At 35.5% G+C, this 249,578-nt stretch overlaps 3 protein-coding genes across 7 annotated transcripts; 2 read left to right on the top strand and 1 right to left on the bottom strand.

Moving 5' to 3' along the window:
- The first annotated feature begins 27,756 nt into the window (after positions 1-27,756).
- On the top strand, positions 27,757-29,717 carry LOC136031746 (FAS-associated factor 2-like). Its single transcript, XM_065711473.1, has one exon. The coding sequence runs from the start codon at positions 28,228-28,230 to the stop codon at positions 29,536-29,538; it is 1,311 nt and encodes a 436-aa protein (XP_065567545.1). The 5' UTR covers positions 27,757-28,227; the 3' UTR covers positions 29,539-29,717.
- Positions 29,718-44,729: 15,012 nt separating this feature from the next.
- Positions 44,730-119,850, top strand: LOC136031745 (beta-parvin-like). Of its 5 annotated transcripts, XM_065711467.1 has the most exons (10): positions 44,730-44,797; positions 52,691-52,930; positions 57,754-57,855; positions 82,843-82,932; positions 88,556-88,729; positions 99,356-99,453; positions 105,819-105,980; positions 110,428-110,568; positions 116,592-116,835; positions 119,580-119,850. In XM_065711467.1, exons 1-10 carry the CDS (start codon positions 44,734-44,736, stop codon positions 119,654-119,656), a joined length of 1,392 nt encoding a protein of 463 aa, XP_065567539.1. In that variant the 5' UTR covers positions 44,730-44,733; the 3' UTR covers positions 119,657-119,850. The 5 variants fall into 5 exon arrangements, with proteins under 5 accessions (XP_065567539.1, XP_065567540.1, XP_065567542.1 ...); XM_065711468.1 differs by lacking the exons at positions 44,730-44,797; positions 52,691-52,930; positions 57,754-57,855 and adding exons at positions 59,533-59,620; positions 79,363-79,492; XM_065711470.1 differs by lacking the exons at positions 44,730-44,797; positions 52,691-52,930; positions 57,754-57,855 and adding exons at positions 59,534-59,595; positions 79,363-79,492.
- Positions 119,851-129,306: 9,456 nt separating this feature from the next.
- Positions 129,307-248,370, bottom strand: LOC136031744 (glutamate decarboxylase-like). Its single transcript, XM_065711466.1, has 11 exons — positions 248,229-248,370; positions 212,348-212,584; positions 170,022-170,219; positions 163,627-163,745; positions 159,348-159,427; positions 154,493-154,664; positions 149,747-149,814; positions 145,792-145,870; positions 141,146-141,295; positions 138,099-138,296; positions 129,307-132,923 (listed from the first exon to the last, which is right to left on the bottom strand). Exons 1-11 carry the CDS (start codon positions 248,344-248,346, stop codon positions 132,750-132,752), a joined length of 1,593 nt encoding a protein of 530 aa, XP_065567538.1. The 5' UTR covers positions 248,347-248,370; the 3' UTR covers positions 129,307-132,749.
- Positions 248,371-249,578: the final 1,208 nt, after the last annotated feature.

The following is a 249,578-nucleotide window of genomic DNA, read 5'->3' as shown; positions in this document are numbered from 1 at the left end:
ATGCATTGCACTGCATTTCTTATTCATTTCTTTGTTAGTGGCTGGATTCATCAATTTAATATTAAAGTGATAGCCGTCGGCTCCATCCCAAAAAATGATAGGATATTGTAGGGCATTGTAGCATCGATGAGTTTAAGCAATTCTTAACAACTGAGCGTTTCGCTTATGAAGAATAATATCTCAAGGTAAAAACTGATCACCGACCATAACGATTGCCACTTCGTCGATAGTGGGAGCATTGTATATACACACATGTTGGCCAGGAGGCGTTTTGTCAGCGGAAATAACAATTTTATGCGTATCAGTAGGCATCAAATCGATGGCTGATTTGAACAGACGCACTAAATTATTATTTTCGTGGAAAAGAGGTTGCAATTGGGAAACGATTGTCCTTTCAGCGTTGAGAGAAATTTCGCAACTTGCATTCAATTCAGAATTTCTATCACTGATGAAGTAAAATTGTAAAAATTTATGATTCTCGCCTGAGAATGGTAGAAGGGACCCTGCTCTATGATAAATTTGCCCTTTTACTTTGAAAGCAGACATAAATTGATCTGGATTTTCGATTTGGGCTCCAAACGACGTCATTTGGAAACATGAGTTATATTTTCTGATTTGTGATAAAAAACGCTTAGATTCTGACGTAGTTCCAGTAAGGAAAGTCTACAATGGCTCTGGTGGTGCAGCCAATAGAGGAAGTTTAACTTTTCCTGAGGCGCAACACATTCCAATTGTTTCACCATTGAATTTCAAGGCCTTGCAATAGGGACAAATTTTAGACATAGTCCCGATTTGAACACATCTACTCAAGCTATAATCATCGACTGGGCTGTACCTGAATGCCAGGCGATAACTTTCAGGTTGCTCTGATTCCTCAGCACGCTTTCTTTTCTTACTTTCTCTATCAGCAGCAACCTGATTTCTTGCTGTTCTTGTGATTCCTCGGCACGCCTTCTTTTTTCACTTTCTCTTTTAGCAGCAAGTCTGGTTTCATGTTGCTCTGGTAGTTCCTCAGCATGCCTTCTTTTTTCACTTTCTCTTTTAGCAGCAAGTCTGGTTTCATGTTGCTCTGGTAGTTCCTCGGCACGCCTTGTTTTTTCACTTTCTCTTTTAGCAGCAAGTGTGATTTCGCGTTGCTCTGGTAGTTCCTCGGCACGCTTTCTCTTTCTTTATCAGCCTGTTTTTCTTGCTGTTCTTTTGATTTCTCAGCACGCTTTCTTTTCTTACTTTCTCTATTAGCAGCAAGTTTTTTGGCATAGGCTCTTTGAGCATCTTCCTTGGCTGTTGCCATTGTACATTCATCAGTCATTTTACAGTTAAACATTAATAGATTTCTCCTTAAACGCATGTCTTAAATACCTTTAATGACGTCACCGTCATAACAAATATGACGACAACTAACTTCATGACGTTAGTCAACACACAAACATGACGTCACCCGACAGACCCACAGACACACAGACAACTTGTTTTTATATATATACTAGCTGTTGGGGTGGCGCTTCGCCCCACCCCAACACCTAGTTGGTGGGGCGCTTCGCGCCCCCCAAGCCCCCCCGCGCGCGTAAGTCGTTAAGCGCCATATTAGTTACGCGTCATTGTAGTTGTGTCCCTGTGTCCCACCTGTGAATATAGATAGATTTATATATGTGTTTCAAACTACGTAAAAATTGCGAATATACAACATTTTTGGCTTTCCCACTACTGGGAGCTTTCCGTTTCCAATTGCCAGCAATTGATCTGAAAATGTTTGACCAGAGTCATCGTTTTGCAATCGGACACGCATATTTGTAGTTAATTTTAATATTTTTACGTGTGCCCATAAATTAGAATTTTTCAGGCAAGCATTCATTTCGTCTGCAGGAGTTAAACTACGTAAAAATTGCGAATATACAACATTCTTGGCTTTCCCATTGTCTGTGCATATACAAAGCCGTATGTACTAATAATGACGTCATATGCAAACGCTCTTTTTACAAACAAACAAACATGCATACACACAACTCGTTTTTATATAGATAGATAGATAGGTAGAAACAATACAAATTAACTGCGTAAAACTTGCGAATATACAACATTTTTCGCTTTCCAATTGTCGCTGCATATAAATAGATTGTCAGGTTTACCGACCCTCGAACATGCAACGCACAATTGTCCATGGGAAAAACAATCAGTATTAAGATCTATACCACATTTTTCTAATGATTGACCTTGAGCTTTGTTAATGGTGATTGCAAATGCTAATCGAATTGGGAATTGCAATCTTTTAAATTGAAAAGGCAGATTCGATGGTGGTACCGTTGCCATTGTAGGTTCTTCAGTCATTTTACAATTAGAAATTTCTCTTTCAACGGTCTTCTTACAATTAAAAATTTGTCTTTGAACGATATTCTTAAATACCTGTGTCCTGGTCGTCATTTATATTCCCTGTGTCCCGGTCGTCATTTGTGTCCCGGTATCCCAGTCTGTAATTTCTCTTTGAGTGTCCCGGTCGTTATTTATATTCCCTCTGTCCCGGTCGTCATTTGTGTCCCGGTCTGTAATTTCTCTTTGAGTGTTTTTTCTTTTTAGTATTTTTTTAGTTTTTTACATTTTTTCTTTTTTCAGTTTTCTTCTTTATTTTTCAGCTTCACTATGAAATACATATCGCCGAACCTTTGTTTTTTTAACTAAAATCTGGTAGGCATTGATGACCTTATCCGAGTCAAAATCCCAAACCCAATCATCATCGCTATCATTTTCAGTTTTGATATGTTTTGACTCTCGCTGTCCAGGTGGATCTTCATCTAACTGCGCGGTTTTGCGTTCTTTAGCCTCAAGCCTGTTTCCTTGCTGTTCTTTTGATTCCTCGGCACGCTTTCTTTTCTGACTTTCTCTATCAGCAGCAAGTTTTTTGGCATAGACTCTTTGAGCATCTTCATCGGCTTTTGCCATTGTAAGTTCATCAGTAATTTTAAACTTAAACATTAATAGATTTCTACGTGAACATATATGTCTTAAATATCTTTAATGACGTCACCGTCATAGCAAAAATGACGACAACTAACTTCATGACGTCAGCCGACACAGAAACATGACGTCACCTGATCCACAGACAGACACACAGACAGACAACTTGTTTATATATATATATAGATAGATATACAGAAGATATCTATCTTCTATATATAAAAAAACTAGCTGTTGGGGTGGCGCTTCGCGCCACCCCAACACCTAGTTGGTGGGGCGCTTCGCGCCCCCCCAAGCCCCCCCGCGCGCGTAAGTCGTTACGCGCCATATTAGTTACGCGCCATTGTAGTTGTGTCCCTGTGTCCCACCTGTGAATATAGATAGATTTATATATGTGTTTCAAACTACGTAAAAATTGCGAATATACAACATTTTTGGCTTTCCCATTGTCTGTCCATATACAAAGCCGTATGTACTAATAATGACGTCATATGCAAACGCTCTTTTTACAAACAAACAAACATGCATACACACAACTCGTTTTTATATAGATAGATAGATAGATAGATACAATACAAATTAACTACGTAAAACTTGTGAATATACAACAGTCTTCGCTGTCCCATTGTCTGTGCGTATAAATAGATTGTCAGGTTTACCGACCCTCAAAGATGCAACATACAATTGTACATTGGTAAAGCAATCTGTATTAAGATCTATACCGCATTTTTCTAGTGATTGCCCTTGAGCTTTGTTGATGGTGGTTGCAAATGCTAATCGAACTGGGAATTGCAATCTTTTAAATTGAAAAAGCAGATCCGTTGGAATCATGGGAATGCGAGGAATAAGAACAGCCTCACCCTCATAAGGCCCTGTCAAGATTGTGGCATCTATTAGGTTTTCCATTGTTTTTTTTTACGGCAAGTCGTCATTTATAACTGCATCTCGCAAATGAATGTATTGTTCAGAGCGGAGCTTGGTCTGATTCAAGCGGATATATAGCAAACGTTCTGATTCAATTTTAGCATACATATCCACGACAAATTGGTGAAACAATTCACGGCATTTTAAAATATAATTTTCTTCATCCTGCCGAATCATTAGTCTATAGGAATAATAATGCATTGCACTGCATTTCTTATTCATTTCTTTGTTAGTGGCTGGATTCATCAATTTAATATTAAAGTGATAGCCGTCGGCTCCATCCCAAAAAATGATAGGATATTGTAGGGCATCGTAGCATCGATGAGTTTCAGCAATTCTTAACAACTGAGCGTTTCGCTTATGTAGAATAATATCTCGAGGTAAAAACTGATCACCGACCATAACGATTGCCACTTCGGCGATAGTCGGAGCATTGTATCTACGCACATGTTGGCCAGGAGGCGTTTTGTCAGCGGAAATAACAATTTTATGAGTATCAGTAGGCATCAAATCGATGGCTGTTTTGAACAGACGCACTAAATTATTATTTTCGTGGAAAAGATGTTGCAATTGGGAAACGATTGTCCTTTCAACGTTGGGAGAAATTTCGCAACGTGCATTCAATTCAGAATTTCTATCACTGATGAAGTACAATTGTAAAAATTTATGATTCTCGCCTGAGAATGGTAGAAGGGACCCTGCTTTATGATAAATTTGCCCTTTTACTTTGAAAGTAGACATAAACTGATCTGGATTTTCGATTTGGGCTCCAAACGACGTCATTTGGAAACATGAGTTGTATTGTTTGATTTTTGACAAAAAACGCTTAGATTCTGACGTAGTTCCAGTAAGGAAAGTCTTCAATGGCTCTGGTGGTGCAGCCAATAGAGGAAGTTTAACTTTTCCTGAGGCGCAACACATTCCCATTGTTTCACCATTGAATTTCAAGGCCTTGCAATAGGGACAAATTTTAGACATTGTCCCGATTTGAACACATCTACTCAAGCTATAATCATCGACTGGGTTGTACCTGAATGCCAGGCGATAACTTTCAGATTGCTCTGATTCCTCGGCACGCTTTCTTTTCTTACTTTCTCTATCAGCAGCAAGCCTGATTTCTTGCTGTTCTTGTAATTCCTCGGCACGCTTTCTTTTCTTACTTTCTCTATCAGCAGCAAGCCTGATTTCTTGCTGTTCTTGTGATTCCTCGGCACGCTTTCTTTTCTTACTTTCTCTATCAGCAGCAAGCCTGATTTCTTGCTGTTCTTGTAATTCCTCGGCACGCCTTCTTTTTTCACATTCTCTTTTAGCAGCAAGTCTGCTTCTGCGTTGCTCTGGTAGTTCCTCGGCATGCTTTCTGTTCTTTCTTTCTCTATCAGCCTCAAGCCTGTTTCCCTGCTGGTCTTTTGATTCCTCGGCACGCCTTCTTTTTTCACTTTCTCTTTTAGCAGCAAGTCTGCTTCTGCGTTGCTCTGGTAGTTCCTCGGCATGCTTTCTGTTCTTTCTTTCTCTATCAGCCTCAAGCCTGTTTCCCTGCTGGTCTTTTGATTCCTCGGCACGCCTTCTTTTTTCACTTTCTCTTTTAGCAGCAAGTCTGCTTTCGCGTTGCTCTGGTAGTTCCTCGGCACGCTTTCTTTTCTGACTTTCTCTATCAGCAGCAAGTTTTTTGGCATAGACTCTTTGAGCATCTTCATCAGTCATTGTAAACTTAAACATTAATAGATTTCTACGCGAACATATGTCTTATATAACTTGAATGACGTCACCTTCAAAGCAAAAATGACGGCAACTAATTTCATGACGTCAGCCGAAACATGACGTCACCTGATCCACAGATCCACAGATCCACAGACAGACAGACAACTTATTTTTATATATATAGGTAGATAGATAGATAAGTTGTCTGTGTGTGTGTGCCGAGTGACGTCATGTTTGTGTGTTGACTGACGTCATGTTTGTCGACTGACGAAATTACAGACCGGGACATCGGGACACAAATGACGACCGGGACACCGGGACATAGGGAATATAAATGACAACCGGGACACTCAAAGAGAAAGCAACCGGGACACAAGGAATATTCGATTAGCAATCCCCATCAACAAAGCACCGGGACACAAAATGTCAAAATTGTTCCTATGTTATTCATTTACTTATATGAAAATAAAGGATCACCAGGAAAATGGCTTAATTAGCAATAATTAGTAAAAAAAATTGATTAGAATCAACCAATTAAATTTAATGAATTAAATGAAATTAATCAAATATTTTTAAGAAAACTAATTAAATTATTTTTTTCAATTAATGTATCTATCTATATATATAAAAATAAGTTGTTTCTGGATTATGTCTGTCTGTCAAGTGACGTCATGTCATCATGTCGTCATGTTGTCATAAAGTTAGTTGTTGTCATGTTTGTTATGACGATGACGTCATTAAAAGTATTTAAGAAAATCGTTCAAAGACAAATTTTTAATTGTAAGAAGATCGTGGACGGAAAAATATTTAATCGTAAAATGACTGAAGAACCTACAAGGGCAACAGACACACAACTTTCGAGTTACGTCATGTCATCATGTCGTCATGTCGTAATGAAGTTAGTTGTCGTTATGTTCGTTATGACGATGAGGTCATTAAAAGTATTTAAGAAAATCGTTCTTAGACAAATTCTTAATTGTAAGAAGATCGTGGACGGAAAAATGTTTATTTGTAAAATGACTGAAGAGCCTACAATGGCAACAGACACACAACTTATTTATATATATATATATATATATATATATATATATATATATATATATATATATATATATATATATATATATATATATATATATATATATATATATATATATATATCTATCTATCTATATATATGATATATAGATAGATAGATATATATATATATATATTATATATATATATATATCTATATATATAAAAATAAGTCGTCTGTCTGTGGATCAGGTGACGTCATGTTTCTGTGTCGACTGACGTCATGAAGTTAGTTGTCGTCATTTTTGCTATGACGGTGACGTCATTAAAGATATTTAAGACATATATGTTCACGTAGAAATCTATTAATGTTTAAGTTTAAAATGACTGATGAATTTACAATGGCAAAAGCCGATGAAGATGCTCAAAGAGTCTATGCCAAAAAACTTGCTGCTGATAGAGAATGTCAGAAAAGAAAGCGTGCCGAGGAATCAAAAGAACAGCAAGGTAACAGGCTTGAGGCTAAAGAACGCAAAACCGCGCAGTTAGATGAAGATCCACCTGGACAGCGAGAGTCAAAACATATCAAAACTGAAAATGATAGCGATGATGATTGGGTTTGGGATTTTGACTTGGATAAGGTCATCAATGCCTTCCAGATTTTAGTTAAAAAAATAAAGGTTCGGCGATATGTATTTCATAGTGAAGCTGAAAAATAAAGAAGAAAAAGAAAACTGAAAAAAGAAAAAATGTAAAAAACTAAAAAAAATACTAAAAAGAAAAAACACTCAAAGAGAAATTACAGACCGGGACACAAATGACGACCGGGACAGAGGGAATATAAATAACGACCGGGACACTCAAAGAGAAATTACAGACTGGGATACCGGGACACAAATGACGACCGGGACACAGGGAATATAAATGACGACCAGGACACAGGTATTTAAGAATATCGTCCAAAGGCAAATTTTTAATTCTAAGAAGACCGTTGAAAGAGAAATTTCTAATTGTAAAATGACTGAAGAACCTACAATGGCAACGGTACCACCATCGAAGTAGATAACCAGTGGGTTTACGGCCAACCTACCATCTTCAAAGATACCACGATAGGAAGACTCTACACCGTTCACCTCAATCAACATGAATGCTTCTTTCTACGCCTGCTTTTGGTGAATGTACCCGGTCCGACATCCTTTGAGTATTTGAGAACTGTAAACGGTACTATACATGACACTTACCGTAGTGCATGCCAAGCTCTGAATTTATTGGAGAATGACCAACACTGGGATAACTGCATCAATGACGCGTGCGAAACGTCAACCCCAAGTCAAATTCGTGCACTTGCTCTCCATCAGCTCCTACAGAGTTATGGGAAAAATATAAGTCAAAAATGTCCGAAGATATACTCCATCGAAAACAGTTAGAGACGTCAGATATGACTTTTGATTTTATATCAGAAATTTATAACTACACTTTCGTTATTATAGAAGATTTGTGCGTACGTATGGCAAACAAACCTCTTCAAGATTTGGGAATGCCTTCACCTAACCGTATCGCTGCTGTTTCGACATGTGTAGAATTGGATCGTGAACAAAGTTACAGTACGAGTGATCTATTGTCGTATGTACAAAATAACGTTTCCAAGTTAACTTCGGAACAAAAAGACATTTATGATACGATAGACTCAATTTCAGGACGTATACAACTACCTACTGATTTCTGTAATTTAGTGACGTCCAAAAATGAATTGATTGAAAAAGTATTTCCGAATATTCTAAAAAATTATAAAAATAATAAATGGCTAAGTGAAAGAGCGATTCTCGCACCCAAAAATATAGACGTCCACGAAATCAACAATATTGTTTTGACCAAGATTCGAGACCAGGCAGTCCTTTGCAAGTCAGTCGACACAGTTTTGGAACCAAATGAAGCGGTTAATTATCCATCTGAATTTTTAAATTCCATAGATCTTTCAGGGTTTCCACCACACGTGCTACAACTAAAAATAGGCGTACCAATAATACTTTTAAGAAATATCAACCCACCAAAGCTTTGCAATGGCACGCGACTTGCCGTAAAAAAAAACAATGGAAAACCTAATAGAGGCCACAATCTTGACAGGGCCTTTTGAGGATGAGGCTGTTCTTATTCCTCGCATTCCCATGATTCCAACGGATCTGCCTTTTCAATTTAAAATATTGCAATTCCCAATTCGATTAGCATTTGCAATCACCATTAACAAAGCTCAAGGTCAATCATTAGAAAAATGTGGTATAGATCTTAATACTGATTGTTTTTCCCATGGACAATTGTACGTTGCATGTTCGAGGGTCGGTAAACCTGACAATCTATTTATATGCAGCGACAATTAGACAGCGAAGAATGTTGTATATTTGCAAGTTTTACGCAGTTAATTTGTATTGTATCTATCTATCTATCTATCTATATAAAAACGAGTTGTGTGTATGCATGTTTGTTTGTTTGTAAAAAGAGCGTTTGCATATGACGTCATTATTTGTGCATACGGCTTTGTATATGCACAGACAATGGGAAAGCCAAGAATGTTGTATATTCGCAATTTTTACGTAGTTTAACTCCTGCAGACGAAATGAATGCTTGCCTGAAAAATTCTAATTTATGGGCACACGTAAAAATATTAAAATTAACTACAAATATGCGTGTCCGATTGCAAAACGATGACTCTGGTCAAACATTTTCAGATCAATTGCTGGCAATTGGAAACGGAAAGCTCCCAGTAGTGGGAAAGCCAAAAATGTTGTATATTCGCAATTTTTACGTAATTTGAAACACATATATAAATCTATCTATATTCACAGGTGGGACACAGGGACACAACTACAATGGCGCGTAACTAATATGGCGCGTAACGACTTACGCGCACGGGGGGGCTTGGGGGGCGCGAAGCCCCACCCCAACAGCTAGTATATATATAAAAATAAGTTGTTTGTGTGTTATGTCTGTCTGTCCGCATATGACGTATGAATTATTTCATCATATACCAATTCAAAAACGAATGTATTCAAGCCAAAAAAAACTAAAAAACTAAAAAAAAGGTAAAAACTACAAAAAAAAACTAAAAAGAAAAAAAACTAAAAACTAATAAAAAACTAAAAAAGCTAAAAAACTAAAAAACTAAAAAAGAAAAAAAATAAAAAAGGAAAAAAACTGAAAAATAAAGGAAAAAAACAAAACTAAAATAATCTATATATATAAAAATAAGTTTTTTGTGTGTTATGTCTGTCTGTCTGTCTGTCCGCATATGACGTCTGAATTATTTCATCATATACCAATTCAAAAACGAATGTATTCAAGCCAAAAAAAACTAAAAAAACTAAAAAAATGGTAAAAACTACAAAAAAAAACTAAAAAGAAAAAAACTAATAAAAAAACTAAAAAAGTTAAAAAGCTAAAAAACTAAAAAAGAAAAAAAAAAATAAAAAAGGAAAAAAACTGAAAAATAAAGGAGAAAAACAAAACTAAAAAAAAAACTAAAAAGGAAAAAACTACAAAAAAAACTAAAAAGAAAAAAACTAAAAAACTAAAAAAAGGTAAAAACCAAAAAAAAACTAAAAAGAAAAAAGGGGAAAAACACAAAAATTTATTTCATCATATACCATCATATATATTCAAAAACAAATGTATATACAGACCGGGACACCGGGAAACAAATGACGACCGGGACACAGGGAATATAAATGACGACCGGGACACAGGGACAAAACTACAACGGGGACGCCGGGGGGCACAGAGGGATATGTAAATGACGACGGGGACACATGGAATGTTTGATTAGCAATCACCATCAACAAAGCTCATGGGCAATCATTAGAATCATGAGGTATAACTAAAAAAAAACTAAAAAAAGGTAAAAACCTAGAAGCTAAAAAAAGACCAATTCAAAAACGAATGTATATACAGACTGGGACACCAGGACACAAATGACGACACAGGGAATATAAATGACGACAGGGACACAACTACAACGGGGACGCCGGGGGGCACAGGGGGATATATAAATGACGACGGCCACACAGGGAGTGTTCGATTAGCAATCACCATCAACAAAGCTCAAGGGCAATCAATAGAATCATGAGGTATAGATCTGAATCCGGATTGTTTTTCCCATGGACAATTATATGTTGCATGTTCAAGAGTCGGTAAACCTGACACTCTATTTATATGCACAGACAATGGGACATCGAAGAATGTTGTATATTCGCAAGTTTTACGTAGTTAAAAACATATATATATATATATATATATATATATATATATATATATATATATATATATATATATATATATATATATATATATATATATATATCTATATTCACAGGTGGGACACAGGGACACAACCACAATGGCGCGTAACTAATATGGCGCGTAACGACTTACGCGCGCGGGGGGGCTTGGGGGAGCGCGAAGCGCTCCCACCAAATAAGTGGGGACAACAGCTAGTAGATATATAAAAGTAAGTTGTTTGTCTGTTGACAGACGTCATGTTTGTGTGTCGACTGACGTCATGTTTGTCAACTGACGAAATTACAGACCAGGACACCAGGACGCAAATGAAGACCGTGAAACTCAAAGAGAAATTACAGACTGGGACGCCGGGACACAAATAATGACCGGGACACAGGGAATATAAATGACGACCGGGACACAGGGAATGTTCGATTAGCAATCACCATCAACAAAGCTCAAGGGCAATCAATATAATAATGAGGTATAGATCTGAATACGGATTGTTTTTCCCATGGACAATTTATGTTGCATGTTCAAGAGTCGGTAAACCTGACAATCTATTTATATGCACAGACAATGGGACAGCGAAGAATGTTTTATATTCGCAAGTTTTACAAACATATATATATATCTATTTATATTCACAGGTGGGACACAGGGACACAACTACAATGGCGCGTAACTAATATGGCGCGAAAAAAGCTAAAAAAAAGAAAAAACCTAAAAAGAAAAAAACTTAAAAAAAGGAAAAAATAAAACAAGTAAAAAACTAGAAAGAAAAAAACACCGGGACACAAATGACGACCGGGACACAGGGAATATAACTGACGACCAGGACACAGGGACACAGCTACAACGGAGACGCCGGGGGGCACAGGGGGATATATAAATGACGACGGGGACACAGGGAATGTTCGATTAGCATTCACCATCAACAAAGCTCAAGGACAATCATTAGAATAATGAGGTATAGATCTGAATACGGATTGTTTTTCCTATTGACAATTATATATTGCATGTTCAAGAGTCGGTAAACCCGACAATCTATTTATATGCACAGACAATGGGACAGCGAAGAATGTTGTATATTCGCAAGTTTTACGTAGCTAAAAACATATATATATCTATCTATATTCACAGGTGAGACACAGGGACATAACTACAATGACGCGTAACTAATATGGCACGTAACGACTTACGCGTGTGGGGGGGGGCTTGGGGGGCGCGAAGCGCCCCCACCAACTAGGTGTTGGGGTGGTCCGAAGCGCCACCCCAACATGTTTATATAGAATTTAATAAGTAAACCTGTAAAATAATTTAAACTAATAATAAACATGACGTCAGAATCAGGATGTTACAACCATTTTCATCTGAGGTAACATCATAATATAGTTTTTTTCTTTTTATCTCATAGTTCTAGTAAAATTATGACGACATTCATTATCTAGTATATGAAAATGCAATTCTCCGTAAATCATTAATTTGGTATTAAATGTGTTTTTAACTGCAAAAAATCATCGCAAAGATTTGTTTAACGTTTAATAATAATAAAGAACGAACTTTTGCCTATACTAACTTCTATAGGCAACTTGACTATGTTATAGGATTGTATAATTATATTTAAAGTCAATTTATTAAAAATTCCCTCCAACAGGGAATCGAGCGCCAGTCACCCGCTCCACAAGCGGGTATGCCTACCATTGTACCGTCGAAGACCTCTGAAAAATAAGTTACATATACAACGCGATAACTATATTAAAAGACAATCATTACAAGGACAAACCATTGTATAAATTGGAATTAGTTAGCTGCCAGATTTTTTGAATTTCATCTCTTACTGCTCCAAAAAAGAAAAAGCAGTAGGTTTTTTTTCATGTTTGTAATCATGGTTTATACAATCCGGGTTGCAGTGGTAGCTATTATAGTAATGAACAAACTCTTCCCTATAGCTCGGCACTGGAAAATACATGCTTTTGTAGTTAAAAACACATTTAAAACAAAATCAATGGTTTACAGACAATTGTATTTTCATATACTAGACAATGAACGTCGTCAGAGTTTCATTAGAATTATGACCTCCATAGAAAAAAACGCTATATTATGACGTTACCTCAGATGAAAATGATTATGACGTCCTGATTCTGACGTCATGTTTGTTAAAGAAAGATTTATTCCTTAAATTCTATGTATCTATGTATATAAAAATAAGTTGTCTGTCTGTTGACTGACGTGATGTTTGTGTGCCAACTGACGTCATGTTTGCCGACTGACGTCATGATAAGAATTGAGCTGTATGTCGTCATGAAGTTGTTTGTCGACTGACGTCATGTTTGTCGACTGACGAAATTGCAGACCGGGACACAAATGACGACCGGGACACTTAAAGAGAAATTACAGACTGGGACACCGGGACACAAATAACGACCGGGACACAAATAACGACCGGGACACAGGGAATATAAATGACGACCGGGACCCAGGGACGCAACTACAACGGGGGATATATAAATGACGACGGGGACACATGGAATGTTCGATTAGCAATCACCATCAACAAAGCTCAAGGGCAATCATTATAATAATGAGGTATAGATCTGAATACGGATTGTTTTTCCCATGGACAATTATATGTTGCATGTTTAAGAGTCGGTAAACCTGACAATCTATTTTTATGCACAGACAATGGGACAGCGAAAAATGTTGTATATTTGCAAGTTTGACAAACATATATATGTATATATCTATTTTCATAGATGGGACACAGGGACTCAACTACAATGGCGCGTAGCTAATATGGCACGAAAAAAGCTAAAAAAGAAAAACCTAAAAAAGGCAAAAGTAAAAACATAAAAAATTAAAAAGAAAAAAACACCGGGACACAAATGACGACCGGGACACAGGGAATATAAATGACGACCGGGACACAGGGACACAACTACAACGGGAACGCTGGGGGGTACAGGGGGATATATAAATGACGACGGGGACACGGGGAATGTTCGATTAGCAATCACCATCAACAAAGCTCAAGGGGAATCATTAGAATCATGAGGTATAGATCTGAATACGGATTGTTTTTCCCATGGACAATTATATATTGCATGTTCAAGAGTCGGTAAACCTGACAATCTATTTATATGCACAGACAATGGGACAGCGAAGAATGTTGTATATTCGCAAGTTTTACGTAGTTAAAAACATATATATATCTATCTATATTCACAGGTGGGACACAGGGACACAACTACAATGGTGCGTAACTAATATGGCACTTAACGACTTACACATGCGGGGGGGATTGGGGGCACGATGCGCCCCCACCAACTAGGTGGTTGGGGTGGCGCGTAGCGCCACCCCAACACCTAGTATACACACATAAATGAGTTACTGAATGCAATTAGGAATAGTGGAAATGGGTTCAATATTGAGTCCCAATAGTGAAAAGGGGCTCAAAGTACCAGATAAATTGGCTTTAGACTGGGATATCGTCAAAGACTAGATTTAAAATGCAGTAGACAGCAAGTTGCACAGTATTAAGTGACGCACATGCGATTTTTCCTCATGGATAAAATGCACCTCGTATAACCAGTATATCTTTTGTATTTATATAATTTATAGCCAATGCGTATAGGATAAAGCCCTCTTAGCAAAATTTGCATATTCAGCCAGCGTGAAATTTAAATCATCTCAGTCTTCTTGTTGTAATTGTTCCGATATTCACAGTATATTAATGGACTCTTTGAGCCAGTTCGCTTTGCATTCAGAATCATATAATCCGAGGGAACACCTCTTTGGCAGGTAAGTGATGTTTTATCTTTACCAGAATTTAGGAGATTTATGATTTCCAAATTATTGGTTAATACAACATGCAGATTACCAAACATTATGATTATAAACAGGTTATGAAAAACATAAATCTCCTATATTCTCGTAAAGATAAAACTCCATTTACTTGCTAAAAACGTGTCTATCAAATACCCTGCGATTGCGGCAAATTTTCTGTAGGGAGAACTCACCAGAATTTAGAGAAACGCCAACAACAGCATGAGGATGATATCACCAAAGCTCTGAATTCTAATATTGCTTCTCTTTCTTTTGATTCTGCTTTAAGCAGCCATGTGTATGAAAATCCTAGCCACACAATACTTTTTGAAGTATCCGCCCTTATTACCAATGATCTAGGCATAAAGCAAGCAGTTCGAGAAGCAATGGAAATCAGACTTAAGATGAATAATAATATTTTCTTAAATAGGGACTTGGGATAATATTCACTAAATGCTCTCTACACAAATTTAACTAAAAACGATCTTAAAAAATATTATAAGAAACCAATGGGTAGTAACACAGAACCTATCATAAATATACCTACGAGATCAGCAGCCAAAAAAGCAAGATAGACATTAAAAACATTTTTTAAAATTGTTCTCTTTCATTTCAATGAATTGCCTCGTTTCATCAAATTTCATTCATCAGTCCTGGTTGAACTGTATATATATATATATATCTATTCACAGGTGGGACACAGGGACACAACTACAATGGCGCGTAACTAATATGGCGCGTAACGACTTACGCGCGGGGGGGGGCTTGGGGGGGCGCGAAGTACCCCACCAACTAGATGTTGGGGTGGCGCAAAGTGCCACCCCAACAGTTAGTTTTTATATAGATAGATAAGTTGTCTGTGTGTCTGTCGAGTGACCTCACTGTCCGCATATGACGTCTTAATTATTTCATCATATACCAATTCAAAAATGAATGTATTCAAGCCGAAATAGCTCAGTTATATAACTACCTGTGTTGGCGCAGTGGATTTGACTTTAGCGTGGTAATACGGGACACAGAGATCGAACCGTGCTGCAGGAATGCACTACAGGGCCGACGCAGGGACCTTAGTAGTCAAAAACTAAAAAGAAAAAAAAAACTTAAAACTGAAAAAGAAAAAAAAACTAAAAAAAGGAAAAAAACTTACATCGAACCAAGCTGCAGGAATGCACTACAGGGCCGACGCAGGGACCTTAGTAGGTCGAACCTTGGCTTTAGTATTAATACAAAAGAAGAAAAAAAACTAAAAAAGAAAAAAAAACTAAAAAAACTAAAAAACAGGTAAGAACTACTAAAAAAAACTAAAAAAGCTAAAAAAACTAAAAAAAACTACAAAAAGGTAAAAAACTAAAAAATAAAAAAATAAAAAAACTAAAAAAACTAAAAAAAGGGTAAAAACAGCAAAAAAACTTAAAAGAAAAAAAACGAAAAACTAATAAAAAAACTAAAAACTGAAAAAGAAAAAGAAACTAAAAAAAGGAAAAAAACTGAAAAATAAGGGAGAAAAAGAAAACTAAAAAAAATAAAAATAAAAAAAAATAAAAAAGGTAAAAACTACCAAAAAAAAACTAAAAGGAAAAAAGAAAAAAAAACTAAAAAGCTAAAAAAAAGGTAAAAACCAAAAAAAAACTAAAAAGAAAAAAAGGAAAAAAACTAAAAATTTATTTCATCATATACCAATTCAAAAACGAATGTATATACAGACCGGGACACAGGGAATATAAATGATGACCGGGACACTCAAAGAGAAATTACAGACTGGGACACCGAGACACAAATGACGACTGGGACGTGTGTGTCGACTGACGTCATGTTTGTGTGTCGACTGACGTCATGTTTGTCGACTAGAAATGACGACTGGGACACAGGGACACAACTACAACGGGGACGCCGGCTATGTAAATTTCATCAGATATAGCTTAGACATAGTAAAGAACAGAACACGGAACATAATAATATTTTTTTGACAAGTTACTTGACAAGTCTCGGATAAGTAAGCTTTTATCTTTAAGAGAACGGGAAATCAAGCAAATCCATTTCATAAAGTCATATAAGGCTGATTTGTCAAATGAAGCTTTCTGTCTTGAGGCGCTGTATCACCTAATATTTATATATACAGGCTGCATTGTATAAAAAACGATAGTAAAGGACGAACTCTGGGACATAGTAACCAAAATGTTAAAATAAATCATAATATGCAAGATGATGCAACACACTTATCTCTTGACAAATTCATTAAAGTGAAGAATGAAATCTAGCCCGTAGTAACAGAAACATAGAATAAAATGTAAACTACTATAGAATTTAATCGTCATATTGTGGTTGCAGCTGTAGCTGCAACCTAGTAAGTGAACAACACGTCGCAGAGTTAGACAATGGCTAAAATCTCTTAAAATAGTGTCAGCTATAATCAAAACGGGCACCATTAGAAACAACTTGTCCAAAACCCAATAAAGTAAACTAATAGTTTCTTGGCTTGAACAGCGAGTGAAATCCATTCACTGGAAAAACAAGGATCTGGGTTGCAGAGGTAGCTTATCAGTCTAGTAAGAGATGATCACGTCGAATACTAAAAAAACGTAATAGTCCATAAATCCTGAATATACTGTCACATCAAAACAAGAAGCATCCTTATACTGCCTTGTCCGACACCACATAGCAAATTTACCATCCCTTAGCTTGAACGAATAGGAAAATTTATTGGCTTGAAAAGCAAAATAAGCTGCTTGAACTACGATATTCTGTATATTCGTCATATTTTTTTTCAATTTTTTCTTTTTTTTTCTGAGATAGCAGGGTACTCGAACATCATGGAGAGCTTTTTAATGGCTCATTTTAAAAAATTTGTACAAAAACCAAATTTTTCTATAACACTGTATTAGCTTATGCTCTTATCACACGAGAAATTTGTCAAATCTACATGCTTTTTTAATTGAGAAAAAAATAAAGGCCAAACCACGGCCCATAATAACCAAAAATTCGAAACGTGTTAAAAGAAAATTGATAGATAGAAATATTTTTATTTCTAGCTGATCCGGGAATAGTAAATATTTTCTAAGTTTGTCGTAATAGTATAATCTTTTTTCGAATATATATTTACTGGAATTTCACAAAACAGCCTAAAACTCCTTAAAATGGCGTCGGGTCGAAACATAAAAACACTCCATTGAACTGATCAGGGACAAAAACACTATTTAAAAGCCTTGCAGTTTCCTGGCTTGAACAAGAAAGAAAATCACACTTTCTCATCGGTAGCACCGATGTAATTTTTTTTCTAGTGCTAGTGGGGCACTGGAACATCATAGAAAGGTGTTTAAAGACACATGTGAAGGGAAATTTCTCTATCTACTTGCTTTTGTAATTAAAAAAACAGTGTTGAAAATTAGATGAAACACATTCTCAAAATAAATAAACTCTATTTTCATTTACAAGCTTATGAATAACGGCATAAAGGTAGGCTATTAATCAAACAGCTGATTGAAACAAACTGTAAGTAAGGAGCGACATAGCTCAACAGTAACCGAAACTCTAAAAAACGAAAATTTGACACCAATAGATCTATCAAAGAATAAGCTTTTTACGGTGATTCCAAATATATAAGATTCATTAAGCTTATTACCTATAAAAGGCTACGAGGCTGAGAAAATATGAACTATCCCCTAAGAATCAAAGAATCAAAGTTTTGTTTCCTAGGGGGGGTCCAATGGTGGATCCAGGGGAGTGTGTGGCTTGCCTCCCCCTTGACGTAGTTGTGGATTTGTGGTTGGCACCGCTTGCTCTGGTTTGGGTTGGGCCGAAGGTTATTTTTTTAAATTGGTTTTTAATAGTTGAGTTTTTAATAATTTTTTAATTATTAGGACTGTTTCTTTTTCAAAAAAGCTTGAAACAAGGTTAAGTTACTTTATGTGGTCGCTGTTGGATTTTAGTTTTGAATTTTGGTGAACAGGACGTCATGGTCAACATCAGGACGTCATAACCATTTTCATCTGAGGTAACGTCATAATATAGCGTTTTTTCTATTTACGTCATAATTCTAACGAAACTCTGACGACGTTCATTATCTAGTATATGAAAATACAATTCTCCGTAAATCATTGATTTTGTTTTAAATGTGTTTTAACTACAAAAGCGTGTATTTTCCAGTGCCGAGCTATAGGGAAGGGTTTGTTCATTACTATAATAGCTACCACTGCAACCCGGATTGTGTAAACCATGATTACAAACAAGAAAAAAAAACTTGCTACTTTTTCTTCTTTGGAGCAGTAATAGATGAAATTCAAAAAATCTGGCAGCTAACTATGTCCAATTTTTACAATGGTTTGTTCTTCGAATGATTGTCTTTTAATATAGTTATCACAGTTACTCCGACGCAGGGACCTTAGTAGTCAAGAAGCGTCGTTAATTCTTAAATAATATTGTTATCACGTTTTATATGTAACTTGTTTTTTATATGTCTTCGATGTTACAATGGTAGGCATACCCGCTGATTGAAAACTCTAAGATTGACTATTGATATAATGTATTGAAATCCTAAATAGCAGTTGCAAAATATTTTCTTAAATCCCCATTTTACATTTAAAAAAAAACTTTCTTTATTATAAAGGTTTCATTATCAAACAATTCGTGGTAAAGGAATTTATAAGTAAGGAGTGACTCGGCTCAATAACAACCGAAAATTTAAAAAAACGGAATTTTTAACATCAATAGATACATCAAAAGCATCAGCTTATTATGCTGATTCTAAATATACAAGATTCAATAAGTTACGTGTTATCCACCAAAGGTAACGAGCGTGAGTGAATCTGGGAAACACCCCCTACAATTGAAGGAATCTTAATCAAAATCGCACCATCAGATTTGGCGTACCTGAGAATCCTACTGTAGAAGTTTCTAGCTCCTATCTTCAAAAATGTGGAATTTCGCTGTTTTTGCCAGCCAGACCATGGATGTGTGTATTTGATGTTTTTCCATGGGTGGTTTTACCAAAGTAATAGACCTATAAGATCAGGAGAGGGTGCATTCGGACGGAAATTAAACATTCTAGTGCCATTTTTAAGTGACCGAGAAGAAGGGAAGGGGGACCCCCCACAGTCCGTGGGGAGAGGCCTGTAAGCTATGAAATCCGCCCTTTGTTTACCCATAGAGTTTGTTATTGGGTAGTATACAGATATTTTTTGCGGGTGGGGGGAGGGTAGGGGAATGGGAGATGGGTAGGTTTGCTTGGGCTGGACTTCTATAGGGAGGTTATTCTTTGGCGAGGGAATTTTCTGGGGGGTTGATATTTCAGGGGAAATGTTACACTGGGGGATTTAATAGAATTACTACACGAAATTTTATTGTCTTGCATTCTCCTTGCCAAATTTTTAGGAGATTCTTCAGGAACATTATCCAGGGGGTCTTTTCCGCGAGTTTTCATTTCTGGGAAATTTCCATGAAAGGGGGCATTTCTGGGGTAGACTAGAAACCAATTAGAGATTAAAGTCTTACTCAAATGAAAGAACACTTCGGCATATTTTTTTTTGGCTGAAATATCCGCAAGCAATTTCACAGGGAGGAAGGATTCTGAGCGAGAGGATAACTATCTTGAGGAAATTTGACGGGGGGGGGGAAGGCGGTGTATTTTGCTTTGGACGATTTATTTTGGAGTTTTTGTGCTAATGGCTTTAGCGCATAGAAAATAGAATAAAAGTGCTAATGACTTTAGTACATAGAGCAAGGCATTGAGGGAGGAATCCTTCAGATACGGAATAAATCTGCCAAAATTAATAAACAAATTTTGTTTTAATTTTTCATGCGTGGTGAGCCTAATTCGAATCTTTATTAGTGGAAAAACGTTCAGAAATCAAATTAAAAAAACAAGTTTTTTTAACTGAAAATAAGGAGCGACATTAAAACTTAAAACGGAGAGAAATTATTCTGTATATGAAAGGGGTTGTCTTCTCAACACCACGCTCTTTACGCTAAAGTTTTGTTGTTGTATAATTGTATGAGGTGTGAAAAAGAGCCAAGCTTTAGCGTGAAGATCGAAGCGTTAAGGAGGTAACAGTCCCTTTCATATACGGCATAATTTCTGTTCGTTTTAAGTTTTAATGTCACTCCTTACTTTCAGTTATAAAAAACTTGTTTTTTTTTAGTCAATCATGAGAAAGACAGAACCATATCTAGATCAACAAGGAAGCAGACATCCTCTGGATTAGTATTACAAAGTCGAGGGTAGAAACTTAGAGAGAAAGAAAGACATGAAATTTGAGCTTACAAAAAAATGGCACAAATGGCTTACAAAAAAAAGTATTGTGACTAAAACATGGACGCTGTGAAATTAAGCATAAAAAACAGACACAAACCGTGTGAGGATGTGGCAGCTCACAATAAACGTAAATTTCAAATATTAGCAGTTTTGCTGTCACTCATTGCTTGCAGTAAAGAAAAACCCGAAGGTTTGTGTCTGATACACTATTTGACAACGCATAGAAGCCACATGTTTCTTTCAATAAGTGCTTGATATGAGGTGCTCATTAACAGAAGACATCAGGCCATTTATGCAAATTATTGTCCAAGGAAGAGGGCCAAAATGACATAAAATAGCATATGAGAACAAAGAAAGGGAACAAAAAATGAAAAGAGAAAAAACAAATAGGTGAAAAAACGAGGATTTTATCAGCCAGTAGCTAAATATTGAAAAACAAGCAAATATTTCGACAAGGACCTCCGCCAAGTCGTCCTCAGTGCTCAAAGAAAACAAAGAAAAAAAACAAAAAAACAAAAAAAACAAAAAAAAACAGCAAAATCTAACCTTTATAAGTGACCTGCACGAGAGGAAGACAGATACTGACTCAACCAACAAAAAACCAAGTTTAAATCAATGAAAGAGAAGTTACCAATTAGATTGAATAAGTATCCTTTGCCTTGCAACAGATTTCGCCTGTCTACAATTTCTGTTTTCATTAGATATGCGGACATGTTGTCTTAAATTAGATTGAGCGGAAATGTTCATAGATTCTTTTAATATTAAATTATTATAAATTGGGCTTAAGGAAATATCTCCCGTGTCTCTATTTATAGCCAAATTTCTATTTATATGTTTTTTTATCTCAATAGCCTCTTTAAAAGATTGCGGTAGACCATTTACAGTAGATATTAAAGTTGCCTCTTCAAAAAGAACTAAATGGGCAGGATTTTCGTATATATGCTGGGCCAGAGCTGAATCAAAGTTGTCATTTTTATTTTCCAGTCTCAGGGACTTGTCTATTGAAATTTTGTGTTCTTGCAATCGTTACCCTAGTTGTTGATTGGTCCTTCCAATGTAAAATCTTCCACATGAACAAGGGACTCTGTAGACACCACTACCTAGTATAGGGTCCGTTTTATCCTTTCCCGAGTTGAAAAAATGTTCAACTTTTTGTTCAGTTTTAAAAGAAACAGAGAGATTATGTCTTTTTAAAATTTTTCCAAGTTTGTCGCTGAGTTTTGATACGTATGGTAATGTAGTGAAAGTTTTTTTCTCAATTGCCAGTGTACCTGAATCAAGGGGGACGGGCTTCCTGTTTTCCTGTTTAATCTTTTTTAATCGTCTATCTATTATATTTTCAATGAGGTTGATTGGGTAGCCATTGCAGAAATGACTGTCCATGATCTATAACTATAAACATGAGGTTTTTACCCCCTCTTTCCCCCTTGACAAACCATAGCAAAGTTGTGTACTCTGCCATTTTTTGCCAGAAAATGTCGATTTTCGCCCAAAGACCTTCAAAATATCGAGGACTGTCTTAATTGATTCTGAAACACTTCACAGTATTTAACACTGAACGAAAATGGTGGCTCGATTATGTTTATAGGTAACCTCCTTACCTGTAAATGCCCTTAGACACTGAAACACTGAACGAAAACGGTGGCTAGATTATGTTTATAGGTAACCTCCTTACCTGTAAATGCCCTTAGACGACGTTTACAAATAATTACGCATCGTGGTATCAGAGAAAGAAAATCACACTTTCTCATCGGTAGCACCGATGTAATTTTTTTTCTAGTGCTAGTGGGGCACTGGAACATCATAGAAAGGTGTTTAAAGACACATGTGAAGGGAAATTTCTCTATCTACTTGCTTTTGTAATTAAAAAAACAGTGTTGAAAATTAGATGAAACACATTCTCAAAATAAATAAACTCTATTTTCATTTACAAGCTTATGAATAACGGCATAAAGGTAGGCTATTAATCAAACAGCTGATTGAAACAAACTGTAAGTAAGGAGCGACATAGCTCAACAGTAACCGAAACTCTAAAAAACGAAAATTTGACACCAATAGATCTATCAAAGAATAAGCTTTTTACGGTGATTCCAAATATATAAGATTCATTAAGCTTATTACCTATAAAAGGCTACGAGGCTGAGAAAATATGAACTATCCCCTAAGAATCAAAGAATCAAAGTTTTGTTTCCTAGGGGGGGTCCAATGGTGGATCCAGGGGAGTGTGTGGCTTGCCTCCCCCTTGACGTAGTTGTGGATTTGTGGTTGGCACCGCTTGCTCTGGTTTGGGTTGGGCCGAAGGTTATTTTTTTAAATTGGTTTTTAATAGTTGAGTTTTTAATAATTTTTTAATTATTAGGACTGTTTCTTTTTCAAAAAAGCTTGAAACAAGGTTAAGTTACTTTATGTGGTCGCTGTTGGATTTTAGTTTTGAATTTTGGTGAACAGGACGTCATGGTCAACATCAGGACGTCATAACCATTTTCATCTGAGGTAACGTCATAATATAGCGTTTTTTCTATTTACGTCATAATTCTAACGAAACTCTGACGACGTTCATTATCTAGTATATGAAAATACAATTCTCCGTAAATCATTGATTTTGTTTTAAATGTGTTTTAACTACAAAAGCGTGTATTTTCCAGTGCCGAGCTATAGGGAAGGGTTTGTTCATTACTATAATAGCTACCACTGCAACCCGGATTGTGTAAACCATGATTACAAACAAGAAAAAAAAAACTTGCTACTTTTTCTTCTTTGGAGCAGTAATAGATGAAATTCAAAAAATCTGGCAGCTAACTATGTCCAATTTTTACAATGGTTTGTTCTTCGAATGATTGTCTTTTAATATAGTTATCACAGTTACTCCGACGCAGGGACCTTAGTAGTCAAGAAGCGTCGTTAATTCTCAAATAATATTGTTATCACGTTTTATATGTAACTTGTTTTTTATATGTCTTCGATGTTACAATGGTAGGCATACCCGCTGATTGAAAACTCTAAGATTGACTATGTATATAATGTATTGAAATCCTAAATAGCAGTTGCAAAATATTTTCTTAAATCCCCATTTTACATTTAAAAAAAAACTTTCTTTATTATAAAGGTTTCATTATCAAACAATTCGTGGTAAAGGAATTTATAAGTAAGGAGTGACTCGGCTCAATAACAACCGAAAATTTAAAAAAAACGGAATTTTTAACATCAATAGATACATCAAAAGCATCAGCTTATTATGCTGATTCTAAATATACAAGATTCAATAAGTTACGTGTTATCCACCAAAGGTAACGAGCGTGAGTGAATCTGGGAAACACCCCCTACAATTGAAGGAATCTTAATCAAAATCGCACCATCAGATTTGGCGTACCTGAGAATCCTACTGTAGAAGTTTCTAGCTCCTATCTTCAAAAATGTGGAATTTCGCTGTTTTTGCCAGCCAGACCATGGATGTGTGTATTTGATGTTTTTCCATGGGTGGTTTTACCAAAGTAATAGACCTATAAGATCGGGAGAGGGTGCATTCGGACGGAAATTAAACATTCTAGTGCCATTTTTAAGTGACCGAGAAGAAGGGAAGGGGGACCCCCCACAGTCCGTGGGGAGAGGCCTGTAAGCTATGAAATCCGCCCTTTGTTTACCCATAGAGTTTGTTATTGGGTAGTATACAGATATTTTTTGCGGGTGGGGGGAGGGTAGGGGAATGGGAGATGGGTAGGTTTGCTTGGGCTGGACTTCTATAGGGAGGTTATTCTTTGGCGAGGGAATTTTCTGGGGGGTTGATATTTCAGGGGAAATGTTACACTGGGGGATTTAATAGAATTACTACACGAAATTTTATTGTCTTGCATTCTCCTTGCCAAATTTTTAGGAGATTCTTCAGGAACATTATCCAGGGGGTCTTTTCCGCGAGTTTTCATTTCTGGGAAATTTCCATGAAAGGGGGCATTTCTGGGGTAGACTAGAAACCAATTAGAGATTAAAGTCTTACTCAAATGAAAGAACACTTCGGCATATTTTTTTTTGGCTGAAATATCCGCAAGCAATTTCACAGGGAGGAAGGATTCTGAGCGAGAGGATAACTATCTTGAGGAAATTTGACGGGGGGGGGGGGAAGGCGGTGTATTTTGCTTTGGACGATTTATTTTGGAGTTTTTGTGCTAATGGCTTTAGCGCATAGAAAATAGAATAAAAGTGCTAATGACTTTAGTACATAGAGCAAGGCATTGAGGGAGGAATCCTTCAGATACGGAATAAATCTGCCAAAATTAATAAACAAATTTTGTTTTAATTTTTCATGCGTGGTGAGCCTAATTCGAATCTTTATTAGTGGAAAAACGTTCAGAAATCAAATTAAAAAAACATGTTTTTTTAACTGAAAATAAGGAGCGACATTAAAACTTAAAACGGAGAGAAATTATTCTGTATATGAAAGGGGTTGTCTTCTCAACACCACGCTCTTTACGCTAAAGTTTTGTTGTTGTATAATTGTATGAGGTGTGAAAAAGAGCCAAGCTTTAGCGTGAAGATCGAAGCGTTAAGGAGGTAACAGTCCCTTTCATATACGGCATAATTTCTGTTCGTTTTAAGTTTTAATGTCACTCCTTACTTTCAGTTAAAAAAAAGCTTGTTTTTTTTTAGTCAATCATGAGAAAGACAGAACCATATCTAGATCAACAAGGAAGCAGACATCCTCTGGATTAGTATTACAAAGTCGAGGGTAGAAACTTAGAGAGAAAGAAAGACATGAAATTTGAGCTTACAAAAAAATGGCACAAATGGCTTACAAAAAAAAGTATTGTGACTAAAACATGGACGCTGTGAAATTAAGCATAAAAAACAGACACAAACCGTGTGAGGATGTGGCAGCTCACAATAAACGTAAATTTCAAATATTAGCAGTTTTGCTGTCACTCATTGCTTGCAGCAAAGAAAAACCCGAAGGTTTGTGTCTGATACACTATTTGACAACGCATAGAAGCCACATGTTTCTTTCAATAAGTGCTTGATATGAGGTGCTCATTAACAGAAGACATCAGGCCATTTATGCAAATTATTGTCAAAGGAAGAGGGCCAAAATGACATAAAATAGCATATGAGAACAAAGAAAGGGAACAAAAAATGAAAAGAGAAAAAACAAATAGGTGAAAAAACGAGGATTTTATCAGCCAGTAGCTAAATATTGAAAAACAAGCAAATATTTCGACAAGGACCTCCGCCAAGTCGTCCTCAGTGCTCAAAGAAAACAAAGAAAAAAAACAAAAAAACAAAAAAAAACAAAAAAAAACAGCAAAATCTAACCTTTATAAGTGACCTGCACGAGAGGAAGACAGATACTGACTCAACCAACAAAAAACCAAGTTTAAATCAATGAAAGAGAAGTTACCAATTAGATTGAATAAGTATCCTTTGCCTTGCAACAGATTTCGCCTGTCTACAATTTCTGTTTTCATTAGATATGCGGACATGTTGTCTTAAATTAGATTGAGCGGAAATGTTCATAGATTCTTTTAATATTAAATTATTATAAATTGGGCTTAAGGAAATATCTCCCGTGTCTCTATTTATAGCCAAATTTCTATTTATATGTTTTTTTATCTCAATAGCCTCTTTAAAAGATTGCGGTAGACCATTTACAGTAGATATTAAAGTTGCCTCTTCAAAAAGAACTAAATGGGCAGGATTTTCGTATATATGCTGGGCCAGAGCTGAATCAAAGTTGTCATTTTTATTTTCCAGTCTCAGGGACTTGTCTATTGAAATTTTGTGTTCTTGCAATCGTTACCCTAGTTGTTGATTGGTCCTTCCAATGTAAAATCTTCCACATGAACAAGGGACTCTGTAGACACCACTACCTAGTATAGGGTCCGTTTTATCCTTTCCCGAGTTGAAAAAATGTTCAACTTTTTGTTCAGTTTTAAAAGAAACAGAGAGATTATGTCTTTTTAAAATTTTTCCAAGTTTGTCGCTGAGTTTTGATACGTATGGTAATGTAGTGAAAGTTTTTTTCTCAATTGCCAGTGTACCTGAATCAAGGGGGACGGGCTTCCTGTTTTCCTGTTTAATCTTTTTTAATCGTCTATCTATTATATTTTCAATGAGGTTGATTGGGTAGCCATTGCAGAAATGACTGTCCATGATCTATAACTATAAACATGAGGTTTTTACCCCCTCTTTCCCCCTTGACAAACCAAAGCAAAGTTGTGTACTCTGCCATTTTTTGCCAAAAAATGTCGATTTTCGCCCAAAGACCTTCAAAATATCGAGGACTGTCTTAATTGATTCTGAAACACTTCACAGTATTTAACACTGAACGAAAATGGTGGCTCGATTATGTTTATAGGTAACCTCCTTACCTGTAAATGCCCTTAGACACTGAAACACTGAACGAAAACGGTGGCTAGATTATGTTTATAGGTAACCTCCTTACCTGTAAATGCCCTTAGACGACGTTTACAAATAATTACGCATCGTGGTATCAGAGAAGCGTGCTATTAAGAACAAAGAGAAAAAAAGGTAGCAAAGCAGAGTAACAGAAGTATCTAAAGCAAAAAATGAAAAAAAAAACAAGCACAATGGCATCGTCATATGCAGGTATCTTTTGAAAAATTAAATAAAAAAAAAAACAAGTATTTTTTAACTGAAAATAAGGAGCGACATTAAAACTTAAAACGAACAGAAATTGCTCCGTGCATGAAACGGGGCAGACTCCTCCTCGATGTCCCTCTCTTTACGCTAGAGTTTTATTGTTTTAAAAAAGGTAGATTTGTGAGAAAAAGTCAAACTTTAGCGTAAAGAGCTCAAAACTTTATATAGGTAGGATTAAACTTGATGAAACTTACATATTCAAATCAGCATAAGAATCCAATTCTTTTGATGTATCCATTGGTATCAAAATTCCGTTTTTTAGAGTTTCGGTTACTATTGATCCGAGTCGCTTCTTACTAAGGTTCGTTACCACAAACTGTTTGATTGTTTCTTTGGGGTATGATATCATATTAGAGTGCTTCCGTCATCTCATTCTCTGAAACGTCATCATACCCCTTGAGTTCTAGTCACAAACACTTTTCCAGAATATTCTTTGTATTTTAAATTACAAAACAAATAATTCAGTTTTATCATAAATTAACAGGTGCAAAATAATGTCCGACCTTCACTATAATGACTTTAAAGATCAGTTCTCTTAAAATGTCGCAGTCCAAGATGTAAACATAACGAAAGTTTTTACTTAAAATTACCGTTTAATGGAATTGGAATAGCTTCCAGATTGAACAGGCTTAGAAACGAAGAAACGTAAAATGGAATATGAAAGAGACCAAATCCTTGCTCAGTTCCAGGAATTAAGTGGGATTGATACACTTGAAGAATGTAGTCATATATTAAATCAAAATGATTGGAATTTAGAAGTTGCCCTCAATTCTTTATTCAATGATGTCAGAGAACATCCTAGGCAAGAAAGAGAAAATTCTCAAAAGCGAGAGGTGCATTCTAATAGAAGTCTAGTTGCAAGAGCACTCAGTATGGTTCAATGGTGTAGATCATACCAGCCTAAATTAACTACCGAATGGATATATTATGCTATAATTTTGCCTATCAAAATAGTTGTTAAGATTTTTTTAAGCATTGTATCATTATTTGGTTGGTCACGCAAGCCAGCAATTATTAGTGTAGCTGAAGATGTATCTTCCTATAGAAGAGACTTCGAAGAGGAATTTGGAACCTTTCATCCTACCCTTTTTGAAGGTAGTTATAACCAAGCACTTGCTGCAGCCAAACAAGAGCTGGTCTTCTTAATGACACACATTTATTCCCCTGATAATCAGGATTCTAAAATGTTTTGTCAGCAAACGTTAACAAGTCCTGATGTGGTAAATTATATAAACAAAAATTTCATTTTCTGGGCTTGTTCAGTCAAGAAAAATGAAGGATATACAACATTCAAGTCATTGGAAGGAAATATATATCCTTTGACTGCAATTACTGTATTGAAGAATAATAAAATGTACCTTCAATCCTATATTGAAGGATATTTGGAGCCTCAGCCGTTTGTTAATAGGTTGAGAAGAGTTGTAGAAAATTACAAAGCGATCCTCATTAAAGCAAGGCAGGAAAGGGATGAAAGAGCTTTAAACCAGACCATCCGGGAAGAACAAGACAAGGCTTATGAAGAATCTTTACGTGCTGATCAAGAGAAAGAGATAAAACAACAAAGAGAGAGAGAGGAAAAGGAAAGACTGGATCAAGAAATAGCAGAAAGGGAGATTAAAAAAAAGGCGATGCTAGAACTATTGAAGGAGAGAAGAAGAGAAGCCAGCGGGCTTGTCCCTGATGAGCCCGACCCTTATCATTCAGAGTGTGTGAAAGTTGCTATACGTTTGCCAGATGGTAAATCTCTTGTGAGGCGGTTTCTACGATCTCACTCTTTGAAATATTTATATTATTTTGTATTAAGTGATGAGAACTCACCAAGTGAATTTGAATTAGTTACTAACTATCCAAAACGAGTTCTTATTTGTAAGCCAGGGGAATTCAGGGAGGAGATCCCTTCATTTGGTGATGTTGGGCTTGGAAAATCTGAAGTTCTATTTGTTCATGATCTTGAAGCATAAAATTTTTCCCTTTTTTTTGTAATCCTTTCATTCATCGTTTCCAGTGCATCATCTGAGTCTTTAGTCTGGGTCTAGTGCGTTAGGAAATTTATTTTAAAGTTCAGCTCTTTTAACGACAAATGTTTCAATCGTGATCATATTATATCTTCGTCTACGTGTGTTACAATGACACCTATCAATTTTATTTCTGTGGTTTTTAGTTTAGGAATCGTTAACTTTCACGTAAGGAAGGGAATGACGTAGATTCCCTCACGTAGGAGGGAATCTGATGAAGATCCTTCTGCTTTCGTGGTTGCAGCAGTAGCTGCAACGGTAGATACTTGTATAGTTTTAAAAGCAAGATCTTAATTTAAAAACCAATTATTAAAATTTGAAGTAGCTCAAATCCTCTCAAAAATAGCGTCTGATCGAAATAAAAATTCACCCTTAGAATTACCATGGCCAAAATCTTATACAAGACACTTTCAAGCCTCTGACTTGATGCAACAAGAAAGGTACCTTTTTTGCATGGGTAGCACTGATAAGTCCTCTTTTTTTCCCTTCACTGCTTGCGGGGAACTCAAATTTCATAGAGCTGCTTAACAGCTCATTTCATTCGAAATTGCTATATCTAGTGCCTTTTCTAATTAATTAAACATAATATTTAAAATAAAACACAATATTTGGAATAAAACCGACCCTTCACATATACGATGATGAATGAAGTCATAATTGTGGGCCACAATCATAAATGACAGTATGGTGAAACTAATTTAAAAACTTTTTTCACAAAAAAAGTGAAAAGTAAAGAGCTCCATTAAGCCAAATATGAGCAGAAATAAAGTCAAAGAATCTTCAAAGCGTAAAACTACCACAATTCACCATCAATACATAATTGAAACCAAAACGAAAAAGAAATTACAATGAGTAACCGAGTCAAACTCAAAACGACCAAAATTAACATAAGTAGGGCTGATTGTAAATAATTTCTTAGACCACACTGCTTTTCCATTTACGAAACATTGATTAAAGAAAAAACGGGTTCAGTGAACAAAAATAAAATATATAAACTACACTTTAACTAAAATTAATAAAAACACTCCGAATATTTCGGCCCCACGTCCGGGCACCTTTCTCAACGGAAAAAAAAGAAAGAAAATTACAAACCGACAATTTGAGACTTTTTTTTAAGACATCATAAATAAAATACCACGACAAATAAAACACCACAAAAAATATAAACAATAAAATAAATAAGAACAACTCACATTATAAAACAAAACTCCTGCACTGACGGTAATAACTTTAGAATAAAAGTAAAGCAACTGTATATAATGAAACTTTCCTCTGCCACATTTCGGTGCATAAATGTGAATCTATTAAAAATGAAATTATAATTCTTGCAACAAAACAAAAGCAGGTCACCGAACCCCAAATCCAATCCAAATCTTACAGGTTAATGAACCAAAGTTATGAATTATAAATTGAATGTATTTTTTCATTTGCTATTTTAACTGCAGTCCGTTGACTTCTTACAGCATTGACCTTGCTTTGACTTTCGTTCGCAAGGTTATTACTTGTTTCGGGACAATTATGCAAATCAGTACTCGTTGAAGTTTTTGACTGGTCTTTAATTAAACTATTATTGAATTTACCTTAACATCCCCTTCATCTCTATTAATATTAATTCCCCCATAGATAATCTTTTTTATTTCTATAATTTCTCTGAAACTTTGTAAAAGTCCTACAGACTTATCAACAATTTTTGTCTGATCAAATAAAATATTTTGATGAGGAAAATTATATACGTGTTCCGCTATAGCGGATTCAAATGTTTCAGGTTTCTTATTCTGTCTAAGCGAGCAGTCTATCGCATTTTTGTGTTACACCCTTATTCAGTAAATTCTGCTGTGTTCTACCTACATAAAATTTACCACAAGAGCATGAAATTTTGTATACCCCCTGATGTATATTTCTTGGAACTTTATCTTTTCCATTATTTAGCCATGAGCTTATATTTTGTCCTGATTTAAAATTTGTTTTTATGTTATGTTTTTTTAATTCTATCCTTAATTTCTGTGACAACATTGGGATATAAGGCAAAGTTATGTAATTTTTTTTTGATTTGATCCATTTTCTTCTAATATTATAGGTTCCAGTAACTTTTTTTCCTTTTTTCAATTATTTGAGAAATCATATTTTCGGGATATCCGTTTCCTACTAGAATATCCTTAATAGAAATTAATTTACTACTCATGTATTCTGGTGAAGCTAATTTTAATACTCTATCAACTAAAGAAATAACTACCCTTCTTTTTACTCTGATCGGGGGATTTGATGCGAAAGACAAATAGCGGTTGTATATTAGTTCTAGCGATTGTTCATGTATTGAAGGATAAACGTTTTAAAAGATCACAAGTTGTAAATGAAATAGATTTTTTTTAAATATACTTTGCGGGTTTCTTAATGATTTTCAACAAATTATATAAATTTTCAAAAATTCTTTTGAACATGTTTTAAGGTTATCGAGGGAAAGATTAAAAAATTTTTTGCAATTAAAAAGGGAACATGAAAGACAAAATATTTCAACGCATAAATCTAAACATTTCCCAGGACTAGGTGTAATTAATTTAAGCAAAAAGGAGTTAACCAAAGAACAAAAGCAAATCCTTGAAATAGGTATAAAATTTGGACTATCTCCTAAAAAAGTACCGGTAGAAGAAATAATTTCAAAGATTGAGTCAGGGATTCATGTGTTTTCAAAAGATGTTAATGATGTAGATGATTTAAGACTCGGAGTCGTAAATATTAAAAAAATATTTTTCAATTTTCAAGAAAACCTTAAGAACAAAGGTACAAAAATTTGGAAAGCTTTAAAAAAAGATAATTCTCTAATAATAACGAAAACTGATACGAGCAATACGGTAGTAATCCTAGAAAAAGATGATTATGATAGTAAAATAGAAGCAATTCTAAAGGATATTTCAACATACAAAAGTCTTAACTCAGACCCAACTGAATCTTATGTTGCAAAATCAAGAAAGGATTTAGAAGACCTTAAAAATAATCAAAATACAACACCACAGATGTACTATAAGTTCTTTCCGAGGGGATCAGTTTGCCCAAAAATATATGGTTCTCTAAAAATACATAAAACAGGCATTCCTCCAAGATCTATAGTATCAACAAGGAACTCACCAACAGAAAAAATTGAAAAATGGGTAGTATTGTAGTATTGGTAGTACAGAAAAATGGGTAAATATCAAATGATTCTAGACTTTTCAGTTTTGATATAAAATCAATGTATACGTATATACCTTTCGATAAATCTGTATTTGTTTTATCCAAAAAACTTGATGTGTATAAAAGTGAGATAGAAGAATTATCTGCAGGCGTCGAGATTGAAACTATATTAAATTTAATCAGAATAACTAGCAGGTATACTAATTTTTTCAAATTTGGAGAAAATTTTTACCATCAAGCTAGAGGATTAGCAATGGAAGGAGCCTTAAGTCCACTGTTAGCAAAATATTTATGTAGAGTATGTAGAAAATTTAGCTGTTGATACATATTTTTTTAAAACCTAAATTTTGGGGCAGATATATGGATGATGTTTTAGTTATTTGGAATTATGGGGAATCACAAATTGAAAGTTTTCTGGAACATTTAAATAATTTGGGAGGGGAATTAGTTTTTACAATTGAAAATGAAACAAACAATAAGTTACCGTTTCTGGATATTTGGATCCATAGAAAGAATAATGAACTAATTTTTTAAATTTACCGTAAACCAACTAATAACAACCGCTATTTGTCTTTCGCATCAAATCACCCAATCCAAGTAGGGGGGTAGTTATTTTTTTAGTTGATAGAGTGTTAAAATTAGCTTCACCAGAATACATGAGTAGTGAATTAATTTTTATTAAGGATATTCTAGTAAGAAATGGATATCCCGAAAATATGATTTTTCAAATAATTGAAAAAAGGAAAAAAGGTTACTGGAACCTATAATATTAGCAGAAAATGGATCAAATCAAAAAAAAAATTACATAACTTTGCCTTATATCCCAATGTTGTTACAAAAAATTAAGGAGAGAATTAAAAAAACATAATATAAAAACACCTTTTAAATCAGGACAAAATATAAGCTCATGGCTAAATAATGGATTTATCAAAAGGTATATACGTATACATTGATTTTATATCAAAACTGAAAAGTCTAGAATCATTTGATAACATGTTCAAAAGAATTTTTGAAAATTTATATAATTTGTTGAAAATCATACGCATTAAGAAACCCGCAAAGTATATTTAAAAAAAATCTATTTCTTTTACAATTTGTGATCTTTTAAAACGTTTATCCTTCAATAAATGAACCATCGCTAGAACTAATATACAACCGCTATTTGTCTTTCGCATCAAATCACCCGATCAGAGTAAAAAGAAGGGTAGTTATTTCTTTAGTTGATAGAGTGTTAAAATTAGCTTCACCAGAATACAAAAGTAGTAAATTAATTTTTATTAAGGATATTCTAGTAAGAAATGGATATCCCGAAAATATGATTTTTCAAATAATTGAAAAAAGGAAAAAAAGTTACTGGAACCTATAATATTAGCAGAAAATGGATCAAATCAAAAAACAAATTACATAACTTTGCCTTATATCCCAATGTTGTCACAGAAATTAAGGAGAGAATTAAAAAAACATAATATAAAAACAGCTTTTAAATCAGGACAAAATATAAGCTCATGGCTAAATAATGGAAAGGATAAAGTTCCAAGAAATATACAACAGGGGGTATACAAAATTCCATACTCTTGTAGTAAATTTTAAGTATAGAACAAAGCAGAATTTACAAAATAAGGGTGTAACACAAAAATGCGATAGACTGCTCGCTAAGACAGAATAAGAAACCTGAAACATTTGAATCCGCTACAACGGAACACGTATATAATTTTCCTCATCACAATAATTTATTTGATCAGACGAAAATTGTTGATAAGTCTGTAGGACTTTTACAAAGTTTCAGAGAAATTATAGAAATAAAAAAGATTATCTATGAGGTTATTAGTATTAATAGAGATGAAGGGGATTTTAAGTTAAATTCAATTTATAATAGTTTAATTTAAGACCAGTCAAAAACTTCAACGAGTACTGATTTGCATAATTGTCCCGAAACAAGTAATAACCTTGCGAACGAAAGTCAAAGCAAGGTCAATGCTGTAAGAAGTCAACGGACTGCAGCTAAAATTGCAAATGAAAAAATCCATTCAATTTATAATTTATAACTTTGTTTCATTACCCTGTAAGATTTTGATTTGATTTGGGGTTCGTTGACCTGCTTTTGTTTTGTTACAAGGATTTATAATTTTCATTTTTAATAGATTCCCATTTGTGTACCGAATGTGGCAGAGGAAAGTTTCATTATATACAGTTGTGTTAGTTTTATTCTGAAGTTATTACCGTCAGTGCAGGAGTTTTGTTTTATAATGTGAGTTGTTCTTATTTATTTCATTGTTTATATTTTTTTGTGGTGTTTTATTTGTCGTGGTATTTTATTTATGATGTCTTAAAAAAAGTCTCAAATTGTTGGTTTGCAATTTTCTTATTTTTTTCTCCGTTGAGAAAGGCTCCCGGACATGGGGCCGAAATATTCGGAGTATTTTTTTTTTTTTTAGTTAAAGTGTAGTTTACATATTTTACTTTTGTTCACTGTTTTACAGAAATTAAACCCGTTTTTTCTTTAATCAATTTTTCGTAGTAGGGCTGATAACCCCCGTGCCTTCTTAAGACCAGAACATAAGTTTCTCTTTATCGAAAAAGAAACAAACGAATGACCATGGATTGTCATCACATATACTATTATTTGTTCCTTAAAGTTTTACCATTTTTCATTTAAAAAAGTAGAAAATGTGAATAGCTTTAAACTTCATTTTGTCATCAGTAAAGTTCAAATTATATTCTGGTCTTGGAAGGCTATGAGAGCCAAATATTCCCCTTGGGGCATGACTTATAACCCTTGCCTTGAAGGCTGTGGGACTGGTTGTCATACTCATAGGCACAATTATTGGACCTTTCAACGAAGTTGTACAAAATTGCTATCTCCGAATTTTGATTGGATGTGTTTGGAGAAATGACTACTGTGGGAGGGAATGGTTTGCCCTCCAATCACTTTCGACTACTGAAAAGGGGACTAGGCTTTCAATTTCCAGCTGAATGAGTCACTTTTGAAGTTTCTACGACAACTTTATCTATGCAAAGCGCCCTGGTCTAAAAAAAAAAAATAATATTAAGAAAACTAAGTAACTTGGACTAGAAGGTGAATAGGTGATGCAAGGTAGCGAGAACATTGATCAAGCGGATGATTTTACTTACCTGGGTATTATCATCAAGGATAGTGGATGCGACGAAGATATTAAAGGTAGGCTAGCCATGGCCCAGGGTCTTTGTTCACGCTTGAAAAACGTTGGGAGGACTAGGAAGATAAGTGTGCAAATCAAGATTAAAATATTGGAAGCAACACTAATGATCTTGGTTACATATGACTCTGAAACATGGGTGCTTGGGAAGACGGAGGAATATTTTTAAAAAAAAATTCCAAAGGAATCGTCTAAGGATTTTTTTGTCTGAGGATTTGAGGATTTTTTTTATCTTTTTTTGTCTAAGGATTTTTCTGTCTGAATGGTCGTATTTCAAAGAGCAAGGTGTATGAAAAATGTGGGGTTATCCCAGTTTCTTCGGCTGTAATGAGAGAAAAATTGGGGTGAATAGGACACGTTTTGCAGATCCATCTAGAACCATCAGCACCATCACCATGCAGAACCATCCATCTAGGGTTAAAAAAACAGGTTGTTGCCAAATGGGATTGGAAGATGTCATATGAAAAGATGTAAAGGAAAATGAAACTGCTTGGGAAATTGTAAAAAGGGAATTATGGAATAGAATGGAATGGAGGAGGAGCATGTGCAGCTGCGATGGCTTCAAAGGGCTTGATACTCCTGTGAGTTTTTATTATGATTAGCAGTAATACTTCAGAGGAAGAATAAGTGGAGGAAGGAGCTTTAAAATACATTCTTGGGTAATAATTAAGGCTCTAGATCTGTTCCTGTAAATTTCAAACTCACCTTAATCAACTACATTTCTAGATGAACAGAAGCCCCTAATCCAAAACTGCAGTCGAAGAATATCAGATACATTCCAGTTTTACTAGTAGGTCTATATTTACAGGTGGGTCATTTTCTTTAATTATTCATAGTTTTCAATGGTTATCCTGTTTCAGATAGAATGAAGACTTGGACTTTGTTGAAGTCTAAAAATGAATATTTTGCTGAATGAAAACATGTTTGTAAGAAATAAATAAATATTTGTTTACCTTTCCTTCAATTTTCTCATATTTTGCACAGATGTCAGATAAAATAAAAAGCGTGGTATTTCATAAATTAATAAAAAAAACTTTCCGAATTAGATGTTTTTTCAAAGAAAACTAAGGGCCATATTAAATTTAAGTTCAGATAAAATAAAGATCAACAATAATTCAAACTCAAATGAACCAGAAATTACTATTGAAGAAAAAATGAAACCCAAAACGGACAGGAATATCATTGCAAAAAAAAACATACAATATGTACTAGCGTAAATGAAGAAATAAATTTTAGAAACGAGTAAGGCTTAAAATGAATATGCAAAGCAAGCTGAAAACGAAAAAAAATCTTTCGCTAATGAAATGTTGGATATTGAAAATCAGAAGAAATAGAAATCAACAGTAACTCAAACTCAAAATCACCAGAAATTATTATTAAAGAATAAATTATTATTAACAATTATTATTAACATTATTGACAAACATTATTTACAAATTATTGTCAAAAGGTACTAATATCTGCTACTACTACTACTACTACTACTACTACTACTACTACTACTACTACTACTACTACTACTACTACTACTACTACTACTACTACTACTACTACTACTACTACTACTACTACTACTACTACTACTACTACTACTACTACTACTACTATTACTACTACTACTACTATTACTACTACTACTACTACTACTACTACTACTACTACTACTACTACTACTACTACAAATAACTTACCGCAGCACCAAGCCGCCAGAGGCCAACACAGCTACGAACGCTCATCCTGAGTCCAATCTTTTCAAGGCCTCCCTCTTAACACCTTCCCAGGAAGTTCCCATTTCCGTTAAATCTTTATTTATGACATCCTCCCATCCCAGAAGAGGACGGCCTGCTTTCCGTTTAGCCCCAGACGGTTGACCAAAAAGGACAATCCTCGGCAATCTTTCATTCTTAATCCGTAGAACTTGGCCTAGCCATCTTAACCTTTCTTTCATTATGGCCCTTGAAAGCGGGATTGAACCAGATTTTTCCTAAAACCTACTGTTTGAAATACGGTCAATCAGACGGGTACCCAGAACAATCCGTTGGCAATTTCTCTAGAAAATATCTAGTAAATTTTCATCCACCTTTTGGAGCGCCCATGCTCCAGAGCCACACTTGACCACTCTCATCACTGTAGCTTTCAATATTCTAATCTTGGTTTGCAGACTTATCTTCCTATTCTTCCGAACTTTTCACTGCTCCCACTGTCTTTACTAATGATTCCACCAAGTGAAGTGAAGCTGCCTACCTGATCAATCTTTTCGTTGCCCACCTTTTCGTTGCCACCTTTTCATCTTCACTTATTCCTAGCCTCAGTGACTTGGTCTTCTTAACATTAATTTTCAAACCTATTCTAGCACCCTCAACTCGCAAAACCTTTAAAAATTCATTCATTTTGCTCAAACTTTCATCTAATATGCTTAAATCATCAGCATAATCCAAGTCCAGGAGAGTTTTCCCTCCCCATTTGATTTCGTGGTCTCCAAAAGCCTTTCCTGTGCTCCTTAAGACAAAGGCCATCAAAATGAGCCATATAAAAGGAAATAGAACACAACCGTGTTAACTCCTGATTTAATACAAAACCAGCTGCTAACCTCATTTTCCACCTTAACCGTAGCAGTATTATTCCCGTACATAGCACATATCACTTAAATGTATTTGTTTGGTATCAAACAGTTCGTGGTAACGAACTGTAGTAAGGAGCGACCCGGCTCAATAGTAACCAAAACTCTAAAAAACGGAATTTTGATACCAATAGTTACATCAAAAGAACCGCATTTAATGCTGGTTTTAAATATATAAGTTTCATCAAGTTTAGTCTTACGCATCAAAAGTTACAAGCCTGAGAAAACTTGCCCTATTTTATAAAATAGGGGGAAACACCCCTAAAAGTCATAGAATCTTAACCAAAATCACACCATCAGATTCAGCGTATCAGAGAACCCTGCTGTACAAGGTTCAACCTCCTATCTACAAAAAGGTGGAATTTTGTATTTTTTGCCAGAAGACAAATCACGGATGCATTTTTATTTGTTTTTTTTTTCGCAGGGGTGATCGTGGTTCTCGACCCAGTGGTCCTAGAATTTTGTGAGGGGGCTAATTGGACCGAAAATGAAAAGTTCTAGTGCCCTTTTTAAGTGACCAAAAAAATTGGAGTCCACCTCGGCCCCCTCTCACGCTCATTTTTTCCCAAAGTCGTCGGATGAAAATTCTGAGATAGCCATTTTATTCAACATAGTCGAAAAACCTTATAACTATGTCTTTGAGGACGACTTACTCCCCCACAGTCCGCGTGGGAACGGCTGCAAGTTGCAAATTTTGACCAGTGTTTGTGTATAGTAATGGTTATTGGGAAGCCTAGAGACGTTTTCATGGGGATTTGTTGGTTGGGAGGGGTGAGGATTGAGAAGAGGCGGTTATGTGGGGGAAATTTTCCATGGAGGAATTTGTCATGCGGGAAGAAGGTTTCCATAAAGGGGGCGCAGCATTTTCTAGCATCATTTAAAAAAAAACAATGAGAAAATAAACATGAAAAAGTTTTTTTTTCAACTGGAAGTAAGGAGTAGTATTAAAACTTAAAACGAACAGGAAATATTACGCATATAAGGGGTTCATCTCCTCCTAATACCTCACTCTTTACGCTAGAGGATTTTTAGTAATTTCAACTATTTATTCTACGGCCTTTGTGATTCAGGGGACAAAATTTAAGCTTTAATGTAAAGAGTTATTGACGAGGTATTGATGAGTGGGCGAACCCTCTCATATACGTAATAAAGAACATACGAATATAGAAGTTTGTTACGTAAGCTAATTCGTGAGTTACGTATATCTTTTACTAATGAAAACGTTCGTAAAAACTAAAAGTTCCAGTTGCCTTTTTAAGTACCCAAAAATTCGAGGGCAACTGGGCCTCCTCCCCCTTCTTTTTTCTCAAAATCATTCGATCAAATCTATGAGAAAGCCATTGAGCCAAATAAATAAATATGCAAATTTCTCTTTAATTATTCATTTGCGGAGAGCCGAAATTAATACATGGATTAACTAAAAAACGTTCAGAAATTAGATTAAAAAAACAAGTTTTTTTAACTGAAAGTAAGGAGCGACATTAAAACTTAAAACGAACAGAAATTACTCCGTATATGAAAGGGGCTGCTCCCTCTTCAACGCCCTGCTCTTTATGCTAAAGTTTTTACTGTTTTAAAAGTAGAGTTGAGAGAAAGAGTCAAACTTTAGTGCAAAGAGCAAGGCGTTGAAGAGGGAGCAGCCCCTTTCGTATACGGGGTAATTTCTGTTCGTTTTAAGTTTTAATGTCACTCCTTACTTTCAGTTAAACAAAACTTGTCTTTTTTTATTTATACCATATAGGGATAAGACCTTTGCTATAGCTCTTCTATCAACATAATCGAATGCTTGCTTATAATCAATAAAATTGAGGACCAAAGTTGTTTGACAACGAGGGCACTTCTCAATTATTAACCTAAGAGTGAAGGCTTGGTTTACACATCCTTTACCTTTTCTAAAACCGCACTGTTCTTCTCTTAAAACCTTGTCTACAGCATCTCTCAGTCTAAAAAGTATCCTATTACCAAGTAATTTGCTACCGACAGAGACAAGACTAATGCCTGAATAATTACGACACTCACTCTTGTCACCTTTCTTATACATTGGTTTAATTAATGGTTTTCTAAAATCATCAGGTGCTTCCCCTTTTCAAAAATCATATTCATAATCTTCAGTAGCTTATTTCTAACCTTAGAGCCACCATATTTAAGAAACTCATTTATCACACTATCAACACCTGGAACCTTATTATTTTTTAGTCCTTTTAGCACTGTCACTAATTCTTCCTCACAAAATAAATCTTCCTTCACATCCAACGTATCACAATATTCTTCATTTTCATCTATTTCTTTTCCTGCAACTGTATCTCGGTTTAGCACATTCTCAAAATATTTTACCCATCTCTCTCTTCACTAATTGTGGCCCCATCTTCAACTGGTACTAGTCCGGATTTTCTACTCCCTCTCAATTTTTTAACATGCCAGTATAATGTTTTGCTATTATGCCGTCTAGTTGCATCTTCAAGATCCTCAGCAATTTTATCCATGACTCCCACTTCACATCTCCTTAGTTCATATTTTAATACTTTCTCCACTTTCTTTACATTCCTTTTGTTTTCATGTGATCTATCACTCAGGTTAAATAAAAAAACAAGTTTTTTTTTAACTGAAAGTAAGGAGCGACATTAAAACTTAAAACGAACAGATATTACTCCGTATATGAAAGGGGCTGTTCCCTCTTCAACACCCCGCTCTTTACGCTAAAGTTTACTCTCTCTCTCCACTCTACTTTTTAAAACATTAAAAACTTTAGCGTAAAGAGTGGGGTGTTGAAGAGGGAAAAGCCCCTTTCATATACGGAGTAATTTCTGTTTGTTTTGAGTTTTAATGTTGCTCCTTACTTTCAGTTAAAAAAACTTGTTTTTTATTTAATTTCTGAACGTTTTTGAATTAATGCATGTTTTTATTTTGGCTCTCCGGACAGGAATATTTAAAACGAAATTTGCAAATTATTTTTTTTCGGCTAATTGGCTTTCTCCTTGTTTTGATCGGGCAATTTAAAAAAAGGAGTGGGGGAGGAGGCCTAGTTACCCTCCAATTTTCGGCTACTTAAAAAAGCAGCTAGAACTTTTTTTTACGAACGTCTTTATTAGTAAAAATATACGTAACTTACGAATTAACTTGCGTAACGAACTTCTGTAATCGTACGTTTTTACCACTTATATGAGGGGGTTCGCACCCTCGTGAATACCTCACTCTTCACACTAAAGCTTAAATTTTGTCCAAATTCCTTAAGAATGGCCCCTGAGTCACAAAGCTACACTAAAGCTTAAATTTTGTCCCACTTCCTTAAGAATGACCCCTGAATCACAAAGGCCGTAGAATAAATAGTTAAAATTATTAAAAATACTTTAGAGTAAAGAGCGAGGTATTACGAGGAGGTGAACACCTCATATGCGTACTAATTTATGTTCGTTTTAAGTTTTAATTCTGCTCCTTACTTTCAGTTGAAAAAGCATTTCATATTTATTTTTTCATTGTTTTTTAATAGTGCTAGAAAATCCTGCGCCCCCTTTATTGAAATTGTCTTCCCCCAAGACAAATTCTTCCATAGAAAGATCCTACCACGCAAACTCCACCCCCCTCCGCTCCCCCCTAAACCAAAAAATACCCCTGAAAACGTCTCTACACTTACCAATAACCATTACTATATATAAACACTGGTCAAAGTTTGTAACTTGTAGGCCCTTCCACGGGGTCTGTGGGGGAGTAAGTCTTCCCCAAAGACATAGTAATTAGGTTTTTCGACTATGGTGAATAAAATGGCTATCTCAAAATTTTGATCTAATGAATTTGGGGGGAAATGAGCGTGGGAGGGGGCCTAGGTGTCCTCCAATTTTTTTTTATCACTTAAAAAGGATACTAGAACTTTTAATTCCCGTTAGAATAAGCCCTCTTGCAACATTCTAGTATCACTGGTTTGATACGATCACCCTTGGGAAAAAGAACAAAAAGAAAAAGGCGAAAAAAAACAAACAAATAAACACGCACCCTTGATCGGTCTTCTGGCAAAAAATACGAAATATCAACATTTTTGTAGATAGGAGCTTGAAACTTCTACAGTGGGGTTCTCCGGTACACTGAATGCGATAGTGTGATTTTCGTTAAGATTCTATGACTTCCAGGGAGTGTTTCCCTCTATTTTCTAAAATAAGGCAACTTTTCTCAGGCTCGTAACTTTTGATGGGTAAAGCTGAACTTGATGAAACTTATATATTTAAAATCAGCATTAAAATGCAATTCTTTTGATGTAACTATTGGTATCAAAATTCCATTTTTTAGAGTTTTGGTTTCTATTGAGCCGGGTCGCTCCTTGCTACAGTTCGTTACCACGAACTGTTTGATTTTTAACTTTTGTCTTGCTGTATCTGTTGTTTTGATTTATTTCACCTGACATATGAAACGAGTTTGGCTCTAGTAGAGCTTGTGATAGATTTTTTTAAATAAATATTATCTTATCTTGGTAGTCAAAAGGGTGTATGTGAAGTATCTCAAGAGCCGCTAATTTATCAAGTTTATAACTCTCAGGGAATATTAAGAGGTATGACGGATGTTGAGCTTATACCCCGTTGGGGTATTGAGCTTATTAGTTCAATACAGGCACTATTTGCATACCTCTATTACTGCCACTATCAGTGCTACTACTGCTGTTGCTACTAGTACTAATATCACAAAGGCTAAAAGTATCAAGGTGAAACTTCCAGAGAGCGGTGAGGACGGTGTTGAACTACATCAAGACAAACTATGTGCATGTAGGCTATCAAAGGGCTGCGTAATCAAAATCTCAGAAATGGCTTTAAGAATTGAGTTGAAGCTTTCTGGGTATTTCGAATGGGCTATTAAACTGAATTAAAACTCACTATATACCTTCGGGCTATTATAGGGGCGTAGCAGCAATAGTCCAGCAGCACCTTAGGGTATATAAGCAAAACCTCAGGACTACTAATTTCACTGACACTTTTGCTACTCATTTCGCCATTGCTACCACTGCTACTATTAAACTAAATCAAAATCGTTTAAGTGTATCCAGGTCGTCAAGATGACGGAGGCAGGTTATCTTAGGATTGTAATAAGGTACAAAGTGGAAACTTTCATGGAAAGTTTAGGAAAAGCTTAGAAAAGTTTACGGAAAGACTATAAAACTAAATCAAGAGGCAATATATGCCTGCTGGTTGTCAGAAGGACGCATCACTAATATCTCAGGAACGGCTAGGGAATAAGAAGATCGTGTACAAGATATCCTGGAATTACTTGGCTTGTTACAGTGGAATTTCCAGAGACTGTTCATGGGGGCAGTGAACTAAAGGCGCTATGTCCATCCAAGTATTTACCTGAAAGCTCATTAAAACCACTTAGCATCTCTCGTTCTATGCAACAGATAGAGAAACTTAGTTTTAATGAAACTTATGTCAATAGAAAATGGAAATTTTCTATTTTTGATTAAACAGAGCAGAATTTTTATTTTAAAGCTCATTAGGAGACGGCAATCTTCAAAAATGTTTTAGTATAGCTGCAAGCAAAATGGCAAAAATCAGCTCTAAGGGAATGTCATGGAATCAATTTTGTGGCTGTGGGAGTTCCCTGTGGTGTTATCTACTTTGATTTAAAGCCTTGCTGACACATGAGAGATACCAAATCACTGTCTTATTAATCAAATTTAATAGTCAAGTCACGAATTATGAATAGCTTTCAATGATAACTAGTCTTCTGGGAGAAAAAGCTAATGGACCCTCTGTCTTTGAGACGGTCTGCCGACGTTGAGGTTCACGAGATGATTTTTAAGGTCGAAACCTCTTAAGAGTACGAGTTTAATTTTTTACAAGTAGGCCCCTGTTTTTTTTTATGAATTTACGGTATATCTAATACATATCCTGTATTTGTACCGGTAAGAACGTACTATTAGCATTTTCCTTGGATGGATATTTACAGGAACTTTTCTATTAAATATTTTTGAGGATAGATAGGAAAATGGTTGTTTTTCATCAGATTTATTAGCCAGCTTACACAGCTTTTTGGCTTTATCCTTTTTGCCAGACAAACTTTCCCGTCCCCCGAAAAACATAGCCTTAGAATGAGAGTTTTTTTCTAAAAGAGCACAAAACCACTGAGCTAAGGAAGTTGCGGTTTATCATTTGTTTTCGATTTGTGGATGTTTATCCCCGACGAAAGATAGTAAGACAAATGGATCAAAAGCCACAAGTTGTTTCATTTCGCTCTAAAAACAAAGAGGCGAAGAGCCTGGGAGGTGAGAAGAAAATTTTGCTTTTATCGTGTTTTTACCTTGATAGTATCACTTTTTAGATTAGGTCTGACACTTAAAAAGATGTGAACTCTGAAAATGCTAAAAAAGGGTGATTTAAAGAAAATTGAGGGTTGTTGTGTGAATAGCCAAAAAAATCTTGTGGCGGGTCAGCACCAACACCATTCTTCTTCACGTACGTGCCTGGAAGATACAATTTTCTTTTCTGATAGGTGGTATTTCTCCGCTCGGTTAGTTTGAGTAGGGATCATAATTTGCTATGACAAATATGATACAGTAGCTGTTTTAACAAAGCACTCTAATGCTTGCTCAACGTCTTCGCCGCTAAAACTTGGTGGGACGACAAAAATACTTTGGTATCTGACTAAGGAATTTGGTTTCTGTAATTGGCTCACATTCCCTCGGATCCAAAAATTATATAGTTTTACTCACTTCGAAAATGGAGAAAAATAGAGTAGGAAAGGAAAAAAAGTGAACTACTACAAATACACAGAACACAAGAAGAGACACAGAAAGATATTAGGCAAATATGCAAAAACAAAAGAAGGGAAGGCAGCTCTTCAGTTAAATTTGAACTATCTTTTTCCATAACGAGAACAGTGTCTATTGCTAGATACTGACTAATTTTACTCCAGTGTCTAGATGATCTGGAAAATAAAGTAAAAATTACAATAACAATAGTAGTCCGTCTTGACCTTCTTTGCACCACCTTTAGTCAGTTTCTTTTTCCAACCCCTTGTCAGGTTGGAGCTTCTTAAATCTGGGCTCAGAAGTCACAGCTTCTTTGTTGCTCCCCCCCCCCCTTCAGCTTTATAGACATAGAAATCTTGCTCCTCTTTCAACTTCTGATTGTTAAAGGACCATTTATGGACAATTCTAAAGTGGCCAAACCAGATTCATAAATAACAGTCGAGTACTATGAAGCATTTCACACTTGGTGCAACAGGTGAAGCTCAACTGGTGCAACTAAGGCTTCACACTAGTGATGTCACTTTTTGATGTCACTAATTAAAAATATAGGAACTAAACTACAGTATTTAGTTACTATCGCAGTTCCTTTCTTCATATTTCAGTGTTCTCTGAGCTCCTGGTCAATATTTGTTGTGCTGAGATTTCGCCCACCTTGCATTGCGCTGAGCATGCAGCAGTATCAACTCGAAAAGCCCGAGTTAGTCGTTGTTATCTACCAAACAACTCGTTTCAAGGCATGAAGCTATAGTAATTGATGAAAATAATAAAGTCCTGCGAGAGAATATTTATGAGGTTTGAAAGCTTTTACGAAAGCAGAAACCTCTTTCGAATTCTTCATACTGTGTCATTTCCAGCTAAGAAAAGTGGATCAACATGAGTTAACATGTAATCTGTGTATCAGACATTAGGCGAGCCATTGTTCGAGAAGCATCGAAGAGGTAATAATGCACCTTCACCTACTATACAAAATTATTTTCAATACCGGTGGTGCACCTAAATTTTTACATTAGTTCGATTTCTCTAGTTGTCAAAAGGGAAAAGACAAAAAACAATTTAGTTTGTGAAGGCCCATAGCCGTATCCTCAATATTCGGTAAGCTACTATAGCCTAGCTGCTAGAGTTGATAACACAAATGCTGCATGCTTTAACCAGGACAATCGATACTTTTGAGGTATAGCCATGAACATTTCCCCTTTATAATTTCCAATATTGTTGTTAAAATGGAGAGAAATAATGTACTGATTCTGGCACATGATGTTCCTCGTACCTTCGATTCTAGTGTCCATCCTCAGCTGCTACATTCTGCAAAAAGCCGAGGTATCTGTTGCAAAAGTATTCAAAAATATGTATGCATGGCTCATGGTCATTATAAAATTACCTACTATTCATTATGTCAGTGAAAAGTTCGATTAGAGTGTGGAAAGGTATCCATCGAGGAAGTATAACACCACACCTCTTATATAGCAACAGTGTTTTAAAAGCTGAGGAGAAAGTTATGAGAAGTTACATATTTATAGGTCTTGACCTTTTTCTTTCTAAGTCTCCTGATGATATTCTAACCTTAGTTTGACACTGGTGTCAACTGAAGAAAATTTACGTGTGCTTAGTTTGAATGTGGAAAAAGATGCATCTAAGAGTGGGATTCTTATTTTCGGCAAACCTCGGGCCACGACAGGAGGGGTGCAGCTAGGAGGTCAAAATGTTTGTCCGTCTAGAAGTATCAAATATTTTGGCCTTTCAATCGGTACCAGTATCAAATCAACACACCCCTTCCTGCTTGTGCATTTTGGTGAAAAGTCGAAAACAGTATTTGGACTTCTTGTTTGTAGCAAACATACGCCAGGCGTATGCTAGGCGGAGTCTAGAACTCATTCGTGCTGTTGAATGTCATTGCTTTTTTCCCTTTCTGGAACTTCTTTACGTGTACTGCCAAAAAAGTACAAGTTCTATGTATTTTATATTCGTTAACTTGTTCTTCGGAACTCTCCTCTGGTCTGAAAACAGGCAACTGATTGCCACTTACAGTTTCTCTGAACCCCTCGCTGCAGCTTAGAGAATGATTTACTGTTAGTTTATCTTTTATTTTCACTCTTGTATTGTGTTTAGTTTGTTTGTTGTGTTTTTTATATTTGTTCTTATCTTTTTATTGGTGTTTTCGTATGTATGCTATATATTTTCTATTTTTCTTAATTTCCTTATAATTTAGCCCTCGTTAGTTTTACGGAGAGCAAAAACTTTAATTCAAACATTCACTATTAGTGTGCCGTAACAAAACATGGTATATCAACCACACATCACGCAATTAATTATAATTTCTGCAATAATTTGTATCCAGTCATCTCTAAGGTTTCTTATTAAAAGGTGAAATATGTAAGCAAAAAATGAACATATGGTAAATATGTATTTTGCAAATGGCATTTTTCACCGTATTACACTATTTCCCGCCTTATCCTGAAGTTACGTAAATTTTTTACCAAGATATATCTTCTTAAAGGTATTAAAGATATATTCAGATCTTTCAACTTAATAATTTTTACATAATTGGAACCATTACAAAAATAAGACTGTTCATGTGTCGATCCATATCAAATCCCTTACATATAGCTTCACTCATTTTGGTCCAAGTCACTCTTTATGATTAGTTTACCCTAGTCCCCCTAAGATTTTTTATGGTTCCCTATTCCTTGTTTTTGCACCCTTTTTTTCAAATAAACTTATCAATTTGGTCAATCGTTGACGCCCTTGTCAAACTGGGCCCCCAAACCCCAAGATGTTTCTTATTGGTGCCCTGGTGAAATTGAACCCCACCCAAGATTTTGCTCTAGATCCCCCCTGAGCCTCGAAACTTTTCCGATGAAAAAAAAAAACACAATGACAATTTTAGTAGCCTGAAAATAATGAACTTGCTTGTCATGACAGAAAATACTGGTAAATCATTTTGCAATAGCTGAACAAACTATTAACACTGTGCGAAGACAGAATAAATAGTGCCAATTTTCTATGACATTTTGTTGATTACCAAGAAGTCGCTGACACAAAAATAGGTGAAAAACTTTCTTTCGGCAAAATATTGCAGTATTTTAATTGAAGATTTAATTTGGGAATGAAAACACAAGAAATTCTTATCATAGGCAGCATAATAGCGCTTTCTAAGTAAAGAGTGATATGGTTTCCACGTCTTTTTCCTTCTTTTGACCTGGCCATTTCATATGGACGGTTTTGTCAAAGAAACCTGTGAGAAGCCTTGCTCGATTGGAAATTAAAGATTTTAGTGCCGTTTCAAACAGCACAAAGGGATTATAGGGTAGCCAGCCCTCCTCTCACGTCCTTTTACTACCCCCTCCCATTGACCCCCAATGAAATTCAGCAATCTCAGATTTATTGATGCTTAAAAGAGGAAATTTTAAAATATTTTTGTCTTCAATTTAGTGCAAAGGACGCTTATGGGGTTTTATCTTTACTACCGTTTGTGGTAATTTTAATTTTTTTTAAGTTTGACTTGATTATACAATGTAATCTCTGTGCGTTTTGGGTCTCATTTATTCTTTTATGGTGATTATTTTGGTGAAGTCTGAATAATCATTTGACTTAATTTATGCAGGTTTTTTGATTTAATACAGCTCTTCATTTTTCTTAGAAAAACTTCCATTTTAGAAAAGTTTTTTTGTAAATTAGTACAATATAAAGTAAGAATTACAAAAACAGGAATATATTCTATCAAATTTATTTGTCGGAATAGAGGGAAGGAAATATTTCGAACTGACTAACACAAAACGGAAATTTGATTATCGTTCCAATATGCAACCACGTCAGGATAAAATACCCTATCTCAAAATCGTGGTTTCGAGAAAAATTACTTCAAAGATAAGTAAAATGACACGAACTAATATAGCATGTTTCGCCTTGAACAATGTAAAATCCTTGAGTCTCCGAATGAAAAGCAAAATGCCTTACCTTAATTTGGGTCACAAAACAGAGAATGATTGTTCGCTGAGCGAAGTGTCTCAGTTGAGGATGTGGCATATTTCATTGAACACTGTAATATACAAAAGTTCATGGTAACGAACTGTAACTAAGAAGCGATTCGACTCAGTACTAAGAAAAACTCTTAAAAACAAAATTTTTATGACTATAGATACATCGAAAGAATTAAATTTTATGCTGACTTCAAATATCATTAAGTTATCATTAAGTTCAAGTTCATTAAGTTTAATGTCACCCATCAAGAGGTGCGAGCCTGAAATTTTTTTCCTTATTTAAGAAAAAGGGGGAATACGCCCCCAAGAAGTCAATCCATATTCCTGAAAATCACATCATATGATTCAGCATATTGAAAAACTCTAGTGTTGGGGTTTAGAGTTCTTATTTGTAAAAAAGGGAAATTTTGCATTTTTTGGCAGAAGATAGATCACTGATACGTGTTCATTTGCATTTTTTTCCTGTTGTTATTTTTTATTTTTAGGGCTAATCGTATCAAAGCATTGATGTTTGAGATCGGGAGAGGACTTAATTTATCGGAAGTGAAAAATTTTGTGCTCTTTTTAAGTGACTAAAAAGATTGGAGGACAAGTAGCACTCCTACCACACCCCTTTTTTCCCTAGACATATGATCAAAATTTTTAGCTAACCATGTGGTTCAGCATAGTTGAAAAATCCAATAGCTATGCCTTTGGAAATGACATGACTCTATTAATCCTTTGGGAAAGGGCTGTAAGTTACACAATTTGCCCATTTTTCATGTCAAAAAAAAGGTAAAGAATACGGCACTGGACTTTACAGTCCCTATCGGAAGTGCTGATCTCTGTTTCTTGGCCCTTGAGCCAGGAAGTGCAATGGAGAGATTTTCCACGAGGAGAATTGCCATGGGGATGAAAATTTCCTTGAATAATTTTCCAGGGGAAACCTTACACAGGAGGGGGAGGGGATTTCCAGGCATAATTTGAAAAAGTGGTAAAAGATTAAATACAAAAAGCAAGTCTTTTTATCTGATATTAAGGCGTAATGTTAAAACTTAAAACCAATAGAAATTCCGTACATGATTCTGTATATGAGGGGGGCTGCTCCCTGCTCAACCCTTGTGTTCTTTATGCAAAAGTTTGACTTTTGTCACAGTTGACAAAACACAAGGACCGTTTAATTTGATTGATATATATTCTAAAGAACATTTAGACTTTAGCACAAAGAGCTAGGGTTGAGAGCTAGAGGCAAAATAATACCAAGGATAATTTTTTAAACCACATTGGCCTGTCATAACATAAAGAAAGAAAATAATCAAAAATGGGATTTTTAAATACCAAAAGAAAAATACTGAAGAAACGCAGAAAGCGAATATTTCGAGAGAACAGTCGCCTCTCTTCTTCAGCGCGAAAATAATAATATAATCAAGGAAAATGCTCAAGGAAAAATCTAAGAACACACGCGGAAAGTCAACAAAACCAATTAAAAAACCTCCAAAAAATTAAAGATAAGTGAAATTCAATAAAAGACCAAAAATTATAAGAATCAAAATCAAAACCTAACATACAATAAAGTGAGTCATTTGCCAATATCCGCGATTTGCACTAAATCCAAACAATTCTGAACTGCTCTAGGTGGATACTAACGAACAACTAAGAAATAAAAGAAAAAAAAGTCATTCACTCAAACAAACAAACCATCAATTAGATAATTTGGAGAACAAGGTCACCTGATTTCTCATTTTAACCATAGCATTTCTTGGGGATACCCTTTGAGACATAAGGGGTTGAAAACGTGTTTTATTATGTGATAGGGGAAGCGGATCAAGGTTTATTTCGGGGAATACTAAAGTATCGGCTTCTCTTTTGAGAAAAACGAAAATCGTGACACAGTAAACACAAATCAAAGGGAAAATTCAGTTTATCTTTGTCTCCCGTTCGCTAAAGGGGTTTCAGACCACATTTCTAAAAAAGGAAAAATAATCCTGAGGATAAATTTTATTTATCTTAGTTTTCTGTAGGTTTTTTTTATTTGTTTTTAATTGGTTTTGTTGACTTTTCGGCCTTTTTCTTCGGCATTTTCCTTGATTATATTTCCTTGATTAATGGTATGAAACCAAGAAAGAAGAGGATATAATAAATGAAAAATAAAATCAAAGTTCAATTATTCAAACCAATTATTTTGGCAATTGTCGAATGCAATAATAGCTTTAATAACAATTCTTTTAATATGTTATATTTGAAGGGGTATCTATAGCTTATTGCCTTATCGTTAAATATTAAATAAAAAAAAGTTTGTTTTTTCTAACTGCAAGTAAGGAACGACATTAAAACTTAAAACGAACAGAAATTATTTCGTATATGAAATGGATTGTCCCCTCCTCAACGCCTCGCTCTGTACGATAAAGTTTTTTATTGTTTTAAAAAATAGAGTTGTGACAAAGAGTCAAACTATAGCGTAAAGAGTGGGGTGTTGACGAGGGGACAACCCATTTCATGGAGACGAAAGTCAAGCAAATATTTTGACAAGGACCCCCGCCAAGTCGTCCTTAGTGCTCAAAAAAAGGAAAAAAAAACAACAACAAAATCTAACCTTTCGAAGTGAATTGTACAAGAGGAGAAAATATACTCTTCTCCTCTTGTACAGTTCAATTCGGAAAGTTATGTTTTGTTATTGTTTTTTTTTTCTTCTTTTTTTTAACACTGAGGACGACTTGGTGGAGGTCTTTGTCAAAATATTTTCTTGGATTTTTTCTTTTTATTTTGCTACTGGCTGACAAAATCCTTATTTTCTCACCTATTTCATTTTATTGTTCATTTATTATATCGTGTTTTTTTTCTTGGTTTCATACGTCATGTATAGCCAGTATGGCCTTTAAAAACTCCATTTTTGATTGTTTTCTTCCTTTATGCAAACTGATACCTTTAAAAAAAAACGATGTAAAATTCTGTTTGATTCTTCTCTCTGCTAAATTCTTTTTGAATCTCCAATTTCCCTTGAAAATCTCCTCATTTTTTACTTATATTATAGTATCATTGAATTCACACTTCATAGGGAAATTGGAAGCCATATTTACACTGCCCTTATGTTTCAAGTTCTCTATTTACTTTTCGTGGACAAGCTATTTTTAAATTGAACCTTTAACTTTAATGCAATAAACTGTGGATACCCCTTCAAATATAAAACATTAAAAGAATTGTTATTAAAGCTATTATTGCATTTGACACTTGTCAAAATAATTCCAAAATGCATTTACAACAGCAAAATAATAACCAATTTGAATTTGGTTGTGTCTTTAGATAATTAACCCCATTTAGTTTTGTCTGTTTCTTAATATTTAATCTCTTTCTTCATTTTTTGTCTTGTGTCATACATAGCCAGTTAGTCTCAGAACATTGCCAAATTCTTTTCAACTTCGCTATCAATATCAATTTCAAATTTCTGTTGTAGATGCCCTTAAACACCTGAGTAATGAATTTACTCGCCCTTGCATCCAGCCAGTCATTCAAGTGGTAGTAGAGGATTTTGATTCTCCAAGATACTCCAGCCTGGAGCAACAGAAACTATCGTCTGATAATAGTGAAGAAGAGACTAGTGGATTATGCACACTTAGCTTCCCTGGTAGATTTGCAGCAATTCGAAGGAGTCACCAAAATCTCACAGAAAATCTTCAAGAAACTCCCTCAGATGGTAACCAAATTTTTATATCATATCATGGGCCAGTCAATTTTCCTTAAACTTAATTCCAACCTCAAGCAATTTATAAAAGATAATTCTCTAGTTTTTACTGACTTAAAAGTTGTTTAATAGAGTAAATTAGTAAATCTACGTCCAAATAGGTGTGGTGGCTTTTCTTCATAAGCAAATAACAGTAAAAATGACCCTTTTATCGACAATCCAAGGTAGCGTAAAAGTGCTGCTAAAGTTAAAAGGAAAGTGATTTGTATATATTTTTTTCACCAAGGCCTTTCGTATGGAAAGAGTTGTCAAAAAAAAAAACTTAAGAGGGGCTCTTTTGATTAGAAATAAAAGATCTTAGAGCCCCTTTTAACAGTCAAAAATGATTGGAAGACCCCCCCCCCCTTCGTTCTTTATTTCCCCAAAGACATACAATACAAATTTAAGATGCATTTTTTGTTCAGCATGTTTGAAAAGTCCAATAACCACGGCTCCGGGTATGACGGACCCCTCACAACCCTTAGAGCAAGGGCTTTCCGTTATGGAATTTGCACTTTGTATGCTTATGGTAGTTGTTATTGGAAAAGGCGGGACATATTTTATCTTTGGCTTCCAAAAAGGCTACGGGCATTAAGGGGAAGTCTTCAGGGAATGTTGAGAGGAATATTAAACTAAATCAAAGCATACTAAGTGCATGGCGGTTGTAAATAGGGCATATCAGCACTATCTCAGGAACGGATTGGAGTATTAATTTGAAAATTGATGATATTTTGAGGGGAATTCTGAACTAATAAAAAGCAATTATGTGAACCCTACTACTACTACCACTACTACTACGTCTAGTAGCACTGCTACTATACTACTACTCCTACTAATGCTACTATTACCAAAATAAGGCTAATGGTATTAAGGTGAAACCCCTAGGGATGGCTGAGGTGGATGTCGATCTAAATCAAAACATGCTATGCACATTCAGATCATCCAAATTGTGTATATACTATATTACAGAAGGAGCTTTGGATATTAAGTTGAAACTATTAGAATATGTCGAGTGGATGTTGAACCAACCAAAAAGGCACTATGTGGGTACTACTATGGCTACTATTGGTAATACTACTGCTGCAATCATCTGTACTGCTCCTATGCTCCTTCTACTGCTACTACTACGACTGCTGCTAATGCTAATACTGAGGGCATTAATGTAAAACTTCCAGGAAATGGTGCGGTTGGTGTTGAACTAAGTCAAAACTCACTATAATTATGCATGAAGGTTGTAAAAAGGGCACACTAGCAATATCTCAGGAATGGCTTAAAGCATTAAGTTTAAGCTTTCAGGGTCATTTTGAAGACGTGTCTGAACATTCTCTGAACATTCACTGAAATCAAATATATTTAATCATTTACTCTTTCAGAATTTTGATAAATTTAAAATTATTAGCACTCTCAGGACTGAATTTTGGCATATATGTCAATCCGCACTCATTTATTTTCTTTGGTAATTTTGGTTGTGATGAAGATTTCTTTTCTTTTTTTTTGGTTCAATGAAAAAAAAACATACCTCGAAATAAAGATTATTTTTAGTAAGGGCAAATTATTCTCTGGTGTTTAGAAGACAGAGGAGGTATTACCCTTTCCCTCTTTGTGCTAGTTTTTGCTCGTTTTCAGTTCAACTTAATTATTTATTTCCAATATTTTTTTAGTTTCAGTTATTTAATGATAGTGATCATTATGCTTGAAAGATTATTTGACTTTATTTTGTGTTCATCTTTTGTTTAATATAGCTCTTTATTTTTCTTTGAAAAACTTCTTTTGTTGAAAAAGTTTTTTAATTATTAGCGAGAAAAAAGTCAACAGTACCAATAGCCAGAAGGGAAAATGGCTTGTAAGAACAAGAAGGTTTTATTATTTATAGTTCTATAATGATTCACGAACATGAAAAGATTAAAAAAAAGAAAGAAAAAACACGACACATGGTCTGTAATGAAAAAAGACAACCTACAAGAGAACAGCTGCCAATTATACCAACACAGATTGTTCCTTAATAATTATCTGGCTATTTCCTTCGATTTAAAAATATGCACTAGACTTCTAATATATTTTAAGGTTTTTCAGGTCTTTATTAGTTGATACTATATCCCCTTAAATTTCCCAAATTAAGTTGGATCTTACGTTTCAGTTTTTCAATTTCTACTCAGAATGGCAACGCTTAATCGATTAAGAACCGCCGAAAATCCTCATTCTAAAACAATCCCCTTCTCCCAGTGCTTTGTTCTTTGCATATAAAATTAAAGGGAATTAAAATTGATAAAGGATATATATTTTGTACACCTGACTGATTTTCTTAAGCGGAGCTTATCAAAGAGCATGAAACTTTGACTGATTTTCCTATTAAAGATTTTTCTAAGAATAAATATGTTTTACAATTGTTCCTTTCAGAGAAGTTAACGGTATATTTTCACAAAAGAAACAAATAGCGTTAACTGCAAGATTAGGTAACTAGTAAAGATGAATAAAGCATTTTTAGAAAGACAAATTTCTCTATATGAAGTATCTGGAATGTAAATAATCCACTCAGCTCAATTCATTCTCTTACGAAAATTAGAACTTATCCTTACCCGCTTCATCGAAATCAAAACAAAAATTCACATTCTTGACCAATGATCCATGTAGCACAGATAATGATATCATGATTTTCAGCATTCAGTCGGAGGTGCTATGAGTGGCTGGGAGCAAATTTTCCAGCGCTTTCTGTGCTTTCCCTTAAGTTTCACCAAGTAACTATTTGAAGCTGGGTCAACCCTAGCTGACTTACAGAGTCACACTGCTGACCCCTGTCTCAAAACCAAATAATCAGTGACGCCAGAACTCGATCACCTTCGCCTTAAGACACAAATCAACTTCAATCATAATGATTAGCTTTACCAATACATAGAATAGAGAAAATGTTGATGGAAGCCTTTCCCGATTTTGATAAATAGCGCATAATGGTGCCCATCATTATTTATATAGGAGTTTCAGTTTAAAGGAAACCGACACGAGATAATTTTATTTTAAGATTCACCGTTCAACTTGAAGGAACCACTTACTAGTTTGATTTTACCTCCGGGCCATAACATTTAAATTCCATTCTCTTATCGATGAGTTATCATTTATATACTAGCAATAATAATAGGAAGTTATTTTTTTGAGATTTTCCTATCTTAACGGCACGGAAGACATATGTTAACACAGCCAAAACGTAGCGTACTATCCACTAGAATGTTTTCTAACCACAGAAGACTTACAGTATGAGAGGTAGACTTACAAAACCAGTAAGTTCTTTCTAGTCTCTATTCCATAAACGATTAGACTACTCCTTATACCATAGACTTAAATGTCATGAAGTTTTTATGGCACTTGGTATTAACCAAGTGCCATATAGCGATTGCAAATTCTGTCGGTCTATCGGTCGGTCTGTCTGTCTGTCTGTTCCGGTTTTGCTAGTTTAGGCACTTCCAGATAAGCTAGGACGATGAAATTTGGCAGGCGTATCAGGTACCAGACCAGAATAAATTAAAATAGTTGTTTGTCTGATTAAATCATCTGGGGGTAGAGGGGACGATTAATTCGGAAATATTAGAAAAATGAGGTATTTTTAACTTACGAACGGGTGATCGGATCTTGATGAAATTTAATATTTAGAAGGATTTTGTGTCTCAGAGCAGTTATTTTAAATCCCGACCGGATCTGGTGACATTTGGGGGAGTTGGAGGGGGAAAAAAGTCCTCATTATTCTCTCTTTTGTTGTTGTATTATGGAAAGGCAGTGTGGTCTTCGTCATTATTTACGAACCTAAAATCTTGGAAAACACTTAGAGTGGAGGGATCGGGGTGAAACTTGAGTAAAAATAGGCACAAGTCCTAGATACGCTATTGACATAACCGGAGTGGATCCGCTCTCTTTGGGGGAGTTGGGAGAGAGGGTTAATTCTGAAACATTAGAAAAAATGAGGTATTTTTAACTTACGAAGGAGTGATCGGGCCTTAATAAAATCTCATATTTAGAAGGACCTTGTAACTCAGATCTCTTATTTTAGGTCCCGACCGGATCCAGTGTCATTGGTTGAGTTGGGGCGGGGGAAACCGGAATCTTGGAAAAGGCTTTGAGTGGAGAGATCAGAATGAAACTTGGTGGGAAGAATAAGAACAGGTTCAAGATACGTGGCTGACATAACCGTTACGGATCCTCTCTCTTTGGGGGAGCCGGAGGGGGGGAGGTAATTTGGAAAAAACAGAAAAAATGAGGGTGATCAGATCTTAATTAAATTTTATATTTAGAAGGACTTGTGCTTCAGAGCTCTTGTTCTAAATCCCGACCAGATCCGGTGACATTGGGGTGAGTTGGAGGTGATATATTACTATTGATATATACTATATATTGATATATGATATATTGATATACTACTTGATATATATATATATATATATATTACTCTACACTACGTCTTTTTTTAATTCCAGGCAACATATCAAAGTACAAATTTATCAGGAAAAGATCTAAATAGGTAAATATAGCTCTATGGCTTCACTAATAGAACTAGAGAGGAAAATATCTGACAAACTGTGAATAGGTTACAGCCATTCAGTATCACCTAAAATAATAAAATATTGAAAGCGAATCTGAATAATCCCATGTGGTGATTTATATAAAGAAGATCAACAAATTAATATTTCACATATATTTATTCTTTTTCTTTCATGAAGTGGATAAGTTTTGTCGCACGATTTTCTATTCAATTTGCTTACGTTCTCGACCCGTTATTATTGGTACCCAAGTTCGTATCTTATCTGTTTCAGGGAGTGGTGAAGAGGACGCAGAGGAATGCATTACAAGCATATCGGAGTGGTTGAGACAGAATAAAAAAGATGGAAATAAAGAATTTAATAAAGTCAGTGACGGTAATGTAATTTTGAGACTTCTTTCAAATTTCCTTGCAATTACAGCTGTTAAGTAAAGTAACATAACATTTAATTGACAAAATAGGGATGTAACGTCTTGACGTAATAAAGTCAATCCTTATTATACACCTTTTACGCAAAAGCTAGCCTAAAACAGCCAGTGTTGTTTATTGACTAAGACACTTCATTTCTTATTAAAAATTTAAGCCAAAGACTAAGATTTTGTAAATGCTAGATTTAACACCGCAGAGAAGATTCTTTTATTGCAAATTTAATTTCGTATTACAAAATCTGGTTGTGCTACATGTGAAATAAGACATCTAATAAAAAGGTTGGAAACTATGAAACAAAGCATCATCATCACTAGATTCATTTCAGGCTTTATTACTATGCTGACATATCAATACTAAATTTTTCTATTGGCATAATTATTAAGTCAAGATTTATTTACGTCTATGTTAAACAAAGGAGTGGGAAGCCCAGAAAATACTGTTAATGGTGGAGTTGTAGCATTTGCTTTAATTTCAAACTCTGAATATTATTTTTCTTACAGGACAAAAAACAATATTAATTTGCTATTCTTGAAAGCTACGGACAATGTAATTTCAGTATTTTGATTAATTGACATAAGCTTCCCCGCAGAATCGACCTCAATATTTAATGCTGCTTATATTTTTTCAATAATTTTTTTTTACAGCAACAAAAATTATTTTATTGCTTTCAAATACGAAACAAGAAATATTTCCCGATTATAAATAACATACTACAGTTTATATTTACATTTATAGATTAAAATAATCTTATGATCATTGATCTTATTCAATCGTCTTGAGACAAATACAATCCTAGAACACAAAATAAAATAACTTTAGTAAAAATCTAATAAGAGAATTAGTGCATATTCAAATAGATTTAGGGACACAACAAATTTTTATAATAAACAGCCTAAGGTGGGGCAAACTAAGGGTAAACTTTAATACAAGATAAAATTACAGTAATTTTTTAATAGCCAAGTAAGCATCATATATTGGTAAGTTCTTTCTACGTCCGTAAGACTGTACGTTTGATTTTAGTTGGCGGATTATTTTTAGGCGATCAATCACGGACCATTTCACATTTTTAAAATGAATAGCTTGCTTTCCAGAACAGTAATATGAAACAGCTATTAAACCAAGATGAAGTCTAGGCAATATTTTTTAAACGGATTTATAGAAACCGGACATAATTCATGGCGTCCTGTGGTGGCGCAGTGAATTTGACCTTAGCTTGGTAATACGGGACCCAGAGATCGAATCACGCTGCAGGAATACACTGCAGGGCCAACGTAGGGACCTTAGTAGTCAAGAAGCGTCATTAATTCTTAAATAATAATAATAATAATTCATGGCTCTGTGAAATATCCATCAGAAAGGAAATAATAAACATTCTGTGTGGTTGAAACGGCTGGGAAGTATAAACGAAAATCTTGTGAAAAGTAAGTCTGGAGAAGACCGTATGCTTTCCTCTTTCCATAGGACCTTATGCCCCGAATGTCTTTATTCCTAAAAAGTTTACTTTTCAAATTAACCTGTTAAAGGTTACTGTTAGTTTCAGGTGTAAGTAGAAATTGGTAAGAAATTTCGGAAGGGAATACTGAATGGTTTTCGGCTATAAAAATGCCAGCGAAATGGTAGATTATGGCACTGCTGTATATAGATTATAGAAGAATTTGAATAAAAAAGAGGCTGGGTCTGGATTCTTGTATCTACCCTAAATTCTTTTTACGGTAATTCCAATAATAACCACCTGATTGGAATACAAAGTAGTTTTCCTAAGCTGCAGATTAGTGCTTTTAATATTATTTTAATCTGTGGGCCCTTTTTAAGGAATCAATATAGTAGGCCTAACAGTAGTTGAGCATCTTTCAATTTCCCTACCGACACTTTCTAAACATAACCTAATAGCATAGACCTATGTGTGTATGTGTAGCCTATAAATATATTATTTAGAATGATTTTAAAACAGACAAGAAAGAAGGACAGCATGAAAATTTTATTAGCTAATACAAAATTGCAAATTCATTAGGCTAATACATAGCCTAAAGTATTTATTATAAATTAAGAACTCTGATAAATATGCTGTTAAAAGTACATAATACCCTAGACTTCTATATATATTTTCTTATTAGCTTATAGAAGCAATCTAGCCTACATAGGTCTAGTCTAAATTATTTTTTATAACCAAGGAATTTTATAAATATGCTGTTTTCCATGTAGCTAATTTAACTAAGGTAAAAGTGAATATATTATTTTATGTGTCTTCTTATGCTCTTTCATTATCCAGTAATAGTTTTTGGAGGTAATTCCATTTTGAGCCCAAATTAGGACCCCAAAAGGTAGCCTAAAACAATTGGTCAGTGCTGGTATTGCCTGAACAGTTGTTTTGGATCATGAAATTATTGTTAGTAGATACATTTTGACTTTTTGAACATCTTTTCTCTCTTGCAAAACTACTGCAAACTCACCATTATGGAGTTATTATATATTTGCACATTAGGAGAGGGGGTAAAGCATAGCATATATTAAATACAGCAATGGTTAGTTTATGTATTTAAAATATGCTATGCTTTACCCCTCCACCCCCCTAAAGTACAAATATATAGCCCAAATTTGTTTCTAAATTATTATAGATTCACAATTTCAAATATCTGATCAATGGAAATGATTACAATTCTATGTGTGTAAATACAAGAATATTTAGGCTAGAATGTGAGAACAGTGAGTTTATGGTAGTTTTGCAAGAGAGAAAAGATGTTCAAAAAGTCAAAATGCATCTATTAACAATAGTTTCATGACCCCAAACAATTGTTCAGGTAATACCAACATTGACCAAATAATCCATAGCTGGTAAATGTTTAGTTTCATTACAAGCTGTCTAAAGCATATTAAAAATGCATTTCATTACAAACTAAAAATGCATAAAGTGGGCAGGGTTTTGAAGCCAAGGGAAAAGTTGGGTTTATATAAACTATATCAAACAGTTCATGGTAACAAACTGTAGTAAGGAGCGACCCGGCTCAATAGTAACCAAAACTCTAAAAAATGGAATTTTGATACCAATAGCTACATCAAAAGAATCGCATTTTAATGCTGGTTTTAAATATATAAGTTTCATCAAGTTTAGTCTTACCCATCAAAAGTTACGAGCCTGAGAAAATTTGCATTATTTTAGAAAATAGGGGGAAACGCCCCCTAAAAGTCATAGAATCTTAACGAAAATCACACCATCAGATTCAGCGTATCAGAGAACCCTACTGTAGAAGTTTCGAGCTCCTATCTACAAAAATGTGGAATTTTGCATTTTTTGCCAGAAGGCAGATCACAGATGCGTGTTTATTTGTTTTTTTGTTTTTGTTTTTTTTCCCCAGGGGTGATCGTATCAACCCAGTTGTCCTAGAATGTTGCAAGAGGGCTCATTCTAATGGAAATGAAAAGTTCTAGTGCCCTTTTTAAGTGACCAAAAAAATTGGAGGGCACCTAGGCCCCCTCCCATGCTAATTATTTTCCCAAAGTCAATGGATCAAAATTCTGAGATAGCCATTTTATTCAACGTAGTCAAGAAACCTTATAACTATGTCTTTGGGGACAACTTACTCCCCCACAGTCCCCATGGGAGGGGCAACAAGTTACAAACTTTGACCTGTGCTTACATATAGTAATGGTTATTGGGAAGTATACAGGCGTTTTCAGGAGGATTTTTTTGGTTTGGGGGAGGGGTTGAGAAGAGGGGGATATGCTGGGGGAACTTTCCTTCAAGAATTTGTAATGGGAGAAGAAAATTTCCATGAAGGGAGAGCAGGATTTACTAGCATTATTTAAAAAAAACAATTAAAAAAGAAAAGTGAAAAAGCTTTTTCAGCTGGAAGTAAGGAACAGCAATAAAACTTAAAACAAACAGAAATTATTACCCATATGAGGGGCTCACCTCCTTCTAATACCTTGCTCTTTACGCTAAAGTATTTTCAGTAATTTCAACTACTTATTCTACAGCTTTTGTGATTCAGGGGGTCATTCTTAATGAATTGGGATAAAATTTAAGCTTTAGTGTAAAGAGCAAGGTACTGACGATGGGGCGAATCCCCTCATATATGTAATAAAAACATGAGAATACAAAAGTTTTTTATGTAAGCTAATTTATAAGTTATGTAAATCTTTTACCAATAAAAAGATTTGTAAAAAAATTAAAAGTTCTAGTTGCCTTTTTAATTAACCAAAAAATCGGGGGGCAACTAGGCTTCATCCCCTGCTCTTTTTTCTCAAAATCATTTGATCAAAATTATGAGAAAGCCATTGAGCCAAAAAAAAAAAAAATATGCAAATTTCATTTTGATTATTCCTCTGCGGAGAGCCAAAATCAAAACATGCATTGATTCAAAAACGTTCAGAAATTAAATAAAAAAACAAGTTTTTTTTAACTGAAAGTAAGGAGCGACATTAAAACTTAAAACGCACAGAAATTACTTCGTATATGAAAGAGGCTGCTTCCTCATCAACGCCCTGCTCTTTACACTAAAGTTTTTTACTGTTTTAAAAAGAAGAATTGAGAGAAAGAGTCAAACTTTAGCGTAAAGAGCGGGGTGTTGATGAGGAAGCAGCCTCTTTCATATACGAAGTAGTTTCTGTGCATTTTAAGTTTTAATGTCGCTCCTTACTTTCAGTTAAAAAAACTTGTTTTTTTTATTTAATTTTAAATACTAATTCCAGTCATCAGTGGTAATTTCTGTATAACAGGAAGATAAAAGATAAGTAAAAAAACTCATGCATCCATTAATGATTATATCCAAGATTGTTCACTTTCCCTTTTGAATTTAAACTAGCCAGCTGTATCTGAACAAAAAAAACATCCAATTTAACTTATAGATATCATTACCAATAGAGCAAAGCATATTAGTCCATGAGTCCTGCAGGCTGTAGAACAAGGTTTGTATTTGGTAAATTTATAGCAAACAGTATAATTGGCTTTTGTATAAAGTGAATATACCATTTGATGCCTTTTTTATGCTCTTTACAAATATAATAATCACTTCTACCAGAAGTTCAGATTTAAGCACTTTTTGAGCTCTTAAAAACAACCTGAATACAGGTATAAAAAAGGCTTAAACATAGGTCTCAAACTTTCAAACATTGGACTCAAACTTACCATTTCATTATAAATCCATTTTTTTAATGCTATATTATCCACAAGCCAAGACAGATAGTCCAATTAGGTGGGCATCAAGTCAAGGTTAATTTTACCCCTTTCATTGCTGTTGTTACCATCTCCCAAATATGCTACACCTTTCATGCATTTCACTCTACAATGCCATACCAGAGTCAACCTTGTTGGAGGGTCTCCCCAGGGAACACATGCTGGTTGACAGTAGTACACTTGAAAATTTTCCTCTCACTCATGCATGTCACTCCACAATGCCAAAGTAGAGTCAAGCTGTTGAGGTTCTACCCTGCCTGATATTCTTCACTTATAAGAGAAAATTTTCACTTATATCTGAAAATTTTCAGATATAAGTGAAAACTTTTACAATGGAAAATGGATTTTCACTTATATGTGAAAATTTCATTTCAACCAATTCTAATCAACTAACAATTTAACCAATTAGAATACAGATCTTGCCCTGCTGCCCACAGGGCTTGTGGACTAATACACTTTGCTCTATAGGTCATGTTATTTGTAAGCAAAATTGGATGTTTGTTTAGTTCAGATACAGCTGGCTAGTTTAAACTCAAAAGTGAAAGTGGATGATCTTGGATATTAACATTAATGGATGCATGAGTTTTTTACTTATCTTTCAACTTCCTACTATACAGAAATTACCAGTGATAACTGGAATTAGTATTTGAAATGTAATTTCATCCATATTGTACAACCCCAACTTTTCCCTTAGCTTCAAAACCCTGCCCACTTTATGCATTTTTAGTTTGCCCTATGGAGGATGAGGGTCAACGAGAAATGGATATGCTTCTAGAATTAGCATTTCTAAGTGCTATAATATGGAAACTATGTTGCTTTGTAGCATAGTTTCCATTTTAGACAGCTTGTGACACAACTAAACAATTACCCCATAGCCTTGTTACCAAAAGTCTATAAGCATGTTTTATAGAAAACTGTCTTGTGAGAAAAAATTGCAATTTGCCATCAATTCAGGAGTGATAATTATTATTTCATTTAGTTCTAATAGTAAAATGTTATGTACTTTTCTGTTAGCCAGTACACACTTAAGAATCCAGAACTATAAAATCAGACAATAATTGGTTTATTGCTGTTTTTATATGGAGACCATTACCTTCAGATCAGTGGAAACCTTCATTGTAGGCTAGCTGCATTATAATAAATATTTAGTTGGTATACTGATTTGGTTAGCCTGCATTTTGCATGCAGTCCTGCTATACTTAACCCCTAACTGTCCCCTCCCTAATATGCAAATACACAGCCTAAGTTTTGTATATCCTATCTCCCAAGCATCTCAGTTGTTTCAACCCTGTACATGTAGATGCAAATTCTCAAGTGTGTAGTGGTTAATGGATAAGGGCCAAATATTATATTCAAAACAAATTTGTATACTTTTCTGTCATAGCACTTATGTATTTAGAATCTAAGTAAAACTGGTTTTCAGTGAGTTTTATGATATGTATAGAATTAATTCTAATGAAATTTTACCAATTATGATGAAAATATAATACTTTAGAAACAAATTTAGGCTATATATTTGTACATTAGTGGGGGGGGGGGCTAAAGTATAGTAGATCTGCACATTAGGGGGGGGGGGGGTAAAGTATAGCAGGTCTGCATGCCAAATGTATTAGGTGCAATTATTCTGCACAATTGGTACAATTTTTGTTACTTCACACTGTCTAAGTACTTCACCCCCTCCTCTTCTGGCTGGCATAAGCTCTTTTTAAGTTTCTATAAAAATGACATCAGTGCGTTTATTGATAGATACGTCTATCTATCATCCATCTATGCATCATTCTTCTGGTAGAACTAAGGTGGATAGTCATAGATCTAAGGGATGAAGGATTGGATTGATTTTCGTTTGACATGTGATAAACAATGTCCATTGTACTTGTTTGCAAAATCTGGGACTGAATTTGCTTGGACTCACTGGCAAACAAGTGAAACCTAGGCCTAATAGGCTTGGCTGCTTGCAGTCTAAAGGTGGAATACTCTGTAATAGGATTGAAACATGACCAACAAGTCCTCTGGACCTGCAGGCAAGCAGTGAAACCTATAGTTTTTTTAGTGTTTGGTTAAATGGCACAGGTAAATGGTGGGAGTAATCTTGACTTTTATTGGACAAATACTTGTTTGTTAGCTTTTAGAAAGGCATGCCTGCCTAGAGTCTCAGGCACGTTGACCAAGAATTTAAAATTGACATAGGATCATTAGATTGCCTGGAATGGGAGGTAATCAAGGCATGCCTGTCTATGGTCTTAGGCAGGTTGACCAATAATTTAGAATTGACAATTGTTAGTTATAACCTGGAATTTGTATAGAATGACAGGGAAACAAATGTCCAAAGTCAAATTGGGCCCACCCACAATTAGTGTTAGGCAAGACAATTGATTCAATTTGTGAACTTTGACATTTGCACTAATAAAAACTTAATTTAATATTAGTTGACCAACAAGGTTCCTGGAATCGCAAGGGGAATAAGCATCCAAAGCCTAAAAGGGCCTGTCTACCTAGAGTGATATGCAAATGAACCCATTTATAAGCTAAGACAGTTAGGCTAACACAAAATTAATTAAATATTGGTTGACCAGTATTTAGTTGACTGTCTTGAGTTTGACTGTGTAGGCTTGTCACTAGCTCAGAGAGTTTTACTAACAAAAAGCTGTTAGATTGCTAGGAATGAGAGGCAAATAAGTCATGCCTGCCTATGGCCTTAGGTAGGCTGACCAAGAATTTACAATTACAATTTTCTAGGTATAACAATCTAGTTATAACCAATATGGTGTTTGGTCATATAATGGCTCATAAGTTTACATGGTATTCATATGATGGTAAGACAGCAAACATTATTGATTGCCTTGTTGTAAACCAAAGACTGGCAGGATCAGTACATGATAGTGGATCAGTACCACTAATGACCTGTTCAGTGATAGTCAGCATGGTTTCAGACATGGATTCTTGGTTGAAACTAATTTGATTGACACATTACTGAGCATCTAGATCAAGCAATCCCTGTTGACTTGGATCTATTGGATTTTGCAAAAGCCTTCAATAAAGTATGTCACCATCAACTAAGGACCAAGTTATTTGCAATTGGAATACATAATGAAATTGTAGAGTGGGTGCTTCAGTTTCTTTCCCTTAGAAAGCAAAGGGTTAAAATATTTTAAAAAAATGGACTAGTATTTATATTAATGGCACACCAACCACTGTCACAAATAAAATAAGTCTTTATGCTGATGACTCCAAACTCATTGGATCTGTTGATACACCTGATAAGAGAGCCTCTATGCAGAATGACCTATGGGTGCTTTCCCAGTGGGTCACTTTGTAGAGGCTCAAATTCAATGTAAATAAATGTTGAAAAATCTACTTTGGAAAGAAAAATGAGAAATGCCCTTACCATCTGTTAGGGATGGACAGATCAGGACAGAATATCATCTTGTCTGAAGTGGAGAGAGACTGGGGGGTCATAGTTGATAAAGAATTAAAATTCATTATGCACACAGAGACAAGTGTAGCCAAAGCCCTCCAAACCCTTGGCATTATAAAAAGAACAATCACTAGTAGGTCACCTATGGTGATGACTAAATTATATAAGGCATTTGCTAGGCCTAATTTGGAGTTTGGCATGTGTGTTGCTAGCCCCCTCAACAAAGGTGACTAGCAGAAGTTAGAAGCAGTTCAGAGATGGGCTACAAAATCAATTGATGTTTGCAAATATTTGAAATACTCATCCTGTCCAAAGAAACTGAAACTCCCCACTCTTGTCTATAGATATAAAAGGGGTGATATTATTATGACACATAAGCTCCTGAATTCTAACTCTCCATTAAATAAGCCATTTCAACTTGACCAGTCTGCCAGAACTATGGGGCATAGTCAAAAACTATATCAGAAGAGAGCTGCCACAAGACTACACTATAAATTCTTCACTAGTAGAATAGTAAGTTTGTGGAATTTACTCACCAAAGAAGTGATCACTACCCCCAATACTGCTGCCTTTAAAAGAGTCCTTGATGGAGAATGGTCATCAAAGCTGTGGCAAACTGAGTGGGATGCCATTGAGATGTCCAACCATCATCATCACTAACCAGCGATTCTAAAGGATTTAATCCTTATTTTGCTGGACAATATGATTTAAGGTTACTTAAGGTAAAGATACTAGGGTATATAGGAAGGCTGCTATTGATGTTAAAAGTTAAGTTCACCTAGTAGTGTCTAGGGTTAATTTAAAGCTGTAATTTTGGAAGGGCAACCACCTCCCAGGAAGTTATGATGTTGGTAGACTCCAGAATGAGAATTTGAGAGAAACTCTCTGGGAACAGTTGTATACTAAATTAGAGAGTTTAAGATTTGACAATTTGGGAAATGGATTGTTTAATTTTAGGATAACAATTTGTGAAGTTGCTGATTGTGTCATTGAGAAAAAAGGACTGCAGTTAGGAATATTAGTGAAAAAGCTTTATGTTTAATAAAGAGAAGGAGCTTGTACAAGAATTTTCTGAGTGATTGATCAACCAAAAATAAAAGGAATGTAAAGAAAGTGGAGAAAGCATTAAAATATTAACTAAGGAGGTGTTAAATGGAGGCCATGGATAAAATTGCCAGGGGTCTGAAAGATGCAACTAGACAGCATAATAGTAAAATAATGTACTGGCATGTTAATAAATTGAGAGGGAGTAGTCAATCTGGACCTGTCCCAGTTAAAGATAGGAATGGGGCCAAAATTAGTGATAAGGAAAGAGTTAAAGAGAGATATGCAGAACGTTTTGAGAATGTGCTAAACCAAGGTAGAGTTGCAGGAAAAGATATAGAGGAAAATGAAATAAGTCAATGATACCTTGGATGTGAAGGAAAATTTGTTTTGTGAGGAAGAATTAGAAACCATACTAAAAGGACTAACAAATAATAAGGCTCCAGGTTCTGACAGTTTGGTAAATGAGTTTCTTAAATATGGTTGCTCCAAGGTTGGAAATAAGTTACTGAAGATTACAAATGTGATTTTTGAAAAGGGGAAGTACCTAGCGATTTTAGAAAAACCTTAATTAAACCACCATATAAGAGAGGTGCTAAAAGTGAGCATGGTAATTATTGAGCCATTATTGTGGTCTCTGTAGGTTGCAAATTACTTAGTAATATGACACTTTTTAGACTGAGGGATGCTGTAGGCAAAGTTTTTAGAGAAGAATAGTGGAGTTTTAGAAAAGGTAGAGGATGTGTCAGCCAAATCTTCACTCTTAGATTGATAATTGAAAAGTGCGTGAGTTATCAAACACCTTGGGTCCTCAGTTTTATAGATTGTGAGGATGCATTCAGTTCTGCTATGTTTTTCTTCAGTTTTTCTAAATGATTGGTGCTATGTACAAGAATAAAACTGCTATGGTTAAGGTAGGAAATGAGTTTAGCAGCTGGTTTTGTTTTAAATCAGGAGTTCAGCAAGGATGCATTCTATCCCCCTTTATATGGGCACATTCTGCAGATGAAGGGTGACAGATTGCTAAAGATTGTCCTTTTGGCCAAGCATCTAAAGCTAAAAGGAAAGCAGTTCCTCTGTGGTTGGGGTGACAGGAAGTCATAAAGAAAGATTTAAAGGAAATGAAAACTTCCTAGGAGGGTGTAAAGAGTTGTCAGTAATAGTAGTTTTACAAGAGCCCATAGACCATAATGCTACTAGGCTTTTCACTAGACTATCTTAGAAAACAATTGAGCTAAGAGAAAAAAAATTTGAAAATGAATTCAGAGTATAAGTTACTCCATGAGAAGGTAATTCCATGTTTCTATCCCTTCTCCTTTCCTATATCTAAGGGTTAGAATATTGCATATAAGACAGGCCCTTACATTAATTTTTTTTTATATTGAGTATCTTTCTTTGACTTTAAAGTTTCCTAGTGTTCAATATAGTTAATTAGAATTAATTGCAGTAGCTTATTGAGTAAGTACCATATTAAATTTTTTCTGTCGAATGTAGTTTGAGTATTTAAATAAATATCTTAAAAAAAAACAAAAAAAAACCAGAAAATCTCTTAGTCCCTTAGAATTTTTGAAACTAACATAAATATTGTTTCCTTGTGGTGATATATAAATATATCATGAATTATTTGTTTGTAAAAGGAAGAATGGCGACCTATTGAGCTGTAAACCACAATAAGCAAATAATTAATTTAATAGGTTTCAAAAAGTGATTTTGAATGTATTTCAGTAATTACAATTCCCTGTTAAATGCTAAAAATCAATTGCTATAAGGTTAGTAAACTTGGGGTGTGCAAGTCTAATAAAGTATGAAACTGAAGCTTCCATCTTTCCGGAAAGTTTTTCTCCGGGAAGCCTGTGAATGAGTATATTAAGCTTTCTTTCTTTTACGTCAAAGGCTAGCAGCCGCTTTTTCAATGAATCTGATTGGGTCTTTTGGTCATCTAAGGCTAACTCGAGCTCATAAATTTTATGGTCTTGCAACACAGCCTCATCCTTTAGAATTTTAATTTCTGCCAAAATTGAGTCTAGCTTTTTAGAAACTTGAGCTTCTGCTGTTAGGATTTTGTCCAACTTCTCATGGATCAGCTTCTTGAATTGCTCAAAGGACGACTGGGTGACTGCTGACATTGTAAAATTTTAGCTATAATCCGCAAAGAATGAACAGTATTAGTCTTCCATTTTTCTCTTCCGTACACAAAATAAGAAGCATTTTTCTTGAATATGGGCAGGCCCATGATAGAAGTGGCAATCACCATTGGAAAGGTGGCCAGTGGAACGGGAATTGCGGGACACGTTATACCTTTATAATTATATTCCAATGCCACTGAATTAAAGCCAAAGTTTGTTCAAATAACTCGTAAAAAATTGACGATTTTCACAAATGGAAATAAATATTGTGTGGTCGGAAGTGTTGACGCTTGCGACGGGGGAACTGCCCCTCTCCTGCTTGTAAATTAGGGTTACATTAATTTCTTATTATACTGCTTTACGTCTACACTCTTTGAATGCTCAAAGATAATAATATTTCTTAATCGCTTACTGTACTCAATGTCACTAGTTGCGCAATCCAATTAGATTCAGAGTTAAATCCAGTTTATGTCCTCACAGTTCAAAGACCAAATCAATACTGAATGACTAATGGCATTTCATTCACTGAGTTTTTGATGACTTAGAATCATGAAATCTGGCATAATAAATTGGAAGACCATGGGAGTGTGAAGGGGTAAAAAAGGCTATCAGAAGACTACTGGTTGCCAGTGTTGTAAAGTTATTGTAAAGTAAAAACTATGTAAGTAAAATTGGTAAAATAGGATAAAATTCGTAAAATTAGGTAAAACTGGTAAAATATGGTACTCCCTAGAAAATATAGGGTAAAATCGGTGTTTCAGAGTTGCCATGTAGCTATAAGACTAGTTGAGCATTTCTTTTTAAGCATTAGGCCTACTTTCAGCTTTTAATGAAATATTTTGGTGATTCTCATTTCCATGGCTTAAAAAGGTTATGCCCCTTCATCTAGAGTTTCTAGGCTGTGGTCAACAAACTTATTAGCCAAAGAGCTGGATAAGAACATAAAAAGAATTGTAGAGAATTTGGAGCCAAATCTGCATGTTTAGCTAACTTTTTTTTTGAACTGAATAAGTAGTTCAGTAAACAAAACTGAATTTCGTACTTGATAAATACCTATTAATGCGAACAATATGCTTGCATCTCCTTGTAAAGTTCGAGTCAGTCAGGTTTTTGAGTTGTTCGTTTAAGTTTTTGGCATGTTTCCAAGTTTTCATCAGACGTCTCTCAGTTTACTCTTGATAATGGTCAGGCTTGAAAAATATTTTTCCCATGTATATGCTAAACCAAAAAGGGAAGGAACAGCAAACGCAAGCTATTCCAGCTAATTGTAAGAGTCAGGAATACTATTCCAAGCATTGAAACTGCTCATATCTTCCTTCTCGAGGTCATTCAAAGCAGACCACTTGTGCTGTGAACTACGATCGCATTTGTGTCTTCTCCACTTTTTCCAATTCCATACAAAGACGTTTGACTTTAGAGTGCCATATCTTCTCGTTTTTTAAATCCGCCAACTGTGTTTCAAAGTTACCCATGTCAATTTTAAAACTTTGTCAATTTAACTTGATTATTGGAACATTAAAAGGATTTTTGACAAATGCTAAAATTGTTCTTCTTCTTTTAAATTCTTGAAACCTGCAGACAAATACTTCGTTCATATTTGAAATTAGTGTTTGAAAATGGTCTTTATCAATAGAGGAATTATTTTTATGGTAATGCTTCAGCAGGTTCGGAAAGTGAAATAATTTTCCCCTTTCAATATCCTGAGAAAAAATGGATATTTTTATGGCACTTGGTATTAACCAAGTGACATATAGCAATCGCAAATTCTGTAGGTCTGTCAGTCCTGGTTTTGCTACTTTAGGCACTTCCAAGTAAGCTAGGACAATGAAATTTGGCAGGCGTATCAGGGACTGGACCAGATTAAATTATAAATAGTCTTTTTCCCAATTTTACCATTTGCGGGGGGGGGGGGAGTGGGGGGCCCGTTAATTTGGAAAAAATAGAAAAAATTAATGATTTCTAACTTACGAACGGTTGATCAGATCTTAATGAAATTTGATGTTTGGAGGGGTATCGTGTCTCAGAGGTGCTATTTTAAATCCCGACTGGATCTGGTGACATTTGGGGGGGGGGGAGTTGGGAGGGGGAAACCTAAAATCTTGGAAAACACTTCGAGTGGAGGGATCGGGATGAAATTTGGTGGAAAAAATAAGCACAAGTCCTAGATACATGATTGGCATAACCAGAACGGATCCGCTTTCTTTGGGGTAGTTGGGGGGGGGGTTAATTCTGAAAAATTAGAAAAAATTAGGCATTTTTAACTTACGAACGGGTGATCGGACCTCAATGAAATTCGATATTTAGAAGGATATAGTGTTTCAAAGCTCTTATTTTAAATCCCGACTGGATCTGATGACATTGGGGGGAGTTTGGGGTGGGACCTAAAATCATGGAAAACGCTTAGATTGGGATGGAACTTGGTGGTAAAAATAAGCAGAAGTCTTAGATACGTGATTTACATAATTGGAACGGATCCTCTCTATTGGGAGGGGGGGGGGGTTAATTCTGAAAAATTAGAAAAAATGACGTATTTTTAACTTACGAAGAAGTGATCGGATCTTCATGAAACTTCATATTTAGAAGGCGCTCGTAACTCAGATCTCTTATTTTAAATCTCAACCGGATCCAGCGTCATTGGGGGGGAGTGGGGGGCCGGAAATCTTAGAAAATACTTAAAGCGGAGAGATCGGGATGAAACTGGATGGGAAGAATATAAACCTGTTTAAGATACGTGACTGACATAACCGGACCAGATCTGCTCTCTTTAGTGGAGTTGGGGGGAGGATAATTTGAAAAAGTAAGGTATTTGTAACTTACGAAAGGGTGACCAGATCTTAATGAAATTTGATATTTAGTAGGATATTGTGCTTTAAAGCTCTAATTTTAAATTCCAACCAGATCCTGTGGCATTGGGGGGAGTTGGAGGGGGAAACTGGAATTCTTGGAAAACGTGAAAATTGGGGTATTTTTTATCTAACGAATAGGTGATCGGATCTTAATGAAATTTGATATTTATAAGGAATTCATGTCTCAGAGCTCTTATTTCAAATCCCGACCAGATCTTTTGATATTGGGGGGAATTGGAGGAGGAAATCTCGGAAAATACTTGGAGTGGAGGAATCGGGATGAAGCTTGGTGGATTGAATAAGCAAATGTCCTTGATACGTGATTGACGTAACCGTACTGGATTCGCTCTCTTTGGGGGAGTTGGGGGGAGGGGTTCAGTGATTTGGGGAGTTTGGTGCTTCTGGACGTGCTAGGACGATGAAAATTGGTAGGCATGTCAAGGAGCTGTACACATTGACTTGATAAAGTCGTTTTTCCAGATTCGACCATCTGGGGGGGGGCTAAAGGGAGAGGAAAAATTAGAAAAAACGAGGTGTTTATAACTTACGAGTGGGTGATCGGATCTTAATGAACTTTGATATTTAGAAGGACATCCTGACTCAGAGCTCTTATTTTAAATCCTGACCGGCATTAAGCCTCTGATTTTCCTTTTAAATCAATCTATTGATTCTTGGAATTTTGTTAGAGCTCATACCATATGAGCTCTTGGCTCTTAGCTCTTCTTGCCTCGTCACAAGGGCCATATGAGCTTTTAGCTCTTGTTTTCGAATGTTATTGCTTCTTCTAACATGGAAAAAAATTATGTTTCCTTTCCCTTTAAGGAAAATTCATTTTACAGTACAATTAAACTGATTTAGGTTAGGCGTAATGTCTACCAGGACATAAAAATTTTGATCCACTGATTGTTGGTTAGTTCTGGATATTGAACGACCTTTTCAAGGAGAAATACATTAACTTCTGGAAAAAGAATGCAAAACCTTCCCTTTTGATAACTAACCTAGCATGTTATGAAGCAGAAGATCAGCGTACTTCAAATAAAAGTTCTTTGAATTAGCAATGAGTAAGAGCTTTAGCTATAATGTTGCTGGTGATTGTAATCACTAATTCCATAAATTTACAAATTTCTTCCAGGAATGTTTTCCTGGAATTTTCTCCCGGGAATGTTCTTCCAGCACATGATGCACTTCTTGATGAATGATTCAATGATAAACAAGTTTCTCGTGATTAGTTTTTTTTTTTTTAGAATAACAACAAACCATTTTTATTTCGTTGATCATTCTTTTGGCTCCATTTGTTGTGATCAACATAATTTTGTCGAGGGGGTTTTCTTTCCGTATGTGTTTTCTTTCCATATCGAAAACATGGGTTTTCATTCGTCGATTCGTGGGAGCCTGCACAAAGAAAACACTTGACCTCGTTCGTGCAGATGCGAGCAATGGATATTTATCCATGCACTCAATTACAGAACTTTTGATACTTTCCCACGTGTCTGACCTCTGAGTGGTAATAATCCTAAAAGTTCTTCTTTGGGCACTGAATGAGACATGAATCTTAATAAAAGTAAAAATTTTTGCTGTATCATTTAAATCACTAGACTTGTCAGCTTCTATTGGTAAAGCCAAAGCCAATTTCAGATCTTCCACATGATTTGTCTTTAAATTTGAACAAATTTTAATTGTTCTATCTGCAATGGTTTTGGAAGACAATGGTAACTTAAATTCTTATTTTTAATAGCTGCTTTGTCCTTAAAATTCTTTGCCGACCACTGGTCCTAGGGTAATACCTCAGCACTTGGATGTTTGCTGGATCTTTGTATGTTTTGTTGTAAAAAACAAACAAACATTATTTGGATGTAAAATCTCATTAAAAATTTAAACCTAAGAAACAGCCTTGCATATTTAAATAGCCACATTCAGCCATGTTTCCCATATCGTTTATTTGTTATTTTTCATTTATTTATAAAAGGACTGGATACAAGTAAAAAAAAGGGGTTTGAAACACTTTGTGACCACAGAACATTCAGTTATTTTCATTCATTAAGACCGTCTTCAGCAGAATCTGCTGGCAAATCTATCTCCTCTCCTTCAAACTCAGATTCTGGTTCAGATGACTACCTGTTCTGAATCCCCATCTCCCAACAAAGTCATGGATGTGGCCCTGATGATTATATATCAGTTTCTAACTCCAATTTCCCCTGGTCTCTCCCATAGAACTAATCATGTATTTATCTGAAGATCCTTTCAAAACAACTGCTAAATACAATGGCTGTTAAACTAGAATAGGAATTTCTAAAAGATATTGTAGTCAGTAACAACATATTTGGCTACAGTTTGTCGAAAAGCAAGCAAAATCTTAGAATAGGGCACTGGAACTTTCAATTTCGAATTGACTGAGTTCCTTCTAAAATTTATTCAACCACTCCTTCCACATGAAGTGACTCTGGGATAAAATATATGAATAAATACTAATACTTTCAACTCTTATGGGTCCTCGCTATAGGCAATGCTATACGATTGCCTCTGACTTAAAAATGGAAGTAGAAAACCAACATACTGTATTCTTTCTTGGTTCTTCAGAAAAGATTGAACAGGGTCCCACTTCTAGGCCTATTTGAGTCGAGCCATATGCGATACCATAACTTGGCTCGCCGTTTAGCAATTTTGAGTTTGGGGCAGGTATCCCATCCCGGTTTGTGACCGCCTTTCCTATTTTTGCACTTTGGTACAGCAGTGGTCTCTGCAACTTTCATTGCATGAATTATCTCCCACCAATAAATATCCAAGGCTATTGGGTCTTTAGTTCCATGTAGCAAAAATTATGCGGTACTCTAATTTTGTTTAGAATACTATAAGATGTGGCAGCGTACTGCTCTCTGTTTATTTTTGACCACTCCGGCTTATTATAGAATTTTCCACTTTTGGGGGTAGGGGCAACTGGCTTGAAACTTAGGCCAAGATGGTCACTCACTGTGTTGTTCTGATTCAACTAGAATTGATCCCGATAGTCTTACGTTGGTTAAAACATTGTCGGTATTACAAGTCGAGCCTGAATTATGAATGAAAGTAAATAGCTGACTTTTCGTATATGTGGAACCACCGTCAGGTAAGCTGGCCAGAAGTATATCAGTTAGTTTACCAGGACTGTTTGGGTCGCACTGAAAATCGACACAAATCAAGTAGCGCCTGTTGCCAAGTTTATGGGTGAGCCTCCTTAAGCGGTTACACGCTTCTGAGAACTTTTTCACCAATTGGTCACTGTTAAGGTTTGTCAGTAAGTAGACATTAATTAAGAAAAATCCAGATGGTCCTGGGAATTCTACTACTAGATAATAATCACAAGATTCATGAAAGTTGCAATCGAGTCGATCATCAACTAGTATCGCTGTACCACCAGAAGGCCTGCCACGACTATATCGACGCTTAGCTTCGTGAAGGAAAATAGTTTTATGAGGAATTTGTTGCAGTAAGCCGAGATTGTCACTTGTGAGAAGGTGCTCTTGGAGACACACGACATTAAAGTTCAAACACATTTCATGAATATATGCTAGTTTTCCCGCATTATGCCCATACACATTTCTTGAAAAAATTGAAAGTTCAGTCATTTGTTTGACGTCGTTCGTGCAGTTCCATGAAGATGGTAAAAAAAACTGGCAATGAAAGCAGCGTTTGGGGACTCTAAATTCGGTTACTCTCAGATGGCTATACTCCACATCCCTAGGTTCAGAGCTTTGTCTCGAGTAGGGGCATTACCAAAAAGGAGTTTTACGGTACCTGATTTGCCGTATTGCTTACCTTCTAGTATGCTAGAATTACATTTGCAGATATCGTCTGGTGTATTACTTTGGGGGACAAATTTGGCAATTGCCGCGAATTTCGGTTTCTGATATTTCACTTTTAGTTCGGGCTTGCTAGTCATTGAACTGGAGAGGACTTCGGCAGCCACTCTGATTTGAGATAAGCGACGATACCTCTTCTCACTAAGTCTATTTTTTGGACTTGTTCTTTATGAACAAATTCGCTCAAAAACTCCTTTTGTTTGGAGCATGATTCAGCTACTTCCGGAGAAATGATACCAATAAATACACGACATAGATCCTTTTGAGGGGAGGGAAGTGGTGGCCATTCGCTGGGGGTAGGCACACAAGCTCTGCATTCGTCAACGAGGGACTCAAGTTTTTTTAGTGCATTCATTGACACGTATAGTTAATGCGGTTAAAACATCTTGGGGGACTCAAGGTACCTCTGAGATCTTCCAGATTGTGAACCTGAACTTCCAACTGATAATATTTTCTACTGCTTTAAGGCTTTCGTAGATATCACCCATCAATATTTCTCTCCCAGTCTGAGCTCTTCTCTCTTTAATCCAATCACCTTCATAAATTTCAAGTATTTTCACCAAAGTCTCATGGGCCTCCTTTATGACTTCTTTCGCAAAAAACTTATTCGCGGTATTGAGAACCGCCTCCTTCGCAATATCCGGTTTTGACTCTTTCTCTTAACTCTACTTTTTAAAACAGTAAGAAACTTTAGCGTAAAGAGCGGGGCGTTGAGGAGGAAAAGCCTCTTTCATATACGGAGTAGTTTCTGTTCGTTTTAAGTTTTAATGTTGCTCCTTACTTTCATTTTAAAAACTTTTTTTTTATTTAATTTCTGGACGTTTTTGAATTAATGCATGTTTTGATCTTGGTTCTCCGCACATAAATAATTAAAACGAAATTTGCATATTAATTAATTGCAATTAATAGGAAGATTTTGAGAAAAAAAGGAGCGAGGGAGGAGGCCTAGTTGCCCTCCAATTTTTCGACTACTTAAGAAGGCAACTAGAACTTTTAATTTTTTACAAAAATTTTCATTGGTAAAAAATATACGTAACCTACGAATTAACTTATGTAACGAATTTCTATATTCGTATGTTTTTATTGCGTATATGAGGGGGTTCTACCCTTGTCAATACCTCGCTCTTTACAATACGGCTTAAATTTTGTCCCAATTCCTTAAGAATGACCTCTGAATCCCAAAGGCCGTAGAATAAATAATTGAAATTACTAAATATACTTTAGCGTAAAGATTGAGGTATAACGAGGAGGTAAACCCCTCATGCGTAATAATTTTTGTTTGTTTTAAGTTTTAATGCTGCTCCTTACTTTCAGTAGAAAAAACTTAATATTTATTTTTTTCATTGCTTTTTCAAATAATACTAGAAAATCCTTCGCCTCCTTCATTGAAATGTTCTTCCCCCATGAGAATTTCCTCCATGGAAATATCTTCCGATGTACCCCCCTCAACTCTCCCCCCTAAACCAAAAAAAAATCCCCCTGAAAACGTCTGTACACTTCCCAGTAACCATTATGGTATGTAAACACAGGTCAAAGTTTGTTACTTGCAGCTCCTCCCACGGGGACTGCGGGGGAGTAAGTCGTCCCTAAATAACTATTTATTAGGTTTTCGACTATGTTGGATAAAATGGCTATCTCAGAATTTTGATCTGGTGACTTTTGTGAAAAAAGAGCGTGGGACGGGGCCTAGGTGCCCTCCAATTTTTTGGTCACTTAAAAAGGGCACTAGAACTTTTAATTTCCGTTAGAATGAGGCCTCTTGCGACATTCTAGGACCACTGAGTCGACACGATCACCCCTGGGAAAAAACAAACAAACAAGTAAACAAATAAACACGCATCCGTGATCTGTCTTCTGACAAAAATGCGAAATTCCACATTTTTGTAGATAGGAGCTTGAAACTTCTACAATAAGGTTCTCTGGTACGCTGAATCTGATGGTGTGATTTTCGTTAAGATTGTATGACTTTTAGAGGGTGTTTTCCCCTATTCTCTAAAGTGAGGCAAATTTTCTCAGGCTCGTAACTTTTGGGGTATAACTGATCTTGATGAAACTTATATATTTAAAATCAGCATTAAAATGCGATTCTATTGATGTAAATATTGGTATCAAAATTCCATTTCTTAGAGTTTCGGTTACTATTGAGCCGGGTCGCTCCTTACTACAGTTCGTTACCACGAACTGTTTGATAACTTCTTTCTTATGTTGGTTTGCTTAAAATTTCTGGCAATGAAGACGCTAATATAACTATCAAATAATCAAGTTTGAAACTCCTTTGCTGATTTTGTTAGTCTCCTGTCTATATTCTATTATATATTATATTTAATATATTAAATATAATATATTATATTTAAAAATATAAATATATTTTGATATATTTTTAATATAAATATAATATAATATATTATATTATATAATAGAATATATTATATTCTATTATATTTCTCATCTCTATATTCTATTAATAAAGGCCTTATTCAGAAACAGAATCTATCAACGTCATAGAGTAACCAGCTGGTGTTCCACCAATGATGAGGAAAGATTCCCAGATATTTTTGTGTATTTACAAATGGAGAAGATTTCTAAGTACTTTTAGTTAAGATCAGATAAATTGGCTTCTAAAAGCTTAGCTTAAGAGCTCAGTCAAGTTTTTTAACCTTAAAACTAAAATAGAGTAAGACTTACAAGTACTAAATATAGAAAAATAGCTGTAATATAAAAATCTCAAAATTAAATCAATTTAGCCTTTTTGACAGTTCAAAATATGCTATTAATTTCATCATGTGTTTACAGATTAAAAATATTTCATGGCACATTTCAGTTTGGAATTAGATGCATGTTCTCCTAAAAGTTATAGCTTGAGAACTATTCAGGTGCGTTGACCCTAAAACTAAAAATTTGAGACATGCCAAAATTCAAGCTAAAAACAGCTTCAATGCTAAAATTTAAAAACACTAAAAGGTGGAGTTAATTAATACAGGTTTTGACAGTTCAAAATGTGTTATTAATTTCAGTTGTAGAATAATTATTCAAGAATGTCACTTGCTCGTCCAAAATCACCAAAACCCCCAACACCAAGGCGTGAAGAAGAATCTATTTGGGACAAATTCAGCACACTAGGAAGAAAGAAGAAAATCAAAGAAGGTACTTGTCACAAATTAAAATCTTGAGCATCAAATTTTAACTTAAGTAAAGTCCAATACTAATTCCTCTTTCTTCATAGTGACTCTAATTTTAAGCATTAATTTTTAACTTTAAAAATCCAATACTAATTTCGCTTTTTTTCATAGTGTCTGTTTCTTATTGCATACTAAAACTAACTTGCATGCGTTCCTTCTGATATATATATTTCACGACTTAGATCCATGGACAAAATTAACGTCAGATGTGTTGGGTAACTAGTCAAGCCCAGATAGTAGCAGGGTAAAGAAACTTCTTGAACTGTTGCATTCAAATTGCCCTCAGTTATTTAACTTTCAGGAATGGATCTACCTTGTACAACCCAACTTAGGTCCTGGAGAATATTTTCAACATCCTGTCTTAACGTCCTCCCTCTTTGGACGAGTGGCTTGTTAGTATCTCGGAAAGTTGTTTTGCTATGGGACTGAAACCCTCAAGAATTCATTTAACTGTACTTCTATTCCTTCTACTTCTATTCCTTCTTTACTTATATCTCTTCTTTACTTTTTATCCCTTCCTTACTCTTCAAGATGGCTCTAAGCTACTTCTGCCACTGCTAATAATTCACTGCAACACCAAGTCGCCTGAGTCCAACACAGCTATGCATGCTCTTCCTCCATCCTTATTCATTCAATATATACCTCTTTATACCCTCTCAAGAAGTTCTAATTTCCTTTAAATCTTTTCTTACGACCTCCTCCCAAACTATTTGGGGAGGACCTCATTTTAATTTCAGTCCTAGATGATCGGCTAACATGGACAATCTCTAGTAATATCTCATCCTTCATATACAGATTATATTCTATCCATTTCATCCTTTCTGTCGCCATCGCCCTAGAAAGCGGGATTGAACCACTTTTTTGGTACAGCTTACTGTTTGGAATACAGTCTGTCAGACGGGTGCCCAAAATAATGTAGACAATTTCTCTGGAAAACTTCTAAAAATTCCTCCTCTGTGTTTTGGAGCGCCCACGATTCAGTACCATACTTGACTTCTGTCATCACTGTAGATTTCGATATAATAAAATTGGTTCGAAAACTCCTACATTTCTCTTTTTTCCAAACTTTTTAAGCTGTATTAATTTTCAAAGACAGCTTCAAGTTTGACTTTAAATCTCGATCAAGTCCTGGACAGTAAGACTTACAGCATGGGGGAAGAAAAATCTAACCATAACTTGGTATGTCTCTTCTTCTAGACCTCTTTTCGTTTAAGTAACCTGTCTTCATAGAATCCCGGGAGCCTTTTAAATAGGGAAAGGATGAAAGTAGCAGCATGAAAACACCTTCCCAGTTTCTGATTTTCCCCAGAAGTCTCTTCCTGTAGGTTTAATTCATCTAGGATAATTGGAACACAACTTATCAAGAAACAGCTCAAAAGCAAAAGCCAATATTTTTACAGGCACCAAAAAAATTCAGTTTGTTATCAGGCAAGAAATCATGAGTCAGAGGAATCGAAAAATGAAAAAAAAAACACTGAAATTGCAGCTTGAATTTTTATGGTAACATATATTTATACTTTAGTATTAAGCAACATCACTAACATGTTTTAATTAGGTCCTGTCTAGGGCCAAAATGCTAGGTCCTGCTCCAGCATTTTTTTGGGGGGAGGGGCAAGAGGAGTATTTATCCGAAGATTCTAGGGGCATAGGCTATATAATAATTTTTCTCCGTTATTTGGGGGGGCAACTGTCCTCTTGCCTCCCTGAAACGACGCAACTGGTCCTGTGCCAACAATTTATTATGCTAAATAATCATATGAGGAATGGGCTGGCTGGAGTAATAGAGCTATAACCAGTGTTGCAAGGGGTTACAAAGAAGTCAGTATTGACATAACCTTCCTAAACATGTAAATAAATCTGTTTTCACTCCTTTTTCACTAAGCTGAAAGAACATTTTGAATGCAATGCCATATCTGAAAGGAATGTCTTATTTAAAAGTTTCAAAAAATTGTGGAAACTATTGTGATTTTCGTAACCCATCTTTGGTCAGCAATGGGCTGAGATGCGCTAAGAAATCGGATATATAGTGAAGAATGCATTGAAATTATTAATCCTTGATATACTGATATGTCGTTATGGTAAATGAGAACTCATCAGATTTCAGTATCTTGTCAAAAAGTTATACCGTTAGGCAATCATCTGCGGCTAGCCTTAGAAGTTTTGTTTAGTAGCCATATTTGCTTTAGGCCTGTAATTTAACTAAATAAAGGGAATCAGAGGCAGTGATTAAAGGAAGGGGGCCAATTCTTCCTGTCTGGTCAAAATTTGTGTGGCAATATCTCTTTTTGACATCTGGGATATTAAGTGAAATCTGCTAAGATTCTCAATTAGAAAATGACATTTTTGCACAAATACACTAATTATACGATTACGACTAATTATAGATACACTAATTATACACTAATACACTAATTATACGATTACGGTTACGACCAAAATATTTTATACTAACCAAAAATTTAGTTAGTAGCTACTAACCAAAAATTATACGGTTGGAAGCTGCATTGCTCTTCTATTATCATGTTTGGGATTGTTTGTGCAGGTTCTGGATTTTAGTAAACCTTAATTTTTAAATTTTCAAATAGTTGATTTGTGCAGTTAGCTCTGTGGGAATAAGCCCTACCTAAAATAGAAAAAAAAATTGGTAGGGTTACCCACTCAGCCGTCAATACTATATTCTCTCTCCTTTCCAGTAGGACTTTGAAAATACCTTCTTCGTTATTTTCATTGAATTTTTTTTTTCTTCTTGTTGCTTTCCGAAGAAATTATTTCCCTGTTATAGTCTAATCATATATGTGAGAAAACAGTTTAAAGAAGTGATATATTTAAATAAACTATGCAGATAATACAGAATGCCTTACCAACCGTTTGTTGATTTTCAGTTCAATCAATCAATCAATCAATATTTATTAATTCAAATTAGAAATATACAAAAACTGAAAACAAAAACAGTTATAATTTGTTTTTTTCCTTTATATCTAAGGGGATAGCCTATAGTAAAAAAGACAAATTTCCAAAACGGTTGATAAGGCTTATTGAATTGCCTAGTGGGAGGAGTCAAGCTAGGGGAGTTTGCATATACCAAATGGTGGTTTTCTTGGAGCTAATAAAAGACACAAAATTGTTTTCTAAGCTTGGAAGTTGGAATTGACTCCAAAGTATTGAGGATTTTTCCCTTAAGTTTCAATTAAATATTAGAATATTTCCTTTTTTTTGCTGGAAATACTACAAACAAATGAAAGCTAAATTACTTCGGGATTATTCTTTACAACTGGGTGACTTCAGGTTGTTTATTTTTTATTAATTCATTTTTAGTTCAAGAAGTAGAAGAAGAAGGAAAACATGCAATTGATACCCCTGGTGCCCCTGTTGTTCCAATTTGCCCACCTGAGGAATACAACCTTGGTAAGTTTAACTACCCAAAACTATCGATACCCTGCTGTATGTAAAAAGATAACACAAGAAGCCTAGATTGGGGGCCATGTACTGTACCTGCTCAGATTGACTTTCTAATTAATTGTGAAATTATTAAAAAATGAAAAAAAAAAATAAATTTCTCAACAAACAAGCTGGAAATATTGCGTGAAACTAGGGACAACATTTGCAGACTGGATTTTCGAATTTGGCTAAACTTGTAGTAGAATTAGAGAAACCTGCTGAGCTTTAAACGGTGTTTTGCTGCATTTTTTTTAAACCAGAAACTGAGCTCCTCTGTGTGTTTTGAATCGCCTGCTCACCCCTGCTTTTGAAAATCTTTTTACTTTTAATAGAGACTGTCATGATTATAATACAAGAAAAGCTGATAACTTTACTCATGAGTTTAGGAGTACCACTCGGGCATCTTTTGTGATTTGCCATTATGGTCCCGATGTTTGAAATGTATTGCCCGGGTGTGTAGAAAATGCGCCTTGTGTTCTGGCCTTCAAGTCACGGGCAAAGAAGTTTCTTTTATTTCCTGAGTGATTTGGATGTGAAGCCTACTCCAGGTTCTCATTCTATTCAAGGCATCTCCCTGATTTAGTTTGCTGTTATTTTTTCGTTTTCTGTTTTCTTCTTGTCTTTTCCTCTTTCTCTTTTTTCCTTTCTTCCTTCATCAGTTGAGTTCCTATTGTGTTGAGTAGCGTGATATGAATGTGGTTTTGATTAGCTGACGGTGATAACCTCGCTTGCCCTTCCAAGGTTATTACCTTTCTTGGCAGGCGAATGGCGAATAGTGTTTTTTTTCTTTTTTAACAATTGTATATCTCATATTCTATACAAAACTTTAAGTGATGAACACTGTAAAGTCGTTGATTTTGCCTACCTGAATTAGTCTTTCCTAAGCGCTTAAAAGCGCGTTTCGCATAAGATCCAAGTCATCTAAATTTTGCAAAAAAAGTAAACTTAAAACTATTTGTCCAACTACTACTAATAGATAAATATCAGACTATGTATTTGAATTCAGTTTAAAAAGTTGCATTAGTTTCCAACAATTGAGTTTCCTTGTGTGTTGCTTTAGTCTCAAGTTAGTTATTTTTTTTTATCAAAAAAGCTGATTTTTTCCTATTACGTGCTTTTATTTTTGAAGGTTTGTAACTACCCCACGTAGGATATGCTGGTGATATCTTTAACCTTAGCCGTCACGTTTGCGACTTAGAAGAGAATTTTAATCTGTTTCAAAAGGACTGTTCGTACCCTGGTCTCTAATTCAATGACTTTAGTTTTGAGATTCTTTGATTCATTTATAAAATAGCATATTTGTTAGTTCGGATAAAGCTCCTACATAGCGTAAGAACTATATTTACCTTGGTTACCTTAGTTACCTTGGCCTGCCAATTAGCAAGTCAGTACAAGGGACCCGACAATGACTGACTCTTAAATGGCGAAAACAGATTGCTTTCACGTATTATGGGACTGTTGTGAATAAAAGAAAGTTTGATTGTCAGTATTTAGTTTGATTATATATGCATGGAATCTCTTCCAGATTTTCTTATCTCTTGTTCTGATTTTGAAGAAAATTAACTGCTGCTGCTTAACAAAAATGTATTCCCCACAGGGTGCATCTAGGGGGGGGGCTTGACCCCCCCCCCCGACATTTTAACCGGCTCATAAAAATGTAATAAAAATGAATATTGTAACATTTGATACGTTTTTATGGCACTTGTTATTTACCAAGTGACATAGGCTATAGCGATCGCAAATTTTGTCAGTATATCGGTCTGTCTATCCTGGTTTTGCTAGTTTAGGCACTTCCAGATAAGCTAGGACAATGAAATTTGGCAGGCGTATCAGGAACCAGACCAAATTAAATTATAAACAGTCGTTTTCCTAGTTTGACCATCTGGGGGGGGGAGTGTTGGGACGGTCAATTTGGAAAACTTAGAAAAAATTAAGTATTTTTAACTTACGAAAGGGTGATCACATATTAATGAAATCTGATATTTAGAAGGATATCGTGTCTCAAAGCTCTTATTTTAAATCCCGACCGGATCCGGTGACATCGGGGGGAGCTGGGGGGGAGACTAAAATCTTTGAAAACGATTAGAGTGTAGGGATCGGGATGAGACTTGGTGTGAAAAATAAGCAAGAGTCCTAGATACGTGATTGACCTAACTGGAACGGATGCGCTCTCTTTGGGGGAGTTTGGCGGGGGGGGGGGGGTTAATTATGAAAAATTCGAAAATATGAGGTATTTTTAACATACGAAGGAGTGATCAGATCTTAATGCAATTTCATAGTTAGGAGGACCTCGTAACTCTTATTTTAAATCCCGACCGGTTCCTGTGTCATTTGGGGGAGTTGGGGGGGGACGGAAAATCTTAGAAAACACTTAAAGCGGAGAGATCAGGATGAAACTTGGTGGGAAGAATAAGCACAAGTCCAAGATACGTGACTGACGTAACCGGGCCGGATCCGCTCTCTTTGGCGGAGTCAGGGGGGAGTAATGCGGGAAAAATAGAAAAGAATGAGGTATTTGTAACTTACGAATAGGTGATCAGATCTTAGTGAAAATTTATATATAGAAGGATCTTATGTCTCAGATGCTCCATTTTCAATTTCAATCGGATCCAGGGACATAGGGGGTTGGAGGGGGGAAACAGAAATCTTGGAAAACGCTTAGAGTGGAGAGATCAGGATGAAACTTGATTCTAGATAGGCGATTGACATAATTGGAACTCCGCTCTCTTTGGGGGTGTTGGGGAGGATTTCCTGTGCTTTGGCGATTTTGGTGCTTCTGGACGTGCTAGGACGATGAAAACTGGTAGGCGTGTCAGGGACCTGCATAAATTGACTTGATAACAGTCGTTTCCAGATTCAACCATCTGGGGGGCTGGAGGGAGAGGAAACATTGAAAAAAATTAGAGGTATTTTTAACTTAAGAATGGATGATCAGATCTTAATGAAATTTGATATTTAGAAGGACTTCGTGTTTCAGAGCTCTTATTTTGAATCCCGACCGTATCCGGTGATATTGGGGGAGTTGGAGGGGGAAACGGGAAATCGTGGTAAACGCTTAGAGTGGACAGATCGAGATGAAACTTGGTGCGAAGAATAAGCACAAGTACTAAATAGGTGATTGACATAACTGGACTGAATCCGCTCTCTTTGGGGTAGTCTGGGGGGGGTTGTTAATTCGGAAAAATTAGAAAAATTGAGGTATTTTTAACTCAATAAGTTCCGGGTGACCGGATCTTAAAGAAAGTTGATATTTAGAAGGAACTCATGTCTCAGAGCACTCTTTTAAATCCCGACCAGATCGGATGACATTGGGGTGAGTTAGAGGGGGAAACCGGAAGTCGTGGAAAACGCTTAGAGTGGAGAGTTCGGGATGAAACTTGGTGGGTAGAATATGTAAATGTATTAAATACGTGATTGAGGTAACCGGACTGCATCCGCTCTCTTTGGGGGAGTTAGGGGGGGGTCCAATGCTTTGGCGAGTTTGGTGCTTCTAGACGTGCTAGGACAGTGAAAATTGGTAGGCGTGTCAGGGACCTGCACGAATTGACTTGATAAAGTTGTTTTCCCCGATTCAGCGATCTGGGGGGCTGAAGGGAGAGGAAAAATTAGAAAAAATGAGGTATTTTTACTTACGAGTGGGTGATCGGATCTTAATGAATTTTGATATTTAGAAGGACCTCGTGTCTCAGAGCTCTTATTTTAAATCCCGACCGGCATTAAGCCTTTGATTTTCCTCCCAAAAGTAACACCCCTAGAAAAAAATCCTGGCTGCGGTCCTAATTCGGCATATAACAAAGTTACTCCTTCGACCACCTCCGTAGAAGAGCAACAGGTATATAGATTGTCGATACTCGGCTATTAATCCAGAGGAAGGGATCTTTAGTAAATTTTCCTGGTAAGAACTTATCCCTGGGCTGTTGTCCTGTAACAATATGCAGTTTCTTTTACGTTAGCCTTCATAGTTGTTTGAAGTAATTTGTTTTGTCTTCATATTTGTTAGAATATTAGAAGTATGTTGAGTTTTCTTGTTTTTGCGTTTTATTGTTTTTTCGTGTACTGTATCTGTTGGTCTGATGGGTAATAAAATCTCTCATTGGCGGTAGCAGCAATTATTCCTGATCTCCCACGTATTATAAAAAAAAACTGACTTTTAGTTTCATTCTCTGTCCTTTTTTAAGAGTGGGGAAAAATTGTTCTTTTTCTATTGGTCATGGATATGACTTGGTGAGTGATGTAAATATGTTGGCTTAGCTTCCCAGTCCAGCCTCCACTCAGCCCTCTCCCAGTCCCTGTCGACTCCAGCCTTGAAGGAGTGGAGAGTCTCAGCTTGGATGGTATTGATTTTCTGAAGCTTTTTTTTTATTGATTTCTGATATTCCCGGCAAATCAAAGCACTTTAAAAAACTATAACCTCTACCCCTGTGTTAGAGCATTCATTCTTTAAGTATTGGGAAGAAGATTCATACTCTAGCTTGAAGAGCAGGAGGGGGGGGGGTAAAAAACAAAAAGACAAGTGTGATGGTTTAACACTAAATTTCATTTATTTGAATGGGGCGCTTACATGTGAAATATAAGGTTCTCTGACATGATGGATTCATTGCTATATATTATTTATTTCTTCTTCCCCTCTGCCTCTAAAAGGGACTTACCTCATTTTTTTTGTAAAAATCAAGCAGACTACTGGTGATGACTGTATGGATAAACATGAAATATGAGCTGCTTTTTACTTTGTGATCACTAACGTGTGTGACCCGGCTAAAAGATTTCTGTATGCAAAAAGCTGATGCTAACTAAAAATTTTACCCTCTAACATGAAAAAATAAAAGTGCGTTTCATCTGCTACTACTACTAAAAACTCACCGTAGCACCAAGTCACATAAGGCCCACATAGCTACGCACGCTCCGTCTCCACCCTAATATATTAAAGCCTCCTTCTTTACACCCTCTCAGGAAGTTCTCATTTCTCTTAAATTTTTCCTTGTGACATCCTGGATAAAAACAAATTGAAAAAGAAAAAAAAATTAAAAAAAGTTAAAAACCTAACAACGCGGAAGCCTAACAACAACAGATAAGATCAGAATTAAAAGAATTAAAACTCGAGTCCAAAGTGAGCCACTCACCGTGAAAACTCTTTCGAACGAGTGTTATCATCTACCTAGCGAGAAAACTCCCAAGTCACATTGTTATCAGTGCTACTTTGGAACTATAGAAGGGTTTATAAAAGATCATTTATTGATCTTCATTTTCTTAGTTTTTATTCTTTGTTATGGCAAGCCAATTTGGTTTTCGTAATTATTTTTACTAAAGCCAAGGGCATATCCAGGATTTTGTTCGGGGAGGGAGTTACAAAAAACTATAAAACGAATCAAAAATTTGTTTATATACATTTTTGTTACGTTCTTATGAATCGGACAAAAGTTTCCGGGGAGGGGGCTCAAACCCAGTAAACGCCCCCCCCCCCTCCCGTCTGCACCGACATACGGCCTTGATTATAGCGACAAAAGCAACTTTGCCTCAGAAAAATATTTTTAGTTATGTTACTTAAAAAAAATTATTTTAGCCTATTATTAATAAAATATTAATATTTCAGAGGAAAATGAAGAGAGGTCCATGGTTGAAACAAAGTCGCTAGAGAGCCCCAAATTTAAACAGCTTGTAACTGTTCTGATTGAGTGGATAAATGATGAACTTGCGTCTCATAGAATAATTGTCAAAGATATTGTGGAAGACCTTTATGATGGGCAAGTTTTGCACAAACTTTTTGGTAGGAATCTTTTTAAATATTTTGATTTTATAACATAAACAATTGGTTGAAAATTGAAATCTGAACCTTTCTTTTCATTGAAACCAAGTCCTTTCTATCCTTTTTTTTTGTTATCTACGACAAAGAAAACCATAGAAAGGACACCTTATTCGCTAAAATAGGATATGTAGTAAGTATTATATGTAGTAGATAACACCTCCCACTTCAAACACTAAAGATGAATTTCTAAAGACATCCTTCTTTTACTGGAGATGGATCGTTTTTACCTTGATTTTCTTTTTTATCAACGACCCCAGTAATAATTTTTTTTTTATCAGACCCTGTCAGTTTTTTATAATCAAACAACGACTTATTGTATGGGTTGTTCTTTAGTATGGGTCAAAGCCACCCGTATCAGGGACTGAGATATATTTCGGGAGGGGGGTAATTCTCAAAGGGTATTAAGGGTGTAAATGACCCCAGCAACCGCATAGATGACATGTTCTTCTACGTGTTAATTTTAGCTTTTCCCCTCCTCTTCCCCACTTTAAGGGTGAATTTGACCCATTTCACACAGGGTTGATGATGCGTATTTTAAACATTTTAGTAAGTTGATTTTTCTCTGTCTAGTGATCTAAATGAATTTTGTTGCAATTTGTTCAATGTCTACCCCTTTTTTGTCGCTTCTGTATTGTGCTTATAAGGAAAATATAAAAAATAATAAGATAAGATAACTAGAAAAATCACAAAATTTAGAGCATGTACCCACAAGAATCAGTTTCGAGGGAAAACATCCCTGCGAGAGCTGGATAATTTCCAAAATAGTCTACGCTTAGGCTTTTAGCCCTCGTGGATGGAACACGCCATCTATCCCGAATACCCATTTTTTTTCTAGACTCTTTAACTGGCAATTTTGGTTCAGTTATTGTGTAAAGCCGTGAAAGGGTGAATGTAGTGTTGCCATGTCTAAAAAAAACTGGCGCAATGGCCCTTAAGGAAGCTATTGCTAATTCTAATCAAATTACAGATGCAAAATTTAAATCAGTTACATATTTTGGCATTATTCCGCGTTCTCCCTCAGGAACATCGACTGCTGACATTCGGAGTTGTCTACGAAACTGTACAGAAGTGTTGAAAATACTATCATTAAGATCTTTCCGCTTAAAGTTCGAAACTAGAGAACACCTACAAAAAGCGATAGACATACCTACGAATATTGGCTATGAGTGGCTTTCTGTTGCCGAATACAAGTTCCTGCCCCTTCAGTGCTATAGATGCCAAGCATTTGGCCCCACCTCTGCTAACTGTGTTAATCCAGAGAAATGCTCTCAGTTCCCAGCTCCAAATAAGAACTCTAGAGACAGTCCTTGTCAGCTAGCCCTGAAGTGTATATTATGTGTTAAAATTGACCACCTGTGCTACGCGTATAAATGCCCTGTAGCTCAGAAACAATTAAAATGAATCGCTTTCTAAGCATTGCTTCTTGGAACATAAATTTTGCAGTGATCAGTAAAAATCCTCTTTATGTCAGCTCATGGCGGATTGGGATGTACTTCGTCTACAGTAGCATTTTTCGTCGAAAGAGAGACTGTCCTTGCTGCAACTTGATGGTTGGGTTGAAGTATTTGGTATGTCTAGGTTATCGAGTGGGAGAGAAACACTCTGACAGTGTGACTCCACTTACTCGTACTTGTTTTGTGCTCAAACCAATTTCGTCTTCTGATTTCTTTATGTCGGTTCAACTCTTAAACGTTTTTGTGTTTTCAACATATAGAGGATACACAGAGCGGAAGTTCAGCATAGCTTTTAATAAGCTTGCAAATGCTCTGTCAGAGGTACAGAAAGAAAAAGTCCTTACTGTTATCGCTGTAGGTGACATAATCTGTAATCTTAGTGATATCAATAGACCCAGGGCAGAGATGCTTCTTAGTTCCCGTCTTCAACTCACGGTCATTGACAACGGACTGGTATTTATATATGTACATAATAGTGGGTCTACATCCACTCAGAAACACCAAGGTGGAACTAAAACCCCAAGCTTACTAAAGTCTGCCGTTGGTCGCAGTTTTTTTTTCAGTTGGGTTGTGACAATGGTAGGCCGAAAGTGAGCACAGTGAATAAAGTCTGACCGTACACGAAACGCAAATTCGCAAAATCTTTAACTCAGCAACGGGCTCGTAAGAAGATAGGACTCGAATCAAGATCGACTTTTCCCTGGTTTTGATGTGTTAAGAATTCTGATCCTCGACGTTTCCTAAGTTTTGTGCATCTGATCTCCAGCCTGAACAGGCTTTTACTAAGAAACTAGACAATAGACTCTCAGTGCCTACTGAAGATCTGAACTTTATAGTCACTCACTCCAGTGCCTGTGATGCCATTAACAAAGTTAGAAAAACTACTCAAAGTTTGGTCATAATATTTGTGGCTTGTATCTGGTGAATGCAGTCCAGTGCTGTTTGATCACTTAACTTTAATTTACCAAATGACTTTCTAATGGGCTTAATGCGCGATTCTTTTGGCATCAGTATAATCACTCCAGCTATGAAAAAGGAGTTAGACACATCTGAGTGCATTTCGTATATGCCAATTACTCTTGCTTCTATTCTCTGCAAAATTTTTGAAATACTACTTATTGATGAGATAAATTGAATGTGTTACACCTCCAGTAACCAGTTTAGGTTCAAAAAGGGCAGCAGTAGGAAACATGTGCATCGTCTTAAGTGGAATATCCTTACGGAATGAAAGCAAATTGATGAATTTATTGTTATTGTAGGTTTAAATGTAAGTAAAGCATTCGATTCCGGTATTCGTTGTCAACTCCTATTAAGCAGATATAACCATGGTCTTGACAAGTCGGTAGTCCTTACCTTTTGTGATTTGTATCGAAAAGTTGCAGTGACGATTAAAATTAGTCTACCGAATGGGATAAAAACTCCTTCTAGAAGGAGTTTGCCGAAGAAAAAAAAAGGTGCCGAAGGAATAACTCCTTGACGAATCCCTTTTCAAACAGCGATAACAGTAGATACTGTTATCGTTGTTTGAAAAGGGATTCGTCAAGGAGCTATTTCTTCGGCACCTTTCTTCAATAATAGTGTAGTGGAGGTTTAGCACGTGGTTAAGCCGAGCCTTTTGTATCTTGGTCAAGATCTCTCTTTGTTGAATTATGCTGACGAACTATAGACGAATATTTGGGGAACTCTAGGCCTACATCTCTTCTCTCTGTTTTTTCTAAAATATTTGAAAAGTCTATGCTGAAGCGTCTGCTATGTTTCCTGGACGCGAAGAAGTTTTTTCATCGGCACCAATTTGGCTTTCGAGAGAAGTACTCAACAGAACATGTATGTAATATGCTTCTTCATTTTATATGACAATGTCTAGACTCCGTCCTTATCCCTGAGGCAATATTCCTTGATGTGAAGAAAGCTCTTGACGGCCTTACACACGAGATCCTTTTTGGCAAGTTGTCGCATCATGGTGTTCGTGGAGAAGCTCTGTCCTGGTTTTCTTCATTCCTAACTGGCCGATCCATTGCAGTTAAAGCTTTTGATGAGTATGTTCCAGTTGAACATAGAGTGCCACAAAGCTCAGTTCCCGGGCTATTCCTTTTCCTCACACACACACACACACACACACATATATATATATATATATATATATATATATATATATATATATATATATATATATATATATATAAATTTATTAGCTTTGAATGTAAAAAAAAATCGTTTCTTCTTATATTCTCTCTCATATGCAAAAACTGCTCTATAGTGACAGAGCTTCAAACGTCTAGGGGATCCGTATCCCGCCTAGCTGACCGGTTTGTTTGATTCCTAGGGGCACTTCTAGATGAAAAACTGTCTTTCAAGTGGCAGATTGAGTCGATGAGGCTAAAGGTTTCTCGAGGCCTTGGAACTATTCGGAAGTTGAAGCGAGTCTTTACTTTCTCTATCCTTCGTCTATTATACTTCTCTCTTATTTACCGTTATTTATGTTACTGCTCGTCAGTGCGGATGTCTACATTTCCATCTGTACTTACACCTATACATAATCTCCAATTTAAATCAGCTAAAGTCCAGCAGTCTACCACCCATATTTCTGTTGAACTTCTGAAGGTAAAATATATTCATACGCTACACCTGTCTTTGATTGCATTTCAGTATTTCCATGGAGACCTTCCATCAAGTTTTTCCTGGCGACTTGAGCTTGTTAGGAATGTCAGTCCTTATGAAATCAGGAACCAGGATTATGATATGCTGGTGCCATCCACCCCTGGAGTGCGCTTGGACTTCAGTCTGATAATTGCTGTCGGGCGTGCCTGGAACATAATTCCTGTTGGGATTTCACGGTCCTTTACCATAGCCTCCATCAAGAAACAGTTAAAGAAATTCTTTATTAAAAAAATAAAAAATAATAAGATTAAATTAAAATAAGTTATAATATTGATCAGTTATTTATATTGATTAATTATTTAGAATTGGTTATTAGGAAAGAAATTAATTATTTAGAATTGGATGTTGTGAGCGTTGGTTCCTTGATGTTTATTTGTTTATTGATTTTTTTTAGTATTTTTTTAAAGTAGGTGGCGCGGTGACCAGTTGTACTAGGGTAGGGTTGGTGAGTAGTATCTAAATATATTTTAAGTGTAAATGTACTTAATATTCATCATTTATATTTTTTTTTCCAAATAACGGGCCATTGAGCCCTTTGGGACATTTTTGCTTATAAATGGAGGTATCTTGATAATAAAAGGAGCTTGAACTTGATATTCTGTATTTAAGTCGTTCTTTTTCCCGCTTTGAAAAGTGATATATCGTGTTGAAATGCTTTTATGAGAAAATAGGTATGTCTTTTAACGAGACTAAAACAGAGTTTATTGTCTTCAACCGTAAAGGAAGTGTTCCTGCCCCAGAAGTAAATCTTTGTATCAAGATGATAAAATCTTCAATTATAGTGCATCTTGGTCTACCTGTGGGTTGTAATGTTAAATTGACTCATCTTATGTTAATAGATGATTTTACTAATAAAGCCCTAAAAGCTTACGGTACGATTGTATCTGTGAAAGCTTCATACAGTCGACGGATTCGGGCTCAGCTATTTTCGATGATGGCTGCACCACATGTACTGGCGCTCTCACCTTTTTGGATTTTCCTATATGATAAGTCCTTTTGCTGTTCTACTTGTATATATTTTTGCATTTTTTGTTTGATGCTTTTTTGTTATTGTCTTTCCTTTTATTGCTAGGCTAGTGACATTATGTCTTTTTTAGTGTGAAATAAAGTTCATTCATTCATACTCAGTTGAGTGTAGTAATTATACTAGTGATTCAACTAGTGAGTGTTATAATTATAGAGGCATATATACGCATATATATATTTACATATATGTACAGGACTAAAAGGATTAAAAAATAATAAAACCCCAGGTACTGATATAGTGTGGTAAATGAGTTTCGAAATAAGGTGGCTATAAGGTTAGAAATGAGTTCTTGACGATTATGAATATGATCTTTGAAAAAGGGGAAGTACCTGGCGATTTTAGGAAAACCCTAAATAAACCCCTATATAAGAAATGTGATAAGAGTGAGTGTGGTATTATTGAGACATTAGCCTGGATTCTATAGGTAGCAAATTACTTAGTAATATGATACTTTTTAGACTAGAAAATGCTATAGACGAAGTTTTAAGACAAGGAAAATGCTGTTTTAGGAAGGGTAGAGGATGTGTCGTCCAAATTTTCACTTTTAGATTAATTATTGAGGAGTGCCTCAAGGTCCTCAGTTTTGTAGATTATGAGGAAGCGTTTGATTAAGCTGATAAAGGAGCTTTAACAAATGTTTTGTGTAATATTTTAGGCAAATACACTAAAGTGATTAGTGATGTGTTTTATCGCCATTTGTATGGTTCACTTTCATCGATTTCTTCATAAAGAGCACTGGAAAGGCAATAGGGGAACACGGAATCAAATGGGGAAGAAACTTTCCTGGACTTAAATTGTATTGATGATTTAAGAATCCTAGATGAAAGTGTTAGGAAAATTAAGGAACTTTTAAAGGTTTGCAAAGCATCTTAGGTGAAAGTGTGAGCAAAATGAATGAAATTTTAGGGGTTTTGCAAGTTCGGGGGCGTTAGAATAGGATTGAAAATTAATGTTAAAAAATGAAGTCCATAAGGCTAAAAATAAGTGGAAAATGAAAAGGTGAATTATGATTATGCTGACTTAGATTATGCTGACGTTTTAAGCATCTTAGGTGAAAGTGTGAGCAAAATGAATGAACTTTCAGAGATTTTGTGAGTTCGGGGGTGTTAGATTAGGTCGATAAGGCTAAAAATAAGTGAAGTTGGAAAGGTGGCGTTGGGCAACCGAACGATCGATCAAGTTGACAGCTTTACTTACCTTGGTAGTATTATTAGTAAATTATAAGTATTATTAGACAGTGGGAGCGTTGATAATGTTGAAAGTAGAATTGCCAAAACTCAGGGTGTTTTTTGCACAGTTAAAAAAAGGTTGGAAGATAAGTCTGCGAACAAAGATAGGAAGCTACAGTGATGACAGTAATCAAGTATGGTTCTGAAGTATGGGCGCTCGGAAAAACGAATAAAGACTTGCTTGATGTTTCCCAGAAAAAATTCCTACGGATTGTTTTAGGCACCCGGCTGACTGACTGTATTTTAAACAGTAGGTTGTACAAAAAGTGTGGTTCGGTCCCACTTTCTAGGGCTACAATGAGAGAAAGGTTGAGTTGGCTAAGGCACCTTGTGTGGATGAAAGATGGCAGATTGCTAAAGATTATCTTTTTCGGCCGTCTTCGTCTACACGGAAAGCAGATCGTTCCTAGTCGGGGTTGGAGGATGTCGTAAAGAAAGATTTAAGGGAAATGGGAACTTTCTTGGAGGGTATAAAGAGAGTGGCTTTGAATAGATTATAATGGAAAAAGAGCGTGCTTCGCTGTGTGGGCCTCAGGCTGCTTGGTGCCACGGTGAGTTGTTAGTATATATATATATATATATATATATATATATATATATATATATATATATATATATATATATATATATATATATATATATATATATATATATATATATATATACATCTTCCCATTGGAGTTGTATCGTCGTCTAAATGTAACGCAGGTCCTGTTTATGTCTGCGACGCAAGATGTTTTTTGGTCGGCCTCTCCTGCGGTTTCCCTGAGGTTGCCATTTCAAGGTCTGTCCTGGGATCCTATCGTCCTTCATGTTGATCACGTGCCCAAGATACCGCCAACTTCGCTGCGAATGATGTCCGTAACCATGGGTTGGCCTTTGATGTATCGGACTTTCTGGTTTGTGGCGTGATCTCTCCAGTTGATATTCAGAGTACTCCGAAGGTAGTTGTTTTTAAAGGCAAGAATTTGTCTCTCTTGTTGTTTACTTAGATTCCAGCACTCGAGCTGTATAGGAGTGAAAAAAGGAAATTGTTATTAAATAGCCTTGTTTTTAGTATCGTAACTAAAAACTTCTTCGATCGCCATACTGGTTTTAGTCGGTTAAAAGCTCCACTGGCTTGTCCTATCCTCAACTGCACTTCCCGCTTTCTTGACCTTGAATTTTCCACCGTGTTGCCGAGGTACCTGAACTCTACGACCTGCTCGACAATTGAATCACACTTTATACTCAGAGGGGAATTAGTTGTTGCCTTGCTATTTGTCTTCTCTATGTTGATCTTGAGGCCAGTTCGACAGCATTTTCCTGGATAGTATTGAGGAGATCCTTGAGTTTGGTCTTATTACTTTTCATCAAGGCAATATCGTCAGCAAATCCAGATCGGCTAGCTGCTTTCTTTTTCCAATTTGGATGACAAACCCTGTACAATCAAAGAGTATGTAGTCGACAACGAGGAAAAAGAGGAACGAAGAAAGAATACAGCCCTGTTTTATGCCGAACATGATACAGAAATATCTAGTATTTCCTTCTTGGGTCCGAACACAGCATTCAGTGTTTTCATGTACTGCAACAATTAGGGCCACTATTTTATCAGGAATTCCATTGTATTGCAGGATTTTCCATAGCCAGTCTCGGTCGTTGGAATCGAAGGCTTTCTCGAAGTCCACGAAAATCAGGTATACTTTTTCTCGTCATTCATTGCACTCCTCAACCATCATCCGTAGTGTGTAGATAAGATCCGTGTAAGGACGGGGCGGCTGGAAACCGTGCTGTTTGTTCCCTAGGTACTTATCGAGGATGTTATTCTGTCAGTTCCTGGTGCTCTGCCTTTCTTAAGCTTGCGGGCTGCCTGTCGAACTTCTACATCACAGGGTTCTTCTGTGTTGATTTGGAGGTTCAAAAAAGGGGTTCAAGGGATCTTCTCGACATACAAGGCCCATACTAAGAGTATTTCTGCTGGGACTGAGACAATTTTGCCATTGGTATCTTTAACTGGTCAGTTTGCGATTCGGCATTTCCCCACAATTTCATTGGTAATGACATTCCAAAACCAAGTTGTATTGGGTAGTTTGCTTTCAAAAATCGGGTTCTGGGCTAATATTGTCAACGTCGGGGAATCCGGGGATGGTCCGTGGTCATTATTTAATTGGGCAATCATAGCACAAACAAAAACTTTGGCTCTTTTTGGATGTTTCAGTAGCATAAATTCTTCCAAGGGCAGGTTGCTAGACCACCGCAAAACCTCCTCCTTTATACAGGCTAGGGAGTGGCTGTAGTTACTTACAGGCGGATATATATATATATATATATATATATATATATATATATATATATATATATATATATATATATATATATATATATATATATATATATTTCATAGACATTTTCTATGATAGAAAATTTCATAGACACCATTCAAAATGAACTATATCGATCCTTTATATATTAAATAAGAAAGACCAATTTTTTTTTTAACTGAAAGTAAGGAGTGACATTAAAACTTAAAACGAACAGAAACTACTTCGTATATGAAAGGGGCTGCTCCCTCCTCAACGCTCCGCTCTTTACGCTAAAGTTTGAATTTCTCTCAACTCTACTTTTTAAAACAGTAAAATACTTTAGCGTAAAGAGCGGGGCTTTGAGGAGGGAGCAGCCCCTTTCATATACGAAGTAGTTTCTGTTCGTTTTAAGTTTTAATGTCGCTCCTTACTTTCAATTAAAAAAAATTGTTATCCTTATTTAATCTCTGAACGTTTTTGAATTAATGCATGTTTTGATTTTGGCTCTCGGCAGATGAATAACTAAAACAAAATTTGTATATTTATTTTTTTCGCTAAATGGCTTTTTCGTAGTTTTGATTAAATGATTTTGAGAAAAAAGGAGCGGGGGTGGAGGCCTATTTGCCCCCCATCCCAATTTTTTGGTTACTTAAAAAGGCAACTAGAACTTTTAATTTTTTACGACCGTTTTAATTAGTAAAAGATATACGTAACTGAAAAATTAGCTTACGCAACGAACTTCTGTATTCATATGTTTTGATTACGTATATGAGGGGGGTTTACCGCCTCGTCAGTACCTCGCTCTTTACACTCGAGCTTAAGTTTTGTCCCAAGTTCCTTAAGAATGGCCCCTGAATCACAAAGGCCGTAGAATAAATAGTTGAAATTATTAAAAATACTTTAGCGTAAAAGCGAGGTATTAGGTGGAGGTGAACACCTCATATGCGTAATAATTTCTGTTCGTTTAAAGTTTCAATGCTGCTCCTTACTTTCAGTTGAAAAAACTTTTTCATATTTATTTTTTCATTGTTTTTTTTTTAATAATGCTAGAAATACCTGCGCTCCTGTCCTGGAAATTTTCTTCCCCCATGACAAATTTCTCCATGGAAAGTTCCCCCAACATATCCCCCTCTTCTCAACAACTCCCCCCCCCCAACCAAAAAATCCCCCTGAATACGTCTGTACACTCCCCAATAACCATTACTATATGTAAGCACTAGTCAAAGTTTGTAACTTGTAGCCCTTCCGACGGGGACTGTGGGAGAGTAAGTCGTCCTCAAAGACATAGTTATAAGGTTTTTTGACTATGGTGAATAAAATGGCTATCTCAGAATTTTGATCCGGTGACTTTGGGAAAATAATTAGCGTGGGAGGGGGCCTAGGTGCCCTCCAATTTTTTTGGTCACTTAAAAAGGGCACTAGTTCTTTTCATTTCCTTAAGAATGAGTCCTCTCGCAACATTCTAGGACCATTGAGTCGATACGATCACCCCTGGAAAAAAAAACAAACAAACAAATAAACAGGCATCCATGATCTGCCTTCTGGCAAAAAATACAAAATTCCACATTTTTGTAGATAGGAGCTTGAAACTTCTACAGTAGGGTTCTCTGATACGCTGAATCTGATGGTCTAAGGTTAAGATGCTGAATCTGATGCTCGTTAAGATTCTATTACTTTTAGGGGGTGTTTCCCCCTATTTTCTAAAATAAGGCAAATTTTCTCAGGCTCGTAACTTTTGATGGGTAAGATTAAATTTGATGAAACTTATATATTTAAAATCAGCATTAAAATACAATTCTTTGATGTAACTACATATATATATATATATATATATATATATATATATATATATATATATATATATATATATATATATATATATATATATATATATATATATTTACATATTATTTTAAGGTCCTAAATTATATTTTCAGAAAAATTATCGGGTAAGAAATTAGATGCCCCTGAAGTGACCCAGTCGGCAGAAGGACAACGGAAAAAGCTGCGTGTGGTCTTAGACAGGGTGAATCAGGTATTAAATTTTTATTCTAAAAACATTGAAGTTCGTCCTTATTAAAAGTGTTTGATCCAAGATATAATATATAGCGGGGTCATTTATGCTGTTTTGAACTATGCTTTGCTTTAGATTCTGAAACTAGAATTGAATTTAAAAAAATAAAAACTAGAGCTTATCGCTGTTGGCAACCAACTCTACATTCGTCCTTTCAAGATGTATATATGTTTTGACCCATAGGGCGGGCGAAAAGCGTCGAAAAACACCAGAATTTCCGTATTTGAGGAAAGCACCAAAATTGGCTGAGATGTACTTTCTAGTATGCTCTTTAATATGGCTCGATTACGCAAGCGAACTCAGAACGCCGCTAGGTGGCTTGAAATCCAAGATGGCGGACAAAAATATGAATTTGTCAAAATGAGAAGACATGGCCGTTCAAACAGGCTAGTTTGGGGTAATCGATGGCACATGTTCTGAATATGAACTTGAAAGTAACCTAAGTTGTACCGTAGTGCCGCTAGGTGCATCAAATCCAAAATGGCGGACGAAAATACTCAAAGCCCTGGGCAAACAGCAGTACGAACGGTTTGTGAAGGAACGCCTCGTTGAATGCTCCAAACCAATAACAGCTCCGTTGGTCAAGAATTTCATTGCCATATTTGGGGGGTCTAAGAAGAAAAGACCAACTGCAGCGAAAACTCAGCTCAGCGCCGCTAGAGATGATGTATCACTGTTTGGAGTACTTTATGTGGGCTGTGTTGCTCGAGGAGGCGACATGGATGCAAGGAGGCGAAAACAGTCAGTATCCACTGGCTTTGACGTCTGATGGCCAGATTCGTGTCGGCAACCAGGCTGAACTTGCAGATGTTTTAATCAGCTTAACCCCAGCTGCTGAGGTTAACGTTCCAATTGTTACAGCGAAACTGATAGATGGAGCTGCTCTGGGGCAAATGTTGAACCTAAGGAATTCGAAGACCTTCGGAGAGTATGCAGAAAACGTGTTTTTTCTCATGATATAGTATCAGCTCAGACATGTCGAGAGACTTTACCTTGTATTCGATGTTTACAGATTGGATAGTCTAAAGTCGTCTGTCAGAAGCCAGAGAGGCAAGGGTTCACGTCTAAAAGTAGTTCCGAACACACAAATCCCATTGAAGTGGGAAGAATTCCTGCAAGTAGATGCAAAAAAAAACAGACTTGTTTAACCTGCTGTCCCATGCTGTCGTGAAATGGTCTCCAACGTCAAAATGAGTATATTGCACTACTGGAAACACGTGCATAGCTAATCAGGCATTCGAAGAGCAAAACCTCATCCAGTTATGTTCACAGGAAGAGGCTGACACCCGCCTTTTGCTTCACGCTTGTGACGCAACCTTACAAGGACATGCGTCGATTCGCATACGATCGGTGGACACAGACGTGATTATGGTTGCGACCTCATGCTTTGATCGCATTGGAGTATCCGAATTATTTATTGCGTTTGGTGTACACACCTGAAGTACGTTCACATGCACGAAATAGTTCGATCGCTCGGGCCGACGAAATCACAGACACTTTCGTTCTTCCACGCGTTTACAGGTTGTAATACCGTTTCTTCTTTTATTCACCTCTCAAAGAGGCAGTTCTTTTGTGACTTGGCAAAATATGCCAGAACTGACGGAGACTTTCCTTCAACTGACAAACCAGCCTTCCCAAGTGACAGAACTGCAAGTACACGACCTTGAACGCTTTGTCATGAAGACATACGACGTAAAACAAGACTGCGACGACGTGAATGAATTTTGGAAGGAAACATTTCTCCGACAAAAGACTAAGAACATGTAGAGACTTCCTCCAGCTAGTGCTTCGCTTTTACAACATATCCTTAGAGCTGCACTACAGTCAGGTCATGTGTGGAGTTGCAGCCTGGAATCAACACCCACCCTTCCCAGTTTTTCTGACTTTGGCTTGGTCAGAGGCGCCGATGGAAAGTGGCTTCCCAATTTGTTAGGTTCCCTTCCGCCAGCGTCAAAAGTCTGTCTCGAGGCAGTGCGTTGTGGTTGCAAAAAAAGGTGTAAAAGAAGGTGCCGCTGCAGGAAATTTTACCTTAACTGTATCCCACTATGCTGGTGCAAATCGAAGTGCTTTAATTGTTGAACATGTGATTATTCATTTTACCTGAAGATTCTATTGATGTCTTTGTGTTCCTGATAAAATTATAATTCTTAAATGCTTTAATCCGTCCGTTTAGCTTATGTTGATTCATTTACAATAAATAAAGAGATGAAAAGTTAACAAGTATTTAACTGACTTTGGTTTAGCAAATATAAACAAAGGCCATAAATTGGACGCGTCTTGGTCTCATACTTAGGCAATTTGTACTGTACAGACTGTATTACTATTAGGCGTATGTCGGAATGACAGAGCAATATTTAAAACTGCTGCACTAATTACTCCACTCCAGCCTGTTATATCGGGATCATGAACCTCGCGCGATTCGGAAAACCTGACATTTTCTTCCGCCATCTTCGATTTTAGACCCCAGGCGGATCAACGGTACAACTAAGATATATTTATGTGAATATATGTGCGTTTTCAGAATCTGAAGTATCGCTTGCTCCTAATCCGCCCATTTGAAGTCATTACTTCTTGTTTTAACGAAACTTGTATTTTTCGACCGCCATCTTGAATCTGAAGCGCCTAGCAACACTACGGTACAACTTAGGTTATTTTTAAGTTCATATTCGGAACTTCTGCCATCGATTACCCCATACTAGCCTATTAGAGCTGTCATATCTTTTCAGTTTGACAAACTCGTATTTTCGTCCTCCATCTTGGATTTCAAGCCACCTAGTGGCGTTCTGAGGAAAAATTTCGCTTGCGTAATCAAGTCATATTAAAGAGCATGCTCGAAAGTACATCCCGGCCAATTTTGGTGCTTTCCTCAAACACGGAAGTATTTTGGTGCTTTTCGCCCGCACTACTATTCTTTCTGGTATCAAATTCATGGCTGCGTGTAGTCAGTTGAGTCAGTTTGTGAAAACACACAATTTGGGGAAAATGAAACCTCTTATTATAGGGGACTTCATTTGCGACCTGCCTAGCTCGGAATCTGAACGGGTTCAAGTCGTGCTGGGTTCTTTTCCTGATCAGTTACGAGTTGTTAATAAAGACAAATCCTACACATTTATCAGTGTTGTCAGTACTTTATTGAACCTTGACCATGTTTTGACGAACTTCCCTGTTAGTGAAGGAGTAAGAGTAGTAGCTGATGGTTCCTGCTCCGATTGCCTAGCCTTGTCCTTGTCAATACTACTGGATTTTTTGGAGCCGGTGGGTCCACACAAACCCCGGCGGAAAACCACATGGTGACTCGAGACACGTTTCTAATGATCCTTTAACGAGAACTTTTGCCGATTTATTGAGTAAAATAAAAGTCCCCTTTCATTTGTTGCAGAGAGATGCAAATTTGTATTGCTGTGACAGTGATATATAGCTCCAAATAAGTATGTATTTTGCTGAAATATATCATGCTTTGAGTGCGGCGGAGAGCACAGCAGTTCTGGGGAGGTGCAGGTTCAATCCTAGCAATCTGAATTCGGTGGAAGCTTGTGCGTCGGTGAAGTTGTGGCTTAAAATCTGGCACGAAAATGGGAAGCCGTGAAGGGGAATAGTGAGCCAAGCCAGAAACCATACTAAGCAGAGGTCTAATAAAGTGTTAAACGCTCATCTTGCATGACTCAAAGAACATTTTGTCCAAAAACTTAGCACAAACCCTAACCTCGTTACGTCACTGTGCTTTAAGCCAGAAGAAACGAAGCCCACCTCTAATATTTTAGCTAGTGAGTGGAGTGCTTATTTTGACTTAGAGTTCAAAGCGCCTGACGCATTCCTAGAGTCACGTTATAAAGAAGAGTTAGATTCAACGCTGTCTGATAATTTTGATGACTTTCCAGTTTCACCGTCTCTTATTTGCCAAGTGGATAAAAAGTAAAAAAAAAGGTTTATTATAAAGGTTATGATAGCATTTGTGCTTTAGATCTTTCGTTGGGAATTGAAGTTCTTTGCCATTATATTGCCATATTGTTCCAGATGCTTTTTCCAGATGGTATAGTTCGGAGTTGTTTTAATGTGGGTTTGGTCATACCGATTTAAAAAAAAAAGAAAGGAAAACTAGCAGTACAACCATCTTCTTATAGACCAGTAACCATTTCTTCTGTATTTTGTAAGTTATTTGAAATAATAGTGTTTGGTGAGACTTATGATTAGTGTAAAATGCCTCGCACCAGTTTGGTCTCCGTAAGGGCTTGGGCTGTACCCGTGTACTCTACCTTCTTGCTACTATATTACTTGGGGCTCATCGTTAGCGGGAACGTTTGATTCTGCAGCAGTATGAAGTTAGAAGAACCTTTGATTCAGCATTTCATGCCCAGATAATACTTTAAATGTGTAAGCGAAATGTGAGTTCTTCCATCGTGCGATCACTGCACGATATGTATAAGAACCTTAAGCTTCGTGTTCGTTTGCAAGAGGGTGATCTAATTGAGAAGGTTTCGGTATATAAGGGAATGAAGCAAGGGGCTATAATTTCTCCAACTTTGTATCATAATATCAGTGAGACACAGAAGGTCGTGTCGTTGGGTTAAATTTTCAAACATACGCTTCCATCTTCTGCGGATGACCTGCTAAATTTGCATTAACGGATTACATTCGTGGAAGCATTAATAAGAAAGGCTTTATTTGAAGCTTGGAAGACAGAAAAAAGGGAAAATGTGTAGCTTCTTACCTTTTTTTTGCAAGGTAGTATATGTCGTGTAAGTTACAGGAATCCTCAATGCGATGATTGCAGGAATCATTGCTTCATTTGTCTATTCTTGTATTACAAAAGCTTAAAGAAAAGGAGACTGATGGTATTTGAGCCCTGATAAGAACACAGTTGCCAATTCACGAAAATGTAGGGGGTAAAATTTTTCTGCTGTTTCTTTTAAACCAGAGGCACAGAAAAAGTGTTTTTCAAAATCTAAGGTTGGGATTTATTTGTAATTTTATTAATGAAAATGATCCCAAAGGGTATTTTTAAAGATCCCCCAATTAGTGCCCTTGGTCGTGAACTCTATTTTACAAAGAAGTGCAGGAAATGTCTGCCCGTGGAAACGAGGAATTCTAGCTTGGAAAAGGAAAAATTCGAGCTGTAAAAAAGGAAATTATAACTCATATGGCATGGACTTCATATATGCGAAGCGATATATCTCAAATATCTGAGGGGCGTGGTTCAAATCAACTCAAGAAAGAATTGGTCTGTGAAAGGGCTGTGCTAAGTTCTGACAGAAGACTTAATTTCGTCAGTCCAACACGGTCAAGCCACGTCGATACGTGAATTCTGCCTGATTAGCCTTAGTAAAATCTAAATACTTTGAAGTTTTCTTAGGAATCCTTAAGCTTTCTAATGCCCGTTTCAAAAATGAGGATCAATTTTGCACTTTAAAAGAGCATAAAGAGGAAAATTGTATGTACTTTAACGGTAATTTTGGCACCTTAAGAAGTGTTTTTTTTTTTTTTTCAATTTTGACGTGGAACAGGAAGGAGTCGAATATTGGCCCACAGGAAGATGTGAAATCATCAGTCGACTCAAAATCTGGCTGCAGAAGCAAAAGTTTGACTCATGTAAGATCTTAACTTTAGTTAGTTACTAGGTATTGTACACACATCGATATTTAGATTAACCTAAACCTCAGATTTTTTTCTTTTTTTTTGTCGGATGAGAAGGAAGTTCACAACACCTTAGCTAGAGATGTGTAAGATTTTTTTTTCCAGCGTACCAAATTTCGTGTATATTTTGAAGTGATGGTAGAAAAGGAGTGTGCGCCCGATAAGATTATTCAATGGACCTGATGACCTAATCGTGGCGTTGTAATCCTTTTTGAAGTATAGTGTAGTATTTTGTCTTTCTTGCGGGACATTTCTGTTTAATTTTTCCTTTTAACAAGTTAAACATAAATCAGTAATAGGAAAATCACTGATTCATATTGTTCTTCACAGCAGATAGGTCACAACGAGTAAAAACTGATCAAACCGTCAGTAATTATAGTCACAAGGAGGGGTGCTAATTGGAGTGGGTGGTATTTCCGCCTAGATTCTGTAAAATGTCTTTTTTGGTATTTTCATTAAAAAATTGAAAAAAAAACAAAAAGTTTGCCCCCCACCCGGATTTTTAAAAATACATATTTTTTTTATATTCGTAAAAAATCTAAAAGATCCTTGCTTCCCCTCAAACATAAAATGCAAAAGTTCGTTAAATGGTGCCCATGATTACTAGCTATTTTAATGCTTCAATATTTTGTGGAATCTTATTGCTATGTGGACATGTTGGTCTCTATATATTCAAAATTATTTATTTGTTTTAGGTTCTTGGCATTAGTAGAAACATAACTCCTCGGTGGAGTGTTGAAAGTATTCACAGTAAAAATATCGTCCCAATATTGAAGCTTCTTGTGGCACTTGTTCGCCACTACAGAGCACCTATAAGACTGCCTGAAAATGTCATACTAGAGGTGGTTGTTGTTCAGGTACGTATCCACGTAGCCATCACTAAAAAAAAGTAGATATTCCTCTTAATGTGTTAATTTGATAAAAAAAAATGTGTCAATCTAAGGTGTAAAAGCATTTTCCCTTCTGCTTGTCATGAAATAACATTATTCGTAACCATTGTATAGATAATAAAATAAGAAAAAATTTATTCTATTCTTTGATTCGTAGCTATATTTAGCTGTATTGAATGAATTTTGAGAACGTTAATATTTATTTAAATATGTCAGTTCGATAACTTTGAATAAAATTCCATCATTATTTCGTAAAAAACTACTTCTTTTATTGGTCATTTTTAAAAAGTCTTATTTAACAATAGTTTTTTTCACGCTTCTACAATTGAACTGCTATTATTCTAAAGTAATTCACTAATTAATTAATGAAAACGAACTTAAAATAAAAAAAAACAGCACAGAAACAACAGTTCATCATTCCAATTGAAAAAACTACTACTGCTACCAACAACTAACTGCAGCACCGAAGCGCCTGGGGCCAAAACAGCAGTGCATACCCCTCCCCCATTCTAATTTCATTTAAATCCTTGATTACGACCTCTTCCCATCTCATTTGGTGACGATCTGCTTTTCGTCTGGCCTTAGATGGATGACGAAAAAGGACGACCTTTGACCATCTGTCCGCCTTATTGGGAGGGTTTATTAAAACCTTCTCTATTCACCCACCTCAAAGAGTTCTAATTTCATTTGAATCCTTCTTTAAGACGTCTTCCCATCTCATTTGGTGACGATCCGCTTTTCGTGTGGCCTTATATGGATGACGGAAAAGGACGACTTTTGACAATCTCTTTGTTATTGGGAAGATTTATTGAAAGCTTTCCTCTTTACCCACCTCAACGAATTTTAATTTCGTTTAAGTCTTTCTTAAGACCTTTTCCCATCTCATTTGGTGACTTGACAGTCTGTCATCCTTGTTGGGACATCTAATGAACATCTAATGTTTTTTGACATCTAATGAATTGAAACCTTCCCTCTTTACCCATCTCAAGGAGTTGTAATTTCATTTAAATCCTTCTTTACGACCTCTATCCCATCTCATTTGGTGACGATCTGCTTTTCGTCTGACCTTAGATAGATGACGAAAAGGACGACTTTTAACAATCTCTCCTCCTTATTGGGAGGATTTATTGAAGCCTAATTTATTGAAACCTTCCCTTTTTACCCACCTCAAGGAGTTCTAATTTCACTTAAATGCTTCCTTACGACCTCTTCCCATCTCATTTGGTCCTCCTTTTTGGGAGTTTTATTGACACCTAATTTATTGAAACCTTCCCTCTTTACCCATCTCAAGGAATTGTGATTTCGTTTAAATCCTTCTTTACGATATCTATACCATCTCATTTGGTGGCGATCTGCTTTTCGTCTGGCCTTAGATAGATCACGAAAAAGGACGACTTATAACAATCTGTCCTCCTTATTGGGAGGATTTATTGAAACCTAATTCATTGAAACCTTCCCTTTTTATCCACCTCTAGGAGTTCTAATTACATTTAAAATTTAATTTCATTTCCGTCATCCTTCCGCAAAGGGTGTCGTAGTCACTTCAACCTTTTCTTATTGTAGCCGTTGAAAGTGGGGAAGACCCCATTGTGGGATAGAATTAACAAAATATCGTACCTATATTGAAACTTCGTATTTCATTTAGCTTCTTAAGTACCGTTAAGTCTACCTGGAAGAGTCATATTAGTTAAGTCATATACGTCACACATTTGTTGTGTCATACAAAAGTCATATGTACACATTTAAGCTTACCTGAAAAGTTCATTTTTGTTCAGGTATGTAAACCAATTTCCTCCCTTAATTCTCTAAAACTGCAAACCTCCCCTTGTGCATTATTCTGATACGAACCGGGTTATTCTATGATGCAGTGTCCGTCCCTTAGTTGTGAAGCAATATCATTAGTAATCAATGAGTAGATAATAGAAAGAGGGAATAAATATTATTCTTGAATTTGTAGCGATGTTTAGCAGTATTGAATGAATTTAGTTTTGTATATGTAATTTTTGAATAAAATACAGCTACAGTTTATCAAAAAAACTATTATTGGTCAATCTCGAATAGCTTTAAAAAACAGAAACAGCTTTTGTTTTCACCATACTAAAATTGTTTTAATTCCGGAATGCTGCCGTAATCACTAAAAGGAAAGAAAAATAAAAAAGGAAATGAAAATAGCAAGAACAAGAAACAGTCCCATGACTGATTAATAAAAGTACGTCATTATGTTCCTCCAAGCTACAAAATTGGAATATCAATCTTCCAGTCTTTAGATTGCCAAGAAATATGAATTCTAGCCTGTTCACATAGAAATTCATTAACCGCTGATAAGTTCTTATGTTGCCCATGAAAAACAAACTCCTGTTGGTAAAGCAGGGGGCTGTCACTTCTCCCGCACTCTTTAAAATTTATGTTTTGAGTGCATTGGTGAAATTCCCTACATCCTACATTCCTCATGGCAAAAACCTAAAAATTTGTCTCGTTTGCTGATAATATTCTCAACTTGAGTGTACCTAGTACACTCAGGCGTACTGAGTCTATATACTCATTTCATGCGTACTGAGCCTATTTCATACATTTTTTCCATTCTTTATACTGGGTACCGTAATCTCAACTGGGAATACAGCTGAAACTATTACTTTTAACTGCCATGATAATCACTCATCACAGCCTATATCCCTCCGTACCTCTGTTATGACGACATATGACCGTCTCTCAAATTTGGGGCTGTATATTGTCGGGTCGTGTCTCATATCTTGTGCCTTACTTTGACACCTCTATCCTCAAAGGCACTTAACGCTTGACCGTCTTCTGAGTGATCACATTTTCTCCCGAATATTATGCCTCCTACGCGTCAATTGTTTTTGAGATCCTTTTTTAACCGTTTTCTTTATGTTTTGGGTGCATTGGTGAAATTTCCCATATCCTACATTCCTCATGGCATAAACTTAAAAATTTGTCTCGTTTGCTGATAATATCCTCAACCTGAGTGTACTTAGTACACTCAGGCGTATTGAGTCTCTATACTCATTTCATGTTTACCGAGCCTATTTCATTTATTTTTTCCATTTTTTGTACTGGGTACCGTAATCTCAATTGGGAATTCAGCTGAAGCCGTTGTTTTTAACCGCCATGACGATCACTCATCACAGCCTATATCCCTCCGTGCCTCTGTTATTGCGACATATGACCGTTTCTCCAATTTGCTGCTCTATATTGGCGCCTCTGTCCGCCACACTCAAGAATCGAATTTATTTAAAAAAATCAAACGTTGCTGTTTTTAACCACCATTACACTTATTCGCCTTAGGTTATATGCTTTGGCACCCCTGGCATTACGCCATGTGGTCGTGTCTCATACCTTGTGCCGGGCTATGACACCTCTATCTTCGAAGTCACTTAACACTCGACAGTCTTCTGAGTGTTCGCATTTTCCGCCGAATATTATGCCTCCTATGCGTCAATTGTTTCCGAGATCCTTTTTTAACCGTTTTCACCTCACCAGTTTACAAGGCTATCGCACTGCCTGGTACTTTTTGTGCTAAAGCTTTTCTGAAATATTCACTAAAACTGATAAAGAAAATACTTTCAACTTTTACAGTTTTACCGAATATTTGGCTCCCTGTAAAATCATGTACTCTATCTGAAGAGCTGTCTTCAATTGGAAGTTGGCCAAGGATGTACGTACATATGGGGAAATATTCCCCTCCCCAGGCCCAAAGCTGCAGACAAGTCTAAGAATCATGGCAAAAAATTTACTTCTTTTCTTGTTCTCGGCCTGATCTTGTTCAGCAAAAAAGAAACATCTGCTCCCCTCTTCCCTTGAAGGTGTGAATGCGTTCCTGCATATTGAGCTAAACTGGTTGCTCCGTTATAATCTACCAAAGTGAAATTCGCTTCTGGGAAAAATGGAATATGCCGACTAAGCATTTTACGCTCTAGCCAAACCCCCTTTTCCGTAGTGCAGGTACAATTCTTTCAAATCTTCCAAGATGGACAAAGATCTCATTTCTTCGATTTTTTTTTATACCAAAAAGTGTAATATTTAATCAAATATTGCAAAATTTATATAGGTAGTCAACTCCCCATTCCCACCGTTAAAGATAAAAAATTAGTAATTTAATTGGTTCTGGATGGGATATACAGGATGGAATATGTGAAAGTTGGAATATGCAGACTAAGCATTTTACGGTCTGTCCAAACCTTTTTCGTTTTGCAGGTACGATTCTTTAAAAACCTTCCAAGATGGACAAAGATCTCATAATTTTCATTTATTTATTTTTTTTTACCAAAATATTTAATATTTAATCAAATATTGCAAAATTTATAGAGGTAGTCAGCTCTCCCTTCCCGCCGTTAAGACTGCAAAAGTTAGTAATTTAATTGGTTCTGGATGGGCTTTAATGTTATTGTATTTTTAGAAACGTGAAGGCATGCTGAATCCCCGAAGAGTTACTGAAGAAATTACTCAAACTTACAGTGACTATGGACAAAGAGGAGAAAGAGACGCATTTGACACATTATTTGATCATGCGCCGGATAAATTGAAAATTGTCAAAAAGGTTAGTCCTAACTTTGCAATTCCTTCCGATTTAATCCTTCTAGTCGGTGCAAATTCCACCAGCCATTTCAAACAATTGACAACAAAGATGTAAAAATGAGAGGTATTAACCCCCTGAGAGATGTTTAGCTAATTAATTAATCAATTATAATGATTTTAATTATTTAATTAATTGATTATTAATTAATAAGTAATTATTGTAATTAATTAATTATTTATGGTTATTTATTATTTAATTAATTGGAATATGATATAAAATTTTATGGAAAATAAAAGCTAATTAATTATTAATAAAAAATAAAGGAAATAATCAGTTCTAGAAAAGCTTTTAGTGTCAAGACTCGTTTGGAATAATGCTGTGTTTTTATCTATTGTTACAACCCTTCAAACAGTATTGGATTGAAAATTATTTGATTTTATGAAAATGAAACAAAAAGTACTTACTTAGAATTTGGGTTGCGTCTTCTGCAGTTTCACCTTTGGGTAGCGTGAAAGTGTGGTACTGTTCTATTTAAATCTTTTTTCTTCTTGTTTGGAAAAAAGTGTTGTTTTTTTGTTTTATTTAGAAACTGATATTGTAAAAATTAGGGGAAAAATTTGCATATATGTTTACCTATAAGGTCAATATTTAATAATTTATATATTTAAAGTTCTTTAGCAAACATTCAGGAAAAGTCTAAGATAAATTCTCGGTTATGTAGCTCAAGGTTTGTTAATACAAAGGTTAATTGGTAAATTTACTTACCATTCACTTGGTAGGTGAATGTACTGCTTGTGCGAGTATACTTCATAAATTCCCTTTAAAGCGGTGGGCCTAGTCCTTGACTTTAGAAAGGCATATTTTCAAGTAGGTGCTTTTGTATTAGAGTCCATGTTCGAATATAATTAGAATATAATTATTCAAGTAGAATATAATTATATTATAATTATATAATTAATATAATTGTAATTTTATAATTATACATAATTATAATTGTTATAACTATATTTCAAGTAGGAGCCATGCTCATTTTATAAAGTTTGAAGAATTTAGTGTAAGTCTTATTTCTGTCAAAGCAATTTAAAAGCAATAGTAATTTAACTTCAGGGTCTCCAAATTAGTTTAGATGGGCCACAATATAGTGTCTGCAATAAAAATTACTATGGGCTGCTAATTGTAGCACCAAGTCATCTGAGATTGACGTAGGGAAGGAAAATAGCAATGACAATACACTGCTATAATTTTGTGGACATAATGATCTAGTTGTATCCAATAGGGTATCTGGTCATAAAATGTTCCATAAGTTGAGATGGTACTCACATGAGGAAAGATGGTTAACCTTACTGATTATTTTTGCAAATATATTTCTGTGTACTCGTATTTGGATACGAAACAGTTACATTTCTTGGCGCTATGGAGTGTTTGAAATATATGAAAAAATGGATGTATTCGCCACCAAATTCCGAGAGCGACATAATTGTTTATTTTCGTCTTGCGTGCATTCTGAAATAAATATATCACTAGTGTTCGACCTATAGTTCATGTTTTTTCTCTTTTTGTGCCGTTACGTGAGTGTTTTTTTTGCTTTTCTTCTTTCTTTCTTTATTAACTCCTCTATGATGCATTTTTTTGCAGAGAGGGTGTCAATGAATTATTGTTATTATTATTATTATTATGCTAGTGTAAGTTGAGATGGTACTCACATTGTGGAAAGATGGCTAATCTTATCGATTATGCTAATGTATTTTGAAAACTGGCGGAATCAGCACAGAAAACTAGGGTATATAGGAGTCCTTTTATTAATACTAAAAGCAAAGATCACCATCTAGTAGTATATAGGGTTAACCTAAAGCTGAAATTTAGAAAGGGTAACTACCTTCCGGGATGTTATGATGTTGGAAGATTGCAGGACGAGAGTGTGAGACGAACATTCTAAGAATAGTTGGATATGAAACGGTAGAGTTTAGAATTTGACTGTGTAAAACAGGGATGGAATAATAAAAGAAAAACAGCTTGTGAAGTAATTGTAAATTTCTTCAAGAGAAAAGTTAGAAATGTAGCTTGGAACATTAGTGAAAATGCTTTAAGCCTGGTAGGAGAAAGAAGGGAGTTGTACACGCAGTTTGAGTGATAGATGTTAATTATTATTATTAGATATTTATTATTATTATTATTATTATGCTAAGGTAAGTTTAGATGGTACTCACATTGTGGAATGAAACTCGGACAAATCCAGTTTTGATTTGTCCGAGTTAAAGAGAGGAACGGGGCTCTGTAATGAGGAAAGTGTTAAAAAGGGATGTGTCGAAAATTTTGAGAATGTGTGAAACTGGGATAAAGTTGTATGAAATGATATAAAAAAGAATATAGAAAAATTGACAGTTCGGAAGTGAAGGAAGATTTAATTTTGGAGGGGTGTTAGAATCAGTATGAAAAGGATTGAAAATTAATAAGGCCTCAGATTTCGACAGTGTGGCAACTAAGTTTTTGAAATAAAGATATAAATATAAATTTTATAAATTATAATTTTATATAATTATAATTTTATAAATTATAAAATATATTTTTATAAAGATAAAATTACTGAGGATTATGGATATGACTTTTGAAAAGGGGGAAGAACCTGGTCCTTTAAAAAAAGAAAAATACGGCACTGGAGTTTACAGTCCTTACCAGCGGTGCTCATCTCCGTTGTATGACCCTTCAACCAGGAAGTGCAAGGGGGGGGGGTCATTTTGTGCTTTTGCACGTTCTTCCTGTTTACCTTCCCCAGATTTCTCTAGGTACCCATTTAGAGGTGGGTTGACTCTGGCTGAAATTATTGCGTTACGCCACCGATCCCGCTTCCAAACCAAAAACCAGTAACACGCGGACTCGAATCCTTGCCCTCTAAGACATAGGATTTCAGTTTAGGATGTCATTTTAGAAAAATTTAAATTCAACCCCTTTATAAAAAAAGGTTTTAAGAGTGAGTATGGTAATTACTGAGGTATTGGCATATTTTCTGTAGGAAGCATATTCCTTAGTATGATGGTGCTTCTTAGACTAACAGACGCTGTAGATAAAGTTAAGGTTTTAAGAGAAGAACAGTGTGGTCTTAGGAAGGAAAAAGCATACATTGACCCAGTTTCTACTATTAGATTAATAATTGAGAAGTGACTGAGGCTTAAACCCTTTTAATCATATGTTTTATTGATTGGACGGGTTGCAATGGCTTGACTCTATAAACTCAGCTAGAGTCGACCCAGCTCTAAATGGGTACCTGGAGAAATCTGGAAAAGGTAAACACAAAAGGTGTGCAAAAGCACAGGATGGTTGGTCATTACCCTCCCCCATTACGCTTCCTGGCTGAAGGGCGAAGAAACGGAGATCAGCACCGCTGGTAGAGACTGTAAAGTCCAATGCCATTGTCTTTACCCTTTTATTTTTTTACCTTTTATTCATTACGAACAGACATTTAATTCCCCTGATAGAAAATCATTTATGAATATCCTACCTTTCGGATATATGCCAAATAAGTAGATTAAAGGAATATGAACGAGAATAAGACTGCTGCAGTTAATAGGGAGGCTAGTATTTTGTTCGGTTGGGAATAAAGGGCTTATCTAGACAGTGCCCTACTACCGTTTATATGAATTTTTTTGATTGAATTTGTTCTATGAAACACAACAATAGCTATAGGTGACGATGTTATCAAATGGGAAGGCAATACTCTTCTAGACTTAGATTGTGCAAAAGATTTGACTAATAATTATTTATCTATAACCCGCTTTTAAACAAAAAAGCGGAGTAAATTACACTAAATAGAAAGAAAAAAAGCAAATACAAAGACACATAGACAACTTAAGTCTCTATATCAGATTAAAACACACGGATAATATTACGGAGCGTAGGGACAAATATGAGTGTTTTATATACAAATGTTAGTGAAATGAATGATTTTTAGGATGTTTTGAGCTTTCAAAGCGAAAGAAGAGGATCGGAAATTTATATTAAGAAGATGAAGTCGCTTCGACTAGGAATTAATGAGGGTGAAGATGTAATGTTAGGTGACGAAAAAATCAGGGTAGTTTCACTTGCATGGGTAGTATTATTTATAAAAGTAGTGGATGCAGTGTAAATGTAAGACGTGGAATAGCCAAGCCACAGTGTGTTTTTTTGTAGTAAAAAAAAAAAGTTGAAAAGAATTTGAAGAGAATTCTGCCAGCTAATATTAAATTACTAAAAACCACAGTAATGACTGGTCAAGCATGGCCGTGAAGCCTCAGTAACGACTGGTCAAGCATGACTCTGAAGCCACAGTAATGAATGGTCAAGCATGGCTCTGAAGCCACAATAATGACTGGTCAAGCATGGCTCTGAAGCCACAGTAATGACTGGTTAAGCATGGCTCTGAAGCCACAGTAATGACGGGTCAAGCATGGCTCTGAAGCCGCAGTAATGACTGGTCAAGCATGACTCTGAAGCCACAGTAATGACTGGTAAAGCATGGCTCTGAAGCCACAGTAATGACTGGTCAAGCATGGCTCTGAAGCTATAGTAATGACTGGTCAAGCATGACTCTAAAGCCACTGTAATGACTGGTCAAGCATGCCTCTGAAGCAACAGTAATGACTGGTCAAGCATGCGTCAGAACCCACTGTAATGACTGGTAAAGCATGGCTCTGAAGCCGCAGTAATGACTGGTCAAGCATGGCTCTGAAGCCACAGTAATGACTGGTCAAGCGTGGCTCTGAAGCCGCAGTAATGACTGGTCAAGCATGGCTCTGAAGCCACAGTAATGACTGGTCAAGCGTGGCTCTGAAGCCACAGTAAAGACTGGTCAAGCATGCCTCTGAAGCCACAGTAATGACTGGTAAAGCATGGCTCTGAAGCCACAGTAATGACTAGTCAAGCATGGCTCTGAAGCCACAGTAATGACTGGTCAAGCATGACTCTGAAGCCACAGTAATGACTGGTCAAGCATGGCTCTGAAGCCTAGGGACTTTGAAAGATAGATTTGTTTGATATATTCAGTGAAAATGTCTAAGAGTAGTTCTAGGTACTAATAGGACTGATCGTATACCGAATAGTAAGCTGTAACCTGGTTCGATTCCACTTTTTTCGGCTGTAATAAAAGAATGTTTAAGGCGGTTAGGCCATGTTTTATTGATAAAGATTGGCATATTGCCAACGATCGTGCTTTTTCGGTCTAGACAAAAAGTATGCTGTCCCCGGATGGGATGGAAATGTTCATAAGAAAGAATTTAAAGGAAAAGGGAGCTCTATAGGAGCGTTTAACGAGTAAAGTTTTCAGTAGATTATAGTGAAGGAGGAGCTTGCCCAGGTGTGTTGGCCTCAGACGGCATGATGCTGCAGTGAGTGGTTGTTAGTTGTAGTAGTAGTGATATTTAACTCTTAAAATGTTCCGAGAAGTAACATGACAAAAATTGTAAAATTTTGTCAATGTCAACAAACCCCATTTTCAACAAATGTTTAAGCAAGTGGGTTCAAAATTAAGCCTGTTTACATTTGTGTATTTATTTCTTCCCTTCTGGGAAGTAAGGCAAATGTTTGTATTTCTTTCATTATTTTCTGCAAAATTTTTTAAGTAAATCCTAAGAGAATATGATTTTTACTCTATTTCTTGTTGTTGTTGTTGCTATATTTGGTTGTCCATGTATGTTGTATGGTTGCCCGTTTATATTTGCTTGACCATGTATGGGGATGTATTGCCGATATACGTTGCTATATTTGGTTGTTGTTGCTATTTTTGGTTGCCCTACATAGCAAATATTATGGCAGTTCTTTGTAGTTTTACTGCGTGGAATATCAAAGGAATTATTAAGATTCATTTCAATGTGAGAGCCCAGTGGGTACTTTCACGCCATTAAGGTTAAGGTAATTTCAACATTTTAAGTCATTTGAAGTTACTCTGTTTTGACTCAGTGTACTTTCCTGACCAATGACCCTTCAAAGCATAAAAGTAGCCTTGTTGTCTGGGTTTGTCACTCTTGGAAGCGAAGCCCTAGTTTATGCCTGAAATTATTCTAAATTTGTTTCAGTCTCTGGAAACATTTGTTAATAAGCATCTCATGAAAATCAATTTGGAAGTAATAAATTTAGACGAACAATTCTGCGATGGTGTTAACTTGGTTCTGTTGATGGGGCTCCTCGAAGGTTATTTCGTACCTCTTCACGAATTTCATTTGACTCCACGGACAAACGACCAAAAGATTCACAATGTTGCTTTTGCTTTTGAGCTCATGAATGAAGCAGGACTTCCTAAACCAAAGGCCAGACCAGAAGGTATGTATTTATTTTTAATTTGGTATTTTATTTACACTAAATTAATACAGACCCTGAAGTTGTCTTAATAGTAGTAGTAGTAGTAGTAGTAGTAGTAGTAGTAGTAGAGCAGTTTTATTGAAAATAATATTTTTTTATATAACAGCACAACAAAAGCAGAGCTTGTGAGGATGTGCTAAAAAGAAAGAAAAAGAGTATGGAGCATGAGACAATTTACCGAAACCAACATAAAAATAAACAACGAAACACTACAATATAAAACCCCAAAACAATAGAAAAAATACAGAAAAATAACCCACTGAAAATATAGTTGATCTTTTTCGAAAGCGTACCTACTGAGCAACTCCACATGTAAATCAGATTTAAACTCTTGACATAAAATCTAATTGTTTCAATTGGTTAAGTGAAAACTTGTAGTAGCAGCCATGTTATGAAATGAAATAAACCCCCGTATGCATTTATGCAGGTTTGGGTAGTATCGGGGGACAAATTAAGAAAAAAAGTAAACAGTGAGCGAAAAAAAATAATTCGTAAGACAACAAACAGCTTAAGAAGGCGTGACTTTCCTCTGCAAGAATGGTTGTATTTGGGAATCAGCTAATTGTTAATGTTTGCATTTCTTCGGACGATTAGTGATGTCAAAATTAACTAATTAACCTTGCTTGTTTATTTTTACGGTTTAACGTTGCAACACTGACGGATATGTGTTACTGCCATAAAAACTCCTTAATTTAGAAACAGCCATAAGAAAAATCTTAGAAAGTTGTTGTTTTCAGATATGAATAGCTCTAAGATGAGTTCAGGGGGCATAAGAAATGATATTCATTTTGTTGTCCTTGGTGCTTTAAGCAAAATTGTGGCATATAAAGTTGTAGTCGGAAAATAATCTCAATAGTTAATCCTTATATAACCTACAACTCCAAAATATAAGCTAATACTTGTTTTTACCTATCACAAGGGGGTGAGGCTCAAGGCTAGCCAACTTTCCAGAAAACATCGTAATTTATTGCATAGAAAATGTACAGCAATGAGGCAAATTTAGGGATGAGATTGGGGGGGGGATATTGCTATTTTCTTTAAGTCGTTCTTTATAGAAGTATTTCAAATTCATGTTTTCTCATATTTTCTTATAAGCTAATTCCTAGAAGCATCTTTTTTTTGGCTTCAATCTACAGCATAAGATAACTTTTACACCAATCTTGAAAATGTATAGGAATTAAAGCGTGTGGAAACAACCCTTTTCTAACAAACTGTCTTTAATTGAAAAGCATCTCAACAGAAGAATCGTAAGGCTGCTCATATACATTTATGTGGGCAACAAGGCAGCTAGTGCAGTAGAAGTAGGGAAGAACGTACAGTAGATGCTGGAAGAAGTAGAAGAATAACTATTCAGCAGTAGAAAAAAGAACTAGATCAGGCTTAATAAAAGGCATCACAATTTACTAACTATATTACATTATACAAAAGTTGAAATATCAAAAAGGAAAGAGGAAAAATGTATTATAATAAAATGACAGCATAAATTAAAGTAATAGCATGATCACAAAAACCACAACCAGAAAAAATACAGTGCAGTTTGGTGAGACCGTGCCTTTTAAATGACGTCGGTTTGCAACAATTTTTCCGTAACCAGCTTTATCTTTGCTATTGATTCAAAAATGAATCCGGGCTCACATCCGATGAATCCTATACAAGCCAATGCCAAAGACATTAAAAATAAAATGTTGTTTAATTTGGTTAGCTGAAACATACTCTACTATATACATATCCTAAAAATACAGGAAAGACCGAGAGTTAAATTTTTAATGAAAAGGAACGTCTAAGTGCAAATATAAGCTTGTTGTGTATTTACGCTCTAAAAATGATTTCACAAAAAGCAAAACCACAAAAACCACAGTACAGTTTGGTGAGACCGCACCTGTTAAAACGACGTCGATTTGCAACACTTTTTCTGTAACCAGCTTTATCCTTGGTGTCACAATTAAATTTACGCCAGATGCTGTCAATGAACCTACATATAGAAATTCCAGACCGTTTTATTATAGGGACATTATGTGTAATAAAATTGTTGCAAGCAAGTGAATTAGCAAGGGTAAGAGCGTTAAAAAGAAAATATTAACATTTCGAAGTGTACAACGTACTAAAGTATATACTGAATAAGATTTAAATAAGCTTGAATGTCTGCAATAATTCCTGGGAATTCAATTGTTAATTAATATTATTCATAGAATTACAAAATTGTTTCTTCAAGCTCTACTTATTTGTTTTATATTTTGTGTTGGTTTTACATTATGGAAAAGATCACAGCAACAAAATGAGATATCTTTAGGAATAGTTAATAAATTTTTATTATTTTCAACATAGTTTTGAACCTAAATTTTGAAAATTTCGAATGATTAATAAATATTTCGTACAAAGTCTTCTACGCACGATCAGAAGTTGAATCTGGGGGTCTGTTCTGCATTTTTTAATTTTAAATACTGTGCTTATGATGATTGTGATGTTTTTAGGGAAGTTTATGTTAGGCTAGTGTGAAAAACTATTAGCGTAACGTAACCTATTCACTTAGCATAGGAAATAACGTACGCAGTGCGAAAGCTTCTTAAGAGTTTTTCCTTTATGCTTATAGCCAGAGTAACTTCCTTAACTTTTACTGGAATATCTGTATACCCCTGCTGATCTATTGCATGTACTCCGTTCTCTGGACTTTGATTCTCCCTAATTTCTTACCTTCTTTTCTTCAGATATTGTCAACCTTGATTTGAAGTCAACATTGCGAGTATTGTACAACCTGTTCACAAAATACAAACATTTAAATTAAGGAAAATGAAGAGGAGTCTGTCTACATTTTCGATCCTTGTGTTCTTTATTATTTTTCTTGAGTTTGAAAATTCTAGTGCCTGATTATTAATAATCAATTTTTCTTCTTTAATAATTCTAATCCTAGAGTTTTATATTTTATCTGAGTTGTCTCGTAAAACAATAATATAAAACGAAATATACACACAAAAAGAATCTATATTTGTTGTAGAGTTGTTAGCCAATTAGTATTACTTTCTACATATCTATAACAACTTTCAGATACTGTATAATAACATAATTACAACTGGAGGTATAGGTGTTTTAGTCCTAACGGGGCCCTAGGACCCTGCCTTGTAAAATTATTTATGGATAATATGTATGAACATTTAGATTTTTAATTTAAAAACTCGCTTTGTTTAGAACAACCAAAGCCGCCTTAAGTCTAAAATTATCCCCAGAAATCCTGTCTTAAATTCATGTTTGAAATATATCTTTTTTTTCAAAATTTACCCATGTTGACTTATAGGCTTTTTGCCTTATCGTTATTTTGTTGTTGTTTTTATTTTATTTTTATGGATTCAATGTAAATTCGGTAACCCTACCTTTTCTGTTATTAGTTTAAAAAATGTTTGCCTCAAATTATTTTTTTCAAAGAAAAAATATTTTCTTTCAACGAAGAATGAGCAGAAATAAAGTCAACTAATCTTCCGAGTGTAAAACTATCGCAAATAACTATCAATAGATAGATGAAACCCAAATAGAGCAGAAGTCATAGGCAGCGCAATAGTGCTGCCTATGACTGAGGCAGCGCAATAGTGCTGCCTCAGTAAAGCGCGATGTGGGGACAGTTCGTTATTTATTTATTTATTTGTTTTTGGTCTTAGACCAGGGCACTTTGTATCGAAGGACTTGTCGTAGAAACTTTGGAAAGGGCTCATTCTTAGTCAGTGCTCTTTTTAATAGTCGAGGGTGATTGGAGGGCAAGTAATCCCTCTCCCACGCCCACCATCCCTCCAAACACATCCAATCAAAATTTTGAGATAGTCGTTTTGTTCAACGTAGTTGAAAGGTCCGGAAATTATGTATTTGAGAATGACAATTCCCTCCCCTTTACAGCCCTCAGGGCAAGGGTTGTAAGTTATGCCCTTGGGGTATATAAGGTTTCTATAAAAGGGGTTATAGTATAAACCTGGGAGGGGGCTCATTGGACTGGTAATCAGAAGTTCAAGTGCCTCTGTTAAGATTCAGAGTGGTCGGAGGTTTGGATGCCCCACACATGCCTCATATTTTCCCGAAATGTATTTGCTCAAAATTTTGAGATGGCCATTTGCTGTTGTAGAAACTTTGAAAAAGGCTCATTTGATTATAAATTGAGGGGGCTAATGCCCTTTAAATAGACCCTTTTAAGAATTTTCAGATAGCTGTTTTGTTCAGTGCAGTTAAAAGGTCCAGAAATTATGTCTTTAAGGATGACAACCCCTCCCCAACCCTCAGGGCAAGAGTTGTAAACAATGCCCTAGGGGCAGAAATTTCAAAAATGATCATTCGATTGTAAATCTAAAGGACCTTTTTTAACAGTCAAAAGTGATTGGAGGGCAACAAGACACCCCTCCCCCATACACACATCCATCAATTACCAAAATACATCCAATCAGAATTTTGAGATATCCATTTTGTTCAGTGTAGTTGAAAGGTCTGGAAATTATGTCTTCGAGAAGGACGACCCCCACCCTACAGTCCTCAGCGCTAGGGTTGTAAGTTATGCTCCTGAGTCATATAATGTTTTTATGGAAGGGGTTATCGTGTGAGCTTTAGAAGATGCTCATTTAATTTGAAATGTATAGTACTAGTTCCTTTTAAGTGTCAAACAAGACGGAGAGCAACTAGCCCCCCTCCCTGACATCCTCTTTTCCTGAAACGATCTCTGTTGAAATTGTGGGGTAGCCATTTTGTTACCAATAGTCCAAAAATCATATAAGCTAACCAAGCATTCAAAGAGCAGAACCTCATCCAGTTATGTTCACACGAAGAGGCTGACACCCGCCATTTGCTTCACGCTTGTGACGCAGTCTTGCAAGGACATGCGTCGATTCTCATACGAGCGGTTGACACAGACGTGATTGTGATTGCGACTTCTTGCATGATCGCATTAGCATATCCAAGCTTTTTATTGCGTTCTGTGTCGGTACCAACCTGAAGCTAGTTCCCATTCACAAAATAGTTCGATCGCTTGAGCTGACGAAATCACAGGCACTTTCGTTCTTCCAGGCATTATATGATGTAATACCATTTTCCATTTTATCCACCACTCAAAAAAGCAGTTCTTTGCGACTTGGCAAAATATGCCAGGACTGACGGAGACTTTTCTTCAACTGACAAACCAGCCTTCCTAAGTGACAGAACTGAATGTACACGACCATAAACACTTTGTAATGAAGACATATGACATAAAACAAGACTGCGATCACGTGAATGAATTTAGGAATGAATATTTTCTACGACAGTAGACCAAGAACATGTGGAGACTTCCTCCAGCTAGTGCTTCACTTTTACAACATATCTTTGGAGCTGTACTACAGGCAGGTCATGAGTGGAGCCACAGCCTGGAATGAATATCCAGCCTTCTCAGTTTTTCTGACTTTGGCTGGGTCAAAAGCACCGATGGAAAGTGACATCCTAATTGTCTAAGTTCCCTTCTGCCAGTGTCAAAAGTTTCTCGCGAGACAGTACGCTGTGGTTGCAAAAAAGAAGGTGCCACTGCAGAAAATTTGACCTTAACTTTAAGTGCTTCAATTGTCAAATAAAATTTTAACTGTCAAATCAAAATGCTGCTGCAAATCAAAGTGCTTTAATTGCTGAACAGGTGATTTTTTTTTTTTTTTTTTTACCAGAAGATTCGATGGATCTCTGTGTTCCTGATGAAAGTATAATTCTTAAATGCTTCAATTCGTCCGTTTAGCTTCTTTTTATTCATTTATAATACATAAAGAGACGAAGAGTTCACAAGTATTTAACTGATTTTGGTTTATCAAACGTAAACAAAGGCCACAAATCGGACGCGTCTTGGTATCAAACTTAAGCAATTGGTACTGTACAGACTGTACTACTATTAGGCTAATGTCGGAATGACAGAATGATTTTTAAAACTGCTGCACTAATTACTCCAATCCAGCTTGTTAAACCGGGATCATGTACCTCGCGCGACTCGAAAAACTTTCTTCCACCATCTTCGATTTTAGACCCCAACCAGATCATATTTGTATGCATATACGTGCGTTTTTAGAATCAGAAGAATCAATTGCTCCTAATCCGTATATTTGAAGTGATTGCTTCTTGTTTTAACAAAACTTGTAGTTTTCAACCCCCATCCCGAATCTGAAGCACCCAGCAACGCTACGGTAAAGCTTAGGCTAGTTTTACGTTTACATTCGGAACTTAAGCCATCGAATACCACATACTGACCTATTTAAGCGGTAGTATCTTTTAATTTTGACTAACTCATATTTTCGACTCATATTTCTTAAGGAGTACAGGAAAGGCAATGGAAGACCACGGAGTCACATGGGGAGGAAAAGCTCTCCTGGACTTAGTTTATGCTGATGATTTAAGTATCCTAGATGAAAGTGTGACCAAAATGAATGAAATTTTAAAGGTTATGCATGTTCAGGGACTGGTTTAGGTTGAAAATTAATGTTAAGAAGACTAAGTCACTAAGGCTAGGAATAAGTGAAGATGAAAAGGTGACGTTGGGTAACGAAAAGATTTATCAGATGGGCAGCTTCACTTACCTTGGTAGTATTATTAGTAAAGATGGAGGGAGCAGTGAAGATATTAAAAGTAGAATAGCCAAGACTTGGGGTGTTTTTTTCAAAGTAAAAAAGTTTGGTAGAATAGGAAGATAAGTCTTGCAAACCAAGATTAAAATATCGGAAGCTACAGTGATGACAATGGTCAAATATGGCTCTGAAGCATGGTGGCTCCGAAAAGCGGATGAGGATTTGCTAGATTTTTTCCGGATAAATTGCCTACGGATTGTTCTGGGTACCCGGCTGACTGACCGTATTTCAAACAGTAGGCTGTACGAAAAATGGGGTTCAATCCTGCTTTCTAGGGCTATAATGAAAGAAAGTTCGAGATGGCTAGGGCACGTTCTGCGGAGAAGGGCTGTACGAAAAATGTGGTTCAATCCCGCTTTGTAGGGCTATAATGAAAGAAAGATTGAGATGGCTTGGGCACGTTCTGCGGAGAAGGATGACAGATTGCCGAAGATCGTCATTTTCCACCAGCCATCTAAGGCTAAACAGAAACCAGGTCGTCCTCGTCTGAGGTAGGAGGATGTCTTAAAGGAAAAGGAACTTCCTGGGAGGGTGTAAAGAGGAAGGTTTTGAAAAGGTTGCGATGAAGGAGGAGCGTGCGTAACTATGTTGACCTCAGGTGGCTTGGTGCTGCAGTGTTAGTAGTACTAGTAGTAGTAGAAGAAGAAGTTTTCTTACTTCTACTAGAAGAAGAAGTAGTAGTAAAGAATTGTTTTCTCAATATGGGTACTTGTATGATATAGCTGTGGTCGATATGTAATACGAATACCGTTGATATGATTAAAATGTTTTCTTTTTATGTGCATTAGTTGCTCCTTAAATTTTGCATTTATGAGGGAAATAAAAATAAAACAATGATAATAATAGTAATACTCTATCATCCACGATTTTATTACATTGAGTTTTTAACTATTTTTCCAATTCTATCCGTGCAGCTAAAATACAGAAGCGAGAAAAATGATCTTTTGATAAGGATGTACATTAAAATGTTCTATCATCCAGAATCTTTTTACTTGCTTTCATTTTTTTTATAAGTGTAATTTTTAGTTGACCTGATCAAAAGTAACTAAAGTACCCCATATTTTGATATGTTGGTCAGGTATATGAGGTAGGTTAGCTCTTGGTTCTAACCAGAAAAAATGTTTCTGACTAATATTCTGTTTCAGCTATAGACCGTATTGAGTGGTTTTGGAGGAATATTTACCAAGATTGAAAATATAGATGCCACACCACCTCACACACTAAGAACTCACCTAAAACTCTCTTCCTCAACCTAAGCGGGCTAGGGGGATAGACTATCATCAACTCAATTCATGAGCTTCGGCATTGACACATTGACTCTGGCCTAGTAGACTGATTTATTCGAGTTATCAAGCAACTACACAAAAATTATTTTTTAGAGAATTATATTATCTTGGAGTTTTAATTGATGAATGTCTTAGTTTTAGAGAACATATAGATTATATTAGTCTTAAGCTCGGAAGGAACGTTGGCATTTAAAAAAAGTTGAAGTATATTTTCCCAAGAGATATTTTAAGAACACTGCATTACTCCTTAATTTATCCTTATCTGCTATATTGTTTTACTGTTTGGGGTGGTACATTATAGATCAGCATTTATAGAATAAAATAAATCTAGGTTGATAATCCAGCAATTCCTTAAAGATCAGATTAATCAACTTAACTTTTAAACAATTTTGTATTGCAGTGCCTAAGGGGCTAGTCTCCTATTTTGATCAAAACTCTCCATTCTCCTACAGAAGTTTTATAATATTAAGGACTGTTCTTAAGTTGAAAAAGCAGACTTCTTGTCACTGAATTATCAATATTTTTTCAGAAAAATACTAGTATATCTCAACTGTATTTAAGCACTTTTTATGCCAAAATAAATAATAGAATTATTATCTATTATATATATTGATATATCCTCCCTTCCCTCTCTGTGCTAAGTAAACGGTGCACTATAGTAAAAATCAACAATTTACATTCTTTGTTCGTTCCCACCGTTGTTTATGGACCTAATCGTCTTGGCAAGTTAAAAGTTCAACTGTCATTACTAGAAGCATAGTATCTGTCAGTAAGTGTGAAGAAGAAGAATAATTAGAAAAAAGGCGGTCAAATTCCCTTCAGGGCTTCATTGATTTGTCAATAGCAACTCAGCGGTTGGTAACTCACATCCAATAATTCAAACATGGTTATATGACATTTTTTTCAAACTGAGATTGATCTTAAGTTTAAATCCAATCTGTTCAATTGAACACAGGTGCTATGTGTAGACTGCTACTAATGCTTCCATTATTTCTACAACTATTGCTACCGCTGAAGCTAAGAGTATTAACGTGAAGCTTTCAGAGAATGTTTAAGGGGATATTGAACTAAATCAAAGCACCCACAATTTGCAAGTGAATTGTCAAAAGAATGTATCAGTAATATCTCAGGAATAACTTAGAGTATCAAGTTGAAACTTTCAGGCATGTATAGGTTGATTTTGAACTAATCAAAAGGCTCTATGTACATACTAGTACTATTGCCTTCACGTTACTGCTAAATACTGACTCTTATGGCTACACATTTGTATGCTACAACAATTAAGGAGCTAACCCGTTCATTCGATAAGTTTAATCCATTGTCCGAGATGTTGTTCGATACTCTAGAAGCCTAGTTTTTCTTTCTTTTTTCCTTAAATCACTTTATCTCATTTTCTAACTAATTGTAATATTTTGAAAATTTAGCTTTTGAAACCACCTTTTTGATGAATGTTTAATATCTAAAACAAATTTGTTTTCTCTCTCTAATAAATCCATGTTAAATGAAAGCCAAAAAACTAAAAACATACTTTATAGTATGTTTTTGTTGCGACATACCTATTAGACAAACTGTACCTTAGAAAAACCAAAATAGGTTTGATGTGGAAGCGAGTATCGTGTACTAAACGAAGTTTTCTACGAATTTTGAAATTACAGAAACAAACAAAAAAACATAAACGCTAAACGTTTGCTGTTTGGTGAAATATCCAGACTGTCAATTTTTAACGACTGAATAAATGATTTTATTTCATAACAACAAAACATATAACAACAAAAATAACATGTTTTTACGACTAATAACTTAATCACAAGTCAATTACTGATGAGTCGAAATTTGCTGATAATACTGATAAAGTTAAGTACTTGTAGTTTACTGATAATTGTCCTGCGGAGGGGAGGCAAGTCTGTAAAGAAGTTCCAAGGAATGGCTGAGCTTAAAAATAGACGTTGTTTTATCCCAGAAAAGATATTTTCCCAGAGGTTACAAAAATTTATAATTTTGTGGGTTTTCAGTCTTTTATGCGAGGAAGGAGGGGGCTAAAGGGACTATTATGGGATTATAATTCTAAGGATTTCGTTTAGCTTTGAAATATTTGTTGTCTTTCATTTTCAAATATTAAACAAATATCAAATACAAATACTAAACAAAGAAAGACTAACTTAAGCAGTTGGTCAGTTTGAATTCAAGATCAACGATTATAAATTATTCCAGATGTATCTGACAGATAATTTCTTTCTGCCTTGAAATTATAATGCAATACTTCTCTTACAGTTATTCTTAAAGAAAAACAATTTTTCAATATTATCAGAAACAATCTATAAAATTTCACAAAAACTTGAGATTGACAAAGAAATATTGTACATTAAAACCAGTGAAAATGATTTCTTTCTTCCTTAAAATTATCGACTTATCTATTTCTTCTTAAAAGCGATTTTTGCAACATTATCAGAGACAATTTATAAAATTTCATCTAAAATTGAGATTGACAAAGAAACGATTGTTGTGAATTTTAGTGCAGATTTCAAAGATACTTAGTTTCACCATTAGTTCTTATGACGAAAAAAAAGTACGGAAAACATTTTTAATATCTTTAAATATCTAGGAGATGAAATCCGTTAAACAGGAAATGAAAGAATACAAAATATAAAACAAATACTACTACCGTTGACAGCACATTGCTGCTCAGAATAGCCAGAAAAACTCAAAAGAAGCTTACTTTTAAATCAATAAAATCTGGATTTACATTAGAGATCTAAATTTGTTTCTATTCAACCGGAAATTCTCTGAGAGTAGGCAGATTTCTGTTGCCGTTAATTTTATTTTAATTATTTGAGGCTAGATTAGTTTGCTGGACATTAAATTTATGCACACGATTGGCTAGTTAAAAACTATCCGAATATCTCTACTGTCTTTTTTGATAAAAATAAATCTTTTTCGTAGGGTCAATGTAAGCAAAACGCTAGATAGTATTGGGGGACTACCGCTATAAATGAAAACATAAACGAATAGAAATTACACTAAATAAAGTGTCCAAGCTTAAACCGAAAAGAATTTATCTCAAAATCGTGAAACAAAAGGAACTTATTTTTGGGTATTTTAGGTCAATATAAAGCAAAAGTAAAAGCAAGATTTATAAAATGAAATATTTTTTATTTGAGTTCCTAAGATTAACTTCATGATTTTTGGAGAAGTGCCAGATAACGTCTTTTCCATTTTTCTCACAGACAGTCTTGATTTTCTTATACATCTGTATCAGTATTTATACTTCTCATACATCAGTATCTAACTAGCGATCATTCAAGGGCACCAATTCACGAAAATGTAGGGGGGAACAAGGATTGCTGTTCAAAACTGAAGATACAAAAGAAGTTACTTTTTCAATATCTCGGGGAGGCAGAACAAACTAGGAGTGGATGTACCCTCCATCCAATCGGTGCCCCTGTAATTAATCAACATAAACCAATAATACATGGCTAACAACTAATGATATGCATAAACACACACTCGCCCATGGTGGAAATACATTAATGGAAGACTTGGGATTCTGTTGCATAATTCATACTCTAGTATTAAAATGAAAACAAAATAACATAATTTTAATATTCGAGTTCTAGCTAATTTATATATATATATATATATATATATATATATATATATATATATATATATATATATATATATATATATATATATATATATATATATATATATATATATATATATATATATATATATATATATATATATATATATATATATTATTGCTACGTGAAAGAGAACATTTGATATGTTTCGTTCTTTTATTCTTGGCTTTTTTGGATATGTCTATTAAAGCCAATTGACAATAAACAAAATACAAAAACAGGTATATAATGCACTTGGAGAAAAACGACAATAACGCAAATCTGATTTAGTAAAAGAAGGGAACAATTTTGATTTGCAAAGCATATTTGAATTTTCTAGAAAAATAAAGCTGAATATATCTAGAAAATTAAATAAATTTTAAAAAGTAAGGAACAAAAATTATTTTTAGAAAGCCACGTTTGTTAGACAGTTATTAGAAAACAACAATTTCGTAGAAGAGCGAAAAAGTCTTGCGCTGCTTTGAAGGAAAAACACTTCATAAAATAGACTGAGCAGCTTGAGCGCTTTTTATTTTGTAAAAGAAATACAATGTTCATAACGTGTAGTAATCTGCACAAGAAACCACGAAAAAAAAGTAACTAGGAGGTTTGGACCAATTTTTTACCCTAACTTGAAAGTCCAACAATATAGTCCGTACTATTAAAATAACCGGTTACGCCACAAACATAAAGCATATAATACAAATGTCTAACTGTCCGAAAAATATTTTTGGAAGAAAATTACGACAGACGAGCCCAAGTACCCCATTTATCGGTTACAAAAATGTTGCCAAGCTGGATATCTGTATCACACATCTATTGTCTTTAGGTTACACATTCTGAAAAAGACAAAGTATCCCTTCTGTACTTCATTTCGGTCCATCAGGACTGTTTTGATGATGAATATTTTTTTTTATTATGTTTCATATACAAAAATTGACATAGAAAACCTTCCAAAGCCCCTTTCTCTATTATGTGTCCTTTATGAAGAAGTTTTATAAAAGAGAGTCTGATTTCTTAAAATTAAATACTAAATATTCAAGAGCTAATTGTATTTTTGTATTCATTGTCAAACATCATCCTTTTCGAGTTGTACTATTCTTGGCCGCAAACTAAATACTTGAGAAATTAAATTTTATAATTTAATTATTAACTTTTATTATTAAATATTGGAAAAGATAAAAGAAGAATTTATTCAAAGAATAAAAAGTTCATTAATACCAAAGAAAAAACAATGACACTGGTCCAAAATTTTTTCTTAGGAGTACGCAAGTAGCGATTTAAAGGAAGTTTTCAGAGATAATTTACAGAGTTGGTTTAGAAACTATATATTCCTATTCAAGTTTATGCAACGAAAAAAATAGTCTTTTCCTTATAACCTTGCTCACCATAGGAGACATCATCACCCCCTCCCTCCCCCTTGAGCAATTCCTTGAGCAAGTTTATCGGACTTCTAGTTTGAATTTTAAAAATCTCTTTTATTCTAAATAAATACGGCTACTGATGGTTCTCAATACTGAGTTATAGTAGCGTTGCCATATGAGCCTTATTTTTGGCAACACATTTAATTTTTTTTAAAGTCAATGAAAAGAAGATGGAATAAAAGTTAGTCTGGCGCGAAATATTAATCGAAATATTATCAATGCGACACATAAATACACATTTATTGACTTTAGACTCGGTGAAAAAATTCTTTATGCTACCAAAAAACTTTGAAGGCAATTCGAAGTGGTGGCAACGCTGATCGGCAGTGTTTTTCAAACTCAGACAGTAACATGGCATGGGAAGAGCAACAGGTTTTGATACCTTCATTTTCAATGGCAGATTTAATTGATAAAAGTGCTATTAAAACAAATACAATGTGATGAGCACGCGTATCAGTGCAGTGAAATTGGAGAAAACAATTTAATAGATAAAAACTGTAAGCATATATACATGCAATGTGTAGTATCTCCAACAAAGCCAATTTAATGCAAGTCTGTTGGAATTTTGTAAAAGTTCTTTGAAGGCAATTTGGAGTGGTGGCTTATCTGATTGGCAGTGTTTTTTTAAAACTCAGTATTTTGCCATGGGAAGAGCAATATGTTTTGATACCTTCATCCTCAATGGCATATTTAATTAATAAAAGTGCAATTAAAACCAATACAATGTGATGAGCACATGTATCAGTATAGTGAAATTGTAGAAAACAAGTTAATAGATAAAAACTATAAGCATATATACATGCATAGTGCAGTATCTCCAACAAAGCGCCAATTTAATGCGAGTCTGTTGGAATTTTGTAAAAGTGCAATAAGAATAAGAACAATTATAAAAAACAGATTTGGCAGGTAGGGAGGTTAATTCAGAGGTGCAGGAAAATCGCTGTGTCCTGAGTATGGCCGTGCGAGCATGGCCAGAAAATGGCCGTGCCATTTTCTGAGTTCGGCAGGTAAACTTTTTGAAAAAGATTGCTTTAGCAGGAAATGAAGGATTTCAGGTCATAGCACACGCTTTAAGCCACGACAGTAAAAAGGTTGAAAGAGCAAATCGACAAAGCAAACAAAATCGACAAAAAGAGCAAAGGTTGAAAGATAAAGTGAAACATCAGTTGGTAAAACTTTGAAGAAAGGGTAGAAAAATCAATTCAGGCCCAAACAAATGATCTGGAAATCAACCGACACCGTTGTTGAAACAGTTTGACTCCTGTCAGGGCTTTTACAAACCAAATGAAGTAGTAGAGCTGTCAAAAATAAATTGAAAAAAATTTTTATGTTCAAAATATAAAATTTATTAAATTAAGTAGAATTTTAGTTTTGTTTTCTTAGCCTGGCGGCATGCAAATCAATGACTTTTGCGGCTCAAATGCCTTAGCAGCGATCAGAAAACATTAAATGCACATATATAAAATTGAAGGCGGTGAAATAAAAATTATAGAATTAAAACGGTGCCCCAGCTACACAAACTCTTATATTTTTGTGAGCCATATCTATCTTTTTTTACATTTGTTTTGTTATATGCTCCAAAATTTTCTGTTACATTCTTTATTGAGCTTTTTGAGTATACAACACCCTCGATCTTACTGTTGGCATTGATTTTTGTCTTTTCTTTTTGTTAATTCTTTGACAGAACTATGCATTGATAAACTTTCGTGGAGCGCTTTTCTTGGAAGGGTATATGTATTTATCTATAAATCTGTCACTTTCCCAATAAATTCTTTTTTGTACTTTAAATTGATCGGGATTTGTAATAATCAAAATTACATTCCTAGGGGAGGGGTACTTACATTTGTGAGGCTATTACTTACATTCATATGAATGAACCGAGCAAAACAGAAAAAAAACAGTCACACAATTACACAGATAAGCAATTTAAAAGAAGTAAATTCCCAATTTGTAAGGATTCATTTTTTTAGAAACCTATATAGATTACTGTTGCAAGGAGAATACATTTGATCATATAATAACTATGGTACTTTATTACACCCTAGTCCTTTATGGAGGGAGGGTTGCCTTCCTACGGGTGTAGGTACGTCCTTGGATGTATATAACACTGAACGGGCTTCAAGATTGTAGACGTATTATGGCTGAGCAGAGGATCTAATACTTACTGCAGAACAGTAAACTATAGATCTGTCCAGAGAGGCTAGATACCACTAAATTAAATCCCTAGCAGTAGAAATATTTCCTTTGTTTTCATCGTCTCTTAAGTTGTGGAGCCCCTTGCTTAGCACAAATAATCAAAACTAATGAGATCGCCAACTTTCATTCATTCAAATGATATTAAGCGAATATGCTTCCATTTACCAATCCTCCACTTTGCTGTTTAGTTAAATATTTAGATTATCTTGTAATTTCATCATATTAGATTCCACCACGTCATAACAAATATTTTAGATAGTATAATCTTTCTTTAAAGTTTATCTATATTAAATTAGCAGCTATTCTAGATGGCAGGAAAGTCTTCATTTCTATGAATTTGCTGAAGTTGTTAATGTTGTCAGTTTGAATTATCTGTGGTACCATTCGACAAAAAAAAAATCATATTTATTAAACAGTTAGCTCCTATGCAGACAGAGGTACGCTTAAAGTTATTAAAAGTGAGCCAAATTACAAACTGTAAGGATCACCTTGCACATTTTTTGAGAAGTGTCTTAAATTTTAATCTTATATTTTTCTTATCCTAGAAAGTAAGAATTCAAATTTCGTTTTTTCTTTTAAGGTTTTAGGTAAATTTCGTTACTTTTAAGCATAGTTATGATTTCGCTCATTCTTGATTAGCCCCGTAAAAGGCTCCCTAGTGGGGCGAGCACCCTATTCTTGGCACCACACTTCCCAATAAAAACTTTTAGAAAATAACATGTATAAGGTTTCCGTTTGAGGTACTGCTTAAAGGTCTTTCCCAAGTCTATCTAACTCATCAACAAGGAAGTCTATATCTTCTTCTCTGACAGCTTGATTTGAAATGATGTTTCGGAAGAAATTTGGCAGTTTTCCCTGTGGCTGATAGCCTATCATAAGTGTTCCAGAATTCATCATTTTACCCTTCAATATAGGGGTGATCTGAAAAAGAGAAAATTAGAGAAATCGGGTGAAAACTAAGGAACAATTTTCCATCTGTGAAGTTCTGCATAAGCTTGGCATCAGAGCATAGAAAACAACCAGCTATCCACTATGAAGATGCAAGACAATACCGTTAAAGACCAATAAACTACCGTTTTTAGATGTATTAATTATTCGTAATGCTGATGAACTGGATTTTACTATATATCGAAAGCCAACAAAAAACAATAGATATCTTCACTTTAATTCAAATCACCCCCCACAAGTTAAAAGAGCAGTTGTAATTTCCCTCATTGATCGTGCCCTAAATATTTGCTCCCATTCATATATAAATGCAGAAATAAATTTTATCAGAGATATTCTTTTTGGTAATGGATACCCCATTCCTTTTGTAAATAAAATAATTAGCCGTAGAATAAAAAGACATTCTTGTAAAATCGAAGAAGATACTTCACAATGTGAGGCTATTGATAAGCCCTCAAATACTGTCTATCTTCCGTAAATCCCAAAGATTACAACAAAATTAAAAAATATTTGCACAAAAAATAATCTGTACGTAGTTTTTACTAATAATTTTAAAATCATCAATTTCTTAAATTCGGGTAGAGATAAGACCCCAGTTACTCGCCAAAGAGGGGTCTATCAAATACCTTGTGATTGCGGAAAATACTATGTCGGCAGGACCCATCAGAATCTAGACAAAAGGTTACAACAGCATAAAAATGACATAGACAAGGCCTTAATTTCAAATGGTTCCAACAACTCCTTTGATTCTGCTCTAGGTTGGCATATATTCTTTATACTCAAATTTAATTAAAAATGATCTAACAAAATATTTTACTAAACCAATTTATAATAGTACTGAACCAACTACGAAAAGGCCTTTGAGACAGGCTGCTAAACAAGCAAGATTAGCTTTAAGAAATTGCATCTAATCATTTTATTCTCTTTAGTTTGAGTGAGTTTATATTTCTTCATTTCATTCTTTTCGCCAGTCCTGGTTGAACTTCGCTGAAGTAAGGATGCTAGGGCTATATTTTTAAAAAAAATGTTTTAATAAGTGTTTTTAACTAATCAGTTTTAATTCTCACAATTTGATGTAAGTTCTTTTTTATATATATATAGTATTGTGTGCTGAAGACGGCCCTTGGACATAGGGCCGAAATATCTACATAAATAATTTCTATTGTCTTGAAAAAAATTTCCCTATTGTTTCTACGTTGTATTTGTTTGTTTTTCCAATATTTAAGCAAGAAAAAGCGTTCTGTATCAGTTATGCGCATAAAGCTCTACATTAAAACGTAGAAGACAGCTAGCTATCCTCTATCACGGTGCTTTCCAATATTTAAGCAAGAAAAAGCGTTCTGTATCAGTTATGCGCATAAAGTTCTACATTAAAACGTAGAAGACAGCTAACTATCCTCTATCACGGCGCTTTCCAATATTTAAGCAAGAAAAAGCGTTCTGTATCAGTTATGCGCATAAAGCTCTACATTAAAGCGTAGAAGACAGCTAGCTATCCTCTATCACGGTGCTTTCCAAAATTTAAGCAAGAAAAAGCGTTCTGTATCAGTTATGCGCATAAAGTTCTACATTAAAACGTAGAAGACAGCTAACTATCCTCTATCACGGCGCTTTCCAATATTTAAGCAAGAAAAAGCGTTCTGTATCAGTTATGCGCATAAAGCTCTATATTAAAGCGTAGAAGACTGCTAGCTATCCTCTATCACGGTGCTTTCCAATATTTAAGCAAGAAAAAGCGTTCTGCATCAGTTATGCGCATAAAGCTCTACATTAAAACGTAGAAGACAGCTAGCTATCCTCTATCACGGTGCTTTCCAATATTTAAGCAAGAAAAAGCGTTCTGTATCAGTTATGCGCATAAAGCTCTACATTAAAACGTAGAAGACAGCTAGCTATCCTCTATCACGGTGCTTTCCAATATTTAAGCAAGAAAAAGCGTTCTGTATCAGTTATGCGCATAAAGCTCTACATTAAAACGTAGAAGACAGCTAACTATCCTCTATCACGGCGCTTTCCAATATTTAAGCAAGAAAAAGCGTTCTGCATCAGTTATGCGCATAAAGTTCTACATTAAAACGTAGAAGACAGCTAACTATCCTCTATCACGGCGCTTTCCAATATTTAAGCAAGAAAAAGCGTTCTGCATCAGTTATGCGCATAAAGTTCTACATTAAAACGTAGAAGACAGCAAGCTATCCTCTATCACGGTGCTTTCCAATATTTAAGCAAGAAAAAGCGTTCTGTATCAGTTATGCGCATAAAGCTCTACATTAAAACGTAGAAGACAGCTAGCTATCCTCTATCACGGTGCTTTCCAATATTTAAGCAAGAAAAAGCGTTCTGTATCAGTTATGCGCATAATGTTCTACATTAAAACGTAGAAGACAGCTAGCTATCCTCTATCACGGTGCTTTCCAATATTTAAGCAAGAAAAAGCGTTCTGCATCAGTTATGGGCATAAAGCTCTATCTGCATATCTATATATCTGCAATACACCATAGCAGACAGACAGTCGCTGGGCAGTACAATCTTTCTTTCAGTAAATGTTGCTCGCATTAGTTCTGCATATAAAATTTTTATATTGCAGCATAGAAGAGAGCTAGCTATCCGCTATCACAGTACTTCACAATATTTAAGCAAGAAAAAGCGTTCTGAACTTGCTATTCCTTATCTAACTATTTTTGAATATAAAGCTGTTTATAAGAACATAGAAGACAGCTGGCAGATACAATCACGTTGCATTGTAATGTTTATTGCTGTGAATAGTACCCTGCATTAGTTCTCCTTAATATCTGTGTTAGATCATAGCAGAGAGGTAGCTGTCTACAGCTGTCTACTGGACACTATAATCTTTCTTTCAATAAATGGTGCCCGCATTAGCTCTGTATATAAAGTTTACATTATAACATAGAAGATAGCTAGCCATCCGCTAGTGTAGTGCATTAAGATATTTATTACCAGAAAGCTCGTTCTGGATTATTTGTGCATATAAAACTTTCTATTAGAACTGAGAAGACAGCGAGCCACAATAATAACGTCGCATTATAATATTTCTTGCAATAAATAATGCTCTACGCTAGTTCTGCACTAAAAAAAGAAAAGAAGTGCTAACTATCACTGTACAGCACAATAATTCTTTCAGTAAATAGTTCTTGCATTAGTCCTGTATGTAAGGTTTAATATTAGGCTATAGAAGACAGCTAACTATCCAATATCACGGTGCATTGCAGCGCTCATTGTGATAGATAGCATTTTACATTAGCTCTTCGTGAGCCCTGTACGTAAAGTTTGCAATAGAACATAGAAAATAGCTGGCATTCCAAATGTTCCTGCTCTGCATTAGTTCTTGCTATGCTCTGGACTAGTTCTGGATAAGTTTTCCGTTAGTATATAGAAGACAGCTAAGCTATCCACTAGCACTATGCCTTACAATTTTTCTTAAAGGAAATATCTTATTCTACTTGAAGTAATTATAAACTAACAAATAATGGGATAGTTCCTATGTTTTCTGCTAAAAATTTTGTCTAGTAAGTATAGATTCTTACACTAGGACCATCTTTTGATTCTCCTGCTTAAAGAGTTTGTATCTCTGATATATTTTACATAGTCACCACTGATCATTCCTCTGGTTTCATTCCAGACTTGAACTAAACAAATGCTTCAACATAAGATAAGCTTACTTTTTCCCAATTACTGTAATGCAAAAAAGAAGCGGAGTAAGAAAAAAGAAACGAAATGGAAAATATTATTCATAAGACAACCCTCTAAAAATTATATAATACAGAGTTAAACCAAAAAAACCCTCGTAAATAAATCTAAATGAAAGAAAATGAACCAAAGTATTTTGGTTTGTATTAAACACGTCTTATTCTAGGTAATCAAGGGCATCTAAATGACGGCAATCATGATTTCCAAAAATATTTGGTTAAGGTGAGTTTTGACACACGTATACGAATACTACACTCATCAAGACTACAAGCAAGGCCTAGATACTTTTACAAGGTACATTTTATTTGCTAAAGTCGCAGCTATAATGGCTAAGAAAGGTGTGGATTCACTACAGCCATTATAAGAAACGAGCCCAGACTTGGTAGAATTAATCACATGTTCTAGAAGTTGATAAACAGAAGTTAATTGTCAAGTTTTGATGAAACCTACTCAAGCAAGGCCTAGATACTTTTACAAGGTACATTGTATTTGCTAAAGTCGCAGCTATAATGGCTAAAAAAGGTGTGGATTCACTACAGCCATTATAAGAAACGAGCCCAGACTTGGTAGAATTAATCACATGTTCTAGAAGTTGATAAACAGAAGTTAATTGTCAAGGTTTGATGAAAGCTACATATGCTCGAACTAATAAACAGGATGTCGTTTGCGTAGCTAATCTAAGTCATATCGTAAAGTTCAATGTAAAATTCAGTATTACTCGTTTCAGTCATGTTAGTTGTAAGAATTTTAAGCACTACATGACTCCGAATTCAACCTTGTGTGAGCTCTTTGATGAATGAATAGGCATACTTAGAAGATCCTTTTTATGCTTCATCATAGCATAATTACGACTATGCTAATATGAAAGAAAATTAACTATGCGATATGTAATGCAAAACTAAGCAGACTCAAAAATACTTTTGAATTGGACTACTGAATCTAATACGGCTTGTTCCAAAATTTCATTCAAATTTTAAACTGACGGCCGAGTGCCCCATCTGTATTCAATTTAGTCAAATGTAGTTGACTGTCAATATTATTGATAAACAGTCAGTGAGGCCTAGTAGGGGACGGAAATTTAATCACCCTCTCCAAAATTACGAAATACAAGAATATTTGTAGCTGTTAAAAAGTTCCTCTCCCACCCCACTAATATATTTTCAGGCATGATCAGGTTCATATTTGTTTTGGCATCAATAAAGAATTCGGCTCTTTCTCTTTCTTGATAATTATTTTACTTACCTTTTTGTGTATTTACTATTAGATTTCTTCTCTTTTCTCCTGTTTTTCTCATTTTTATAGTTTCCCTTAGTTAAATCTTGGTAATTACTATTTTGTATAAAAAAAAGAAAAGAAATGCTGCATTGAATCTCTTCACTCTAAAACGTGCGCATGTCATTTATGTCCGAATTTCTTCTGTTTTCCTGAATTAAGTATACATACCTGTCCCAGAAGTCTTTCCTTTTCTTGACTGTGAGGCATCTTACGAAGTCTTTCTGGAATGTACCAGAAACAAACATTGGTACATTCTGGTTTAGGGACGATAATCCAGAATTTATCCGGCTGTGCGTTCAATTTCTTGATCATATATTCTGTAAGTTCCATGAAACGGTCCATTTGTTTTCCATAGCCTTCCGTTCCCTGAAAATAAAATTTCAAATGAAAAATATGTTGATAAGTGATGATTAGAAACTAAAGGTTAAGAAAAGTTGTCTTTATAAAATTTGTTTTTAATTGTTTTAAGGGATTTTGTTTTTGAACTGTGAGGATATGAACTGGGTTTAACTTTGAATCTAATTGGATTGAGAGATTAAGAAATATTATTAATTTTGAGTATTCAAAGAGTATAGACGTAAAGCGGTTTAATAAGATATTAACGTAACCATAATTTGCAAGCAGAAGAGGGGCAGTTTCCCCTTCGCAAGCGCCGTTGTACCTGCCGGGAGAGCCTCCCTTAAACTGCAGGCAAGGTTAATGGGGACTGACGCTTCCCTCGTTTATTGGGGTACAGTACCCTCTGGCATTCTGACTTTCATTGAGTAAACATCTAATTCATCCCTGTGTAAAAGTGTAAAACCGGTCTCAAGCATGGGAGAGACTATAATGCTAAATACCGTGTTGAACTATGTATCGCGATCAACAGCTGTCAAAATAATGAAGGAAGTGTTTTTAAAACGACCTGTGCATTTTTTTTTTTTTTTTTTTTTTTGTAGAGACTCAATTTTAAAGGCAAAAGAACTGTTTACTAAGGAGGACAAAACTGGCGATCGATTTACGAAGTGCGCGCAAGATGAGGATAATTTAGTGGATATTGCTAAGCTACTAGCACGATGCGCTAAAGAAAGGATAAAACTCCCCAAGTTCGTTATATTTGATCCCCAAGAATTACCGGCCAGTGAGCTGAAGTAGGCGCATGCTTTATATCGTCGGTGAATGAAATGCAACGGCAGTTCTTGGGTTTTCTTGAGCGTTAAAACCAAGTTCCCCTCCCATGGCCACCCGGCAATCCTCTAAGTGACAAAAGCCAACCTATTCCCGCCCCAGATAGACATTTTTCACCGCTCTATTCTGTAGTTCGGAGAACCCGTCCCCCACTAACACACCAGAAGAACGAAAATAATGTCTTACGACCATGTGGGGAGAAGACTTATCGGTCGATTATGTTGGATTGAAAAGAAACCAACCTGAATGGCGGCTGGTTGTTAAAACGAAGGACAAGGTAGACAGCATTGCTTATTCTATCAACCAGAAATCCAAAAGTGTAGAAACTAAGGTGAAATCCTCAGTTTTTATAGGCGTGATCAAAAACATTCCAACCACATATGATGCCGGAGCGGTCAAAGCCTGCGTTTCAGGTCACGAAAGGTTAGAGCAGTGTGGTTCTAGTCGATCCTAAAATTTGTACTTTTCTTCCCGTTATCAGCTAGATCTGGCTATGAAAAGCCCACCAAAACTAAATTTTGAACGTTTTACGATCAAAAAATTTGTGTACCTTCCAAAACGATGCTATAATTGCCTGAAATTTGGTCATATTTCAGTGGCGTGCTCCGCTCCCCAGACTTTTCTACGTTGCGGTGTCCAACGCCATGCGTCGAATGCTAGTACTCCATACACGAAACCAATTGGATGTGCAGCATGTAAGTCAACAAAACATATTTGTCAGTCATTCCAATTCCTTGAGATGAAAAAGCTAATAGGAAAACAAAAACGCTCCGATGAATGAACAGAATACTAGGATTGTGTCTTGGAATATGAATGGAGGTGTGTCTCACAGAATCCCCGTAATTGAAGAACTATGTCGGTGGAGTGATATTCTGTGCGTCCAAGAACATGTGCTGACAAATGATAGCCTCAACCAACTCAAGTTTTCAGACAATCATACATTTTATTTTGCACTAGCCAAGTCTCTTCAACGCGGGAGGCCTTTTGGTGAATTAGCGATCATTTGTAGTTTTGTCGTTGATTCCGAGAGTCTTCATACAGCTGAAAACCTTATGGCTATAAGGGTTGTGAACCTTGTAATTTTCAATGTCTACCTTCCTACAAACTACAGCGACAAAGAATTGGATAACTCATTCTCGAAAGCAGTGCGAGCTGTTGCAAAGTGCCTTGAGACTACTATGTGGACTAAACTGCAATGAATTATAATCGGCGACTACAACTGTAATATAGTCGACGACTCGTCTCTTTGTTCCCAGCTGATCCTAAGTGCACTTAATAGTCGATATCGTTTGCTCCTAAAAGATAAAGATTTCACGTTTGCACAAACTAGTGGTCAAATCTCAAATATAGAATATGTCGCATGCACACCAAACGTGAGTGGCACAGTGAGTGTGCTAATGGAAAATTATTACTCAGATTATAGATCCAAAGAGGCACCAAACCGCATACCAAAATCCCAATTTTTGAGACAACATAATGTTGGTTAAATTATTTTATTGATTTTCCTAAGCATCGGAACTAGTAGCCAGCATATCCGACTTTAGATGGCTTCAAATTTCTTCCGTAACAAAATTAACAAGCTGCTTTTCCGACTTTAGATACTTTTGGGTCCCAAAATAAAAAAAATTATTTCCCCGATTGTAGATTCAAAGAAGCGCCAAACCACGCACCAAAATTCCAATTTTTGACAGAACATGATGCTGCTTAAATTATTTTGTTGATTTTCCTAAGCAACGGAACTAGCAGTCAGCATCTCCGATTTTTAAGTATCCAAATGACTGTTGATAGTTGGTCTTTGAAAGTTTTAGATATTATGGGATTAGCTGCTTTACAAATAAGAATCTTTATTCTACAGGGTAAGCTTGTATCGAGAGGAGTAAAACCCCTTTAGCCACCGACTGTCTGTGAATTCCAGATATGACGCAATTTTAAAAGACCTCGAGGTATATACTATGGAGTAAACTTGTCCCCTCTCTTGCTAAGACGGGAGTTTCAATGGTGTTGGGACCCCTTTCTACTCGTTCAATAGAGCTCCTAAGAAATGTTACCTTAGCCCTCCAAGCTAACCATAGCTTGAAAATGTCATTGTGACGTCCACATTGAATAACCTTGTCGCCAGTATCATAAGATATGTCATAATGTTTATCTTGCTGGAATAAGTAGTCCGCACCAAGACGATTACATTGATACAACAAACCCTGAAATAAAAAGACTTGATTTGCCCAGTATCGTAAAGGGGGGAGGAATAATTTAAATACATACAAATCCATAAACGTGTACACGGTATATACAATTAATCAGCTAATAACTATTGCAAATTCTAAGATGAGGGGGAATGTCCCCCCCCCATTATTCATTTCTTTGAGGGAATAACCCTTTCAGGAAAGCCAGTTAACTGCTAGGAGTAAAATTTATACAATCGTACGGCACTATCAAGGTGAGTGAATTAGTCCTGAAATTTGTCCGTCTTATAAAGTTTCAAAAATATAGTGAAAGTACCAAAATCGGCGAAATTTAGCAAAAAGTATTTTGGAAAAAAATTACCAGACAGTTTCTACTAGACCTGGCTAGGAAGGAAACCATCAGACAGGTATCTAAGTTTGGCAAGATTTAATTAAAGTTGAAAAATAAATATTATTAGTCTGAATTCAATTTATGCCAGTCCAACTTTTTCCATTTCGTAAAATTCAGACACCATTCGTTCTGCAACGCTGCGCTGCAGGTGCTGCTTATTCTTTTCGACAGCTACCATAGCAAAATATGACTCTACCTATTTTAGACTCTATAAAAAGAAAATGGGGTGCATATCAATTAAATCTTCGATGATTACTTGGAAGATAGGGATTAAATATTATTAGTGCCACTTACAGTGTAGCGTCCGGCAGTTTCACTAAAAAACATAAAATTTCAAAGCGAATTAGATATTTAATAGGTTTAATATACAATAATATAGAATTAAAGATGAAACTTCTCTGAAAGGGACAATTAATCACCATTTTTTTATTAATCATTGAAGCCAAATTCAGTCAGCACAAAGTAGGCCTGAGTAAACTTGAGAAAATCTTGAAAAGTTCAGCAGGTTCGTTGATTTTGAGCCGATAAACATACTGAGGACGATATTCTGTCTACCCTCCCGACATTTTGAAGTAGGCTATCTCAAATAACAAGTGTGCAGCGATTTTGGGTCAAATAAAGCTAGTAAATGCTAGATGGTGCTGGTGAATTTTCCTTTCATCATTATCATGGGGTCCTATTCTCATAAATACCACATATTCTTTGTACTAGACACTGACTGATCAGCTGAGTAATAATATGAGAATGGAAACTTCTATTATGTGTTTTTGTTCGTCTCCGTCTATCTCACATCGCATTCCTGGAGTAATAAAAGGAGACCTGCTTAAATTTGGAATCAAACTGTTCATGGTAACGAACTGTAAGTAAGGAGCGACCCGGCTCAATAGTACACGAAACTCTAAAAACCAATTCTTTGATACTATTAGATACATCAAAAGAATCAGATTTTTATGCTGATTTTAAATATATAAGTTTCATTAAATTCAGTCTTACTCATCAAAAGTTACGAGCCTGGGAAAATTTGCCTTGTTTTGGAAAATAGGGCGAAAAACCCCCTAAAAAATATAGGATCTTAACAAAAATCACACCATCGCATTCAGCGTATCAGAGAACTCTACTGTAGAAGTTTCAAGTTCCTATCTACGTGGAACTTTTGCCAGAAGACTGATCACGGGTGCGTGTTTATTTGTTTGTTTGTTTGTTTTTTGTTTTTTCCCCAGGGGTGATCGTATTGACCAAGTGGTCCTAGAATGTCGCAGGAGGGCTCATTCTAACGGAAATTAAGAGTTTTAGTGACCTTTTTAAGTGACCAATAAAATTGGAGGGCACCTAGGCCCCCTCCCACGCTCATTTTTTCCCGAATTCAACGGATCAAAATTAGGAGATAGCCATTTTGTTCAGCATAGTCAGCATTAAAACTTAAAACGAACAGCAATTACTCCGTGTATGAAAGGGGCTGTTCCCTCCTCAACGTCCCGCTCTTTACGCTAAAGTTACTTACTGTTTTATAAAGTAGAATTGAGAGAAAGAGTCGAACTTTAGCGTAAAGAGCGGGGCGTTGAGGAGGGAACAGCCCCTTTCATGCACGAAGTAATTTCTGTTCGCTTTAAGTTTTAGTGTCGCTCCTTACTTTCAGTTAAAAAACTTGTTTTTTTCTTTAATAACGACATAAAAGGAGCGTTAAGTCACGCTGTATATGCTACATTTTGTTGTGATTGGCTGCGCGAATTGGCTGCGAGAAAAAGGGGCAGGGGAGGGGGCCTAGTTGCCTTCCAATCTTCTTGGTCATTTAAAAAGGGCACTAAAACTATTAATTTCCGGTAGCCCTCTATGCGCCCTCTAGCGATATGCTAGGACCGTTGGGTCGATACGATCATCCCTGGAAAAAAACAAACAAATAAAGACGTATGCGTGCTCTTTCTTCTCGCAAAAAAAATTACAAAAATCCACACCTTTGCAGATAGGAGTTTGAAACCTCTACAGTAGGGTTTTCTGATATACTGAATCTGATGATGTGGTTTTTATTACGATTCGACGATTTTGGTTTCTATGCAGCTGTCTTGCTCCTTACTTACAGTTTGCTACCACGATCTGTTTTATAAGTTAAATAAAAAACAGGTTTTTTTTAGCTGAAAGTAAGGAGCGACATTAAAACTTTAAACGAACAGAAATTACTCCGTATATGAAAGGGGCTGTTCCCTCCTCAACGCCCCACTCTTTACGCAAAAGTTTGACTCTTTCTCTCAACTCTACTTTTTAAAACAGTAAATACTTTAGCGTAAAGAGCGGGGCGTTGAGGGGGGATTCTATGACTTTTAGGGGGTGTTTCCCCCTATTTTCTAAAATAAGGCAAATTTTCTCAAACTCGTAACTTTTAATGGGTAAGACTAAACTTGATGAAACTTATTTATGTAAAATCAGCATTAAAGCACGATTCTTTTGATGCAACTATTGGTATCAAAATTCCGTTTTTTAGAGTTTTGGTTACTATTGAGCCGGGTCACTCCTTACTACAGTTCGTTACCACGAACTGTTTGACAAGTCCTTTCACAGTAGACTGGTACAAAAACCTGTAAAACCATTCTGTGCATTTACACTGTTTATAATCATCACAATCATCACAAACAAATTGTTAAACCTTTAAAACATGAAACAGAAATGGCAATCCAAGTGTCTAGACCGGCGATTCTGATCAAGCGTATAAGTAGGGCTACAATTAAAGTTTTGACGCTTCTAGGTCCAAGCGTTATTACGAGATTTTTGAGGAAATCCCCGAAAATTTGGAGATAGTGGAAGCACTGAAGAGAATACAACTGATGGGGCAAAAGTAATGAAGGAGAGAGGTGGTACTGAATCGCTGACGTTCTTGGGAGACATCTGACAGTTTATAGGTGGCCACGAAATTCCTGTGTTGTTTTAAAATCACTTTTCTGTGAATAGGCAGTCTGGTGGTGGAGTGCATCTAACACTTTGACGATAAATCATAGCAGTCTATTTTTTGATAAGAAAAGATTCACTCAGTGATAATTTATTGTGCCTTCTGGCATTGTGCGGCCCTTGGCCTGGACATTTTGGGCCTATTGGTAAATCCTGGCCTGTGTATAAGGCTTTCTAGGAAAATTTTATCATTTTGGTTACCCAATTTATCAAATGCTCATCTAGAAATTCCGTTTTGCTGCTACTATGTCGAACCTTTTTCATAACGTACCGAAGACTTTCGTACCATAGAATTCTGAATTTTATATCTTACAAACTTTAAATATAAATTTTATAAATTGAAGATTAATTGGTTCCATAAAAAGTTAATGTTTCTACTTTAATACACCTTCGGCACAAAATATTACCAAATTTATATCCGTATCATCCGAGTTCTTTTTGATATTTCATGGGAAACGGGTACTGCCAATCAGGAACATACGGAGAGAGGGTCTTGAGGTATTATTTCCCTATAATCCAAAGTTTTCTTAAATTTCTTGGCACCTATTTTTCAAATTATCAAGTCCAATCTTCATCTGCATTATTGCCCACCCCTGACAAAGTTCCTGCCCACGTACCTGCTTCCAAAACCTAATAAAAATAGTCTGTATCAGCTATTTTAATTATCAGCTAATTATACATTTATTAATATAATTGTAAATAGTTTTTCTCCTAATAATTTTTATTTTAAATGTATAGCATTTGTATATTCAGTGCAAATAAATTTGAAATAGTAAAAAACATCCACCAATAGCAAAATAACTTATAATAAAATAATGTATTAAGGTATTAAGGCCCAAATAAAATAGTAAATAGTAACTAAGGTATAGCAATAAACGTTTATGAGACGATGTTTCGTCGATTATTGCATTTCTCTGTGTTTTCCTACAGTCATTCTAATAGGTAGGACCTTAGGTAGGCATTTATTTGAATATGCAATCTTTATTCTCCCATGTCCTTTTTTATTTTTATTTGAATAAATATCAGCTTAGTTCTTATAAAATGGTAAATGCTGTAACTGTAGCAATTTAGCAATACTGATATGACTAATCGAAAAATACTTAAAAAAGTAACTTCTTCGTTTTTGCCTTAGACTAACACTTAAAGTACTTGAAACTTCAAACTCTAGTACTAAGATACTTACATTCTCCTTGAAATGAACGGTAGAGCATTGAAGTAAGACTCCCATCAATTTGTGGGGGTTCCAAGTAACAGAGTCAGCCCTAGAAATTAAAGTGATCAGTGGACTCAAGGGCTTAGGTCAGCATTTCCCAAAGTATGGGTTGCATGCTAGCACCAGGTCATGGACAATTTTGCCAAGTCCTGAGAAACCTGAATGGACACTGACACAGATTTATTTGTTATATTTTTGAAATTTTGGAGGAATGTACCAAGTTTTTAGGTTATTTAAGATCTGATTCTTCAACTAGCAGAATTTGAACTGAGTTTTAGTTGTTTGTGCCAAATGGTTTCACTATTTGAACAGAATCATTCTTCAAATAAGTGAAATTCAGAAATAAACATAAAAATTGAATTAAACATATAAATTAATTTGGGATTTGTACCCCAAATTTTTATGTTTTTCCCTGTTCTGTTTGACAATAGTCAATAAACAGACTTTTAAAAATCTCAATTTGTGATATTTGTGACAATCCATTAGGTTTTCAGTAAAGTACAAATGAAACTTAAGACTCTAGAGACCTCGAAGGGGACCATCCTTCCTATTTGTGGTAATACAGTTTTGTTTTAACTTCGACTTGGTGCTATATGTGCTGATTGAATACAATTCTGATGAAGGTAGTGTGGTAAGGTGTAACAATACGTAAAATATATAGCGCAAAAGAATCAATGCTGAGAAATTGAATTTTGTGAATAATGTTGTACATTTATCAAAATCAGTGATAAAAGTCACTGGTTCGGGAATTCAAGGGGACATGGCTTACTATTTGCTTATATTCATAAATTATCCCCCAAGAACGTGATCAATTAACCTAAAATTTGAAGTGAAGAGCTTTTTCTGTGTAGACATTACTATTTTGCTCACTATAATTTTTTTTTAAATAACTGGACAGAAGAAAAATAGAAAGTCATCTTCATGCTGAAAAAAGATCCCATCCACTTTTTTTGATTGTTCAAAACTATCAGGATTTCTGTGATGACTGTATAATTAATCTTAAAAAGCTAAACATTTGAAAAATGAACTACCACACTTCAAAATTATTGCCATTTTTTGTCATTTGCTATAACCAGAGCATCTTTCCAATCCTATTTTCCCGTCATGTTTTTATTGAACGATTTGTATAAAACAAAGAAAGTCGCTTATCGTCACAAAAACACTATGAAACTTTCTAATTTCTTTCCTTATCAATTGCAGCGTATATTCGTCAGAGGTTTTGAATGGTGCACCCAGAGCAAAATTTTGCTTCACCAAGAGGCTCTTGACTCCCCTATTTTTTCCTTAAATTTCTCTTAAAAATCCTGCTTCCGGAGCTGCACTAAATTTTGGCTATTTTGCTCTCTTGTTATTGAACAAAATTAGTAAGCAGTTAGTTTTTATTTGCTGCATCGACAGGCTCGACTCCCTACTTTTTCCTCAAATGCTTTTATTGTTTAATTTATGCATTAAAAAGATAAGGGCTTATCATGGTTTCAATTGTAGCTGCAACCTAGTAAAGATCAAACCACGCCCCATTGTAGCCTAAAAACAGAATAAAAACATCAGATTTTAAGAAACTGTTTGCTGAAAAGTATTTCTCATGTTATACTGATTTTAAAATAGTAATTTTCCATTCAGTTTAGTCAAAAGAATAGCTTAGAACCACGACAGAAATCTTCAAGAATGAAAAAAACGCCTTAAACTCCTCATGGGAGTTAAACAATACCTTTAAACTCCGTAAAAGACCCAAAATTCACTGGATCAAAATTCTGTGATAACTGATTGATCGAAAACTTTTGAAAGCCTGATTGAATAACCAAAAAAATGCTGTAGGACAATAAATTTCGGACAACACTGCATGAGAGGACCGAAGACTTATTTGTCTTGCTCACTGTTTTCATAAACTATATCTGCGCTTGGTCGTCAGGACAATCTCCCCCCCCCCCGTAAATATACACCAGTTTTTATTAGCCTACTAAAGGAATTTCTATGTAGCCATAAAAAGCAAAATTGTACCTTTCCTTGAAAAGTGTACGTTAGATGAATTGGTATTTTTCTGAAATTGGCAAGTTCTCCTAGGCAATACATTAAGTGAATAGACCTCATGTTACATAAAAGATATAGTTAAAGTAAGAGATATCCTAATTAATTAATTGATAACAAATTGACTGATCAGGTGGGCAGCTTCACTTACCTTGGTAGTATTATTAGTAAAGACGGTTGGAGCAGTGAAGATGTAAAAAGTAGAATAGCTGTGTTTCTTCGCAGTTAAAAAAAGTTTGGAAGAATAGAAAGATAAGTCTGCAAACTAAGATTAGAATATTGGAAGCTACAGTGATGACAGTGGTCAAATATGGCTCTGAAGCATGGGCGCTCCGAAAAGAAGATGAAAATTTACTAGATGTTTTCCAGAGAACTTGCATACGGATTGTTCTGGGTACCCGACTGACTGACCATATTTCAAACAGTAGGTTGTACGAAAAATGCGGTTCAATCCCGCTTTCTAGGGCTATAATGAAAGAAAGATTGAGATGGCTAGACCATGTTCTGCGGATGAAGGATGACAGATTGCCAAAGATTGTCCTTTTTGGCCAACCGTCTGGGGCTACACGGAAAGTCGGGTAACGATTTGATTTGACTGTCTTTCCATAACTTGTAAAGCTTAGATAAGAGATCCGAATAAACGACAGAAAACTAAAAGTGGCACCTACTTCTCTGGAAATCTCGGGAAAGCCATTTAACTTATCCGGTTTTGTGGCGGAGATGGAGATATTTAGATTGAGTGAAACCTACATCATTAGAGACTGTGAAGTTTGTTTTTTGATTAAATGGCGCAGAATATTCTGCTTAAAGTTCAGGAAGGTGCACTCCCTAAAAATATTTCACCATACCTCTTGGGAAAATATCAAAGGAAGTATCGCATGAGCAGTTCAACAGCTTTGGGAGTTCTCTGTGCTGCTATCCACTTTCCTTGAAGACCATGCAGACACCGGGAACATTATTTATGTCATATTACCCGTAGATCTCAATTTTCTATTCGGCATCTAGGATCCCATGCATGGAATTGTTTACCTACGACTTTGAGAAAAATGGATAATTTTCTTGAATTTCGGCGGGAATTAAAACTATTTTGCTTTAATATTTATGGTTTTGATAGTTGAGTGGACCTCAAGTGGAGCCAAGATGTTGGCTTTGTTTTAGGCGATACTGATCAATTGGTTTTAGTTTCTTTTTGTTTTGTCTCTTTTGAAGTGTAACTCCGTATCGATTGAAATGCAGGGTAATTTAATTTTTTTTTCTTCTTCTTTTCTTTTCTTTTTTCTTATCCTTTTCTTTTCTTTTTTTCTTTTCTTCTTCTTTTTCGTATTGTTTTTTTTGTATGTGTATTGGGGTTGTAAGCCCAAACAGGCTTTGCTTCGGGCCATTTGCTTGTTTTGTTTTGTTATTTATATTAATACACCCATCTCTCTCTCTCTCTCTCTCTCTCTCTCTCTCTCTCTCTCTCTCTCTCTCTCTCTCTCTCTCTCTCTCTCTCTCTCTCTCTCTCTCTCTCTCTCTCTCTCTCTCTCTCTCTCTCTCTCTCTCTCTCTCTCTCTCTCTCTCTCCTCTCTCTCTCTCTCTCTCTCATAGGTTAAAAAGATACGCTTTGCTTTACAGTGAGTATAAGATTACAATTTTTCTTTATTTCAAACTAGCCTCTCGTTAGTTTTTCGAACTGTTGACACATTTAAAATCCCCTTTCAATTTTTAACCAAATTTAAAGCAAATATCATTTGGCTGGTTTGTCAGCTTGGGGTGTGCTGGGAAAATTCGCAAATGAGCCCTATGTCTTTGAGATGGCCATTTGACACTGAAACTCGTAAAATAGTTTTTAAGGTATCTAATGACCTTAGCCAGTCAATTATGATTTCTGATGCTAATAATGGTAACAACTGTCATTTACCTCTCTACTCCCTTGAATCGTAGATTCTTGTACTTCTTGGAAAGGAGCAATCCTCCGCCCCAAGCAGCCTAGAATTAAGTAAAACAGGGTTACTTTACACAATCAGAAACTATGAAAAATCTTGCATTAATCTAATTAATGATAATTAACGAAATGATAATTAATTTAACGCTGTGCACATACCACTGCACCGTGACAAAGAGGCAAGCCAGAATTATTATTTTTTTCTTAGAAGACCAACAATCAAACAGATCGTGGTAACAAAGTGTAGTAAGGAGCGACCAGGCTCAATAGTAACCGATACTTTCTCAAGTTCATTTTTACCCATCAAAAGTTACGAGTCCAAGAAAATTTCCCTTATTTCCGAAAAAAGGGAAAAACCCCTTAAAGTCATAGAATCTTAATGAAATTCACACCATCAGATTCAACGTATCAAAGAGCCCTACTGTAGAGGTTTCAAGCTCCTATCTGCAAAAATGTGGATTTTGTATTTTTTGCCAAAAAGATCACGGATGCGTGTTTATTTGTTTTTTTCCTAGGGGTGATCCTATCGACCCAGTGGTCCTAGAATGTTGGTTACGTGAGGAGATCTTATCATGGGGAAGAAAATTTCTATGAAGGGTTGGCTGGAATTTCCAGAATTATTTAGAAAAAAACTATGAGAAATTAAATAAAAAACAAGTTTTTTCAACTGAAAGTAAGGAGCAACATTAAAACTTAAAACTAACAGAAATTATTACGTCCGTGAGGGAGTTCGTTCCTTCCTCAATACCTCACTCTTTACGCTAATTTTTTTTTAGTAATTTCAAAATAGCAATTTATTTTAATTAAACGGCTTTTTGTGATTTAGGGGTCATTCTTAAAGAACTGGAAAAAAATTTCGAACTTTACCGTAAAAAACGAGGTGTTGACGAGGGGGATTGCCCCCTCATGTAGTAAAAATATAAGAGTATAGAAGCTCGTTACGTAAGTTAATTCGTAAGTTACGTACATTTTTTACTAATAAAGTCGTTTGTAAATAAAATTTGATGTTTTGGTGATCTTTTTAAGTAGCCAAAATATTGTAAGGCAACTAGGCCCCCTCCCCCCCTTTTCTCAAAATTGTCCGATCAAAGCTTTGAGAAAGCCATTTAACCAAAGAGCAAAAATTAATATGCAAATTTCATTCTAATTAATCAGGCACGATGAGCCAAAATCAAAACCTGCATTACTTCAATAACATTCAGAAATTGAATAAAAATGCAACTTTTGTTTAACTGAAAGTAAGGAGCGACATTAAAACTTAAAACGAATAGAAATTATTCCGTATATGAAAGGGGCTGTCCCCTCCTCAACGCTCCACTCTTTACGCTAAAGTTTGATTCTTTGTCACAGTTCTACTTTTTTAAGCAATGAATTCTTTAGCGTAAAGAGCGGGGCGTTGAGAAGGGGACAGCCCTTTCATATACGGAACACTTTCAGTTCGTTTTAAGTTTTAATTTCACCCCTTACTTTCTGTAAAAAAAAAACTTTAATTGACGTAATGAAACGGTCGGTTCAATGAATATTATAGAATACTTCTTTGGAGACTGTATCCGTTACATTACTTATTCTTTCAAAACAGTTATTTTGCTCATTTTATCTTAAAAAGTATATTTAATCCAATGCTTATACATTTATTAAGGGGACGGATGATGTTCAGGAGGATTTATTCTGCTATTTTAGCTATTATACTGCAATCAATTGATGTACAAGTATTCTAGTGCAGAGTTCTCAACACGCCATTTTATTACAAAGTAGTTTGTTACCTGGTAACTATCCAGGTATATTTGTGCATCTATTTTATTTCAATTATTCATCTTTCTCCTTTTTTTCATTTCCTTACACCTTGGTTTGAGAATTCTACTTCATCAAGTCACCTGCAACTTCCAGATCCTTTAACCGAGCAACATTTAGCTCTACTGTTTCAGATGATCCCTGCCCGTGGTGTAGTTCCTCTGCAATTTTGTGTTGGACAAATAACTCCCATCCTTAAAAAGGGCAAAAAAGAAGCTTCTCTGTGCAGTTCTTGTCGCCCCATTACCGCCTCGTGTACTACTTTCAAGCTCTTTGATTCAATTTTTATAAGAGATATGGAAGAAAAATGTTCCACCCCACCTCGCCAGTTCGGCTGTCAGCAAGGCTTAGGTAGGAGGCTCGCTCTCTTTCTAATTACAAATGGGGTGAAGGATATTGAAGACAGAGGTGATTTCTTGGTCTTCTGTGCACTCGATGTTTTAAGAACTTTTGACTCATGTTTATTTTCGCAGGTTTTGCTTGATGTCCATTTGAAAGGTAGGTAGGTAGTAGGTTTTTATTTTATCCACAATATAAACATAATTAAAAATGGTATTACTAATAAATTATTGCAGCAATAAGAAAGTTTTAAGATATACGTTATATCTATGATATACGAAAGGTTAAAATATACGTATAGAAATCTGAAAGCTGGAGTTAAAGACGGTAGTCTACTATTTCCAATCCAGAAAGGTGCACGTCAAAGAGCTTTGACCTCTCCAGTTTTTAATAGTGGTAAGAGAAAGCAAGTTCTTTGCCTTTATTTGAAATTAATAAAAAAACAGGTTTTTTTTAACTGAAAGTAAGGAGCAACACTAAAACTTAAAACGAACAGGAATTATTACGTGTATGAGGGGGTTTCCCCCTTGTTAATACCACGTTCTTTACGTTAAAGTTTGAATTCTGTTCCAATTCTTTGTGGATGACACCTGAATCACAAAGGCCGTTTAATTTTAATAAATAGTTCTTTCGAAAGTATTAAAATAAACTTCAGCGTAAAGAGCGAAGAATTCACGAGGGGCCGAGCCCACTCATTAACGTAATAATTCCTGTTCATTTTAAGTTTCAATGTTGCTCTTTACTTTCAGTTAAAAACTTGTTTTTATAATTTAATTTCTTATCGTTTATAAATAATGCTGGGAAATCTGGCGCCTCCGTCATGGGAAAATCCCTCCCCCATAAGAATTCTTCCACGGGAAGATCCTCCCACATAGCCACCTCCCCCTGACCCCCGCCTGAAAACGTCTGTATACTTCCCAATAATCGATACTATATGCAAACAATGGGCAAAGTTCATAAGCATTCAGCCCTTCCGACGGGGACTGTGGGGGACTAAGTCATCTCCAAAGATATAGTTATTCAATTTTTCGACTATGTTGAACGAAATGGTTATATCAAAATATCGATTGGGTGACTTTGGGAAAAAATGAAGGTGGGACGGGACTAATTGCCCCCCAGTTATTTGGTCACTTAAACAGGGTACTTGATCCATTACTTTCCGTTTGAATACGTTCTCTTGCGATATTCTAGGACTACTGGGTCAAAGAAATCACCCCTGGAAAAAAACAAACATCCGTGATCTTTCTTCTCGCAAAAAATACAAAATTCCATATTTTTCAGATAGGAGGTTGAAACCTCTAAAGTAGGGTTCTCTGATACGTTAAATCTGATGGTGTGATTTTGACTTTTAGGGGGGTGTCTGTCCCCTTTTTGAATATAAGGAAAATTTTCTTGGGCTTTTAACTTTTGATGGGCAAAATTATACTTGATAAAACTTATATATTTAAAATCAGCATAAAAATCTAGTTTTTTTTTATGTATCTATTGGTATCAAAATTCCGTTTGCTAGATTTTTGATTACTAATGAGCCAGTTCGGTCCTTACTTACAGCTCGTTAGCACAAACTGTTTGATTTGTAAAGTATTTAATGTGACTGCCAACATGGACAAGTAACTTTTTTCTTCAGAGAAAGTATCAATTGGTAAATCCAGCTATGCTTATTGAGAAGCGTATTCATGATTTCTCTACTGAACGCCAGAAGTCTTGCATTCCTTCATAATTTCTGTTTTTCCCTAGTTCGTAGTAGTCAAAGTGTGCTTTTATCTCTGTTCTTTCTTTTTTGTTTTTCTTGATTTTCATTCCGTCTTTTTCTGGGCTCTGCCCAGTTTTTTGTGATGGGCTATAAATAAAATGATGGATATGATGAACAATAAAATATACTTTTTGGTCTTTTTCACGGACCATAAATACTGAGGGACAAAATAGCATCGATTATTTTTTGTATTTGTTAGTGCTTTTGAAATTAGATAGCCATAAAGTTAATTTGGCTACTAAATCAGTAAGGGGTTACATAACTGTGAACCCTATTTTATGTTTACTCTTCTTATTTGTTTTGCCATAAAGTTAAGTTGGCTACTAAATCAGTAAGGGGTTACATAACTGTGAACCCCATTTTATGTTTGCTCTTCTTATTTGTTTTACCATAAAGTTTAGTTGGTTACTAAATCAGTAAGGGGTTACATAACTGTGAACCCCATTTTATGTTTGCTCTTCTTATTTGTTTTGCCATGAAGTTTAGTTGGCTACTAAATCTGTAAGTGGTTACATATCTACGAACCCCATTTTATATTTGCTCTTCTTATTTGTTTTGCCATGAAGTTTAGTCGGCTACTAAATCAGTAAGGGGTTACATAACTGTGAATCCCATTTTATGTTTTCTCTTCTTGTTTATTTTGCCATAAAGTTTAGTTGGCTACTAAATCAGTAAGGGGTTACATAACTGTGAATCCCATTTTATGTTTTCTCTTCTTGTTTATTTTTCCATAAAGTTAATTTGGCTACTAAATCAGTAAGGGGTTACATAACTGTGAACCCCATTTTATGTTTGCTCTTCTTATCTGTTTTGAACAGTAGTAAAGAAATATAACTTACGTCAACGTGCATCCATAGCCCATATTTCTCACAGATGTCAGCTATAGCATTCAATGGATCAAAAGCTCCAAACACTGTGGTACCAGCAGTAGCATTAACGAAGAAGGGCTTTTTGCCACATTTCAAGGCTTCTTTGACGAGTCTTTCCAATTCTTCAGGTAGCATATGGCCACTGTAATTATAGTGTCAATTTAGCCTTTAGGCAAGTTGAAATGCATAGAGAATTATAATCATACATAGAAGAGTAACAGGCTATTAATTTGCAAGGTTTTGAAAAAATAAATTCTAAGACTAAAGAAATAGTGGAATTTACCCACATCCAAATTTTAAGTCTCGAGTAATTCCTTACATACGTGCCTTCACAGTTCAATTTCATAAGGAATTGAATTGTCAATATGGCCTATATATGGCATTGGATCTCTAATAATTTATTTCTAAGCTTCATATGAAACTAATAACAGTGAAGAAGTGACCTTATGCAACATTTCTAATACTTATTTACCAGTCTATCCAGTATTTCAAGCCCCTATATAAATTATTTGACTTACATCCCAGTTGTGTTGAGATCATCTCCTTAGCACGTTCATGTGTTAGTTTCGTATATTATGTCCAGTCATGTGCTTACTTTAGAAGGCATAAGGGATCAATCCGGAAGTTTTAAACCGTTCCTTCTTAGCCCTTCCAGGATTGTACCTTCCGTGGACCCTTCCTTTGAAGACAACTTTGGTAGTGGCAGTTTTTCTGTTCGATGTGTGTGACCCAACCAACTTAGCTTCTGTAGTTGCACTTTCTGAAGAGTTGTTGATTTCCACTTCAGTCGCTTTCGAGAATCTTTGAGATTCTGTCTCGATGGGTTGTTCTAGCTATGTGACGGAGGTTTCGCAGGCTGAAATTTTATAGAATTGTCAGTTGTATCGACATGCGCTTCTTCCTAAATGGTGGGAGTAGCTTCTCCCACTTCTTGGGGAAAAATTTCGTTTATGGAGCAGCAGTTGCTGCCTGATGATATTATGCTCCTTCAGTATACGATTTTTTTTACCACTTCAACTTCTCACTTGCTACGACATAAACAGGGGACGTCTTTTGATTTTTCATAGGTCTGCCTATCACTGCCTATTCCTTCTTTCGTCTTTTCACAAGCCAAAGGTATTGCAGCAGATTTAAGGTCTGAGGCTTGAGTCTCTAGACACACCTCTATGAAATGTTTACCTTCTAGCTTTGTAATAGCCTTTCTAGTATTGTCTTTCTAGTATTGTAATATTATGCTTAAGATCAGCAAGGTCGATAATTCTGGAATTAAAATTGTGAAAGAGATTCTTTATTCTATACTTCATTATTATAACTTTATATACTTATTTTTGGCAGTTGTAGCCTTAATTTTATAGTTGACAAAATGAAAAAAAGTAAAGAAGAGAGAAACGAGGATAATACGAGCCAGTAAAAAACTTAGACTATACTGCAGATATTTCGATCAAGACCTCCACTTGACCGTCCTCAGTGCGCAATAATAGACAAAAATTACTATAAACAACAAAGAGAGATAAAACTCCACAAAAAAACCTCAAACGAGACTGCGGCCAGTCTTTTTTTTTTTTAATTACTAATAAAAATGCAAGGATAATACAATCAATCAAGCCTTAAGAAAACACAATAACTAAAATATGACAACCCTTTTAATGCAACGGTGAAAGGGTAACTGAATAAAAATACAATACTGAATGGTAATTCAATTTTTTAATGTATACAGAGCATTTTTTTAAAGCTAATCACTTCCCAGGTAAGACACCATCACAGATTACGTTAGATTGCAAAATATGATTTTATTGATTTATATATAAAAGATCAGAAATAATTAGCTCAGTATAATTAGGGCTTAAATAAGTTTCTTCGGTGTCTCTATTGAGAGTTAACTTTCTGTGAATGTCCTTCTTCTTTCCTCAACTGCTTCCCTGAAAAATTGCATGAGATCTTCGCTCTTTAAAAGAAACTAGAAGATAATACTGACCGGATGGACTATAGAACATTGGATATCGAAACCAATGTGCTTCTTGTTCGTCTTTGCAATACATCGTCCTTATATTTACGGTACAACAATCAATTTTTCACCCAAATTATAGGTCTTCAAATGGGTACGAGCCTTTCACCTTTTTTGGCCACTTCTTACATGGGTTTTATTGAAGCCTCCATTTTGAATACTTTTGCTCTGAAACACCGTTTCTGGGGCCGGTTTGTTGATGATGTAATCTCTTTTTGTGATCATGGTGAGATAGAAATGTAGAGATATGATGATGTGAGTTTCATTAAATCTGAATATCACCATCTCCGCCGTAAAACCGGGTAAGTTAAATGTTTTTCCAAGATTTCCAGAGAAATAGGTGCGTCTTTTAGTTTTTTTTGTCGTTAATTTAGATCTCCTATCCAAGCTTTGAAAGTGATGGCAAGACTACCCAATCAGTTCTAAGTAGTTTGGCATAAGAAAATCAACTTCAACTTTTGCTTGGGAGCGGTGGCTAGGTAAGCCTCTTCTAATTAGATGAGGAGGCTAGCTGACTCTGTAATGGTGATTCACTGGTAGGATTTTGAGCTGGGGTGTTTCGACTTCACCTAACATTATCTAACTCAGACTGTCCGTCATGGTTTTTTTTCCAATTAGCCATGATTCTTAACTTTTTCATCACAGTCCACTAATGTTGATTTTCATTCAAAAATAAACTTTCCATCCAATCAATTCTAAGTAGTTTGACACCACAAACCAAAAAAGTTATCAATGGACGAGATGCGGTGATTCTTTAAGTGACCGTGTCCTCTTAAGGAGTCTGGAAAACTGACATAATAGGAAGCCTTACCGCATATTTTAAGAAATTCAACTTCAAACAATCAATTTCACCTAACATTAGATGAAGACCACATTTTAAGAAGAAACATGACAGATTGACAAAAATTCTGCTTTTTGGCTATCCATTGGGGGATAAACGAAAAACAGGACATCCCTGAATCGGACGGGAAGAGCTCGAAAGCAAGGACTTCAAGGAAATTGTAACTTTGTGGGAGGTGGTAAACAATAACCATCCATATTATTCTGACGGAAGTAAAAAACAAAGTTGAAACTTGAAGGAACAAAAATAATTTCTGTATACCCTATGCAGCATGCATGAATAAAAATATTGCAAACAAACTAACTGATTTTATGTTTTAGGACTATGTATACCTAGCTCTTTGATGAAAAGACAAGAGATATAAATCGCCTTCGGTCAATTTTTATGGTATAAAAACTAAGCATCGAAGGTGTTAGCATATGGTTAAAATTCACGTACTTTGGAATGACTTCTGCAAATTAAGCCCAATACTATAAATTATAAAATGAATAGTTAAATGAATATTTCCCTACTATTTTTTAGACAATCCCGATTTAGTTGTGTTTGAACTACAGTAGGAACTTCAGAATTAGCATCATAACTTGAAATTCTCAGTTCTACACACATAAATTACCAAATTTCTGGAGATTATCTTACGTTTTTTCTTAAGTGCGTTTCTACAGTTTAAAATTATATTCTACTGTTTAATGAATCTTTCTTTACTATAAAGACTCTTCTCTTTTTCCTTCAGTTTTTGAGGAGTTTAAATTGTATACTAAAAGTTATGTATATCATGGCAAGTGAAAGCTATGGAGAGCCTTATAGTAAGAGATAGTAAAGTTACTATAGTATTGCTAGTTAGTACAGCATAGCTAGTTAATATAGTATAGTTAGTATAGATACTTATAGCATCAGTGACGTATCAGTGGCTTGATTTGGGGGGAAGGCAAGGGGGGAAGTTCCCCCCTTGGTCAAGACCATTTTGGGTCTTGACCAAAATATTTGCATCATAGTCCACGTCTTTCACTGGCTCGTATTATCCTCGTTTCTCTCTTCTTTACCCTTTTTTTTACGTTTTGTCTTGATTAGCCAGTGTAGTCTGAGAAACTATTTAATTTTATAGTTAGTGACTTTAAATATCAAATATGGGGAAATGAAACTACGGAAAAAAACTTTTAAAAGATTGTTATTAAATGCTTCTCATTTCACTTTTTAGGATCCTATTTCCTAAAGCAATAGTGAAAGAAAGGTTGAGCTGGCTGGGTGGGAATAGTTCCTTAGGAAGTATTTAATAATTACAACTTCATGGGAGGATATAAAGACTGAATCTTCATCAGATGGGGCTGTAGGGGGAGTATCTGCAGATTATTCGGCTCAAGTGGCTTCGAGCTGCAATCGGTTGTTGATAGTAGTGAAAGTAGCTAGGATTTGATACAAAAAAAAAACAAAAAAACAAATCAGATAATAAATTTTCTTTGCCTGCTCTAAATTTGGTACCGTATGTAAACATTACGCAAATATAACGTGTTTCCAAAAATCTTATTTATAAGGTTTTCTGTCAGGTCTCTCCAGATATAGGGATTATAATATTATTGCCTTTCAAATATACGTTGCGAATATAGACCCATGCAATCAAATCACTTTTCTCAACATGGAATTATAAGGCAGTGACATCTTCTTTTCCATTTGGTTAAAACTATTTCTGATTATTTATTGATAATAGCGGGGTTTTGACTTCAGCCCTATGTGCTCCCACTGATCACTCCTTAAAGGGCCTTGGAAAACTTTCCATGGATGAAAAAAGATACGTCAATATTCTTATTTTATTGCTAATTTAGAAAATTTGAATATGAAAAATTAAAGTGGTAGACAAATTACGTCTCAAAAGCTCAACAAAGACTAGGGTAAAGGTCGTCTTAATGTTTTAGAGCTTATTTAACAAAATGAAAACAAAGAGGAAAAGGGGAAGAGGAAAAGGAAAACAAAGAATAGCCACTTACGCATTATCGCATGGTACTTCAATACAATTATCGATCCCAATCCCTGTAACATTTGCTGCACTCATGATGGAGTAGTGGGACTAAAAAAAAGCAATAAAATAGAATACAGAAGAGAATAGGATATAACAGTAATAAAAAAATCAATAGAAGGCAATACAATAACATTGGCAGGAATTTCACTGGGTAAAGAATTTTTTTTAATAGAGCATTTTAGTGCAGAACCGTTATTTAATTAAGCAAATCGTTTTGTATGTTGTAGACCTGCTTGTTTTAAGACTACCCAAGAGAATGAAAGGGAGCATTTAACCGTATTCTTGGATGAAGTACTATTCTCTCACCTTCTCCCTGCATCTTCTAATACCTTACTCATCCATCACCATCCGGAGATCTTGTAGCAATCTCTCCAAAGAGGGCCGCAAGTGCTGCAATTGTTTCAAAAGAAGCTCCGACAACTTTACTAGAAACATCAGAAAAAAGAAAAAATACACAAAGAAAAAGAAATGAAACGTCAGAAAAAATACGCCTCCCATTTTTTCCTTCCATAGAGTTTAAAAGTAAGGCTACGGCCGTATATAAATATTGTAAATTATGGATCAAGAATCTGTCAGTTTTCTTCTTCACCGATTTAATTAACCGGTCTGGACTACAAAAAAAAGGAAGAAATAAAAACAGCCATTTACGCTTTACTGCATGGTGTTTCAATACAAGGACGGACGTTGAGAGGGGAAGGGGGCTTGGAGCCGGATCACCCTTCTCCCGCAATAAAAAACCCAAAAGAAAACCTTTTTTCGGGTTTTCTAAGCTCTTTTTATTACAGTGTCATTTTTTGTAGCCGTAATTGAAAAATAAATGTTGCATATGTGCCTGTTGTTATACTTTAAATTTTTCATAGAATTGTGTGTGTCTTTTCTAAGCTTCTGTGTTTAAAAGCTTTTAAATATGGTTGTTTCTAAATAACATGCAACAATCCTAAATTTTTTTCATCTTCCGCTAAAAAACGAAAAATAAGCTACCTCTTTAGCTGTCGTACCAAGCTTCTTTTTTTATTATAAAAAAAGGCTTTCAAGTTCCTGATGTTGAAAGGCATAAGGGAAATAAATTTTTGCTCTACCACTAGGAAGATAAGCAAATAGCCAATTTAATTTACTTTATTTCTTTGTATTAAAATGATGGGCTCAATTTTTTCTTAAATAGGCCTCTTGATATCAAGTAGTTCATGGTAACAAACTGTAAGTAACGAGCAAGCCGGCCCAATAGTCACCGAAACTCTAAGAATTTTATATCACCAAAATTCACCGAAATTTTTATAACAGTAGACACATTAAAAGAATTGTCTTCTTATGTTGATTCAAAATATATAAAACCATTGAGTTACTCAACAAAGGCTACGAGCCTGAGAAGATCTGTTTGATTTTCAAAAGGGTGGAAAAACCCCAAAAAGTCGATGAATCCTTATGAAAATCTAATCATCAGGTTGAGCGTATTAGAGAACAATGTAGGCAGAGATTTTAAGCTACTCTTTGTAAAAATGTGTAATTTTGTATTTAACTTTCTTTTTTTAGTTAGATGAAAGATCATGGATGTGTGTTTATTTTTTTTTCTCAGGGGTGACCGTACTGGACTAATGGCACGGGCCTGGTAACGTCTGCGGGAAAAGAAGACCCTAGAGGATCGGAAGACGCCTCATTTGCACAGAAACTAGAAGTTTTAGTGCCCTTTTAAAGGAATTAAAAAGATTAAAGAGCAACCAGTCCCCTTCCTACGCCTCTTTCCCCAAAGTCATCCAATCAGAATTTTTAGATAGGCAGTTGGTTCACTGAAGTTGAAAGTTCTAACAACTGTGCCTCTGGGGACGATATGACCCCCCACAGCCCCTGAAGGAAGGTCTTTAAGCTGAAACATTTAACAGTTCTTTACATATGGTATTTGCTAGTGGGAAGTATACACACATTTTTCGGGAAGGTGACAAATGTTCTGTGGGGGGAAGGATTTTTCACGGGAAGAACTTTCTGTGAGGAGGCAATTTTCTGGGAATATACTTTCAAGGTAAAATTTCCCTCGGGGAATATGCCAGAATTCCTATTTCAAAATCTTTTTAATTTTTCTTGTTTTCTCTTTTGCGACTATATTTTACGCGTGGAGCTCTTCCAGGGGAATTGTCCGGGGCAATTGTCTAGGGAAAATTTTCAGCGGGGTTAAAATTGTCTGGGGAATCTTTCCATAGGAAGAGGATTTTCAGTGTCATAAATTCTCCATGATGAAATTTTCCTGAAAAGAAAATTTCCATTGGGGGAGGGGTCTGGGAAATATTTTCCACGGAGGGAGAATTTCCGGCACGATTCGACGAACGATCAGAAATTATCTAAAAACTAGGCTTTTTCAAATTAAAAAAGGTCAAGGAGAATTTTCTAGGCCTAATTATTTGCAAAAAATATTTCGGGTGAATTTTTTGAGAAGAAAAAATTCGCCTCGGGGAATTTTCCGTTGGGATTTTACGCGGGGAAAACTTTTCATACAGGATTTTTCTATTGGGAGCACTTTTCATGGAGGAGAGGGGGGATTTCCGGCATGATTTAAAAAGGAATCGAATATTAAATTAAAAAAAATACTGAAAGTAAGGAGCAGCATTGAAACTTAAAACGAACAAAACCATTCCTTTATGAGGGGGGCTGCTCCATTGTCAATACCTTGTCAATACTTTACGCAAAATTTTTACTTTTTGTCCCGATTCTTTAAGTACAACTCTTGACACGCAAGGGCCGTTTAATTTAAATAAGAAGCTTTCTTAAAGTCCTAAAAAACTCTGGCGTGAAAAACGACGTATTGACGAGGGGTCATCCCCCTCGTATACAAAATAATTTCGGTTTGTCTTTAGTTTTGATGTTGCTCCTTAGTTTCAGCAGAAAAACCTGATTCTTTATTTAATTAGCATTAATTTCGGAATTACCTTGAAGTGAAAATTGCAAACGTTCAAAACTGACCGAAAAATATTGCATTTCATAAGTCCCTTTTTCGCTCACCTTTGTCGTTCTTCACTCACCGTATGGTACCACGAAGTGTTTGAAAGAATAAGATATTAGCTAGTTTTGCTGAATTAAAAGTTTTAAAGGTCAGACAAGCTCATATAAAGTCAAAAGTCGATATTGCTCAAGCCACAGTGTTCATAAAACAGCCAAGATATATGAATGATTCGTGTTTTGAAATCGTGCTAATAATACGTCAAACATTAATTCGTGTTGATTCGTGCAAATAGAGTTAATGTTAATTAAACATCACAAGTGTTCTGCCGAAACGGAGAATTGAAATAGCCAGAAACTGGTTTTCTGAGTTTCAGAGTCGAGAACGCCCCATTAGGCTTTATACTAGAACACTAGTCCCAAGAAGACTGGGAAAAAGGGGTAAATGATAACACAATTCCCAGAAAAATACTAACACTAACTTATTCCCAAGTATTTTCTACTAATCAGAGGTTCCAATTCACGAAAACGTAGGGAGGTCAGGTAATTTTTTTTTTAATGTTTTCTTTTTAATAATGATGATACAAAAAAAAATGGTAGTTTCCAAAATCTAAAAGATTCGCAAAAATTTCGGTGGGGTTAATTTAGCAACTCTTTCCCTTCCCCGATTGGAAACTCACGAAAACGTAGAGAGGTCAGCTAATTTTGTTTAATGTTTTCTTTTTAATAATGATGATACAAAAAATGGTAGTTTCCAAAATCTAAGGAACAGGCGAAAGTTCCAGTGGGCTTAATTTAGCGACTCCTTCCCCTCCCCGATCGGTAACTCACAAAAAAGAAGGCAGGTCAGGTATTTTTTTTTTATATTTCCTTTTTAAAAATAATGATACAAAAAATGGTAGTTTCCAAAATCTAAGGAATGGGCAAAATTCCAGTGGGTTTAATTTAGTAACTTGTTCTCCTCCCCGATTGGTAACCCTCACTAATAATAAGATGTCTTCCAAGCCTCCATATATACTAATTTCAAAAAAATATTCCTTTTCTATCTGATTAGCCAATCATAAAGATTGAGAGCTTTTTTTAAAGCTCATCTTACCAAATTAGGCACATAGTGGATTGTTGGCGCAGTAGTTGTGCTTAATTTTGATTTAACCCATAATTATGTCTATTGCAGGGCTCGGGCACAGGAATTCAAAGCCTTTCTGACACTCAATTTTTGCAGCGCTATTCAAAGATTACTTTATTGACATCTTCTTACGGTCGATGTTTTATTTTAGAGACATCTACAATAGCCAAATGAGGTGACAAATAAATTTACTTACGTGTTCAGATGTAAATAGAACGAGTTGTTCTGGGATTGCTCTAATGCCCTCTGATTTAATTTTTGGGAACATTTTGTATCTGGCCGCTAGCAAAGCATACATATTTGAAATTGTTCCACCTGCAAAATTATAAACTATTTAGTAACTTGTAATGTTAATCATATGGGTTCTTTTCTTATTTTTTTCTTTGTTTTTAATCAGTATACAAATCTTAACCTTAAGCTGTGTTTATATCCACCCCGAACCCTTTACGTACACGTAACGGGAAGGGGTGTAATCCTGGAGAAAGAGTGGCGTGGGTGTGTTTTAGTTTTGTGTAGTTTTCCTCTTGACCTGTGTTAGCGCAAATGTATTTAAAAAGGTCACCAATATTATAACCAATAAGCCTAAAAATCTGTCAAACAAAAAGACACTTCCAAATTAAAACCTATGATGCGCATACTCATGTAGGAACAAAATATATTTTCTCAAATGAAGAGTGCCCTGTTGGTGAAGTATAGGGTGGACTCACGTGTTTTTTGCTTTTAAAAGCTTGCCTTTAAACCCGTTTGAAATTTTTTGTCTTTTCCTTGCAATTATTATTTAACTCTAATGGTTATCTTTTCTTGTTTTTCGTTACAAAGGAATGTCTAACGCTGCCTAGTCTCGAAACACTGGACCATGCTGTAATAAAGGAAAAAAAAGAACAAGAAAAAGTGAGCTGTTGACTAAATACACACGGTCGGTGTAGTTTTCAAAAAGTAAAAATGCTGTAAGCAGTCTTCTTTATAGCATATGCTTTGCAGTGTGTGTTTTTTTTTGCGTTTGAAAGCAGAGCTAACGTTTCAATGAAAATTTTTCCTCAAATATTGTTGCCTTTGAGAGTGACTAAATAAAAAAAAAAATTATTTTTAACTGCAAGTAAGGAGCGACATTAAAACTTAAAACTAACAAAAATTATTCCGTATGTGAAAGGGGTTGTCCCCTTCTCAACACCTCGCTCCTTACGCTAAAGTTTGACTCTTTCTCACAACTCTACTTTTTAAAGCAATAAAAAAAACTTTAGCGTAAAAAGCGATATTTTGAGGAGGGGACAACCCCTTTCATATACGGAAAAATTTCTGTTCGTTTTAAGTTTTAATGTCGCTCCTTGCAGTTAAAAAAACTTGTTTTTTATTTAATTACTGAACGTTTTTGAATTAATTCATGTTTTGATTTTGGCTCACCGCACATGAATATTTAAAACGAAATATGCATATTAATATTTTTTGGGGATAAATGGCTTTCTCATAGTTTTGATCAGACAATTTTGAAAAAAGAGGGGGGAGGCCTAGTTGCCCTCCGATTTTTGGTTACTTAAAAATACAACTAGAACTTGTTATTTTTTTACGAACGTTTTTATTAGTAATAAATATACGTAACTTACGAAGTAACTAACGTAACCAACTTCTATATTTGTATATTTTTATAACGTATATGGGGGGTTCGCCCCCTCGTCAATACCTCACTCTTTACACTAAAGCTTGAATTTCATCCCAATTCCTTAAGAATAACCCCTGAATCACAAAGGCCGTAGAATAAATAGTTGAAATTAATAAAAATACTTTGGCGTAAAGGGCAAGGTATTTTGGAGGAGACGAGCCCCCTTATATAAGTAATATTTTATGCTAGTTTTAAGGTTTAATGCTGCTCCTTACTTCCACTTAAAAAAAGTTTTTTTTTTTATTTATTTTCTGATTGTTCTTTTTTTTAAATAATACTAGAAAATCCTGCGCCTCCTTCATGGAAATTCTCTTCCCTCATGATAAATTCCTCCATGGAAAGATGTCAAGTATAATTTCCTCGCTCTAACCACCCCCCCCCACCCCAACGTGAAAAAGTCCCCCTGAAAACGTCTGTACACTTCCCAATAACCACTACTACATGTAAACAATGGTCAAAGTTTGTAACTTGCAGCCCCTCCCCTAGGGACTGTGGGGGATTAAGTCGTCCCCAAAGACATAGTCATTAGGTTTTTCGACTATGCTGAACAAAATGACAATCTCAAAATTTTTAATCGGTGACTTTGGGGGAAAATGAGCGTGGGAGGGGGCCAAAGTGCCTTTTGGTCACTTAAAAAGGGTACTATAACTTTTAATTTCAGTTAGAATGAGCCTTATCGTGACATTCTAGGACCACTGGGTTGATACGATCATTCCTGGAAAAAAAACTAAAAAAAAACACGCATCAGTGATCTGTCTTCTGGCAAAAAATACAAAATTCCACATTTTTGTAGATAGGAACTTGAAACTTCTACAGTAAGGTTTTATGATACGCTGAATCTGATGGTGTGATTAGCTGATGGTGATAATGACCTTATGACAGATTTTATGACATTTAAGGGGTGTTACCCCTGTTTTTAAAATAAGGAAAATTTCCCCAGGCTTTTAACTTCTGATGGGTAACATCAAAACTCGATGAAACTTATATATTTAAAATCAGCACAAAGATACAATTCTTTTGATGTGACTATTGGTATCAGAATTCCGTTTTTAGAGTTTCGGTTACTATTGAGCCGGGTCACTCCTTGCTACAGATCGTTACCAAGAACTGTTGAAAAAAAAAACACAGAGAAAAAATGATTTTGCTTGTAAAACAACTTGTGACTTAAAAAAAATCGTTCATTATACTGGCTCAAAATTTTATCAAGAAGAACCAATCAAGTTCCAATTCAGCTTCTATGTTCACCAGTAAGGTTCAGGTTTCAGGCTTCATATTATTTTGGTGCAAGTTTCCAGCTTAAAATGGTTATAAAATCGACCAAGTCTTGAAAATGTAGGGCTCTCTCTATAAACAAAGAATGATTTGATTGGCTGACAAAATTGGGCACAAAAATAAGCAAATGGAATCCAAGCGCACTTTTTTAGCGCGGAAGAGTGAGATTATCTGAATTTATCTTTGAATCTACTTTTTTCATTACTATTAAAGATGAAGAATGACAGGCACTTGCTCTGTCTAGATAAAGTGCCCTCCTCCCTATCCAGATTCTGAAAAACACCTCTGTAATATCTTCATCGTACTCTCAATGGAAAAAAATTAATTCCTTAAGATTTTGAAGAATAAAGTCTTCAATAAGGTCTTCAGCGATTTGTGTGAAGCACTAACTTCATCAGTTTTTGTATAAACACAAAACCAACACAAGACAACATGATTAGGAGTAGAAGACTCCTTCTACTCCTATATATATATATATATATATATATATATATATATATATATATATATATATATATATATATATATATATATATATATATATATATATATATATATATATATATATATATATATATATATATATATATATATATATATATATATATATATATATATATATATATATATATATATATATATATATATATATATACTATATATATATATATATATATATATATATATATATATACATATATATATATATATATATATATATATATATATATATATATATATATATATATATATATATATATATATATATATATATATATATATATATATAAACAGTAATAACAGCCACCCCGAGAATTAAAAAAACTTGTCTGAGTGGAAAGCAACAACACTTTAGAGAACAATACAGGACTAAAAAAGAAATTTATGAAACCAAAAATGCGACCTATTCGGCACCACAAACCTTACAACAAACAAATTCAACAGTATAAAAATCCTACCCCGAGATGCCACAATAAGGTACATAATCATTTATTTACACCCCCCCCCCCCTAAAAAAACAATACCAAAAGAACTAAAATTCACACTTGGTAAAAAAGATTTCTTTTATTTCTCTCTTATAGAAATAAATATCACTAATCCTCTTTAAACTCTGATCTAGATGATTTCAGCTTCTAGTCCCCCTATGAAGCACAGAATACGTCTACCAGGTCGAAACAATGAATGGAATATTAATCTCTCCAGAAGATTGAGTGTCATAACTGTGGATCATGGATCTTAAATTAACTAAACTGTCAAAATATGAGAGATCTGTACCATGATGTAGCCTAAAAATAAGCAAAAGTGTGTATAACGCTCGTAGCCCAGAAGCTGGTAGTGTCCTTATTCGCTCGTAGACGTTCCGCACAGAATCCTGGGGCTGTAGGCCAACCAAGACACAAACAGCATTATTTTGAAGAACTCGTACGGGCCGGACAACAGAAGCAAATATACTAAGCCAAACGCTACTACTATACAAAATATATGGAAGGATCAGGGAAAAATGAAGGAGGCGTAGGACATATGTAGGGAAAATTCTTAAATTTTCTCATTATACCTAGGTTACGAAAAAAAAATATACTCACAGACTGTGCATGGCAATTGAATGATAAAATCTCATCAATACAAACCCCCAGGTACTTAATAGACAAAGCATGCTTTAAAACTCCACAATGTGTTATAATATCATTAATCTAAGAATAAAAACGGGAGATCAGAAAAAAATGACAAATTTTGACCTATAAAGATTAATCTTAAGCCTATTTACCCTAAACTAAGAATTTAGCCTATCCACGTTATCATTCATTGATGTCAGGAGTAATTCAGCAGCGCTGATAACCACTTTGTCATCCGCAAATAATGATACAGTTTCATTCTGGACACTTTTAGTCATATCACTAACGCTAGAACAACAATTATGGATGCATATAAAGCTTTCAATTGTCTTTTAATGATCATTAAACCATTAAAGTTTACCATATAATTTTAGTTATCTAAAAAAAACTCAAGCCAGCTTAGTCAAACAGTTCGTGGTAACGAATTGTAAGTAAAGAGTGACTCGATTCCATAGTACAGAAACAAAAAAAATTGAATTTTAATATCAATAGGTACATCAAACAAATCAGCATATTATGCTGGTTCCAAATATATATGGATCATCAAGTTTGGTGCTACCCATCAAAAGTTACGAGCCAGAAAAAATTTGCCTGATCTTTCAAATAGGAGGAAACACCTACTAAAATTCAAGGAATATTAAAGAAAGTCACATCATCAGATTCAGCTTACCAGAGAACCCTACTGCAGAGGTTTCAAGCTCCTCTCTGTAAAAATGTGGAATGTTGTTATTTTTGCCGGAAGACAGATCACGGATGCGGGTTTATTTGTTTTTTTTGTGTTTTTTTTTCCAGGGGTGATTGTATCGAAAGAATGGTCCTAGAAAATCGGGAGAGGGTGAATTAAAAGGGAAATTAAAAGTTCTAGTGCACTTTTTAAGTGACCAAAAATATTGGAGGGTAACTGGGCCCCCTCCTGTACCCATTTTCTCCAAAAATTATCTGATCAAAATTTTGAGATAGCTATTTTATTCAGTATAGTTTAAAGATCAAATAATTATTGTAAAATGACACCCCCACTGTCCGTAGGAAGAGGCCTGTATGTTGGGAAGTTCGCCAGTTGTTTAAATATAGTATTTGTTATTAGGAAGTATACAGACACTTTTTTGGGAGGGGTGTGTGCTTGGGATGGATTTCTGTAGGGATAATCTTCCTTGGGGAGTAAAATTTTACACTTGGGGTATTTGACATAATTACTATACGAATATTTTTTTTAATTGTCATACATTCTCTTAGTCAAATTTTTCGTGTGAAGATTTTCCGGGGAATTATGCAGGGGCTTTTTTCCCATGTTTTGATTTCCGGGAAATAATTTCCACGGAAGGGGGCATATCTGGAGTGATTGAGAAACCGATTAGAGATTAAAGTCTTACTCAAATAAAATTCTGCTAAGGAGAATTTTTCAGGCTGAATCGTGCGCAAGCAATTTTACAGGGATTCTCAGCGAGGATGGAACTGTAAGGAGGGAATTTGACGGGTGGGGTGGATTTTACGTTGGATTAAATGTCTACAGAGGAGTTTTCCGTGAGGGGATAGGTATTTTTCATAGAGAGTGAGCCATATTTTCCGGTATTATTTGAAAAACAAACTGAAATTATTCCAAATATGAAGGTTTGCCCCCTCCTTGATACCTCGCTCTTTGCGCTTAAGTTATATTGTTTAAAAAGTAGAGTTGGGACAAAGAGTCAAATTTGAGCGTAGAGAGTGAGGTGTTAAGGAGGGGACAGCATCTTTCACATGCGACATATTTTCTATTCGTTTTAAGTTTTAATGTCGCTCCTTACCTTCAGTTAAAAAAAAAACTTGTTTTTTTTTACTTAATTTTCAGTAAAGCGCGAGTTTTCCAGAAATCTACAAATACAGAGGATTATCAAGAGCCAGTTTGCTTGAAAGAGTTTCTCAAAAATATGCTCCATAAACTGCGAAGCAGTATTAACTGCGAAGCAGTATAAACTGCGAAGTAGAAAAACTTCGTTGTCTAAAAAAAGGGCTAAAGACGACAGGATTACAAGTATGACAGGAATGCACGAAGGATGGCAGGAATTTGCTTACCTGGACAGAGTATGCTGTCACCATTTTCATAGCCAATTATGTCCCTCATTTTCTTAAGTGTAACATGTTCCAAAAGTATAAAAACAGGGGCGATTTCATAGGTAAACATATTGGCGTTAGCGACACTTGTCAAAAACTCACCAGCGAGGGATATTGTGTCGCATCCATTTGACAGCTGATTGAAGAACCGAGGGTGGGCTAGAAAAAAAAGTAAAGAGAATACACAAAAATGTTCAAAAATGGTTTTGTTGTTGCTACCGGGAAACATTAAAAATTTTTAACACAAAAAATGAAAACGAAAGCATTGCATAACATATTTAAAGGACAAGTTTTTCTCTTTTTTTTTTCTAAAAAAGTTATTATTTTACAAGCAATCAGGTAGCAGGTCAAGCAAGCTTGAGTTTAAACAGAGCCTTATTTCCTTCTTAGCGGGGTATGAACAAGGTAGGACCAGAAGCTAGGAAAAAGTGCGGACACAAAAATTTCATTGGTAAGGCAATAGTTACGTAACTTGTCTGAGAGAATTGACCACAGATAAATGGTTTGTAATAATAGGGGATATTTAATACCTTTTGTCAATGATTGTGTACCAGCTCTGGCTTCGTACAATCTAGAATTATAGAATCTTAATCATTTGGCAACACTATCATGCTTGTTCTCGTTAAGGGTCTTTTGTAAGTATTTAAGATCTAGGGGGTCAGCGAGGGGGGAGTGGTAGTGGGTGGATGATTGCCCTCTAAGTTTTCTATCCCCTCCCCTAGATTAAAAAACAGCTTTATTTCTATTTCCTCGTCGAAAAACTTAAAAACAGCAAAATTAACCCGCCCACTAGCATTAAAGGGGAGTATTTTTGTATTTTCATTAAAAAAAGGATCAAAAAATCCTTCTTCCCCCTAATATTTTTGTGAATTGCTGCCCTGATTAAGGATATGTATGAAATCAAAAAGGACATTCACGCAATATATGGGAAAATTGGGAAATCCTGACTCTTTTCATCCTGACTCTATCAATATTTCTTGTCGAATCTGATTTTTTGATTATTTAATATAAAATAAACCTATGCATATCAGTTGTTTTTACAAAGGAAAATTTAGATACCTTAAAAGAACCAAAAGAAAATGTGTTATCAAAGTGCCTTTATTCGAATAAATAATCAATTCTTAAATAAATGATTACTCATTGAAACTCAATGCAAGATCGTTTTCTCATTACCCGTACTTTAAAAAGGAAGTACGACCAGGCTGCATCTTATTTAAATATAAATTTTTTTTATATTTAATTTTTTTATAAGTGCAATTTTTTTTTTCAATGAGTGACTAAAGACACAAAGTCAGTCCTTGGCCCCTTGAAAACCTATCACCGCCACTTTTTTGAAAAGTTGGCATTTTATACCTTGTTTGAAGTGCAAGAAACAAATCTTAATCACTAATCTACGCAAAAAGTGAGTAATGCACAAAAAAGTACCGCCCTTTCAGTACCACCCTAAAAGTAATGCACCTATCACCACCACTTTTTTGAAAAAGTGGCATTTTGTACCTTGTTTGAAGCGTAAGAAACAAATTTTAATCACTCATCTACGCAAAAAGTGAGTAATGCACAAAAAAGTACCGCCCTTTCAGTACCACCCTAAAAATAATGCACCTATCACCACCACTTCTTTTTGAAAAAGCTAGCATTTTTGTACCTTGTTTGAAGCGTAAGAAACAAATTTTAATCACTCATCTACGCAAAAAGTGAGTAATGCACAAAAAAGTACCGCCCTTTCAGTACCACCCTAAAAGTAATACACCTATCACCACCACTTCTTTTTGAAAAAGCTAGCATTTTTGTGCCTTGTTTGAAGCGTAAGAAACAAATTTTAATCACTCATCTACGCAAAAAGTGAGTAATGCACAAAAAAGTACCGCCCTTTCAGTACCACCCTAAAAATAATGCACCTATCACCGCCACTTTTTTGAAAAAGTGGCATTTTGTGCCTTGTTTGAAGCGTAAGAAACAAATTTTAATCACTCATCTACGCAAAAAGTGAGTAATGCACAAAAAAGTACCGCCCTTTCAGTACCACCCTAAAAATAATACACCTATCACCACCACTTCTTTTTGAAAAAGCTAGCATTTTTGTACCTTGTTTGAAGCGTAAGAAACAAATTTTAATCACTCATCTACGCAAAAAGTGAGTAATGCACAAAAAAGTACCGCCCTTTCAGTACCACCCTAAAAGTAATGCACCTATCACCACCACTTCTTTTTGAAAAAGCTGGCATTTTGTACCTTGTTTGAAGCGTAAAAAACAAATTTTAATCACTCATCTACGCAAAAAGTGAGTAATGCACAAAAAAGTACCGCCCTTTCAGTACCACCCTAAAAGTAATACACCTATCACCACCACTTCTTTTTGAAAAAGCTAGCATTTTTGTACCTTGTTTGAAGCGTAAGAAACAAATTTTAATCACTCATCTACGCAAAAAGTGAGTAATGCACAAAAAAGTACCGCCCTTTCAGTACCACCCTAAAAATAATGCACCTATCACCGCCACTTTTTTGAAAAAGTGGCATTTTGTGCCTTGTTTGAAGCGTAAGAAACAAATTTTAATCACTCATCAACGAAAAAAGTGAGTAATGCACAAAAAAGTCGGCATTTCTATGTCTTGTATACAAAAATACAAAAAAAATTAATCTATACCTTCACTCCTCCAAGATCACTTTCCCACCACCGACTTTTCACCGGAAAGCTTTTTTTACTGAACGGTTTGAAATCTATGGAGTAAACCCACTAGGGAGGTGGGACATGAGAGTGAAGCTTTTATGAGGACTATTCCCCTCTTCTGACCTAAGATAAACTTGAAGAATAATTTTGGGCAGAAAGCAACGAACAGATAGGTTTAGAAAGGCGTGTCCTTTCCCACTAGAAGGGCCTGCATTCACATGCAATTTTGTAGGAGGGTATCAGGCCATAAAATTAAGCCGATAAAAATTAGACTTTTTCTCTTGTTTGTCTCCCGAACAAAAAGCTTAAACACATTCTATTCACCCTTTTGTAAAAAAGTAAATAATTTTTGAGTTGCCCATAGATATTCTATTCAAATAAAGATTATTTTATTCATACTTGATAGCTATACTGTTCAGTTTTCTGACTTTCCCTCTATCTCTTACTTTCACGCGTCAAGAAAACAATAGAAATTCTCGATGGAAAACATCTTTTTCTAAAGGAATCCCCAGTGGAAAATTTATCACTTCCTTCCAGGGATGATAAATAGGAATACATAGAAGATTTACCAAGTTGTATATAAATTGGTGGTAATTTCATTGATTTCTTATCTATTAGGTTGAGATTTTTCGAGGATTGAAACAAAGCTATTAGAAGGAAAAAAATATGTATACAACAATGCCGTGTCATATTCTTTGTTTCTCAAAAGCAATAACACGTCTTCAATATTTTAGTCAAAAAAGTTTTTCAATCTGGTATGTAAATCGTATTTCCACTATTCGTCTTCATTGCTACTTCTGTAAATTCTGATCGTTACCCCTTTGTTAAAATTCTTCACAGCGCTGAAATAAACGTATACTTAAAGCTTACGTTATTTGAGAAGCCTAAGAAAGAATAATTAAAAAAAAAACATTCTGAGAAAAGAAAACTTAGCAAATGAAAAAATTATTGACAGAGAAATTTAAACGTTTTAGTCCAAATATTTGGTTTTATTCCTTTCTAAATACGAGTATGTCGAGGTCATTCGGTATTCCAACTTTCCTATTAAGCCTTTATAAATATAAAGAGAAATAAAAATATATAAATCATGGGTCAAAATGTAACGAGAGAAGCATTTTCGTTTTCCTAATTAAAAGTTTTATACAGTGATTTACACAGTGAAGGTAATTTTATCATAAATATAAATTTATCGTATTTAAAAATACATAGGGCAATGTGGTCTTAGAAATAAATTTCGTAGAGCTAACTGATGGGAAGATCATTTCTATTTTATTGTTTTTGAGTTTGGGGAAAACCGCATAAATATAATATATAAAAAGCCAAAATCGTTCAGATTAAGCTTTCGATTTATTTAGTTGCTTAATTAAAAATTCAACTAAGTGTTACTGAATCTTGATTTTATTTATAAATCAAAAAGACAGAGTGATCTAAGAAATAGTTTAGGTTAAACTTTTTATCTGAAATATAAAGAAAAAACACCTTCTAAATATGCCAAATTTCTTAGTGGACAAATGGGTTTTCACTCCTTATAAGCGGCGGTTTCCCATAGACAAAGTAGGCCTATTACGTTACTTCAGTGAAAAATCAAACAAATTAAATTTGGACCAATCAATAATAATTGGGTCAAGAAATTGCTACTGGCTCGGGACTTAAACCCAAAATTCCCTGGTCACTAGTCGATGCTTCCAACCCTGGACCAACAGGCACAACTGGCGATCTCTTCGATTTTCATTTTTTGACATTACACTCCTAACAAATCAAATAACCTGAAAATAAACATTGACAAATTTTCTAGATAACTATTTCTTTATCATATTAAAAAAAAGCAATTTTTTAAATGAAAGTAAGGAGCGACATTAAAAATTAAAACGAACAGAAATTAGACCTACGTTGCCCGGGCAACGTGAAGTGTTGCGGCAACCTTTGTCCGGCTTTGCCAACTAAAGTGTTGCGAGAGCAACACTTTGGTTTTGTTTCTTCGCTATCGATCAGTAATCACATGATCAAAGGCTATTCCTCAGCATTGAAAAAACAACAAAAAAATAGTATCAAAAGAAGGGACTAAATTGACTTTGCAGCCAGTTGAACTTTATCCTTTTCAATCGTAGACATCGTGACGGATGAAAACTCGGAACAATTATCGGAAAATATTATATTATCTAGTTGGTATTATAAAGCTATCCCTAACTTTTCAGGAAAACTTTTCAAAAGTGGGAAACCCCTCATTGCCGAAGATGATTATGAGCTAACAGCCATTTCTCGCCCAAAGTGAACCGATTCTTACTTATAAGTCCCTCTCCCATGATAGGCATCAAGTTAACCGGAAACAAATAAATGCGTAAAGCAACTAGCATAGTTGCGAACCCCTCATCGGTGAAGTTGACTGCAGCCTAACAGCAGATTATTACTTACAAGTCCCCTACATGTCTTATCACTGGAACCAAGTTGGTTTTAGCATCAAATACACTGGAAACAAATAATAGAAACACCAACTAGCAAAAGTTGCTAGCCCCTCATTGCCGAAGGTGATTATTACCTAACAGCCGACTGTTGCTTACAAGTTCTCTATATGTCTCACAATTTGTATCGGCCTAGATTTCGTTTCAGTGTGTACCTTACTACTGAAGTTGTCAACCCCTTGAAACTTTCAAACTGGTATACGTCATGAAGGAATTTTTATACCAAAAGATGGATGACATATACTTTGATCAGCTCATCAAGAGCTATCGATTGCCGTCGAAAAAAAAAACGATCTGTCTTAGTTCAAAAGTTGAATTTTTTTGCCGTAGGCCAAATTTTTAACGTCACCACTTAGAAAGGAGCAAAGGGTAAGCTCCGATTTCTTTAGCAATGACAGAACTTTTAAAATTCAAGAGGTACATCTGATAACGTTTCTCTACCTCAATTCCAAGTCCGAAAAAACGAATGATAAACCCAGCCGAAATCACGGCAGCACTTTCGGACCCGTTGGAAAATGCCGCTTTTTTGCTTCTGTAAATTTTTCTATTTATCACTCAAAGAAGATATATTGGCTGTGGGGCCGGGTAACTGCCGCATATATTTAACACTTATAGATTTTATTCCATCTTCAACTTGATACTGGTGACTGCCTTCTTGCCTGCTAGAACAGAGCTTTCCACTCGAAAGCAGAAACATGGTTTGATGAAACGAAAGCTTGGCTGCACAACTTCAGATACTCCTCTCTGACATATGCTATATAACTCCACTTCACTTCGCACTCCATAGGCTCTGGCTCGTGGACAAGTAAAAACCATCCTTTTTGGTCCCAGGCAAGAGTTCTGCGGAGCTTTCCAAAATGTAATGTCATATTCATTAATCCGGCCTGAGGTCCACACTTTCCGTAAAACCGCACAGGTTAGACCCTTACCAGTTTCCAGGAATAAGCTGAGATCGGCGGCATAGGAAAAAAAAACGGGATAAAACCAAAGTGTTGCTCTCGCAACACAATTACTTCGTATACGAAAGGGGCAGCTCCCTCCTCAACGCCCCGCTCTTTACGCACTTTCTCTCAACTCTACTTTTTAAAACAGTAAAAAACTTTAGAGTAAAGAGCAGGGTTCTCTGACATGTTGAATGTGATGGTGTAATTTTCGTTAAAATTCTATGACTTTTAGGGGGGTGCTTTCCCCTATTTTCTGAACTGAGAGAAATTTTCTTAGCCTCGTAACTTTTGATGGGTAAAATTAAACTTGATGAAACTTATATATTTAAAATAAGCATTAAAATGGGATTCTTTTGGAGTTTTTCTTTTCATTTTCTTTCGATTGGTATCAAAATCCCGTTCTTTAAGTTTTGGTTACTATTGAGCCGGGTTGCTCCTTACTATAGTTCGTTACCACGAACCGTTTGATCATTGTTTAATTATTATTTCTTGTTATTATTTATATTAACAGTGTTCAAGACAGTGGGTGACATATAGGATTAAAACAGAATTTCTGGTATTTAATTTTTTTTTTCCTGTTACATGACTATCATTGACCTTAAGAAGATAATTGTTGTTCTTTAGTTTTAGCAGTAAGGAAGCAAAAGATAGAAAGAAGGGGAGGAACAAAGAGCAGCTGAAACAAAGCCGTTTCCATTATTATTTTCTACATAGGGAGAGTATATCCTTTTGTTCATAAAAATTGGAATGGAAATTGGGAAGAAACGATGGAGTCAATATTTCGATCTCAGAAAGATGACAGTAGTTAAATAGCCCCATCAAAAGATCATTGTGCAGAGAGGATTCTCAAAAGGAAAAACGTTGTCGTATGTTTTTGATAATTTTGTCGATAAAATTCAGAAGACCTTTCAGTGACTCCAACAATGCCATACCAAGAAAGATACAATAGTATCAAAGTATAGCTGAATCGCAAATAATAATTTAATACTGAAAATCCATAATTTCAAGCTCAGGAGTCAGCTGAACTTTTCAGGATAAGTTTTCTGAAACAAAGTTTCAGAATAATAAATTATATAATGTTTCTCTCAGATGCATTTCCGCTCTCTGATCAATCTGAATCTTAAAAATGGCACTAGATCATCCGATTTTCAATCAAATTAGCCTATTCCGGAGTTTTCGCCCTTACTATATACACCTTATATGTCCCCAGGGCATAACTTATAACCCTTAACCTCAGGGTTGTGTGTGTGTGTGTGGGGGGGGGGGGGGGGGGGGTTGAAGTAAACAAAGACATAATTTTTGGATATTTCAATTACGTTGAACAAAATGGCTCTATCTAAATTTTTATTGGATGTGTTTGGGGAAATGAAGGGTGCAGAAGGGGGACTAGCTACCCTCCAGTCACTTTGACTTTCAAAAAGAGCACTAACCTTTTCAATTTTCAATCAAATGAGCTCCATTTGGATTTTCTGTGACAACAAATGGCCTTCTCAGAATTTCTATCAGATGCATTTCGGGTAAATACAAGGTGTGTGTGTGTGTGTGTGTGTGTGTGTGTGTATGGGGGAGAGTATCCACCCTCTGATCACCCTGACTTTCAAAAAGGGCAGCAATAATGCTAATTAGCAATCCATTAACCCCCTCCGAAGTTTACACGATCACCCTTTATATACAAACCTTAAACGCCCCCAGGTTATACTTTACAACCCTTGCCCTGGAGGCTCTGGGGAGGCTGTCATCCTCAAAGACATAAGTTACAGATCTATCAACTACGTTGATTAAAATACTATCCAAAATTTTTATTGAATGTGTTTGAATGGGCGTGGGAGGGGGTTAGTTGCCCTCCAATCCCTTTCTATTATTGAAATGGGCACTAGCCCTTTCATTTCCCAATTGAACGAGCACATTTCGAAGTTTATACAGTAGCTCCTTCAATACGAAGTGCCCTGGTATAAACAAAAAAATAAATAAAATGAAAAAATAAACAAAAAAATTGAATTGAATTTATTTATAACCCGTTATAATACACATGAAAAACGGAGTATAACGTGAATAGAACAAAAAGAAAAAAAGAAAAAACCTTAAAAAAATAAACAAAACTTCATCTTACTTAAAAACAATTAAAGCATACAAAAGCAAAAGCAAAATATTCATTGTATCAAAATAGCGCTCCATGGGTGCCGACCAATTCTACTGTTATAACAAAAGATGGTGAACTACAATATAACCAAAGATGTTGTTGAAACTTCTTTCCTTAAGGAAAAAAGTTTAGCTTCGAAGAGATTGTTGAATGCCCATTAAAATGGTTATATTTCCCATGTATTTGCTTTATGTATCAAATTAATCGAATTTAAAATAAGTACCACACTTGGTATAATGGGATCGGGCCTAGGGTTAATACCTGATTGTGGCCTCTTACCATATTATAACTTGCTTATTGTATCGGCCACTTGCAAAATCTCATGCATAAAAATTAATATAAAATTTTGCAATTTTCATCCCAAAATCGCCCTATTCCTAGTAATATTGTTAATTATTTCCCAACTTAATTCTCTAGATAATATTAATATCATGAAACTTAGGTTTTTTTCTCCTTCTCTCCCTCTTTCCCATCCCTGTGACCTATGCGGCCATTTCGAATTTACCATGTGACATCTATTGAAAGTTTCCCTGAATCTAAATAGCCTGAATTGTTTATTATATATTCTATTTTTTTTAAATTGCCTCCTGGTTACCACCTGACGCTGATTTGCATTTATTACAGCCTAGGGAGAAAAAAACTATATCCAGTTACTCTAATTAGACATATAATAGAATGTTCCATGGTGTGTATTTCAATATTGAGCAATGCAAATTGCCAAAAGGAGATTGAAGCTGGAGCATTTAGCCACATAAATGACACAAAATGACACTAGCATATTAAAACAAGACAAGGCCTTGTATTGTACTAAAATTGCCCAACTAATTTGTCTGTCTACGCCATATTAAATTATGAAGTAACAATAAATAATAGTGTTTTCTCTCCACAAATGTGGGATTAAAGTATGCCGGAAAAGAGTAGAATAATAGTAGGATAAAATCTGAAAATAGTATAAATAAAGTAAAAGTTCTAGGGCAGATACCTAGCTAAATATGTACCCAAAGCTTAAAGACTGTCAAGAAGACGGAGGGGGTACTCACTTGTGCTTCAGGTATGTGCTTGAAAAAAACGGTAAACAAAGTGATACAAATAGTCATTTATAACTATTTATTTAAGACTATGATATCTATATATATGACTCATAGTCATCTGAGATTAGAACTACTTTGGGGCACTAGTTCTTTTTCAAAGGCTTTGGAACCATTCCTTTTCTGTCTAAGAATTCGTTTAGGAATTTATGTTTAAGAATATTTCTTCTTATTCCAAGTTATCGTCGTCATCCCCATCCTAATGTGTTTTCTTATTCTTAATAAAGCAATGTATTTGTGCCCAAAGTCATACTAGATTTCACGGGCATCATAGAGGGCGGTCAACCTTTACTATTACTCTCTCAAACTATCATACAGATTAAGCAATGTCAATGACCACAACTTTATTTCAACCAGTTAAAAATGCTTTCCGGATGATCTTTTGATGTTCTTGCATGCATCCGTGAACTTTACTCTTGGAAGAAAAGGGATGGGTGGTCGCTTCTTGTCCCATAAACCTTAGGGGTCAGTAGGAAGAACTTTTATCTTATAAGATATACAGATTTAGAACCTTCATCTTGTTTTGCATAGTCATTTACCACGAAACTGTGGCAGAGATTCTTTACGCCTTCTTGCTCTTTTTTTCAACAACTAAAACCAGTGTGCCTCCGTTTGCCACGTGATATTTAGGTAACTGAACATACCTAAAGTATTTTTGACGAGTTCAAAAAGAACTAATATGCATGGATTCTTCATTGTCAGTAGCGGCTGGTCTTGGTCTTCGTTAGCCAGTTGTTTTTAACAAATATCTGGGGTATCTGATATTTTAAGTATGCTTTGCGCAGTTTGTTGCGAGAAACGTGAGCAGTTTGTTATGGGTCTCAACGTGAGTTTTGTCACAGAGCAGTGTACTTTAAGTTTAGTTATTTCCTTTTTTTTAATTAAACCCGATTGAACCTTGAAACCTTGAAAACCTTGAAAAGTTGTCAGTTTGAGCTAGGACTAAAGACATCATCTCTTGTTCTTGAGAAGCCCTTTCAAGCTTCTGGAGCTTGTCCATTCTTTTTTAGATAATTTGAAAGTGATTCGTCACGATATAACAAAGCTCTTCCAAACTTTTTGATAACATATTTGAAGCATATTGAGCACAGAGATGACACAAATGACCTGAGCATTTGATAACTCTGTCCCAATCATATTCCAATTGCATTAACATTGCCATATTGTTTATACACATCATTTTATATGGTCAATCGACACAATAGCCGAAGCAGCTTCTAAAATTGACACTGATGCCTCTTATAAATTTCAAAGACTTGTCAAGATTATGGGACATGCCATTAAAAGTCCAGCCAAGACAGAACAGAGTGTCGGTGACAAGAAGAAGGTCTCCCTTTGTGATTACAAATATCGTGGAAATTAAATTGGTGTTTTCCACTAAAACAAATTCTAGTAACTGGCTCAGGAAAGCTACTGCTCAGTTTGGTTTGTTTTTCAAAGTGAATGAAAAACGCAAACCTAATAATTTTTGCATTTCTCCCACGTTGGCATATCTTTCCATGTTGGATGTTTTGTTTCAAATTTTGCATGTAATCTCACGTTTATATCCAAAATCCTTATTTTCTTACCAAAAATCCTAAGCTCTGAAAAAAAGAAAGAACAGAGACTCCAAATTTAACGTAGGAATAAAGTATTGAACAAAGTCTAGAATAAGTGAAGAAATGTTCAGAACAAAGTTGTCGACCCTAAAATATTTTAGAATTGGAACCACTGATAAACAACAGCTGATCACAGCGCAAAACGGCTGAAACTAACATAGCAGCACAAAGTTGTGTTAGTTTCTTGACTATATTTACCTCGAGGGTAGACAATCCTCCAGTCCCTTGTGACAAGCAAGTTTAAATCGTATTCCTTACTTAGAGTCTTCAGGCGAGGCTTTAATTAAAGTACTCTGATTCTTTTTAGATCAATATCAATTAATTATAGTATGTTTCCAAGATTTCTTATCAAATGATCCAAATCTTAAAACGTTAACAAGGCGATTCCCAACATGCGTACCGTATTGACATGAATGTTACAACATGTTCGGGAATTAACTTGCAGCACATGCCAACACATAAACATATATATATATATATATATATTTTACTAGTAAAACACAGCAGAACTATAACTTGAAGCAGGCAGAATTTCATCTGTATAATACGTAGCATGCTGTTTAATCAACTGCTCGTCCTCATCGTGAATGGTATAGCATACAAAGGAACAAACAATACCAGAATCTTGCAATTTATGCATCTCATTAAAACAAAATTTTATATTTTGAAAGGGATTTTTCATAATTGAAAAAATCTTTTATAGAAATATTTTCATCACCCCTCGTGAATATAAAGCCCTAATTAATAGGCTCCCTAATAGAATCCTAGGTAGACTTAGATTTTTCTGACAGTTTTTATTGGCACTAGGTATTTCTTTTATTTTTTTCTGCAGCAATTAGTCTTGATCTTGTATTTGCTGATGATGTGAGACTAGTGGCCAAGCTTGCCATTACTCTTTTGAAAATACAAATTTAAGTGTGCTTCTCCTTCTGTTTGAGAGTAGGGATATAATTTCATTACCCACACTTTTTGAATTCTAAAACATACAGAATACTGACCAAGAACATGGATGCAACCAGGGAGGGTCCAAGGGGAATTAACCCCCTTTGAGAAAAGGAAGAAAAAATAAATTTAACCTGGGACCTAGGTTACTGTGTATTCACCCCCACCTCCAGCTACCCCCAAACCCATCCCTGCCAAATTTCCTGGTGACTACCTTAACTGCCAAGGATTAAAACTTAAGAAACCTGTTTAGAAATTGGAGAATTTTTTAGATGTCGTTTTTTACAGGGTGCTATCGCAGACCTCTCCACAGAATCTTCCTAATTACTAGTTTCCCTTGTAGCATGATGTATAAACGCTGGCCTCAATTGGACCAAATGAAGATTTTTTTTGCTGACAATCATGGCTTCGTTTATTTTTGCTTGGAAAATGCTTCTTCGAGTTTTCTTTACTTTAGGTATAGGGCTATTGTCTAAGTATGTCACTACCGTTCAAATTTCTAAATGTTGGTTAAGTGTTTAGCCATATTTCAAAAATGCAGAATTTTTTAAAATAGTCCTTGAGGAGTTTTGCACCTTCCTGCACAAAACTCCTAGTTTCCAGTCTTCGTTTTTGCATCGTAGATACGCCCTTGCCATAGTAGACACCTAATGAAGATTTTTATTTACAGAATCTGTCTATTTCCTTTCCGATTCTTAAGTTATTAAATAAAAAAAAATAGTTTTTTTAGCTGAAAGTAAGGAGCGACATTAAAACTTAAAACGAACAGAAATTACTCCGTATATGAAATGGGTTGTCCCCTCCGCAGTCCCTCGCTCTTTACGCTAAAGTTTTTAATTGTTTTAAAAAGTAGAATTGTGGCAAAGAGTCAAACTTTAGCGTAAAGAGCGAGGGACTGCGGAGGGGACAACCCATTTCATATACGGAGTAATTTCTGTTCGTTTTAAGTTTTAATGTCGCTCCTTACTTTCAGTTAAAAAAACTATTTTTTTTTATTTAATTTCTGAACGTTTTTGAATTAATGCATGTTTGATTTTGGCTCTCCGCACATAAATTATTGAAATGAAATTAGTATATTAATTTTTTTTTGGCTAAAACGTCTGTACACTTCCCAATAACCATTACTATATGTAAACACAGGTCAAAGTTTGTAACTTGCAGCCCCTCCCCCAGGAATTGTGGGGGAGTAAGTCATTCCCAAAGACATAGTTATTATGGTTTTCGACTATGCATAACAAAATGGCTATCTTAAAATTTTAATCTGTTGACTTTTGGAAAAAAATTAGCGTGGGAGGGGGCCTATTTGCCCTCCAATTTTCTTATCACTTAAAAGGGCACTAGAACTTTTCATTTCCGTAAGAATGAGCCCTCTTGCGACACTCTAAGACCACCTGGTCGATACGATGACCCCTGGGGAAAAGAAAAAAACAACAACAAACAAACAAATAAACACGCACCCGTGATTTGTCTTCTGGCAAAAAATATGAAATTCTACATTTTTTTAGATAGGAGCTTGAAATTTTTGCTATAGAGTTCTCTGATATGCCGAATGCGATAGTGTGATTTTCGTTAAGATTCAATGACTTTTAGGGGATGTTTCCCCCTTTTTTCCAAAATTGGGCAAATTTTCTCAGGCTGGTAACTTTTGATGACAAAGACTAAATTAATTGGAACTTATATAACTTATAATATATAAGTTATAGAACTTATATATTATTGGAACTTATATATATAAGTTCCAAAATTAATTGGAACTTATATTCACACTGATAGAATCAGCGTGAAAATTCGATTCTTTTGATTTATCTTTTAGCATCAAAATTCCGTTTTTTAGAGTTCCGTTTACTATTGAGCCGGGTCGCCCCTTACTACAGTTCTTTACCACGAACTGTTTGAAAAGAAAATAATTTGGTATTTCGGGGCTTCTGACATTATTACTCCTTTGCGGAAGTTAGGCTCAAAATTGAAAAATGATTATATTTTTTCTCTGGGCCCCTTCCACCTCTTAGTTCGTTTATTTTCCCGTTAGTTTTCACCTGTTTTCGCTTTATAGTTGTGTTATCTCTTAGCAGTTCTTTTGTTAGTTGAGTTATGGTTGTGGTATATATGTTTTATCGCTCGTATAGTTGTGTTATTTTCAAATTATACTCCATAATAGAGAGGCTCCGAACACCCAGCATTGTATATTAAGCTCCGAATTTGACGTTTTTTTCTAACGTGACCAGATTCGTCCTGCGCCCTTTTCATTGAATTTTTTCCCCCATGGCATATTTCTCCAAGGAAAGATCCTCCCACATAGCCCCCTCCATCAACCCAAAACCAAAAAAATCCCCCTGAAAACGTCTGTACACTTCCCAATAACCATTATTATATGTAAAAACTGGTTGAAGTTTGTAACTTGCAGCCCCTCCCCCAGGAACTATGGGGGAGTAAGTCACCCCCAAATACATAGTTATTATGATTTTCGACTATGCTGAACAAAATGGCTATCTCAAAATTTTGATCCGTTGACTTTGGGAAAAAAATGAGCGTGGGAGGGGGCCTAGATGCCCTCCAATTTTTTTGGTCACTTAAAAAGGGCACTAGAACTTTTCATTTCCGTTAGAATGAGCCCTCTTGCGACATTCTAGGACCCCTTGGTCGATACGATGACCCCTGGGAAAAAAAAAAAGAAGAAAAAAACAAACAAATAAACACGCACCCGTGATTTGTCTTCTGGCAAAAAATGCAGAATTCCACATTTTTGTAGATAGGAGCTTGAAACTTCTACAGTAGGGTTCTCTGATACGCTGAATCTGATGGTGTCATTTTCGTTAAGATCCTACGACTCTTAGGGGGTGTTTCCCCCTATTTTCCTAAATAAGGCAAATTTTCCCAGGCTCGTAACTTTTGATGGGTAAGACTAAACTTGATTAAACTTATATATTTAAAATCAGCATTAAAATGTGATTCTTTTGATGTAGCTATTGATATCAAAATTCAATTTTTTAGAGTTTTGGTTACTATTGAGCCGGATCGCTCCTTACTACAGTTCGTTACCACGAACTGTTTGATTATCGGCATTTGTGAAGGGATACACATGCACAGAAAGGTGTAGCATAAATGGCAGACAGTAACAACGGCAATCAAAGGGAATAAAATTAACCCTTGACTGGGCTGCCCACTCAATTCAACAATCTGTCTTGGCTTTTTTCTACAATTGGCCATGACTTTGACTTTTACCACAACTATTCCCTCTTTTTTAAATTCAAAAATCAACGAGGGAATAGTTGTGGTAAAAGTCAAAGTCATGGCCAATTGTAGAAAAAAGCCAAGACAGATTGTTGAATTGAGTGGGCAGCCCAGTCAAGGGTTAATTTTATCCCTTTGATTGCCGTTGTTACTGTCTGCCATTTATGCTACACCTAAGTTATTAGGTTAAGTTATTACACCTAAGTTATTAGCTTTAAGTTATTCTTCATTTTCTCTTACTGAGCACCCAAAGCCATAAGGTTAGGGGGTTATTAACAATTGAAACAAAAATAAATTTTGGGTTTTATTTCAATATGAGATTTGCACCTTTGGTTTTCTTGTTGTTTTTTTTTGTTTAGCGTTTTATTGTTGTTTTCCCTCATATCCTTTGCTTAGGATCGTTTTAATTCTCTTTTTTGCCATTAATAAAGGCTTTCAGAGGCGAAGCTAAAATTTTCAGAAAGGTGTGAGTGTTGTAATCATCGAGGCATTAGTCTGGTCTCTGTAGGTAGCAAATTACTGAGTAATATGATACTTTTTAGACTGAGACATGCTGTAGACAAAGTTTTAAGGGAAGAACAATGCGGTTTTAGAAAAGGTAGAGGATGTGTCGACCATGTTTTCACTCTTAGGTTAATAATTGAGAAGTCCCTTCCTTGTCAAACACCTTTGGTCCTCAATTTTATCGATTATGTGCAAGCTTTCGATTCTGTTGATAGAACAGCGTTAACAAAGGTCTTATCGTTATATGGTATACAAGAAAAATACATTAAAGTGATTTGCGCTATGTACGAGAATAATACTGCTGCGGTTAAGGTAGAAAATGAGGCTAGCAACTGGTTTTGTATTAAATCAGGAGTTAAGCAGGGTTGTGTTCTATCCCGCTTTATATGGATCATTTTAATGGACTTCGTCTTAAGGAGCACAGGAAAGGCAATTGGAGACCATGGAATCAAATGGGGAGGAAGAACGCTCCTGGACTTAGATTATGCTGATGATTTAAGCATATTAGATGAAAGTTTGAGCAAAATGAATGAATTTTTAGAGGTTTTACGAGTTCATGGTGCTAAAAATAGGCTTGAAAATTAATGTTAAGAAGACTAAGTCACTAAGGCTAGGAATAAGTGAAGATGAACAGGTGACATTAGGCAACGAAAAGATTGATCAGGTTGGGAGCTTCAGTTACCTTGGTAGTATTATTAGTAAAGATGTTAAAGTGAAGATGTTAAAAGTAGAATAGCTAAGGCTCAGGGTGTTTTTTCACAGTTAAAAAAAATTTGGAAGAATAGAAAGATAAGTCTACAAACCAAGATTAGAATATTGGAAGCTACAGTGATGACAGTGGTCAAATATGGCTCTGAAGCATGGACACTCCGAAAAGCAGATGAAAATTTATTAGATGTTTTCCAGAGAAATTGCCTACGGATTGTTCTGGGTACCCGGCTGACTGACCGTATTTCAAACAGTAGGTTGTACGAAAAATGCGGTTCAATCCCGCTTTCTAGGGCTATAATGAAAGAAAGATTGAGATGGCTAGGCCACGTTCTACGGATGAAGGATGACAGATTACCGAAGATTGTCCTTTCTGGCCAACCGACTGGGGCTACACGGAAAGCAGGTCGTCCTTGTCTGGGTTGGGAGGATGTCATAAATAAAGATTTAAAGGAAATGGGAACTTCCTGGGAGGGTGTAAAGAGGGAGGCTTTAAATAGATTAGGTTGGAGGAGGAGCGTGCGTAGCTGTGTTAAATTGCTGAGGATCTGGAAGATGCGGCTAGACGGCATAATAGTAAAATATTATACTGGCATGTTAATAAATTGAAAGGGAGTAGCCGATCCGGACTAGTCCCAGTTAAAGATAGAAATGGGGTCACGATTAGTGATAAGGAAAAAGTTAAAGAAAGATGGGTGGAACATTTTGAGAATGTGCTAAACCGAGATACAGTTGCAGGAAAAGATATAGATGAAAATGAAAAAGTTTGTGATACCTTGGATGTGAAGGAAGATTTGTTTAGTGAGGAAGAATTAGCGACAGTACTAGAAGGATTAAAAAATAATAAGGCCCCAGGTGCTGATAGTATGATTAATGAGTTCCTTAAATATGGTGGCTCTGAGGTTAGGAATAAGCTACTGAAGATTATGAACATGATTTTTGAAAAAGGGGAAGTACCCAATGATTTTAGGAAAACCTTAATTAAACCACTGTATAAGAAAGGTGACAAGAGTGAATGTCGGAATTATCGAGGCATTAGTCTGGTCTCTGTAGGTAGCAAATTACTGAGTAATATGATACTTTTTAGACTGAGACATGCGGTAGACAAAGTTTTAAGGGAAGAACAATGCGGTTTTAGAAAAGGTAGAGGATGTGTCGACCATGTTTTCACTCTTAGGTTAATAATTGAGAAGTCCCTTCGTTGTCAAACACCTTTGGTCCTTAGTTTTATCGATTATGATCAAGCTTTCGATTCTGTTGATAGAACAGCGTTAACAAAGGTCTTATCGTTTTATGGTATACCAGAAAAATACATTAAAGTGATTTGCGCTATGTACGAGAATAATACTGCTGCGGTTAAGGTAGGAAATGAGGTTAGCAACTGGTTTTGTATTAAATCAGGAGTTAAGCAGGGTTGTGTTCTATCCCCCTTTATATGGATCATTTTGATGGACTTCGTCTTAAGGAGCACAGGAAAGGCAATTGGAGACCATGGAATCAAATGGGGAGGAAGAACGCTCCTGGACTTAGATTATGCTGATGATTTAAGCATATTAGATGAAAGTGTGAGCAAAATGAATGAATTTTTAGAGGTTTTACGAGTTCAGGGTGCTAAAATAGGCTTGAAAATTAATGTTAAGAAGACTAAGTCACTAAGGTTAGGAATAAGTGAAGATGAACAGGTGACCTTAGGTAACGAAAAGATTGATCAGGTTGGGAGCTTCAGTTACCTTGGTAGTATTATTAGTAAAGATGGTGGGAGCAGTGAAGATGTTAAAAGTAGAATAGCTAAAGCTCAGGGTGTTTTTTCACAGTTAAAAAAAGTTTGGAAGAATAGAAAGATAAGCCTACAAACCAAGATTAGAATATTGGAAGCTACAGTGATGACAGTGGTCAAATATGGCTCTGAAGCGTGGACACTCCGAAAAGCAGATGAAAATTTACTAGATGTTTTCCAGAGAAATTGTCTACGGATTGTTCTGGGTACCCGGCTGACTGACCGTATTTCAAACAGTAGGTTGTACGAAAAGTGTGGTTCAATCCCGCTTTCTGGGGCTATAATGAAAGAAAGGTTGAGATGGCTAGGCCACGTTCTACGGATGAAGGATGACAGATTACCGAAGATTGTCCTTTTTGGCCAACCGTCTGGGGCTACACGGAAAGCAGGTCGTCCTTGTCTGGGTTGGGAGGATGTCATAAATAAGGATTTAAAGGAAATGGGAACTTCCTGGGAGGGTGTAAAGAGGGAGGCTTTAAATAGATTAGGTTGGAGGAGGAGCGTGCGTAGCTGTGTTGGCCTCAGGCGGCTTGGTGCTGCAGTGAGTTATTAGTAGTAGTAGTAGTAAATGTTAATAAAAGGCAGTGTGGTCTAAGAAACTGTTTGGTGTCATGAATGTTTAAATTCCAAAATTCAGTTCTTTCAAATAGCTTTCTGTATAGATTACATTGAATGGCTTAGAATTTTTTTTTTTTTTTAATGGAAAAGAAAATTCTTAGTGTAAAGACCGTGCGGTCTATAGCAATGCCAACGTTACTACGTAACATTTCTGTTTAAATATAGTGGTAAAAACAATGTTTTCTATTTATTTTCATCATTTCTAACAATAAACTGAATAAATAATTTCAATAAATTAAAGACCTCTAATACGGACCTCTAATATGATTGTATTATCTAAATGTACTTTTTTTTTCACTGTTCTTTTACCATGTTTGATAAGTTTTTTCATTCTCTAACGCCTTTTCTTTCCTTGTTTTATACCGTATCATCGATCCTTCACACATTACGTTTCCTTTTTCCTTGATCCCCAATTCTACGTAACCCCCTGAAAGGATCAATTCCACTACATCAGCTTCTTTTAAATAGAAATCCGTAAATAATTAGCAAAAATCCCTTAGCAAATGGAATGTCTCCTCAAATCCCTTATAATAGTATTTCATTCCAAATCCAGGGATCAAAAGGTGACAGCTACTAAGATGTATTGCAATCTAAAAGCATCTATAACAGTCCTGGATAGTAAAATAGACGAAAGAGAAAAATTAACAAAGAAAAACCAAAGTTATTAACAGTCAGGCATCATTGATAAACTTAATGCAGATTTGGCCGTTAGCCAACCACACAATCAGGATTTGTGTTCTGTTTATCAAATAATAATGACAACCTCAGTCCTTTTTAATAGTATTACAAGTGTCCGGAAATTCATCAGGATTTAGTTTCAAGGGTGGAACATGATCCCCCCACACCTTTTGTGAACACCTCTTCCCTTGGGTATTAATTTTAAAATTCCAAAATATGTTTAAACACCGATAGATATGATTAAACTTGATTACTTTAAGCACGTTCTTGCCCCCTGGGCCCACTTATGTCTTTTTATACCTGCAACTACAAGTCTCTTAAGATATCCATTCGGTTCCTTCAAAATTAGGAAGTTCTTAGGGTGGTAACAGATTTTAGTCAGTGTTACCACGTCAAATGGTGAAAATAAGAAAAAGCTAGTTATTTGACTTTGACTGGGCTTTTTTGTCCATAAAAATTCAAACATCAACAATGTGTTTATTTACAAGCACAACTATACCTCCAAGGAAATGCTGTAACCCCTTAAGTTGTTAGGTGCCACATGTTTTAGCTTACTTTTGCCGATTTCTGAGCTACATCTTTTTTTTTAATTTACGCCCCACTACTACTAAAAATACATAACTACATTTGGACGTCCTTTTTTTTTTAATTAAAAACTGAGTTCCCAATTTTTCTTAATTTTTCTGTCATTGGTACTTAAGGCTTATGATATATGTTAAACATATAGCTTAGGCAACAAGCCTAAAGCTGCAAAAAAACTTTTCTTTTGGCATTTTCATTAAAAAAAACTGTACTGTTACATAACAATAAAAACAATATTGGCCCCTCCTTGCCCTTGAAAATACGAATTGCTCCCATTCTGTTCTACACTTACGTATATTGGTGTAAAGCCCACTTTACGCATTTTAGTTTGCCCCATGGAGGAGGAGGGTCCACCAGAAATGGGTGCGCTTCTCTAATAATGACAAAGAAACAATATGTGATCATCAGAATCTTGCTATATGCAGTAATACGCACTTTAGTGCACTTGGAACGAAAGTAAACATTTACCTGTATAAATAATCACGGTCCTTTTGTCCATTGTATTGACATCATTTATAGTAAATATTTAGTTCTTTCATGTTTGATTAAGAAAAATTTACTAAAGACAGGATTTGTTTACTAATTTATTTGTCTATAGCTTTTTATGGCACTTGGCATTAATCAAGTGACATATAGCAATCGCAAATTCTGTCGGTCTGTCTGTCGGTCTGTCGATCCCGGTTTTGCTACTTTAGGCACTTCCAGGTAGGCTAGAACGATGAAATTTAGCAGGCGTATCAGGGACCGGACAAGATTAAATTAGAAATAGTCGTTTTCCCGATTCGACCATCTGGGAGGGAGGGGAGGTCCGTTAATTCGTAAAAAATAGAAAAAATGAAGTATTTTTTAACTTACGTTGATCAGATCTTAATGAAATTTGATGTTTGGAAAGATGTCGTGTCTCAGAGCTGTTATTTTAAATCCTGACTAGATCTGGTGACTTCGGGGGGTGAGTTGGCAGGGGGAAACCTAAAATCTTGGAAAACACTTAGAGAGGAGGGATCGGGATGAAACTTGGTGGGAAAAATAGGCACAAATCCTAGATACATGATTGACATAACCGAAACGGATCCGCTCTCTTTGGGGTAGTTGGGGGGGGGGGTTAATTCTGAACTTTTAACTTACGAACGGGTGATCGGATCTCAATGAAATTTGATATTTAGAAGGATATCGTGTCTCAAAGCTCTTATTTTAAATCCCGACCGGATCTGGTGACAATGGGGGGAGTTTGGGGCGGGGGAACCTAAAATCATGAAAAACGCTTAGATTGGGGGGATTGGGATGAAACTTGGTGGGAAAAATAAGCAGAAGTCTTAGATACGTGATTTACATAATTGGAACGGATCTGCTCTATTGGGGAGGGGGATTGTTTCTGAAAAATTAAAAAAAAATGACGTATTTTTAACTTACGAAGGAGTGACCGGATCTTCATGAAACTTCATATTTAGAAGGACCTCGTAACTCAGATCTCTTATTTAAAATCTCAACCGGATCCAGCGTCATTGGGGGGAGGCAGTCGGGGGGGACCTGAAATCTTAGAAAATACTTAAAGCGGAGAGATCAGGATGAAACTGGATGGGAAGAATAAAAACCTGTCAAAGATACGTGACTGACATAACCGGACCGGATCTTCTCTCTTTGGTGGAGTTGGGGGGGGGGTGTAATTTGGAAAAATGAGGTATTTGGAACTTACGAAAGGGTGACCAGATCTTAATGAAATTTGATATTTAGAGGGATCTTGTGCTTTAAAGCTCTAATTTTAAATTCTGACCAGATCCTGTTACATTGGGGGGAGTTGGAGGAGGAAGCCGGAATTCTTGGAAAATGTGAAAATTGGGGTATTTTTATCTTACGAATAGGTAATTGGATCTTAATGAAATTTAATATTTAGAAGGAGCTCTCAGAGCTCTTATTTCAAATCCCGACCAGATCTTTTGACATTGGTGGGAGTTGGAGGGGGAAATCTTGTAAAACACTTGGAGCGGAGGAATCGGGATGAAGCTTGATGGATAGAATAAGCAAATGTCTTTGATACGTGATTGACGTAACCGTACCGGATTCGCTCTCTTTGGTGGAGTTGGGAGGGGGAGGGGTAATTTGAAAAAATAAGGTATTTGTAACTTACGAAAGGGTGACCAGATCTTAATGAAATCTGATATTTAGAAGGATATTGTGCTTTAAAGCTCTAATTTTAAATTCCAACCAGATGGCATTGGGGGGAGTTGGAGGGGGAAACTGGAATTCTTGGAAAACGTGAAAATTGGGGTATTTTTTATCTAACGAATAGGTGATCGGATCTTAATGAAATTTGATATTTATAAGGAATTCATGTCTCAGAGCTCTTATTTCAAATCCCGACCAGATCTTTTGACATTGGGGGGAGTTGGAGGAGGAAATCTTGGAAAAAACTTGGAGTGGAGGAATCGGGATGAAGCTTGGTGGATTGAATAAACAAATGTCCTTGATACGTGATTGACGTAACCGTACCGGATTCGCTCTCTTTGGGGGAGTTGGGGGTAGGGGCTCAGTGATTTGGCGAGTTTGGTGCTTCTGGACGTGCTAGGACGATGAAAATTGGTAGGCGTGTCAGGGAGCTGCAAAAATTGACTTGATAAAGACGTTTTCCCAGATTAGACCATATGGGGGGCTAAAGGGAGGGGGAAAATTAGAAAAAAATTAGATATTTCTAACTTACGAGTGGGTGATCGGATCTTAATAAATTTTGATATTTAGAAGGATATCGTGACTCAGAGCTCTTATTTTAAATCCTGACCGGGATTAAGCCTCTGATTTTCCTTTTAAATCAATCTGTTGATTCTTAGAATTTTGTTAGAGCTCATACCATATGAGCTCTTGGCTCTTAGCTCTTCTTGCTTCGTCACAAGTGCCATATGAGCTCCTAGCTCTTTTTCTAATTAGCTTCACTGTTTTTCTGGGTAGGACTAGATGGCATTGTTTTTGTTTTCACGAAGCCGAAATTCAGTTGTTGTTTTTTTCTTGCCAGTTTCCCGTCACCTTTGGATACTTGATTCACAATTTTTTTTATTTTATTTTTTTTTTTTAGGATGCTAAACTTCGTCGTCTTCGGTTATTTTTTTCCAAATAATTGTTTTTTTCTTCAACTCTTGGGTTTCGGTGATTTGGTATCTAGCGATGCCAGATGACAGAATTTGCGAAAAGCAATAGAATAAAAATACTGATTTATGCATACATGTTTTTTAATGCACGGTCTTTTCATAGCATTATCCCCTCCCTGTTCCTGAGTTTCGTGCCTATTTGCTTTTCCAGGGTGCTATCGACTTCAAATACAATGATTATTTAAACATTGTAATATCGGATGATAGCATTTTTAAAGGGCTACCGAACATAGATAAAACAATTGAAAATACTAACAGTGACTTAAGCCATGACCCATAATCAATAATACATAATACAACTGATCAATGCTTACCCTGAGACCCCCCTCTTCCCCCAAGGGTTTGCACCAATGCGGCTTCTTGACATTCTTCTACCGTCATTCCTAATTATCACTGCCATCTGGCAGTGTCACTTGGTAGTAATCATAAAAAATTTAGCAAACGAAGGCGATAGAGGCAAAAGGACCTTTCTTGATTGAGCTGTTTGTTTTTCTGTAATCAAAATAAAAGCTGTCTTCTTTTTAAAGCCACTGTTAATAAATTGTGCAAAATGCCGAAAACAAAAGAATATTCGCTTAATACTTTCTGAGTAGTTGAAAAAGCTTTCAAAACTTCCAGCTTGTTCTGCTTGTCCTTTGGTAATCCCTTTGTAAGGGTGACTGATTTTCTCATTGGAAAGCTCTCTAATTTTCCATTAGAAGTTGTCATATTGAGACCGGTCATGAGAAAGCAACCATTTGGACGCCTTTAGGAAAACAAGACTTTCTAATCTGGATTTACTCACTCTCTCACTCATTCACTCTATTCTTCTTTGTATCAAAATATGCTTTATTTTTACCTTAGTTCCAAATGACTTCAAATATTTTGATCAGTTTCATTGCGTAAGGGTTCAGGTCTATTTGTAAAAAAATCAACTTAAGCGTAATTATTTTATATCAGAAACGGTTTAAGTAATTGAATTAGTCTGTCAATTAGTCTCCTCAAAAGGAATCAGATCAGTAGAAGTCCATAATCAATTTAAATGCTTAGTTATTGAGTCCTGTTTCTGTACCATTTTACCATTTTCAAGTACCAAACTACCAGTGCCAAACAGCCATCCAATGGCAAAAGTACGAACATTGTGACTTTTGTCACTTTTTTTTTAGTAAGATTCATAACGTCATTGGCAGCTGAATTCTAAGCTACTGTTCTCGGTAATTAGATATTACCAATGGTATAGATGGTTAGCCCATTCTTTAGAGACAAAATTACATCATAAGAGTCAACGAACGATTTTATACTTATTCTCAGAAAGGTAGTAGTGCCCAGAGAACTGCTATGCATATGCAGTGCAAGTAAAGTTGTGAACCCTATTATTGATTACTTAGAGGTTGCTTTAGGGGAATAGGGCAAAGGGGGCACTTTCCCCAGGCGTAAAATTTCTAGCGAATTTTTTTTTTGGTAAAATTAGTAAAACTTAAAACGAATCCTTGTAAAATCTATCAACTTTCCACAAAATTGATAAATTTATCAATTAATATAAAATAACTTTCTTTAGTGTATAGATAGCCTATATAGTTCTCTTTTAAAGATATTAACCCCTTTATATGGTCAAAACCGATCCTTGATTGTCTGTTAAATTGGCTCTGGGGATTGTCCTCCGGCCAAGACTGAATAATGGTTTTCTATTGAAACTTAAAATAAGAATATTGCTCTGTTCTATGGGCTCTGCAAAATATAAACGTTCACTCTGACGTAGTTATCATACTTTTGTATTTAATTTTACCATACCTTTCTATTTAACCACGTATTTGTGGTTACCACCTTTGCATTTACCCCTTAATTTATTATACATTTGTATTTAATTTTTAAACAACTTAATCGTTTTTTGCTTCTTGTGCTTGAGGGTTACCGTTCATTTTAATTACGGATCAATATTTATTCTAAATCTGCAACAAACAATATGTATGTTCTCATCACTCATTATTTTGATTAAAGGAAAAACATGTTCAAATACTGCAGCATTTATTGGAGAAAGTTTTGGATGGAAGAGGATCACTTGCGTTAAAATTTTAGGACAGATAAAACGGTTCGTTTTTCTCTAAGAAACTACAATGCAAGTTATAATAGAAATTGCTAGCAATAGTTGATGAAATAAAACGAAACATCAACATACATCAACAGTCAGAGCACGTTCATTCAAGTTGTTTTGCGCAACAACTTAGAAGATTTTTTTTCAAGCATACTAATCAGATCACTTGAAACTTTTACTCCTGACTTGGGAACCCCCCCCCACTCCCTAGTAATTGTCTTTTTACAAAGAAAATGTCCCAACGCTTGTGCTGTCATGGCAATTCCTACTTATTACTGCTAGAAGAAATGCTAAGATACAGTAATAATAGAATTCAGCATCAGCTTTACTGTGCTGGCTTTCTTCGTCTGTCTTTGCAAGTTAACTCTACCGGCTTGATTTTGGTGCTATGGCCTTGGACTCTTGTAAATAGCCCTCGTTTCCATCCAAGAGCCCTCTTTTCTATAGCTTTCCTCCTTCAGATGATTCTGTCTTTGCAAGTTAACTCTGCCGGCTCGATTTTGGTGCTATGGCCTTGGACTCTCGTAAATAGCCCTCGTTTCCATCCAAGAGCCCCCTTTTCTATAGCTTTCTTCCTTCAGGTGATTCAAGCAAATTGTGTACCTACATGCTTGAAAACCAACTACACTCTGAAAACCAAGATTGAGCCCATTTGTGACTTTTGCTACAACACATGATGATCTACTAGTAACAAAGTTGGTTCTGCCAGGACCTTGTCTTTCTTTGCCGGCTTCACTTACTGGGGTTTACAGCTTGGATCTTGCGCCTTCGTCTGTCGCTTATGTCCCTCTATACTCTGTGTTTTTTCGTTGAGGTAAAAAAAAGTAATTTTTGTGCCATCAAGCTGATATTTATGACTTAGCAAAGGTGACAGAAGGAGATAAAACTCCTCAGAAGGAATTTCATATAGAAGCTTCCGTAAAACTTCGGAAGCTTAAGAAGTTGAAGAACATTTCAAATAAGATAGATAGATAGATAGATAGTTTATTTTAGCCCACCTTCATAACAACAACATGGCGGCGTATAAAGAAAAAAATAAAAAGGAAAAAGAAAAAGGCGAAAAACAATACTTCAAGATTAAACGATTAAATTACATTCACTATATACATTCATAGCTCGTATATGACGTGCAACGGCAGGAAATCATAAAGGTGCTTAAGGGCACCTTTTCTAGCATTAGTTTCCTGTTCTACCACAGCTTCACAGGGATCTGGAATTTGATACTTATTCAAAAGAAATGAGTCTCTCTCGAATAGCGGTATGCGTATCAAAAACTTCAAATATCTACAAAACGCGGACGTAACTTTTAGTCTCTCTGTTTCTGTGAACCATTCCCAAAGCGGGGAAAGGTAAAGGACATGTGGTAATGCCACTGCTCTGTACATCCTCGCCAAAATTTGCCGATTGTAAGAATACTTCAGCGGGGCTAGTTTAGCATAGCTCACTCGCAGGTTAGACACAAGGGTATCAAGGCAAAGAGTTCTTGTAGTTTTCTTATCTTGGCCGTACCGAAGACCTAAATATTTGAGCGAAGAAGACGGTGCAATAATAGCACCATCTACGGATACAGTTGGTGCTGGTGCCTCTTGTTTTGCAGAGCTGAAAACCAGAAATTCAGTTTTCTGGCCATTAACTTGTAGACCAGTAGCGCTATAACCAGATATAAGCTTATCTAAATTATCCTGCAGTACACTCAATGAGAAACTCAACATAAGTAAATCATCAGCATAGCTTATTAAACTCAAATCACAAGCATCAAATCTTAGCCCGTCAGAAATTTGTTTTGTAACCTTAGAAGTCAACGTGTTAAATAATATCGGACTTAAGACGGAACCTTGTCGAAGTCCTCTCTTTAGTTTAACTGGCTCACTGAGTTTTTCAAGCCCAAGTTTCACTCGTATATAGCTATTAGAGTACCAAAATGATATCATAGCTATTATATAAGTACACATAAGTACGGATAACTCAAGTGAATCAGCCTTGGCAAGAATACGCTTTAAAAGTCTATGGGCGAAAGCACAGCTGAGATGCTTTCGAAACCCAAACTGCCTGTAGTCTATCACACACTTTGATATAACTTCGCGAAGGACCAATTTTTCCAGCACCTTGCTCAATGTACTTGAGACAGTAATCGGCCTATAGCCTCCACACTTATTTGCGCTTTTTCCTTTCTTCAGGATGTTTGTAACGACTCCGGTACAAAACGATTTGGGGACGGTGGCACTATCTATACACATCTGAAAAAGTAGTTGCATACGCTGGATCAAAAGCGGTGAACCATTGCGCAGATGATTACTACTGACACCGTCAAGACCTGGAGCCCTGTTAACCTTTAATTGGCGGACAGCCCTCAAAACATCATTCACGGATATAAAAAAAAATAATTTCTCTTTTTCAGCAGTAAATCAAGACGCGATTTAAGCGATTCATCATATTCCTTTTCCAAGGGAGTATCTTTAGACCCGAAGACCTTCGAATAATGTCTTAACCACTGTTCCTCAGGTATCATGGCACATGGCATGGCTTTCACTTTACTACTTTTGAATTTTTTCCACATATTTTGTGGGTCACGGATAGCCTCTTCCGAAGCAGTTTCTGCTTCCTTCACTTTCAGCTCATCCACACATGCTTTGTATTCTCTTTTTGTTTTACGAAAGAGATTGAAGACAGTGCCAGTCCTCGGCTTGCCGGAGTCGCGCCACAAAGAATACCACATCTTAGACCTCCATTTGGCATGCTTCACGTAAGGATGGTCGCTCCATCATCTTTTCCTTGTACCTTTCCTAATAACTGCACTAGGTACGGCTGCAGACTCAGCAAGTTTTAGCGCGTGAGTAATTTCAGCGCAGTATGTATTGAGTGCAATAAGCAAGCTGAAATTTTCTCCAAACATTTTCCTGTTTTGACAAAAGTGATAAGGGGACAAATATTACCCTGACTAAACATATATTCAACATTGAACCCTGACGGCTTCCACTGCAACAGAAAAGGTTTTGCCAAATAGAAGGTAGGCTTCACTGGCTATTCTTCGGCTTCATACACTGGCTTCGCTTGCTACTGTTAGGAGCTCAGGCCTTTGACTTTCTCTCATTGCCTGTATCTTTTTTCCCTATGCACTTCCTTGTTTTATAAGTCAGACTTAGTCGCTTGCCTACGGGCTTGTCTAAATTTTATTTCTTTACCTCAAGAATTACCATCCTAGATAGTTTTGTCACATCAAACTATCCTTCATATTATTTTTTTATTAGACACAAATTGAGACTGTCCCTCTTTATGCAGAATTACGTAAGCTCAGATAAAGGGAAAAAAATAATAAAAGACATATTGACTGTCGGCATTAGCATACTCGTATCATCATTAGTATATCTTTGCAATAAATTCTCTTATCCGTGTAAAATCCCCCCTTTAACGAAACTTGTGATTTTGATAAGGAGCGTCATCATCATAATCATTTAAGCGTCTCACAATATTATTATCCGGTTAACTTTTTTACTAGGGTTTAGCATGGAAAAATGTCTTGTTTCAAAAAGGGGAGGGGGATTAATGTTAATGACCAAGTCCGTAATTCTCTTTAATCCATAACTTTTTCAAGACCACAACCATTATGTGCCTTGATAGTATCGAATAGTATAGATATCGATATATCGATAGTATAGATATCGAAACAGTGGTGCAGCAAAAAGATAAAAAAAAAAACAAATGGTATTGCAAAAAAAGATCAATAAAAAATAAAAATTAAAAAATGCTTGAGCGGAGTTTATTCATGTTAAATATTTTCAAGATATATTTTTGTGATTACAAGAAAAAAAATTTGCGCAAGCATAGACCATATATGTTGGTTACGAACAAAATTATAAAACGTTTCACAAAGACGATTAAAGAATGAAGGGAGATTAGGAGAGAGATTCTACTACCTGCCCTCTCCCCTCTTTTTTTGTCTGAGGACTCACCGAAACTTAGGATTTTGGCATAAAACTGCTTTTTTGAAGCTTCAGGTACCCTCCCCCCCCCCCAAAAAAAAGGACCGAATGATCCTTTTGTCTTTCTCTCCAATGCATGATGCCCAATTATACATCACTTCACCTGAATTCAACGAAGTGCCAAATGAATAAATTCAGTAAAAATAAGCTCAAAAATCATTGTGTGTATTAACTGTTTATTTTGCATGTGCTACATTCATCTTTAAGAACAAAGTCTTTAATACACTGTCCTTAAGGCTTGATGAAAGACGCGCATTTGTTTGATATTCTTACCATGATAAATTAAATTTAAAAAAAAAAACAAGTTTTTTTCAACTGAAGGTAAGGAGCAACATTAAAACTTAAATCAAGCAGAAATTATTTTGTATAAGAAGGGGGTTGCCCCCTTCTCAACAACTCACTCTTTACGTTAAAGTTTTTTAGTACTTTAAAAAAAGGTTCTTATTGTTCTAATTAAACGACCATTGTATCTAAGGAGTGATTCTTAAAGAATTGGGACACCACTGGTGTAAAGAGCGAAGTCTTGAGGAGGGAGCAGCCCCCTTCATATACGCAATAATTTCTGGTCGTTTTAAGTTTTAATGTCGCTCCTTACTTTGAGTTGAAAAAACTTTTCCTTTATATTTAATTTCTGATCGTTTATAAATAACACCAGGGAATCTGGCACCCAACTCCAAGGAGAAATCCCCTCTCCACGGAAATATCCTCTAGAAAATTTAATCTCGGGGATAATTTACACCGGACAATTACCGTTAACAACTCCATGCGTAAAATTGAGACGGAAAAGAGAAAGCAAGACATAAAAAATAATTTTGTATAGGAATTCCGGCAAATTTCTTTAGTGTATACTTTCCCTTGACAATTTTATCCCATCTGGTGAACGAAAATTGCGGGGCGAAACTTCGTCCCCAGACCCACTCAAAAATGTATGCATACTTCCCAATAACAAATACTATGCGTAAACAATGTGCAAATTTTTTAACTTAAAAACCTTTCCCCTGGGGCTGTGGATGAGGGGGTCATGCTATATTCAAAGGCATAGTTAGTGTGTCTTTCAACGATGGTGAATATAATGGATATATCGAAATTTTGATCGGACGATTTTGGGGAAAAAGGGTGGGGCAGAGGGCCTAGTTGCCCTACAGTCTTTTTGGTCACTTGAAAAGGGCACTAGAACTTTCAATTTCTGTTTTGAGTGAGCCCTCTTATGATGTTCAAGAACCAATGGTTCAGCACGATCACCCCTGAGGAACCAAATAAACAAAAAAGATACATACGCATCCGTGATCTTTCTTTTGGCAAAAAAAAATACAAATTTGCACATTTTTGGAGATATGAGCTTGAAACCTTTACAGTACGGTTCTCTGATACTCTGAATCTGATAGTATGATTTTTATTTAGACACTTTATGGCAGTTAGTGGGTATTTCTCCCTTTGTTTTGAAGATCAGGCAAATTTTCTCAGCCTTGTAGCCTTTGATGGTTGAAACTAAACTTAATGAAATTTATATATTTGAAATCAGCATAATAATCCGATTGTTTTGATGTATTCATGGGTATCTAAATTTCGATTTTTAGAGTTTCGGTTACTGTTGAGCCGGATCGTTCCTTAACTACAGACCGTTACCATGAACTGTTTGAAACAATGCTCTAGCGTTACCAGCTTCTGAGACCACACTGGCTAATCATGACAATCAAGGCTTATTTTAGTTTATGTTTTTATTTTGAGGTTTGATTTTTATATTGTCCTTTGCACTTTTAGCTGTGTTGTTTTATTATTATTCTTCACTGAGGACGGTTGAGCGGACGTCTCAACCGTAACATTTACATAGTTTCTTCTTCTGTTTTTCACTGGCTGTTATTGTCCTCGTTTCTTTCTTTTTTGCGATTTTTTGCTTTGTCTTGCGTCACTTGTAGTAAAGAACCATAAGGCTTCAATGTGTTACTTTTTCCCCAAAGCCCCCTTATATAAAAGGAGTGCTCGTACAAAAAATTCAGAAGGGACTCATTCAATTGAAAATAGCAATCTCTAGCACTAATTTTAAGAGTCAAAGCGGAACTATATATCCTTTTCGGCCAATCGTGTAGAGCTAAAGGAAAAATAGGTCGTTCCCGGTTCGGCTGGGAGGTTTTTGCAAGGAAGGATTCAAGGAAAGTGGAAACCCTCGTAGAGGGTTTAAATAGGGAGGTTTTGAACAGATTGGGATGGAGAATAAGCGTGCATAGCTGTGTTGGCCTCAGGTGGCTTGGTGCTGCAGTGAGCTGTTAGTAGTAATAGTAGTAGCCGTACCATGGCACGAAGTTTCTATTTTTGGAGGAGCTTCAACTAAAAATGTAATATTTTTTTTCTCTAAGCTTTTTTCTCTTTTTTTTCTCATTTTTTCTCTAAGTTTTTTGTGGGGCTCAGCCATCAGAGAATTTTTTACATTTTTTGGGTTCCAAATATAGCATTTTGTAACCAAGCATTGTTAAATCGATGCGTGCTGAATTCCTATCCATTTAGTGAGCCAGAATTATTGACATTAGTCATTGTTTTTCAAACAGTTCGTGGTAACGAACTGTAAATAAGGAGCGACCTGGCTCAATAGTAACCGAAACTCTAAGAACCGGAATTTTAATGCCAACATATACATCAAAAGAATCGGATTTTAATGTTAATTTTAATTATATAAGTTTTACAAGCTTAGTCTAACCAATAAACAGTTACGAGCCTAAGAGAATTTGCCTTTATTTTGAATAAAAGGGAAAATAACCCCCTAAAAGTCATAGAACCTTAATGAAAATCACACCATCAGATTCAGTGTATCAGAGAGCCCTACTCATATACGCAGTAACAATATACGAACATAGAAGTTCGTTACGTAAGGTAATTTGTAAGTTACGTATATTTATTACTAATAAAAACGTTCGTAAATAAAACGTCATAAAGTTCGTAAATGAAGTTCTAGTGACCTTTTTAAGTAACCGAAAAAAATTGGAGAGCAACTAGGCCCCTCCTCAGCCCCCTTTCCTCAAAATTGTCTGATCAAAACTTTGAGAAAGCCATTTAGCCAAATAAAGTAAAATTAATATGCAAATTTCCTTTTAATTGTTAATGTACCGTGAGCCAAAATAAAACCTGCATTAATTAAAAAACGTTCAGAAATTAGATAAGGTAAGTATATGTAAGAGGCCGTTCCATCCTTAACGCCCCACTCTTTACGCTAAAGTTTGACTCCTTATCACAATTCTAGTTTTTAAAACAATAAAAAGCTTAAGCGTAAAGAGTGGGGCGTGGAGAATCGGACAGCCTCTTTCATTTACGGAAAAACTTCTGTTTGTTTTAAGGTTTAATGTCACTCCTTACTTTCAATTAAAAAAAATTTTTTTTTTATTTAATCTCAGAGAAGCAACTAAACTTTCTTACAAAAAAAAGAATGTTTTCCCTTTTTCCACGATTTTCAACCCATTACTGGCATTTTATAACCTAAAAAAACTGAACACTCAATCTTAAAAATTTAATTCGGTAAACAGATACAACTGAATTTCATCTATAGAATAATAGGAAAAGTTTTGTTTTTCATTGATATATTAAAACCATAGCAGAGCAGAAAATTGAACACTAAATCTTAAAAATTTAATTCGGTAAACAGATAGAACTGAATTTCAGCTGCAGAATAATAGCAAAAGTTCTGTTTTTCATTGATATATTAAAACCATATCAGAGCAGAAAACTGAACACTAAATATAAAAAATTTAATTTGGTAAACAGGTAGAACTGAATATCAACTATAGAATAATAGCAAAGGTTTTGTTTTTCACTGATAAATTAAAACCGTAGCAAAGCATGAAAATAACACCAAAACTTTCAGAGGGAAATAAACTTTTAGCTAGCAATCTAAAACGCTTTCGTATTTACTTATGGTTCTTTTACGCATTGCAAAAATCCGTCCGGATTTAGCAATCGATGCGGAGATTCCGTCCGTTTTCCAGCTTGAAAAACTCTCTAGCTTTCTGCAACGATTTCGTCAAATCAGGACGGATTCTTGGTATAGTTTTTAAATGATTAAAAACATGACTATGGAACATCAAATGTTATTTGCGACTGAATTTCTGTCTTGTTTTGTCTTCCATGCCTCTTTCACAGTATAAGGATTAAAGCAAGAGCCAAATTACCCAATAATCTTATTTTAGAACTTACCGTAATCCACGCTGATGTATTTATTTGAAAACTTTGCATTAAAACTTAGCGTTTTCTGAGCCATCGTTCGAAAAGATACGGATGAATATCCCCAGGCATTTCCGCAAGGCGTAGAGGAACCATTAACTGAACTGTATTTTTATTGACTGGTTTCATAAATATAGAAGGGTAAAATTGTTCCATCAAGGATAACATCTTTACTTGCCCTCCTAAAATCCCCATTTTCCACCAAATTGACCCTCAAAATTACACTCCTTTGTGTCTGCCCTTAGATATTAGCCTTTGATTATGTCGGTATGTCTTGACCCTCTCTCTCTTTTCACCCATTTGCTATGACTAATTGAATGCCAAAAACAGTTTACGGTTCTCTAGTTCTGAGATGATACATGAAATCAATACCTGCAAACCAAGCAAAAGTAAAGCTTGGAGGAAAAGTCCCTTTTGATATCCAATATGGAAAACCTCCAAAGTCTTCTTGCTGGAGAGTGCGAAACCTCAGAGGTGACTATCCTCTTTAAATAAATCAGCTGTCAACCAACAGCATATTCCCTAAAAGTTTTTTTTTGGGAAAGTGTTTTCCTCGGGTGGCTTGGTTCTGCGGTTGGTTGTTAGCAGTAGCAGTGGTAATATTCTTACCCGTACATTGACTGCATATAAACGCTACTTTTCTTTTCAGGTGCACACCTGTCCTGAATCCATGTATCCATGTAAAAAGTAGCCAAGCCCAAGCTTCATAGTGATTCTTTATAAAAACGTGCTAAATCCTATTTTGGTGCAAAACTGAGTTAAGTCTTGGCTCAGTATAAAAAGTCATGACTCGACGAAATAATGGGCCAAGTCCGAGCCAAAGAACATAATTGACGCTGCGCAGGTCTCTCTTGGTTTTGGTAAAGCTTAAACGAAACTCTAGCCTCCGGTGGTAATTTCTTAATTATTCGGTGGTAATACTTGAGATGGTAATACTTGGAGCCTAAGTATTCTTGCTAATTTTTCTTTGTTTTGGTGTTCGTAGTAATTTCTGTTAATTTTAAGTTTGACTTACTATATTACTTAATTTCTGTTCGTTTTTGGTTTTTATTGCCTATCTACTCTTTTCGTTGAAAAATTTATGGTTAAATACTGAATAATTTAATATATATATATATATATATATATATATATATATATATATATATATATATATATATATATATATATATATATATATATATATATATATATATATATATGTATATATATATATATATATATATGTCTTATTACAATAAGTCTTAGGTCTTATAAGCTAACTCCAAAATAAATTCATCTAAATTTTTAAAGTGACAACACGCGGAGTTTACTTTTCACTATTTTTTCAAGCCAAAGTTGGATTTCCGTCGTCATAAAAGAACTTTTTGGTAGAAATTTGACTAACAAAAGCATTTTTACGAGATAACAGGAAATAAATACTAGCAACTTTTAATACGTTTCTTTAAAAACTTTACACGTTGCTGAAGAAAATTATCCTCGACTTTAAATAAGAGGGTAAAAGGATCGAAGCATGAAAATTAAACGTATTTAAATAATTACAAAATTATTAAAATTGCTTTGAAATGTACTTAAATGATTTGAACATTTCAAAAACAAATAATTAAAACTAAGGGTACTTGTTAATTATTCAGAACACACTCAAGTTCTTGATCTGAATGTAAGATCTGAGAAAACAAGTTTCATAGCCACAAAGACTAGTGACTGGTGTCAGAATGCATTGGGCTTATATAATTTGGGAACATTAAGAGGGTGGGGTTAAAGTATAACGGGTCTGCATTCAACATGTGATAGTTACAATTATTCTGCATATTATGAAGTAAGAACTGTTTTCTAACTCCACACTGTCCAAATACTTTACCCCCCCCTTAATGTGCAAATATATTTCCCAAATTAAATAAGTCCAGCGCATTCTGTCACCCAAGTATCTAACCGGTATGAAACCGATTTACAGATCAAACAGATGAGATTAACAGATCAAAACTCTTGATTGTGCTCTGAATAATTAACAAGTACCAAAACTAACATTTGTATGAAGTGAATAATACTAAATAAATAATTATTTATTATTGTTGTGTTTTGTAGTTTTACAAAACTTTAAGATTTTAAAGTTTAAGCTTTAAAGTTAAGTCATTGTTTATGCTCGAAGACTTTTTTTTTATTTTATGGCAAATATGTTTATATACATATTTTCTTTTTATTCATGGCATAAGGGCTTTAGAATCTAATGTTCCGATAGTAAATGCATGTCTTTGTGTGTTTTGGAAATTATTGGTATTAAGTTTTACTGGCTAGGCCTACTGTTTACATTTTCACATATATGCAGAAAATTGTTATTATCAGCAATTGAATAGGGGAAACATGCCTTACAGAGTGAGCCTAATATATTTTTATTTTCATCTTTGTGCAGCTCTTATTTTCTCCAGAATTCCCCAGGATGTAATTCAATTCTGTTATATGTTTTATTATCATAGATGCAGTGTCGTCATTGACGGGAGGGGAGCTAATACCCCCCCCCCAAAAAAAAAAAATCGGAACAAAGCATAATTTATTCAGTAGCTTCAAAACTGTTGCTTGTTTTAAGTGTAAAATATGCTCTTTGTTTTGAGCAGATCATTTTTTTTAATTAATCCATGCTCGTTTTTAACATAAGGAAAACTAGAAAATTAGAAGTCCAATACACTTCATAATACGTTCCACATTAATGTTTTTCCAAATATACTGTCTTTGAACCCTTATCGTCAAATAAAAAATGTAAGCTTAATTAATCGCAAAAGTGAAAAGTGCTCTATGCTTCCTGTTTAACCACATTTGCTCGGGTCAACCTTATTACTGATATTTAAGGTACTTTTATGTCCTAAAATCTATTATTTCAAGATTAGATTCTCTTGTTTTCATACTTTTAAAAGTGGAAATGAATACACCCTCTAAATCTGACAATAGGACAGAAATGAAATCATTGAAATCGAATGTAAGCAAATTTGCGGGCTATCCCCTATGGCCGGTTCGATTCCTAAAAGAAACTAGACCTACATTGCCTGAGCAACGTGAAGTGTTGCGGCAACCTTTGTCTGGGTTCGCCGAATAAAGTGTTGCGAGAGGAACACTTTGGTTTTGTTTCTTTGCTATCGGTTAAAGGCTGAAGTTGTCAGCCTACCGAAACTTTTCAAACGTTATATTCAAAGAAGAACGCAATCAGTAATCACATGATCAAAGGCTATTCCTCAGCGTTGAAAAAACAACAATAACAAAAGAATATCGAAAGAAGAGACTAAATTGACTTTGCAGCCAGGTGAACTTTATCCTTTCCAATCGTAGACATCGTGACGGATCAAGACTCGGAACAATATCTTATATAATCTAGTTGATATTATAAAGCTATCCGTAACTTTTCAGGATCAAAATACCATAGATGACAACTGCCTCGTTGTTTTACGTTATCGTTTGTACCCGTTGCGTAAACACTTAATTCTAGGTTACAGTGAGTATGGGTAGGCTACACCAACTAGCAAAAGCTACAAACCCCTCTTCACTAAAGATGATTGTAGCCTAACAGAAGATTATTGCTTATAAGTCCCCTACATGTCTTACCACTGGAACCAACTCGGTCTTACCATCAAATACACTGGAAACAAATAATTGGTACACCAAATAGCAAAATTTGCAAACCCCTCACTGCCGAAGATGATTATGAGCTAACAGCCGACCTTTCCTTACAAGTCCCCTACATGTCTCACAATTGGTATCGACTTATTTTTGGTTTCAGTGTATACCCTACTACTGAATTTATTAACCCCTTGAAACTTTCAAACTAGTATATCTCATGAAGGAATTTTTGTACCAAAAAATGAATGACATATACTTTGATCAGCTCATCAAGAGCTATCGATTGCCGTCGAAAAAAAATTCTATCTGTCTTAGTTCAAAAGTTGATTTCTTTTGCCGTATGCCAACTTTCTAACGTCACCACTTAGAAAAGAGCAAAGGATGAGCTCCAATTTCTTTAGCAAAAGTTCCTTTAAAAGTTCCTTGACGGAACTTTTAAAGTTTAAGAGGTACATCTGATAACATTTCTCCACCTCAATCCCAAGTCCGAAAAAACAAATGATAAACCCAGCCGAAATCACGGCAGCACTTTCGGACCCGTGGGAAAACGCCGCTTTTTTGCTTCTGTAAATTTTTCTATTCATCACTCAAAGAAGATATATTGGCTGTGGGGCCGGGTAACTGCCGCATATATTTAACACTTTTAGATTTTAGTCCATCTTCAGTTTGAAAGTGGTGCCTGCCTGCTTGCCTGCTAGAACGGAGCTTTCCACTCGAAAGCAGAAACATGGTTTGATGAAACGAAAGCTTGGCTGCACAACTTCAGATACTCCTCTCTGACATAGGCTACATAACTCCACTTCACTTCACACACTATAGGCTCTGGCTCGTGGACAAGCAAAAACCATCCTTTTTGGCCCCAGGCAAGAGTTCTGCGGATCTTTCCAAAATGTAATGCCATATTCATCATTCTTGCCTGAGGTCCACACTTTCCGTAAAAACCGCACAGGTTAGACCCTTACCAGTTTCCAGGAATAAGCCGACATCGGTGGCATAGGAAAAAAAACGGGACAAAACCGAAGTGTTGCTCTCGCAACACAATGAAGACAACTACCGGAGAAAGCAAATTTGTTGTTTTTTGCTAAGGCAAAAAATGCAACCATAAGGTCCTATCAAACAGTTCGTGGTAACGATCTGTAGTAAGGAGCGACCCGGCTCAATAGTAAACGAAACTCTAAAAAACGGAATTTTGATACTAAAAGATACATCAAAAGAATTGGATTTTTATGCTGATTTTAAATATATAAGTTTCATCAAATTTAGTCTTTGTCATCAAAAGTTACGAGCCTGAGAAAATTTGCCTTATTTTGGAAAATAGGGGGAAACATTGCTCCCTTCTCAACGCTCCGCTCTTTACGCTAAAGTTTTTTACTGTTTAAAAAGGAGAATTGAGAGAAAGAGTCAAACTTTAGCGTAAAGAGCGAGGCGTTGAGAAGGGAACAGCCCCTTTCATACACAGAGTAATTTCTGTTCGTTTTAAGTCTTAATGTCGCTCCTTACTTTCAGTTAAAAAAACTAGTTTTTTTCTATTTAATCAGTCACGAGTCTACTTAGTTTTGATGGCAGTGAGAAGAAAGCATCAGCAAAGAAAACTAAGGGTGTTAATCATGCATTTGCGGAGCTAAGAAATCACCCAGATGTCTACCGACAGGTTCTAAGAAAAGGCCAAATTGGGTAACGGGTAGCCAACTCTCAGATTCCACTGCTGATCGCCGTAGAATAGTAATGGCTATTGAGAATGAACTTGTGGCTACAAAACAAAATCGAGCTAATGAAATCAAGATAATAATTAACGAAAAGCTGAAAAAATTGACTTTGCAGACTGCAGCTAATTTTCATGATAAGTTTCCAGTTAAACAATGGTTTCAGAAATCTATGATGCAGTATGTGTTGAGTTTTATCCTAAATTCGAACTGATTGAAAAACATCTAAAAACATGCATGCATATGATTGACTTTTTGTAAAACCACGTAAATCAGCTTGAGCATCAAGCTAGACGACATAGAGCAAGAAGGGAAAGATAATTCCCTGTTGTTTAATGGTGTGAAGCAGATCCCTTCGCAGAGTGTGGGGGACACAATGAAGCGCGTATTGTTTGTAAAAATGGGTCTAACTTATATTAAGGATTAAGAGATAGTTAGTGTTCAGCGATTTAAAGTTGCATCAAATAATGCTCAAAGACCAGATAAAGCTTCCCCTGTTCCCGTCCAGTTTTGATCAAAAGAACATATATTAGTGGGGGACACAATGAAGCGCGTATTGTTTGTAAAAATGGGTCTAACTTATATTAAGGATTAAGAGATAGTTAGTGTTCAGCGATTTAAAGTTGCATCAAATAATGCTCAAAGACCAGATAAAGCTTCCCCTGTTCTCGTCCAGTTTTGATCAAAAGAAATAGTTCTCCATGTGTTTAAAGCGAAGAAGCAGCTACGTGGCTCAGACTTATTTCTTGCTGAGAACTTTACGAAACGTAAGTGCAATCTTCTGAGCGCTTCAAGAGATAAATTTAGAAATTGCAGTATGAGGTCTGATCAAGGCCGTATTTTTGTGCGCGAAACTGAGACTGCTCCTATCAGGCGTATCTGGTCAATTGATGACCCTCTATAAAACTTTTTTTATATTTTTTTTTTCATTTTTTTGCAAGTGCTATTTCTTGTTCATTTATGTGGAAAATGTCTGATCAGGACCGATTTAGTCTTCAGTATTATTTATCAAGAAGTATTGCCGGCTATGATGATATACCGACTATTGAGCTAAAACCTTTAAGAGAGCGATTATATTCGGTTGCCGTACATTCATGATACAAATGAAAAGAGTCTACGACTATGTTTTTGGAATGTCCACGTGACTACAAGCTACCTGGATATTTTAGAATTAATTGAAAAATGTTCGTCTTCTTTTGATATTATAGGAACATGTGAAAATATTTTTCAGTTCAAACCAGTCTCTCTCACTGTATTCATTTCCAAGTTATGATCTTCGTATTAAGAACCGAGTGGTGATGGGTCGTGGTGGTGTTAGATTCCTTGTAAGGGAAGGTTTGAAATATAATGAAAAGGGTGATCTTAGCATATGGACTGAAGGTAAGGTTGAAAGAATTTCAATTGACCCATTGCTCACCTGGATGATCTTGTTGGAGGTATGAGTCAGCTGATTTAGAAGGTACCGTCTGGAGCTAGTCATATTGTTATGGGTGATTTTAATTTTAACATGCTTGATTTGTCTAATCATAAAGTTGATTTTTTAAATTTTATGATGTCGAATGATTTATACCCGCTTGAGAGTGAGACCACGAGGATTACTGGACAGAGTGCAACCCTAATTGATAATATTTTCGTTTGTTCTGCCAATTTGAAGTTTTATAATACTGATATTGTGGCTTTTCCTGGTTCTGACCATCTTCCATTGGTGAGCGTTATGAAGCTTCAGTTGCACAGACCAAATAAAAATAAAATAAAAATAAGGTTAATGAAAGAAGAGAATCTTCAAAAGTTTGTAGAGGAGGTTAGTGTTATCCATTTGACCCCTGTGTTTTCTAAAGAAGACTCCCTTACAAGAAGACATGATAACCTAATGTCTATTTTTCCACCTATTTATGATAGTTGTGTCCCATTAAGGTAATGAAAGTGTTTTTATATTTTGTGTGTTTTGTGTACATTTTTGTGTTTATATTCTGTGTTTTTATATATTTACTCCCTGCCTATGCACCCCATCCTTCCTGCCTGAGCAAATAAATTCTATATCCCCTAGTTTCATGTTTCCTACCCCTCAGATATGAGTTTCTATAATCCCTAATAAGTCCAGCTCGAAGATATCGTCAGTCAAATTGTCATTTGATCTTCTCATATTTTTTGGTAATCTTTTCTAAACGTTTCTTTTTTCTGATATACTCTTCTGTGTAAGTTTTTTCTTGCCCAATTAAAACAAGCAGTTCTCATTTTCATTGTCTTGATGCTATAAACCTGTTTCTCCACTGCCATAATTGAATTTTAAATTTTTGGTGGTTGTTTACCTACGTGCAGTGGCATTAATTCATGAGAATTTAGGAGGAGGAGAGAGGGTGGAATGAATTTTTCGAATTCTATGGAGGGATGGAATTCTATGAAAAAAAGCTGTTTGTTTCTCGGTTTTTTCAATGAGTATGTAAAATACCATTTTCAATGAAAATACCTCTAAAAATATATTTTTCAAAATCTCAGGGTGGTAAAAATTAAGAAACAATTTGTTTTTTTGAAAGAAGAGCACTCAAAAGACAAATAACCAGAGCACAGAAGTTGTGCAAAGTCAAGGAACTCCACTACCATCTAACATTTTATATGAAAACACGATGGTAATCCCAGGGTGAAATACAAAACTTGCAACCTTAAAAATCAGAAGTAAAGTAAAGAGGGGATAGCTATGTAAAAATAAATGACTTCCCCCATTTTTGGTTTCTTCGTATTTATGATATATGCTTTACCGATTGGTGATCTCTGAGAAATCACTAGTGATCCCTTTTTCGATTTTAAGAAATAACATATCAAAATACTGTATTTTCGCAAAATACGTCACACCCAACCAAGCCTCTTAGCTTACTATGTTGTTAATACGCATTGTTCATATCAAATATCTTTGATTTCGTAAAGCCAAACTATGGCGAAAACACTTTTGAATGAAATTTTTCTTATTCTTATTTTTCGTCTTCTTCTTCACCTCCACTTCATTCCAACAACGGAACATCAACAAAGGCATTATTCATTTCACAGCCAACAACCCCATCTGGTACTGACATGAATCTCAAAATTAAGCAAGCAGATGGTGTTGAAATAAGGGACGGCTAAGGGGCCATTTGTTTACATATTAGTTCCATATCTGTCACTTCAAGCTGTGACTAAGAAAATGTTTATGGATTCCTAGAAACTGAGATATTGGGGGAATTTCCAAAAAGGGAAAAATAAGAATCTAAACGATTTTTGTCATCAATGAGAAGTATCAAAAGAAAGTTTGTCACAAATCAATTCTAATTGATAAGAATGATAAAACAAATGTATAATGCAAAAATTTAACGTAAAAGAATAGCAGAACACAAGAATGATAATTAAGATAGAAAGTATTCAATTTGTTATTACAATAAAGGATCCGAGATTAAGGGCACAGGCCTTTTGAGCGAGGGGAGGGCTAAGGAACACAAGATAATCCCAAAATACTGTTTACGAGGCTAACACACCCCCTCCCCAAGTGAGATTGGAATAACTCTGTAGAATTCGTAATATTTGTTTTTAGGGACTTTAGACTTACTTAAATTAGAATTGAATAGGTCTTGTCCTTCCGAAGATTTAAAAAAATCGAAAAAATTATGATATGGGCCTACCTGTTTTGACCTGATATTTGAGGGTATCTTTACAATCAACCAAAATTTGATCCAAATTCTGAGGCTGGTCAGGAATACTAAGATCCAATACCTCCATAAGTTGATCAGGGTGGTGAAAATCAAGGATTTTGGACGACCTATCATTTGACTTGTGCATAAATTCGTAAAGAATATTCATTACTTGATCCAAAAACATCTTTGTTTCTTCTGCACCATTTTTTGACCAGGGTAACAAATCTAAAAGCCATAAAACTGTATTATTGTTTATTTCTTAATTACAAATTTATTTTACAATGTCCATATATTCTCTTTTTTTATCGTAAATGAATGAACTAGAACTAGTGCAGGCAAAGGCACCTGAATAATTCTTTGCTGGGTTTGCTAGCTAACTTTAAAAAAATATTTTTGCTAGAAAGCCCGGTGAGGAACTGCAATTGATGTTTTAATTTATATTAGACTATAAACTTTGGTTTTAACCTTTTTTTGCTGATTTTTCATTTTTTTTTGGGGGGGGGGGGGGCTCCCCCTGATACATAAAAGTGCATAGCCTTATACAGACGTATTTTTTTTTACTAAAAATTGAATTTTATTTTTTCCTAGTTTCTGAATAATTATACATATACGTTTACACTTAACCAAGTCAAACAGTCTGATTTTTTCATTTTCACAATCCTTGCCACTTTATGTCTGCTTCTTTATTGCCATCTTTGATTATTAAAAGACTGGCGGTCGTTTACCTGTTTTCAGTGGTGTCAAATCATGGAAAATATAGGGGTGAGGGGAAAAATGCATTACTCATATATCATTGCAGGGGAGAGGAGCAAAATACATCTTTTGAACCTTGCAATTCCGTTGTTTTTTCAATTTTTCGATAAAAATACAAAAAAGCCATTTTCCAATGAACTTGGAGTCACATAACAAAACTTGAAGTCACGGAATAAAAGGAATTTGGCGCATTATGATTGGTAAGTCGATATTTACTGCATATCCGGTTGGGAACATCATCAGATAATAAATTTAGTAAAGGTACTAAATTAAGTAAATTCAGTAACAAATTCAGCAATTAAGTTTTCCTTTTCAGTAGAGGAAACTGAGCAAAGAGCTCTAGAAACTAAATCTTCTTTCAATAAAGTCTCACGTCCATACAACAGAGAACCACAGCTCAATAGTTTAGATCAAAAGCTTTTTCACCACAAACGCCCAATTTTATAGATAGTGTTCTGTATTTCCCCTATTCTAGTCTCTAATTTGTCAATAACTGAATACGGCTATTTGACAAGTGGGCCTAATGAACTAGAAAAACACTTATAAGCCTAATTATTGTTCAGGATAATAGCGCAATAAAAACCGAAGGATTTATTGACTTAATTTGTTTACCAAGTGCAGTTAGCACATCTGTCCATAGGACAATGAAGGACATCAATCTGTTTCAATTCCAAGCTTTGGAGACAAAGAAAACAACACCAGAAAGGAGAAGGAACTTAAACGCATTTCTGTCCTGATTTTATCATGTTTGATGTGTGTTATACTGTTATTGTGTATAATTCATTTGTTACGTTTGTACTAATCAAACAGTTCGTGATAAGGAACTGTGGGTAAGGAGCGATCCGTTGCTATCGCTTAATAGTAACCGAAACTAAAAAAAGAGCTTTGATACCAAGAGATATATCAAACGAGTCAGTTTATTATGCTGATTCCAAATATATCAATTTCGTTCAGTCTAGTGCTACCCATCAAAGGCTAAGATCCTGAGAAAATTTGTATGATTTTCGAAAAAGGGCGGAAACACCCCCTAACATGTGGAACTTACATTTTCTACCAAAAGAAAGATCAGGGATGCATGTTTATTTGTTGTTTTTTCTCCAGGGGTGATCCTTTCGAGCCAGTGGTCCGATCAAATTTTGAGATAGCCATTTTGTTCAACATACCTGAAAGGCCCAATAACTATGTCTTTGGAGATAACATTACCCCCCTACCATAGCCCCTTGAGAAAGGTCTTTAAGTTATAAAGTTTGCCCATTGTTTACATATTATATCTGTTATTGGAAGGTATGCATAAAATTGTGTGGGTGGGGGTAAACTTTCTGCTAGAGGTACTTTTAATAGGGAGTATTTTCGATGAGGATAGAAGTTTCCGGGGAGTGAATTTTACAGGATTTAAAAATTATGAACTTCCCGGAAATTAAATTTAAATAAAAGAGTCTTTTTAAACTGAAACTAAGGAGTCTAACCGCAACCAAACCTTTAGGCAAACCTCTAACATGGGCCTAACCGCAGGCGAACCTCGTTTCTTAGCTCGGCATCCAACTTACTGTAAGATTAAATGAATTGAACAAGTTTTTTCAACTGAAAGTGATGAGCAACGTTAAGAATTTAGTAGACCAAAATTACGGGAGGGGCCTCCTCAACACCTTCCTCAAAACCTTAAAAAAATTGATTTAATTTACAACAAACGCTATGTTTTGTTATGATTGTTAAATGTTTGCTATTTACAAACTGCAGCATCAAAAAAAAATTGTATCATATAGTTATTTACGAGGATCAAACCATTTTATTATACCCCATCCCTCTCCACACACAAAATTTTGAGATATTTCCCCAACTCCCCCCTTCTGTCATGGGAAAACCTTCATTGAAAGTATTATCTTAGTTCTCCGGGTATAAAGCAAAAGTGGTTTAACTTACCAAAACTAAGAAGCTAGAAATACTTATTTAGAAAGTAAAAACATTCCCCTCCCTTTTAGCCAAACTCTTTATCCATCTGCAAGCATAATACAGTCGGTTATTGACTTTGGTATTAAGGTATAGTTAGGCCTACTCAAAAGGAAACACTATGAAATTCTGGAAACAACTTAAAAATCCTACACTGTGTACTAGCACAGTATAGCCAGCAAAAGTGTTTTACGCGAAGAACACGTTGATTTTGTTTCTTCACTATTGATTATTATTGATATAAAACAGTTCGTGGTAACGAAGTGTAGTAAGGAGCGACCCGGCTCAGTAGAAACCAAAACTCTAAAAAATTGAATTTTGATACCAATAGCTACATCAAAAGAATCGCATTTTAATGCTGATTTCAAATATATAGGTTTAAATATATAATGAGCTAAATACCCATCAAAAGTTACGAGCCTGAGAAAATTTGCCTTATTTTAAAAAATAGGGGGAAACAACCCATAAAAGTCATAGAATCTTAACGAAAATTACACCATCAGATTCAGCGTATCAAAGAACCCTACTGTAGAAGTTTCAAGCTACTATCTACAAAAATGTGAAATTTTGTATTTTTTGCCAGAAGGCAGATCACGGATGCGTGTTTATTTGTTTGTTGTTTTTTTTTCCAGGGTGATCGTATCGACCCAGTGGTCTGACAGTCTTGCGAGAGGGCTCATTCTGACGGAAATGAAAAGTTTTAGTGCCCTTTTTAAGTGACCAAAAATATTGGAGGGCACCTAGGCCCCCTCCCACGCTAATTATTTTCCCAAAGTCACCGGATCAAAATTCTGAGATAGCCATTTTATTCAGCGTAGTCAAAAAACCTTAAAACTATGTTTTTGGGGACGACTTACTCTCCCACAGTCCCCATGGGAGGGGCCACAAGTTACAAACTTTGACCAGTGCTTAGCCTACATATAGTAATGGTCATTTGAAAGAATACAGACATTTTCAGGGGATTTTTAGGCTGAGGGGGGGGGGTTGTTGTTGAGAAGAGGGGGTATGTTCGGGGAACTTTCCTTGGAGAAATTTGTCATGGGGGAAGAAAAGTTTCATGAAGGGAGAGCAGGATTTTCTAGTATTATTTAAAAAAAAGAAAAAATAAATATGAAAAAAATTTTCAACTGAAAGTAAGGAGAAGCATTAAAACTTAAAACAAACAGCAATTATTACGTCTATGATGGGCTCACCTCCTCCTAATACCTCGTTCTTTACGCTAAAGCATTTTTAATAATTTCAACTATTTGTTCTACGGCTTTTGTGATTTAGGGCCATTCTTAAGAAATTGGGACAAGATTTAAGCTTTAATGTAAAGAGCGAGATACTGACGAGGGGGTGAATCCCTTCATATACGTAATAAAAACATGAGAATGCAGAAGTTCGTTACCTAAGCTAATTTGTAAGTTACGTTTATCTTTCACTAATAAACATCTGTAAAAAACTAAAAGTTCTAGTTGCCTTTTTAAGTAACTAACAAATCGGAGGGCAACTAGGCCTCCTCTCCCACTCTTTTTTTTCTCAAAATCACTCGATCAAAACTACAAGAAAGCCAATTAGCCAAAAAATAAATATGCAAATTTTGTTTTAATTATTCACCTGCGGAGAGCCAAAATCAAAACATGCATTGATTCAAAAACGTTCAGAAATTAAATAAAAAAAAAACAAGTTTTTTTTTTAACGGGAAGTAAGGAGCGACATTAAAACTTAAAACGAACAGAAATTACTTCGTATATGAAAAGGCTGTTTCCTCATCAACGCCCCAATCTTTACGCTAAAGTTTTTTACTGTTTCAAAAAGTAGAATTAAGAGAAAGAGTCAAACTTTTGCGTAAAGAGCAGGGTGTTGATGAGGAAGCAGCCCTTTCATATACGAAGTAATATCTGATCGTTTTAAGTTTTAATGTCGCTCCTTACTTCCTGTAAAAAAAAACTTCTTTTTTTATTTAATATAGATAAGAATGGTTTCAAATTGCGCTGTCGCTGCTTAAAAACAATTTTATTCTCTTTTTCCTGACTACCAATCATTGTTCTTTTTCTGAATAAAACACTAGTGATCCAAGCTAACGTTATACCGATTTTTACAAGACATGTGACCTAAGATCTCCGTCTGATTTATTCGATCGTCACAGTGATCAAACAGTTCGTGGTAACGAACTGTAGTAAGGAGCGATCCGGCTCAATAGTAACCAAAACTGTAAAAAATTGAATTTTGATATCAATAGCTACATCAAAAGAATCGCATTTTAATGCTGATTTTAAATATATAAGTTTCATTAAGTTTAGTCTTACCCATCAAAAGTTATGAGCCTGAGAAAATTTGCCTTATTTAGGAAAATAGGGGGAAACGCTCCCTAAAAGTTGTAGGATCTTAACGAAAATGACACCATCAGATTCAGCGTATCAGAGAACCCTACTGTAGAAGTTTCAAGCTCCTATCTACAAAAATGTGGAATTTTGAATTTTTTGCCAGAAGACAAATCACGGGTGCGTGTTTATTTGTTTGTTTTTTTTTTTTTTTTTCCCCAGGGGTCATCGTATCGACCAAGTGGTCCTAGAATGTCGCAAGAGGGCTCATTCTAACGGAAATGAAAAGTTCTAGTGCCCTTTTTAAGTGACCAAAAAAATTGGAGGGCACCTAGGCCCCCTCCCACACTCATTTTTTCTCCAAAGTCAACAGATCAAAATTTTGAGATAGCCATTTTGTTCCGCATAGTCAAAAACCATAATAACTCTGTCTTTGGGAATGACTTACTCCCCCAAAGTCCCTGGGGGTGGGGCTGCAACTTACAAACTTCGACCAGTGTTTACATATAATAATGGTTATTGGGAAGTGTACAGTACGCATGTGAGGGGTTCTAAAAATACTTTAGCATAAAGAGCGAGGTATTTAGGAGGAGATAAATACCTCGCTCTTTATGCTATAGTATTTTTAGTAATTTCAACTATTCATTCTACGGCCTTTCTGATTCAGGGGTCATTCTTAAAGAATTGGGACAAAACTTGGGATTTAGTGTAAAGAACGAGGTATTAACGAGGGTACAAACCCTCTCATATACATAATAAAAATTAAAGAATATAAAAGTTTGTTACGTAAGATAATTCTTAAGTTACGTATATTTTTTACTAATAGAAAAATTCGTTAAAAATAAAAATTTATAGTTGCCTTTTTATGTAACCGAAAAATTGCATGGCAACTAGGCCTCCTTTCCCATCCCTTATTTCTCAAAATCGTCCGATCAAAACTAAGAGAAAGCCATTTAGCCAAAAAAGGAATTAATATGCAAATTTCATTTTAATAATTTATGTGTGGAGAGCCAAAATCAAACATGCATTAATTCAAAAACGTTCAGAAATTACATAAAAAAAAACTAGTTTTTTTAACTGAAAGTAAGGAGCGACATTAAAACTTAAAACGAACAGAAATTACTCCGTATATGAAATGGGTTGTCCCCTCCGCAATCACTCGCTCTTTACGCTAAAGTTTGACTCTTTGCCACAATTCTGCTTTTTAATACAATTAAAAGCTTTAGCGTAAAGAGCGAGGGATTGCGGAGGGGACAACCCATTTCATATACGGAGTAATTTCTGTTCGTTTTAAGTTTTAATGTCGCTCCTTACTTTCAGTTAAAAAAACTAGTTTTTTTTTATGTAATTTGGTCACAGAAACGAATTTTTTTTCGTTTAAATTTAATTCGTTTAATAAATCAAATGAGAAAACAAACTAGAAAGCAGTTATGTGCACTTGGTACAAATATGCAGTCCCTCTTCCCTGTTTTGAACCTTCAGTATGGATCACGGAATCACTTTAATCCTAAAATAATGCAGATTTACAATCTGTACACAAAGTGCAATGAGTACATCTTTCGCAAAAAAAAAAATCTTGTGGGAGGGGGCTGGCAGGCTGGAGAAGTCAAGGACCTATTTTATGACTATCCATACAATATAATCATAAAAAGGTAGATCATCCACTTTAGTGTTCTGTTTTCCTGTTTTACCCACTGAAAAGTCTCTGCCCCCCAAGAAACGCTCCCTAATAGATGCCTGAAATGTATATTTTATGAGGAAATACATCCACTAAGAGAAACCGAATGAACAAGCGCGCTAATAGAACTTCTAGTAGCCTAGCAATTATTCAATTTAGTAGTTTTTTCACCGAAACCTAATAAAATAATTTTCAATAGTGGCAATCCTGGTTGTATGCATTTATATGAATAGACCAATGTATTTCCCGCCTTCGAAGTATTAAACCCCTTTCAGTCTTCTATAAACATTCTCCTTCGACCAAGATAAGGCTGTGAATCGTAAGGAATTCAAATAATTGATTTTCCCACCACAATAGGGACGTCCAACACGCCTGGGGGAAATGTATAATTGCATTTTGTATCATTTTCATCAATTCGTGATATAAAAGGGTTTTGATTGAAGGAAATTAAATTTTCGCTTTATTTCCGAAATATGAATATTATCTTTCAAAGCATATCCATTTAGCATTTGCTATCTATCTTTCAACTGCTTTTTCTCTCAGACCACATCTACATTCCATAACGAAAGGGAGGGTGTCTATAAGTCAGACGGACTGGGACTGTCCCATCTCAGAAGAAATCTGTCGCATTCAAACAAAATATGGCCCCCTTTTGGAAAAAAAATAGTCTTTTGGAAAATCCAAAAACATTTTAAGCATATAAAAGGATATATGAACTGGTCACTAAATTTTTTTTTCCTAAAATCTCTTGAATTATTAAAAAAATTATATCATGCAAACATCTTGAGAACATGGTCAACCCTTCCTCTTTTTAGTCCTTAAGGATAAAAAAGTAATGTAAAATGGAGCCAAGACAGGGAAGTAAAACTGGTAGTAAGAGAGTATATGTGATGGGTACTGACGGAATTCTTACTCTCAAAAACTGGGTACCCAAATTAACAAACTACTGCCCCAGTTTAGATCCCATAGAACACTAGCATGGGTACCAAAGGACGGATTTCAGTGAAAACTTTCTTTTGTAAATCTCCTACTAAAAGATTTCGCTGCAAACTATTTACTATAATAAGATCTGATTCCATACACAAATACTGCAACTACTATGACGGTCGCTGCTGCTGCTGCTACTACTGCTAAATCTACTAATGCTATTACTACTTCTATTGCTACTACTGCTACTACTACTAGTACTACTACTACCACTACTACTACTACTAGTATTACTACTACTACTACTACTACTACTACTACTACTGAAACTACTATTACTACTAATACTACTACTACTGCTAATGCTACTACCACTACTACTACTGCTAAAACTTCTATTATTATTACTACTACTACTGCTACTACTACTACTATTACTACTACTACTAACACTACTACTACTATCACTACTACTACTACTAGTATTACTACTACTACTACTACTACTACTACTACTACTACTACTACTACTACTACTACTACTACTACTACTACCACTACTACTACTACTACTACTACTACTACTACTACTACTACTACTACTACTACCACTACTACTTCTACTACTACTACTATTACTGCCACTCCTACTACTGCTACTATACTAATACTACTACTGCTACTACTCCTAAGCTTTTTACTACTACTGCTACTAGTACTGCTCCAAATAATTTCAAACTTGTTGCATCGTTAAGCCACTTAGGAGCGACAGAGTAGAGACTATTCTTTCTGCGGCCCATCTAGTCTAAGGCTTCTGCTTTTATTACTTTTAATGTCATCCCTAACAACGTTATGTTATTTATGATCTCATTCTAGATCGACATGGGGCTCCAACGCTCCAACCCAAGCAGCTCAGCCCAAATCTACAACAAGGTATCATCATTTCCTCCCTTCACCCCTTCGAGATCTTCAACATGAATACGCTCATATATTCCGATAGATTAAATCCAATAAAGAAACTTCTGGAATTCTAATAACATAGAGGAGTCCCCCTATCATTGTTGCCATATAAAGTTTAATTAAATTCAGAAATGATGTAGCAAAGAAGTTTAATTAAACTCTGAGAAAATATTATAGTTTAAAGAACGAGAAACGCAAAGCATGGCTGTGGATGTAATTTAAAAGAAATGAATTGAATGTCTTTTGTAATTGCTAAGAAAAGCAAGACGAAAAATATACCTAAAATAAAATTGCTGAGCAACTAAAACTCAAGATAGCAAACGTCAAGGGCCTTGTCAAGCCTTGATGGTACTACTCTATTCATAATTTGTATTTATGAAAACGATTACCATGTTTGCCGTAAATGGAGCTTACTTCCTCTCGGAAAAAAATGAATTATGTTTTTAGCTAGGATATTAATTTGAAAAATATTTTAGAGGCTATTAATCTTAATACTCCTACCAGTCATCTGTCTTTCAGATTCTTTTATTTAAATTTGGGTTCGCGGGAGCAGTTGTACGTCTCTGATGTTCGATTAAATAAAATAAAAACAAGTTTTTTTAACTGAAAGTAAGGAGCGACATTAAAACTTAAAAAGAACAGAAATTACTCTGTGTATGAAAGGGGCTGTTCCTTCCTCAACGTCCTGCTCTTTACGCTAAAATTTGATTCTTTCTCTCAATTCTACGTTTATAAAGCAGTAAATAACTTTAGCGTAAAGAGCGGGACGTTGAGGATGTAACAGCCCCTTTCATACACGGAGTAATTTCTGTTCGTTTTAAATTTTAATGTCGCTACTTACTTTCAGTTAAAAAAAACTTGTTTTTTTATTTCATTTCTGAACGTTTTTGAATTAATGCATATTTGATTTTAGCTCTCCGCAATTAGAACGAAATTTGTGTATTAATTTTTTTTTTACTGAATCGCTTTCTCTTAGTTTTGATCAGACGATTTTGAGAAAAAGGGTGGAAGAGGAGGCCTAGTTGCCCTCCAATTTTTCGATTACTTAAAAAGGCAACTAGAATTTTTAATTTTTAACGAACGTTTTTATTAGTAAAAAATATACATAACTTACAAATTAACGTACGTAACGAACTTCTATATTCGTATATTTTTATTATGTATATGAGGGGGTTTGCCCCTTCGTTAATAGCTCGCTCTTTAAACTAAAGCTTTAATTTTATCCCAATTCTTTAAGATTGACCCCTGAATCACAAAGGCTGTAGAATAAATAGTTGAAATTACTAAAAACACTTTAGCGTAAAGGACGAGGTATTTAGGAAGAGATGATCCCCATATGCGTAATAATCTCTGTTTATTTTAAGTTTTAATGCTGGTCCTTACTTTCAGTGGAAAAAAACTTTTTCATATTTACTTTTTCATTGTTTTTTTTTTTTAAATAATACTAGAAAATCCTGCGCCCCTTTCATGGAATTTATCTTCTCCCATGGCAAATTACTCCAAGCGAAGATCCTCCCATGTAGCCCCCTCCTCTCACACCCCCCTCCAACCAAAAATCCCCTTGAAAAGGTCAATACACTTCCAAATAACCACTACTGTATGTAAACGCTGGTCAATGTTTGTAACTTGCAGCCCCTCCCCCGGGGACTGTGGGGGAGTAAGTCAGCCCCAAAGACATAGTTATTATGGTTTTCGACTATGCTGAACAAAACGGCTATATCAAGATTTTGATCCATTGACTTTGGAAAAAATGAGCTTGGGAGGGGGCCTTGGTGCCACCAAATTTTTTTGGTCACTTAAAAAGAGCACTAGAACTTTTAATTTCCCTTAGAATGAGCCCTCTTGCGACATTCTAGGACCACTTGTTCGATACGATCACCCCTGGGGAAAAAAACAAAAAACAAACAAACAAATAAACACGCACCCGTGATCGGTCTTCTTGCAAAAAGTACTAGGTTCCACATTTTCAAACAGTTCGTGGTAACGAACTGTAGTAAGGAGCGACCCGGCTCAATAGTAACCAAAACTCTAAAAAACGGAATTTTGATACCAATAGTTACATCAAAAGAATCGCATTTTAATACTGATTTCAAATATATAAGTTTCATCAAGATTAGTTTTACCCGTCAAAAGTAACGAGCCTGATAAAATTTGCCCTATTTTAGAAAATAGGGGAAAACACCCCCTAAAAGTCATAGAATCACACCATCAGATTCAGCGTATCAGAGAATCCTACTGTACAAGTTCCAAACTCCTATAAAAAAATGTGGAATTTTGTATTTTTTGCCAAAAGACAAATCACGGATGCGTGTTTATTTGTTTGTTGAGTAATCGTATCGACCCAGTGGTCCTAGAATTTTGCGAGAGGGTTCATTCGAACGGAAATGAAAAGTTCTAGTGCCCTTTTCAAGTGACCAAAAAATTAGAGGACACCTAGGCCCCCTCCCACGCTCATTGTTTTTCCAAAGTCGTCGGATCAAAATTCTAAGATAGCCAATTTATTCAGCATAGTCGAAAAACTTTATAACTATGTCTTTGGGGACGACATACTCCCCCACAGTTCCCGTGGGAGGGGCTGCAAGTTACAAATCTTGACCAGTGTTTGCATATAGTAGTGGTTTTTGGGGAGTGTACAGACGTTTTCAGGAGGATTTTTTGGTTGGGAGGGGGTTTGAGAAGAGGGGGTTATGTGGGAGATACTTTCCATGGAGGAATTTGTCAGGGGGAAGAAGATTTCCATAAAGGGGGCGCAGCATTTTCTAGCATTATTTAAAAAAAACAATGAAAAAATAAATATGCAAAAGTTTTTTTCAACTGAAAGTAAGGAGTAGCATTAAAAATTAAAACGAACAGAAAATATGACTCATATAAGGGGCTCACCTCCTCCTAATACCTCAGTCTTTACGCTAAAGCATTTTTAGTAATTTCATTTTTAGTAATTTCTTTGTGATTCAGGGGACTAAATTTAAGCTTTAGTGTAAAGAGCGAGGTATTGACGAGTGGGTGAACCCTCTCATATACATAATAAAAACGTACGAATATAGAAGTTTGTTACGTAAGCTAATTCATAAGTTACATATATCTTTTACTAATGAAAACGTTCGTAAAAACTAAAAGTTCTAGTTGCCTTTTTAAGTACCCAAAAATTGGAGGGCAACTGGGCCTCCTCTCCCTCCTTTTTTCTCAAAATCATTCGATCAAAACTATGGGAAAGCCATTTAGCCAAAAAGATAAATATGCAAATTTCGCTTTAATTATTCACCTGCGGAGAGCCGAAATCAAAACATAGATTAACTAAAAAATGTTCAGAAATTAAATAAAAAAACAATTTTTTTTTTACTGAAAGTAAGGAGCAACATTAAAACTTAAAACGAACAGAAATCACCCCGTATATGAAAGGGGCTGTTCCCTCTTCAACGCCCTACTCTTTACGCTAAAGTTTTACTGTTTTAAAAAATAAAGTTGAGAGAAAGAGTCAAACCTTAGCGCAAAGAGCAGGGCGTTGAACAGGGAACAGCCCCTTTTTTTGCCGTAGCAAAAAACGTGTTTTTTGTCGTAGCAAAAAACAGCAAATTTGCAGTCTCCGGCATTTGTCGTCATTACCTCTAGGATTCAAAATGGCCAGAGGGGATAGCCCGCAAATTTGGCTAGGAATAAATCACCGATTTTAATATTCGCAGGATTCATGCCTAGTAAATGAAAGATTATAAAGTAAAAGAAACTTATCTTTCCGTGAGGGCCGAGCCTCACTAATGTATCCAAGTGAACAATCAGTCCAAACTGTGCGAGGTCGGCAAAACTGCTAATCCTTCTCTACACTAAACAGCGTAATTAACGCGGAGGCAAATTATATCCAATTTTCTCTACACACCACACTTGGCTATCGTATCTAATTTTCTCAATTCAAAACGCCAAAAATCTGATTGTGTGATAAATTCAAGTATCAGATTGCACAATTTCTGTAGTCACTGAATTAATTCATGGTTAAGGAATCAAGTTCAAACAATTCAAAAGTTCAAACAGGTGTAATCCCTTTGAGAGCTAGTTCAATACTGCAGCATATCAGTATACTGCAGGCATCTTATTTGAATTAGATACATTTTTTTTCGGTAATCTCGGTTATAACGTTTTTTTCTGATATTATAAGAAATAGAAACATTCAGATTGAAATAAAGATTTTTAATTTTATGAATGGCTTAAGAATATTAAGTGGAAACTTTCAGGGCATGATGAGGGGGATGTACAACTGACGAAAAGGCAATATGCGCAAACTTCCTTGTATGAAATTACTCCGTATATGACAGGGGCTTTTCCTCTTCAACGCCCTGCTCTTTACGCTAAAGGCTTTTACTGTTTTAAGATGTAGAGTTAAGAGAAAGAGTCAAAATTAAGAGAAAGAGTCTTTTTAGTGTAGAGAAGGATTAGCAGTTGGGCCGACCTCGCACAGTTTGGACGGATTGTTCACTTGGATAAATTAGTGAGGCTCGGCCCTCACGGAAAGATAAGTTTCTTTCACTTTATAATCTTTCATTTACTAGGCATGAATCCTACGAACATTAAAATCGGTGATTTTTTCCTAACCAAATTTGTGGGCTATCCCTTCTGGCCAATTCAAATCCTAGAGGTAATGACGACGAATACCGGAGACTGCAAATTTGCTGTTTTTTGCTACGGCAAAAAAAGAGGCTGTTCCCTCTTCAACGTCCTGCTCTTTGCGCTAAAGTTTGACTCTTTCTCTCAACTCTAATTTTTAAAACAGTAAAAACTTTAGCATAAAGAGCAGGGCGTTGAAGAGGGAACAGCCCCTTTCATATACGGGGTAATTTTTGCTCGTTTTAAGTTTTAATGTTGCTCCTTACTTTCAGTTAAAAAAACTTTTTTTATTTAATTGTAGATAAGAACTTGAAACTTCTACAGTAGGGTTCTCGGATACGATGAATGCGATGGTGTGATTTCCCTTAAGATCGTATGACTTTTAGGGGGTGTTTCCCCCGATTTTTCAAAATAAAGCAAATTTTCTCAGGCTCGTAACTTTTGATAAGTAAGACTAAATTTGATGAAACTTAAATATTTAAAATCAGCACGAAAAATCCAATTCTTTTGATGTATCTATTAGTATCAAAATTCCGTTTTTTAGAGTTTCGTTTACTAATGAGCCGGGTCTTTACAGCCTTACTACAGTTCGTTACTAGATCTAGACAAGCTTTCTAATGAGCTAAACTGGATTTGGATTTACTTAAAAGGTCCCTTTGAAGACAAAATTTGCTTATTTTTTTATCAGGGAAGTTTGTGTTACAAATTTCGGTTTTATTCTTCTTTACCCTACTGTCAAAACTTTCTTCATAATTTCAGGTTTTTTTATAACCTTTTTTCACTTACTGCTTGAAAATTTATAACACAATTCTAATTCATAAATAGCAATACATAGCTGCAACTTAGCGGGGAGGACTTTTCCCGCACGTTTCGTATATAATCTTTCGTATATAATCTAGTACTGCTTTGCTATTCCGACAAACGTTACTAAGAATGTGGCTATAGATTCATTTGGGTCTGTGTTTTTTATTTTATTTTTTTATGGCAAATGTTTTGATGTTTTTGCCTTTTTACTTAAATATAGGGCTTCCTTAAACTTTTTTTTATAAATATTTAAGTCTATGGTTAATAACACCTTAATATATCCTGTGCTTCAGTGTATAACCAAAAATATTAATTACTGAAGAGCCCGAGAATTTTTTGTTCTTTTCTTTTGTTCTTTCTTCAGACGTTCACCTTTCGATGAGACCCATTATGTGGTGAGAATATGTGCCTTATGTCTACTGGTCTAAAATTTGATTAAATAGAAAACTAGTTTTTTCAACTGAAAGTAAGGAGCAACATTAAAGCTTAAAACAAACAGAAATCGTTTTGACTGTGAAGGGGGCTGCCCCTTCCTCAACTCTCGCTCTTTACGCTATATTAAATAAAAAACTTTTCAAACTAAAAGTAAGGAGCGATATTAAAACTTAAAACGAAAAAAAATTATTTCCTATATAAAAGGGGTTGTCCCCTTCTCAACGCCCTGCTCTTTACACTAAAAATTGACCCTGTCTCAGACTTCTACTTTTCAAAACAATAAAAAACTTTTGATTAGTAAAACTAAACTTGATGAAACTTATATATTTGAAATCAGCATAAAATTTCCTTTTGACGTATCTATAGGTATCAAATTTATGTTTTTTTAGAGTTTCGGTTAACAATGAGCGGGGCCGCTCCTTGCTTACAGTTCTGTAACTGTTTGAAACTCTCAAAGTGCTTTAAAAATACCTCTGATTGAAATTTAAGATACCTTGTGTTTGAGCAGCATTTCTTAAAGAATTGTGAAAAAAATCAAGCTTTAGCATAAAGACTGAGAGTCGAGGAGGGGGCAGCCCCCATCATATAATGAACAGTTTCTGTTCTTTTTTAGCTTTAATGTTGCACCTTACTTTCAGATGAAAAACCGGAAATCCGATCATATATTTTTGTCCAGTGACATTTTAAAGTTCAAAGTTTTCGGGTAAAATATCAGCGAACGCCTATTTCTAATTCACGAGAATATGCAAGGCTGAATACTCTCAGAATTCCCTTAATACCCAATGCTCTGTTTAGATATGTCAACAATTCAAATGTATTCTAAGGTTGGTTTCAGCCTCCATGAGTCCAAACAGTAGGTGCGTTGTTTTCATTATTTGAACGCCAAGGGGGGAGGGCCCGATATATGAAAGGAGAAAAGTTTCATGTCGGTTAGGTTTTCTGAAGCAGCCTTTTCAGAGAGCATGCGCACACCGGACAATGACAAATAGACCAATCGTAAGAAAACGACCTTAACTTTAAACGCAATGTGGTTGTTTTCTGGGTAATTAACGATTTGAACAAGAGCTAAGAGCTCATATGGCACTTGTGACGAGGCGAGAAGAGCTAATAGCCAAGAGATCATATGGCATGAGCTCTAACAAAATTCTATGAATCAATAGATTGATTTAAAAAGGAAAATAAGAGGCTTAATGCCGGCCAGGATCTAAAATAAGAGCTCTGAGTCACGATGTCCTTCTAAATATCAAAATTCATTAAGATCCGATCACCCACTCGTAAGTTATAAATAATTATTTTTTTCAAATTTTTCCTCTCCCTTTAGCCCCAGGTGGTCGAATCTGGGAAAACGACTTTATCAAGTCAAATTGTGCAGCTCCCTGACACGCCTACCAATTTTAATCGTCGTTGCACGTCCAGAAGCACCAAACTCCCCAAATCACTGAACCCCTCCCCCCAACTCCCCCACAGGGAGCGAACCCAGTACGATTCTGTCAATCACGTATCATGGACATTTGTTTATTCTATCCAACAAGCTTCATCCCGATTGCTCCACTCCAAGTGTTTTTCCAAGATTTCCCCCTCCAACTCCCTCCAATGTCAAAACATCTGGTTGGGATTTGAAATAAGAGCTCTGAGACATGAATTCCTTCTAAAAATCAAATTTCATTAAGATCCGATCATCTATTCGTAAGATAAAAATACCCCCATTTTCACGTTTTCCAAGAATTCTGGTTTCCCCCTCCAACTCCCCCAATGTCACAGGATCTGGTCGGAATTTAAAATTAGAACTTTAAAGCACAAGATCCTTCTAAATATCAAATTTCATTAAGATCTGGTCACCCTTTCGTAAGTTACAAATACTTCAATTTTCAAAATTACCCCCCACCCAATTCCACCAAAGAGAGCAGATCTGGTTCGGTTATGTCAGTCACGTATCTTAGACAGGTTTCTATTCTTCCCAACCAGTTTTATCCTGATCTCGCCGCTTTAAGTATTTTCTAAGATTTCCGGTCCCCCCCCCCCAAACTGCCCCCCCCCCCCAATTACGCTTGATCCGGTTGACATTTAAAATAAGGGATCTGATTTACAAGGTCCTTCTAAATATGAAGTTTCACGAAGATCCGATCACTCCTTCGTTAAAAGTTAAAAATACGTCATTTTTTCTTATTTTCAGAGTTAGCCCCCCCCCCCAATAGAGCGTATCCGTTCCAATTATGTAAATCACGTATGTAAGACTTCTGCTCTTATTTTTCCCACCAAGTTTCATCCCGATCCCTCCAATCTAAGCGTTTTCCATTATTTTAGGCTCCCCACCCCAAACATCCCCCAATGTCACCAGATCTGGTCAGGATTTAAAGTAAGAGCTTTGAGACACAATATCCTTCTAAATATCAAATTTCATTGAGATTCGATCTCCCGTTCGTAAGTTAAAAATACCTCATTTTTTCTAATTTTTCAGAATTAACCGCTCCCCCAACTACCCCAAAGAGAGCGGATCCGTTCCAATAATGTCATTCATGTTTTTAGGACTTGTGGTTATTTTTCCCACCATGTTTCATCCCGATCCCTCCCCTCTAAGTGTTTTCCATGTTTTAGGTTTCCCCCTCCCAACTCCCCCCCCCCCAATGTCACCAAATCCGGTCGGGTTTAAAATAAGAGCTCTGAGACACGATATCCTTCTAAATATCAAATTTCATTGAGATTCGATCACCCGTTCATAAGTTAAAAATACCACATTTTTTCTAATTTTTCAGAATTACCCCCCCCCCCCCCCAACTACCCCAAAGAGAGCGGATCCGTTCCGGTTATGTCAATCATGTATCTAGGACTTGTGCTTATTTTTCCCACCAAGTTTCATCCCAATCCCTCCACTCTAAGTGTTTTCCAAGATTTTAGGTTTACCCTCCCATATCCCCCCCCCAATGTCACCAGATCTGGTCGGGATTTAATATAACAGCTCTGAGACACGATATCCTTCCAAACATCAAATTTCATTAAGATCTGATCAACAGTTCGTAAGTTAAAAATACTTCTATTTTTCTATTTTTTTCCGAAATAACCGGCCCCCCCCCCAGATGGTATAATTGGGAAAACGACTATTTCTAATTTAAGCTGGTCCCGTCCTTGATGCTCCTGCCAAATTCCATCGTCCTAGCTTACCTGGAAGTGCCTAAAGTAGCAAAACCGGGACTGACAGACTGACAGACAGACCGACAGACCGACAGAATCGGCGATTGCTATATGTCACTTGCTTAATACCAAGTGCCATAAAAACTGGATTTCGACCAGCCTTTTGGGGAGAGATAATCTTTGCACAGCAGTAATATTGAGCGTGTGGTGTGGCCCCCTGTGGAAGTAAGAACTACGTTGTAAAACTGTTTTGAATCCTTATAATGAATAATGATCCGTCAAGATCAATAAATTCTCTTATAAAACTTGAGAGCCGAAAGACAGATCAAAACATGAACTTGCTCCTATTCGCTGCCTCTCCTCCTTCATGGCCATTTTCATGGCTTTTTCACCAATACGATTAGTAAAGATGGTGGATGCAGCGAGGATCTAAAAACTAGAATAGGCAAGGCCCAGGGGTTTTTCTATGCTGTTTAAAACGTTGGAAAGAATTGGAAGATAAGTTTGCAAACCAAGATTAGAATATTAGAATCTATTGCAAGGGCAGTGGTTAGTAAAGCTCCGAAATGTGGGCACTTGAGAAGCCAGGTGAGTATCTCTAAGATCAGCTTGTTCAGCTTCTTATTTCAGTGGTTTTATCGCACTTTTTCTGCCTATAATGAATGAAGGGTTGACATGGCTAGGACAAGATTTACAGATGAGTGACGACCTATAGCCTAAGAGTATTCTTTTTGGCAATCTATGTGGGGTCAAACGAAACGTAGGTTGTTCCAAACGGGGCGGGAGGACAAACGGGGTGGGGAATTAGGACTTCCGGGGAGTGGGTAAAAAGTGAAACTTTCGATATATTGAGGCACAGGATGGGGTACGCAGCTGAGTTGGCTTTAGGCAGCTTGGTGTTGTAGTTCACTGTTAACTATTGCTACTATTTTTACCCCCGCAACTTTGCCAGCACGGAGAGTTGCTTGAGTGCTACAATTGCTCAAATTTGTGCGCTAAACAGTGATTTGGATACAACAGTAAAAAATAAGCCTTGCAGCTTCCGCTGCGACACACACACGGTACGTTAAGTATACTCAGATTTGTTTTTTGTCCAGTTTTAGTATTTAACAAACAAATACAAAGTAGAAACAATAGGGAAAATCTTTTCAAGACAGTGGAAATCAGTTCTGTGAATATTTCGGCCCTATGTTTAAGGGCCGTCTTCAGCACAATACGAGAACAAGAGAGAAAATATGTATACATAAATAAACTTACATTAAATTGTGAGAATTAAAACTAAATAATGTTTTTATAAAACTTTTAAAAAAAACAGCCTTAGCATCCTTACTTCAACGAAGTTCAACCAGGACTGACAAAAAGAATGAAGTGAGAATATAAATTCATTCAAACTAAAGAGAACAAAGTGATTAAATGCAATTTCTCAGAGCCAACCTTGCTTTTTTAGCAGCCTGTCTCAAAGGCCTTTTCGTAGCTGGTTCAATACTATTATAAATCGGTTTAGTAAAATATTTTGTTATATTATTTTTAATTAAATTTGAGTATAAAGAATTTAGTGAGTATTCCCCTCCCTGTTCAAAGAAATATTATTATTATTTATTTTGAGATTCATTTCAATTGATTCTCGAACCACCTGTTTTATCTCCAATTCATTACTGATGAGTGAAGATTTTTCAAAAAGTATCGTGTGGGACGGATTATTAAATATATGCCAACCTAAAGCAGAATGAAAGGAGTTGTTGGAACTATTTGAAATTAATGCCTTGTCTATGTCTTTTTTATGCTGTTGTAACCGTTTTCTAGATTCTGATGGGTCCTGCCGACATAGTATTTTCCACAATCACAGAGTATTTGATAGACCCCTCTTTGGCGAGTAACTGGGGTCTTATCTTTACCGGAATTTAAGAAATTAATGATTTTAAAATTATTAGTAAAAACTACGTACAGATTATTTTTTGTGGAAATATTTTTTAATTTTGTTTAAAGTGAAGATATCTATTGTTTTGTGTTGGCTTTTGATAGATAGTGAAATCCAGTTTATCAGCATTACGAATAATTAACACATCTAAAAACGGTAGTTTCTTTTCAATTTCAACTTCTAGGGTGAACTGCAAATTTCGGTCATAAGTGTTAAGATGATCGAAAAAGCCCCGAAGTTCAGCTTCCCCATAATATGATTTTTGGGATATACGGAAGATAGACAATATTTGAGGGCTTATCAGTAGCCTCACATTGTGAAATATCTTCTTCGATTTTACAAGAATTTCTTTTTATTCTACGGTTAGTTATTTTATTGACAAAAGGAATGGGGTATCCATTACCTAAAAGAATATCTCTGATAAAGTTTATTTCTGCATTTATATACGAATCGGAGCAAATATTCAGGACACGATCAATGAGGGAAGTTACAACTGCTCTTTTAACTTCTGGGGGGTGATTTGAATTAAAGTGAAGATATCTATTGTTTTGTGTTGGCTTTTGATAGATAGTGAAATCCAGTTTATCAGCATTAAGAATAATTAACACATCTAAAAACGGTAGTTTCTTTTCAATTTCAACTTCTAGGGTGAACTGCAAATTTCGGTCATAAGCGTTAAGATGATCTAAAAAGCCCCGAAGTTCAGCTTCCCCATAATTCCAAAGTGAAATTACGTCATCCATATAACGACCCCAATAGACCTGTTTTAAAAAATAAGAATTTAATGCCCAATTTTCAAGGTTCAAAGCGCGATTTGGTTAGTTCAACTTCCCCTTCACTATGTCCTGAAAGTTTCAACTTAATGCCCTAACTAACTAACATTTTTCAAAGCATAGAGATCAAAGTCATAATCTTGTTTGATTTAGTGACGATTCATTTGGTTATCCAGTACTTAGGAGGAAAGGGCTACAATGTGGTCGAGTAAGTAACTGAAAAACTGCCACCGGAGCCGAACACAATTAAATACACTTTTTTTTAATCTTGTTCTGTTCAGAATTTCACTGCCTTCTGTAACATTTCTACTCCATTTAAATCTCCTCTTACCACCTCTTTCCACTCAACTCTAGGACGTGTCGGTTTTCGTTTGGCCCTAGGTGGATCGCCAAAATGCATAGTTTTTGGCAGCCCATCATCTTATAATGGAACTGATATTGACAATTAGCATTCCTATCATGTATATGCCACAGAGATGGCTATTGCTGATGGCCATTCAACAGGCTTACTGGCAGGGCCACAGAGAGCCGACTAAACCAGAGAAAACGATATTTCCCTCTCCGCTCTCATAACATATTACCGATTGTTACTTTTAATGACTCTTTTCGTAGTACTAATATAAATGAATGTAGCAGGTCACAAGAGTCATACGAGAAAAAAAATTAAAACTTATAACAAAAAAAATTACTACAAACATAATTGTGACCACTGCCCTCTTCTCCCAAAATGAAAGCTCTAAGGCCTATTGTGTCTTTTGCTTTTTATTGAATACTATATGTATTTTTAACAGTGTACTTAAACTTTTCAAAACACCGACAAAAAACAAAAATAAATAACGATACTAATCAAGATGACTGGAAAGCACTAATAAAAACGAACTGAATGTTTAATATATAATGATTTATTTAGCAGAAATAATATTTTTATTTAAAAAAAAAATCCTACAAATTTATAATGAAAAACCTTTCTGAATATTGTTTTTCAGTAAAGCGCAAATGACGCAAAACACTTTAGAGCTTTAAGAGTAGGAGGGTGGACAGCATCCAGACTCCTATTTGTAGTAATTTTCGCTCGCTTTAAGTTGGAATCAAAATAGAAAAAAACAGTTTGTTCAGCTCAAAGTAAGGAGCAATACTAAAACTTAAAACGGACTGAAATTATTCAACACCTCACTCTTCACGGTAAAGTTTTTCGGTACTTATAAATAAGTTGCTTATTTTTTTAATCAAACGACCCTTGTCTTTCAGGAGTCTTTTGAAAGAACTGGGACAAAATTTACACTTCAGCGTAATTATGAAGACGTTGAGGGCGGGGAAACCCCCCTCGTATCAGCAATAATTTCTATTCATTTTTAAGTTTTAATGTTGCTCCTTACTTTGAGCAGAAAGAACTTGTTTTTATTATTTAATTTCTGATCGTTTAATTTTTGATCGTTTCTAAATAACACAGGGAAATCTGGGGGAAAAGTCCCCTTTCCCGTTGAAATATTCCCTGGAAAACTCAATCCTGGTGAACTACCCTGACAATTACCCTTAAGATGTCCAGGCGAAAAAATTAGTCGAGAAAGTAAGACATATCAAAAAAAGTTTCGTATAAGAATTCTCGCAAATTCCCCCAGTATAATCTTTCCCCTAAAAACTTAAACCCCCTCGAAACTTCCATTCGCCCTAGTAAATTCTGCCCATTGAAAATCCCTCCAGAAGAAAGTTCCACCTCTCCTCCCCACCTGAAAAATGCACGCATACTTTCCAATGACAAATACTGCACGTAAACAATAGGCAAATTTTATAACTAAAAGACATTTCCGCAGGGATTGTGGGGGTCCTATTATCTCCAAAGACATAGTTATTGGGCCTTTCAACTATGGGGAAAAGAACAGCTATTTCAAAATTTTGATCGGGTGATTTTGGGAAAGAAGTGGAGTAGGAGGAGGGCTAGTTGCCCTCCAATGCTTCTGGTCACTTCAAAAGGGCGCTAGAACTTTTTATTTCCGTTAGAATGACCCCTATCCCGATGCCCTAGGCCAAATGGGTCGATATGATCACCCCCTGGGAAAAGAAGAAAAAAATAACCAACAAAGAAATAAATAAACACTCATCCGTGATCTTTCTTCTGGGAAAAAATACAAAATTCCACATTTTTGAAGATGGGAGCTTGAAACCCCTACAGCAGGGTTCTCTAATAGACTGAATCTGATGGTGTGACTTTCGTTCAGATTCTATGGCTTTTATGGGATGTTCACCCCCTTGTTTTCGAGTTTCAGGAAAAGTTTCTCAGGCTCATAATCTTTGATGGGTATGACAAAACTTAATGATTATATATTTTTAAATCAGCATGAAAATTCAATTCTTGTGATATAGTTATTTGTATAAAAATTTCGTTTCTTATAGTTTCAGTTACTATTTAGCCGGGTCGCTCCTTATTTACAGTTCGTTACCACGAAGTGTTTGACTGAATATTTCACCCTCTTGCAATCTATTGTCTTCACGGAAATGATCAAAGCAGTTACATATTGGGAGATAAAACTTTTGGAAACTTCTTTTGATGGGTAGATTGAAGTTGTCTTATTAAGGCGTTTTGGGTACTATCACAGTACCCAATAAAAAATTTCTCTCTACGGGCAGCCCTGTCTAACATTGGCAGAAATGCTACAATAAAATCAAAGCAACGGAACTGTATAAATATAATATTAACAGCTTAACAAGCAAACTTAAATTTTAATTCGAAGTTCAGAACTAGAATAAGCGAGCCTAAAAAAGAACATTTGGAGAAACCCTGAATGGATCAAGCAGGGACCTTTGGCCAAGTTATCATTTAATACAAGAGAATCGTTATCCCCTTCTTAGTGATCACGTCACCAAATCTATTTGCATTATTACCAAATATATTAGGTAATCCAGCTGTAAGCCAGCTAATTCAAACATGGAAAGATGGCACTATGTTACAATTTTCTTTTATCTATTCTATCTCCCGCTCTTAAGTTATTATTAATTGTTTTTAATTACTTAATAGAAGCCCAAATAAACTTCTAGCAAAATGTCTGCAATCACACTAGCAATTATGTTTTTTAGGTGTTTGACGGATGCCTTATCCATTTTACAATGATATTATTAGTAAAATGAGTAAAATATTAATAACATTATTGATAATTAATAAATTGTTAATAAAAATTTTCCACCGTCTGTAAAGAGGGAAACCCCTAAAATATAGAAGTTCGAAAACCATATAGGTTCATAATGAGCATAAATAGATTTTGTGCTGGTTCAACATATTTAAATTTGATAAGGTTTGGTGTTAATTGTCACAAGCTATTAGCATGAAAAAATGTACATATTTAAAAAAATACAAAAAGAGGAATAATCCTAAATTATAGTATGAACTATTGGAAAATTCTTCCCTAGTTTCATCATGTCTGAGAGCCCTAGAGTGTTGGTTTTATTTACTCATATATAAAAACATAAACTTTTGATTCTTCTCTGAAAAGGATAGCTGCAGATTCGAGTCTTTTTACGAGGCGGAATGGGTTTGTATTTAATTTTATCGTGCCAGAGGTTATAAATATCGGGAGGGGAGTCTTTTGAATGAAAATTCTAAGTCTAAGGGCTCTTCTCAAACAATTTTGGCCCGAATGGAGCCAACATTATATCGTGTGATGATTATAAAACCACAAATTAATTTAAGCCATTATAAAAGTACCTATGTAAGCTTTTGGTCGCTGTGAATATTGCACAAAAAAAAATAATGAAAGCAAAGACCGACAGCAAAGCTTAAATAAGCAGCAATTATAGTCTTCCAGTCTTCAGTATTAAAAGAGAAATTTCTGTCCCCATACTCAATACGTCATTCTGGTACTTTGCGCTAAAGTTTATCATTAATTTTAAAAGTAGAACTTTGAAAATGAGTCAAACTTAAGCAGACAGAGTGATGTATTGAGGAAGGAAACCCTTATGGAGTAAACCATATAACCCTTATATGGAGTAAACACTTGAGTTTTAATTGTTTGATCTTTGGGCAATTCTAAGCAAAATGGCTATCTCAAAATTCATACTAAGCGTCTTTTGGGTACAGAGAAGTCGTGAGATAGGGGTTTGCAGTCTTTCAATCACCTTTTACCCTTGAAAATGGTACCAGAATCTTCAATTTTTAATAAAATTGATCCTCTCAAACAGTTTATTCGACCACCCCTTCAAAGGCAACGTTGTAACGTTGCCTATATAATGGTCATACGGCTCCAATGTTTTATTATTTATTTTTTTCTGTTCGTAATTTCTGTTCGTTTTAAGTTTTAATGTCGCTCCTTACTTTCAGTTAAAAAAACTAGTTTTTTTTATTTAATTTCTGAACGTTTTTGAATTAATGCATGTTTGATTTTGGATCTCCGCACATAAATTATTGAAATGAAATTAGTATATTAATTTTTTTTGGCTAAATGGCTTTCTCTTAGTTTTGATCAGACAATTTTGAGAAATAAGGGGTGGGGAAGGAGGTCTAGCTGCCCTCCAATTTTTCAGTTACTTAAAAAGGCTACTAGAACTTTTAATTTTCAACGAACGTTTTTATTAGTAAAAAATATACGTAACTTAAGAATTAACTTACGTAACAAACTTTTATATTCTTATATTTTTATTATGTGTACGAGGGGATTTGTACCCTCGTTAATACCTCGCTCTTTACACTAAATCGGAAGTTTTGTCCCAATTCTTTAAGAATGACCCCTGAATCAAAAAGGCCGTAGAATAAACAGTTGAAATTACTAAAAATATTTTAGCATAAAGAGCGAGGAATTTATCTCCTCCTAAATACCTCGCTCTTTATGCTAAATTATTTTTAGAACCCCTCATATGCGTAATAATCTCTGTTCGTTTTAAATTTCAATGCTATTCCTTACTTTCATTTGAAAAAACGTTTTCATGTTTATTTTTTCATTGTTTTTTTTATAGTAATGCTAGAAAATCCTGCGCCCTTTTCATTGAATTTTTCATCCCCCATGACATATTCCTCAAAGGAAAGATCCTCCCACAAAGCCCTCTCCCATCAACCCCACCCCCCAAACCAAAAAATCCCCATGAAAACGTCTGTACACTTCCCAATAACCATTACTATATGTAAACACTGGTCAAAGTTTGTAACTTGCAGCCCCTCCCCCAGGAATTGTGGGGGAGTAAGTCATTCCCAAAGACATAGTTATTATGGTTTTCGACTATGCGGAACAAAATGGCTATCTTAAAATTTTAATCGGTTGACTTTTGAAAAAAATTGGCGTGGGAGGGGGCCTATTTGCCCTCCAATTTTTTTATCACTTAAAAAGGGCACTAGAACTTTTCATTTCCGTAAGAATGAGCCCTTTTGCGACACTCTAAGACCACCTGGTCGATACGATGACCCCTGGGGAAAAGAAAAAAAAAAACAACAAACAAACAAATAAACACGCAACCGTGATTTGTCTTCTGGCAAAAAATATGAAATTCCACATTTTTTTAGATAGGAGCTTGAAATTTTTGCTATAGAGTTTTCTGATATGCCGAATGCGATAGTGTGATTTTCGTTAAGATTCTATGACTTTTAGGGGATGTTTCCCCCTTTTTCCAAAATAGGGCAAATTTTCTCAGGCTCGTAACTTTTAATGACAAAGACTAAATTAATTGAAACTTATATATTTAGAATCAGCGTGAAAATTCGATTCTTTTGATGTAGCTATTGATATCAAAATTCAATTTTTTAGAGTTTTGGTTACTATTGAGCCGGATCGCTCCTAACTACAGTTCGTTACCACGAACTGTTTGATATATATATCTATATATATATATATATATATATATATATATATATATATATATATATATATATATATATATATATATATATATATATATATATATATATATGTTTTTTTACTTGTTAGTTTTAGATTTTATTTTACAGATTATCTTATATTTTATCTTTGATCTTAGCGCTAAAGAATTCCGTTTTTTAGAGTTCCGTTTACTATTGAGCCGGGTCGCCCCTTACTACAGTTCTTTACCACGAACTGTTTGAAAAGAAAATAATTCGGTATTTCGGGGCTTCTGACATTATTACTCCTTTGCGGAAGTTAGGGTCAAAATTGAAAAAGGATTATATTTTTTCTCTGGGCCCCTTCCACCTCTCAGTTCGTTTATTTTCCCGTTAGTTTTCACTTGTTTTCGCTTTATAGTTGTGTTATCTCTTAGCAGTTCTTTCGTTACTTGAGTTATGGTTGTGGTATATATGTTTTATCGCTCGTATAGTTGTGTTATTTTCAAATTATACTCCATAATAGAGAGGCTCCGAACACCCAGCATTGTATATTAAGCTCTGAATTTGACGTTTTTTTCTAACGTGACCAGATTCGTCCTGCGCCCTTTTCATTGAATTTTTTCCCCCATGGCATATTTCACCAAGGAAAGATCCTCCCACATAGCCCCCTCCCTCAACCCTACCCCCAAAACCAAAAAAATCCCCCTGAAAACGTCTGTACACTTCCCAATAACCATTATTATATGTAAACACTGGTTGAAGTTTGTAACTTGCAGCCCCTCCCCCAGGAACTGTGGGGGAGTAAGTCATCCCCAAATACATAGTTATTATGATTTTTGACTACGCTGAACAAAATGGCTATCTCAAAATTTTGATCCGTTGACTTTGGGGAAAAAATGAGCGCGGGAGGGGGCCTAGATGCCCTCCAATTTTTTTGGTCACTTAAAAAGGGCACTAGAACTTTTCATTTACGTTAGAATGAGCCCTCTTGCGACATTCTAGACCACTTGGTCGATACGATGACCCCTGGGAAAAAAAAACAAAAACAAACAAACAAATAAACACGCACCCGTGATTTGTCTTCTGGCAAAAAATGCAAAATTCCACATTTTTGTAGATAGGAGCTTGAAACTTCTACAGTAGGGTTCTCTAATACTCTGAATCTGATGGTGTCATTTTCGTTAAGATCCTACGACTTTTAGGGGGTGTTTCCTCCTATTTTCCTAAATAAGGCAAATTTTCTCAGGCTCGTAACTTTTGATGGGTAAGACTAAACTTGATGAAACTTATATATTTAAAATCAGCATTAAAATGCAATTCTTTTGATGTAGCTATTGATACCAAAATTCAATTTTTTAGAGTTTTGGTTACTATTGAGCCGGATCGCTCCTTACTACAGTTCGTTACCACGAACTGTTTGATGTAGGGGAGTATTTATGTTGCTTGCAAATTACTGCTCAAAACTTTTATATACAAAATTTAGTGTTTAAAGCAAATTCCCGTCATTAAACTCCTTTGTGTGATCACATCAGCAAATTTGTTTATATTATTGGCAAATAAATTAGGTAATCCAGCTGTAGACCTAAGCCAGCGAATTCAAACATGGAGAGGTGACGATTACAATATGTTGCATATTTTTTTTTATCTATCCGGTTTTTCCTCCGCTCTGAAATTACAACTAATTATTTTGAATTACTTAATGATCACATCAGCAAATTTGTTTTCATTATTTCCAACTACATTAGATAATCTACCTGTAAGCCAGCTAATTCAAACATGGAGAGGTGATAATGACAATATGCAGAGTATTTTTTTAAAATTTGTATCTATTCGGTTTTTCCTCTGCTCTGAAATTACCAGTAATTGCTTTTACTTACTTAATACAAAGCCAAACAAACTACTAACAAAATGTTTGCAGTCACATTAGCAAATATGTTTGCAGGTTTTCTAACGACTAACTAATTTACATTACAACGCTATTACTAATCAAATCTATCATGATAATTATTGATAAGTAAAACTTGACCCTCATGTGCAAAAAGTAAAACCGTTAAATATGGAAGTTCGAAAACTAAATAAAAGTCATATGCACATAATGAGAATTATCTATTTTTATAGTAATTCCAAACATTTGAAATTAGTTAGGTTTAGGTCAATTGTCAAAAGTTATTAGCATAAGAAAATTTGCCTTCTTAAAAATAGGAAAAAACAATCGTAAAATAGGGTGCGATCTATGGAAAATCCTTCTTTAGTTTCAACATGTCTGAGAAGCCTAGATTGTGGCTTTTATCTATTCATATATGAAGACACACAATTATGATTTTCTCGGAGAAGGATAGCTATAGATAGGTGTCATTTTATGGGATGGAAGGGGTTTTTGGTGTAATTTTGTCATGCCAGAGGTCTTAACAATAGGGTTGGAGTCAGTTGAATTAGAATTTAAAGTATGAGGGTCCTTCTCAGACAATTTTAGCCCAAATTTATCCAAAATACTTTTGTGTGAAAATTATAAGATAACAAATTATTTTGAATAACTGAAAAAGAATGTAAGCTTCTGTTTCCTCTGAATATTACATTAAAAGGAAAACAAGTTTTTTTCAATGAAAGTTGAGAAAGGCAGCAAAGCTTAAAACAAGCAAAGTATTCCTTGTACGAGGTGTTTGTCCCCTTATCTCAACCCTTATTTTTGTCGTTATTTTTTGTTGTTTTTTAACCAAATAGTTTCTCTTTAGTGTGTTTATCTATTTAGGTTTTTAATCCGTATTGACAGAATTTTATTTTGCTTTACAGGATAGAGAAGGGAAACAGATGTTAAAATCCTTCGCTAATAAAACACCGGGTTTGCTACCGGGTACTAAACATCAGGTTTGCAACCAACAGTCAAGGATGTTGCTAATATTGCTGAGGATGTTGCTGAGGCAAAACCTTGAAGCTCTATTAAAAACTAAGAAGACAGAGAGAAGGCTTTGGCTCTTGAGGTTGCAAAGTTAACAGAAAAATCGAAACAAAAAGAACAAGAGGGGAGTTTATCTCTGCTCTAAACTTTGAAAGCACTTTACCGAAAGTATGTATGTGTCCAACAAAAGTGTTCATAGGTTAATTACTATTTATTTTTTACTTGCAAATTACTATTCAAATTTACTGGCAAATTACTGTTCAAAACTTTTGTATACAAAATTTAGTGTTTAAAGTAAATGCCCGTCATTAAACTCCCCATTCTTGAGACATTGTAAAAAGTACTTAAAAAAGCGAAAAGGCGATTGTGTTTGAGTATTCCCTTAAGTCATTAGTGCAAAGGGGAAAATGAAACCTCAAGGTAAAGGGGGCTGATGAGGAAGGGGCAACCCCTCTCTCATACGGAATTGTTTTTGTTCTTGGTAAGAATTTTCGCCTGTCTTCGCTTTATTTAAATAATTTTTTTTTAATTCTGGTTGTTTTTAGTACCAAACTAAAATTAACCTCGGTGTAACGAGGGCTATCACTCTATTAAATCTCTCTCTTTACAGCAAAATTCAGCTTTATATAGAAAACTCTGAGAAAATAAGCTCATTTAGCGTAGGCAGTAGGCTATTTTATTTTTGAATTGAAGCACAGTCATTCATAATAGATTATTGTCTCTGCACTAAAATGGAAAGTCTTGTCCCCATACCACATGCTTCATCCTTTATTCATCCACGCATTTCCCCCTTCCCCCCTAATGAAGGGGGGTCAGAAGTTGAATCTGAATATTCATTAAATACATTTTAGTCAACTCTTTTGTAAAGTCAGAATATATGGGATAAAACAGTTTTAAGGCCTTGTGTACTCCTTTCCGTCTAAATCTTTGTTCGATAAAATTTTAGATATGCCTGGGCCAAACTTACTGTTTACGAATAAAAATGCTAAAATTCGGCACTTTCTTGTAATCTGTTTTGTTGCTTTAAAAGGAATAGATTTTTAAATCTCCACTCAAGTGAGTCATCTTCAAAAAAATCATGACAACTAGTTTGATGAAATAACCCCCGGGAAAAAAGTATGAATGACCATCCTCCTCGGTAAAAATAAGAGACTTAATATTTCGTATATTGAGGTTTTAGGGCTGTTATTTATATCAAATTTTATTGCATAATTTCGGTCAAGATTGCACCGCATTTTGTGGGAATTTAACCCTTTTTTCTAAAGTTCTTCGAATTTTCATTTGCTAAACGTTTCTGCTTCTGCTCTGAAATGCCACCCTAATCGATTGGTTAGCATGCTAGACTATAAACCCTTTGTCCGTGAGGGCAGGGGTTCGAGTTTTGGTGTCGCTGGTTATTTGGTTTGAAACACGGGTCAGGGGCGTGACTATGTAAGCTCTGCCGGAGCTGACCCAGCTCTAAACAGGTACCCGAAGAAATTTTGGGAAGGTAAGCAGGAAGGGTCTGCAAAAGCTCAGGATAGTTGTCCTCTAACGTGTCTTCTCGTGTATGTTCTGGATAATACGTAATTACCGAAACGGAGATCAGCAGAGGCGGCAGGGACTGTAAAATCTAGTACTATATTTATTTTTTAAGCTACTGCTGAGCAACTTCAAAATTAATAATAGTTGCTAGATTAGAAACGATAAATGCTAGCTAGTCTTTACCCGTTTGGTAATTTGTTAGAAGTAGCACTAGTAAAAATAATAGATTGTATTGTTGCATGAACTGCGGCCAAAAATTTGTTTTAGGACTTTTCGGTTTCTGTTGACAAGGTTCTATCTTTACTTACAATTTGTAACTGCGAACTATCTCATCCTATACTCTCTTAAATGTGAGTGAGCCTACCATTCCCTCCTTCGCCCCTTCTTTCTACGTTCAAGTTTAATATCCGCATAACTCTGCGTTAAAAATGATTAATAATCTATAAAATTTTGTACCCCTTCAAACCTTAATCAGAAGGGGTGTGGGAACTTAAATGTCCACATGAATTTTACGGCACCCCCTCGCTCCCCTTTTAAGCAGACAAGCAGTTTTTGTAGCACGCCAAAGCTATTTCTGCAATAAAAGAGGAGCTATGACTCCTATTGTCAAAAAAATTCTTCAGAATGAAGGGATATTAGAGGATAAATTCAGCATTCCTTCAGCATTGTCTGAAGACTCGCAGAAAGTTACGAAATTTGGGAATAAAATTCAATTTATTAGGCACCACGGGCGCTACCTTCTCCGCCCACAGGAAAATTCACTATCCATCTTTCGTAATAACTGATGCGTAATTATACGCCATAGTGCATAATTTTATGATGCTTCAGATAAATCAGCTCTGTCTAATAAAGCGTTAAAAATAATGGTCTATATTGACCGTTTATTTTGTAGAGACTGTACCTCCTTAGGAACGAATGCACCACAGTTCATATATAGTTTTCCAATAATTCTAAACAGATTGGCTACCTTTATCTACTCGATTGGCTTTTGGTCCTCTTTGAGCCAAAGTTTTGTTTTGCTCTAAAAAATGGCTAAGAACGCTACTTTGCCGTGGCCCAATCTCTTTTGCTTTCCTTCGATTATATTTCATTCCAATATACAGAAAACTAATGTCTAAGTAGCACTTTTAAAACGAACATTGACAAAGGTAAAAATACAAGAAAGGATAAGGAATATTGATAAAAATGTAAAGAAAGATACGGAAAGCAGTTTGATTAAAAATTTACTTAATATCAGACCAACGAAACTAGACTGAATGTTTGAAATGCAATAATATCAATTCCTGAAAGTCTTGACAAATTTTGATTTTTCGATCTTATAATGAACGAAAATATGTATAAAATATATTTTGTTTCCGGTTAGTCACAAATAAGGCTCTAACCTCTAGAGGGTATTGGGATGGTGGGGAGGTGTAGTCCTATTCTTATTTGTTGTAATTTATGTCTGTTTTAAGCTTGACTTCGTCATTAATTTTAATGTATGTTTGTTCCAGGTTCTATACGTTCATCCATAGCAGTGAAGTTTTTTCCACAGCAGTATACACTGCAGTAAAGTTTCTTAGTAATTTTAAAAAGCGTCTTAATGCTTTAATTAAAAGGCCCTTGTGTTTCAGGAGTCATTCTTAAGGAATTGGGACAAAAAATTGAACTTTAGCGTAGGTTTTGAGGAGGGGGAAACCCCCTTCATATGCATAAGAATATCTGGTTTTTGTTTTAAGTTTTAATGTTGCTCCTTACTTTCAGTTGAATAAAACTTGTTTTTTTATTTAATTTCTGATTTTTTTTTAAATAGTGCCAGAAAATCTGACCCCATCTCCAGAAAGAAACCCCTCCCAAAGAGAATATCCTCTAGACCATTCAATTCCGGTGAAAATCTCCCCAGGACAATTATTCTTTAACAACTCTCTGCGTAAAATTGAGACGGAAATGAGAAAGCAAGACATATAAAAAGAATTGTGCATATGAATCCTGGCAAATTCCCCCAGTTTATAATTTTCTCTGACAAGTTCACTCCCTCGAAACTTCCCTCCCATGGGAGATTCCCACTTAGAAAAACCATCAGCAAAATTCGCCCCTCCCCCCGCCACCCAAAAATATATATATAGATACCAATAAAAAATAATATACGTAAAAAGTGGATACATTTTATGACTTAAAGACCTATCCCCTGGGGCTGTGAGGGGGATATGTTATACCCAAAGTCATAGTTATTGGGTCTTTCAACTATGATGGACAAAATGACTCTCAAAATTTTGAACGCATGATTTTGGGGAAAAACGGTGGGGGAGGGTGCCTAGGTACTCTTCAATTTTTTGGTTACTTAAAAACGACACTAGTACTTTTAATTCCCGTAATAGTAATACTATATAATAGTAATACTCCCGTACTAATACTTACTGCACTAATGATATAATAGTAATACTCCCGTCAAGTAACGAAATATATATTTTGAGGCAATAATGTGCCACTCCGTGCTGCCATGGCTTTTGAAACTAGGAGGATATTAACGTAGCCCTTTGATAGGTTGAAACCGATTGGCAGTCTTAAAGTGTTTGCTGGTTGGCATTTTGGCCTCTTCCCACTATTCTGGACCATAGTTCTGTTTCCCGCCAAAATGTGTTGGAGAAATTTCAGTTTTGACGAGGCATCTCCTGATAGTCTACGACCACTGCTTTGACAGAGTCAACATTTTGAAAAGAAAAACCATAAACAAACAAAACACGCTTCAGTGACTAACCGTATCTGGGAAAATGAAAAAATTTCATCCTCTCTCCAGTCCATAGGAATATTCAATGAACACCATCAAATAGCTGGTCAAAAACTACATATACAGTAAAGCTATAAATACTAGGAAATAAATTGTCTTCGAGGACCATTTTTGTTTAACAATCAATTGGCTATATAAAAAAATACATGTAAATAATTAGAAAAACATTGTTATATTACCAAGGATAGTGTAAATTCGTGGTACTTCTTTGCTCAGTCCCCTTGACATTGTCATAAATGAGAAAGAGCAGGGTATAAAATGTGAATTAATATCAAACAGTTCGTGGTAATGAACTACAGTAAGGAGCGACCCGGCTCAATAGTAACCAAAACTCTAAAAAATGGAATTTTGATATCAAAAGCTATATCAAAAGAATCACATTTTAATGCTAATTTTAAATATGTAAGTTTCATCAAGTTTAGTCTTACCCGTCAAAAGTTACGAGCCTGAGACATTTTGCCTTATTTTAGAAAATAATGAGAAACACCCTCTAAAAGTCATAAAATCTTAACAAAAATTACACCATCAGATTCAGCGTATCAGAGAATTTTATTGTAGAAGTTTCAATCTCCTATCTGTAAAAATGTGGAATTTTGTATTTTTTTTGCCAGAAGGCAGATCACGCAGATCACGTGTTTATTTGTTGTTGTTTTTTTGTACTTTTTTTTTTTTAAACAGTATAGTTTTTTACTGTTTTAAAAAGTAGAGTTAAGAGAAAGAGTCAAACTTTAGCGTAAAGAGCGGAGCATTGAGGAGGAAGCATCCCCTTTCGTATACAAAGTAATTTCTGTTTGTTTTAAGTTTTAATGTCGCTCCTTACTTTCCGTTAAAAAAACTTGTTTTTCTTAATTAATCTCTTCTAAATGTTGATTGGAGATATAACTTTTTTTTGTCTTTTTTAGCTCCTAAAGCAATAGGGCACCCTATTTTGGTCCCAAAAACCGTCGTTATTGTTGAGCATTTGTTAGAATTGTTAGTCATTTGTTTTCATCCATTGTTCTGATTGTCGTTCGATTTCTGGTATTTCATATGTAATACGTGTCTCATCACCTGCCATTTCCCTGAACTGAAATGACTTGAAGAGGAGACATTGGCGGTGACAATTTATGAAAAATGGCTCAATCCTGAAAATGGTCAAAATAAATCGTCAAAAATATAGGCAACTGGCTCCTCTGGGTTGGTTAAAGGAAAAAATGCAGAATAAAAATAGCGCAGTTATTGGCAATTGTTGCTCTGATCTAGATAAAAAAAACACCGTTCTTTACTAAGGCAACGGTACTTCACTGTCTATGATGCACCAAGGTAAGTGAAGCTATCCACTTTATCTATCTTAAGGTAGTGTAAAATCGTGGTATTTTTTGGTCAATCCCTTTGACATTGTCATAAATGAGAAAGAGCGTGGTATAAAATGTCAATAAATGTCTCTTCCAAAAATTGAATGGAGCTGTAACTTTTTTTTTCTTTTTTTTGGCTCCAAAAGTAATAGGACACCTCATTTCGGTCCTAAAAACCGTTATTATAGTTGAGCATTTTTTTGAATTGTTAATTTCATTTGTTTTCATCCATTGTTCTGATTGTTACTTGATTTTGGGCGTTTCATATGTAATATGTGTCTCATCACCTGTTATATCCCTGAATTGAAATGAACTGAAGACATTGACTGAGACAATTTATGAAAAATGCCTCAATCGTGAAAAAGATCAAATGAATCGTCAAAAATATAGGCAATTGGCTCCTCTGGGCTGGTTAAAGGGAAATTGTAGAATAAAAATAGCGCAGTTGTTGGCAAAGGTGTACCCAGGATTTTTCTTCGGGGGGGGGGGGGGGGGGGGGTCCGATAGGATTTTATAAATTAGCTTTAAAAACACATCAAAAATGTGTTTAAAAAATTTTATTATGTTTTACGAGTCGGACAAAACTCTGGGGCGGGAGGCTTGAGCCCCCCTGGATATAACCTTAGCTTTTGGTAATGATCATGTTGATTAAAGTAGGTCTTGGGCTTTTGAAAGCTAAGAACAGACTACACAGACAAATTATTTCTTTATAAAAGAATAAAAAAAAACTTATTTCTGACATGAAAGAAAAGTCATAAGAAGCTTAGAAATGAAAACAGAATCTTTCGAATATAAGACAAAATCAATTGAATTTGTAGCATAAATTTCTACATTCACATAAAATCAAAATATTACACTCGGTTCGTCTGAGGCTGGTTCCCGAAGAGGCTATAATATGTTCGTGCGATCATGATTGTCCACCATAAAAAGTTGATATGTTGTTTTTATGCTAAGCACAGGACAGAGAAACAGAGAATTTACTTGTAAAAATGTTGTGACTCAAAAACATATTATTGTTGTTATAAGCTTAAAATTTCATACAAAAGAACCAATCCTGTTTTGAATAGTATACGTTCATCGTACTAGCCAATTCATTCGATGCAAATTCCCTTGTGAATAAGATTCTAATTTCAATTAAATTTTATTCCTCCATAAATAAGAAGCATTGTCATTGGCTTGCAAAAATTATGTAAACAAAAACACACCAAACACCACACTTAAAGCACAACTTTTAACACATGAATTTATAACGGAAATCTCGCTTTGTGTCCTTGAAAATGGATTACCAGAATAATTTGAAAGGAGATGATGTAAAAATGAATTAAAACGAAAATTTTTCCTAAGCTTACCAGTATAAATCATGTTTCCAATATCTTTTCCAGATATATTCAAAGATCTTAAGGGATCTTTCAGGTCCACCACCGGCTTCTTCACCTCTCCCTTAAGCTGTTCTTTCACACAAGACATCTCGAATATATCTGAAATTATTTTACAACTGAATGTTTCAACTTAGTCTTAGAAAGCGCAAGCTGTTACCTCAGCCAATAGGAGCGACTTTCGAAATTCTTACCCAATGGGGAGTCAAAATTTATTTTATAGCAGCAAATCAAAGAAGAGAGAGGTATTTTTGCACCAATGGATGGGTAAAGTGTGGGCTTTCTAATTCCATTACTAGCCAATAAAGTAGAAAATCAATATCTCATTTGAATTCTGAAGCTCATGGATTTATATTAAATGTGTTTTTTGACTGTAAAAAAGGATCAAATTTTGAAACTTTCAGAAGTCTCTAAAACTAAAACTCCTTGGTGTGATTCCTAAAGCCTGTTCGTTTTAATTAACTACGTGTTCCAACTGAATATGTTTTTATAGTTTTTGTTTTGGAATTTTCTTGTAACTCTTAACTGCTTAATTCTTTAGTATAGCTCAAGCAACAACTCATAGATTATAATCATCTCTGTTGTGAAATTAAATAAAAAAACAAGTTTTTTTTAATTGAAAGTAAGGAGCGACATTAAAACTTAAAACGAACAGAAATTACTTCGTATATGAAAGGGGCTTCTTTCTCACCAACGCCCCGCTCTCTACGCTAAAGTTTGACTCTTTCTCTCAAGTCTTCTTTTTAAAACAGTACGATCACCCATGGGAAAAAAACAAAACAAAAACAAACAAATAAACACGCATCCGTGATCTGCCTTCTGGCAAAATATACAAAATTCCACGTTTTGTAGGTAGGAGCTTGAAACTTCTACAGTAGGGTTCTATGGTACGCTGAATCTGATGGTATTATTTTCGTTAAGATTCTATGACTTTTAGGGGCTGTTTCCCCCTATTTTCTAAAATAACGCAAATTTTCTCAGACTCGTAACTTTCGATGGGTAAAACTAAACTTGATGAAACTTATATATTTAAAATCAGCATTAAAATGCGATTCTTTCGATGTAGCTATTGATATCAAAACCCATTTTTTAGAGTTTTGGTTGCTATTGAGCCGGGTCGCTCCTTACTACAGTTCGTTACCACGAACTGTTTGATTCTCCCTCGCATAAAAGCATACGAAACTAACATAAATTTATGTGTTGAGGTATATAAGCAAGAAAGTTTCATTGCTGGACGGCATTTGAAAAGAGATGGGACTTGCTGAAAAAAAAAAAAAAAAGAAAAGAAAAAAAAAAACATAGTAAATTATACATAGAGAATAT

This window comes from Artemia franciscana, chromosome 10, assembly GCF_032884065.1.
Source record: "Artemia franciscana chromosome 10, ASM3288406v1, whole genome shotgun sequence".
Lineage (NCBI taxonomy): Eukaryota > Metazoa > Arthropoda > Branchiopoda > Anostraca > Artemiidae > Artemia > Artemia franciscana.
The sequence above is the reverse complement of the archived record's forward strand: the minus strand, read 5'-3'. Positions and strand labels throughout refer to the sequence as shown.

What these genes read in the sequence shown, in the direction of transcription:
- LOC136031746 (XM_065711473.1), top strand. Translation starts at nt 28,228, where the DNA reads ATGGAATATGAAAGAGACCAAATCCTTGCTCAGTTCCAGGAATTAAGT.
- LOC136031745 (XM_065711467.1), top strand. Translation starts at nt 44,734, where the DNA reads ATGGATCAAAAGCCACAAGTTGTTTCATTTCGCTCTAAAAACAAAGAG. An exon ending in AGAGGCGAAGAGCCTGGGAG is followed by an intron (nt 44,798 to 52,690) that starts GTGAGAAGAAAA and finishes TTTCTGTTGTAG; the next exon opens with ATGCCCTTAAACACCTGAGT. An exon ending in TCTTAGACAGGGTGAATCAG is followed by an intron (nt 99,454 to 105,818) that starts GTATTAAATTTT and finishes TATTTGTTTTAG; the next exon opens with GTTCTTGGCATTAGTAGAAA.
- LOC136031744 (XM_065711466.1), bottom strand. Translation starts at nt 248,346, where the DNA reads ATGTCTTGTGTGAAAGAACAGCTTAAGGGAGAGGTGAAGAAGCCGGTG. An exon ending in CAAATATCAGGTCAAAACAG is followed by an intron (nt 170,220 to 212,347) that starts GTAGGCCCATAT and finishes TTTTTTTTCTAG; the next exon opens with CCCACCCTCGGTTCTTCAAT. An exon ending in TGACAGCATACTCTGTCCAG is followed by an intron (nt 163,746 to 170,021) that starts GTAAGCAAATTC and finishes ATAATTTTGCAG; the next exon opens with GTGGAACAATTTCAAATATG.